Source organism: Pristis pectinata, chromosome 25 (genome assembly GCF_009764475.1).
Source record: "Pristis pectinata isolate sPriPec2 chromosome 25, sPriPec2.1.pri, whole genome shotgun sequence".
NCBI lineage: Eukaryota > Metazoa > Chordata > Chondrichthyes > Rhinopristiformes > Pristidae > Pristis > Pristis pectinata.
The window spans coordinates 18,164,689-18,453,046 of NC_067429.1; the positions used below are offsets into that span (position 1 = coordinate 18,164,689).

General features: G+C 40.0%; 1 protein-coding gene across 1 annotated transcript; it reads right to left on the reverse strand.

Moving 5' to 3' along the window:
• Positions 1 to 1,215: 1,215 nt before the first annotated feature.
• Positions 1,216 to 148,851, reverse strand: LOC127583006 (integrin alpha-3-like). Its single transcript, XM_052038693.1, has 26 exons — positions 148,281 to 148,851; positions 66,630 to 66,757; positions 65,711 to 65,790; positions 63,781 to 64,039; positions 59,315 to 59,419; positions 58,688 to 58,895; positions 55,547 to 55,740; positions 46,977 to 47,065; positions 39,757 to 39,887; positions 39,066 to 39,149; positions 37,493 to 37,560; positions 36,071 to 36,210; positions 33,815 to 33,958; positions 33,103 to 33,212; positions 31,782 to 31,953; positions 30,259 to 30,336; positions 25,652 to 25,731; positions 22,289 to 22,366; positions 20,529 to 20,631; positions 18,682 to 18,858; positions 14,740 to 14,853; positions 13,449 to 13,565; positions 12,112 to 12,210; positions 8,833 to 8,958; positions 6,152 to 6,293; positions 1,216 to 3,810 (listed from the first exon to the last, which is right to left on the reverse strand). Exons 1-25 carry the CDS (start codon positions 148,463 to 148,465, stop codon positions 6,183 to 6,185), a joined length of 3,180 nt encoding a protein of 1,059 aa, XP_051894653.1. The 5' UTR covers positions 148,466 to 148,851; the 3' UTR covers positions 1,216 to 3,810; positions 6,152 to 6,182.
• Between the last annotated feature and the right edge of the window lie 139,507 nt (positions 148,852 to 288,358).

The following is a 288,358-nucleotide window of genomic DNA, read 5'->3' on the forward strand; positions in this document are numbered from 1 at the left end:
TCAAAGTTGAGTTTATTGTCACATGCACAAATATGTGTATGCACAGGTGCAATGAAAAACTTACTTGCAAAAGGCACGTAGCATCATCTAAGCAGCATTCAGGAGGAAAACATAAGTTAAACATGGGTGGTCACTGTTAGTGATTCAAGATTTATGGAATTATAATGAATATAGCAGGCATTAATTCAAACAAGAACCAATCTTTAGTCCTTAATATAAATTGCAAGCAGTAATATCTTTGAAATTAAAAGGATAACTTTTATGTACTCAGAGAGTCAGCCCTCACAGTGTTGGATGTCTGGGTTCTCTGTCCTTTTTGCTTTGTTGATATCACTTGTTCCCATTTGTAATGAACTTCCATTTTGACTGAATACCAAAAACTCTCCTTGACAAAGTTGTTATATGGTTTAATATTCTTCTTGGGTGCAATCCTTTCTCAATATGAGCCAAAACTCATTGGACACTAATATTATTCAATTGACGACTGTGAGCAGATAACCTATTTTTAGGATTACTAATGCCTTGAGTATTATTTTCATTCAAACTGAAAACTTATAGGGTGAAGCTAGTTGTAGCAAGGTATAAATTGATCGTTTTAATATTTTTCTGCATCTATTAACCGAATTACCACATTGTATCAATAATTCATGATAGGCTGCTGATATGTGATCAAAGGTTATTATCAGATTCTACAAGTTCCATCGAGCACATTAGATAATATAAAGCTTAGGCTTGCAACCAAATTTCTGCAAATAATTAATGAATTAATGATCATCCTATTAACAGGAATGCTGAGTGGATGCATTTTTCTATAAAATGGGAGAGTTTAATGTGCTCTACCAAACTGGATTTTTCTGCTCTAACCTGAAGCTCACTGGAATAATTCCACCATCTGATGGGGTCAAAAATAGACAATAAATCCTTCTATTTTCTCTGTCATAAACACTCAAAGTTACATGTCCTGTTAGGTGAATTGGCAAACAATAAGCACAAGTATCCTGATAACATGTGATCACAAATATGAGGGTAAATATTAATTTTGTTCTAGGGCCACAGGAGGTAGGTGAGGACATTTTCCAATAGAGAGAATTTTGGCAGATGCTTTAAATGTCCAAAATATATTCACAAGTCACTTTGTGTACTTGTTACATTTGCTATATTGTTAATTCATCCTGATAGTTCATCCACTGAATGTGGTAGCCCTTCATATGTTTTGATAAAAATACTTTTATTTAGATATTCCAGTAGCACAAACTATTAAAAAGACATTACCCATTTCAGTAATTTCAGTAACAGTAATAAACATTTTATACAGTATTAATACAATTTGATACAACAAAGACTACAGTAGCAAAACAGAATCCCCACATCCATATAATAGAATGCCAAATATTTACAAATCTAAGTACAGTATAAGAATTTCTTAGTTCTGTGACATATTTATTTATTTGCTAAATGTTCAGCAGTTAAGAATATAAAACACAGTAGTAATTAACCAAATCTGCTTCCATTACCCTTTCAGACTATGCATTCTGGATCACAGAAACTTGCTGCATGAAGCTTATATTTTGCATCTAGTTCTTTCACTAGTTACCTTATATCTGTGTTTCCTGATTTTGTCTGCCGATGAATTTTTCTTATTAGTCTATAATACTCATCCATGATGTTGAACGCCTCTATCAAATCTCCTTAATGTTCTCTGGTCAGTGGAGAATAACACCATTTCTCCCATTTTCTCCATTCTTGGTACCACTCTCTTTTATGTCCTTTTCAAAGTTTTAACATTCTTCCTTAATTATGGTGTCCAGAATTGAACACAGTACTAAGCAGTAATTTATATTTTAATCTTCAATAACTTATATTCTGACTGAACCAAGCTGCACTTATTAACCAAGACAGATTCTAGTATGGTTGCAATTTGCCCAATATCACTATAATCTAAACAGATAAACTAAGATAAAGAAAAAAATCTTGTCTTAGAGTCAACTTATTTTTCATTTATTGGAGAATTTAGCTACTCCAAGAATCAAATCACAAACTCTGTTTGTCTTTTATACAGAGTTTATAATGCATAATTACTACAATGGGAGTAGCTACATGTCCTGTACTTTAAAAGAGATGCTAACCTCTATTTATATTTTTAAAATATAATATGGAGAATTACATTAACGGCTAAGTGTTTAACATAAATGTCAGCAACAGGGCACTTCAACTCTCACTTAAATTTAAATCTAAGGTTTTCAAGGTATATATTATTTTTTTAAATTAAAGGTATCACTAACTGCTCGCTTTCTTCTTGCACTTTCTCTAGTGCGATGTTGTACGGATGTGTAAATACATATACACATTCTGATTGTTTAAGTGAACAAGAAAAAAATGTTTTGGTTTGATCTCAGTGCATGAACTTTCATTTTGTCATAAGAGCTTTTCCATTAAAAATAAGGATCTTTTATATGCAATTACATGCAAATTTACAAAGTAAACTGGAGAGAGTGAATACCTGGCTGACACCTTCTTTCCTCACATTAAGTTGTTTTTCAAAGCAGCAAACAGGATGGCAAATAATGGATCCACAGTTCCAATTACTACCTCAATCTGAAGTGATAAAAGATATCACATTTCCACCAATATCCTGTCAACATGAAAACACATTGGTGTATGTACCTTTAATACTACTGTATGGATTGGAATTTAAAAAAACATAGTACCATATTTCAAAGATAATAGAGAAACCAAAAGATTGACATTGCAAGTACAGAAAACATATTGGTAAACAATCTTTACCTCTCACTTTCTTTTAGTTGTTGTGTATCGATGTCATAGAATGATACACCTTCTGCAATTGTTATTCAGTAGACACTGCACAAATGGAAAGCTCACATCAACTCTGAACATCTGTAACATTATCTCGTAAGTAGTTCTATCACGGGGTTCAGTGTGGGACAAAGGAGATAATATGCAATACCAGCAGCACACGCAGAAGCTGATCAGAATGCAATTTGTTTTGCTCCCATTTGTCTTCTAAACTGAATTCATGCTCTTGGGGGTGGGGATGGGGAATACAAATTGTGGCTGAGAGCAACCCTTTCAAGAGCTCTTCAGCTGATTTTCAACCAAAATACCCCTACCCACATCTCGATTTCAAGTGGACCTATCTTCCCTTTTAACACAATAAATTAAATATTAACCCATATTGTTCTAGAGTTAAAATTATAACAGAACAATATATTCAGCACAATGAAATTTTCTCATGAAGTGGTAACTACTGTCCTGTTCCTATTGTAAATTAATATGTTTACTCCAACCCACCTCCCTCCCCAATCTACAAGCCCTCCGACCAGCCCCTTCCCTCTATATTTCAGTGCATTGAAGTCTTAATCTAACCTACTGGAAAACCATGCTCCTGCACCTATCAGTAGCTCATACAAGAACTTCAAAAGGCATTGAGGATTCCAAGTTGTTCCCACTGTGCTTTACAAACTTTATCTCATATTTTTTTCTGAATGCAGCTGAAACATAAGTTATCATAAACAGAACTAATGTAATGTGAACAGAAATGTTTGTACACAGGTCAAGTTTCCTGTAATATTTGCCAGGTAAGTGTTTGGACACAGCAGGATGGCTCCTTATAAACTCAGAAAGAAGCAATCATTAGTACTTGTCCTTTTCTTTCCAGTTTGTTACCCATTGCTTCTTCTGGGTCTTATTTGTAAAGCCTTCTGTGATAAAGTAGCGTTCTTCTTTGCGGATCTTCACAGCATGATACTTTGGCATACTTCTATAGTATCTTGTTCTCTTGAAGAAGCCACACTGCTCAAGAAAGAAAGGTCACAAAAGAAAGTTATTACGTACTTCTTAAGAGTGAACTTTTGATGAAGTGACTGACTAACCCAACTATCATTTTTGGTTACGCTTATTACTTTTGGATAACCAACATCATTTTTAGATTAAAAAAATAATGAACCCAGGATCCTTGACCTTCATTTGGTATAAATAGTGTAACAGAGCCATCTAGTCCAGCTTTGATTCTCAGACTTTATGTGATGACTTAGCTGATCTCAACTGGAAAGACAGTAGGGATAATTTATCTTTTATTTCCCATGTTGATTTGGTAAGATGTGCCAACCTGTCACTGGATGAAGGTGGGTGGAGGGTGAAGGAGGGTGGGTGATATTGATATCAAATAAGAGTTAGGTAAGGGATGGCTGCAGAGGGGGATTTTCAGGAGGCTTTTGAAGATGGAAATAGTTATAGTTGGTCTGAAGGTATTAGAAAGAGAATTCCATTCTACAGAGGCCTAATAATTGAAGATTTAACCAGGAATTTTGACTGAAGGAGTTTATATAGTGATTCGGATTCAGAGCAAAGTAGGACAATGAGCTGTGGCATAAGGATAGGAAGATTACAAAGATATGGTGGAAAAATTACTCATAAATAGGATCATTTCGAAACCATTGTGGTGGAAAATAGAGAGGCAAAGAAGCATTTGTGAACTCTGGTTTAACTGGTAACCAGGCTTAATAATATAGAAGAGAACAATTGATTCCTGGGTTTTCATTCACCCAGCAACATTTAGGAAGATGTAAAAGAAAAAGAGAGGTTAGTAAACTGCTAACATACAATGATGAGAATCTTTCCACGAAAGCTCACTGTAATCAAAATAGGAAATTATGCAATTTGTAGACTACGAAGAGATTATCTGTCAGCAAGATCAAAAAAAACAATTAGTGAAATAGGGGAAAAATGAGAAAAAAACAGTCATCTGTTAGAGAAAGGAACTTAGAGAATTAGTCTGTCCATGTGGAGGAAAAGGCAAGGAAAACAAGAGTTGTACATGAAGCAGGATAAAGTAGTCCTCTCTCCTAAGGTTTCTCCGGGCGTAGGAAAAATAAGATTCAGTACATAGAGTTGGTTAGCATGTTGATAGCTATCAAACATAATGCAAAGATAGTTGAGAAAGGAAATAATCCAAGCAAATCCACTTTTTAAAAGTGAGCATCACCATTTTTCTAAGTCAATTATACAGAATTTCCAAGATCAATGATAACATTTTCTTCATTAAGTTGTCTAGGCATTAACAGGTAAAAAAAATTACCATTGCCTCATCATTTCTGAACTGGATAATTTCAACCCCATTGCAAGATGGACCTTAAATTTTATTTAAAAGATCAACCAGAGCTCCCACTTTCAGCTACTGTCTGATGACCATTATATGGATAAGGAAATGTATAGATAATGGGCAAGGTCAGGATCAGCCACAGTGAATCCTTTCACTGTCAAAAAGCCTGTGACATTTTGCATAATTTTTTTCCAATATCATCACTGAACCTTGAAGGAAAACAGCAGGAAAAGGGACAAAATTGGATGGCATTGTCTTCTGTGATGTGTTTGGTTCTGGTGGCATAGCTGTGGGGAAGTGTTGAAAGACTAGCTGTTTTCCTTCCCATCAAAGTCATATGCTTTGACTCAGACAGCAATAATAATATACAAAGCACATTAAATGTGGCAATATGTTTGATTATCTGTAAAGAATCTTCACAAATAATCAAACAAAATTTGACAGTGAGCCACATAAAGCTGGGAAATGGGATTAACCTGAAGTACATTTTTGGCCAGTTTGGACACGCTGGGTGAATGGCCTCTTTTGCACCATAGGTTTTTATGATTCTAAGGAATTATTAGGGCAGATGACCAAAAACATGGCAAGGTAGATTTTAAGGTTACTTTAACAAAAGAAAGAGAGGCACAGAGGTTTAGGAAGGAAACTCCAGACTGCGAGTCTTGGCAGCTGAAGACATGGGCGTTGAAAGGGGAGCAATTAAACTCTGGAATGACTCTTTGGAAATCGTGCAAGGACTGTTCATTCCTCAAAATTGCTTTGTTATTTTAGGAGTATGAAGATGAGGAAAAAATACAGGAAAAGTTCTACAGTGATTTGTTTTGCAAAACAAAAAAGTGAAGAAATATAGAAGTAAAATGATCTTATTTCTGCAACAACGAGATTTAGAAAGAAAACATAGCAATAGTCATTCCTGGAGTAAATAAAATTTTTATAAAGGATAACAGGCAGCTACCCTATATAGGATTACAAAATAATAGATCCCAAACACTTCCCTACCCAACCTTATTCTGCCACTGCATGCTCTATTACCAAAAAGTGCAGGAGGTGAGGTTGACCAGCACTAGTCATTATCAGTAAGGCGCTTAGTTTCTGAGGGCTGAGTCTTGATTTCAGCCTTTTGCTCCTTGGCTTCATACATAGCTCGTGTGTTCGCTCTCTTGAAGAAACCACACTATAAAGAAGGAAGTTATTCAATTAAAATTATCAACAAAACATGGAGTATTTTACAAAAATACACATACATAATGATTTCTTTTCTCAAAATAATTATGGATGATGAAATCCCGTAAATCTATCATGAAGTAAGCTCCTGAAGTTGGTCATTGTATGTGAAACAGAGTTTACCAACATCAGTCCTCAAATACCTTTTACTTTTTAAATGTGATGTGGCTTTCTGTCTCCAACATCAAATCAGACAGTAAATTCCAAACCTTCTAGGTAAAAATATTTTTCCTTTTCTCCCCTCTAATCCTTCTAGCACTCCCCTCTAATCCTTCTAGCAATGATTTTAAATCTATGCCTTTTGGTTTTTGATCCCCCTATTAAGGGAAATAAGGTACTTATTTACTCCATTTAGGCCCCTTGTATTTTTATACACCTCATCTGCCCTCAGCCTTTTCTGTTCCAAAGGAAACAACCCCAGGCTATCCAATCTTTCTTTATAGCTTGAAGTTTCCATTCCTTTGTAACATCCTTGTAAATCTCCTCTGCACCCTCTCATATCCATCTTGTCATGTGGTGACCAGAACTGAAACTGGTACTCAGCTGTGGTCTTCTAGCAAAAATCTTACATTCTATGCCTTGGCAAAATAAAGTAAAGCACCCCATATGCCTTTTTAACCACCTTATTGACCTGTCAGTTCCCTTTAAGGATCTATGAACTTATAATCCAAGGATACTCCGACCCTTCAAAACCCTCTATCTTTTATTTATTGTGTATTCCCTGGTCTTGTTGCACTTATCCAAATGCATCATGTCATACTTCACAAGATTGAATTCCTTTGCCACTTTACCACTCAACTGACCAGACCACCTTTATCTTCCTGCAGCCTAACATTTCCCACTCACTGTCAACCACACAATCCATTTTTAAAAAGTGCAAGGTTGTTCACTAAATTCAAATCCCTCCCTACTTACTACAATGAAGCTGATGAAACAGTTATAATTACTCAAAAGAAGCAAAGGTACTGCTGTGCAATAGGTTTTGATTTCCTTACATTCTAATGTGAAGTGAATCAAAACATCACTTTGCATTTTCAATTTATAGATTGAAACTAACAAAAAGTAAGGCATCCAGAAACTGTTAGAAGACAAGACTTAGGAAATATGGCAACCAGCTGAAACAGATGGGGGAATATATATAGTACATATTGTGCTTGTTCAAACTATTATTAAATTGTGTCAATAAAATCTCTCTTGCATTTGTGAGTTACCACAGAAACAGCATTGTGGAGAGAAACACAAAAGAAAATCCTTGTTTGTGCAAAATCTTGCTCTCATTTCCATATTATAATCTTTAGACAGAATTCAGCTCATAGCAATCACAACGAACATGTAACATTCAAATTCACTCACTAATTAGTTACAAATAATTTCACTAAGAATAAATAAGGGTAAGAATACAATCACTCAATGATTTGCAGTTCTGTTTCACTGTACACATCCTACTCAAGCAGAAAGTCCAGATGCTTTCCGAGTAACAGAAAGTACAGATGTTTTGCGGTTACCTTGGAGCAGATGAGCGTTGCATTTGAATGGTAACATTCCACAGATAATTGACGAACAATCAAGTGTAGTGAGGTTTGTAAAGCATCGAAATATGCAATGGGATGATCACTTTTTCAAATATATCTGTTTGAATATATCTGCACCATAGTCTAAATATTTAAATCTTTCTCACCCTCCCAATTTTTTTCAAATATTACTCTTCAGGGACCATTTTTCAAGAAGGCCAAACATCATTATATACATCGTTAATACCATCTATGCTTGTGCTAGTAAGATTAAATTGATGGTTTGATTGTTTATATAGCACAAACATCGCAAAGTTAGGATAATAAATGATTTATCAATCAGATATCTAATGTAACTTTCCATGCACAGGTAATTCTTATTTATTTTTTAAATAAGGTAATATGAACAAGAATAATGTTCTTGCTCTTTGCCTGTAACACACCCACAATGACACTGTCACATTTTTCCTCAGTCTAATGCAAATAGAATGGGAATAGTACCAGAGACCAATCCTGAAAATGACCACATCCACAAGAGGATGTTTAACAAGGCAAAAACAATCTTTCTTTCTTTTCAATTTTTGGCAATAGTGCAAAACAAGGATGTATTTCACAGCCACATCTTATAGACTTCCCTTAATACAGCTTCCATCAACTTGTTCATTTCATATCATCAAAATAATCAATATTTTACAGTGTTTAAATGAGCAATGCAGACAGGGAATAATCTGTGGTAAAGGGAGAGTGTATATTAATATAAACCAACTACAGAAATTGTTCACTGATTGATATTGTGGACATGTTTGCCTCCAAGAATTATCTATGTGTAAGAAGAATCTAATAAATATCAAGATGGTAGCAATGTTAGTTATTTTCCCCTTTATGCGGTAATTTTTTTTTCAGCTCCTGATCCTTATGGCTGTTGCAGCTTATTTAAGCACCACATTTACAGGCTCATGATAATGAAGTATGACATACCTTCCATAGTAAGAGAATTATGACACTCAACAGTGCAATTCCTGCCAGCACAGCCACTGCAATGACCCATTCTGAGATCACATAAGGTGGTTCTTCATCAATTTGGGATTCAATTTTGAGAATTACCTGGATTAAAGAAAATACCAATCAAAATTAATTAGAGAAAGTTTTAATAAAGAGGTGATAGCCATCCTTTTCAGTTTTGTATGGTGAATTTCAGAAAAGATGTCTGTTTTCTACATTTTGTTGCAATTTTTCTGTCTTCTACCTAAACTTTGTGATGCAGCAACTCATATTTTTGCAGCATTTATAAAAGGTCATATTATGAAACACAAATTCTGCATCATTCAGCAGAAATGGGATGTTGAAGGTGGTCTGCTGGTTTATTTCTTCATGATTGTGCATTAAAATATTGGCTCCCATTGATTTGTTTTTGCAGGCTGTTTCTTGCTAATGGATGGATTAGCTCAGAATTATACATATTTTAGTAACTAATCTCAGGCAACAATCACTCTGCATCCACTTTGATATGCTTCTGAGTATCCATTCTTTCATAGATATTTTACAATCCAAGATGAGAACAGACTAACTTTAGAGCTGGCTTAAAAATATAAACATGCAATCATAGATTATGGTACAAATATGTTTTTAACAATAAATGTTCAAAGTTTTTACTCCAGGGGTTTACAAAGGAAAGAATTTTTTATTGTACGTTTTCAAAATTTAAATGCATTACATCCAATCTGGACATTTTGGCGTTCAACTACGACTTGATCAAATATCATAGGAAACAAAGTAAGAGGCACATTACATCAACCCAGAATTAGCATTTTGCTATCACAAACACTGGATGAAAAAAAAGCAGCAAATATAAGATTATATTCAAAAAGAAAGGGATCATAACCAAGGAAACGTGGAAAGGTGAAAAATTCTGAATTTCAATTCTTTTACAATGTGTCAATGCCCATTGTGGCTGTTACACAGGACCCAGCCCCTCAGTATCTAGGCTGGACCCTAGATGGTGGTCCTTCCTCCCCAAAGCCTTTGCAGTGGCTGCATCAAGATTTATCGCATCTATCAGCATGTACTCTTACACCTTGGAATGTGCCAGTCGGCAGCATTTGTTTAAGGACATTTCCTTATACTGGAAAGCCAACAAATTTCGGGCAGACCAAAGTGCATCTTCACCAAGTCGATGATCTTTCAGCAGCAGTTTATGTTTGTTTCAGTATGCATCTCTGGGAACCACCAGTAGATCACAGAGTCTTCTGTTATGCAGCTGCTGCATGTGAACCTTAACAAGGATTATTGCGCCTCTTCCAGACCCTCTTGGCAAATGCACAGTCCTCAAAGGGGTGGACGATCAGCTCATCTACACTGCAGCTATCTCGGCAGCATGTGGCAGGAATGAGACTCCAACTGTGCAGGATGGATCTGATGGGGAGGGCCAGCCTAATGAGATCTTGGTGCTTGTTTGTGAGTTCTGATGATGAGGCATTCTGCCAATTGACTGACAGTCTACTGGGGAAACCATCTCACATGATCCATCATGTCCCTCTCCTGCAGGACATTCCATGCTGACCACTAGACACAAAAAAATTCTGCAGATTCTGGAATCTGGAGCAATACACAAAAAAAGTGCTGGAGGAACTCAGCAGGTCAAGCAGCATCTATGGAGGGAAACAAACAGTCAACGTTTTGGGCCGAGACCCTTCATCAGGACTGGAAAGGAAGAGGGTAGAAGCCAGAATAAGAAGGTTGGGGGAGGGGGAGAGCACACACAGGCAGGGGATAGGTGAGTTCAGGTGATAGGCGAACTCTGGATAGGGAAACTCTGGAACTCCTGTGGCTCCCTTCTCCCGCCTTGATGACCTGCCCATCTCCTCTCCTCCCCTCTTCCATCCTTTATTCCATGGTCCACTGCCCTCTCCTACCAGATTCCTTCTTCTTCAGACTTTTGCCTCTTCTACCTACCACCTCTCAGTTTATTACATCTTCTCCCCCTCCCCCACCCACCTACCGTCCCCCCTCTCACCTGCACTCGCCTATCACCTGAACACACATATCCCCTGCCTGTGTGTGCTCCTCCACCTCCCCCCACCTTCTTATTCTGGCTTCTGCCCTCTTCCTTTCCAGTCCTGATGAAGGGTCTCGGCCCGAAACGTCAACTGTTTATTTCCCTCCATAGATGCTACCTGACCTGCTGAGTTCCTCCAGCACATTTTTTGTGTATTGCCCTGCTGACCACTGCCTGATGGACTTTGTGATCAATGACATTTTCTCTGCAAAAACTTTTCTATGAAGGACAGGTAGGCACCAGCGCCCAATCAAATAAGACATTGTTCAGCAACGAGGCCAGCTTTCAACTTCATAACAATCTCCATTACCAAAACAGTAACATGGAACAACACTGGCATTGTCATGTCACCTGCCACTGAAATGTTCATCCACCCCCTTTTACCTCAACATGACCATTTTAATGACCTCACTGCCAGTCTCTTACCTTGTACACTCTATGAACTTGAAATTCAGAAGTCTCAATCACCCTTCAGTCCTATGCTTGTCATATCAAATATCTTGCGACAGAGTTCATCTGCGGCCCTTTGCCCTGAACTCACAATGTGGTGGCATCTGTACCTTTCACTCCTCTCCCTAAAATCCATTCCATGGAAGAAATGGAAAGCAAATTTCAAAAGTGGAGTACCACTAAAAAAAATTCATGACTTTTGGGCAAGAGACAGAGGAAAGCTTTCTACCCTGTTGCGTTTAAAATTCTCACATTTATTTATTAAACCCTCCATTACCCGATTACCCGCCCCTCTCTAACTCTAACTTGCTCCAGCTAACAATCCTCCAAAAACCTGACATTCTTCCAGTTCTGGCCTCTTGCACATCCCTGATTTTCATTTATGCACGAAAGACAGCCAAGTCTTCGTGGTCTGAGGGTTCAAATTCTAATATCGTCTCCCTGATTGTCTCTTTCTTTGCATCCTTTAAAATAGTCCTTTAAAATCTCTCTCTATGACCAAACTTTTGATCACTTGTCCCCATGGCCCTTTACGTGACTCATGTTAAATTTCATTTGATGCTATTCCTGTGAAGGACCACAGTAAATTTTATTCCATTAAACGTGTTATATAAATGTAAGTTGTTGTACTTGATTGCTTCAGATTGCTAGAATAATCAGTTGCTTTAATGTTCAATGTGCCTAGTAAATAATGGATGTGATTCATAACCATTTTAAATTTTGTTGATGAAGGGAGATCTAAAAGAACTCACTCTTGCATTTGATTGTTTCATTTTGATCGTGGAAATATTTGTCCTTAGGTGCAAGGAAGCCTCCAGGTGCACAAAAATCTGGCTGTAGTCCCTGAATTCCTAGAATAAGAAAATACACTTGAAAAAATTATGACCAAGAATTTTGTCAGCAACTGCAAAAGCCCAATAAACATTGGCAGTAAAATGGGCCCAGAAATGTTTTGTTTAGGTGGCTAGTGCAGGCAATTTAATAATATCCAGAGCTTAATACCTCATACATCACTTAGTAGGCCTTAATATGACATAAAAGATATGACCTGCATGTAAGATTTCAGATAAGCTTGGAGCAGGGAGGAATTGTGGGTGGGCTCATAGGGAAGATAATTGAAGTGTGGGGTAGAGATTAGTGTGGAAAAATAGAAAAGTACAATCAATAGTCAAGGTAGTGGGGTATTAGGTCAGTTCCTACTTAGGAACAGCTCAAGAAAGTCCTCTTTAAATCATGAAGAAATGAAAAATTCTGAAAGTTTCCTGCAACCATTAGATACCAGTATAGAGGTTTGGAGTCCTCCATACTTCAGATGTCAGATGCACAGAGGACCCTGGAACAAAAATCATAGATTTTGCAATCCACATGGCAAGTTTTGATTTTTGGTCATGTTTTATTTCACAAATATTGAATTGTTAAAGTCATAATTCTTATCCAAAATGATGGGCAGTGCTCATCTGGCCAGAAATGCACACATGCACCTTATCCACGGCACTGGGATTTTAGGTCATGTCACACCTGAAAAGCAAGGTTATCCGGACTAATTTCTGAAGCATCATGTTAGTGTGAGAAGAGATGCAATTTGTAAGTCATTTGCTCAATGCTGGCTGATTAAGAGAGATACATTCAAGAGGTAAAGGATATTCACAATCCATTATGGTAACTTTGCTTACATTCTTTAGTGAAAATTGACTTGATTAATCAATTAAGACTCATTCTTACTTTTGATATTCAACAGTTTTCTGTAAGTTTGAAGTATTGCATTATCTTTTATGTTTGTTTCCAACATCTGTTTCATGGACTGGAAAAAAGTTATAAATGGACGTAATTTGTGAAGGATAAATGTTCAATTTGATTTAGATTATACAAGCTTGGCCACTAGGTGGATCAGGATATGAAACAAATAGGTGATGGGTGTCAGAGGATGAAAGGTAGGATTACTGAAATATTCAGTCAGAGTTTATAAACGTTATATGACTACAGATCAAGATCGGAAGCAACTCTGAAGTGGGCATAGCCAACCTGGATAATTAAGACATGAAAAATTTACAAAGGAATCCCCATCAATTTTGCAGGATTCAATCTGTACCTCAAGAAAGGTGCTATTCCACAGTCGTGCTCGGAGCGTAATTTTGGCCCCTTTAGTCATGTTGCGTAGCAGACAATTGAATCGCTTGCACCGGGCTGTGTGTTTCTTTCGGCATTCCTGTCAGAAGCAGAATGTGAAATAGCATGTTACAGACATATAAAACTGTTTGAAAGTTAAACTACATCAGAGCTGCAATCATAAAAATGCAACCAATTAATAAATACTGTTTCATAAGTCCTACAATAGTTTTTTTTAATTAATTCTTGCCTGGATGAGTGCAGCTCAACAACTCTCAACAAGCTTGATGCTATCTGGGTAAGTAGCCCACTTAACTACCAACCCAACCACAAGAGTAAACATTCATTCCCTCCTTCACCAGAGCACAATGGCCGCAATATGTACCATCTACAAAATGCACTGTATTTCTCACCCACTCTACTCCAATAGCACCTCCCAGAGCTGTTACCTCTACCACTAAGAAAGACAAGGGTAGCAGTCCCATGGGAACACCATCACTTTTAGGTTCCCCTCCAGGTCACACAACATTCTAACTTGGAAATATATATCTGACTCTTCATGGATGCTGATTTTAAATCCTGGAGCTCCTTGACCAAGAGCACTGTATGAGTATCTTCACCAGGAGGACTGTAGCAGTGCACCATCACCTTCTCAAGGGCAATCAGAGATGGGGAATAAATACTGCCTTGGCAGCAATGACCAGATTCCAAAAATAAATATATAAAAACGGCATTTGACTTCCAATTATGACAGCAAAATATTGGTTTTACCAATAACTCACATATATTTTGTTTTATCTACCATAATTAAGATTGTACCTCTTGCTGACATGGTGCTTTGAATGCCGACTTTTCTTGCATTGGTCATACATCGCAAGGAACTCAGGATAAGAGTGATCTCCTGGACTATTTTTGATGCCCTGAGAATTTTCCACATTCTTTTCCCCAAATTACTGAGGCTTTTAAGTCTGGTTTTGAACTTCTTCTCAGGTGCACACAGAATGTTTTAGTGGAGTGTAGAGTAAATTTATCACGATGGAGTAGATGGACCAGAGGAACTTTCCTGTCTCTCAGTGTTTATAATTTAAGAAGTCATCTTGAGTGGATGTCCGTATTCCAATTACCAGAAACTATGTTACAATTATGTGGCATTTGATACTTAGAGAAGGGAGTAACCAAATATTTTTTTCTAGAAAATCAGAAGAAAATGCAAATTCTTTGCTTTTGCATTCACAGTCTGGGTGCTTCCTTCAGTTTCCTAGTTATATACTTACTAACTGTAAATCGCCTTTTCCTTTATTCACTGTGGTCGATTTCCTGAGCTTTTTGGCAGCTGCAGGTGCTACATCCCGTTTCGTTCGTACTGGCTGTGTTGTTTGATTATTCATCTGAAGAAAAAATTTTCAGAGTTAATACAAATCTAACAACATAATTCATTTTGTTGAAGCATATCATGCTCTCCAGCATTTGATAATCTGTCAGATTGATCATCGGTCGACCAATCTCAACTATCACCTCCCAACTGTTTGCTTATCATTCATTTAACAGGCTTCACAGTGGCTCAGCTTGCCATTTTCTGCACACAATGTTTATAGAATTTTTAGTGAAGATATTGGCAAGTTGCTGACAAACTTATTTACTCCCTTTGTAACAACGCACATTAATGATGCACAATTTTAAGTTTCTCAGTGAAAATTATTACTGCTAAGTCATTGGAAAATAACATATTAAGTAATAAATGGATCCATAGATGTAGCACAATCTAAACAGTGCTTTTCTTCTTTTCTCTTCAGTGTAGTATGATAGACTGAGAATGGCACTAGCTGCCCAACCCCCTTTGTGACACTTGCTGTCTCTGTTTCCATTATGTTGCTGCATAATTCAGGGAGTCCACCACAATTCCTTCCCCTCTCAGCATCTTGATTTTGCACCCTGCCATTCCATTTCTGAAACCCACCACACCACGAGCCCCCACATTCCATGGCAGTCTGAGGCTACCAAGGAGAGATCCCTTTAAAAACACTGACACATAAAGCACTGACACATTTCCTCATGAGCAAGTGTGTGAATGTCATTGCTGGTGTTGGCCCAGCAAGCAGCTGTGGCTGTGAAAACAACAGGTTGTGTTTTAACATCTCTTAAAAAAATAAATGATGATATGATTTCTTAAAGCAAAGATGACATAATCTCAAGATTTTGTTTATGACTTCTGATTTGCTATTAACAATATACTCAGTAATTCAGTTAGTGCACCAAAAATGCCCAAAGTCCATTTCTAGGCACTGAATTCAGCTGAACGATGTACGAAAATTACGGTTGTGAATTACTTTCCTCCAAATGAGCCAACAGACAGTTATAGTACTTTATAATTATAGTTCCAGATCAAAGGTGGGCATTTGCATGTGTCCAAGCCATCCCTGTCTTTTTGTGGAATATGTGAAACAGAGCTTTGTTTCAGTCATACTCAGACCCACTCCCTCAACATTTTCTCCAGTATATCAACTACATTGAAGTTGCTTCCTGCACTCATACAGAATATGAAAATTTCATCATTTTTGTTGCCAATTTCCCCCGATTTCATCTTCACATGGTCCAGCTCTGACTTTTCCCATTCCTTTCTGGATCTCCCCATCTTCATCTTCGTTGCACCTTACCTCTCACCCCACATTCAGTCAATCATCCTTTGCAATTTCCATCAGCTCCAACAAGATTCCAGCACCAGACACACACTCCACTCCCCTCTCCTTTCAGCATTTCAAAGGGATCACTCTCTTCATGACTCCTTGGTTCGCTCTTCTATCTCCACCTACTATGTCTCATCTTATGGCACTTCCCCATGCAACCACAGGAAATGTAACACTTCTCTCATCTCTTCCCTTCCCACCATCCAGACATCAAACAATCTTTCCAGGTGAAGAAATGATTCAATTGCAAATCTTCCAATCCAGAGTATTGCATTCAGTGTTCATAATATGATCTTCTCTACATTAGAGAATCCAAATGCAAATTGAATGATTGCTTTATGGAGAACCTGTGTTCAGTCTGCAGGAGTAACTCCGAGCTTTTGGTCACCTGCCACTTTAATTCACCATCCCACTCTGACCTTACTGTCTGTGGCTTCCTAGACTTGTTACAATAAAACCCAACGCAAGCTTGAGAAACAACAACTCATCTTCTGTTGGGCATGTTGCAATCTTCAGGACTCAGTATCAAGTTCTCCATCTGTAGGTAACTCTCTTTCTTTCTGTAGAACTGACCATTTCCGCCTGTCGTCATTTTGGACATGCTCAGCAAACCAGGGTATACAAATAGAAAAAGATCCTGACTGCTACTTCTATTGCTGCAATATCTCATTTGGGCTCATCCTATCAGAGATATTCCTTTTATTCTAAGCATCCCTGCCCAACTTTTCTAGTAGTCAACTTGTTTTGCCTAGTCTTTCCTAGTTCTGAGGGAGTGCTCTGGACTGGAAATGTTAACTGTTTCTCTTTTCACTGTTGCTGCCCGACTGTTTCCAGCATTTTTTGTTTTTTTTTCAGATTTCCAGTATGTACAGTTTTTTGAGTTTCATTATAGTACTTAACTAAATTTTGAAGTCATGCTGACTGTTTGGCCAACGGAGACTCACTAATGCTGCACACTCCACATGATAACACTTGGACACAGAGTCATAGAGAGAAACAGACCCTGTGGCCCACTGAGTCTGTTTACACTAATTTACACTCATGCTATATTAATTCATTCTTAAATTCTCCCCAGGTTCCCATCAACTCCCCCAAGATTCTACCACTCACTTGCATATTAGGGGCAATTTACAGCAGTCAATTAACCTACCAAGCCACGTCTTCGGAATGTGTGAGGAAATCACATGCAGGAGATCCATGTGGTCACAGTGAGAATGTGCAAATTCCACATAGACAGCAACCAGCTCTACCAGCTGCACCATTGTACTGCCCAACACATAATGTTTTCTATTCACAGTGTGGATGACTGGAAACTTCTTCTCAAGCGGTGTTAGACAAATTCTCCATCTTTATAGTGTGGCAAATATAAGGAGCCAATTTCCATTGGAGGTTATCTATACTTTGCCAACTGGCCATTTTGCGAGTACATAGAAGATCTTGGCTGAAGGTGGTGTTGAGATCGCTACGGTGAATTGACAGCAGTGGTTGAGCCTAGATGGATCACAATGATTCCTGCGTGATGAGAAATCTATCTTTTGTGAAAGGTAACTGGCCATGTTTCAATCTCTGGATCTCTGTGGAAGGACACATTTGCTGGTGCTTTACTTGACTGTCTTTCCATGGCCATGAGAAAATTATACAGTGCTTTCCCACATGAGATTTATTAAAAGGGGTGGGGTTTACACTAGGAGATGGTTACAGCTTGGCCTGAGAAAGGAACAGTCTTGAATGGCGGATCCCAACCCATACATACTTCCTCTGGCCTTTTCTGACTTGTTACAAGTAGAAACCTGCATCTAGATCACTATATCCTTGTCACACATCCTACTTTCAAGGAATATTTCAACCTAAATCATTTGCAGTATCCATACTCACACGGTGCTTGTAAATGAGGTAGATACTTTTTATTAAGAGTCAAGCTCAAGATTTAAAGAAATCCTGACTTAGATGGATGTGGCATAGTGGCAAAGCTGGTGGATCCACTGCCTCACAGCACCAGACACCCTTTGATCCTAACCTCGGGTGCTGTCTATGTGGAGATTACATGTTCTCTCCATGACGACATGGGATCCCCCAGGTGCTCCGGTTTCCTTCCACATTCCAAAGACGTGCAAATAGGTAAGTGAATTGGCCATTGTAAATTGCCCAGAGTGTGTCAGTGAGTGGTAGAATCAGGGGTTAGCTGATAAGAATGTGCTGAGAATGGAAAAAAAAGGATCAAGGTAGGACTAGTACAAATGGATAGTCGATGGTCGGCACAGACTCTGTGTTTCCGTGCTATATCTCATTATGACTAGATTGAAGTTAGACTCTATTTTGCAAGGAAATAAACTTTAAACTCTCAGCAAGTTATTACACACTGTACTTATATTTTCAGTAATAATTTTAAATATTTATAGTGAACTCTGTAAGGACTATCTAATTCCTACAGCATTTGGAGGTATTTCAAATAGCCAGATTGCTGTGGAAGTGTCAATACAGTCAGTAAGATATTTAATTACAATGATGAATATGAAGAGAATATCCAAATACCTTTAAATTCAGTTCATTCACGATATTCCCACCTGGCGTACAGTATTGGTCTTCTGTTCCAGTCATTTCAATTTCAGTGAGGTACAGCAACCACTTCCCATTACTGATTTCATATGGCCAATTAATGCTGAGGTAAAGTATTCCTAAGTCACCCAAAGGCTCACCATGATTATTCACCTGTAGAAGGAGTTTAGTACAAAATCAGTAGCGTGACATATTTAGCATCTACATCTAATCTGTGATCTACTGGATACAATATCACTAAAGCAAGATATTATTTACTATTTCTCAAACACTTCCTTTTATACTACCACAATGTATTTACGTATGGACTGATCTGTCTGGATGGCACACAAACAAAAGCTTTTCACTGTATCTCAGTGCATGTGACAATAATAAACCAAAGGCAAGAGAGAGGAATTGACAAGGAGGATGATGATGTAATATGGAAGAGGGTGGTAATGGGGCAAGGTAAGAACCAAATGATAGGTTAGGGCATAAGGTGTAAGATTCAAAGCAGAACCATTACTAGCTGTGCAAGATCATTAAGATCTGAAATTGTTGAACTCTGTGTTGATCCACAGAGAAAGAAGAGGGTATTCAGGAACTTCTGCTGACTTTCAATAGAAAAGAAAGAAGTCTGATAAGGAATTGAACAGACAATTAAAGTAGTTCAGGGTCATACAAGCTCCAGAGAGTACAGCTCCAGATTCCCTCCCCAAGGTTCATTTTGGAGATCATGTCCATCCTGCACATGTGTGCTCTTCTATCAAAGGCCTTCCCCAGGTCCAAGCTAACAAGGCAAGTGTCCAACCACATAGGTGGTACCATGAAGTGGAGAGTGTTGTAGAACAGAGGGACCTTGGAGTTCAGGTATGTGGTGCCCTAAAAGTGGAGTCACAGGTAGACAGGGTGGTGAAGAAGGCTCTTGGCACGCTGGCCTTTATCAGTCAGGACATTGAGTATAAATGTTGGGAGGTTATGGTGCAGTTGTACAAGGCACCAGTGAGGCCACACTTGAAGTATTGTGTTCAGTTTTGATCACCCTGCTACAGGAAAGATGCCATTAAGCTGGAAAGAGTGCAGAAAAGATTTACAAGTATGTTGCCAAGACTCAAGGGACTGAGTTATGCTAGGACTTTTTCCCTTAGAATGTAGGAGACTGAGAGGTGTATAAAATCATGAGCAGCATAGATAGGGTGAATGCACTCAGTCTTTTTCTCAGGGTTGGGGAAGCTAGAACTAGAGGGCAAAGGTTTAAGGTGAGGGGAAAGATTTAATAGGAACTTGAGGGACAATATTTTTTACATAGAGGGTGGCACATATGTGGAATGAGCTGCCATTGGAAATGGTTGAGGCAGCTACAATAACAATGTTTAAAAGACAGTTGGACAGGTACATGGTTAGGAAAGGTTTAAAAGGTTATGAGTCACGTGCTGGCAAATGGGACTAGCTTGGATGGGCATCTTGGTCCACATGGACCAGTTGGGCTGAAGGGCCTGTTTCCATGCTGTATGAATCTATGACACTGCTCTGAGTAACCTCATCTTTAAAATAATGCATGTTTGTGAAAATACTTTCCAGCAAAGGTGATATCCATAAAGGATTAAATCTGGGGACACATAATGTTTAGATTTTAAAACTCCCAACATGATGGTGAAATATTTTCTGTTATTTATAAACTATAGCAATGTTCATATTACATATTATTACCATATTTCAATGATTTTACTATGAACAGCAAGGAGTGGAATCTTTCCTACAGTCATTTTTACAAGGTGGTTGACTTTTCAGTTTCACATCAATTTATAAGCAGAACAATGTCACAATATCCTTTCTGTTCTCACCAGAAACGTAAAGTTCACAGGACTTCCCACATCGTCGAATGTTTTCATTCCACTCTCACCCATGACTGTACCACTGAAGTATGTGTGCAGGCTTTCTCCTGCTCTGATGAGAGAGAAGAAAAAAAAATAAAAGACTTCCATTGCAGGTCCCGTAATGTTACACTGGGACTCAAATGACTTTTTGGATTCATCCAGTGAGAGTGATTTGTCAATTGTTGGACAAATATTTAATGACAAATACCAACAAACTGCCTTGGTTAATAGGGGAATAAAAGGTAACCAACCACAAAGAGCTTGTTGTGATAGTTAAAATCTGAAATCAGAACTGAATGGAAATCTGATCCTCACCCATAATAAACAAACAGATCTCTGTGCATTTCATTTTGCCTCCAAATGGAAAGGATTACAAACATGTCAAGCGTTGCAGAAATTGCTGCACCTCTATATTAAATGGTGACTGGAAGGTGTTGAGGTGCATAAATGCAAACTTGGAAGCACCTTCATGATTAACAAGATGCTTTCCCTGTTCAAACTTTCTGAGCGTCTAAAGACAGTTACAGAAGCAGCCCATGCTTCTCAGCTTCAGCAACCTGGGCTCAGTCCTGACCTCTGGTGCCATCTTTATGACCATGTGGTTTTCCGCCGGGTGCTCCAGATTTTTCTCATATCTGAAAACGCGTGGTGTGGTATATAAATTAGACATTGTAAGTTGTCTCTAATGTGTAGATGAGTGATAGAATCCAGGGTCTGAGTTGATAGGAATGTGCAGAAAATTAAATAGGTTGGGGTAGGATTAGTGTTAAAATGGTTGCTTGATGGTTGGGACAGACCTGGTGTGCTGAAGGGCCTGTTTTGGTGTTCTATCTCTCTATGAATCTATGACACTATAAGATTTACCATAAACAGCAACAGCATCATTGGATACTGTGGCTTTACACACCGACCACTTCCTATTTGTTGAAATAACTGTGTACATGACCCAAGCATGAATATACAGTTTACATGAACAAAATATGTTATCTTTAAAATATAAAACCTAGTTCTGAGAATTGCTTAGGCAATATTTTGTTATTGCTGAACAAGCTGCAAACAATTCATAATCTTGGAACTTTCTAGAATTGTGCCAATTGGGCAACTGCACCCTCATTTTAATATATTTAATAGTGTTCTGCCTGCCAGAAGAGGGTATCTCTGCCACCTGGCTAAAATGGTGGTAAATAAGGGTGTACCTGGAATAGAGCAGTAAATGTTCTCCCACGGCTTGACACATTTCACACCCCAATTGGGGCTTTAATGTCAGGATTTGTTAAAATGCACAAAATGAGCAGGCAGGGCTTGAACATTTCTCTATAAGAACTCAGAAAGTAAGAGTAAAATATACAAATTATAGCTGTAATGTCAGAGCTGTGATAGAAGTAGAAGATATTGAAGAATGGAAATATTTCTGCTAAAAGACGGGCTCAGCTACATAATAATCGTTATTATTACAGTTTTGGTCAGTTGATCCCAGATTCATAATAATAAATTTACATTTATCTGCTTTTATGTGTAAAAGCAAAAGTTCAGAAATAGAACAGTTAGTCTATCTCATCCACCTATAGTCTAGCACAACAGCAACTGATGGTTTGCTAAATTATATAAAAGATTTCAGGTACTGATAAAAATGATACTTCACTCAAAAATTCCAAGGAGCGTCTTATCAGATTTGTAGCATATAACCAAGTGAAAATGTACATTTAACAAATTGATTAGATCCTTACCGAACTAGGTTAACTTGTAGTTGAATTTCTACGGATATTGATGCCTCGACTAAATGTAAATCATTTTGCACACTTTCCCTGTTGGTAAAATAATAAATTCATGTCTGAATAACATTCTACAGATAAGTACCATTCTTAATTTGATGGCCACACAAGGTAACAGTGATGTACCAAACATCTTGGTAACATGGATTGGGACATGATTTTTATGCTGGCAGTTTTGCTTTTTATGTCCAATATCATCTTTCTAATCACCTCATCACAAAGAACCATGGTGGAACTCAGCTGAATCTTTCCCAACAGCACCAGAGCTGTCTAGATACTGCAAATCAGGCTGTAGTCAGCAATTCACCTAATTGATCTGTGATGTAGTGATACTAATATAGAGAAGAGGCATTTCGGATATCCATGTTTTCTATGCCTTTGTAAGGTCACACCTTTCCCTGTAAGTTTCACCATCATGGATTATTCTTTCACCATCACCTCTAGAGTGATAGTCCTTATTTATCACTGTGCCAAAGTACTCCTTATTTCATATGACTTTAGGAGCAGAAACTGTCATCACAATTGTAATTTCAGGTCCCCAAACTAGTCCAATGCTCTACTGGTCAGCGAGCATAACTCCAAGATGTTGCCCTGCCGACTGTGCAGGAATAGAGCGTTATTTTGTGCCTATGGTTTGATCAGGGTTTCCACAGCTGTAGCCAGGCAAAGCTTTAAGTATCCCATACAATAGATTCCCACATAGTCCATGAATCCTTGTCCCATTTAGGGTTGTCCATATACTCCATGGCAGGTTGAAGATCAGTTGGCGAGATACAAAGTGTTTGTAAAGTTGTTATCTACCAAAACTTTCTTGGAGAATTCTTTGGTGTTATGGACTGGGAGGTGCTGGGTTCATGTCCCAAAGGGATCTCAGGAAATTGTGCGTGGGATTAGCAAAGCTTGAAGATTTTCTGTGAAGGGAAAGTTGCTGTTTCCTGTCTAATGAAAGTGGGAAGGGGAGGGAGGGGGGGTGAACTGAAGTTAAAGTTTTAAGGTTCCTGAGATTACACATTACTGAGCGGTGTGCAGTTGTGCGTTGATGATGAATTTGCTGTGATGACTTGAGGCCCAGACAGGAGCCGAACATTCAGTTTCTGTGGGAAGAGGAATAGAGTTAACATTTCAGGTTGAAGACCCTTTGCCAGAACCGGGAAGGAAAGAAAAGAAGCCGGTTTACTGTGGTGGGGTGAAGGAGGGGGTTTACCTCTGATATGGTAAAACCAGAGTAACCATGAAAATAAGGTTATCTGCTGAATGGGTGAACGGGAGCAGTGTGTGGAGTTGAAGGAGAGGTTGTTCAATGTGTGAGTGCATGGGTGGAGGAGAACTGATTGGGCCTCCGTTCAAGGGAAGATGTAAAGGGCCTCAGACTATCCTGATGTGGGATGGTCACATTGACCATTTCCATTTCTCAGTCTCAACAGCTCCTCTTTACCATGGACGATGATTGTGTCACAGATATACATGCGAAAGGACTGAAACAGAGGAAAAATGATAGGAAGGTAGGAAGGAATAAGTTTGGCAGGGCAACAGCAGGCAGAAGCAATGGGTCTGTTAGAGCTGTACTGTTGGTGGATTTGGGTGGGAGATAGAAGTGGACTGTGCCAGACTGGAAACTGTGGAGGGAAGATCTCCCAATGAAATGAGGAGGTGTCTGAGAGCTGATGTCTGGTCTCTGCAGGATAGAGAGAGATCAGTTCGCCAGATGACAATACACCACCCTTGTCAGTGAGTTTGATGATGATATCAGGGGTGGTTCTTAGTGAATGGAGTACTCTAAGTTCAGAAGGGATGGGTTAGAGTGCAAGAGGGGAGTGGAAAAGTCAAGACATTCAATATCGCGTAGGTAGTTAGCAATGACTGTAAGCAGCCAGGTGGATGAAGAATGCTAAAAATGGGTGAAAAGATCCACGGTTTGGGGCAAAAGCCTCTGGCCAAAGAAATGGGCATGAAGGCAGAGGCAATGGAAGTAAAGGTCAACATCATGTTGAGCTTGGAATTCATTGAGATGGGGACATAGGGGGGACAAAGCTGAAGCCCACTCTGACTTATTTTTCTGTGGCCTCCTGCACCATTACAATGAGGTCCGAAGCAAGCTTGAGGAACAGCACCTCACCTTGCATCTGGATATGTTGCAGCCTTCTGGACTCAATACTGAATTCTACAACTTTAGGTAACTTGATTTCTTGGTCCGTATCAGTCACCCATCTCCGATATTGGCTTGGCTTGTTTGTTTCTTTTCCTTTTTTTCTTATTTTTCTCTGGAAGTGGTGGACGTGCACAACCTGACCTGCTGGGCATGTCCTCCTGTGCCGCATCTCATAACTCTGATATTCTTTTGTCTGTGAGCTTTTGTCTATGTTCTAACTCTCTAATTCCATTCACTCATTGACCAGATAAACTTGTTTACCCTTATCCCCGTGGTCATGCTGATTTTACCCTATCTGAGGCTCCCCAATCCACCCTGAAGCTTAACAAGCTATTTTTCTCTCCTTACCAGTTTGAACAAAGGGTCTTCAACATTAGTTCTCTTTCTCTTCCTAAGAGATGTGATGAGACCTGCTGGGTATTTCCATCATTTTAAGTGTTTATTTTGGATTTTCAATATCTGCAGTGTTTTTTTGATTTTCAGAACATCCAGTAGTTAAGATGACCAGAGCTATGGCAGAAATATGGAGGGTGGCAGTTTTTGCACCCAACATGTCAATCAACTTACTGGCTCCTTACAGGCCAATGGGAAGTTCAAGAAAGATGCTGATCATCACTTTCTCTAGAGCAATGGAAATGGGCATTAAGTGCAGGCCTTGCTAATAATGCCTACATCCCATGAGGAAAAAAAATCGTTGCATAAGATTTCCTAATTTCTTCCTTTACTGTTTTGGTGATCATCATCCCTTAATTACCAATGTAAACAGATCTTCCCTTTGTATACCATCGAACCCACTCATACTCGTAAGCAATCCTTCAGAAACCCTCCTCTTTATTCCAGGGAATAGACACAGAGTTTTTGTTTCTCTCCTTAATTAAATCTTTTAATTTCCATTGGTAAATCTGTTACGTCCCCTCTGATCAGTGATTTGATGTGCTTTTGATGCAAGATATACAGACAGGTAACATAAAGGTTAACACTGAGCTACAGAGTCAATTCAAAACTGCAACAGTTCAAGAATCCTCTGGTGTTTGTGCCACAGTGAACTGGTTCCGAAATGTTTAACTTTACTGAAGAAATCAGGTTATAATTATGTGAAGGACAATGACGAAGAAATATGCTTTACATTAATTTTAATGAAACTGCAAATGGGCAAAAAATATGCTTACGTTGAAAGTTTGAGTCCGACAGTGATTTCTCTCATATGAAGAGTTATTCCTGTCGTTTCCAGGATTATATTGACTCCAGCCTACAAAAGAAAAATGTAACATTCACCAACTTTCTCTGATATATCCCATTTTGTTACCTTTAAAATATTTTTGAACTTCCTGCCCCTTACATAATTCTGAGATAAATAAGGTTTAAATTTGGTGTAAATTCCCAACATCACTTTCCACTTCTGATTCAACAATCAGAAGTGAATGTTAGCATAATAAACAACAGTAAGTCCGGAATTTCCACACATGCACTGTCAAACATGGAAGCGCTAGATTTACAAACAGATTCAGGATGCTGAGAGTCCATTAAAGGGGATTATAGAGTTGTGGACTGAGAGGCAAAGCCACTTTTAAAAAATGTTTTAAAGTATTTAACTCTTTTAAATGATTATTTAATCATTTACTTCAATTTCAATATTCTGTTTATGTTTCTGAATATCAGAGACATTTAAATATCATTAACAGCCTTTACAGCTGACAAAGCTGTGGGTTTTTTTCAACTGTCAATCTGTTTGAGGCAGTTTTGGGGGCGGTTCTGTTTTCTACAGGATTTTCCGAATCTGAAAGAAAACTTGTCTGTCCCATATAACATTGATATGACACTCCAATTTTTCCATAAGCTCGGTAGAGACTATGAGGGTTGGAACAGGACTCCTCTTGGGAGACCACATCTTCTCAAAAGGAGCTAATGGTGACATCATCACCCTGTTTAACTTGGAAAGGCGTTGTGCATGCTGCCACTGAAAACTCAAGACACCAACCTCCTCAACCTCACCAGTTGTTTGACTAAGATCATCCATGCCAATTGTCAGTCTTTGAGGCCCAGCTGAGCCAGACTTATGTTTGTGGGTTCTACATTATGTGTAGAAGGTGCTATGTTGGGCCTGGGCACAGTAGTCCAACCTGGGTAGCAGGATCCAGCCAGAGGTGGGTAGCAGAGACCAACCTGGGTCTAGGTGGTATGGACAAACCTGGGCCAGGGCAGCAGAGACCAGCCTAGGATTGGGACTAACCTGAAAATGGTCACGTGACCAGCCTAGGATTGGGCAAGTCTCTCACTGGCAGCAAATGCAATTTTAAGGCATTCTTTTAAAGGGCTGTTACAGGCACAATAGGCAGTAAGATTATTTAAATTACCATCCCTGTCATAGACTCTTTCCCATAATTTACTGATGTTAGATACAGGTACTCAAAGGATTCCCAGATGATGCTTTGAAGGACAGTAGTTTCCCAACAAAGGGGAGTGGGACATATTTCCCTTTGAGATTACAGCTAGAACTAAATACTTAGCTGTTATGCATTTTTGCTGAATAACAAGGAGTATTTCTTTTTTAGCTTAATAATCAGATTTTAGGAATAGGTAACAGGCATATCCTGTACCATATTTTCTTTTTCACTTATCTTATATCATTTCATACAGACTTCACAGTTACCAGAGATAATTTGACCCATGGAGCCTATACTGATCCAGGGATCTTCTATTATACAATGGGGCTGGTTGTGGCTCTACCCAAAACAAACCCATCCGCTACCTATTTTAAGAATATAAAGTTCACGTCTAACAGGCAAGAACAGGCATGGGATGAGGACTGCAAGCTGGGATTTTAGGTAGCAGAACTGAGTTAGCAGTATCTGACGCTACTTTTAGAATACCTGTTAACATACTGGCATGAATCCATATCTGAATTCATAGATGTTAACTCTTTTACTTTGAGAGTGGAGCATCAGAAATTAAGATATCTGGTTAACTACTGCAATAACAGTAACTTAGAGAAAACTGTTGGTTCTAATAAGCTTTTATGATATAATTTACTAGTATTGCAAATCATGCTGCTATATATGCTGAGGTAACTTGTTGTTTACCAGCTGTTGTGATGAAGTGTACTTTCACCACCTAGTGGTTTAGAGAGATCAATGCATGCAATAATGAAACAAGACAGTCTAAATTACACTATAAGAACTCTAGGCTGGAGAGATGACCTGCATCCTTGATGTTGCCCTACTTTTTTCTCCTCAGAATTCCCTGAGGCATCTGTGTCTTTTTGTCACAACTTGAATCTCTTTATTGTCTCATGTTCATATCAGAATGGCTACTTAACCAACTTCTGTTTGAACGCTTTGTGTGTGTGTGTGTGTGTGTGTGTGTGTGTGTGTGTGTGTGTGTGGTGTGTGTGTGTTATCTTTAAGATTTTTTTAAAGATTTTATTTACAGCGTGGTAACAGGCCCTTCCGGCCCAATCTTCACAAACCTTCTGTAAATTAAATGAGTATTTCAATAGAGATTTATAGAAAGATTTGCAAACCTCATAGAAGTTGTGAAGGAAATGTGATTAGTTAGTCCCTTTCTTATTATAACTTTAGAGATGAGCATGTAACCAATTGAGCTACAGCTTATACCACAAAGTGCAGAATAAAGATATAATCAGAATATTAGAATATCGGAAATAACAACAGGTGTTTCCCCTTGAGCCTGTTTGCTGTTCAAATTTTGGTTTCAGTTTCATTTTCCTGCCTGTTTCTTACAACCTGCGATTTCCCAATGATATATTAAAAAAATCTCAGTCTTGAACGTGTTCAGTGACTCTGCCGTCATTGTTCTCTGGGGATGAGCATTCCAAAGGTTCATAAACCTTTGTTTACTCATTGAGTTTCATGCAAGCAAAGTATTTCATTGCGCCCTTGTGTATATGATAATTAACTAATCTGAATCTGAACCTCTGAAGAAGTCCCCTCTCATCTCAGTCTTAAATGGGTCATCCTTTTTTCTGAAACTATGTCACACACCCACAAAGGGTAACAACCTCTCGAAATCTCCCTCATCAAGCCCCCTTTTAACATTACATGTTTCAATATGATCACCTCTCATGTTTTAAATTCCCTTGAATATAGGTTCAACCTGTTCATTTGTTCCTCAAAAGACAAATCATTCATTCCAGGAATTAAGCAGGTCAAACTAAGAACTGAACAGCTGCCAAATGCAGTACATCCATCCTTAAATACAGAGACTAACACTTACGTAGTATTCCAATGTGCTTTTATCAAAGTGCTGTTAGAGCTGTAGCAAGACATCCCTGTTTTGCACTTCCTCTTACCATATAAGCTATCACAATTATTCATTGAACCGGCATGCCAATTTCCTGTGACATCCAGAACTCTCTCTACTGTAGCATTCTGTAGTTTATCTCAACCTGAAAAATTAGCTCACCACAGATACTGCCTGATCTGCTGAGTATTTCCAGCACTTTGTCTTATTATCTCTACTGTATTCTTCCTACCAAAAGGATAATGTCAGATTTTTCCACACAATACTCCATCTGCTATATTTCTCCTCATTCACTTATCCTATTCTTTGCAGTGTCCTTGTGTCCTCCTCATGACTTGTTTACCTATCTACATATGTTAATACACTGATGTAGGTATTCAGTCATTGAACACAACTTTGCTCTTTTGGAAACTGAATGCAGGTGCTGGAATCTGAAACAAAAACAAAAATGCTGGAAGGGCTCAGTCAGTCAAACAGCACCTGTGGAAAGAGAAAAGAGTCGATGTTATGGGTCAGTGACTTCTAAGGAAGCTTCTAAGGAAGGGTTGCTGACCCAAAACATTGACTGGTTTCTCTTTCCACAGATGTTACTTGACAGGCTGAGTTCTTCGAACATTTAAAGAGGCATAGAGTCATACAGTGCAGAAACAGACACTTCAGCCAACTGGTCCACGTCGACCAAGATGCTTATCTGAGCTAGTCCCATTTGCCTGTGTTTGGCCCATATCCCTCTAAACCCTTCCTCTCCATGTACCTGTCCAAGCGTCTTTTAAATGCTGCTAATGGACCTGCCTCAACCATTTCCTCTGGTAGCTCATTCCATATATGGACCACCCTTCAGGGGAACAAGTTGCCCCTCAAGTTCTGCTCTCTCGCCTTAAACCTATTCCCCCTAGTTCTTCATTCCCCAACCCTGGGACTTCTTATGTTTTTGTTTCTCTTTTTGTTTACTCTTTTGGAACTACCAGAACATTATGCAAGTTTGCGAACCACATACCTTACTCATCAAATTACAACCACCTATTGTGAACATTAAGATCATCTTCTAAGATGCCTTGCAGTACCACAATGGACTCCCTAAAATTTGTCATTCCCCGAAGAGTAGCACAGTGGCACAAAGGTTAGCTCTGCTATCCCACAGTTCGAGTGACCAGGTTCAGTCCTGATCTTGGATGCTGTCAGGTCAGACATACTTCCTGTGATCTGTGTGATTCCCCTTGATGTTCTGGTTTTCCCCCCATATGCTGAAGACATGTTAGTTGGTAGATTAATTGGCGACTGGATGTTGCCCCTGATGTAGTTGGGCAGCCAGAAGATTGGGAGTGGTTGATAGGGGTGCAAGAAGAAGAATGGGATCAGCAGAGTTGAGTGCTTGATGGTCAATGTGGAAACGGTGGGCCAAGAAGCCTGTTTCTGTGCTGTATGACTCTAAAACCAAAAGCAGTAGCCTTTGCAGAATATCAGGAACAAACCCTATGAAAGCATAAGACTGGAGGCATAAAGATGAAGAACATACGCGCTGATCCTTTTTGAAAGGGTTTCCTAAATCACAGATCAAAGTGGAACTCCCCTTGGGATCACATTTCACTTTATCCTAAAAGAAAGACACAACAGAAAGGTTATATTTTCTTGCAGCACTGCAAAACAAATCCAGCTTATCCCACAATATATGTCAGATCTCTGGCACTTCGCACAAAATATCATTTTGCACTTGAATCTCGATGGTGATTTTTCAACATTAGAGAACATTTGTGGCAAAGTTGAGGGAATCGTATGGTAGCACATAGTCGATGGCATACGATTTTATAAAACCGGTACATTAGATATTTTGTGGTGGGTTATTTGTGGACGTCACTAGGAAATGTATTAGTGCTTGAGGCCCATGGAATTGTGTGCTACGTACTTTCAAGGCATGGCTTTTGCATGCTTTTCCATTGTGAAGAATGCAAAGAAAAACTTCCATCTGAAGGCTGGGAATGATTGATGGGATTGTGAGGGAGCTTAGCTCTGGTGGATGTGGAGGGAGGGTCTGGGATCTGAAGGGGTTTTGGGTTGACTGATGGGAAAAGGGATCAGCAGTTGGTAGATCAGATCACTAATCAGGGAGTAGGCCTGAGAGGTGGGATGTTGGTTGATGATGGGAGTTGGAGTCAGGTTGGTTCGGCAGATCAGATGGGTTAGGGCATCTGTCCACTTAGGTCAGGTTGGGAGGCTGGGGGCAGTGTAAGGATTTGAAAAGTAGCCAGTTAAGAATTTTGAGGGCATCTATTGACTCAAGTTCCCAGTGCTACACAATCGTGGGCTCCATTTATGTCAGGAAGAAGCAGGCTTCATGGGCTCAGATGATGTTTGTTTCCATGTGAATGGCCTCCAGACCCAGAACAATTGTACAACTTTATGCATCCTTATAGAGTCCACAATTTGCAACCATGTTCTATTTTTCACTGGAGTTTGGAATTTGCACAAAATTGTAGCACAGTGTTTCCAATATTTAGGATCTTCAGTTTTTGGTCATAAACACTGCAGTTTGTTCCAGAGCGAGGTCCCTGACCTATTGTTCTTTGTTCTAATTGTGGCCTAAGAAATAATTTACAATATGTTAGTGAGCGATAGCCTAGGTCAGACAACTCAATATTGATTCAGGCAATTAAACATTGGATCTTTCATATCTTTGCTTAAGATGACACTGGATTAATAAATGCTGGCTTAGCTGATCACCAACTAAAAATGTAGACACTGGATTGTGGGAATTAGTCATTGTACATTTTTATATTTTATCCTCTAAACCTAAACCACTCATACTGTACTTCTGAGGAAGTGTAGTTCTGGAACTTAGATAATAATGTACTGCAACCAATAATCATGAATATCAAGCTTTGCATATTTCTGATGACATAGAGGAGGCCATTTGACCTATCAAGTCAGAGCATGCCCATTCTTCCATTTTACCTGCTCTCTTTCACATGCCAAGCAACTCCACCCCAATCCTCCTCCCACTCATCTACCTACAGCAAGGGCAATTTACAGTAGCCTCCTTACCGAGCGAACACCACCATACGACAGTGTGTCTGGTAGTGTAATGTTCAGCATGGCCTGGTGTGCGTCCTCGCCAATGAGATCTGTTGATTCATTTGTAATATTTACTTGCAACACAAGCTTGACTCGTGGGTTGCTTTGTGGATTGTACTCCAAGATTTGCTTGCCATTCTTTCTGGTATTGAAACATCAACAGAAAGAAACAATTACAACTCTGACCCCAATAGAGTTTAACGTATATTAGTATTACATAACAAAGATGTGGTGGGAATTGCATAATCCTCATTCTTTCTATACCATTAACATTTTATTTATTATTGGAATTTTCATTCTTTTCTCACTTTCATGTGCACATCATTCGTGTGAAATTGGGAAGAAGACTGAGCTGAAGGCATTATCATACAGTATTGTGGCCTACTACCAAGATGGAACTTGTCACCTTGGCATCCTGCTCCCTATCCCGAGGAACAAGAATTTCATACCTGGGGTAAACAATCCATTGGGAGAAAAATAACATTTGAACAGAATAACAAGAAAAGAATTTCAGTTTCTCCAATGAAGCTGTGTTTTCTTAAACGTTTTCTTGTTTTTGTTTTCAGATTTTCAGCACTTGCAGTATCTTACTTGAAGTTGCAAATGCTTCATTACTCTTTCCACATCAGTGGAGGAGTTGCATTTGGGTAGTCTTCCATAATCTCACTTGCATTAATGATTGTTCTCTAAACTGTCACAGTCTCGAAAGAATGCTCCAAACTTTGTCTCATTTTGTTACAGGCGTCTATCAATTCTCAGTTTACCTCCAGATCACTAAAATCAGCAGCTCTTTATATATTATGCTTCTTTCCTCCAACTGCTATAATCTCCATGCTCTTTACCCTTCTCATGGTGTTGGAAGGAAGTCCAGTGACCAAAATCTTAATGTAACTCACAATTTCCCAGGATTTTTCAAGCTGCCAATTCATGCAATATGCAACCACTTGAGCCAATACAACATCTGCTTTTGCTGTTAAACTAACAATTACTTTACCTTTCTGTTCCTAAATCAATTCAGCAAGAAGGAAAAGAGAAAGAGAGAGGGACAACGGATTCCAGAAAAATGCAGAACTTGGGTAGTGTAGTGACTGAGATATGCAAGAGGCTGGAATTGCCAGAGCTGAAGAGATTTTAGAGGGTCGTAGGACTGGCAGAAGCTACAAAGATGGGGAGGCATGAGGTCCTGGAGGAATTTAAAGAGTATTTATGAATTTGGCATCAGAGCAAAGTCTTGGCAATGCTTTTCTATGCGCCAGTTAGAAGTCCTGAATAAAGAGGCTTTTCCCATTACCGTTTGATAGGAAGAAAATCATCATTGCTCTTTAGCATGCCATACTGGTATTTCATTTGGAGATTGCTTTTGCAGATCCGATCATGCCCACATTCCTTCTGAATATGTATCTGTAAAAAGATGACATAGTTTATATAAAATGAATATAAAGTAAAAATTGATCCCTAAAAATTCACAAATGATTCAATGAAAATTCTGCAGCTGCTCTTATGGCTACAAAGCTGCCAAGGACCTTAAGGTCTCAGCGCCACAGTTGTCCTGCAAGCTCATGCTATCAAATACTTGATTCACTGTTCCTGATATTCAGGAAGATTTTAAAAACATTGAAAGTGAATTAATTTCTTTAAAAAGTAAATATCATTAACAAATAATGCATTTAGAAACAAATTAAACTACTGATAATTAATTAAGAATATACAGAGCAAGATAAATAACCGTAAACATAGCTAAGCAAGTTAAAATAGGCAACCCCTACACCAGTTAGTTTGGCGAAATGAATCGGTTCGTGAGCACAGTCAGTTATACAATGTATACACAAGAAACTGCAGATGCTGGAGTCTGGAGCAACACACAAAATGCAATCTAAATCATTTGTTAACTAGTTTTTGTCTCATTTCCAGACTCTCCAAGCTCCCAACACAATATCCTGCTTTTCCTCTTTGCTGCTTACTACTCTTTGAGAATAATTAGGTGGATTAACTCTCCAAATTACCTCTTTTATGCTATTGCCCTTACGTGGTTCATTCAAAATGGGGTAATCATTCATAACAGCCATTCCTTGAATTGGTTTGCTTTTACTGGCAATGTTGTAACTGAGAGTGATAAAGATGGGTTGAAGTTTATCCTGCACCTGGTCCTGGAAAACACACAAACGATCATTTCAGTATGAATTAATATCAGAAACCCATCATTGTCACACACAGACACAGATAGCTTTAAGCCACCGATACTCAGAATTCAAACTGTATTGGGCTCAGATGAGCTGAACTTAAGGTCAATAGAACTGGCCTCACTAAAGAATGGAAAAAAATCAGCCAGGGTTTTGTTGACCCAAAATATATTACGATTTTTAAATAAGTAATCATTAAAAATGCAGCAATGGCTGGAAGATAAAAGGTATTTATGATCAAAATGTTTATGGTGATTAAAAGCAAAATACAGTAAAATACAACAGATCAAATGGCATGAGGCATTGGTAGCAAAAGATGAATGCAGAGCAACAGAGGAATATAAAATGCAAACAATGAGTCTTTGGTATAGACTGGAGGAAATAATAAAAGGTTAAGAAATATGCTATAGATGAACTGAAGAATTAAACAGAGAGAATGATAGAAGGCAAAGAATTTAAATGATTGCTTGGTGCTGAATATTATCAATAATACTGATTTCTTTTCTACTGTTGTTAAGATTACTTACTAACTCATCAAGAATCAGGGAGGATTCAGAATAAGAATCTGAGAAGGGGAAGTAATGGCATGGAGAGTCATTAAAACCATGGAGGGTTTTAGGGGAGTCTTGGGCTTTGGGAACAATGAGGAATGGATGATGGTATGGTATGGAAATTCCAATGCACAGGAACGCAAGTGGCTACAGAGAGTGGTGGACTCAGTAAGTTATATCATGGGTACAGCTCTCCCTGCCATCAAGGACATCTGTAAGAGGCGATGTCTAGGAAGGAGACATCCATCATCAGGGACCCCCAGCATCCGGGCTATGCCCTCTCCTCATTGCTGCCATAAGGCAGGAGGTACAGGACCCTGAAGACACACAACCCAAGGTTCAACAACATCTTCTTTCCCACTGCTATCAGGTTCTTGAACTGATCTGGAAAACCTTAACTCTGCCAGACTCTCTCAATCTTGCACTGGTGTCGTTGTTTATTTTGCACATGTGTAATTTATGTATAATTTATGCTAATTTAAATTTACATTACATATTTTTCCTCATCTTGTAATGTACTGTGCTGCTGCTGCAAAGAGCTAATTTTCATGGCATTTATACCCTGTGTATGTATGTCTATGACAACAATAACCTTGAACTGGATAGGATATGGAATCTGAGACAGAGTACAGGGCCCTGGAAGTGAGTGAATGAGTAAGTGAGTGACCATATGCATGCGTGGGTACTTGCAACATACTGCACATGGCAATGTTTAAAAGTAATTTGCCTTCCATTGCTCCACATGCTGATTATAGAGTCTTTGCTGAGCAGCCACTATCTACAGTGAGAGGGTCGTGATGTGTATGTCTGTGCATGCTGTGTGCCTCTCTACCTTTTTTGTTTTCTTCCAAAAGCCCTGCTTAAAACTCATTCTTAACTACTTTCTGTAATGTCTCCTTCCTTGGCTCAGTGCCAATTTCTAGTTGATTCCTTCCAGCAAATTACCTTATACTTTTTCACAACATTAAGTTCTCTATATTACTACCATGATTACATTTCAAAAGTACTTAATTGGTTGTGAAGTGCTTTGTTACATCCTGAGTTAAAAGGCACCATATACAGTAGGTGCAGATTCTTTAAAGACAAACACCAGTGCAAGAAATGGAGGAAGGTTAAACCTGATCAATCAGCATAGATGGACTGAAAATTCCAATTCCTAGCACAGAACTTGGAACTATGCTTATATTGTTAACACATTTATATAGTACCTGCCATGCTGCATATTTTATTGACAAGGCAGCAATATCAGGGAAAGGAGAGAGCATTATTTAAGGACAAGGACTGGAATTTAAATGTTATCTTAAAAAAGAAATACAAATCAAAAGCAATAAACTAACTTTCGAATCAATATCCCTCTCTGCAATTCATTTGGTATGAACTTGCATTAGGGTCTGGTCTTCTTTGTTTGATAACTTGTAGTCTGTACCATAACAAATGTCATTCCTGAGGATTTCAGATCAAGACATAAAAAAAAAGACAACTCAGAGATCGTTGAGCAGAAAATGATTTCAAGGCAGGTTTACTTTACCATCAATCCCAGATGAATACTATGGCATTTTGATTTCGGCATTGAGAAAATCCCATCATAAGTAACACTCTTTGTCTCCACAAATAGAACCCGTGGATGAGAGCGTCTTTCTTTTTCAACCTCCAATCTGTACTCAAGATCTGTGTTTAAACAAAACATCAATGATTTACCGCAACTATTAACATTTCTGAGCTGTTCAAATGCAGAAATGCATCTTAAATAACTTACTCTAGTGGCAAAACAAAATCAGCTGAATACAATGGAAAAGAAATGACAGGGGAAGAAATTAGAGAAGGACAAGGGCCAAGGGAAAGGCTTTGAACAGGCACATCAACAAAGCACTAAAAGACCAACCTGTCTGTATGCTTTTATTAAACAGAAGTCTTGATAACAGATGCATTGATACCAATATCTAAATATGGAGTCATACAGCATGACAACAGGTCCTTCAGCCCACTGAGTTCACAATGCTCATCAAGCACCCACTTTTACACTAATCCTACTGTAACACATTTTATTCTCCCCATCTTCCCATTACCTCGCCCCACCCCAATTCTATCACTCATCTACATGCTAGCAGCAATTTACAGTTACCAATTAACCAAACAACCCGCACATTTTTGGGATGTGGGAGGAAACTGAAGCACCTGAAAGAAACCCAGTCCAGTTACATTTTGCGAATTTGCTTATCAAGAATTTATCTACATCTGTCTTAAATATATTCAAAGATCCTGGTTCCACCACACTTTGAAGAAGAGAGTTTCAAAGACTCATGGCCATCTGAAGGGAAAAAACTCATCTCATCTCTTCTTAAATGAGTGACCTTTTATTTTTAAACAGTGATTTCTAGTTCTAGATTCTCCAACAAGAAGAAAATTTCTCTTTACATCCAAGGCTGCTCAGGATGCTCACAAAGATACTGAATGATTTCTCCACATGGTGAACATGTGTTGGAATATGTCACACTGTCCCTTGTGGAGAAGGTTAGTGAACAGAGACAACTGCTTGTTCATATTCTTCATATTAGACTATATAACTGAGTGTACAAACAATTTTTATGCAAATTATATATGTACAATGTCTAAATAGCTAAGAATTCTTCCTAAGTAGATTTTCTAAATAGATTAATGAAAAATAATAACTGTTATTGGGAACTTCCTTGACTTTCCAAAACTGGGAATTTATCATTTTACTGTTTCAGATTAATGGAAAACAGAGAGGCAAAGTTAATGTTTTGACTGTCACTGTTGTCAACAATTCAAAAACCTTGATTATAATTTCAACTTTCTGCTGCTCAAAGCTATGAAAAGTATATTGTACCTGTATCCACCAATCCCAATTCTGCAAGAAAACCCATCATCCTACAAGCTTACATCAACTGCATTATGAAAAGGAGGCAGCATATTTAATGGTCATACTTACCAATTTTGCGATTGTACTTTTTATTTCCGGTACTCACAATGTATGTGAAGCAAACCTCCACTATGATACTAAATGAAAAAGAGCAGAAGAAAAATATTTCACTCACTCTAATATTCTAATCTTTCATTTTTTCACATTTCTTATAACATAGAAGGATACCGATCACCTCTTTGAGTTTTTGCCAGCTCTCTCAGCAATCCCATTCCCTGCAACCTAGTCTCTTCCAGATGCCCATTAACACCACCCTGATTCTCCTACCATTCATATACACTTCAGTAGACAATTAGTCTGTCATCTGGCAAGTCTTCGGGATGTGGAAGGAAACTGGAGCACTTGGGGAAACCCATGGACACAGGGAGAATGTACAAACTCCACACAGACAAGACTGGAGGTCAAAATCGAACCCAAGTTGTTGGAGCTGTGAGGCAGTAGCACTTACTGCTGCATCACTCATAAAGCACCCATTCCATTGTTGCAGGTTACAATAGTAGCGGACTCTTTGCACTCTTTCAATTGCATGAATTTAAAGCCCTTGGTTTAAAAACATTGTCCAACTTCCCTTCTGCTCCTTCCATGACATTGCATAGATCTTATTCTGAAACAGAGACATAGCAGTGCTTCAACACACACACAGTGCTGGAGGAACTCACTGGATCAGGCAGCATCTACAGAGGGAAATAAACAGCCAGCGTTTCAGGTTGAGACCCTTCATTAGGACTAGAAAGGAAGAGGGCTGAAGCCAGAATAAAAAGGTAGGGGGAGGAGCACAATCTTGCAGGTGATAGGTGAGTCCAGGTGAGGGGGGAAGGTAGGTGGGTGGGGGGGGGGAGGGGGATGAAAGGGAGTGATGGAAGAAGCTGGGAGGAGATAAGTGGAAGAGGCAAAAGGCTGAAAAAGAAGGAATCCGATAGGAGAGGACAGTAGACCATGGAATAAAGGGAAGGAGGTGGGGAATGAGAGGGAGGTGATGGGCAGGTCGTGTGGGCGGGGGAGGAGAAAGAGAAGGGGTGAGGGGGGGCCACAGGAATGGGGGAAAACAAAGGGGGGTAATAGAGACAACAGACGGGAATGGTTACCAGAAGTTAGAGAAATCGATATTGATGCCGTCAAGTTGGAGACTTCCAAGGCAGAATATGAGGTGTTGTTCCTCCAACCTGCATCTGGCCTCAACATTGCAGTAGAGGTGGCCATGGATAGACATGTCAGTATGGGAATGGGAAGTGGAATTGAAGTGGTTGGCCACCAGGAGATCCCGGCTGTTGCGGCAGATGGAGCGAAGGTGCTCGATGAAGTGAAGGTGCTCGACGAAGCGGTCACCCAATTGTGAATCTAAGGGTGCAGTTTATTGCATCTGGTGCTCCTGGTGTGGCCTCCTTTACATCGGTGTATGACCTGCTGAATTTCTCCGGCATTGTGTGTGGGTTGCTCTAGATTCCAGCATCTGCAGAATCTCTTTTGTCTCCACACAGCAGTGCTTCCCCTGGAGATACATTGCTCTACAGCATGATGCTTTGTCAAGTGTTGAAAATATTCAAGAACTTTGGTGAAAGGAATCAAAAAGTTAAATGCTTACCAAGAATCTTTGGTACAATTATTAGGATCAATGATGCTTGGTGTCACTTTGAAAGTTTCATTTATATTAATAACTGGCCGAGATCTGTAAATAGATATATGTCATTAACTTCAACAATTACACCACTGTAGCTCAAATACTATTTTATCTTCTTGCTGAGGACTGATGATTTGTGAAATGTTGGCTCAATTTCCATATATTTTGAATGTATATTAAAAATGTAACATCAAAAGAGGAACAAACACTTAATTTTGTTGCAAATATCTTATATCCACCAGGATTTCCTTCAAAAATTGCTTCACTTATTTTCACACTTGATAAATTTTTCTTGATGAATTCTTCTCTCTGTATATATAACAGACATCGCCTGTGTAAACTAGACACATGGTCACTGCAGAGTTCTGCTATCGGTGGCACTATAGAGCCTCAATGTTTCATTTCCCAGCTCTTTGATTTTACTGTTGATCTTTTGTGTTGTGATCAAATCTATTTTGATTCTGCTCAAACACCTCCAAGTTTTGCAGCTTGATTATGAGTAATACAAAGTCAAACTAGTTTGGAAAATAACTTGCATGAGTTTAAAATGAGGACTCAACCATGTGTACTTGTCCTGGTCCAATTTTCCCTTACTCTGTAACTCACTTACATTTACTTCATGCACCATTTTCACTGTCATATCTTGAAGTTGTACCTCAGTAAAACGACCTTGTCAGATAACGTTCCAATTAGAATATCAGGATATCCATTCTTGTCGACATCAAGCCCTCCACTGATTGAGTATCCAAATGTCTTGATACTATTCAGGTTTTTTCCACTAATGACCTGGAAAATTAAAAATGAACACAGACTTTACTGTTACAATGCATTCATGTTTATGTTAAGGATTATTTATGTTAAGGATTAGTTATGTTACAGATCTATCTTACAATTGAAAACTGTTTCCTTTATTCCATGTCTTAATTTGAATGTACTGCAAATTGTGCTTTGTGGTTTTGGCAAACCAAATAGCCTTTGAGTGATAGAAAGTTATAGAATCATAAGGTGATATAGCGCAGAAACAGGCCCTTCGGCCCATCGAGTCCATGCTGACCACCAACCACCCAATTACACTAATCCTACATTAACCCCATTTCCCAGAATTCTACCGCTCACTTTCACTAGTGGTAATTTACAGTGGCTAAGTATGTAACTAAGCAATGTGCAACTCTTTGAAAAGTGGGAGGAAAATGGAGCACCCGGAGGAAACCCACACGGTCATAGGGAGAATGTGCAAAGATCAGGATTGAATCCTCATCTCTGGCACTCTGAGGAAGCAACTCTACTAGCTACACCACTGCACCACCCGTACATCTTAATGTTTTCACAACTATTTTGTATCAGACTTCAACATTCAACTGGAAAAAAGGACAGGTAGAGATGCAAATTTAAATGGCATTTGAACCAGAGTGTCAGATGAAGGAATGATTCTTAGGCAATGCACCATCCAATTCTGCCTAAAAAAAATGGCTTCACTTAATGGAGCATTGCCTTCATAACATAGAGAATAACAAAGCTTTTTCTTCATTGCTTTCAATCTAGAGATATTTGAGGGCCATTTAAGTTTTTGTAAAGGACACACACACAGGGATGCAACAATGAATTTTGACGGAAATTACAATGTGTTAAACATATTTCCTGATGATGCAGCTTCTTGAAGTGGTGAGCTATGCAACTGCCTGAGCTACCATGCCTGCTTCCAAAAACAACAAAAAAACTTAATCAAATGCAGAGTTAAATATGGAAGCATTGTTGTGAAGTGCGGTTTGTGTTCAAAAGACATAGATTGTGCCACGAGGTGAAATTCAAGCTGGCCAACAAAGCAACAACGGGAATGAGTTTTTAGAGTAATATATTCTTGTCCTGTTTGGAACTAAATGATCGAAATTCCTTACTTTTGTGGGAGATTCATTGATTCTTCCTGGGAATTAAATCATGCAACCAAAAATTACTTCAGGGCACGGGGAACATCTGAGAATGAAGTTTGTTAGTACATTACTAATTATAAAGAAAAACAGTCGGCCTGACTGACTTTGTTAGAGAATAAATTTATTTCCTTCATTTTTGAATGTTCTATTGATATTCCAATATGTTGGCCCAGAGTAGCTCTGAACTCTTGCCTGTGAATTAGAAAGTTGTAGATTCAACCACCTCTCTCCAGAGACTTGAGCACAAAATCCAATGACATTCCAGTGCGATAATGAGAGTGTTACATTGTCAAAGATGCCATCTTTCGTATCGGATAGAAGGTCAATAGGTTGTCATTATCATGATGTTGTTTGTGAGAGCTTTCTGTTTTGCAAAGTGGCTGCTGAATTTCCTATAGTACAATACTTCAGAATACTTCACCTAACACGAGGGGACATAATTTTAAGGTGATTGGAGGAAGGTATAAGGGGGATGTCAAGGCTAAGTTTTTTACACAGAGAGTGGTGGGTACGTGGAATGCACAGCCTGCAGAAGTTGTGGGGGCAGATACATTAGGGACATTTAGATAGACGCATGAATGATAGAAAAATAGGGGGCTCTGTGGGAGGGAAGGGTTAGATAGATCTTAGAGCAGGATAAAATGGCAGCACAACATTATTGGCCGAAGGGCCTGTACTGTGCTGTAGTGTTCTATGTTAAGTACTGAATTGACCATCGATGAACTTAGGATGTCCTGAGATCAGAATGGTGTTGTATAATTGCTTTCTTTATTTAATGAACATGGCTTACCTTAACAATAATTCCTGAAGGTATTCCCCCTTGTTGGGGTATGATCTCACTGTTAGCTATACCAAGAGGAGGGTTGATAAAAGCTATGCAGGGTTTTGATTGGGTGCAAAGGGGAAGGCTCTTCCTTCTGAATATTGGTTGAATGGAATGGAACCAAGTTGAAATAATCAGAGCAAGAAAAGAGATTTAAAAATCTTCCTAGAGAATGTTTTAAAATGTCTTCCTATTCAAAGAAAAGATATCTATCTGCAAACCAGACGATGGGAATATTCAAACATAATGGGGTAGAAATTATTCCTTTCGTTCAATATGTTAAATTGCAATATAGGAGTGCAGCCCATTATACTCCATGACCAAAGTTGGGTTAACCCAATATAACAATCTCTACACTGCACATTTAATAAAGGCAATCAGTGATGAGTTTCAGTGCAAATGTCCAGACAACCAAAAGTGTTATGAATTGAAGAAATGTTAAATTTTGGCTAATCTTAACTTTCAGTGCAAACAGTAAGTGAGAAGGCAGAGGTTGACCATTTGATTTCCTTTTCTGTTGAGTTCAATGATTAATGGCAAAAAGTTAAAAACAATTCTCCAAAATATTCAAATGAAACTTTTCCTGCATTCACTATTGTATTGTCAGCAGAGCTTAAAAGATCAAGATGGTTGGCAGTGTGCCTTTCGCTAATGAAGGTACCAAGTCCCATAGTGCACCTGGCAACATTGGCTCTATTATCGGTCAATAACCGTTAACACATTTTTAAAAATAGTCCAAATATGGGTCCTTTCAGATCGTTGTAGATTATGAACTCAGTTCAGGATATATTCCTGGTTTGACTGTTAACAAACATGATGTTGAACCCAACATCCTTGTTATAGGAACCACAGAAAGATCTTGGAAAGGTATTAAAAAGCTGGAAGAAGTCAAGGAATCAAGTCCAGATGGTGGACATTCATTTTGGGAGAGGGGTGAAAGTGAAATATTTGAAGGAAATCCCAAAAAAATTCCTGATGGAGAGATTATGATGTGACAGAAGGGACATTAAACCAAAAGGTCAACTGTTCAAGGGCTCTGTGGTTTATAAGCTTCCTGTGTGTGCAAGCTGGAGTCCAGAAACACCATTGTGTCAGCAGAGTTAAAATTAAAATTAAATACTTTGGATCAGAAATATGAACCAAGTAAAAACATACAGTCTGTGGCATCCTTGGGTCTGAATCATTTTCTGCAAAGGGAGCTCCAACTAGCATCTGGGTAAAGAAATCATACATTTAAGCAAGGTCTGAAAGGACGGGATCAGCCAGGCTTTTAGCAAAACTTCTTAATGTTGTACAGATCTATAACAGGAAATGAGTAACAGCCTAGAGCTGCTGCCTCACAGGTCCAGCACCCTGGGTTCAATCTTGACCTCTGGTGCTGTCTGCATGTAGTTTGATGTTCTCCTTATGTGTGGGGTTCCCCCAGGTGCTCTGGTTTCCTCCCACTTCCTTAACACAGTGGGTTGGTAGATTAATTGCCCATCATAAATTGCCCCTAGTATGTAGATGGGTAGTCGAATCTGGGAGGAGCTAATCAAATGGGAGAAAAGATTATAAGGAAACTAGTGGAGGAATGGGATTGCTCTGTGAGCTGGTATAGACTCAACGGAAGGAAATAGCCTCCTTCTATGTCATAAGGAAATATGATACAACCTTCTTTACTTAGAAAGGAAAATAAGTAGCAGCAGATTTCATGGGGAAAACAAAATTCACATCCAAATAATTCACTCACTCAGCAGAGATATAGAAGGAGGTTGTTTAGGCTTGGACCTATTCCACAATTCAATAAACCTAACTCCAGATACCCACCTTTGGAACATAATCCTTAATAACTTTGGGTAACATAGATCTATCAATCTCATGTTAAAACTAACAACTGACCTCGCATCAATTAGCATTTGCTGAAAAGATTTCTATCTTTTGCTTCCCTCTGTATTTGGAAATATTTCCTTGCCAGCTTTACAAAATCACATTCAAATCTTTAGTCTATGACTTATGGTCAAAGTCTCCCCAACAAGCAAAAACCTCTACCTTGAAAACCTTGTGTCAATCATTAACCTAATAACTTCCAGGCAAAACTACCCTATTTTCCAAATTTTTCTTCTAAATTTAGCCTTTGGGGTCAGGTAATCACTCTAGTAAATTTATGCTGCACTCCCTCTGTGGCTGGTGGGTCTTTCCTTGGGTATGGTGCCTAGAAGTACTCATAGTACTCCAGCTATGATCTAACCAGGGCTCTGTACAGTTGTGGCACGAGTTCTATCCTATAGTATTCAAGTACTCCAGATAAAAAGACTAATGTTCCATTGGTCTTCTTGATAACTTTCTGAATCCATCCATGATATTTAAGTGAATTATTGACATGGTTCTGGGCCTCTTTGGACATCCACTATTTGTCGCATTTTGCAGTTTAGAAAGTGCCTGCTCTATTTGCTTACATTTGCTTACATTGGAATGCATTTACAAGTTTTGCCTGTTGGCTTACTCTACTAATATCCCTTTGAAATTTAATGTCTCTATCTGCACCACTTATGATACTCTGTCCTTGTGATATTGTCAAAACTTAGCTACTTGGCATCTCATCATCTGCGCTGCTTCCATATATGGGTAATGGTTGCACTGCCTGAGATCCCCGCAGGGCACAACTTCTCCCATCCTGCTTGTTTCAGTACCAGCCCATTATCTCCGATCTCTGTCTCCTGTCACTCAGCCAATTTCCTGACCAGGGCATTAATTTATATTCAGTTCCAGTAGGCCTGGCACCATCTGTGGAAAGAGAAGAGTAAATGTTTCAGGCTAAAGACCTGGCAAATGAAGGGTCTTGGACCTGAAACATTGCCCATTGGCTTAATATATTAATACTGTTTTGTGATTTTATGATGCTGCTTGTCCTGCTGAGTGTTTCCGGCACTTTCTGTTTTTATTTCAGATTTCCAGGATCTGCAGGGCTTGTTTTAATTCCTTGGGCTTTAGCATTTGTTTTAACTAACCAATTTGTACCAGGAATGTTATCAAATTACTTCTAGAAGTCTATATAAAAACATCTGTAGACAATTGCCAGCTTTCTACTTTAGTCAGCTCTTCAAAATATATTTTCATCTGTTTCATTCATGGCTTTCCCTTTACAGATCCGACCATCAATGTTCAGATGGATAAAAGCCAGGATTTTTTCCAGCCAGCAGATGGTGCTATTGGTCTGGTCAAATTGCTGGGGAGTTCTAATTACAAGTATGTTGTACCATTCATGACCTTAGGACATCATTAAATCTTTTACAGACAATGAAGTACTTAAAAATAAATGTGGTCACTATGTAGAAAATTTATGAAAGTTCAGTGTTTCAAGGGAACTTCCCAACAAGTAGTGGATCCACTGATCTCAGCCTACAGATGTGCAACCAAAATTCCACCCTTCTAGTGAACGGGCACCTGATAACAAACCGACTGGTCTCAAGGTTGGCTCCTTACAAAGGTCCCTAAGTGTATCTCCAATTCTGTCAGTATTGGACGTGAAGTGCCAGACTAAGTTTTGTGCTCACCTCTGATGTGTTGTTGAGCTCACACCTTTTGACTCAGGGGGTAACAGTGCCGTACATGGGGCCAGGGCTGACACTGAATGGGTCAGAGCAGTTTGTAGGCACCTCAAATATTATGCACTCCTTAAATTACACTGCACTCCAAACAAATCATAAGGATACTGAAAACAGACAGTACCAGTCTCTTGAGCATTGACAGAAATCTGAACTGGTTGGTGATACCTGTTTTCTCAATCTCCCACCCCTCCAACACAATATGTAGTGAGCTCCTGAAGCCAGGGGCTCAGTCAGCTACTCATCAACTGATGACCTGCAGCAATAGTAAAAGTGATTGATGTCATCATGAGTTGTTTACAGTGCCTAAAGACAAGTATAAAGGAGAGAGGTTATACCGATATTTCTGTACCTGTATGAATATTGACTGGCACACTTTCTGGATTACCTCACCTTGCTTTCAATCTTTAGCCTGTGAAAATTTGCTGCAGCACTCACGGTAAGAAGAATAATTCACATTTATGTTTCATTTCACCACATCCCAAACTTTCTAAAGTAACTTCATTTAATATGTTTTGCTGCTGTTGAGGACACCACTGTCAAAATGCAGTAATTTTGGGCAGAAGCTATTTTATAAGTGGTAATATCTGACAAGCAACGATGAAAATTAATAACCGGTTAATCAAATAACGTTAATCTATTCACATGGAAGGATTTTGCCAATGAAACCAGAATTCTATTCCTCTTAGGAAGCTTTCTGAGATCTTTAACATCCATCTGAAAAGTCAGATCAGGTTGCTAAGGCTCTGATGTAACATCTCAAGCAAAGAAAACTTGGAGAATGCTGTATGTACTGGAAATGGGAATACCAGTCTAGATCATGCTCTGAAGCCATCAGAGACAGTTTGAACAAAGTCTGACACCAAGGTTATACTCTTGTCTATCAGCTAAGCCATCCTAACAGGTTATTCAATAAAAAGAACTAAAGTTTGGAAATCATAAAATTCTTCACAACTTTTCAAATGGTACCTCAGTACTTCATCAAACAAGTTCACTATAGGAAGCATAACAGCTGAGTTTCAGCTTATTTACTTATGGCAGTCACACTCACCAGCAAGACACAGAAATCAGGAGCAGAATCCCAGTCAGTTCCTTCCCTCTCTACCTGGGACAGATACTACTGCTCCATCGGATTTAGCTACCTCACTGATTCAGGGATTAAATCCGAAAGCTGTCTCAAAGCTAAACCACTTGGAGCAGTTACTCACTAAGCAATCAAGAAATTTTAATTTTCTGTTTTTGCAACCCTTAGCCATCTGCCCCCATTTTCTCTCCGACACAGTCAGATACTCCAAGCTTAAACACAGTTGCATTATCAAAAGGAAATTCTCCACTCAAAGACTGTGGAATTTACAACCATGAAGACGAATAGCATAAATCTCTTTAAAGGGAAGCTGGGTAGCCATGAGGCAGAAGGGAATAGATGCTGTGCGGAGAGGATTAGGTGAGCAAGAAAGGAGGAGGGTAAAATGGAGCATAAACTGTGGCAAATGGCCTGCTTCAGTGCCACATCTTTTAAGTACATTTTGTAGCATACCTGACTAGGTTTAGGAGCCAGTCCTTTTGATCCGCCATGGTAGATAAAAAGTTTACCATAATCATCATAAGGAGCTCCAATACCGATATCTGTGGAAAGAAATCAAACATGTTTGACTAACCTTTTATCCTGCTGCATGCAGAGAATCATGCCTACGAGATGGGAAAATTCACACAAATATGGGTGACCACTGACTGGCTCAGGGAAGACTGCCACACTAAAGGCTGCAGGAATTTGCAGATGTTTCTTCTCTCCCATCAGCCTAATTATCCTCAGACAATTACATTTATTAAACATCTCACCCAGAAGGATGCATCAGGCCAAATATTTAACAGTGACTGAACAAATCAAATTAAATTTTTATTACATTGGATTACAACATTTTTATTATTATATTGGGGATTATATTCAATACTTCCATGACCTTTGTTAAATTATTGCAAATTTTCAGAAATGGTGGCCAAAGGATTTTGAAAAGAGAATGAGAGTTACCAATCTGTATTATTTCCTGACAATATAAACATACAACAGTGCAGCCCTAAGGTAAATGGTGACAGAACACGTAGACCATAAACGTCTTGGGTTGAGTCTATGTCATGTGTTGAGTGAATTGATCATAGCAAGTGGAAGACTAAAACACTTAATATTGCTTTTGATGGTCCGGAATGTTGCCCTGGAATCCCAGTCCTCATCATTATCCCAACCTCTAATAGAACTGAAAACGTATGGAAATTTGGTCAAGGACCAGAACAGAATTGGGCTTAGTTGTGATGCCGTCAGTTCCCATCAGATGAATACTGACATAATACTCACTGTTAAGGCTCAGATATTGAGAATGGCTACGCAGGAGATTGGAATACGGTTCTGCAGACAGCCATTAAAAAAGGAGTCACCGTTTTAATAAACAGAAGTAGAAGTCTGTGGTATGGCCACCTGAACCAGCTCAGCCACTCATTAAAGTCAAGCAGATCAGTGCCTTGTTGATCTTGCTGCCCGATTCCCAATACAGAAACAAAACTCTACAAAGTACTTTTAAAATGAACTAATTTATTGAGATTCTCAATTGGTGAAGGATGTGTTGAAAATTATATTTTTGAATTAGAAATTCATATGAGCTAGTACCATGTCCCTATCAAGGTAACTCAGGTGCCACACGCACCTGCCATTGGCACTTAGAGTAATACAGCACATTCTCAAGTCAGGTCCTCTAGATCGGTGTCAAGAACTCTGTAGCCCAGCAAATGGAATTTAATGGTCCATTACACAGACCTGGTAATGATCTGGCAGGTTCTGTAAGCCACAAGGCTACCAAAAATGTAAATGAAATTGTCACATTATTCCATTGGACTGGTCTGTTGATTAGACTCAAGTCACAACTTTTAGGACATTGTAGAAGATAATTATTCTGCTATGTCGATCCACCTAGCTCCTCCCAATAAATAATCTTCGGAACATTTGCCTCAGTGTTAAAGTGGAGGGGGGCCCTTTATGTGAGTAGTGACTCATCATCCATTAATTTAAACTCTTTCTCAATGATTCAGAACGTGATTTGAAGCAACCAGGAATTAAAACATGATTGTAAAATACAATGATAATAAATAGGAACAACAAGGCAATAAAAGATAAATAAATCTCTTGGAAGACCTTAATTTTCCTCCAGGTTTAAAAATGGATGTCCCAGAGAAGGCGTAAATAAATAATCAGTCAAGTGACCCTGATCCACATCAGGCGGAAATCTCTGGTATATTTCAACTGCTGTGAAAGTTAATTTTTGGCTTTGAAACAACCGTCAAACCTCAAGTTCACCAACGCTTTGCTCCAACTCTCCCAGAGAAGAATTGCTTTGACCTCCATCATTCCAGTCAAAGACTTCCTTCCTGATGCTGTTGTACCGACATTTCATACGGAATGTGAGCTGAACATAGCTAAAGGGGAAACATACCTCCAAGCTCTCTGCGAATATCAACGAAATACATTAGACAGTGGGTAAATGATGCAGATATTGGTCTGATAAGTGGATTCATGAGTTCACAAGCAAGTCACTACAGCATCAACAGGGCAGCCAGGTGGCATACTGCATCACTGCTGGAAGCAACAACGTGAGGACCTGTGAAAGCATAATTTGAGCTGAGCTTCTAAACAGTGCCCATTGTGAAACATGCCCACAGACAGAACCATTCTGGGAATAACTGGCTACAGGTTCATTTAGAGTGGGGAGCTGGGGGTATGAGGTCAGGTGGTACAACCTGACCTCATACATGGGAAGCAATATAGCGTCTGAACACTTCAATGAAACCAGCTGAAAAATGAAATGTATGGTGGCACCTTGGAACGTTTAAAGTTGCAATGTTTTGAACAGCCCCCTTAATCCTTCAATTGAAGAAATTTACAACATTTCACCAACTTGATATTTTAGAGATACCTCTTTCCAACAAGACCAGGTATTCCTGTCAAATTGATGCCAAAGCTTCTGGAATACCTGGCTCTGAAACCTGGATTGTTAGTTGTGGAGAAACTCAGACTTCCTCTTGTTCTTCATATAGTAAAAGAGGAATGTCATTTCACTGGATGTGGAGACAAACTTAAACCCCACAAGGTGCTGAAATCATCGTTTGAGTACATGTTACATCAGAAAAGCTGCTGGCGAAAACATGGGAAGCAATATAGCGTCTGAACACTTCAATGAAACCAGCTGAAAAATGAAATGTATGGTGGCACCTTGGAACGTTTAAAGTTGCAATGTTTTGAACAGCCCCCTTAATCCTTCAATGGACAATGGGTGTATTCAGCTGTGTGTTCCCTTGCTGAAAGATCAGCAGTTCCTGCAGCACCGCAGTCAACATTCAAAGGAACATTCAGACATCTAAATTGTTACAACAGAGTGAGAGATTACAGTTGCGACTGTCAGGCTTCTTAACTGCAGTTAACAGAGTCTGTGTATAGAGCACACAAGTGGAGCCTGTGAATGCACTGTCATCTTTTGATCATTGCCAAACATTAACATTTAAGATTTCAATGCATATGAAGAGAGAGAAAATGCTTAGAATACAGAAGTGCTGAAAATATCAAACCAGGTTCACAGGTTAAATACGGAGCCTTGTTGTAGATGTGTGAATGTTGTTTGGGAAAGGTTTCTGTACCTGCTGTAGAAAAATTATCAATAAAACACTGTGGCCTAGGAATCCTGACGTTCCTTGGACTGTATCTGCAGCAGCATAACAATGATGCTTCCGCTCACGAGCTTGTTGATGCAAACTCAGCAAGTGCAAGTGTTGCCCAGTTCCGGGGAGGGTGAAAATGTATTGCCTGGAAGCAAAGCCAGTGGGGAGATTGAGGCAGCAGGAAAAGATCTGACTGGGTCAAAGAGTGGTGGGCAGTGATCGAGTGTGGAGTGAATGGAGCTTCCATTGGCACCTGGAAGGGCAGTAGGCCAATCAGAGAGCCAGTGGGGAAGACTGACACATTGAGGATGGGAGTGGTGAGTGGGGGAAGGGAAGTGGATTGTACTGAACCATAAAAATAAGGGACCTATTTTTGTGGGGTTCCAGTCCAGCACTGCAGTGTGAGTACTTATTTACCGCAACACAGGAAAAGGCCATTCAGCTCATCAGGTCGATGCTGGCTCACAGCAGAACCATCTCATCAGTCCTATTCCGCCTCTCCTTATTTCCTGTGGCCTTGCAACTTACCCTCTCTCTCATGCCCATCAACTCCCCTTTAATTCTTTTGCCCATATTAGGCCATAATTGATGGTAGCCAATTAACCTACCAGCACATGGGAAAGATATAATAAATGGGATCAATGTTTGATTGGCGTAAATGGGTGGTTGATGGACGGTGTGAACTCAGTGGGCCCAAGAGCCTGTCTCTGTGCTATACTGTATCTCTCTCTGACTGTATGAAACAATTCTAAACTGAATTTGAGACTATTTTTTATTTGTTAACATGGTTATCGATGAAGCCAGCTTATATTATCCATCTCAATTTTTTTCCAAAGATATACTTTATTTATAAAATAAACACAATCAGGACATCTTTACTCATTGCACCATGCAATTTGATACATTAACTTACAATGAATAATTGTCACTAATGGTTCATTCCCAACCAATGAATCAGTGAAGTGTTTAAGAGGCTATTACACAGGTCCCAGACCCTCAGTGTCCAGTGGTGGCTGGACCCTGGGTTCTGATCCTTCCCCACAGAACCTCAGCAGTGGGTAAACTGAGTTTCAAAGCGTCCTTCACTGCAGACTCCTGTATCTTGGAATGTGCCAATTGGCAGCATTCAGCTGCAGGCATCTCCTTACACTGAAAGATCAATGCTTCAAGCAGAGGAGAGTGAGTCATTCAACCAAGTTGATGATCTTCCAGCAGCAGTTGATGCTTGTCTCAGTATACGTCCTTTGGAATAGCCCAGGGAGCAGAGAGTCCTGCGTTATGGATATGTTCAGGATGAGCCTTGGCACTTGGCGATGAGCGGAATGCATGCTAGGCCATTTTGGAGAGCAGTTAAACTCAGCCCATTGCTGTTGGACTGAAGCCACATACAGCCCACACTGAGTAAGTTAGGCAAATTGCCTTCCCTGAAGGACAATCATAAAGCAGATGGGATTCGATGACAACTCAGCAGTTTTATGGAAACCAATTCTGCTGCTAGCTCTTTAGGTTTACTGGGGTTGCCAGCTGGCGATGGATATACCCTGGGAAGTTTGATCATGTGATATCCGCTTACAAGAATTCTAATCACATGACACTCATGGTTTACAGATGTGGTTGCATTGAATGGTTTATTCACTTCAAGTTACTTGTGATTTTGGGACATCAGCTGTGGGAGGAAAAGTTATGAGAACTACAAGGTCAACAATGAAGAGGCTAGGAAAGTGCATGGGTTCAAGCCACACATATGAAGCTCTGCATTCCTGGTACAAGCATTTCTTGTTTGTGTGTGTTGGTTTAAATTCCAGCATTGCCATCTATTCAGAGACACTAGTTGATTAGATTTTAGACCAACTGTGAATAGTCCATTAACCCCCTCAGGAACAGCATAATTCCACACATTTTCCCAATCCCTCCACACCTTCCTATTGCCCTCAAGGCTCATGTGCAATTCCTGATGTTGGAGAAGCAAAGGATGACTCTCCTTGCTATCCCTTTTTTCCAGTAAGACTCTGGATGAAGGTAGATGGGAAAATAACAAAGAAACTCTTCTATAACCAGAGCTGATGGGCACACACATGCACTCATGTAAGATGTTGAAAGTGACTATCATGAGATAATACAGAGACAGTCCAGTAATGGACTATGAAGTGACTCTGTTTAATAGAATGAAAGCTCCACATCATTAGAAGTTGACAGGGGAGTTTGCTAACTGCCATTTTTCTTGTAGAAATGCAAAGGGAGTTTGCCTCAATTCTAGGAAACTCCTTGTCAATCCAAGAGGGATGAAACTCCTTATATTTAAAAGTATCTTATGCATAGAGAATGTCTGCACCCATTGTTATTGGTTGCCTGAGTACTTTACCTGAGTACCTTGGTACTTTGCCTTGGTACCTTACCTCAGTACAAAGCACTTTTATTGCTTCATGGCAAGAGGCTTAATCACTTGAATAATGACATTGTGTTGTCATTAGCAACCCTGCCAAGTGCTCCAAAGACCTTTAACGTTTTGTATTGTTTACACTTGAAATGTGAAAATACTCAGCAGTACATGATCCAAATTACACATAAATATGGAAGTATTTTAAAAATAACACCAGAGTGAGTTTCTGTTGGAAAAAGTCATGATGAATTAAATGTGCTGCACATGGTAGATTATTTTTCTCTACTGTCCATTGTGCCCCACTTTGGTCCTGCAGCCCACTAACCCTCTGTAACCCCAACGTCTCGCCTTGTTGCTCTCTCGGTCATTCCCCAAGGCGGAGCCAGCAGCGAGCAGCAAATCAGCCACAGGTGACAGGAACTAAAACCCCACCCACGGGTGCCCTGTGGCTTTCTGAAGTGCATGCTGTCAGAGACCTTTTCACTCTTTCTAAATATAGCAGGGGTTGTGGTGTGGGAGACAGGAGACAGGTTGGAGGGTGGTGCTTCAGAAAAAGGGCCTCGGGCCATCACAGAAATCCCTAAACACAACAAAATACAATGAGCCAGAACAGCAAAGATCCATCAGCTCCCTGGTGCTGGACTGCAACACATCCAATTTCCCACCTTGAGATATAACTGAAGAAGGAATCTCCAGGAATTGTAAGAAAATGGGGCAAGTTTGTAAATATGATCAACTTAAGTGCTTTATGTACTGGAAAATGATTATAGAAAATTAAGCCAGTCTAGCATTGGTAGGTTGAAGGAAATGTTAGAAGAGGCCATTGCAGCAATTGAAGTAGAGAAGTGCTCAGACTACAAGGCAGAGTTAATTAGAAGAAAAATAGTCATGTAGGGGAGTTAGAATGTTGGACTACGAACAGAAAAACACGGTCACAGGATCAGCGAAGATGCAATTTAGACAGGAAAACTGGTCCTTTTTTAAATACAGATGACCGGGGGAAGAGTCCTTATTGACAAGGAGGATCGGGGAACTGATGTCAGGTAATGCCAACATAAAACTATAACCAATGATCACAATCCACAGAGGAAAACAGGCTTTTGATGACTTATTGTGAAACTGTAAAATCTGCAACTATTGTAACACAAATACTATGAAGTACTGGAAGTTATTTGGGTGAGTGAAGCATTTGAGCTCTTACTTGAAATGCTTCCTGGTGTACAATGTAGGTTAGGATAGAACAAACTGACTTGTTCGAGAACCTCACTACAGCTGTACGAGTTTCCTTTGGTGTGCCATCTTGGTCTGAGCAGTAATTAAGAGGGCAACTGGGTCCCAGGTGAAAGCCAAACCTTGGGTATGGGTAATCACACAAAATCTCTCCACCAATAACCAGTGGGAGAACTTCCATTCTAAGGGTCTGGTGAACAAACAGTGATATTAATTTAGATGTGCTCTTATTAAAAGTGGTTGTCTTTCAAGTGTTTATAATGTTGACAAGTACATGTGTGAAGGGCCATGGGGAGAGGTTGTCATGCTTTCTTTACATAGCCAAATGAAACGAGTATTCATTCATTGCTCCCTAAGTGGGAAAAGTCTGAATGAAATGCGCCAAAGGTTCTGAGAGATGAGATGAGAAAACAGGTGGGTGTGTTTAGTACATTATCCACTTTGATTAGGAGGGGAAATTTCATCCCAGCAAATAATATCCACTCCAGGACGAACTTTCCGAAAAGGGTGATATGAACACAGTCAACCCAGGTGTAACAGGGGGTTGCATTCTGAGCAAATGGTCCATATCATGATTTTCCATAACGCAAAGCTGTGTCATCTACGCATGCATCAAGAAATATGTTGAAAAAAATTGTGTTTATTTACTTTTTTCCTACATAAATTCCGTGAGAGTGAAATTTATTCCATATCTCAAATTTCTGGGTAGTGATTTGTGAATTCTGTAAGGGCGAATTTCTGTTACCCAAAAGGCCATAACACAGGGGTTGCCTGTTGCGAGATTAACACAGCAGTCTTCTCATGAGGCACAGCAGAATTAAAGGACAATTGCATGCTCACTATTCATAAATAGCTTCCCCATTTCAATGGATAAACATTGCAAAAGAGATTAAAGATTGTGACACTTTCTTGGAACATACTTAAGGTTAATGTTTCTTAGCCTAATTTTGGTACTCGGTCAACTATCTTCACTGAAATAGCATCAGCTGACCAGTAGATGGCAACAATCCCACTTCATCAGGCACAGCCGGGACACAAAGACTGAACTCTGCTCAGATCCACCGGACAACCCTCAACACACAGGCTGCCAGTGAAGTCAGCTCAACACCACTAACGGCAATAAATGTTGGCTTTGTGCACCATGCCCACACCCCATAAATGAATGAATAAAAGGAGTTAATTTCTAAAGGTTGGTACATCAGGTCCTGCTGCAAAAACAAAATCTGTAGATCACTGGTCAAACTTACAGACAGACAATTCCCTCCCGAACTGACTTTTTAAAAAATAAGTCAAGGGTGAGTAGAAACTTCCCAAGTTACATAGGGTTGTTGTGGCCACAACACAGCTTTCATAAAAAAGAACGTCCTTCTCAACTGCAGCAAGTTCCGAGAAAGTTCGCTATGATGATCTCAGGTATGGAAGGGTTGTCCTGTGAGGGAAGGTTAGGCAGGTAGAGCAACATAGGGAGAGATAGGTGATATACCCATTCACCCACCTCCACCAATTTTAAAGATTCACAGCAATGGACTGACATTTTGATTTAATTAGATGTGGTCACCCAAGCCTTGCCCCTACAGCCAGGTAAAAGTGGGGCTTCCTGGCCACTTGAAATCTGAGAATTTTGGCATTGGAAGGGGGCTACACATGAGTGTGATTGCAGAATCTCATGTATATAGTTCTGGTTCCTGCAGATTTCTGATTGAACTTTTCAGTGGAGTTAGAAGGACAGTAAGTTACATTGATCATGTAGATTGCAATCTGAAGCATTTCATTTTTGAACAGTGAACAGATCATCTAACCTTGAAATCCATCTTGGTTAACGTCTCCAATGCTGCTGACTGTGTGACCAAACATGGAGCCTAATGAACCATTCAACACCAGGCTTGGTGTTTCAGAGAACTTCCCTGCCTCATTCATATAAATATACACAGCGCCACTTATCTCCTTCCTGTGGTCAAAGTAGTGAGGAGCTCCAACAATAAGGTCTTGCCAACTGTATTGAAAAGCAAAACAAATCACTTTAATTTCGACAAAACAACATGATTAGATCATCATTGACATAAATTACTAATAGTCCAGCCCAGTATGAACAGAATGCAACATTGTCTGTTTATCTACTTTGATAATGAGCAATAAGTGAAGTACTATGACATTTGAATCCACTAGATTTCATTAAAAGGGAACGTTAACGGTTTATTTTCACTAAACAAGCAGCTGGTACTTAATGGAGAATTCCACCAGCACAACAACACAGTTAATAATTGGATATGTATTGTGAACCATACTAATCAGAAAGGTCCTTGGCCCTGCCCTTAGCCTATGTTACATTGTCTAATCCTCTTTCTCTTTTTCCTATTTCAGATGATAGTCTTCGATTTGTCATCTTTAAAGAAAGCTGCCTGACTTGCTGAGTGTTTCCAGCACTTTCTCTTGACAAAGGAGGCTAGTGGTTAGTCTCACATCTGCAGGCGAAGGAAGAAATAATAATTAACCGGTGCTCTCATAGTTAATCATTACGTTGCCGTCTCTACTTATGTTCATATGTACGTGGACATCAGATGAGGACAGTGTAGTATTTGGGTGTGGGCTACTGCCCACTGTAGAGTAGCTGAAGAATAATTCACTAGGTTCAAATATAAAGCTTAGCCAAATAGTGAAGTACTGGCAACCAGCCAGTACTGTGCAAGTGTACATCAGCAATACTCAGTGCTTTTAAGAAAGAAGGAAGTTGCATTAAAACAGTCCCTTTCATGTCCTCAGAATAATAAGGAGTTTATTGGTTCGTTCATCATTCTTGAAGTATAATTATTGTCGTAATACAGAGAAATGGGCAGCCAATCATCAACAGAGAGACCCAACAAACAGCAAAGAAATAAATGACTGTACAATCTAATGTTGCCAATGAATATCAGTAAGGACTCTAGATGAACATCCAGGGTCTTCAAGAAATGCCGCAGCGTCATTAGATTAATCTGAAGGGAAAGAGTCAGACTCAATTTATTCTCTCATTCTTAAAAAATGCTGCGCTCTTGCTACTACACCGAAGAGGCACCTGGATTACCACTGGAGTCCTAAATTGTTTGACATAGGGCTGGCACTGAGTCAAGACAGACATGTCTGAAGAGAGGAAAGGAGAAAACTGGAAAGGGGAAAGTACTAGAGTTCACTGAAGAAACATGAAGGGGTGGAAAGTCATCCTCTGTCAAACCTTCAATAACAGTTACATATTTTGGTTACTCGCTGCTTCTGAAATTCAGTTCAACTGAAGAAATGAAATTGAATTTCAGAAACTGGGTACAATGTACAACCATTATTATATGTTTAGGTCACATGACTGATGATAAATTTCTACTCCAGATTTCTCTGAAGATTGCTGACAGAACCATGAGATGTTCTGTGCCACCTGATACTGGGTCAGGAAGGATTCCAGCTCACAGCATTGCATTACATTCTCACTGAATGCAAGTTTCTCATATTCTGAAACTGCACTATTCAATTGGCACACGATTTGAACAAAATTCTTTTTTTTGAAATCTAGTTGTAACAATAAATTATGGAGAAATTGTTAGGAGAATCTAGAGGTCATAGGGAAGAATATTGTGGAACAGTTTTGCAGAGAAATTGCAGAAACATGTAAAATACTTAGAGCAGTGATAATGAGGAATGTCAACTATCCAAATATAGATTGGGATTGCAATGGAATTAGGGGAAAGGAAGAAGAGGAATTTAGAGTCATAGAGTAGAGTCATAGAGTAATACAGCATGGAAGCAGGCTCTTCAGCCCAACTCATCCATGATGACCAAGGTGTCCACCTAATCTGGTCCCATTTGCCTGTGTTTGCCCCATATCTCTCTAAACCTTTCCTATCCGTGTACTTACCCAAATTTCAGAGATGTGGCTGAGAGAATGTTCTTGTTCAGTACATTTTTGGCCCAACAAAGAAGGCAACATTGGAGGGATAAACAAACTGCTGGAGGAATTTATCAGGTGAGGCAGTATCTATAGAGGGAAATGGTCAGTCCAGATAAAAAGCCTTGACCTGAAACATCGACTGCCCACTTCCCTCTACAGATGCTTCTCGATCCGCTGAGTTCCTCCAGCAGTTTGTTTTTTGCTCCAGTATCTGTAGTCTCTTGTGTCAGTATAGCTAGACTTATTTCTGTGAAATGAGTGAGACATTGTTTCTGTGAAACGAGTGAGACATTGTTTCTGTGAAACAAGTCAGGTTGAGTGAATCAGGCCTTGGTAGATGAATACTTAGAAAGCAGTAATCATATTATAAAATTTAGACTAGCTATGGAAAAGAATATAGACAATTTCAAAGCAAAGCATCAATCCGATAAGGGCCAAATTCAATGGGATGAGAACACATAAGTGTGGGTAAATTGGAATCAAAGCTTGATTGGCAAAACTGTAATTGAACAATGGAGGGTCTTTAAACTGAAGTTGTTTCAACTACAGTTCAGGTACATATAAAGGAGGGAGGTAGGGAATTTAAAGTGAGAGCTCACTGGATGACCAAAAAGAAAGTAAAATAGAACAGAAAAGAAGAGCTTATGACAAATGGCAAGTTATTAACACAAGTGAGGACGAGGCTGCTTACAGAAAGCACAGAGGGGAAGTAAAAAGAAAATGAGAGACTATGGCAAAGTATGATGTGTCAGCATTGTATCCTAAATCTCATAGTCTCATAAAAGTCAAACTCTCCCATAAGAAATTAGAGGACCTTTGAGGAAACGGTTCAGGAAAGGCTCATATTCAGTTACAACGTTTCTTTTGAGCTGATATTGACTATCAGGTTTGGGCTTTGTTTCACCTATCTCATAGACATAGATATTCCCGCTGAGTTCTCCAACAAAGAAAAACATTCTTTCTCTACAAACTGAATGGTAAAAATCATTCATTCATACAGTGGCTTTGAAAGATCCAGATTACATACCTGTCACTGTCAAGATCAGCAACAGCCACAGAACTCCCAAAGTATGACCCTGTTTGATGTCCTGTTATGGTGTGTTTTATATGCAGTTTATCTGTTTTCCCTTGCTCAAGCAGAAATACTGCCCCTGTGTGATTATAGCGGGGGCCTCCTGCAACATAGCTGAAGTTATCTTTATGTGTGATCTGCTTTCCAGAGGTGAGAGAGTATCCTGTGGAAGAAAGAACAAGTGCAAGGTTATTCTTGAGAACATTGAATAAGTCCACCTTGTTAAAGGACTGAGCAGCAAAATGATTCAAGGCCAAAAGACTGCAACTTCAAGGACCAAGTTGCAGAGACTGATCTCAGCTAACTGCTGAGGCACTATAACCATTGGCCAATCCTCCATTGGGCCTTGCTGGAAAGAACATTTTTGTAATTGTTGGATGGCGACAGGGTACACTTCCATATTCATTCAAGTTGCCTTAACTTGAATTGAATGTGAACATTGTTTACCCCATAACAAGAAAACTGACTAACATATTTAATGAAGAGGGCTTCTGCTGCCTAATGTATGGCTCCCTCATTAAGTCAGTGCCTCCAGCAGAGGAGGGACAACATGGAGAAAATATTGTGGGAAGTATACAATACCGATGTAGCTGTGACTCAATGATAAATCCTGGAGCAGGTAAGGGCCATCTTCCAGTATATTGAGCTCCAGAAATGTGATGTTCTTTTGCGCAACCTGGATGGTTCCTATTATAAAAAAACAAATTAAACATTAATCAATTCATTCATTCATATAGCATCTTATCATGACAAGGCATAAAAATATCCAAAGAAAATTTCCAAAGTAAACATCATCATGGTGGTGATGAGTAATATCATAAATTTGGTGAAATGAACTGTTTTGATCTCAAATATAGCAGCTCAGGGCTGTAACTTCCTTGAGTCGTTTTTGGTTTGGACAACAGTGACACAACTTCTAACCTGGATACTGAAAGAGATACAATTGAATGCTTTCAAATTTAAACAGGAAAACCTTAATTCAGCCAGCTTGAACATAGAATGGTTTGTCATCCTGACACATCCAGCCCAGTTGTAGGACTCTCATCTCGGATTCAAACCTTTGTGGGTTTAAACACCACTTCTGGACTTAGGTGGTTAATCTATGTTGCCACTTCCTGATGGAATTGAAGCAGTGCTGGGTTATTGGCATTGATGCTCCCTATTTGGAGAAACAAAGAGCTTTTGATGTTGCAGCCAACATTCCTCCCTCAACTATTATCAGATAAGATTGGCATCACCTTAGAACTGGGAGCAGGTCACCTTACCAACCACTTTCTTCTCCAAGAGTCAATAGTTGGAATGGTAGAAATTAAAAATAGTGGCAAAGTGTTTAGTTCTCTGAATTGAAAGCACTTTTGACTTAGTGTTGTTGATAATATTACAAAAAATATAGGAAACAGAGATCATAGAATAAGGGCAGCTCAATGACACTTACAGCTCTAGCAATCCAGGTTGAATCCTGGCCTCCAGTGCTGTCTGTGGATTTTGCACATTCTCCCTGTGACCAAATGGGGTTCCTCCAGATGCTCTGGTTTCCTCCCACATCCCAAAGATGTATGGACTAATAGGTTAATCAGTAACTGCAAACTGCCTCTGGTGTGGGTGGGAGGAATGAGAATTGGAGGAGTCGATGGGCATTTGAGAAAGAAAATGTTGCAGGGAGATATGGAGGAAGGAAACTGGTGGGTGTGTTCTGAGACCTGACATGGACTTGATGGGCTGAATGGCAAGAAAATATGAAGAAGCACTAGACATGGAAATTTGCCATGTGGGACTGACTTCTGTCAGGCTGCGTGAAGGTGATGTGGATGTCAGGCTCAAAGCATGTGTTTGGATCTATAGTGTGGGAAACAATTTCACAATGACATCCCTGTGGTTAAGCCAGTATGCTAGGCATGCCTTGCTAGCAGTTACATGCAAACACTTAAAACTATACTGCACAGAGAAATAAAGGGTCTGTTGGCTTTCATGAATAAAGAAATACCAATTAATAAATGAATCTTAACAATAAAACATTTTATATATGAGATAAGATTCAGAGAACAAATCATTAAGAAGTACTTCATCTCCATAACATTAGTCAATTGCTTCCTATCGCAGTTTATCAGGAAATGCGACCCTCATCCCATTGACTGTTTTCTCTGCATTTGATTATTCCAGCACACCCCTGCTTGACCTCTCTCATTCCACTGTCTGTAAACTTGAGCATTGCTCCTGGTGCCCTAATTCTCACTGGGTACCATTCACTTCAAGAAAACATAGTGCTGTATGGTTGAAGATTGGCTTCAGCTGCAGAAGAGCAATTTTCCACACATTTCTAAGTGCCATAGTACTCGTCAGTAAATCCAATTTCTGACTTGTTGACAGGATTTTTATTTACTCTACCACCTTATTTCCAGTGTTGAACTCCTTCAAGTGACATTAACAGCCATGCAATACACACACTTCATCCATAGTGAAAACAACCAGGCTTTACAAGTCCCATTCCCTCTGAAACTGTACTGTTTAAAGGACCAACACTCAAACTGCAGCCTTTGTCCTTACTGAGATCTATGACCCTTGGCAATCTCAAATACTTCCTCACATTTGTCAGCTACTGTCAGCTTAATAGACACAGCATCATTCTAGGCTGCTGCCAGATCTCACAGTCTACTGTTCACTGGGGTTTTGAGGGTCACACAAACTCCTTACTCAAGGATAGACTTCATCTGGTTTCTGTTCAGCTCACAGGATCAGCCAGAGTGCTGTGGGCATTTGCCTGAATTGCAAGCTTTATGAGTAGGGCATTCATACACTGCACTCCTGTCCTTACAGCAACCTCCCTGGCAAACCTTCTGCCAGGTGTCCCCAGTTCCAGAGAATCTCCATGCCCCCCCCCCAACACACACACAAAGACCATGCCTCCTGAAGGCAATGTAGAGCCAGTGAGGTCTGATAGCTTGTGGGTTAAGAATATTTTACATCTTAAATAGTCAAAGGGACCTGGTCAGGTTGCTGATTCACCAGCCTGAGCCCTCATCCACAACCCCAAGATTGGAGAACTTGTTCAGTCAGCAGCAACACTACTTTTAAGAGCCAGCTGCAGAGATCATATGAAAATCAAAATCCTGCAGATGCTGGAGATCTAAAATAAAAACAGAGTGCTAAAAGTACTCAGCAGGTCAGACAGCATTTGTGGGAAGAGAAACAGAGTTCACATTTTTGGTCAAAGCCCCTTTGTCAGAACTGTCCCACATTGGCAGGATGAAGTTTGCACCATCTGGGACAGAGCAGCCTGCTTGATTGGCACTCCATTCACCATTCTAAATGACTTATTCCCTCTACCACTGACACACAGTGGCAGCAATGTATACCATTAAAAACTGCACTGCCCTTACTGATCTCGGCTTTTCTGATAGCTACTCCCCTAGCCTCTGTTACCAAGATGGACAAGGGCAGCAGATGCATTGGAACACCACCACCTGCAGGTTACCCTTCAAGTCAGGTACCATCCTGATTTGAAAGTTAATCACCGGTATTTCGTTGTCACTGGTTTCAGATTCTGAACTTTCTGCCCAAACAGCACTGTGGTGGGACACCCACTAGAGAGAAATGAATTAGCAAAAGAATTCTGAATGCCATCAGCTGTGAGAAGTTGTGATCTATCACTTGGGAAGGCCACCATGATATTGACAATTTCAGCCTGGCTTTACACAGGGAAACGTGACAAAGCTGTCACGAATCTTACAAATGACGACCTTAATCTTTATGTGATTTTCATAAACAGGATTAGAATGACCTACAAAGTTGCTTCAATGCCACTAGAATGCAATAAAGCAACTTCTATTTTACATAATCTACACTCCACCAATTCTCACCTCTTTCAAATCTTCACTTTGAATCATTGGCATTAGCAGTCATTCCTTCAGTTCCCAAATCCTTAAACTCTGAGATATACCCACTTAATCTCTCTGCCACCCTTTCCTCTCCAAAGGTGACCCTTAAACCCACTACATCTTTCACTAAGCTTTTGGATATCTACACTTCTTGTGGTTTGGTGTCAAATTTTGTCTGATATTGCTCCCCTGAAGTGCTTTGGGGTAATTTACTATGACAAAAGTGCTATATAAATTGATGTAAACATCCAGGCAGCAGAGACAATAAATCCTTCAGGAGGCTTAAAAACCCATGAACCCAACACAGCTATCAAATGGCACTGGTTCTATGTCTCGTCTACTGGGCTGTGCACTAGTAGAGACCCAAGCTACCCAAGAGTGAAGCAGCTATTGACAAGGCTGAAACAGTAAGTGAAAGGAAGAGTTAAAATAAATGCAATTACAGCCCTCTTTTAAAATACCATAAACTGAATACATGGTAAGAAAATACCTGAGGCAATAATCAAAATATGAACCTGTCTTTCCATTATCTAATTTGAAAACCATGACAAAAGGGACAATCTTACTCCCATCTCCCTTACAGAAATCAGAGCAGTCACAGTAAAAAAAATTGCTCAGACCACCCACTGACTGAAACTCTCTGTCCTGCTTTTGTTGTCTTTTCTGAGTAGAAGACAGGTGCAATTTTCATAAGCTATGATGTCCTTTACATATTCAAACCGTATTTCAATTAGACCTGTGATTTTAACTAAAGGGTCACACGAGAATGTCATTGTAAATTCCCTCAAACCGGCATAGCTGGGAGAGACACCAAGACCAAGAGGAAATCAGAAAGGTTTCAATTTTTTTCAGGATAGAAAACTTCTCTTTTGGGATTGAGCAGCTGTGCTCCAGAAAGTCCCACAGGAATTTTCATGCTTTCTCTCACCCTGTTCTTCCTCTAATCCAACTGCATTCCCTCTAAACTGCTTGCTAATCACTAAGAGACTGTTCCCTTAGTCTCCAGTACAGAATCTTTCCTGGGCTTCACACTGTCCAAAATGGCTCGTTGTCCACCTCAACCTCCAATATACATGAAATGAAACAAACTCTGAAGATTATGTAAAGACCCAGCCATTCAAGTTTAATGTGAATAAAAACCGTGGGAAATGAATAAAGTTTCCAAAGTCACACCTTGCCAGTTCCAGCCTCCTGGTGCCCCATAATATGCATAGTGATTGGGCTGTGTGAATCCTGCAGCCATGCCTTGCTGACACATTAGGAGTCCCTGATGGTCACTCCCCACATTTTCACAGAACTGCACTGGAGATGTATCCCAGTCATCATCTGGATTGATGGCAATGTCGTCACTGATGACAAAGCAGCGACCCACCAAAATCCTCTTCTCATCCTGCGGGGTCAGTTGTCTCTTCTCATACCGGTGTGCACATACCTGTCAAGAGAAGAAACAAGTGGTCCAGATTTAAACAACCATCTCACCAGTAAAAGCCTTGTCCCTTTTAGCATAGCCTCCCTGTTTCTGCTTAAAGTAAATTAATCTAGAACCTGAGTCATATTTTATTGTTAAATAAATCTTTGAAAATTGGGATCAGACTCAAATTATCTGCAAGTTACAGTAGAGAATTCTGTCTCTTTGTAGCTTTACATTTCTCTTTCAGAATAAAAATGCTTTCTATCCTTAAGGGTATGTGAACATGCCTCTTAGAAGCAGCAGTCAATAATCTTAACTAGCCTTTTCACAAAGTACAGAAAGATGATTATGTCTCCCAGAGATGTTTAAGGCTAAACTTGCAAACACTTGTCAACTCAGTTTAGGTCAGGTAATCAAACCAGCACCTAAAACCCTATATGACACTCATTTGTATTATTTGAAGAGAGCATTGTTGCTTAATCAATGTAAAGATACCCTTTAGGAATGAAAGGTTTATGGGTATCCTGCATCAGCATCATAAATGACTCAGGATTAAACTCCTTCCATTCTGGCCTGCATTGTATTTCAGTTGGGAGAATTGTTTCATTTCCATCGTCAAATACTTTGCCAATGACTGCCACATTCAGTAATGTTAAGTGTTGACCTATGGGTTATTTTGTGCCATGAATTCATATGAACTGAAAAGTGGTTTAAGACAACAATAATATAAGTCAGATTCTTGTGGTCAACACAATCTCAATATGCTTGGATGAGTCTAAAATCAGCTTTGAATAAGATGAAGATTTTAGGAAAGCACCGAGGTCGGTATGGACAAGTTGGGCCAAAGTGCATATTTCCATGCTGTATGATTCTGTGACTTTAAGATGGCACCTCTGGGCATGGCATAGTCTATCTGCCTAATACTCCAAATTTATGCTAGGAAGGAAACCGTATACTTTCCTTACGGTTCCTGATCTTGGTGTGCTATTTCCCTTTGTGTGTGCTGGTGAAGGTACAGAGGAGATTCACTAGGATGTTGCCTGGATTGGAGGGCTTTAGTTATAAGGAGAGATTGGATAGGAAATGCATGTTTGCCCTGGAGTGAAGAAGACTGAGGGGCAACCTGGTAGAGGTAAATAAAATTATAAGGAGAATAGATAGGGTAGATAGGAAGAATCCTTTTCCCATGGTGGGGTGTTTAATACAAGAGGGCATGGTTTTAAGGTGAGATGGAGGAGATTTTGAAAATCAGAAGGGCAAGTTTTCCACACAGATAGTCGTTGATATCTGGAATATGTTGCCAGAGAAGGTGGTGGAGGTAGATACAATCACAACATTTTGGATGCATCGAGACAAGCAAGGCAGAGTAGACTGAGGACCTAATGTGGGAAAATGGGATTGGTATAGATAAATACAACAGACGGCATGAACATGATGGGCCAAGGGACCTGTTTCTGTGCTGTACAACTCCGTGACTCTAAGGCTATGTCACCGACTTGTCTTCAGAATTTTTGCAATGCCGCAAAGTAGTCAATTGCTTCTGTCTCTCTGTAATAGGAGGTGCTCAGCATTTACAACTTGAGTTAAAAGCCCAGGGAAAAACCGTGTCACAAACCAATGGCTCATCACTCCGCAGGAAGTGCATTAGTCTTCTGATCAGACTCGTCTGTACTACATTCAGATTAGTCTTACCAACACTTTCCCACCGGGTCCCTGACTTGCCACTGTGACTCCAAGCCATTGGTCCTCCTTGCTTTCTGTTTGTGGATCAGCTGTGAGAAGAAATCACACATTGAAAATATATTATTATTTCATCTGTTGAGACAGAAAAAAAATTCTGTTACTGCAGCAGGGTATATTCTGGGTGTGCAGTGAAAAGCATGTTCAAATAACAAGTCTCAGCCCCAAAATATTCTGCTTAATGACAGAATATTTTATTTCAAATAGATTAATGCAATTTCTTTTCTTTGGTCAAAATTGTGAATTAGAATCCAGCACTAAATCCAAACTTGGAAATCACGTTATACAAATGGTCCTATCAGTGCCTTCACCCATTTTGCTGTAATATTTTATAGTGAAAGTAGCCTGCAATCCAACACTACTTTAATTCATGATTATTACTTCATTACTCCTGCCATATGGCTTTCTTCAGCCAGAGGGAGGTGAATCTGTGGAATTCATTGCCACAGAGGACTGTGGAGTCCAAGTCATTGGATTTACTTAAGGCAGAGATTGATAGGTTCTTGATTGGTCAGGGCATTAAAGGTTACGGGGAGAAGGTGGGAGAATGGGGTTGAAAAAAACGTCAGCCGTGATTGAATGGTGGAGCAGACTCGGTGGGCTGAATGGCTCAATTCTGCTCCTATATTTTATGATCTTATGGCTTTCTTCTGATATCTTTGTGCTGATCTAACTGGTGTTGGTTGCATGATAAACAAACAGTTGGACAGTGTTTACACCCCCCCCCCTTTGTATTTGGCTTATGCACTGCCACAGAAATCTCTGAATTCATCTCTATGACTGCATCATTCCCAAAAAATGGTTAATAGCTTTAATCATCTTGATTTCCTTGCAGTTATATACGACAATCTTAACATGCATGGAATCTTACTTGGTTTTTCAAACTTGGCACGTTCACAGTCTTGCTGCTCTGGCGAAACTGGGCAGTAGAATAAAGCTCCCGTGCGATTTGCCAATTGATCTGGGAGACCTGCTGCGTGAGGAGCACCAACGAGCAACCTGACCAAAGGAAAAGGTCAAGAATACAGTCTGAGATGAGTATGGGATCAAGAGGACAGCACTAAAAATTATTGCTACTTGTGCAGTTTTTAATGAGACAATAGATATGCACAGCCATTTGTCAGCAACATTCAGATAACTGTGCTGAATCACTAATGTTGAGAAGGAAAAGGGAAAAAAGAAAAGAGAAGAGAGAGAAAAAGGGGGAAGAAAGAGAGAAACATAAGACAGAGAGAGAAAGGGAGAGAAAAAGGTAAGAAAGAAAGAGAGAAATGTGAAAGAGAGGCAGACAGATGCATTGACCACACTTCTGAAATGATAGAACCAGGCATATTCTACATAAAAGAACGGGACCCAGCTAGACACACAGCCTCGTTAAAAGGGATAAAACCATCTCCATACTGCTGGTTCTGGTTCTAGTAACACAAACACCACTGTCACTGTTATTTAAAGCTGTCCGTACAGGAGGTGGTTTTGTGGTGCAACTTCTGACATGTTATCCTCTGACTCAAAATTCAGTGAAGCCAAGACAAATAATATCCCTTCATCAAGAAGTGCTTTCACGCACAGATTGAAACATTTAACATTTTAGCAGTCAGGTTAAGTGGACACACAATCTTCAAATTCAGCCATGATTAGAGTCCTCAACCTGTAGAGTAGGATCACTTGTAAATGGTACTATCGTGCTAGTAATTCCTGTCCAATTCTCCAGGGACAGCACTTCTTGCACAAGGTGGCAGACTTACTAGGCAGACCTGGCAATATTAAAATCTTCAAAAGCAATTGCTAGACAAAGGTGGTTGGGAACCAGATACTGTGCACAATTCCATGTGTGATTAAGCTCCTGTCCAACAATGGCACAAGAGTGCCAATTGCCCCCAACTGCTATTTGCATTTATATGCCAGGATACCAACCTTACTTTGTTATTTGATCTGATAGTAATTCTGTATGTATTTTCCCCTGCAATATTTAAGACTGCATTGGTTGGATTATACTCAGCCTTATAAAGAGTATATTCCATACTGCATAATAAATTCTGAATGGCTTCCAAAAATTACACTAATTAACTGTTAGATATTATTGCAATTTTGGGGTTTCTAGGTCACCAGTTGGAATTTATTGTCCAGAAGTTCCAACAACAATACTCCTTAAATTAATTAAAACATAATGTTTCTTTTAACAGACATGCTTGTGAAGGCAAGGCTAGTAAATACCAATTCAGCATAAATACAGCATTCTGATATCTGAATTTGAAAGAATGTAATCAAACTAACTACATTTGGTTAATGTTAGCACTGGAGATTATGGGGAATTGTCATGGTTAACCATTAACAGAAAGTGCAGTGCTCATAGTTAATGAACATCCAAATAGGGGCAGTTTTCTTAGGCACAAATGCACTTCTTGATGGATTGGTTTAGGCCACGGGGAGGCTAGGAGGTGGGTTGTGATGTGGGGAAGTGTTGGTGAGGGAGCCAATTTTCAGTACAGCAGTAGCAATGACTTCTTATAAAGTTGCATGGAGCAGTTACATACAGTACCATACCCTTCCCTTTAAAAATATTGTAAAATGAAAAGATTAAAGTGGTCAGCATTAGTTTAGAAGATATTTATAACTGCATCAGTGATGTTCCAATAAAACAACTTCCAATTCCTTCAGCTCGATGGGTTGAATGGTTTAATTCTGTGCTGTAAAAGTTTAGGGCTTTATTCATTTTGTGTGCACACCTGGAGTTTGATGAAGGTGCAGTGGAGGTGGGATGAGTGGGCTGGGAGGGCAAAACAGACTGCTTAGAGTCAATGAGAATAAGAGTGTGTACAATAGAACAAACAAGACACTAGGGCATTTCTTCAGGCTGAAATTAGAAGTGAGGTGCACAATTGACATGCAGGACTTATGACCTTTTCCTGCATTCATTCTTGCCTCTTTTGTAATTACTTTATATTGCAAACAGATCTAAATTAGATTGTTGTTGCATTATACATTTTATTTTTCTGTAGGTTCTCTTTAAAAGGGATTTTTTTTTAATAAAAGTAATTTTGGAAATTTGCATTGAGTGATTTTAAAAGAAGCTCTAGAAAAGAATTCAGCTTTGATACCATTGTGATAACTACCAAAACATAAAAATGTCTTTTTTTTACAATGGAGTATCATCTCAGCTAGAAAAAAGTAATTGGTTTTTCATCTGTAACATATTTGCAAGGCAAGAAAGAAGAAGTAATTTCTTATATTTGATCTTTAGGTTGAAGATTGCAGTTAGATTTACTCCTGCCAATTACCAAACAAAATATTAGGTATTTAAAGAGAAAGCAATACTTCAAAAACAATGAAGAGAACAGCTGAAGGACTTCAAAGTCTTAACAATAGACACAAAGATTTAATCTTAACATTTCACCACACGTGATGGTTTTTAACACTTCAGACATCTCTTACTCTTTTCTCAACACCTGTATTAACATGATAGTTTTAAAACATGCAATTTTCTGACAAGTATTCTTATTTCCCTTATTTGTGTGCTCTTATTGTTTTCACACTAGCGCAGAATCCACTCTTGTGTTTTTCCTTTCTCCCTGACATTCTTAATCAATTTCATACCGAAAATTCATTTATTCCAAAGTCATACGCTGATTTTAAAACATCTTGGAATGTTCCTCAGTAAATTTCTTAGGCTGTTACACAAAGATAAATCCTGAGTAAGATTGGAAGACAGCCACACTGAAGAATAGTAGAAAGGACCTGCCACCTGCTATGACTGCACTTCATGTCAGTGTACTCAGAACTGTTCAGTTGTATACAAATATTCCCATTAAGTGGTTTAGTCAGGTTCCTACAATACCTATTCTTGAGACTGCAACATGTTCTTTGGGCACTTTCGAACACTTACAGCATTCCAGCAAAAGAAATTGCAGAAACCAAGCTCTAGTGAAAGCCTTCACCAGTGTTTTAAACTAAATTACATTTAAATCATGGGTGGTGTAGTGACACAGCAGATAGTTTTACTGCCTCACAGCTTCAGGGACCCAGGTTTGATCCTGACCTTGGGTGCTGTCTGTGTGGGGTTTTCATATTCTCGTGATCACATGTGCATCTGTTGGGTGCTCTGGTTTCCTCCTACACCCATAAGAAGTGCTGATGGGTTACTTGTCTACTGTGATTCACTGCTTAAGGTGGGTAAGTGGCAACAGAATCAAAGGGATTTTGATGGGCATGTGAGAGAGAGTAAGTTGCAGTGCTGCAAGGAGGAATGGAACTGATGGGATTGCTCTGTTGGGAGCCAGCATTTACCTGATGGCCTCAATGGCCTCAATCTGTGTTATGATAAGTCAGTACTTTTAAGATAAACACTTGCACATGTGTAAGTGATCTTGTAACCCATGCTGTCATTTACACCACTTATTAACTCACTTTGCACACATCACAGTTTACAAGGTTTTTAAACTGCAGAGGAGTTGTGTATTTATAATACCCATGTGGTCTCTGAAGCATGGTCTGATGTTACATTAATACACAAGGGAGATTAACAGCTGGTTTACTCCTTAATCCACCCTTTATTAAACACAGACCATAAAATATTCATTATGCTTAAATGGAAGCATATTCCCTGAAGAAACATGACTGGGTTTTGAATTGAAGATTACTTTTGCAGCCATAATTTTAAACACAAGGATTGTATTTCACCATTTATTTTTCAATGTTTAATTGATATGCCCAGACAAGTATTATTTCTATTTTATATTTATAAAAGTGGAGAAAAATAATGGACAAAGGAACTTCCTCCAGTTAATCAAACAGGTCTCAGCTGCATGACAGCTGGTACCATCACCATGCACCATGGAATATGATGTGCAACCTTTCTAGCACCAGTGCTGAATCTTGCCAGGGTGCAGTTCCATAGGAATGCCAGGAGTGTCAACAGGAACCTTTAGCAGGCAATTCAATTATGGAAGGTAACATGCCAAGATCTGGCTTATTTTCACTAAGCAACACCAGTTGAACATTTTCCACTTAAATATTTCAATGAATAGCTGATTCCCTACACTCTAGCCTCCAGCACAGTTATGGCAACAACCTACAGGTCCCTCACTGCCACTGCTGTTGAGATCACCCAACTCAGTGTTGGCCAAAGAGTGACTAACCCTTATACCTTCCCAATCTGAGCGGCCCCATCCCATCCTGACTGATCCACAGCAGTCCCTTAGAAGAACCTGATTTTTTAATTATTTGCATCAATTCATTTCAAAATACTTGCTGTCATTAGAAAGAATGGCTGTGGATATATGTATTTTTAATTTCTAATTCACCCATGTCCGATCTGTTTCATTCCAGGGAGTAAAGCCACTTGAATAGAGGGAAAGCGTCCATCTAAGACTCCACTTTAAACAACCTCAGCTTCAATTTAAAATAATCCTCCTAAAACATGCAATTGATTCCCTGTCAGTAATACAGCTTGCTAAGATATTGCAATTAGGTTCAGAGGTCACAGCTGGGAGTAAGATTAAATTTGTAGCATCCCTAAAGTCATTTGCTTTTAATACAATTAATTGACATTCTCCTCCTCTTTCATTCCCTAAAAACCTCATTTCTTGATGAGAAGCCGGAGAAAGGGAGTCCTGCTGGAAGGATATCGTTGTTAAATGTTGCTTGTAAAACTCAAAAGATACCAGATCAGAATAACAGTGTTTAACAAAAGTAAACACCTGTTAGTAAAAAAAAAATACATTAACAGATTTTCGTAGGGTGAATTTAGGTCAATGAACAAATATATGGTAAAAGTTCAATAATCTGGCGCACTCAAGAGTTTCAGTAGTGTTGAATTGGTAGGTTTTCTGGACTATTAATGCTATTTCATATTAATATCCAAACACTTTAAATTTCCTTTTTTTTAGATATTACGGGGTATTATTGTAAATTTTCCATTGAACTGGAAAGTTTAAATGGCACACAGGAAATTGGGTCAACACACAAAATACTGAAGGAACTCAGCAGGTCAGGCAGCATCTATAGAGGGAAATGAACAGTCAATGTTTCAGGTTGAGACCCTTCATCAGGACTGGAAAGTAGGAAGGGAGATAGCCAGTATGAAAAGGTGGGGGGAAGGGGTGAAGCAAGAGCTGGTGGGTGATAGGTGGATCCAGGTGAGAGGAGAATGATAGGCAGGTGAGGGAGGGGTCAATGGGAATGATGTAAGAAGCCGGGAGGTGATGGGTGGAAGTGATAAAGGGCTGAAGAAGATGGAATCTGATGGAATCAACTTCCACCCAGCCCTCAAATTTACCTGGTCCATCTCCGACACCTCTCTCCCCTTTCTTGATCTCTCAGTCTCCACCTCGGGAGACAGATTATCCACTGACATCTTCCATAAACCCACTGACTTCCACAATTACATTGATTATATCTCTTCCTACGCTGTTACTTGCAAGGATGCAATTCCCTTCTCTCAGTTCTTCCAGGTCCACTGCATATGTTCTCATGATAAGGCTTTCCACTCCAGGACATCCGAGGTGTCCTCTTTTTTCAGAAAACATGGCTTTCCCCCCACTGCTATAGATGCAGCCCTCACCTGCATCTCTTCTATTTCTCACACATCGGCCCTCACCCCATTCCCCCACCCCCCGACACAACAGGGATAGAGTACTCCTTGTCCAGACCTACACCCCACGAGCCTCCACATCCAACATATTCTCCGCAACTTCCGCCATCTCCAACGGGATCCCACCACCAGGCACAACTTCCCATCCTCTCCTCTCCCCTCTCTGCTTTCCACTCTCTGTGACTCTCTTGTCCGCTCATTTCCACCCCCCCCCCAACAGATCCCCCTCCAGGCACGTATCCCTGTGTTACACCTGCCTCTACACCTCCTCCCTCACCACTACTGAGGGCCCTAAACAGTCCTTCCAGGTGAGGTAGTTCTTCACATGTGGATCCATCAGTGTCATTTATTGCATCCGGGGCTCCAGGTGTGGCCTCCTCTACATCAGTGAGACCCGACCTTGGGTGATCGCTTTGTCAAACACCATCGTTCCATCCACCATAACAGCCAGGATTTCCCAGTGGCCAGCCATTTTAATTACACTTCTCATTTCCACACCAACATGTCTGTCCACAGCCTCCCCTACTCGCCAGGTTGAGACTAGATGCAGATTAGAGGAACAACACCTTTTATTCCGCCTTGGTGGTCTCCAACCTGACAGCATGAACATCCCTTATTTTTTCCTTATCCCACCGGCCCCATCACTCCTTCTCTTTCTCCTCCCCTGCCCTCTCGATCTGCCCATCACCCACACATACCTCCCTCCGGTTCCCCTCCTCACCTCCTTCCCTTTATTTCATGGTCCACTGTCCTCTCCTATCAGATTCCATCTTCTTCAGCCCTTTGTCACTTCCACCTATCACCTCCCAGCTTCTTACATCATTCCCACTCTCCCCCTCCCTCACCCACCAGCTCTTGCTCCACCCCTTCCCCCTACCTTTTTACACTGGCTATCTTCCCAATCTCTTTCCAGTCCTGATGAAGGGTCTTGACCTGAAACATCAATTGAACATTTCCCTCCATAGATGCTGCCTGACCCACTGAGTTGCCCTAACATTTTGGGTGTTGCTCCAGATTTCCAGCATCTGCAGTCTCTCTTGTGTCTACAGGAAATTGGATGCTGGTCAGTTTAAAGAGAGGATGGGAAGTGGGGTCCTGGTGAGCTGAAAGGTAGCATGGGAACCAGGGCCCCGATGAGTGAAAAGCGAGTGCAGAACCAGGGCTGTGGTGAATGAAAAGGGAGGGCAAGAACCTGGGTCCCACTGAGCTGGAAGGAAGGGCAGGGTGAAACATCAGGATTTCCAAATAGAGAGCAAATTATCGGAGTTATACTGTGTTGAGCATTTTACACATTGGATTCCCTTCCACAGACATGCCCGAAGATGTTATTTCTCAGCAAAAAAAAATTCTTTCAGATATGCTTCTCGTAGAATTGTTCAATAGAACCCTGAGGTGCTGGGTAAAGATACTGCAGTGATTGCATAACACATCCAAAAGGGGAAGGCATTGACCCTTGGTGCTTTTAACATATTAAGCTACAGAGTCACAAATCATGACTATTTTGCCTAAAAATCCATTCTCAGGTGGTGGTGCTAAACATGTTATATGGCAGCATCAGTCTTTTGCACTCTATCTCTGAAATGCATGGCTTTGAAGTCAATAGAATAAACTCCAGAGACAGAGTACAGAGTGTTGTTACTATGGCATAGCTCATGTAGCACCAATGATCAGATCTGAAGATCTAAACCTTCATCTTCCCCAATAATGATTGCATGAAGGGCTGAGTCTTAACCAATGAGCAGAAGACACCAAATCCTCACTGAAAACCTATTGTGAAGGATCCAAGCAACTATCAAAATGTTTGGCTTTGCAGCATCTATTTATTTTTATTCTCAATAAGGAAAGTGCAATTATTCCAACAGCAAATCATGCATCTCTCCCAAATGGAAGCTGGAACTCCCAACTGGAAATAGAATATTCTGCTGACAACAATTATACACGTTATACACCCGGGTTCAGTACATTGGGAAAATGATGAAATTAATACTGGTGCAATCAAATACATTAAAATTTACCTTCTACAAAATCAAAATATAGGAAGGGAATGAGTAAGCCTTTTGCTCTCACATACTGACCTGATTTCAGCTAGGAATAGTGTTAAAATTGCCCCTAAGTTTGTGACCATATGACCAATGCATAACATCTGTTCAATAAAAGTTTTAAAAAATGCTGAATATCCCAGTAGAAAACTAAAGACTACCTCTGCTGAAATTGTCAAAGCACCAAAATTAGATAAAGCTCAGGACAGTAATTTTGTCTTATGGAACAGACCTTTGGAAACCATTTTACTCATATCCAGTGTGCATCATTGGAACCTTGTCCATTTGAAAGATTAAGAGGCAGAGAATTTCTGCTAGCACCATGGTCATAACTAAAACCCATCTCGCCAAAGCTTCCCTGGAAAGTACTGAAATTTATTAGAAATTGACATAAAACCATCACAACCTTATTAAATATTAAGTTCTGGAGTACAGGCATTTCATTTTCTGAAGCTACATGCAGGAGCAGTCTGCAATAAATCTTAATTCAATACCTGCAAGGCTCTCTAAAAATTTCATTGATTTGCAGACAGGAAGAAAAAATGATTTATGAAATTATTTCAGCAGGTTTAACATTCATATTTCATACATAATACATTGACTGCTCAGTGGAATAGTACTAAAACATATATCTGGATCATGAGTGTTTTAACAAAGACATTTAAAGCTTAAAATTTGGATGAGGATGCAAAACACTTTAGTTACCAACAAGACGCTAACTCAGCTGTTTTAGCCAATAAGTGTATGTGTCAGAGTCATTTTCCAATGGCGTTGCGCAGTTAATAAGAGGTGATTTCAAAGTTGTAACACCTATGTGAGTTTTAATGGTAAATTTTAATAGATTACAAGCATATTATAGCCTCTGATAAGACATAAATTAATCACAAATCAGAAACTACAGGAATCACCACTATAGCATAGAAAAGACTTCTTCAGTGAAAGTTGTTGGGGTTCCCACTGCACATTTCAGTAGCACCCAAGGCTTAGGAGCTACTGAAAAGGTGTTGCACATATTCACTTTCAAAAAATGCATTACACAGGATTGAAGCCGAGGAGAGGAGCATTGGGCTAGGTCAGTAGATATGGGAAGTGGCCCTGGGGTGGGGGGTGGGGGGGAGGTGAGAGTAATTGATGTCTAGCAGCAGGAAATGTGGGCTGGGGGGAAGGCAGGAAAGCACCTAGAACTAAGGCATCAGAAGGGTGGGACACCTGGAAGCTTGGGGCATGGGCCTTAGGGTAGGGTGGGGAAGACTAGGAGTTGGGGGTTGGGGCAGGTGCTTTGTGGGTCACCAAAGGATCAGCAAGAGGCATCGGACTTATTTTGGTGGGGTCCCAATCCAGTACCCGCTGATTTCCATGTGGGAAGTAGCCAGTCAAGTGTCTGGAGTAATGTGAAACAACTCAGAAATGGTTGTTGTCACATTTCCCTGCGGGTAAAGTCAACTTTCAATTGCATAACGATAAAATATAACAGAGTAATATGACTGAATTTCTAACCCACAGTAACTTAATGGACAGATGTGACTCAGTGAGAAGTCCTAGGCTATAAAATTTATGAGTAAAGAACATTCAAATCTGAAGTAAATTTTAAGGCAACTGCAGTGTTGGAGGCGGATACACTGCTCTCACTATTGACTTATAATCCATCACTAACCTACTTGTGACACATGACACAAGATGGATTTAGGTTCTCCATTCAATGTAATCCTTCAAATTCAGGCACCCCATTCAATTTAATTTGTCCAGAGCACTAAATTTATATTGCCAATCCAGTACCTATGGATTTAGATCCATTCATTCTGTGACTGCTGAACAAAACCAATATAATTGGGAACACCCGCCCAACTGATAAATATTGTCAAAATACTCTTGGTATGTCCATTCTAAAATCCTCCAAGTTTCCACAGCATCTTTAATGTACATCATACTTCTATGCAATATGAGGAACCATCCATCTCAGTTTTATCCTGTGCAGCTATCCTGTTATTTCTGCGTTGTTTAGATCCATTTACAAGCCTTTATGGAACCACGTATCATGAAAAAAATAATGATAGTACAAGAATAGATTTATTGACTTCCCTTCCTCAGACATTCTACCCTCTTGACAAAGAAAGTTAGCGCTGAGGAGGCCCTTCGAGGTTTCCTGGACCTGGAATGCAGGGAGGCTGTTTGCTTGGGCAAGGAATTCAATTAGAACATAGAGCTCAGAAGAGTACAGCTCAGGAACAGGCCCTTCAGCCCACCATGTCTGCACTGACCATGATGCCAATTTAACTAATCCCATCTGCCTTCACGTGGTCCCTATCCCTCTATTTGCTGCCTGTTCATGTGTCTGTCCAAATGCCTCTTAAATGTTGCTCTCATATCTGCTTCTACCACCTCCCTTGGAAGAGTGTTTCAGGCAAAAACTTGCCTTGCGCATCTTCTTTAAACTTTTTTCCTTTTGCCTTAAACCTATGCCCTCTAGTATTTGACATTCTCGCCGTGGAAAAGAGACTCTCCCTACCCTATCTCTGCCTCTGATAATTTTATATACTTCTATCCGATTGGCCCACAGTCTCCGATGATCTAGATAAAACAATCTTCATTTGTCAATTTCTCCTTATAGCCTAGACACTCCATTCCAAGCAACGTCTTAGTGAACCACTTCTGCACCCTCTCCAAAGCCTCCACATCCTTCCTGTAGTGTGATAAGCACAACTGCACACAATACTCCAGATGTGGCCTAACCAAAGTCTTACACAGCTGTAACGTGACTTCCTAACGTTTATACTCAATGCCCCAAGTGATGAAGGCAAGCACACCATATGCCTCCTTTACCATCAATATCCACTTGCACAACCACTTGCAGGCAGCTAAGGGCTTGCACCCAAGATCCCTCTATATATCAATGTTCCTAAGGGTCCTGCTGCTTACTGCACATTTTCCTCTTGCATTTGACCTCCCAAAATGCATCACCTCACACTTGTTTGGATTAAACTCCATCTGCCATTTCTCCACACAAATTTCCAACAGATCTATATCCTGCTCCATCTTTTGACAACCTTCCTCACTATCCGTAACTCCACCGGCTTTCACGTCATCTGCAAATTTACCAATCAGCCCACCTACATTTTCATCCAAATCATTTATACATATTACAAACAACAGGACGTCCCAGCACTGATCCTTGGGGAACACCACTGGTCACATACCTTCAGTCAGAAAAGCACCCCTCCACTACTACCCTCTGTCTTTTATAACAAAGCCAATTTTGTACCCAGCTTACCAACTCATTATGGATGCCATGTGACTTGATCTTTTGGACCAGCCTATCAGGAGGGACCTTGTCAAATGTTTTACGTAGACAACATCCACGGCTCTATGCTCATCGTTCACCCTCATCACCCCCTCAAAAAACTCAATTAAATTTGTGAGACAGGACCTCCTCTGCACAAAGCCATGCTATCTCTCCCTAATCAGTCCATGCTTTTTCAAATGCAAGTAAATCCAGTCCCTGAGAATCTTCTCCAATAATTTTCCTAGCATTGCTTATGCAATGCTCATAGGCCCATAATTTCCTGGATTATCTTTGTTGCTCTACTTAAACAAAGGAAAAACATTGGCTATTCTCCAGACTTCTGGGAGCTTGCCTGAGGATAAAGAGGATATAAAAGTCTCTGTCAAGGCCCCAGCAATCTCCTCCCTGTCTCCCTCAGTATCCTGGGATAGATCCCATCAGGCCCTGGGGACTTATCTACCTGAATGTTTTTCAGGATAGCCAACATCTCCTCCTTCTTAAGATCGACATGCCCTAGAATATCAACATATCTCTCCCTGATCTCACCGTTATGCATGTTCTTCTCCTTGGTAACTATTGATGTGAAGTACTCATTTATGCCCTCACTCACTTCCTCTGGCTCCATGTATTACTTGCCTCCTTTGCCCTTGGGTGGATCTACCTTTCCCCCAGCTACCCTCTTGCTCCCAATATATGGATAAAATGGCTTGGCATTCTCCTTAATCCTACTTGCCAAGGACATTTCATGGCCCCTTTGAGACCTCTTAATTCCTTGTTTAAGTTTTCTCCTGCTTCCTTTATATTCCTCAAAGGCTTTGCCTGATTTCAGCTTCCTAAACCTTAAAGACATGCTTCCTGCACAGTACAGGTCAAAATTAAGATGAAAAAAATCAACACATTTTAGGAACATCTTGTTTCAATAAATGGGTGATAGAATGGCGGTAAACGTTGCCATCCGAGTGATAGACCATGTGGGGTGACATTGTGGTATAGCAGTCAGATCAACAAAGTAGCAGCGCTAAGGACCTGGGCTTGATCCTGACATTTGGTGCCGTCTGTGTGGATGTTTGTATGTCCTCGACATGACTGCGTAAATTTTTGTCAGGAGCTCTGGGGTTTCCTCCCATGCACCAAAGATGTGCTGGTGGGTTAATTGGCTGAAAAAAATTACTCCTTAGTAAAGGCAAGTGGCAAAAAGAATAAAAAAGGGATGTTGATGGACATGTGAGAGAAAACATGTTGCAGAAAATAGGGAGGAAGCGGTCAGGTCAGCAGACATGGACCTGATGGGCTGTGCAGTGGCCTGTGTTGTGGCAAGTAACCACACAAGGCTTGAAAAATTATTGGATGAAGTGGTGGAAATGAGGGTTATGGCACTATATATTTTGGAATCAGATAAGACATTTTAAAGAAATTTAAATTAATTCTTGAGCATTGTTGGTGCCGTAGACATTTATGCTCCAGCCCACTGTTTAATATAACATTGAGCCACACCTGTTGACTCCCCTCTCCTTGCAGGATCTACTTTCAAAACCCGCTCTAACATACTTAATGTAATGCATGATGCCCAGCTTTCATTTACAGGGATGACCAAACACTTCATTACCTCTTCCTAAGGCTGGCTGAGAAGGTGGCCAACTTTAACAGCTCTTCACAAAACCTTTCCTTAAAGCAGGAACTTTGGCTTGTTACACCAGATAAACTGTCTAAATGTCAGGCTTGGATGTTTCAATGTAAGTGAGCTCACCATCAAAATCAGCAATTATTGTTGAAAGATGGCCACTAATAAATCTGTTTGTGTATTTGGCTGGGGATCAGGGTGTGAAAGGAACAGAAGGAGATGGTGATCGGTTGAGATGTAATAAAGTTAGAGGCTCTGTGTGGATCAAAACAGCTGAATGACCTGTTTCGACAATGTAATTGTCCACAAGGAACTTCGATAATAATGTCTACTCCAATGAAGTCATTGAAAACCAACAGTATGAAAGAAACCTGGGGAGAAATTTGGCACACAGGAGGGTTGAAGAGACAACTGGCAGGCAGTTCTAGATGCCATTGAAATGTGTAACCAGTTGCAAAGTAACCTGAAGATATAATTTAGCACTAAATTATGAATCCAGACTTTCCTCTCAGCAGCCAAGGGGCAACCCCTCTTCAAAACAGTTTCTTTTTATAAACAGACTCTCATTAGAGATTGCCACTAATCACAAAGGTGATCCAGTGCAGCTCCCTCTACAGGACATGAATGAACCTGCGAGCAGTTCAAGCCACAGGGAAACACAAGAGAGACTGCAGATGCTAGAAATCTGGAGCAGCAACACCTGACCCGCCGAGTTCCTCCAGCATTTTGCGTGTGTTGCTAAAGCCACAGGGAGGCTTTTCAATCGATCAAACTGAAGAGCCCATGCTGACTGCGAATCAGGAAATTAGATTATTTTATACTTTTATTTCTTAGGTTTCAGAGTTTCTAACAACAATGGAGGCCATTTGGCCCATCAAGCCTATGGCAGTTCCAGACCGATCCCATCAATCTCATTCCCTCACTTATTTCCCTGCATGCTATTCTCTTTGACATCTACTCTCATCTATTTAACCTACTGACCAGTCTTTGAGATTTGATAGGAAACCCATGCCGGCACAGGCAGAATGCGCAAACTCCACAAAGCTAACATTTAAGGTCAGGATCGAACCTGGGTCACTGAAATTTTTGGGCAGCAGGATTAACTGCTTTGCCACTATGCTTCTCATTTTTATTAAGCACTGGAGATACAACTTACATTTAAATCACTGTGTACGGAGCAAAATAACAAACACCTAAGATAAGATAAGATATCTTTATTAGTCACATGTACATCAAAACACACAGTGAAATGCATCTTATTGCGTGGAGTGTTCTGGGGGCAGTCCGCAAGTGTCACCACGCTTCTGACGCCAACATAGCAGGCCCACAACTTCTTAATCTGTATGTCTTTGGAATGTGGAAGGAAACCGGAGCACCCGGAGGAAACCTATGCAGACACAGGGAGAATGTACAAACTCCTTACTGACAGTGGCCGGAATTGAACCCAGGTCACTGGTGCTGTAATAATGTTATGCTAACCGCTACACTACCGTGCCTTGGGATAAGGGATTGATATAAATAAAACAAAATTTGGTCTTTTTTATTTTGTTTACTTAAGCTGCTACATTAAGCGTTGGGAGAATGAAACTTGGTGAATGTAATGTTAATATTCCAGGATATCACTGAAAGTAAGTTCCAGATCTGTGCATGGGGGCACCATGAGTTATTTTGTCAATTTGACTCCACATTAAAAAACCTCACCATTATTAGTGTAGCCATTATGCACCTATGCATCATGCAGTAAAGATTAGAGAAGCCAATGATCTTTTGCACATTTTCTTCGCATCGGACAGTATCTTTTGCAAATACGCAGCAAAAGTTAAAGCCAAGTGAAGCTGGAACTTGTGTGGCAGGTGCGGCGTGGGCAGCAATTTAAAGGTGCATATTTAATCTTTATTTTGATATTTCTGCTTTTATAAGTTTCTTATATCTCCACTTTAATAAGTTCCTACATTCATATATATAAACTAAGTTCTCTTGCCTAGATGGAGTATGCTAGGTAATATTGGAACATTCTCTCTGAAGTGCAAACTGAAACATACTCCACAATGTCCATGGTTCTCTGTGTACTTGATGTACTTGGGGGCATCCGGACATGAGGACTGGCATTCAGATGGGTGCAACCCATGCCTGGTTCCACCATGTGATGGCACTGATCAGTCATGCAGAAACAGGCCTTCACAACACAAATAAGGCCCGCTCTAGTGAAACTTAAAGGTGACCTGTTTAAGTCTAGGTTCCAGATTATCAAGTCCTCCACTGGGAATTGTCCTTAGGTAGGATCCCCTTGTTGACAATGTGCCCTCAAAACAGCTCATTCCAGGTCCACAAAACCCACCTCCCTCCACTCTCCCATTGATTGCAATATCACTCCCCAAGCTGATCATTCCCTCAACCCTCGTTCACTCAACCAGACCGTGACCTGAAATCAGCCCAGCACCCGTTCATGATTCGAATGCCCAACCCACCCCGATGCCTAACCTGACACTCTGGATCCTGATTTTCCCTTTGTTCCCCCCTCCCCACCCCACCCCCCTCAAATGCCCCAACTCCAACAGACAATATTTACATCACTCTTTAATGGCATCTCCACCTCCCATTCCTCTATGAATTGAAACCCATTTTCCTTCATGTTTTCAGCAGTGGAAGTGGCCACTGAGTTTAAGATCCTAATCTGTGCTGAACAATTCTGAGACCTTTTCGTAAATTGTAAATTTGACATTCTGTATTGGCATCTTCCTCTCAGTGGTAACTTGCAGGCTAGAAGTGGGTCATGAGAACTGCCGGATTGCTGTAAAAGCTCAATTGCCCCCCTAGTTTTAATGTGGTGGGCTCCCAATGGCTTGAATGTGATTAAATGGTGACAATCAATACTGCTGTTCTGCTGCTGACCACATAACAATATGAAAATGAAATGAAATATTTACACTTTGATATTAAGCATTTAAATTTTAACATCTTGTTCAACATGATCATTTCCTACAATTTACTTGTACAAGGAACAAAGGATTGAAATTTAATTAAGGGAAGTGTTCTTAATCTCAAAAATATTTAATGGAACATAGTTCAAATATCACAGTGAGTATCGAAGAGCCAAAAGTGAGTAAAGCCCATGGTTCAAAAATAATGCGAAAGTTGCCAGGAGTGGACTCCAAGATGCGTTAATTAATTTTTGGGTCAATGATACAAATGGTTATGGTCAGAAACTGAATGTTTTTGATGTTTCAATATTTCATGCAAATGATTATGCTGTCTCCTCTGTATGTAAACAAATTAAAAGTGGTTCTTGTTGATTGGTGTGGAATTAATATACATTCTAAATCTTTTCTTGGATATGTCCCAACATACACATGGGCACAATCCCCGGAATTGGCTTAAGTCAGTGGCAACTATAAAGGAAGTTATGCTGGAATTCATTCAACTCAAGAAGCTGTTCCCACAATTTAAATAAAATTCATTCTGAGAGAATTTTAAAATATTCACACTAGAACCATGTGTTGGATTCTTTCCTTTAGCCTGCATTCCATTCTGCTGTGCAAATGCAAGTTAGAGAGAGAACTCTACCCCAGTCCTTGTGCTAAATATACAATGTAGTAGTGGCTTGGTATTGAACTCTGGCTTTCAAAATTTAGATCCATTGAGAACAATGAATTTCCAGTACAAGATGCAGCCTCAGTGCAAGTAATTGCGGACATTTTTTTATTGCCCAGATGTATTGAGGCATGTAGAGAGCAAGTGCAGACTGGGTGACCGCTTTGCCGAGCACCTGTGTTCCGTCCACCAGTAACCATCTGGAGCGTCCGGTTGACAGCCATTTTAATTACCCACTGCATTCCCACACCAGCCTGTCTGTCCTCGGTCTCCTTCACTGCCAAGGTGAGGCTAAATGCAAACTAGGGGTACAGCACCTCATGTTCCGTCGGGTGGTCTACAACCCGACGGCATGAACATTGAACTCTCCAATTTCAGATAATCTGCTCCCCCTTTGTCCCTTTTCTCCCTCCTCCTGGCCTACCCAATTCCTCCTACACCCACCCCAACCCCACCCACCCTCCCCATTGCCCTGTTTCTTTCCCCTCCTCCATCTGCCCATTGCCCACATACTTCTTCCACTGGGTTTGCTCCCCCTTTTCTCCCATCTACTCTCCCCACGTCCCTTACATGGTTCAATGCTTCCTTTCCTATCAGATTCCATCATCTGCAGCCCTTTGTTGCTTCCACCTCTCACCTCCGCCTCTCTGTTGCTATTTCTATTCTTCCCTGCTCCATCTGCATATCACCTCCTCGCCTGGACTCACTCATCGTTTGTCAGCAATTGCTCCACCCCTTCCCAACACCTCTTTATATTATCTCCCCTCTAACTTACAGTCCAGATGAAGGATCTCGACCTGAAACGTTGACTGTCCATTTCCCACTGTGATGCTGCCTGACCTGCTGAGCTCCTCCAGCAAGTTTGCTCTTTGCTTCAGGGTAAGACGAAGGTAGTTAACTGGAGAGGCGTCCGGAAGGCACCCTGACAATCAAGTTGGTTATGGGAGTAATGACTCTTGGACAGCACATCCTCGAACGTCCCAAGATAAAAAAAAGTTGCACCCCTGATGGTGTCTAACAAAATGCCAAAGAGCAAGAACAAGGAAAGGAAAGGGAGAATGAAAAAGACATGACGAGAAGAAATGAAGCTAAAAAAAAATGGGATTAGTGTCAGATTAATGGTTGATGGTTGGTGGAAGTTGATGAGTCAAAGGCCCTGTTTCCGTGCTGTATCTCTCTATGACCCTATAAGAGAAAGCAAGGAAAAAAACTAATAAAAAGAAACAGTTACAATTTCTGCAAAATTTTTCTCAGAATAATTTTCTCTAGGTCAGAAGAAACATTGCTTTATTGGGAAAGGAACACTATCATTACAAGAATGCATTATTTTGATGTGACTGTAATACAACCTGTTCCTTTAAGACCATAAAAATGCAATTGCTGTGTAAAGGCACATCCTGAGCTCATTTACAAGCTTGGCACATCCTGAGGTCACTTAGAGGGTAATTGCGTTTCAGTAGATGGGCTGCTTGTTGTAAATTCCAGGCTTCTCTCCCAAGGTCAGAGAAACTAAAAGGAACAGTGTGGCTCTCTTTCTATTGTCCTCACAAATCTACAAGTCTGGGGAACATCAAATTACACAGAGGGTAAATTCTACCCTCCAGGTGGCCACCTGGTTGAGTGTGTTGGCAGACTCCTCCTGCCATCAAATAGATGACCTGCTACATGTTATTGACTCTGGGGCTGATACAATATCCCAAGCATCTACAAAGCAAAAAGGAGGTGTCGTACTAACCCCAATTGAATGATAAAAGAGCAAAACTACTGGGTAGTTCAACTGCCCTCCAGGTTGATGTAAAGGGTTCTTAAACCGTTTTAGAACTGCTACCTCCCCCCTTAACTCTGACTTAATCATGAAATTAAAGTCTGCCTTATTCATTTCACATTTTGTCTGTTGCAAATATTACATCAATAACCATCCTGCATCATAGCAACATATTTCCATATGACACAGGAGGATGATATTTCAGCCCATCGCGTCAATGCTGGTTTAGTGAACAATCCCATTCCCCACTAATTTTCCCTATAACTTACACTCCTCACATTTTCATCAACCCCCCTCCCCCCCTCAGATTCTATTACTCGCCTACACACCAGGAGCAGCTTACAGTGACCAATCAACTTACTAACCTACACATCTCTGGGGTGTGTGTTGGAACTGGAGCACCCGGGGATGCCCATATAGTTAGAGAAAATGTGCAAACTCCACACAGCACCGAGGTTAGGATTGAACCTGGGTTACTGGAACTGTGAAGCAGCAGCTCTACCAGCTGCGCCCCTGTGCTGCCCAATCAGAACGTACATAAACACAAGTAGAAGACCATTCTAGAGTAGACCATTTGGGCTTTCATGCGTGTTCCACCATTCAATAAGATCATGAATGATGTTTTACCTCAGCACCATATGAGCTCAATAATTCCTTTAATATTTCCTTAATATACAAGTCAATTAAAAGATTGCTGAAATATAGCTGTCTATACCAGAGTTCATTTGCTGATCTTTTCCCTGCATTTTGCCATTGTGTTTACATTTCAAAAGTACATCATTGGCTTTGGGCATTGGGGAGTTATAAATAACACAATATGTATACAAGGTCTTTTATCCCTCTTTCACACAGGAATCACAATTCCCACAGAAAGAGTGTGATTAAGATGTGGATTTACATTTTCAAAAACTGGCCAAGGTCATTGGCACAGCACGTGCTGCACTTTGAGATTATGGTAGTCAGCTCACTCAATTTGAGACTGTCTGAAATGATCAAAGTGTACTTCCATCATCTTCAGAATGGAATTTACCAATGTATGAGGTAATCCATCAGTCACAGATTTAATCCATACAAATGGATCATGGCTTGCTCTTCTATCTGCGAGGGTAATGAATTGCGGCTGCTACACTGCTCTCCACTGAACTTTAATTTGTTCCCAGATATATGCTCGAAGTAATAAAAACAGGATGCTGGAGATTTCCTTCACAGAGAGTTTGTAAAACATAGAGCGGAACTGACCTTATCTGCAAAATACAGATTTATGGATGATCCACTATCTCTCATATCAGATTCATTAGTGGAATTAACTAAAGTGAGTTACATTCTGGCAAAATTCTGGGTATTAATATAAATTCATTCAAAAAATTCAAATTGGCTAGAAACTTGGAAATTCAAAATAGGTAAGAGGGAGAAGATATATCAAAGACTCACCTTTCCTAAAATCTGAAACCCACAATACAGGAACCAAGTGACAGATGATACTGTAATGTGATCATGGATTTTCAGTTTCAAAGTCTCTGCTCAGACCTAGGGTGTATCTGGTGCTTTTCAAGAAGGAATTTTTTTTACCTCTTCATACAGTGACAGATTCACTGGGTTCGCTGCAGGCGAAAGCTCCTCCTAAAATTTGCCTAATCCCAAACACATATTCTGGTAATGGTTTGTCCATAACCAGAGATAAATGAAACTGTAATGTGATTATTAATATAAAAAAGGGTGAATGTTAAAAAGTACTGCAGCTAAAGAGGTTATATTATACCTGTAGATAATTAATGGCAGTTTTGGCAAGAACATCCTTTCGTTGCCTTATATGTTCTCATTTTCTGGTTGGCTGTCTGTATTAACGCTGCAACTGGCAACAAGTGCAATGAGATTCCAGTTAAACTCAAATATTGTTACTGTTTTTAACTACAATCTCTGCACACTTATGCATGCAGCTGGTGGTGGGGTTGGGGTGGGGGAGTGGGAAGGGTGGGTGGGGAGGAAGCTGATCTCAAGTATGCCTAGCACTTCCTTTAACTTCTTCTGGAGAACAAGATTACATCATGAATCGCAGAATCTTCCACTGTTTAAACATTCAGCAGTGTTTATGCTCTATATTCGAAACACTCCGAAGACTTTCATACAGTGTATAATTTCCTATTTCTTAACAACCCCAAAATCTGCCTGTGTATTAATGATCTTGCGTCTTAAGTCTAACATCTGTGGTAGGTAAGTTAGTGGAGAGGATTCTGAGGGATAAGATATATGTACATCTGGAAAGACAGGTTGATTAGGGATAGCCAGTATGGCTTTGTGCATGGGAAATCACGTCTTACAAACTTGATTGAATTTTTTGATGATGTGACCAAGAAAGTTGATGAGGGCAAGGTGGTAGACATGGTTTATATGGACTTCAGTAAGGCCTTTGATAGGGTTCCACATAGTAGGCTGCTCTGGAAGGTTGGATCACATGGAATCCAGGGATAGCTGGCTAATTGGCTTGATGGTAGAAAGCAGAGGGTGACGGTGAAATATTGTTTCTCGGATTAGAGGCCTATGACTAGCGCTGTGCCTCGGGGATCAGTGTTGGGCCCATTGTTATTTGCCATCTATAACAATGATTTGGATGAGAAATACAGGGCATGGTTAGTAAGTTTGTAGATGACACTAAAATAGGTGTTATTGTCAACGGTGAAGAAGGTTATCAAAAACTACAGGAGGATCTTGATCAGCTGAGTAAGTGGGCCAAGGAAAGGCAATTGGAGTTTAATTCAGATAAGTGCGAGGTGTTGCATTTTGGAAAGTCAAATCCAGGTAGGACTTTCACAGTGAAGGGCAGGGCCCTGGGGAGTATTGTAGAACAGAGGGACCTTTGAGAATAGTACATGGTTCACTGAAAGTGGACCCACGGGTGGACGGGGTGGTGAAGGGGGTTTTTGGCACATTGGTCTTCATAGGTCAGGGCATTGAGTGTGGGGGTTGGGAGGTCATGGTGCAGTTGTACGGGACGCTGGTGGGGCCACGCTTGGAGTATTGTGTACATTTTTGGTCGCCCTGCTATAGGAAAGATGTTATTAAACTGGAAAGAATGCAGAAAAGATTTACAAGGATGCTGCCAGGACTTGAGGAACTGAGTTATAGGCAGAGATCGAACAGGCTAGGACTTTTATTCCTTACAGTGTAGGAGACTGAGAGGTGATCTTACAGAGGTGTATAAAATCATGAAGTTTGAGTGCACCCAGCCTTTTTCCCCCAGAGTTGGGGAATCAAGAACTAGAGGACGTAGGTTTAAGGTGAGAGGGGAAAGATTTAATAGGAACTTGAGAAGCAACTTTTTTTAAAAGGGTGGTATCTATGTAGAATGATCTGCCAGAGGAAGTGGTTGAGGCAGGTACAATAACAACTTATAAAAGACAGTTGCATGGGTTAGAAAGGTTTGGAAGGTTATAGGCCAAATGCTGGCAAATGGGGCAAGCTTGGAGGCAGCATCTTGGTCGGTATGGACCTGTTGGGCTGAAGGGCCTGTTTCCATGCCGTATATAACTCTAACTCTAAATCTATAATTGCTTGAGCCCTAAAGTTAATGTTCCTAATTTACAGAACCATCAAAGTCTTTGACTTAAAGCATTACTTCTGTTTTGCTCACCACAGATGTAGCATGACTTGCTGAGTATTTCCAGTCATATATTGGTTTGTTATTTTTAAACTAAAAAGTTTTGTCTAGGTGTATTAGTTAGTTATATTTTTTTCAGCTATTAGCTGCAGTCCCAGAAGTCTTGTTACAAAACTGTTTAACATTCCTTAAGCATATCAGTAATGTCTCAGTGATGCCGCACTCACTCAGAAGGTTACAGCTTTAGTTTCTAGACACACTAAGAGGTTTAAGCAGTTCAGTGTTGGAGGTGTTGTTTTCAACTGAGACATTAGACTGAGGCTTTGTCTGCCCCACAGAGAGACATTGATGGCCCCATGGGTATATTCAGCCAATATTTATCACTAAAGCAGATTATCTTGCCATTTAACTCATTGGTATTTACGAAATCTTGGACAGTGATGTGTGACAGTGTACTTTCTGGATTACAACGGTGACAACACCTGAATAGTACTTCTCTGGTTGTAAAAAATTCTGGATAATTTGAGAATGTAAAAGACAACACATAAATACAATTCATTCTTACTTTGTGCTTTGGTAATCTTGCAAGTAAATAACCTGCAATATGCAAATCGATAGCGTCCTTCACCATGAGTCGAAGGCCGTCCAATGTCTCAGTTACCGGACCAGTAGCCATTTGAAAATATTACCAACATTCCCTCTGCAAAATCCTCTAGATTCATTGGAAGGATAAGTGAACCAACATTGGACTCCTTTCCCAGGCCAACATCTCCAGCACTGACACTCCAATCACTCTCAGTTGGCTGTGTGAGGCAGACCCACGTCATTTGCATGCCTGACACCAGACCGCCAAAACACTATATTCCAAGCTCTGTTATGGGAGGAGATTAACAAATTGGATAGAGAAAAAGATTCAAGAGTGTTGTCAAAGCCTTCTCGAAAAACTACAGCATCCCACCAACTCCTGGAAATCTCTGGCCCATCTCTTCTCAAAGTGGAGAAGTAACATTCAGGATATTATTGAGAATCTCAGGGAAGCAGAGAGAAGCATTGCAGAAGGAACACACTGCCGTACAAACTACCCACCCCATGCTCATTCTGTGGAAGAAACTGCAGTTCCCATGTTGGCCCCAGTAGCCACCTCAGAACCGCTAAAACTGGAATGAACGCAAGTCATACTTGATCCTGAGGGACTACCGAGGAAGAAGGAAAAGGATGTCGAGATAACAGGTCAAATCTCAATTCTGGCAGATGAGGATTCAAAGTGCTAAGACCTTTTCATTCATGTACTTAGGGAAAAAAAAATCTGTTGTTCTTATCCAGTTTGGCCTAAATGTGACTCCAGACCCAGCAATGTGGTTGATTTCTAACTGTCTTGTCAGTTCAGGTGTAATAAGGGATGGGCAATAAATCCTGGCATTGCCAGTGATGTCCTGATCTTGTGAATGAATAAATAAAAACATAGAGGCTTTGAGCATTGGCATGGAGTGAGAAGTGGAATGAACGTAAGATTTTTTCTGTACATAAGAACATAAGAAATAGGAGCAGGAGGAGGCCATCTGGCCCATCGAGCCTGCTCCACCATTCAATAAGATCATGGCTGATCTGGCCGTGGACTCAGATCCACCTACCTGCCTTTTCCCCATAACCCTCAATTCCCCCACTATGCAAAAATCTATCTAACTGTGTCTTAAATATATTTAATGAGGTAGCCTCCACTGCTTCCCTGGGCAGAGAATTCTACAGATTCACTACTCTATGGGAAAAGCAGTTTCTCCTCACCTCTGTCCTAAATCTATTCCCCCAAATCTTGAGGCTATGTCCCCCAGTTCTGGTCTCACCTACCAGTGGAAACAGCCTTCTTTCCTCTATCTTATCTATCCCTTTCATAATTTTATGTTTCTTTAAGATCCCCTCTCATTCTTCAGAATTCCAGCGAGTATAGTCCCAGGTGACTCAATCTTTCCTCATAGGCTGACCCCCTCATCTCCGAAATCAACCTGGTGAAACTCCTCTGCACCACCTCCAAAGCCAGTATATCTTTCCACAAGTAAGAAGACCAGAAGTGCACACAGTACTCCAGGTGCAGCCCCACCAGTACCCTGTACGGTTGCAGCATAATCACTCTGCTCTTAAATTCAATCCCTCTCGCAATGAAGGCCAACATTCCATTTGCCTTCTTGATAACCTGCTGCACCTGCAAACCAACCTTTCGCGATTCATGCACAAGCACTTCCAAGTCCCTCTGCACAACAGCATGCTGCAATCTTTCACCATTTAAGTAATAATCTGATCTTCTATTTTTCCTTCCAAAGACCTCGCACTTATCAACATCATACTCCATCTTCCAGACCCTTCCCCACTCACTTAACCTTTCTATATCTTTCTGCAGACTCTCCACATCCTCTGCACAATTTGCTTTTCCACTCAGTTTAGTGTCATCAGCAAACTTAGATACGCTACACTCGGACCCCTCTTCCAAATCGTTAATGTATATCATGAACAGTTGCAGGCCCAGCACCAACCCCTGCGGCACCTCACTCACCACCGATTGCCAACCAGAGAAACACCCATTTATCCCAACTCTCTGCCTTCTCTTGGTTAACCAATCCTCTATCCATGCTAATACATTACTTCCAACTCCATGCATTCTTATCCTATGGATAAGTTTTATTGAATGCCTTCTGGAAATCCAAGTACACAACATCCACCTGTTCCCCTCTATCCTCTGCGCTCATTATATCCTCAAAGAGCTCCAATAAGTTTGTCAAACAGGACCTTCCCTTCCTGAATCCATGCTGCATCTGCCTGATGGAACCACTTCCATCCAGATGTCTCGCTGTTTCTTCCTTAATGATAGCTTTAAACATTTTCCCGACTACAGATGTTAAGCTAACTTGCCAATAGTTAACTGCCTTTTGCCTACATCCTTTTTTAAACAGTGGCATGACTTTCACTGTCTTCCAATCTGCTAGGACCTGCCCAGAGTCCAGAGAATTTTGGTAAATTATTGCAAGTGCATCTACTATAACCTCTGCCATTTCCTTCAGTACCCTGGGATGCATCCCATCAGGACAGGGGACTTGTCTGCCTTTAGGCCCACTAGTTTGCTCATCACTACCTCTTTAGTGACAGCGATTGTATCGATGTCCTCACCTCCTATCGCATCCATGACATCTCTATTTGGCATGTTAGACATGACCTCCACCGTGAAGACCGACACAAAATAGTCCTTCAAGGCTTCGGCCATTTCCACATTACCCAATATTATTTTCCCCTTCTCATCTTCCAAGGGACCTCCATTCACTTTTGTCATCCTTTTCTGCTTTATATAATCATAAAAGCCTTTATTCTCTGTTTTTTATATTTTGTGCTAATTTACTTTCATAATCTATCTTCTCTTTCCTTATTGCTTACTTAGTGGTTCTTTGTTGTTTTTTAAAGTTTTCCCAATCTTCCAGTTTCCCACTACTCTTAGTGACATTGTATGCATGAGCTTTTAGCTTGGTGCCTTCTTTTATTTCCTTAAGTTATCCAAGGCTGGCTCTCCCCACCCTTATTGTCCTTGCTTTTGACTGGAATATACTTTTGTTGAGCACCGTGAAAAATCTCTTTGAAAGTCTTCCGCTGTTCCTCAACTGTCCCACCATATAGCCTGTGTTCCCAGTCTACGCTAGCCAACTCCTCCCTCATCCCGTTGTAGTCTTCCTTGTTTAGGCATAGTACACTGTTTTTAGATCGAACTATTGCACCCTCCATTTGTATGAGAAATTCAATCATACCATGGTCATTTTTTCTAAGAGGATCCCTAACTACAAGATCGTTAATTTTACCTGTCTCATTGCACAGGACCAGATCTAAGATAGCATTTTCCCTGGTAGGTTCACTAACATGCTGTTCAAGAAAGCTATCACGGATACATTCTATGAAGTCCGCCTCAAGACTGCCTCGACCAACTTGATTTGCCCAATCTATATGGAAGTTAAAATCACCCATGACAACTGCTGTTCCATTCTTACATGCATCAAATATTTCTCGGTTTATTGCCTGTGCCACTGTAACATTATTATCTGGTGGCTTATAGACAACTTCCACCAGTGACTTTTTCCCTTTACTATTCCTAATCTCTACCCAGATGGACTCAACATTCTGCTCCTTAGACCTTCTTATATCATCTCTCACTATCACCCTGATCTCATTCTTAATTAAGAGCGTTACCCCACCTCCCTTACCTTTCTGCCTATCCTTCCGTATTACTTGATACCCTTGGATATTTAATTCCCAATCATCTCCACCCTGCAACCACGTTTCTGTAATGGCCACTAAATCATAGCCCTTTGTACTGATTTGTGCCACAAGTTCACTGACCTTGTTTCGAATACTACGGGCATTCGGATAAAGTGCCCTTACACTCATTGTCCTTGCAGAACCTAGTAACCTTTGTGTCTTTTGCATTTGACTTTTCTGTTCTCCACTCTTACTTTATTCTTTTCTAAATTTTGCTCTGGTTTTTGCTTTGCTTCCCTCTGTCTCTCTGCATGGATTCCCATCCCCCTGTCATATTAGTTTAAACCCTCCCCAACAGCACTAGCAAACAATCCCCCTAGGACATTGATCCCAGTCCTGCCCAGGTGTAGACAATCCGGTTTGTCCTGGTGTCACCTCCCCCAAAACCGGTTCCTATGCCTCAGGAGACTGAAACCCTCCCTCCTGCACCACTGCTCAAACCACATATTCATCCTAACTATGCTGCTATTCCTACTCTGACTAGCATGTGGCACAGGTAATAATCCTGAGATTATTACCTTTGAAGTTCTACTTTTTAATCTAGCTCCTAGCTCCCTAAATTCGGCTTGTAGGACCTCATCCTGCTTTTCTCCTATATCACTGGTAACTACATGTACCACGATATCTGGCTGTTCAACCTCCCCTTCCAGAATGCCCTGCAGCCACTCCGAGACATCCCTGACCCTTGCACCCGGGAGGTAACATACCAACCGAGAGTCCCATTTGCGGCCACAAAAGCTCCTGTCTATTCCCATTACCATGGAATCCCCTATCACTACAGCTCTGCCACTCTTTTCCCGGCTGTCCTATGCAGCAGAGCCACTCACGGTGCCATTATCCTCGCTACTGCTGCCTTCCCCTGATGAGCCACCTCCCCCAACAGTATCCAAAGCAGTATATCTGTTTTGGAGGGAGATGACCACAGGGAACTCCTGCACTACCTTCCTGCTACTGCTCTGCCTGTTGGTCACCTGTTCCCCATCCCTCCCTAGGCCCTTAAACTGTGGTGTGGCCATCTCACTAAATGTGCTATCCACAACATTCTCAGCATTGCGGACGCTCCAAAGTGAATCCATGCGCAGCTCTAGTCATGCGGTCTGTCAGGAGCTGCAACTGGACACACTTCCTGCACATGTAGTCATCAGCCTCCCTGAGTTCCCACATTGCACAGGAGGAGCATAACATGGGTCTGAGCTCACCTGCCATGACTAAAAACTTTGAAGGAAAAATAAAGGGACAAAAGAAGAATGAGAACCTACCCTCGCCATACCTTAGTGTTGCTCGCCCTTCTCACCAAAGCCCAGTAGTCACCAAGTCCACACTTAGACAACCAGCAGCACTTTGACTAGACAGCAGTCCCTGAAAAAATTGGCCACTCTGCTTGATCCTAGCTTCTTTTTATTAGCTTACTATATGTAGTTGTAGTTTACTATCCAGTCCACATTGCAATAGTACCAAAAGATCCACATATTTTTAAAATGAAAACAAGCATTAAAAGATCATTGAATTTATCCTATTATTCTCAACCCTGTCTTCCCCAGAACTGAGGAAATTGGTGGGCCTAGAGTCACACATAGGCCAAACTGTTTAAGAGTGATAAATGTTTTTCCCTGAAGCACTTTTATAACAATCCAATATTTTCAATGCTTTCTATCTTTCTCATTTCTGATGAAGGGTTTTTGATTTGAAATATTAACTTTGTTTCTCTTTCCGCAGATGCTGTCTGACCTGCCGAACGTTTCCAATGTTTTGTGTTTTTACTTCCAGCATCTGCAGATTTTTAATTGTCAGTATTTTCAAGGTTAATTAATTGCTTACATTTAAATTTCCCAGCCACCATGTTGGGATTCAAAGTCTTATTTCTGTATCAATAGAGCAGAACCCAAGCTGCTAACCCAGGAACTTAACCACCAGTCTATTGGACCACTAATTTACCCTATTCTTGGAACAGAAAATAGTGAAAGTATCATTCAAAATAAGTGCACCTGATTTTGTCTGGAAGTTAGAAACTGCACCTATGGGCAGATCTGAAGTTGGCGACATCCCAGCAATGTAAGTACAGTCATACAGGTATTGCTAGGTTCAGTCTATAAGAGAGATGGAGCCCACAGTCAGAGGGGAGGTACATTAAGGGTAATACTACAACATGCAGGAGATATGGGCAGGACAGAGGGAGCTTATACTCAGAGCTTAGAAATCAAATTGGGTGGTATGTACCTAATCAAGTGGTTGATTCCATGACTACCACTGCTGGCTCTGACTGCAACATGATTGCTGATGGTGACATGATTTAAAATTGGTCATCAATGGAAGTCGAGACACTTGTGGATTAATCAGCTGAAATGCACAGACTTGTCCTCTACAGTGCAGTTAAAAGTTACATGTGCCTGCACCGACCTACTGCCCCCAGTGGCTATGCTCTGGGCCATGGGAAGTCATGGTTACTGTGATATATTTCTGCAGGTGCAGATGGTTTAATTCCATTCTAGCTGCTCTGGAAACCAGATATAATGAATGAACCAGTTTCTACAGCAACGGGTGCTACAGATTGCAGGTCTGCTTTGGAAAATAATTCTGCAATATAAATGAAACATAAATCTTCCTGCTGGTCTAGGAAATCCTAAACCACCTCATATGACTAAACAGAGATGTTGGTTAAAGACAAGCCTATATTATAAAGATTGCTAACTGCAGATATGTCCTGGAGATCTAGTTACCAGGTGATATATTGAGAAGCCTTTAGAAATAACCATTAAGAGATATCCACATAAGAAATTGCTCCGGCCTCCGAATAACTTGCAGTCTGAGAACCTGTGGGCTAGACAATTGATTGTGTATGTGCTTGTATTATTTTAAATACTGAAGTGCCACTATCTTCTCTTTCTGAATTATCATATCCAATTTAATTTTGATAGGAGTTTCATTTTCCAGCTTGTCTCATTTACACCCGAGGTTATTCACGAATAACACTGAATTATAAATAATTCAGGAGATGGGAAGACACTTCCCTCATTCTAATATGGGTTCACTGCCACAAATTTGCAGAAGTCTCAGTCAGCCTGGGTAAAATAGAGTCAAAATATTCCTGTGGTACATTTAATGCTCATTATTGTGCTACTAATAACTCAATAGTTGTCAGTGGTGGTGAATTAAAGATGAGTACAGTTGCATATTGATGGATATGCTCGACTTGTGTAGCATATAGAAAAGGACTCAGGAGCCCACAATGACTGCAGCAGTGGTAAGAGGAGTCACTCATTTACTATGAAGGAGGCCATACAATCCATGTTGGCTCTTAACACAGTAAACCCATCAGTTCCATCTACTTCTCCTTATTTCTCTGTAGACTGCAACTTACTCTTTTGCTTGCTCGTCAACTCCCCTTTAATTCTTTTGGCACTTACTTACACAAAGGGTCATTTACAGTAACCAGTTAACCTACTGGCATTTTTTTGGGATGTGGAAAGGAAACAGGAGTACTCGGTGGAAACTCACGTTCACAAGGAGAATGTGCAAACTCTACACAGGCAGCATTGTGATGTTAGGATCACAGCTGCACTAACAACTGTGCCCCTAATATTAAAATCATGGGGCTAAATGTTCTTTTGTACCCCGAAAGACATTTGAAATAGGAAGTGCCTGGTCCACCTGTGGATTTGCTGCTTAAAATTCTACTGCACAAAAAGCCCAAGATATTGTGCACAATAGAATCTGCCTTACACAGTTAACACACTTAAACAACTTTCCTCCAACAGTTCCCCATTGGTTTGACTACTGGGGCGAGGATTGGGTTGTTGCAGCTTGAGGGGCTGCTGGTGAAGTGTGGATATGCAGTGGAATGGAATGTTTGGAAGAGGTACATTTTTTAACTTAAAGTGGGCCTACTCAAAGCAGATTCTCTGCACTGGACTCCTTGTGTATTGGAAGCCAGTGTACATGCATGGGTGTCTCTGTCCATTAATTTATCAGACGCACAAAGAACCTTGAAAGAAAATTTCATCCTTTGTGGGGCACACGATAAGCCATGGTTCACATTTCAGGAACAATCTTTTGTTTAAGTTGTTTTGCATAATCCACATTAACATTGTGCTACTTGATAGAATTTCTTGGTCTTAATGGGGCAGCCAGTAGGAGATCATTTGGCCAACAGGCTCTTGGTGGCCCTTTGAATGAATCATCTAACACGTGTAACTCTCTACTCATTTTCTACTGCCTTCCTTTTTTTTTGTCTTTTCAAATGTCACTTTTGAAATCAGCTATTCTGTGTGCTTGTAGAATTCTTCCAGGTGGCGTATTCAGGCACAGAAAGAAAAGACTTTCCTTTTTATGTTCATGCTTTTGCTAATAATTAAAGCTGTGTCCTCTGATCATTAACCCTTCCGGCAATGTGAACGTCCTATTCTGTAAACACCCAATATAATTTTTAAACAGCTTGGCCTAGAAATTCATATACATAGCAGAGATGGTCTTCAGTTGTCGCTGGAGTATAACATAATTGAGATGATTTCCAGGTTAAATCACATAGTTTAGGATTAGAGTGGCATTTCTGGTTGTGATTTGTACATGAAATGACAATGCAATTTCTATGCCAGACAGGTATGGGATGTCACTTCCCAAGCAATGCTTTGTATTGTGTTGCCTGGGAAACCAGCTCACGTTGCTCCAAGGTTCATCTGCTCTTGGGCACTCACAGAACAATGGCTTTAAGAGAACTGCTTCCTGAGCAGGTTCCAATCCCAGGCAAGAAACCCCACCCATCTGGATCCCCCTACTCGCATCCTCTCCTCCTTGCACTCCGATCTCATCAACTAATCTCATCCTCCTCCTCCTAACCAAAACCTCCAATACCCCAGAACTCTGCTCCCTGGATTTCTGATTGTTTCCAAACTGTAAACCATTGACCCAATCTGATTCCTGATGGGGATCCCAATGTCCTGCCCTGATCCTTGGACTGTGCCCTGGCACTGCACTGACCTGATACCTTGTGTTGCATGCTCTGCAATGGTGCAATATGCAAAAGGGAAGTGTGTAAGGGCCATTCCCAGTGCTGCTGAACTGTGTTGTAATAGGCCCACAAACAAAACAGACCTTTGGAATGCCTCCCTTGGTGTCAATGAATTTCTGGGACCTTTTCTGCTTTAAAGAGAACTCCGGCTTCGCCAGGTGCTGGGTGGACTGGATGGGAGACTAAGGAAAGAAGACACTGCAAAAGAATGATGTTGAAAACCATGTGGAAATCCAAATTGCAGGAGGTATTAACAAATGCTGAATGATCAGTCACACCGGGTACAATAGTAATTGCTTGGACAAATTCACTGCTTGTCCGAAGAACTGAAGCCAAGCTAAAAGATGCCAAATGAAGAACGAATGTAGTAGCCTTGGAGAGGAAGGATTGTTAGTAGTTGTGTTAGTAATTCCAACTTTATAAAACTTAGGTCAGACGTCAGATGGAGTACAATGTGCAGTTCTGGTCATCATACGATAGGAAGGATGTGATAGTGCTGGAGAGGGTGCAGAGGAGATTCACCAGCATGTTGCCTGGGATGGGGCAGTTCAGTTATGAGGAGAGACTGGAGAAGCTCAGTCTGTTCTCCCTGGAGCAGAGGGGGTTAAAAGAGGGAGCATCATTAAGGCATGCAAAATTATAAGTATAGATAGGGTAGACTGCAGGAAACCTTTCCCCATATCAGAGGTAAATAAAACTAGAGGACACAAATATAGGGTAAGGGGGGAAGAGATTCAGAAGAGGGGGACCACCTTCTCCCAGAGAGTGGTAAGTACACGGAATGCAGTGCCGGAGTGGTTGAAGCTGCGTCACTGACAGCATTTGAGAAGTGTCCAGATGAGCACTTGAATTGCTTAGGCACAGAGGGCGAAGGACCAAGTACTGGGAGATGGGATTAATATGAAGGGTGCCCACTGGTCGGTGTGGATGAGTTGGACTGCATGGCTTGTTTCCATGCTGTACGATTCTTATGACTTTGTGAACAAATGATAAGGGTGAGGTCTGGGTTGCTTTTCGAGGTGAAGCTAGAGTGCGTTCTCAGTTGAATAGGGGTGAACTTAGAAGGTTACAGAGGGCACAAAGCAAATGGGACTCAAATTTTTCACTTAAATGGATTAGCTGCTCCCCACTATCAGATGTGGGGAACCAGCTCTTACAAAGAGTTGAAAATAATGGGTTGATGATGGAGGAGTTGTGAATTTCTTTCACTTACCTTCAAGGGAATCCTCAACTTTTTTTTACCAATAGGCCTGTTTGAACAAAATACATTGAAGTGAAAGATTGCTTACTATGAAATGCAGATAAGTAGTTACCACCCAGTGAATAAATTTACTGCAGGGCATAAAGTTAGTCCTGCATTGCATACATTAAATGCACACATACAGTCGTGGCTGCATGCTTGTACACCATCTCCAAGATGTTATGCCACAAGCTTCAAAGAAGTAGAACTTTGGAGCTAATGTATAACATGAAGTTTCTATTATACAAAAATATTCAGTGCAAATGGCCGAGAAATATTTCCATCTATCTGCACACAATGTAATGTTAAAGGTTACTCCCACTACATAAGAAAGGAAAATATATTTTGGAGGTATGGTGGATGTGGCTTTAAAGACAATTTTTCTACAGTAATTTTATTTTTTAAATTGCAGGACTACCTATTATGTTGATATTTCCTTTCAGATTATATGGGTTGTGAAATAGATTTAATGACACTCCTTAATAAACACATCAGAAGTCATCATTGGCTTTGTGGTAATAGGAATAAGAAAACAAAATACAATCAAAAGTAGACTTACAGGTGACTGCTTGTGATAGATCAATACTGTTCTGAATTGCACTGAGGCCATTTAGTAAGCTTAATATCTGTAATGAATGGTATCACTAATACTGCCAGGTAGCATAATTACAGTGAGTTATTACATGGCTGCTACTGGGGCACAATGTACATTTCTCAGATGGATATCGGGGGAAGAATTTAATCGACATGTCCCCAATATCATGCAGCAGATACCAGCTCCCAATTAATTTTACTATCAAAAATATATGACTGAATGTCCCTATTTTACAGAGTTTTGACATAGTTTATGTTTTGTGCAATGATGTACAAATTGCTAATGTGGTATTTACCACAGCATGAATTAATACAATTAGCCCATTATCTCAATTGTACATAGACTACACCCCAGGGAACATGACCTTCACCAGCATTTAAAAGGGTGGAAATCAGCAGACTCCATAAACCAGATATCAGTGGCCACAACTGACACTCTTTCATCTTTAGCACAGCAAAATACCCAAGGGTGTTTTGATTGGAAACTATGAAACAAACTTTTAACACCTAGCCACAAAGAGGCAATTCATGACCAAAACCTTGGTAAGAGAAGTGGGTTTTAAAAACAGAAAGAAAGAGGTAGAAAGGTGAAGAGAATTCCAAAGGTACATTGCAGAATTTATGGCCCTGTTAGTTGAAGGCCAGTGGCTGTGTGACTAAGGGTCCAGGTAGTGTGGACATCTCTGAAGACAAGATATCCAGTCAGAGAAATTCCTTGGGCTTGAGAAACTGCCAGCCAAACTTTGTAAAGCAATACTCTCAGAATAACAGTCATTGCTGAAACTCTTCTACAATGTATACGCTGTACATTTACTGCTGTTGATTTCCACAATTGCCAGAGCCAAACAGACATCCAACAAAGGTTGCATTGCCAAGATCATCACAAGAAAATCTACAATGTCAGTGAAGCATCAACAGCAACCTCCAGAATTAGCCCCTTCAAAGTATTTTACAGGTACCCCTGATGTCAGCAGCAATGAGTAAGGGCCATCCCTGGTGGTATGTAAGACTCAAAGTATCCAAAGATGCAGAGTTTGGGCAAACCTCAAACTTTCTTGGGATGGGATCTACAAAGAAAAATCATGCACTGAGTGGGAGGGGTGGAAGGAATAAGTGGGCTAGAAACTGAAAGAACCACTTACCACTTCAAGTTTCAAACTTTATCTCTGTCATAAGGCTTTCATTATATGCCCCATAGAAACTGCATTTTCACACGGGAACCTTTATTCCTGCACATTCATATATTTCTGGAAAGTCGGGCAATACTTCTTGTAGAGGAAGCAAATCACTTTTTAAATCCACAGTTAGGATTTGTCCCAGCAGCAGTATTCCACTGTGGTAGGGAACCTGTAATTTGTTATCCTGCCAATTCAATTTCCCACACATATGGTACAAATCACATACAAACATGATGAGCCATGTTATACGTAAATCAGATTTGGTTTAAATTAACTTCTGCAGACATCAGAAACTATGCTAAATTGTAAAGATTGAAGCAAATTTATAATAAAGAAAAATAGATTGATGCATTAATTAACCTTTCACTTGTCACTGAGTTCACCATTACAGCATTAAACATTTTAAAAAACTGAAAGGCTGAAAACTGGAAAAAAGCTTGTATTGGTGAAGTACTACAAACAGCAGGAAAGAGAAAACTAAAGGGTTTTCTTATGAATTATAACATAATCTTCAAATGAATGGGGCAATACTGTACCAACAAAAATTTAGTGCTTCAGATCATTTATTTGCATGACCACAGCTGTCCACCGGAAAGAGGAAGTGGGAAATAAAAATGTTATATAAAACTGAAAGATGATTAAGCACATAGCGTTTCATTTAAATCTTCCTGATTATGTAAATCAGCAGAGATAACGCCATCATTAATGTGGGAATGATGAAATCCTAATGGCTTCAGTGGGAGGGAACATGTGAGAGGAATTGGATCGCTTCTCAGCAGCGTCACCTTTTAAAAATAACCTGCAACAGTTCACGCAACGAAAAGGCAGAGGATTGTTTTTGCAATTACATGGGAAGGTGAGAGAATTCACAGCCCTATCACTTTAGAAAACAACCAAGTTCATCAGTCTTTCAGTATCGTTCTTCGATAGAAGATGAAACATTCATTTCACAGCTCATTTGTTACTGATCCATTTATGAAAGTTGGGCCCACATTTATTCCTTGATGTTTGTTGAATAATTACATTTATATTAATACAGATTGCTTTGGGCGAGGGATGTCAGCTATAATTATTGTATAGATCTTATCAGATCAAGATTGAATCTATCACAAATTCTTTCCAGGTCTAACATTCCTAAAATTCAGCTGTGCAGAAGAGATAACTTGTTAAAACAACAAAACTGCCTGAAATGAGTGGCCACTATTGACAATAGTCTTACATTCTGACCTTATTATGCTAAAGGTTAACCATTCGGTGATTAAACTGGAGGACTCAGACTTCAGCTTGTATCAATAGATGTATAAAGTCAAGGATGTCTGACACCCTGGCCATTTTTCTCTCTTCTACCTTCTAGGAGGAGATACAGGAGCTTAAAAGCCTGGATGACCAGTCTCAAGAACAGCTTCTTCCCCACTGCTGTCAGACTTCTGAAGCAATCACCTCTTTCACACACCCTTCCCAGTGGTGCTGCCATGTTCTCGAACACTTAGTTCTACCTCTTACATTACTGAAACTTCAGCATTTCTTTTTGCATTACTCAGACTGTATTACCATACTTTGCACTCATTGATGTATTTATTGTTGTATTTATTATTGCCATATATACTGTGAACTTCATGCGAGTAAGAATGGATTGTCCCAGCAAAATGTGTTTCCACATGCATATCCTCCCTCCTTCTCCAAGGAAATTCTGGTCTCTTGGAGCAAGAAGACTTTTGTTTACAAAAGTTGCCCTTCTAACTGTATTATATCCTTGCAAGAAAATAATTCGTGACAGTGCCTTAGTACCCCGTGCAGAGTACAATGATCTGGAACACAGCTCCATGCCTTTGGTAGTGAAACATGATTTTGCTTCAATAAAGACAAACTATTAGGATCTTACTCCACTTTTTTTTAAGGAATTCAAGAATTTCTCAGCAAGGAGCTCAAGAGTGCTGAAAACAGTTTTTCTATACATTTTCTAGCACAAGAACCATGACCAATGCAGTACAGTGAAGAAGGGAACAAGGAAGAGATAGAGTCAGGAAATAAAAGTAAAATAAATCAGGATCAGGCTGGATTGTCCTGGGCCTGGCCCATTGCACAAACTCACCTGCCACAGCCCCTGCCTTCCCAATTTACTTTCTCCAACTACAGAGGGTCGAATAGGCACCCAGGGAGGTGGAGCAGGCTCTGGTCAGCAAGTAGGCCCAGGCAATATAATCTGAGGCCCTGTCCCTGAGAATATCCTGACAACCACTGGTGGCTCATTGACTGTCAATGGCTATAATCTGCTATTTAACGGCTCTTAAGTATCCCCAAAAGTCAGACATTTAAGACAGATTTAAATAATTTTAAATCACAGGAACAATAACTTCATTTAAAAATTCATTGAAACACCAATGAATAATTAAAATCATCAAAATAAAGTAATTCTCGTACACACGTCCACAGGGTTGATAACCTCATTCAAGTGAATGGGGTGCCCACGTATTCAACAGTCCTCCCTGATATAACGATGAGGGCCAGATGCAAAGTGCATCCGGACTTTCTTTTCAGGAAGTCAATGATACACTGCTGGGTTCATTGGCGGAATGGACAATCAGACACACCGGTACCTGACCTTCAGCAAGTCATGGATTTCCATGTTTAGCTGTGCACATCAGGAGTCTGAGGCTTCCCAGGGTGTAAATGGTCATTGACGGTTCCTTTCAGAACAGTCAGTACATCTCAGCCCAATTGTTCACTGTCATATTCAGTCAATAAATGTTCAGATCATGCACTTAACACAAAACATCAATGCTGACCCTGAAAGGGCCAGGTTTTTCTGTTACAAGAAAAGACAACAGAATTAATCTAAGGGTAGTTAATATAGAAGGAAGTTTTAAATTCATTGCAAAGTAGTTGGTCCTTCAATATTTTCTTGGCTGCTCTTAAGTCTGGTGCACTAACATAGGCTGAGATTTAACACTTAGCAACAAAGTTATACAACGCATTTCTAATATCGAAGAAAGTTTGACACAACTGTCTCAGAGGCATGAACTTTCTCTTTTACAACAAGATCTCCAGCATCCAACATTTGTGATATTATCAAGCTGACTGGATATCCAATCACCTTCGAGAGTTCTCATAGATCTTGTATCAGGTAGGGACAAGTATAATGGTTAAATTACTAATTAATAATTAAACAGAGTTCCAGTTAAAGATTAGAATATACACATCTAATTATGGTAGAAGCTCATTTCAGTAGTATGATAAAAAATTTTCCCATAATCCTTTGGATCTTCTCACAGTCAATGTATTGAAGACTCAAAAATACAAGATAACAGGAGCAGGAGTAGGCCACCAGTCTCCCCAAACCTGCTCCATCATTCAATATGATCATGGCTGCTCTGCGCTGGCCTCAACTCCTCACCACCCGGGACAAGTACTGTTTATTTATTTTTGTAACTCAATCATTTTTATGTTATTATGTCTTGCACTGTACTGCTGCCACAAAACAACAAATTTCACGACATATGTCACTGATAATAAACCTGATTCTGATTCTTCTGTGTCAGTCCTTGTTTGTGAAAATATCTCAGCATCTACCCTGTCAAGCCCACTTAGGATCTTCTTGTTTGAATAAAGTCACCCCTCATTCTTCTAAGCTCCAAAGCATACAGACTCAAACTGTTAGCCTCTCTTGATAGGGCAACCATCTCATCCCAGGAATTAGCCTGGTGAATGTCCTTTGGATCCAGCTGTTGTGACTCCATTTAAAAGCTTAACTTTGAATGGCACTTTTCCTGGGAGGAAAGCCAAATGGAGCTGGAAGACCCAGGATATAGCACAGCAATCAGTTTGATGCCTACAATTTATAAATCTCAGCATTATTCCTGTTCAGTCAGACATAACAGTAGCTGGCACAAACAACAAATGTCAAATCACACATCCAAACCCACTGTGTCAATACAGAAGCACAGGTTCACACTACTGGACACTTCCTCCATTACTCTGTAACCCTCAAGCCTTGTTTCTCTCATCAAACAGAAAGGTTCATCAAACAGACAGCTTCTTCAAGAGACACTGTGAAAAAAAAATTTAAAAAAATTCACTGAACCAGGTTGAGCAAGATGACTGACTGCAGATTTGGCTAACAGTTCCCACCTCCAGAACAAAGGACAGTATCCTTCTAATTTGGCACCTACACACAAAATGGTGAAGAGTTCCTTTACCAATAAGTGTTTTTTTGTGGAAAAGCCCTCAATATACAATAGATCACTTGTGAAATCTTACAGCCATTTGTTTAACTGAAGAGAGAACCTTCCCAACATTTCCTTTGTCTCCACTGCAATACAGACATTATCAACAGAAGTAGCAGGCTACTATCTTATGGTTTAAAGAGAGATTTTAGTTATATAGCTAAATGTGCAGTGATAATGTGTGGGCTGCAGATGTGGTAGATGTGTATGTGTTAATGTTTGAAAAGGCTTTACAAAAGCTTTGCAAATACTCAAAGCTTAACATTTCCATTTTGATATACTGTGTCTGAAGCACTGAGTTCTTAACAAATATCATATAAGTATACAGGGAGGAACGTGAAGAAAGTTTTTTTTGAATACAGAGAGTGTTTATGACCTGGAACTCACCTGTTAGGATGGTGGAAACAGCATCACAAAGATCTTTTAAAAGGGAATTAGATAGGCCCTTGATGGAAAATAATTTAGAGTCATAGGGAAGTGCATGGGAATGGAACTAAATGGAATTACACGACAAAGAGCTGGCAAGGACTCAATGGGGTGAAAGGCCTTCTTGTGCTGTAGCAATTCTATGATTATAAATTCCAGCTAGATACTTCAATTCTAGTATAGACTGGCTGAGGGCAAAATACACATAACTAAAGAACCTTCTTCATAACATTTACCTAATTATTGGTGGTTCAACAGCAGAACGAAGAATTTAAACTGTTGCCTTCTCCACGTACCATGTGCTGGAAGTGTTCTTTCATTGGAAAAAGCAGCAGGAATGAGCAATCATGAGCTCCTCCTTGGAGTACATGTTGATGCCAAAATTAGTTTACAATAGCCGGTGTAAAGTGGACCTTGAATAAACTCCTTTCCAAGAAAAGCATTGTAACTGAGTTGTTGAACGAGAGTTTTTCTACTTTTCTCCCTGTGAGGCAAGAGCTTTTTTCCATCAAAGATTCTGAAGTTGACCTGTTGACCTCCAGCTGAAGAAAAGTGTTTCCCCAAATTAGAGGCAATGGTAGGATAGAGGAAAAATTGAAAATATTTGAGATTGTGCTCATCTTGTCTTAAGTGTACTTTGCTGACAGAGTACAGAGTTGGTTATTATTTATCAACCCTAATATTCTTGTTCAAAGGAACATAAAAGTTATGTTTATCAAAATGCACTAACAAGTAAGCAAGTGAGAAAAATGAACATGTCACATAGTTAGTGATTGTTTTTAGCATATCCATATAATCTGGTGGCATATTAGGGCACAAGGCATAAAGTAAAAGGATTCCTGCTGACCTCTGGCATAGTACTTTACTGTCCAAAGCCATTTCTTATCAGAGAACCACAAACAGAAATGGCAGAAATGAAGCTTGCAGAGAAGATTTGACACAAAATGCTCAGATACTCAGCAAGCTAAACAGAAATTTATTCAGGGTTTCCTCAAGCATAATGGCTACAATTTATCAATGCACTTAGCTCCAAAATTTGCTTCATTTAGTGGTCAACTTGGGGCTAACAATATCAGAAATACAAATTCCTTCAATGCAATAGTAAAGGTTGCTTTTTCAGAAACATTTCTATTCTGACCAAGTTAAATTAAGACCGTTCTGGTTCTCTCAAGGATTCGAGTGAAGGTTAGAAATTCTAAACACAACAAAGTCAATTTACTTGAGCCCTGACCAATATCTTTCCTGTAAATCATCAAAAATAAATTAAGAACGTAGAACATTACAGCACAGTACATGCCCTTCAGCCCACAATGTTGTGCTGATATTTTATCCTGCTCTAAGACCTAAGACCCTTCCCTCCCACATAGCCCCCCATTTCTCTATCATTCATGTGTCTATCTAAGAGTCTCTTAAATGTCCCTAATGTATCTGCCCCCACCACCTCTGCAGGCAGTGCGTTCCACGCACCCACCACTCTCTGTGTAAAAAACTTAATGGCCATTCACCTTCTTCCTTCTTGAGGAATATAAATTACTTTAACAGTTTCCAAACAATTAAGCTTTACAAATATTCATAGTACCTGAACCACAAAGTGGTGCTTCTGACACATGTTGCATTATTAAATACCATATAAACAAACTTATTATCACCCCTGCTTACAGATGTCGCCCATCATTGTACCCAATGCCAAAATGTTTTCATGCTCTCATTTTCCATTCATTTCTTCCCTTTGAATCCAAAAGTAACGTTGAAAAGCTATTTGCCGAGAAATTGCGTCACATAACACCACCCCTTTTGTACATCACATGATTCAATTTTAGTGAAAAATCAAATGTAAAGAAACTATCTGGGGCAGATATTTGAATTATATGAAGTGTGCAGCTTGCTTCTGGATCCTTCATGTGACACAACTGCATGGAGGAGCTCATGGGGAAAATAAAATCAGTTGGTCTCACTTATAGTTGTCAAGCTTTCCCCCTACATTTCTTGCAGTTGCTGCATGCAGGTGTTCCAGGGCAACTGATAAGATCAGTAAAACTCATCTAGTCGGTTCGGTGAAAATTAAACATTACAAGGCACCAGATCAGAATTCTGACTTGAAATCCAGTGATGGGCATGTACCTTCAGTGTCCAATAGGTGTGGGCCCGGGCTGTGGGGGCCTTCACTTTCTCTTACAGTCCTTCAGGAGAAGGCACTGCAAAAATTGAAAAAAAAGAACAACAAAGCAAAACTTACCCAAGCCACAGCAAGTTATAGATTCATAGAGTTATACAACATGAAACAGGCCCTTTGCCCCAACTCACCCATGCCAACCAAGATGCCTACCTATGCCAATGCCATTTGCCTGTATTGGGCTCATATCCCTCTAAACCTTTCTTATCTATATACCTGTTCAAGTGTTTTTTTTTTATGAACATCGCCATTGTACCTGCCTCCTACCACCTTCTCCAGCAGCTTGTTCCATTTAGCCACCACCCTCTGAATGGAAAACTTGCCCTTTAGATCCCCTTTAAATCTTTCCCCTCTCATTTTAAATCTATGACCTCCAGTTTCAGACTCCCTTATCTTGGGAGAAAGTCTGTGACTATCTATCCTATCTCTGTCCCTTATAATCCTTATAATTTTATAAACCTCAATAAGGTCATCCCTCAGCCTCTGAGGCTCCAGGGAAAACAGTCATACCCTATTCAATCTCTAATAATTCAAGCCCTCCAGTCCAGGCAACATTCCTTTGAATCTTTTTTGCAGCTTCTCCAGCTTAATCACATCCTTCTTCTGGTGTGACCAGGACTGCACACAATACTCCAAGTGCAGCCTAACCAATGATGTGGACAACTGTAACATGTCCCAACTCTTATAGTCAATGCTTCGGCTGATGAAGGCAAGCATACCATATGCCTTTTTCACCACTCTGTCTGCCTGTGTTGCCACTTTCAAGGAACTATGTACTTGCACCCCAAGATCTTGCTGTTCAATAACACTCCCTAGGTCCCTGCCATTCACTGTTTATGTCCTGGCCTGGTTTAACTTCCCAAAGTGCATCACATAGCACTTGTCCAAGTTAAATTCCATCAGCCATTCCCTGCCCACTTTCCCAGTTGACCAAGATTCTTCTGTAGCTTTAGACAACTATCCATCACACCACCAATTTTTGGCATCATCTGCAAACTTACTGATCATGCCACGTACATTCTCTTGCAAATCATTAATATACACAATGAACAATAAAGGACCCAATGTCATTGCCTGTGGTACACCACTGGTTATGGTTCTCCAATTTGACAAGTAAACCTCCACTACCACCCTCTGTCTCCTCCACCAAGCCAATCTTGTATCCAATTTGCTATCTCACCACAGATCCCACGTATTCGAACCTTCTGGACCAGCCTACCATGCAGACCTTGTCAAAGGCCTAGCTAAAGTCCATGTAGACAACCTCCACTGCCCTGGCCCCATCAATGCTCATGGTCACCTCCTCAAAAAAGCTCATATTTGGGAGACATGATCTCCCACAAATAAAGCCATGCTGACAACCCCTAATCAATCCTTGGCTTTCTAAATGAAAATAAATCCTGTCCCTCAGAATCCCTTCCAGTAACTTTCTCACCACTGATGTAAGGGTCACAGGCCTGTAGTTTCCTGGCTTGTCCTTGCTGATCTTCTTAAAGGCACAACATTAGCCATCCTCCTGTCTTCCAGCCCCTTGCCCGTGGATAACGAAGATACAAAATTTGCTGAAAAATTTAGAATCTGGCTGGAGCCAAATCCAGTGTAGGGTTTCAGTAAAGGAATTTCATTCCATTTTACTCTTAGCACAAGATCAAGTACTTAGAATGCATAGCATTACTGGAGGATGTTTATTTTGGACAGTTGATGCTTAAGCTGACCGATCGTTCTACAGTACCTCATGTCTGCCATTGTCTTGGTTCTTTCATTCCATTTACAAATGGTGATATTGAGCTAATGTTAGGAATAGGATTCACTTGCCCCAACCAATATGAGAATTTGTTTCAGGACTATCCCCTTTCTGTGCATTTAATGTCTAAAATTCATGCTGACAATTCACAAATGTGCATTGGAATCCTTTTTTTAATATCAAAGGAAGAATGATAAATATTAATTGAGAATGAGCAGTAAAAGGAGGAAACAAACTGACTTTATAAATAGGTTTTGTGGCGATTTTATCTGAGTTTGGCAATTGCTGATCTTTATCTTGTGATTACTGTTATCACTCAAGTCAAATTGTGGGATTGGACATCTATTATTCATTCAATTGACACAGAAAATTGGACTTATGCTGATTCCTTTCTTGTTTTAATGAGTAAGCTAAAACCTTGAACTTTTGAGACAAAATAGTCTCCTAAATGGCAAAGCATGTGATAGATTATTAAGCACCATCTCCTTGAAGCACACTTGAGGTAGCCTCAACCATCACAGTCTTGGGCCTACACTCACTTTATTGCTGGTGCAGGATAGGGTTGCCTGGGAACATCCAGGGAGAGAGCTGTATTCTGGCTGGGAGTAACAATGAAAGATGATAGTAATGCATCAGTGCATGGGCACAACAAGCTACAATAAAATAACATAATACCAGCATACCAGGTTTTGATGAATGAGATTCATGTGTAACTGAATCTGCCAATAATTTCTATACATTGCCCCAAGTCAGAAGTAATTGGAGGAATACACACAGAATTCCATCAGGATTCCTGTGCAAAGTGGGAACATGCCAAAGGCTAATTAGAACACTTCCAGATATGCTATGATGGGAAGGGATGCCTCTACTTGACCCAGCGCTTCCATTTACTAAAATTGGAGCTAATCATAAAGATGACTCCAGGTACAGCTCTGGAGCAACACATTGACATGCAGCTTCACACTAAAGCGGACTGGGAATGTAGGTGTGGTCCACCTTCATTCCAAAACTGCAACTACCCTACCCAAGGCTACTAGGATAAGCTAAATATCTGAAAATCAACATTATAAGAATCAACATCACAGCACAAGTTGGAGGAAGGGTAAACTTTATTTGAAACCACTGCAGAACATTTGGTGGGACTATTTTAGTTCATCATGAGATTACTTGACCATAAAACTAATCTAATAGAAATTGTGTTCCATATCAGTTCATTGTGCAGAGAAAGTACAATGCAGCCATGACTCACAATACACAGTACATCAACCTTCCTGATGGTTCATCTGGAGGAATTCAACACATGATAATCTACTTGGTTAAATAAACAAGGTCCATCTCAAATTCCCAACCTTGATCAATGCCCTATTTGCTGATCATGGTCCCATGTTTGTACTAAATGAGAAATCAGTTTATCCAATTACCATCTCTGATCTCTGCAGAAGGAATGCATCCTTGGATAAAGGGGATTCAACAATCTCTTCAGCTGGCCTGATATAGTCCAACACTGTTCTGAGTCACAATTGAGGAACAGTCCCTTCTAGATACTACCGGAATCAGTTGGTTGCTTCAGGACAGCTTATATATTAACATATACTGCAGGGTTCAATGGCCTTTCTCGGTCAATATATGGTTTCTGAGCAGGCTCAGAATGACTTTTGCGAAAATCATTTAATTTTTAATTGAAGTTTCGAGTGCTTTTAAATAAAGGTGCCTATGCAAATTCCTCAGAATTTATCCATGATAAATTGAGGGATTTTCACTGACAATTGTTGCCGCACAGTTTGATGGTGACAAGAATAGGAAATGTTTGTTAATGTTTGTTAATGTTACTGTTAATGTTTGTTAATGTTTGTTTGTTAATGTTTGTTAATGACCATGTTAGTCAGCAGATATGGACTGATGCAGCCTGAATTGATCATGTTGAGCATGTGACTTGTCCCAACACATTGAGTTCAGCATTAGTAGATCTATACTCTATTGTTATGCACAGCCACGACATAGCTGTACACTCAGTACCCATGGAGTTCTTTTAAATTGGCTGAGGAGTGCAGTATAAACCTATGCTCTGACTCCCTGAATTTATAATATTCTTTAACCTAGGCCAATTCTGAATATGGAGAACTGGAAATAAAGTGCCTCAGATGGCTGCCTAAAACAGATCTTAATCCTCCTGCACATACAAATGATGAGCTTGCTGCCCCTCCCCACACCCCACATTCCTGGTTTTACGCCCTCATGAGAGTGTCTTCGGAATGCAAGAAAGGCAGTGGGAATTATTAGCTACTGAAGGATGAGGACAGTGTTCCTTGCTTATTTCCACAAGTATTATTGAAGGTGAGGGTGGGATCTGGTTCATCCATGTCGAGTGAATATAAAGTGAGGCCACAGTGACTGACAACATCCACTCAAGATTTACCTCTATGATTTCAAATTGGGAATCAACAGAACAAAAAAAAAATCAAGAGAATTAGTTAGCTTTGCACTTGGCTTAAAAATTAAAATCAAAGATTATCAACATTTTTGTAATTCCACTCTGACCAGGAGTATCCTACAACACAGTACTGGTTCCAAGACATTACTTTGCTGGGTTTTCAATGAAGAACAGGAACAAAAGTCTTGAACAGACCCATTCATGGTTGTGGATGCTTCACTTAATAGCCGCCACAAAGACATTCAAAGAACAATTCTCTCAGCAATTCCAACAAGAAATTTCCAAGAACAACACTACTTAATTGTAGGCAATACTTCAAAGCTCAAGTGTGTACTCCGAGAAGAAAAAAATCCTTTAAATCTCTGGAAAGACAACATCCTGGCCACTTCACTGATGTACAAAAATTAATGGCCCAAATTGAATCTGTGTCAAAATAGCACCTAGTACAACCAACATTTTGCAGAATTAATACACATCTACATTAGCAACAAACTTAAGGTAATATTAAGCAACAAATTTTATATAGCAATAAATACATTACAACGTGTACATACCTAGATACAGTTAACAACAGTCTCAGGCAGGAGTGCTGAAAGGTCCTTAATTGCAGCATCGTGGAGTTGACATTTTTAAGTGGAGGGTGGGGAAATAGAGTAGTGGGAAATTTAGACGTTGGGGTGAAATGGTTAAGATAAAGTGTATGTTCTTTTTTTATTCAATGCTTACAATTAGAAAGGGTAAAAGAAGGGGGTGGAAGCAAAAAACAATCTTTCGAATTCAGGTGCAGAACTCCAGCACTTGTCGATAACTCCTGAAGTAGAGACCAGTGATCACTCAGTCAATCCCACATTTTGTGGGGCACCAACACATGTACAATCAGAATCATAGAATCACTGCAGAACCAAGAAAGGATATTTAGCCCATTGAGCCAGTGCCAGCTCCTTGGAACACAATGCAGTTGGTTCCATTCATCACCTTTGCCATTTCTTCTCCCTCAAATATCTATCCAATTCCTGTTGTTTTTTTGCCGGAGCTACACATTTGTTCTCTGTGTAGCTGGAGCACCCAAGGTAAAATTACAATTTACAATTAAACCATTTCCTGTAAAGTCCAAGCACATTATATTATAAACATAGTAACTACTCTGGAGGGCTATAGAATAAAATATTGAATCCTTGTCATTCATTAGATTCCATAGATTGTTGCTGTAGGTAAAAGCACACAGGCTTACTAATTACAGGTTGAAGGCAATGTGGAATTTGTGTCACCATTCCTGTGAGTGTCACTAATTGTGAAAATACAGGATCTGGACTGTTGCCTGTACCTTGTGATACTCAATAACCTTGTTGCACTTATCACCGACATCAATCAGTGAGTCCATTGCTTACTGACATTCATTTGCAGGTACTGGCAGATCAGTGAGTGTATGTATGGTGCCAACTCATTGTAACACAGATGGGTCATCTTCTGATAATAAAATTCTTTATTGAATGCAGACAGGTCATTTGGAGCAGAAATCATACAATGTTTTTCTTTAAAAAATCCACAGACAAGCAAGGTTATGACATTTTTGTTGAGATCAGGTAATTCTTCAGAAATGTACTGTATACCACAAACATTCAGGTGAGATATTCCAAGAGTATGCAACATAGGCAGAGCATGCTATAGATGTATAGCAAGTGGATCAACATTTGAAAGAAAGATAGGCTAGTGTTCTGAATGTGGCCCTTCATTAGTTCTTTGTGTTTTTATTTGTTCTTGGGCTGTCAGTGATATAGGTATGACTGTATTTATTGTCCTCACTGTTTGACCCACGATGATGGGGGAACCTATTTTAATACCTGAAATTCTGGAGCTGATGGTACTCACAATATTTTATTTAGTCAACTCAGTCATGAAAGAAAGGCAATAGATTTCCAACTTGATGTTGTGGTACTTTTCTGCTCTACTTTTGCACAGTTCAAGGACCAGCAGAGGTAACTGTGATAAGTTTTTGCCATGTACTTCACACAGTAGCAATGCAACATTAATGCTAGATATTAAGCCAATAGCAGCTCCAGTAGAGCTGCTACAACAACATACAGGCTGCTCATAGGGATACAAGAAATATGAAGATAAGCTATAAAAGAGGATACCAAAAGTTTTTTCATATATATGAAGAGTAAAAGAGAGGCAAGAGTGGACATCGGACAGCTGGAAAATGACGTTGGAGAAGTAGTAATGGGGAACAATGAAATGGTGGATGAACTGATTAAGTATTTTGCATCAGTCTCCACTGTGGAGGACACTAGCAACATGCCAGAAATTCGAGAGAATGTAGTCAGAAGGGAGTGTAGTCGCTATTACTAAGAAGAAGGTGCTTGGGAAGCTGAAAGGTCTGAAGGTAGATAAATCGCCTGGACCACATGGACTACACCCCAGGGCTTTGAAAGAATTAGCTGAAGAGATTATGAGGGATTATAGTGACCTTTTAAGAATCACTAGATTCAGGAATGTTTCTGGAGGACTGGAAAATCGCAAATGTCACTCCACTCTTTAAGAAGGGAGGGAGGCAAAAGATGAAGTTATAGGCCAGTTAGCCTGACTTCAGTGGTTGGTAGAATGTTAGAGCCCATTATTAAGGATGAGGTTTTGGGGTACTTGGAAGCACATGATAAAATAGGCCGAAGTCAGCATGGTTTCCTTAAGGGGAGATCTTGCCTGGCAGATCTGTTGGAATTCTTTGAGGAAGTAACAGGCAGGATAGACAAAGGAGAGTCAGTGGATGTTGTTTACTTAGATTTTCAGAAGGCCTTTAACAAGGTGCCACACATGAGGCTGCTAGACAAGATAGGTGCCCATGATATTATAGGAAAGATATAACATAGATAGAAGATTGACTGACTGGCAGAAGGCAAAGAGTGGGAATAAAAGAGGCATTTTCTTGTTGGCTGCTGGGGACTAGAGGTGTTCCACTGGGGTCGGTGTTGGGTCTGCTACTTTCATGTTCATAAATCAGAGGTGCCAAGGGACTTGGGAGTCCCAGTGCTGGATTCCCTAATGGTTAACTTGCAGGTTGAGTCGGTAGTAAGGAAGGCAAATGCAATGTTAGCATTCATTTTGGGAGGACTAGACTATCAAAGCAAGGATGTAATGCTGAGGCTTTATAAGAAATTAGTCAGACCACATTTGGAGCATTGTGAGCAGTTTTGGGCCTCATATCTAAGGATGTGCTGGAGTTGGAGACAGTCCAGAGGAGGTTTACAAGAATGATCCTGGGAATGAAAGGGATAATGCTTGAGAAGCATTTGATGGCTGTGAGCCTGTACTTGCTGGAGTTTAGAAGGATGAGGGGGATCACATTGAAACCTACCAAATATTGAAAGGCCTGGATCGAGTGGATATGGAGAGGATGCTTCCAGAAGTGGGAGAGGCTAGGACCAGAGGGCACAGCCTCAGAATAGAAGGACTTCCCTTTAGAACAGATATGAGGAGGAATTTCTTTAGCCAGAGAGTGATGAATCTGTGGAATTCATTGCCATAGATGGCCATGGAGGCCAAGTCATCGGGTATATTTAAAGCGGAGGTTGATAGGTTCTTGATTAGTAAGGGTGTCAAAGGTTACGGGGAGAAGGCAGGAGAATGGTGTTGAGAGGGAAAAATAGATCAGCCATGATCGAATGGTGGAGCAGACTTGATGGGCCGAATGGCTGAATTCTGCTCCTATGCTTATGGTCTTATGGTGTCAGTTGGATACAAGATTAGTTCAGAGGCAAAAAACAAAGGGGAATGGTTAATGGATGGTTTTGTGACTGGCAAGCCATTACTGAGCAGGTGCTACAGGGGTCAGTTCTTTGCAGATTGTGCAAAAAAAAATTGTGTGGCTGACAGTGAGGACGAAAGCTTTAGACTGCAGGAATGGTCCAGTCAGTTGGTCAGAAACATAGCAAATTCAATCCATAGAAGTGGGAGGTAATGCATTTGAGAGTGTGCATTATGATAAGGGAATAAACAGCAAATGAGAAGGTACTGAGGGGTGGGGAGGGGGGAGCAGAAAACCTTGGCATGTTTATCCACAGATCCTCAAGGACCAATAATATGGATAAAAGGGCATAGGAATGCTTTCCTTTGTTAGCTGAGGTATAGAATATAACAGTAGAGATGTTGTGTTGAAATACTCATGAGGTCACAGTTTGAATATCTCATACAGATCTGGTCATCACATTACAGAACAGTTATTCTGTCTCTTTTGTTTTGTGCTCATCACTGTATTTATTGTTGTATTTATTATTACCATGTATACCGTTTTTTACTCTGTGAGCTTCATGCAAGCAAAGAATTTCATTGCCCTTGGTGTATATGATAATAAACTAATTTGAATCTGAATAAACTAATCTGGATGTGATTGCACTAGAGAGGGAACAGAGGAGATTTGAAGCTACTGCCAGGATTGTAAATTTAGTCTATGAGGATAGATTGGATAAACTAGGATTGTTTTCTTTGGACAGAGGAGTCTAAAGAGACACTTAACTGAAGTGTATATAATTATGAAGGCCTTCGATACAGCAAATAGGACTAATTTCCCTTTTATAGAGGGGTCAATTATGAGGGGCATAGATTTAAAATAATTAATGTAAGGACCAGAGAGGAGATGGAGAACAATTGATCGATGAGCTATGCCATTGTTTGAACATTTCTTTATCTTTCAACCCACAATAAGGCATTTCAGTTCTAACAAGCTTCCTGCTCAAATGGAGCCAAACTACAGGATGAATTAGCAATTGTTCAACATATGTCACCACACTCCAGAATGAAGGTCACTTCAGCCTCAGTCATTAAGTTTCAGTACTCAGTCAATGCTGGCATATGTGGATATTTGAAGGCTGAACTCCAAGTTATTATTGACTTGTGCACTGAAGCAGACAAGACTATGAGCCTTACCCTAAACAACATCCATTAAACAAAGATCTCCTACCAACCTGTCCCCCACAGGCCCTAATAGTAATGGTCCACAATGAAATGGTGGAAAACATGGACCTCTTTAATACCTCAGGAATCATCTCTCAGCAATGGCAGACATTGATGATGAAATTCACCATCACATCCAGTACACTTTGAAGAAAAGATTGTGCAGAGATCCATATCTCAAAGCTGGCACTAAGCATTCCCACTGGTCGCACACTGGCTTCAGAGACATGGACTATCTACAACAGGCACCTCAAACACAGAGCGGTACTCCTCCGAGGTGCCTCAGCAAAATCCTCCAAATCCACTGGCAGAAAAAGCAAACCAATGTTATTGTCCTCTCCCAGCATCGAGGTCCTAATTACTATCAGCCTGGTCTGATGGGTGGGCTGCATCTTTAGTATGCCAGATTGCTGACCCACAAGACAGGTATTCTACTCAGAACTTCATCACAACAAGGGATTACCAAGAGGGAATGCTTCAAGGATGTCCTCAAAGCTTATCCACCAACTCCCGTTAAAATTTGAGTGGTCATGATCAAAACCATGATGGCACTGAGAACCTCAAGACCATTTGTCTGGAGCACAGCAGTCCAACATGAATGGCAGAAGGTGAGCAGCAGCTCCCAAACAACCCACTTCCCTGTCCCATCAGGCGCCTCCTGCCTCAACTGTGGATTCCACAATGGCCTCATCAACTACCTCAGAACCCACAGAAATGGAGTGGAAACAAGTCATCCTTGATTCTGAGGGTCCGTTTAAGAAGATAAAAAGTTTATCAAGAATTCTCCTTATAATCCTGACTTGGATCTTATAAGTGACACAGATATATGGAGAAGTAAATGATTACTCAATATGCAGATTCTGCCTTGCAGCTTAATTAGACCAGCTACATCAAGACCAGGTAATGTTTTTGGTTGGTACTAATTTTCAAAGCTTCTGGTCAGCACTAATTTTCAATATATTGATGGTGGTGCTACTGCCAGTGCAGATTTCATTAAAAATCAGAGGCTGATGGCTGGATTTTCCTTTGTCGATATAATTTTTACCCAGTGGTTAAACTTCACAAGTTTTAAAAATTCTGCTGTTGCCTGATGTTTAGCCTGATGAAAAATAAATGGAATGGAATTCTGTGGAATAATTAATAACTTTTTGATTTTGGAAGGAAATTGATTGCCACAAATGGTAGGTGCTGTTTGAAAGCAATATTGATGCCTCTTTCCATTATTTTATTGATTGAAAGAGACATAGATAAATAATTGACTTGGCGGTATCTGTCTTCTTTTGTACCCATTACAGACCTGTTGAACCTTCCATATTTTTGGAGAGGTTAGCATTTATCAAAAGACCAATAAGAAACAGAAAAATGCTTTTAATAAATGGGAGTTAATGTTATCCTACACTGATTAATTACAATTTATTTACAGCATTAAGGACATCATAATATATTAATTTTGTACGTTGTAAATTGCATTGGAACACTGTGAAATATATATATTGTCAAGAGCTTACTGCTGCATATCACATAGGACTAACTGCTGAAGGGACAGAGAGAGCTATTTCTATGTAACATCTGTAGTGGTGTACACAATCCAGGTTTTCAGTCAGTGTTCTCCACATGGTTTCCATTACTAGTCTGAAAGCAGTAGGTCAGCTGCTTCAGTTACTGTAATTACTATACCACAAATTAGATTACAGCAAGACAAGACAAAACTGTGCCTGAAGTAATTTTTGGAATGTGATGAAACTGAAAAATGCAAATATTGTACCCTGTAATTGCATGGGTCAGACATACATCATTTAAAAATACAGACAGTGACCTTTATTTCAAATTCACTCGATATGAAACTCAAGGGATTTGATGCACTGATAGATTTCTGATGCCACTTACTCAATGAAATTCTTCCCATTTGTAGGAAAGTATACTGGTCATTTTATAAATGACACAACCACATGCAATGAATTTTTATAAAAGTCGATATAATTGTCTCATTTATAAATGAAAAATTCCTGCTGCAACAGGAATATTGGCAATGCTGTTTTGATGGATGATTAGCAGATAAATAATAAAATAACATTATAAAATAATAAAGTTGCAAAATATGAATTAACCAGGAGAGAAAAATATTTGAATACACACGAAATGTCAATAGAGTATCTAAGCATGTCAGTCTAATTCAGTAAAGTGAAGCAACTGCGTTATTTTCTACGGATATGAAGGAATGATAACCTTTTGGAAATATTCTGGTGAGCTCCTACAAGAAGTCACTGGTAAAGCCAAATGAGTACAGAAGAAATCTGAAATCTGCTGAAGTCATCCCATAGCATTCCCAGCAGAGCCAGTGCTATGATAAGATGGACTCTTGACCTCACAGTCTACCTGATTATGGCCTTGCACCTTATTGCATGCCTGCACTGCACTTCCTCTGTAACTATAACACTTTATTCTGCATTCTGTTATTGTTGGGTTGCCTTGGGGATAGGTCGTACAGTTGATGGTTAATGAGCACAGTTAGGGAGAGAAAAGTGGGGCAAAGGTATGAGATGAGGGGAGCTGGAGAGTGAAAAGACAAAGGAACAGAGAAAAATGTGAAATGCAGGAATGCGGGACACAGGTCCAGCAGATCAGGCTGTTAGTGGAGAGAGGAAAACTGAGCTAATGTCACAGTTGGATGACTTAGAGCAGAAATGCCCAGTTCCAATACTGGTAGAGAAAATGGGCTACCCAAGGTAGTAGAATTTAACATCGAGTCCTCAAGGCAACAGACTAAAGATGGGGTGCCATTCCTCAAGTTTATGCTCTGCGTCATTATAACAGTGCAGGAGGGCACAGACAGATGGGTTAGAGTGGGATGGAGAATTAAAGTGGCAGGTAACAAGGAGCACTGAGTTACCCTTGTGGACTGAATGCAGGTGCTCTGCAAAATGATCACCTAGTCCATGTTTGTTTATTTCCATTGTAGGGGAGACCACACTGAACATTGAATGCAGTACATAAGTCAAGTGGGCTGTTTTTTTCTTATGGATGGTGATTAGCTTCTTGAGTGTTGTTGGTGCTGCAGTCATCCAGGCAAATGGAGAATATTCTAGCACATTGCTGATTGGTGCATCATTGATTGTGGAAAGTGAGTCACCCAATCCCTAATGTCAGCCTAATACAGTGCCCCTCTACCCCACCCCTCTAGTTGAGCTCTAGACCCCAACACCATGAGTCAACAATTCTCCCAGTGATCTGTCAGCTTGGGCCTTGGCCCCAAGAGGCACATTTCCAAATATGAGAACTACAAAGCCCATTCAGCAAGGGCCAAAGTGTAAGAGTTACTGAAACTTGCAGTGGGGGGAGAGTGAAATGTTCACTGGAGCCTCACTATGACACCCATCTAGTGCAGCCATTTGAGTCCCTAGAACTTTTAGGCCTCAGTTTTAAATCACGCCAATTTTGTGTAATCCACCTTGAAAACATCACTGACAAGTACGTTAGGGCACACAAGGTAAATACAATTCTTTCCCTAACCAAGATTTTGCTACTATTTTCTTAGGGTTATTTCTCGGGGTTATGTTCTCACACCTTTCTTTGAACTGCTTAATTGTCCTGAAGTATAACTGGGCAGTGGAGAGGAAGTTCGATTTATCAGCAGTTTCTGACTCAACTTTCAGTGTTCAGCAGTGAACACTTCTCAAAACACCTGCTCTTGGTTTAGACAACAAAATTTTACACTACCCTTCCGTCAGTGCTCCTGTACCATTCCACAGTGTGAACCAATTGGATTATGTACACTAATGGTAAAGTTGCAAACATTAAATCCTTAGGGTTCAAGCATCTAGAACCTGCAAATATAACCTTGCTCAATGCTTCTTCAAAAGCATCCCTGAAACAGCAGAAGGAGAGGCGAGTTGCTTCCTTAGTGCCAACTCTTTGAAATTACTCACCATTAGCTGTGCAAGACTTTCAAAGTAAGCTGCTCTCACCTTGGTTAATCTACCAGTACCAGTAACTGGTACTTTAGTCAGAGGAAATGAATCAGAAAGAGGAATTTATTTGCATATTTTTAATGTAGATGAGTCAGTCAGGTTGAGATGTGTTGCCACTGGCTATACTTCATCAGGATACATTATCATAAGACCACAGCAGGAGAAGCAAGGTACAGAGCTGGTTTCATTATTACTTCATCTAAATTGGAAAAGTCACTTTGCTCTGGCTAATAGGATTTTTCAGTCCTATCTGTGTTCCAAAGCTGTTCTGGACACAGTGGTCCTCTAATAATCAACTAAGCTTCAAAAATATCTCTTTGGTGTAAAGCAGTCTGCAATGTCCCAAGGGCATGAAAGACGTTATGTAAATGCAAGTCACTCATTTTCTTTTATGGATGTTGTCTAACTATTGAGCATTTCCAGAGTTTTCCTGTTAATTTCAGAAGGCCAGCATCAGCAACAATTTGCTTTTAATCTCAAATTTAAGCTAAGCCATGAGGGAGCAGTTTGTGCCCCTGTGTAATGTGTACATCACACTCACAATTGCAGAGCAGATTTCAAATTCCAGCTCCCACAACAAGCAGACTTTGCTGCTGGTGCTGAGCATTGTTCCAGTTAACAAACTAATTAATGATCAAGTCGCTGGATTGTTCAGTATAACGGAAGCAGATATAAATAGTACCCTTAAAATGCTAGCTCCTTCAGTATCTGTCTCTAAGAAATTGGAAGTGTTGTCAATAATTCAAGCTTAATGAAACAAAAGAAAAGCTTACTATCAGGACATTCTTACTGAGTCTTTCACAGAGGAAGACACCTTCTGAGAAAAGAATGTTGCAACACATGCAGTAGACACATGACATAATCTTTAAAGCAGTAGAATGCTAAAACAATTGCTACGTCATCCTGAACCTGTGTTTGATTTTATCATCACAGTCTGCCCCAACTGTCTATGTGAACAGCTAACCTAACTTGATTGTGGTTGAGCTACAAGTACTAAAAATTCTTGGCTTCAGCCACCGCAATTCTCACCCTCATGTAGCTGTGGAGTTCTTACTTGCATCTATTGAGAAGAACTTTAACTCTTTAAAATGAATGAATTTCAGGTGGGCAAGAAACAAATATTTGGAATATATAAAAAGAACCAAACCAGGCCTGAATACACACATCTCATTTTCACTGACACTGGACTGAGAACAACCAGCCTTCTCCCAGGAGGCAGGTGGCCTATTTAAATATTCTAATTTACAATATTTACATATTTACTGTTAAAAATTAACTCTGGTTGGCATTCTTTCCTGGCCCTTGAAAAACCCAGCAGCACGGTGGAAATCAGGACTGGTACATGGAGCAACTCCAGTTACAGTTACACAGCACAGAAGCATGCCCTATGACCAGACTCATCCATGCTGATCAAGATGTCAGTCTATGCTAATCCATTATCCTGCAATTAGCAGGATCTCCCATGCACGAAGCCATGCAGAGTCCCCCTGTTTAGTTCCTGCCTTTCCAAAGTGATCTTAAATCCTATCCCTTAGAAAGTTTCTCTTACGACTGATTTATACAACCTACCTATACCTCAACCTACCTACACCTCAGCTTTAGCCTCCACAACAATATTCCACACCTAACAGTGAGCCTCACTGGGAATCGGTTGAACTCCACCAATCTGACTCCCCAACTAAACTCAACGGCTCATATGGATCAAAATTTCCTTACTATTGACATAAGGCTCACTGGCCTGTAGTTTCCTGGCTTATCCCTACTGCCCTTCTTGAATATGGAAACACCACTAGCTACCCTCCAGTTTTCTGGTACCTTACCCATGGCTAAAGATGATGCAAAAATCTCTGTCAGAGCCCCAGTAATCCCCTCCCTGCACTGCTGAGAGGGCAAGTTATCAAGATCAGAAAATCAGTAGGGAGAGGTTATTTTCCCCTTTTGCCGTATTAACAAAATGTAACTCTTGGAAATGTGATGAATGAAAAAGAAACTTTTTTTAAAATGTGCACTGTCACTAGAAGAATCTTTTCTGGTTGAATCCCCAACAACAAATAAAAGAGCAGTGAGAGTTTACTTTTCACACACAGCACAAGGACATTGCAAATATTGGAACACTTTCTGTTCACCTTCAAGTTAGTGGTGTTTACTTACAGTATGCAAATTGAAGCATCCCACAATCCCCTCACATTTCCATTTAACTCTTAGTTCCAGTCAATGTTTTTGTGTTCTGATGTGTTCATTGAACTCAAAGTTTGCTATAACTCATTGAGGTGCAGGATGGAGTCAAGTATTTGGTTTGTTAAGTTGGAATGCTGATGTTAGAAATGGAATACACAGTTAATTAGAGATGGAAATCCCAATGAATCCCAGTAGGTTTTAAATACTGAAAGAGGAAAGTTGGCAAATCTGCATAACCTGCTTCTCACACAATACTTAGTGCAAAAATGGCATGAACTCCTTGTAGTCAGACCAAAACAAACTATTATATAAAGAAGTAGAATTTGATAACAATAAAACGTGGCTTTAAAGTGACATTGACCTGAAGATGCAGACAACACAGCTGTTTGACAAATCAAAAGAATCATGTTGTCTGAAATCAGTCGGCAGTGTCATAGACTGGAGGATTAGGGTCAAATTGTTAATTTCCTCATCAGCTCTCTGGTGATTAAGTTCCTATGCCACTGATTATCAATTTCCAGATGCTTATCTCCAGGCATATTTATAGCTTCAACTTCATCGCAAAACAATTACTGATTCAAACTAATAGAAAACCTACTTGTGGAAATTAAGAATTGGGACCATGATTGACTTTGTAGAGAAATAGTGAAATTGTCTTCTTGGGGAAAGGTTATATTACATTACTCTTACCCCAGTGTGGATCAAATTGAACTAAAAAGTGCTCAGGTCTTTGAATTACATGTTTACAAAGTGAGGGCTTTGAGATCTTGAAACTTTAACATTTGACAGGATTGGTCCGGGATATTTGAACTCACTTATATCATTACGCGAATGATGCTCCCAACTAGCACAACTCCTGCCAGAGAATGTAAACAGAAAAATGTACTGACAACTCTGCTGTGTTAACACAGCATATGGTTGTATTGATTAATCTCTGTTCTTAACTAAAAATCACTTTCACTCGAGTTAAGCAGTGCTTTCTCTCCATCGATCTTTCAGAATTACAGAGAATTGTGAAAGTAGTTTCATTGGTCCAGAACTATACACACAAAATGCTGGAGAAACTCAGCAGGTCAGGCAGCATCTATGGAGGGAAATAAACAGTTGACTCTTCGGGTCAAGATCCTTCATCAGGATCTAATGAAGAATCTTGGCACGAAGCGTCAACTGTTTATTTCCCTCCATGGATGCTGCCTGACCTGCTGAGTTCCTCCAGCACTTCCTATGTATTGCTCCAGATTCCAGCATCTGCAGAAACTCTTGTGTCTTTATTAGCCCAGGTTCTGTAAATTTCAATAATGGTGCTACTGTGAGGATTCCCAACTATTACACCCAGAAATTTAATCAGTGATTACCCACCTTCACCGGGGTGCGCTGTTTTGCACCCTTACCCAGTATAATTTTATAAATCAGTAGTCCTGGCACTGATGTTCTTGTCAAAATTTGGATCATAAAGTGCCAAACTATTTTATGTAATGTGATTCACTTCCCTTCTACATAAAACAATGGAAAATCAGAACATTGCAAACTGCACAACTTTTGATCTTTATGGATCCTCCACATCTGACATGTAGAGGAACCCAAATACTGTCTAATGCTGTCCAATGGATTTTCACTTACACATGCACATCCCCAGTTCCCCAGTCATACAGAAGCAGCCTTCACAACACCCAGGTGGTATGATTATTAAGTTTGCAAAGACAGGTTGTTTAAGGATACAGCAGGACACAGATCAGCTGGAAAGTTGGACATAGCGGTGGAAGACAAGTGTGAGCTAATGCATTTTGCGATAAATACTAACAGGACATATACAGTAAACAGCAGAGAGCTCAGGAGCGTTGACGTACAGAGAGACCTTGTGGTGCAAGTCCATAGCTCCCATAACAATAGAGGGCAGAAGAGGTTCACCAGGATGTTGCCTGGAATGGAGGGCTGTTGTTATAAGGAGAGGCTGGGGTTATTCACACTGGAGAGTAGGAGGGAGAGGGGTGACCTTATAGGAGGTTTATAAAATTATGAGTGTCATAGATAGAATCATTTTTTTATCAGGGCAGAGGAGGCTAGAAAAAGAGGGCACAGACTTAAGGTGAGAGGGGAGAAATTTAAAGCAGATCTGAGGGGTAAGTTTTTCCACATAGAGGGTGTTGAATATCTGGAACAAGAGGAGGTGATGGAGGCAGATACAATTTCAACATTTAAAAGGCATTTTGATCGGTACTTGGATAGGGAAGGCATAGAGGGATAAGCACCTAATGTGGGCAAATAGGCATAACAGATGGCAGGGATGAGGTGTGCTGTAAGGGCCTGGTTCCTGTACTGTATGTTTCTATGATTCAATAGCTTTCATGCCCTGGTTCAGCAGTACCTGAAGGCTCTGCCTGTGGAGTGCAGCGCTGAGAATCCAGCTCATAATGGTCCCCTTGAAGTAATGTACCTACCTGGCCTTCCATTGTCGTTCTCTCACAGCATTTCAAAATTCAATGGAACTTAAAGCAATTATTTTTATTTATAAAAGCTTGCAATATTTCAGCTAGTGTCACATTTCAGTATTTACAAGACTAGTAGTGGGAATGACTGGTCATCTTGAGGAAAGGATAGACTTGTATCTGCTGGAGTTAAGAAGATTGGGAGGGGACTTTATTGGAACATACAAGTTCCTAATGTTTCCTCTTGTGGGAGAATCTAGAATTAGGATCACTGTTTATAAACTAGGGGTCACCCATTTAGACAAAGATGAGATAAAAATCTTCTCTCTTTTGAATTCTCTTCCTCAAAGAAAGGTGGAGGCAAATTCTTTAAATATTTTTTAAAGGCAGAGGTAGACAGATTATTGATAAGAAAAGGAATGAAAGGTTACTGCAGGTAAACAGGAATGAGTAGTTGAGAGATTACGATCAAATCAGCATGATCTTATTAAATGGTGGAGCAGGTTCGAAGGGCCATGTGATCATCTTTTGTTCTTAATTGATGTAATTGTATATGCGTAATGCTGGGATATTGACCTGGGAGAGAATGCTTATATAGAGTTCCCTTCTGCCAGTGTAATTTGAAGGGTTTTGTAGAGCACATTTGTGGTACCTCTCCAATGTTTTCAGGTGCTAGCTGTAGGCAAGCCATGTCTCAGAAGCATATCGGAAGGCTGGGATGACTGCTGCCTGGTAGACCGTGAGCATTGTTCTGGGTCTTATAACTTGATCTTCAAACATTCTTTTTCTTATAGGGCCTAAAGCTATGCTGGTAAACTGAAATCAATGGTGAATTCAATTGCTAATGTCTGCCTTTGCTGAAGGGTGTCACCCAATATATCCTTTGTTCTGTTGATGTTACATGAATTTTCTCATGTACTTCATTGAAGGTTCAGCCTCAAAACATGTGCACACACAAGATTCATTTGGACACTGCAGCTCCACAGCTCTGAGATGGAATGACCTTGGTTCCATAATGGAGGAGACATCAGTTGAACAGTTTCCCATTTGTCATGTGGATTAGCTTCACTCCAACAGGAATTTTGGTGCAGAACTACATCAAGATATTGAAAAAAGTGTTGTGACAAGATTCAGCCTTACTTGACATCAGTCTGCACCGAGCTTAGCTGTGTTGTGGTTGAGGTCATGGTTTGCATGTCATTATGCAGCAGATTTCTAAGAGAAGGACACTCCACATTGCCAAATATCATGGTTAATGCAGCTCTCTGAAATGTAACACTTTGTTCCCTGTTTTATCTTGTTTTCTCTGTTCTCTTTGTTGTGTCTGCAGTTAGACAACCTTGCTCACTGTGCAACTGAAAATAGTCAACAGGATATCCCAAACAGAACAAACTGTCCTATAAAACTTCATGATAAGATGCATATACACATTGACATTTATTAGTACAATACAACATGTTGAACAGAAGTGTACAGTTCTTTACGACAAACACCCCATATCCAATCTACAGATATTTCAATCTGTTATGGGCCATACCACTGACAAAAAATGGAGTTTTAGTTTTAAGTGAGTTACTACGGTAGGGATGCCAGCCTCCAGATTTTTCTTGGAAACTATAAAATGGATAAAGAGAAGGGAATATTTGGCAGGAAGGTAAAAGCAGGTCATGTGATGGAACTTCCATGATTATGGCTGTGCAGGATTGGCAATTCGTAGGGAAGAAAATGTCTATCCATTGCAATTTTGTTGACTTATTCATGGGGTGTGGACACAATTGGAAATGCCAACATCACTAATTGACCCAGTACTGAGGAAGCAGAGAGTAAACCACATTGGTGGGTCTGTTGACACACCAAGGTCAGATTGGATAAGAATGGCAGACTTCCTTCCTTGTAGGATATCAGTGAATCAGGATCAACACAAAAAACACTGGAGGAACTCAGCAACTAAGGCAGCACCTAAGAAAGGAAATGGAGAGTCGACGTTACAGATTGAAACGTAACTGTCCATTTCCCTCCATAGAGTCTGCCTGACCTGCTGAGTTCCTCTAGTGTTTTGTGTGTGGCGGCAGATTCCAGCATCTGGCGTCTCTTGTGTCTCCATTGAATCAGGATGTTTTTGTTCGTGAGAGCCCGATAGTTTCATATAAATGATACCAAGTTAGGCAGACTATTGGTAGCAGAATCGCTAAATTGACATTTTTGCCAATGACACTTCATGTACTGAGCACTGTTTACAGTCAATGCAAACAGCTCTGGAGCAAATTGTGTTGAATCTCCAAGATCAGATCAAAAGGAATGAAGGGTGGAAGACTATATCTATAAATTAAAGCATTGCTTCAAAAAGTATGGGAAAAGAGATCTTAAATGATTGGAGACAGAAGAGACTCCAGATGCTGGAATCCAGAGCAATAAATAAATTGCAGGAGGAACTCAACAGGTCGAGCAGCATCCAAATCCTGATGCACGGTCTCAGCCTGAAACGTTGACCATCCCTCTGTCTCCACAAATGCTGCCTGACCTGTTGAGTTCCTCCAGCTGAAAATGATTGGAAAGATTTGTTAAGATCTTTCCTCCAACATAAACTTTTGGTGCAGACAACAAAAATTCACCCTGGAGTCATATGATTCATATTTGTACATCTGATACCTGTCTTCTTCTGGCAGTCACTATCAAACACATTTTTATCTGTTTGCATGTGTCTGCATGCAATAAAGAAAGTCCATGTGGGATTCAAAGCCACAAACTCTGCCACACTGGCTCACTGCCTGCTCTATTGCATTCAAAAGGTTTGGGGCTTTCAGAAATGTAAATACCACACAGTAGTAACCAGAACATACCTATAGAATCACTCCTGATGTCGGCACCTAAAACTGTGTTTGCACCTTTTTAATTTGTAAGGAAGTTTTCTATGGCTTGAATAATTACATTATCAAGAAAAAGGCCAAAAAAACTTTGGGATATACAAAATATAACAAAATATCACAACAGAGTATACAAAAAATTCCCGACTTTTATTTTGAGCCTTTGGTCTATCAGTTTGAAGAAAAACCATTATTTCACCTCCCTGGTATTTTTGGCAGATTGTCACAGTTGTTAAGGACAGTTACAGTGTTAGAACAAACAAGATTACGAAGTCTGGTACCAGCATCTACTTTCTAACAAATAATTAATATTTTTGTAAGTTTGCATGACCCATTGATCAAGATTTTTAGTTTTGATCCTTGCTGCAAGTTCCTGGAAATGCTCCCCTCGAGCAGGGTCCTCACTCAGAGAAGGCTCTCGTCTGCTCTGCTGCTGAACAGTACCCTGTACTGATAAGAGGGCAGAGCAAGTCCCATGTGATAGGACTGGTCCCAACTTTAGTTCTCTTGTAGCCTCAGGTAATGAAGGTGAGAAAACAGATCAGACTTTGTAGGTAAAGGTACATTCTTTAAAAGCAGCATCATTCTTGAGATTTATCAAGAGATTTTAGAAGGATAAGAATAGGTGGAGGTGGAAATTTTAAAATAGTCTTCTTCCTATTGGGCAGTGCCTTGGGATTGAGGATTATTTCTCCCACTCCGGTTCTATCGGTTCTGAGGAGGCTGATGAAGCCAATGTGGAAACCATCGATTCTGCCCCAGGTTGAGCAGGTGGGGAGGGGGGTAGTTTGTGAGGTGGTGCATTCTTTCTGCTGTCTGGGCTTGTGTGTGCTGTGGATGAATGGACTCAAGGTTTTCAATGAAATCCCGGATTCTCCTCCTACAGAGTGGTTGTGGTCCAGTGATTCCTCCAGGTTGGTAGGGGATGTTACCATTTTTTCCAAGAAGGCTTTGAGAACATCCTTGAATCATCTCTTCTGTCCATCTAATAATTTTTCACTGTGACTGAAGTTCGAATAGAGTACCTGTTTCAGGAGATAAATGCCGGCCATTGGAGCAAATTGAGTGTAATTAGGGGCTTCAATACTGGGGATGTTGGCCTGGGACAGCATACTGATTGCAGGACAGAAGTGGATTCATTTATCCTGCTAATGGATTTGGAGGACTGTCCAGAGACAGTGTTGGTGGTATCTCTCCAATTCTTTGATGTGCTTAATGCATGTCTCAAAGATTTGCAGGGGGATAGGGAACCAGGAGCTCTATGCTGGGTCTGAGGATCTTCAAATTCTCACTTCCTCAGATAGCCAATGGCTGTGCTGGTGCACTAGAGTCAATGATGGACTTCTTCATTAATGTCTGCCTTAGTTGAAAAGAGTTGATATGGGAATTGGTGCATATTTTTCTGGACCCTGTCATGGAGGAAAGGTTCGTGCAGTATGGCAGGTTCGTTGAAGATCTTCGTTTTTTGGATCTTGGGGCCCATCCTCTCACTGAATAAGTCAATGATATATTGAAGCTTGGGTCTGAACATACTTTTTATACAATATTACCCATTTTCTGTAGTAGAGGCAGTGTAAGTTTAATAATTTCCCCATTTGCTTTGTAAATTAGCTCCAATCCAGCAGGAAGCATGCTATAAATGAGATACAGTACTGTGAAGAGAAAGATTGAGAAAAGATCAATTGAAAAGAAAAGATTCGGTCCATTGCAGACCTGTTGGTTTACATCACTGCTTGCTTGCATTTGTAGCACTTGTAAGATGGAGATAAAGTTTTGCAGGCATCTAGATTTCAGAAGGATTCTCCACAGACCATCTCAGTTGATCAAGTGAAAGACTATTGTAAGATTAAAAAGGACCATGTATAATAGTTACTGATGCACCGTGCATAGCTGATGCATGATGATGTGTGGTTGGACTCCACATTGTGATTTGGGGAGCAGGTTTAGAGCCACTGGGAAGAGACAGTTGAGTAAGACTCCAGTGATGGCAAAAAGCAGGGAAACACCTTGTAGTTGCCACAATTGGATTTTACTTCCTTTTTGCAGATCGTCAAAATTTAGGTTTCTCGGAGATTCCCTGGCATGTTCTCCACTTCCCAAATGCGGGAGCTGCAGTTCTGAAGTTGTGTCCAAAATTCCTTTCTGCCAAATTTTAGTGTTTCATTAGGGATATAGCCTGATCCTAGGTCTTGTTGATTTTCTGTTGACATGTACCCTTTTCAACCTCTTGCTGGTCAGAGGTAGTGGTCGGGCTGGACCAGCTGGTTTGCACTGAAATGGAGGAGTGAAAGGCAGAGACAAGGTTGAGTTCTTCTTCCAAATGTTCCATCCAGTGGGTGCTGACTGCCCATCTGCCTTTCGTTCTTGGCTATGAAGAGGAATGGGCCTTTGGGTCTTGTCATCTACACATGATAGTTATCAGTGACTTGCTTGGCCTCCTATACTTTCCACTCACCATCTTTCTTTAGCTCACAAATTTTCTATTGAATCTTGACCTTCAGGTACCTTATAGAACTGTTGCTTTTCCTCTGCAGTGGGTTTTCCAATCCCAGAAAGCCTTGTGTTTGCAGTTCATTAACACCTAGATAGCCTGGCCATTATTATCAAACCAGCTCTGATTTCTGGTAGGGAAGCCAAGAGTCTCTTCACAGATACTAATGATGGTGGACGGCAGGGCAATTGAGACACCATGGATTCTCTGTGATTCCTGTCAGGTCGCAGTCATCAGGTTGTCTGTGAGACGTTGCCAACTAGAGCTATCTTTGTGAGGTCCTTGAGTCAGTCAGGATTGATTTTCTTCCAGCAGTGTTCTGTTGCTGTTGTTGATTTGGGGCGAGGTTGATGGCAGTAACAGAGGAAATTACACAGTCATCAGTCCAACAGTCTGTGGTACCTGTACTGGTGCAAGTGATGCAGCTTCCTTGCAGTCCCTCACTCAGGCAATGACATCAGTTAAGAGGTGCCAGCATTTAGATTGGATGTACTCGGTGGGTCAGGCAGTATCTGTGGAGGGAAATGGATAGTCAATGTTTTGGGTTGAGACCATCCATCTGGACTGGATTTGCTGAGTTTCTCCAGTAGTTTGTCCTTTGATCCAGAGTCCAGCATCTGCTGCCTCGTGTGTCTAGATCGGATGTGTTGCCATGAGGTTTGGTGCTCGTCTCTGATAATAATAGGACGTTAATTATGATAAGACTACTTTGACAGGAGGTGGTGTCTGATGGAACATGGTTCTACTACTCCCTGCTTGCTGGAGGATTGCATTCTTTCTGACACTGGCATTAACATTGCCCAGGAGAATCAGTGCATTGATTGTGGGCCAAGGTTTTTCCAAGGTCCCAGCAGAAGTTCTCCCTGGGTGCCCCAGTGGCCTCCAGGGTTTGGTTTATGTGCTGATGATCACAGCATGTGCTAAAATGCCAGACCTGCCCATTCTTGAAGGTATAGCTCACCCACAAGGGCGTTGTTCCTCTTCTGGTTTGCTGGCCACCGTCCTTGTTTGTTGACCAGGACACCTGCTTCCTATTGCTTCTTACTCAGATCAGCAATGTCAATGTCATTCAAGAGGCTTTATAAGGACTGATATATGTCGGGAAGGAAATGATAAAACAGTTATAGAACATTATGGTTCAGTGTGATCTATGAACCTTAAGTTTCATCTTAAGAATGTAGAAATATCAGGATGTTGTTAGGGTTTCAGGAATATGGAATTATGTGAATATAGCAGGAATTAATTCAAACAAGAACCAATCTTCAGTTCTTAATTTAAATTGCAAACAGTAATCAGTTTGAAGTTAAAAGGATGGCTTTGTAAACAAATATTACTGTCTAGAGAGTTTAGGGTACTGGCCCACAGCAGGAGGCTGGCTGCTCAAGAGACATGGTTTTTCAGAGTGATGTGACCATGAGACAATCTCGTATACGTCAGCCAAAAGTAAGACAATGGGGTTTTGTTAATTGGCCTTCGTCATTATTTTGCATCATTGTGACGGAGTTTAAGGAATCTTGCAGACCAGACTGCTATTGTCACTTCGCACATCAAACACGGTCACAGGGACATTTGCTCTATCAATAGTTGGGATATTTGAGTCTACCACACAACATTAGTTTGGGGTGTCTGGGGTCTCTGCCCTCAGAGGCTTTTAGACCATCCATATGAATTACTTTGTCCCAGCAAAAGTGTTTGAACTTTCAGAGGTGTCTCCCATTGTAGATTTGTAGCTCAATGGAAGCATTGTTAGACCCAAGATATTGAAGTAAATGATGTCATTTTAGCTCTTGAAATTGTAGTAATCGGCTGCTGTTACCTTTGTCCTTAAGAGTATAAAAATGATGTACTTTGAGTTTGGAGGCTCTAGTGAGAGGGTCTCCAGGAGAATGCCTGTGTGTCGTGATGAATTAAGACCATTTATATTAGCTGGCTTCAGTGTCTCTCCAGTGACTCAATTCACAGTCACAACAATGTCTTCTCTGTAAAAAGCACTTGATACCCATGTTGCCTTTTAAGTGCGAGCAAAACGTTTCACAGAACTTTCCCCTCTTATTCACCTTTGGCAAATCAGGGAAATAAAGTAAACTACAATTCCAAAATACTGTAAATAGTACTTAGCCTAGTGCAGCAAGTTTGATGGATTAATGCTATTTACAAATTCTAAATTCTAGGGTTCTATATACTAATGTACAATATAATTCTTTTACGGGTTAAATGTAGAGTATGAACTGCTACTTCAAAAGTTTTTGATTACATAATATAACTTTACTTGCAAAAGATTATTTGTGGCAGTTTTACATAAGCAATTACATTTTACTATCCTTGTATTGAAACCCATTGATGGCATCTTACTTTGAGATCTTTCAGCCCAATATCCCTCCAGAACTCTTAATTCCCTCAATCCTGACCTTTGAATACTCTCCCCACCCTGCTCCCACAGGTGGATATGCCTTCACTTCTTCATGGATTGGAATTCCTCTGCTCACCTCTTTGCCTCTCTACCTCTCTTCTTCCTTTGACTCTCCCTGAAACCTTTAACCCAATTTCTGGTCACTCTCTGCTTATATCTTTCTGTGGTTCAAAAGGCATTATGTTTGATTATATTACTGAAGCACAAAGGAGCTTGCTTCCCTATTTTAAGAACACAACATTTTTCTAAACTGCTTTTGCTGTACATGTGTTCTAAAAGTTTTGAGGGTATTTGCTGAGAGAATGTTTATCCTTGTGGGGGTCCTGAAACTTGGTGCAGAGTTTCAGAATAAGGGGTCACCAAATTTAAAAACAGAGGTAAGGAGGAACTTCTTCTCACAGAAGATCATGAATTTTTTTTGGAGTTCTCTCAGTTACAGTAGATAGATTTTTGAACTTTAGGGGAGTCTAGCCTTATGGGAATCTGGCAAGAAAATGGAATTGAGTTCAAGGTCAGATTAGCTTATTCATTCCATTTCTTATGATCTTATCCTACACTCTTAAAAATCTCCCTCTTGGTTACACAAGATCTTGAAATATGTTGGGATATGAAAGTGGAAGAGCAAAAAAAAACTCTCCCCAAGGCATGAATAACTTGTTCTTAATATGCATTCTTTTTCAATCTTCAGCTGAGATCAGGCTGATTTTAAAGTTTCAAAGCAAGGGAAGAGAAGCCAGGGATTAAATTTTACATGAAAACCATTGATCTGAATGCTGTCTCCTACCTACTATTTAAATTGCACCTTAGCTAGAATCCAGAATATCAAATGGCATCTTAACACATGTGCTGACAAGTACTGGGAGGCAGGAGCCAAGTGGGGATTTGAATCAGACAGTTTACACCAGAATCATACACTCTTAAAATCTAGCTGCAGACATAGGAGATTTTAATTCTGTAAAGATGAAGTAAACACATGTCTCAGGTGTGTTTTGTCTAAGTGAAGAATGCCAGTAACTAAATGGGCTTGAATAAAGTATAAAAATGGGACAAAATGAAAAAGAAACTGAACGGAGAATTATATTGGAAAATAGTTACTGCACCTTCATGCAAATGATTGACAAACAAAATAATTCTGAAACATAATTGTTCATGGAAACTAAACTTTCAAAAAGCTGCAAAGTCTGTAATAACTGTAGTCTAAGATATCTTTATTAGTCACATGTACGTCGAAACACACAGTGAAATACATCTTTTTGCATAGAGTGTTCTGGGGGCAGCCCACAAGTGTCGCCATGTTTCCGGCACCAGCATAGCATGCCCACAACTTCCTAACCCGTACGTCTTTGGAACATGGGAGGAAACCGGAGCACCCAGAGGAAACCCACACAGACACAGGAAGAACATACAAACTCCTTACAGACAGCGCCGGGAATTGAACCCAAGTCGCTGGTGCTGTAATAGCATTATGCTAACCGCTACACTACCATGTGTGTTGCTCTAGATTCCAGCATCTGCAGTATCTTGTGTCTCCAACCTTTGAAAGTTCCTGTGTACTGTCTTCGAAATTTGCCTCGGCCCTATTTAGCAGTCCGACCTTTTTCTAGAAGTATTTTGAAACTAATAGAATTATTGTCGCTGGTTCTAAAGTGCCTCCCCACTGACACTTCAGTCACTTGCCCTGCCTCACTTCCCATTAGGTCAAATGTTGTCCATTCTCTGGTAGGCCATCTACATACTGAGAAAACTTACCTGGACACATCTAGCAAATTCCACCCCATCCAAGCCTTTTGCACTATAGCGGTCCCAATCAATGAGGGAAGTTGAAATTACCCACTATTACAGCCCTATTATTCTTACAGCTATCTCCCCGCACATTTGATCCTTTAATTCCTGTGGACTATTTGGGGGGGATGGGGGTTTAACGAACAAACCTATACAGTAGTACAATCCCATCAAAGTGATCATCTTCTTATTTCCAAGTTCCACTAATAGAGCCTCACTGGACAATCCTTTAGGAATATCCCAAATACTTCAGTGATGTTCTCCCAAATCAAAAGCACAACTTCCCCCTTCTTTCTTCTCTCCACCTCTATCAGAATCAGGTTATCACTGAGTTGTCATGAAATTTATTGTTTTGCAGCAGCAGTACAGTGCAAAGAAAATTACAAAATAGGGCCAAAGGGAATTATGGGGTAGTGTTCATGGACCATTCGGAAATCTAAAGGTAGAGGGGAAGGAGCTGTCCCTGAATCACTGAGTGTGGGTCTTCAGGCTCCTGTACCTCCTCCCCGATGGTAGTAGTAAGAACGCATGTCCAAGACAGTGAAGGTCCTTAGTGATGCATGCTACCTTTTGGTACCGCAGGACATTGAGCTGCCCTCCCTCAACCAGGTTTCTGTTATGGCTATAATATCCCAGCCCCATCAGGCTTCTTGCATTAAAATAAATGCAGTTTAGTCTACATCACTTGAAAAAAATTAACAGGTTCTGATAATAAAATACAAACACATGATTTACGGTTTCATCAAAAACTGAAGATACATATTGGAACACAGCTGTTACTCTGCTGGTTTATAGCTGTGATTGCAATACAAACAACATATAAAGAGCTCCTTCACAGAAATTATTTCAGCCCCTTTAGAGAGGTGCATCATTTTGTTTTTATGGCCTTGAATTTATCGTCTCCTTGTTGAAATAGTAAACTTTTAATGCAACCCAAGCTCAGCAATTGAAACAATCAAAAGTCAAAAGCAAAGCATGCATTTAAGTAACACCTTTTCATCCTTTCAGAATGATGTAAAGTCCTGAACAGCCAAAAATTTTGAAATGCAGTTCCTGTTGTAATGCAATGGGAATAATATGGTTATTTTCAACAGAACCTTAGATTTGCTGCTCAGACTAAGCCTCCATCAGACTAAATATTCATCTATGTGATGAAAATTATGTTCCATCTCATTCTTTTTACTGTTTCTCCTTTTAAATACTGCTCCTTTGCTTACCATGGAAACAACTTAATGCCACAATAAATATATTGCGATGTCACCAGGCACAAGATGATATCATTATATACCTGAATGTACACCATGAACAGCTGGTCCCAGCCAAGAGACCCTAAAACAAACCTTTGCCAAACCTTTCTCTGTTTGTTTTAAATATACAATGCAATTACACGGGAAAAATATCAGCACAACATTCAACAATCGGATTGTAATGTAAATTTCCTGTAGCTCTTTAGTTCATCAGGATCCTTGAAATGTGTATCTATATTAAGGCATTATTTTAGGGGAGGATATGAGAGCTTTACTTTGTTTCTTTTAACACGTGGTCCCTGACTCATAGGTACCCGATTTCAAAATTGTTGCAAGTTTTATTTTCCTTCCAATTGTCTCCCTTTTCCCCCGCGTGCAGCTCTTGTGGTTCTGCCACATACCAGAGGTGACCATTCTTCGTGGATGGAGTTCAGTGAGTGATAGTCTTCATGGCAAGAACAACACTGGATTTTGCATGCACATCTGGAGCCCTGTTACCAGGACTGGGAACCTTAGACTTGTTTTCACCTTCCACATATAGGGGAGATGAATAGAGTGTTGAGACTGCCACCACTCTGTTGTTAGAAATTAACCAATTCAGCATAAACAAGACCTACAACCTGATTGAAATGAATTGAACGAACTCCTTTAATATTCCAATTATTATCCTCAAGATGCCTTGCTGACCAGATGAGATCAAGCACAAGTGACCCAGGTTGAATCCTGACCTCTGGTGCTATCTGTGTGGAATTTGCACGTTCGGGATGTGACCACATGGGTTTCCTCCGATGTTTTGGTTTCCTCCCACATCCCAAAGATGTTGGTAGGTTAATCAGCCACTGTAAATTTCCCCTAGTGTTGGTGCATGGTTGAGTTGATGGGGAAGTGGGGATAATAGGTTACAGGGGAGATTAATGGGGGAAAACGGGATTTTGTTGTGAGTCAGCATTGACTCGACTGACTGAAGAACCTCCTTCTATAATCGAAGAGTCAGAGAGTTATACTGCATGGACACAGGCCTTCTTCCAGCCTATATAGTCACAGGGAGAATGTGCAAACACCACACAGTCAGTACCTGAGATCAGGGTAAAGCCCGGGCCATGGGAGCTGTGAGGCAGCTGTTCTAACAGCTGCACTACTGTGCTGCCCCTGCACCACTCCTAATGGAAATACGGAAAATAGCTAATAGAGTGGACCAAATGGTTGATCAAAAACTTATCATTCAATACTCCTCAACTCAATCGTCATCTCAGCCTTAAGATGAATTTATTGAAATTTGAACCCAATGGATTTGCTTGCATATAGAGCTAGAAACAACAATTCCCCTTAGTCTTGGAAAGTTGCTTGAAAATGCTTTGCAGAGTTGATGTGTACTTGTTGTGTTCGCCTACTGACTAGACAGTCAGGCATGAGGATTATCAATGCTGTGTGATGAACTTGCAAACATAACTATAACTGCCTAAAAACTGGTTTGCACTTATTTTTTCCGTGCTAAAACTTAGCTGCAGCTGGCACTAATGCTTATGTGGGGTTCCCCATGAAGAAATCACAAAGTTGGTCAAAATCTAGCTTGTAACAGCATTAAGATGGTTTAAACCTGAAACAAGAGCTAAAATGGGACCGGTACAAATCTTGATGAGACCCTACTTAATTCCACCCATCTCCAACATGTTGTTGTACTCAGAGAGGGGAATCAGCCCTTAAACACGCACTCCTTATGATAGTCACACAGCAGCAATACACACTTGCAGACACAAGAGGCTGCAGATGCTGGAATCTGGAGCAACTAACAATCGGCTGGAGGATCTCAGAGGGTCGAGCAGCATCTATTGGAGGGAAGGATTGTCAATGTTTTGGGTCGAAACCCTGCATCAGGATACTGTCCTCCAGTAGATTGTTTGTAGCAATACAAACTTTACTGCTATGAAGGAGGAAGAGAGTGTAGCGGAGAGAGAGGCAGTTCCAACATTCAATCAATGAGACAGACAAACCCTGGTTAATGAAATATATGTCAAGCGTAAGGACCTGTGTGCCTGTGAGACCTGGAAATCTGCCATGAGAAGAGCCTGGCAGGAAGTGTGTGATAGTCTTCTCCAGGAGTGAGAATTTCAACCTCTCACAAGATTGGTCAAGGTGGCCTTCACACCACTGCTTACACTTGCAGAGTGGAGTTCAACTCAGAAGATATATTTTAGGCAGAGGCAAGGTGCCACTCTTCAGGAAATACTGATGCATTATCTGGACCTCCAAGTTGATTATTGATATTCTATGTTGGTGCTACATTACTTGAGTTTGAAGTTATGTTGTCAATAAACTTGCATACAAAACATGGCTTGAAGTAGCCACCAGACAACATGTCTGTGAGGAATACAGTGATGGTTATGGTTATCTGTCCTCAACCAGAAAAGATGCGTACTGTAGGTTTAGATAATGAGTATCAATGAATCCCATTGTACACAAACCACTTGTCCCCCCCAACCCAACCCAGAATCTGCAAATGATGAACGTGCATCTCTGGACAGAAGTGTTGACATTTCAGAACAAGTAATTCTTCTCTAAAGATCCATCCCTCCAGGCAGTGCCAACTACCCCAGGATGGAAGAGTCTTGGGTGCTTCCTGGAAACATGGCATTCACTGGGAGCATGACTAAAGGTCTTCCAGTAGAATGACATGCATCTCACTGATGACAATCTTGGAAAACCCCAGCCTGAGAGTACATTGTTCATTGGAGAGCTCTATGGAGGATGTGATATCCCTAAAGACAACCCCAAAAAAGGGAACAGGGTACTTGTGATAAGGACTGTTCCACAAGGATTGATGGTGGGACCCTTGCCGTTTATAATATATGTGAATCATTTGAATGTGGATGCAGATTGCATGATCAGTAAGTTTGCAGATGGCATGAAGATTGGTAAGAGCTCTTGATAGTGTGGAGGGTACTCTTAGGCTACAGGGTGATATCAATGTGTTGGTGAAATGGGCTGAAAAAATGGCAGATGAAGTTTAATCCTGATAAATATGAGATGATGCATTTTGGGATTACTAACAAAGCTGGTATATACACCATGAATGGTAGGGTCTTAGGGAGTACTGAGGACCATCACAACCTTGGTGTACAAGTTCAAAGATCCTTAAAGATGACAGCACGAGTAGATAACAAGGCAAGTGGGCGTTATTCAGTCAGGACATTAATACAAGAGTAGGGAGGTTATACCCCAACTTTATAAAACAATGGTCAGACCTCAGCTGGAACACTGCGTGCAGTTCTGGTCACCACACTAGAGTAAAGATGTGATATCACTGGAGAGGATGCAGAGGAAACTCACCAGGATGTTGCCTGGGATGGAACATTTCAGTTATGAGGAGAAACTGGGGAGGCTGGGTTGATTGTCCCTGGATCAGAGGAGGTTAGAGGAGACAAAATTGAGGTGAATAAAATTATGAGGGGTGTAGATAGGGTAGATTGCAGGAACCTTTTCCCCAGAGAGGCAGATAAAATGAGAGGACATAGATTTAGGGTAAGGAGTAAGAGATTTAGAGCGGATCCGAGGGGAACCTTTTACACCCAAAGAGCGAAGAGTAGCTGGAATATACTGGCTGAGGGAGTGGTGGAAGCAGTATTTAAGGTCCAGATAAGCACTTGAATCACCTGGGCACAGAAGACTATGGACCAAGTGCTGGAAGATAGGATGAACACAGTTGGGTGCCCACTGGTCAGTATGAGTCTGGTGGGCTGAATGGCCTGTTTCCATGCAGTATGGCTGTGTACAAAAGAAAAAAGGAAGGTAAAAGGCAGACAGATGAGAGGCAAAGTGGAATAATGTGTTTCAATGTAAACCTTCTGTCCTCAGTCAAAAACGTCTCCAAGTATTTTTACATCTACATCAACAGTGCTGAGGTCAAGAGGGTTGAGAGCTTCAAGTTCCTTGGAGTGAACGTAACCAATATCTTGTCCTGGTCCAACCATGTAGATGCCACAGCCAAGGAAGCGCACCAGCATTTATACTTCCTCGGGAAGATAAAGAAATTTGGCATGCGCCCTTTGACCCTCATCAATTTTTCTTGATGCACCATATAAAGTATCCTATCCGGATGTATCATGGCTTGGTACGGCAACTGCCCTGCCCGTAACTGCAAGAAATTGCAGAGAGTTGTGGACACAGCTCAGCATATCACGGAAACCAGCATCCCCTCCATGGACTCTTATCTACACTTCTCGCTGCCTCAGTAAAGCAGCCAGCATAATCAAAGACCCCACCCACCCTGGACATTCTCTCTTCTCCCCCCTCGCATCGGGCAGAAGATTTAAAAGCCTGAAGGCACGTACCACCAGGCTCAAGAACAGCTTCTATCCTGCTGTTAGAAGATGATTGAACGGTTCTCTAGTACAATAAGATGGACTCTTGACCTCACAACCTACCTCATTATGACCTTGCACCTTACTGTCTACCTGCACTGCACTTTCTCCGTAGCTGTTACACTTTATTCTGCATTCGGTTATTGTTTTACCTTGTACTACCTCGATGCACTGTGTAATGAATTGATCTGTACTAACGGTACGCAAAACAAGTTTTTCACTGTACCTTGGTACATGTGACAATAATAAACCAATTCCAATTCAAATTTTCCAGTTTAAGAATTCCATCAGATGCAATCCTTTTGCCTTACATTAAAATGTGCAGCCCAGAAAGTCCACTTAGCTCAACCTCCTGCCACCCCAGTTCATTTAATCCATCAACATATCCATTTGATCAGTTCTCCCTTGTATTTATTTAGTTTTGCAAAAAATGTATCAATGGTATTTGCCTCAAATATGGTAGCAAGCAATACATTCTCACTTCTGGTTAAAGAAGTTCCTCTTGAATTCATTCTGTTTCCACTTGCCTTTGCTACCTTTAAGAGGTTGCAAAGTTGCTGAATAGACATCAGTTAATTAGATCTGATCAACTGTTGTGGGTTACCATCCATGTAAAGAAGGAGTAGGCATGAATCATGACAGCAAAATCTTTTCTGACCTATTTGTGAATTGTTGATGTTAATGGATTCTAAGAATAATTTGACAAAGAACAACTATAATTATCAAGTCATTCTGGAACTTACCATTATAAAATTGGTTGTGTGTATGCATCGTCAGCCATCTCAGCTATATTATGGGAGGGGTTGCATTTAACTAGGAACTGTCCCAAGGGCAGAAATACCTTAAATAGTTTCATGACAAAAGATACTTACGTCTGAAGTAGAATAGTAATACCATCATATGCATGCTGCTGGAAATATTATTTACATTGTAATATGCAATTAGTTTAATGTTGAAGTTATATATTGTGTTGATGAAAAGGCACAAGCTATTTTGACATCACAATATGGTAGAACGCAAGAGCTTACTGCAAGTTTTGGTTGTATTGTCCTGGACTTCGTGGTGGCAATGATGGAGATACCATTGGTATTCACCTACTTGACCCATGGACCTGAGAGCACCTTTGGGATTTTGCATGTGCATCATTTATTGCAGAAATCCTTCAGATGCCATTGATAATTCAGTGCCGGTGGTGTTTGAAGTGTTCTCCACTGCAATCAAAGTCACTGAACAGGATGTTTATTTATAGTGTATAAACTGCACCTCAGTGAATTACCATAGAGAGATACAGCATGGAAACAGACTCTTTGGCTACCGAGTCTGTGCCAAACGTCACCCATTTACACTAATCTTACATTAATCCCACATCTTTTTCTCTTCTTCCCACATTCCCATTAACTCCCCCCAGATTCTACCACTCACCTATATACAAGGGGCAATTTATGGAGTCCAAATAACCTTCCAACCAGCACATTTCTTAGGATGTGGGAGGAAACCAGAGCACCCAAAAGAAACCCATGTGATCACAAGGAGAAGGTGCAAACTTGACACAGACTCCACCCAGGGACAGGATTGAGAAAGGGTTTCTGTCACTGCAAAGGCAGTGGCTCTACTAACTGTGCCATTGTGCCATCCCACTCACCTGAAGTTCTCACATGAGGTCCAAGATAGCTTTGAGTAATGCATAAAACAATAGATACCATTTAGCAAACTATCTGACCCTAAAATGATGAGTACATCATAGTATCCTCATATCGAAGTTACAAAATAAGGAGCTATACAATAAAATTCTGAAATTTATGATATCTTACTATCAATTTTTGTTAAGAACTCAACATAAAAGTTAATTAAAAATTGGTTTGTAGCATACTGTCACTGAGAATGCTTTGATATGGTTGATAGTATCACACCAGAAATACCTGCAACTTATGCCTCACACAACAGGAAAGGGGAAGTTCTCCCCACAAAGATCTCGAGATATTTGTGGGAAGCTGACCCCTCCCCCAGTTTAATGGTGAGCAGCATTGCTTCACCACTGAAAACACATCCAGGGCCATTGTTTCTCAGTTGTGTTTCAAAAATATGACTTCGAAAGTTATCTCATACCTATTTTGAAGCCTTCATTTCATGCATTCTCATCACCTGTCATTTTAATATAAGCTAATATTTTAAAGATGGCAAACCTTCTATAAGATTAGCATCACTTAACATCTTGAATTTGTATTTCAATTCCAATGCCACAGATGTTAATTTATAAAGATAGAGCAAATTACAAAATACAGTTCAGAAAAATTTGCAAAACACCGATAAATCAATGTGGACATTTATAAATGGTTGGAATTGTAAGATGCAAGTTCAAAATTATAACACTAATGGAGGAATTTCATGCTTTCAATAGGATTTGACATTGTGTTGCAAATCACTACATTGCAATCTCCTTAATGAATAAATTAATATTGTTTTACATTACATGAATTGTTCATTTGCCTAGGTGTTTGGAGAATTTATGTTGCTGAAACTACCACAGAATTCACAATTGCTTCCAATAAAAGAAAATTTTGCATTTATATAGCACTTTCCACGACCTTGGGCAACCCCAAAGTGATCTTTACAGCCAATGGAAGAAACATCTACATCTACATATTGGCCTAATGCAGTTTCCATTCTTTGCAATCCTACACTGTTCAGCTTTCAGTGACCATGAAGGCAGCTTCCACACTTCCTTCAAGTTAATTTCTTTCTTTAACAATTGTTCAAGATTTTTCAAGCAGTCATTTTCGACAGTACAAAAAAGCGGCCCATTTAGCTTTTCAATTATTAGACATCACTAGATTCAGTCCAACACAGGTTGACTAGAAGTAAACATGACTGTCTCTCCCCACTTTCAGGTTCATAAAGAACTCTGTCTCAAGTTAGTTAGTTCACCAGAGGGTGTTCACTGACCTGTCTGACCCTGCTGAAAACTGAAGGATTATGGATCAGCTTGTATGGTGACTGGTTCAGAATCGTCAGCTTCAAATCCCAATGAAAGAAAAATGCAGCTTTTAATAATTTACCAGCAGCTGGGATTATGCTCCAAACTGCTATGCAATGTGAATTAGTGTTCGAACAAGTATTTATTTCACTTTTCTTTGTCAGCAACTTTAATGCAGTAAAACCTTGCAACCTGCATTCTGCAATTTACTCATTTTTATAAATGAATGTTTGTGACATTGGAAATGAAATACAAATTTAAGATGTTAAGTGATGTTAACCTTATGGAAGGATGTCACCTTTAATAGATTAGCTTATATCAAAATGGCAGGTGAAAGGAATACATATCATATTGCCAGACAAAATGTAACACCAAGCTGCATAAAAATGTATTCAGATTGATTAAAGAAATAGGCTATAATGTGGAGTTTGTGGGAAGAAAAAGAGAGGGGCGAAGATGTCAAGGGAGGAATCCCAAAGGCGTGGTGGAGGGAGAAACCATTACTTTTATAATGTACTTGGATGTGTTCTTGATAAACTGCAAACTCAAAGCCTATGGATCACACGCTGGTAAGTAGATAAGGATGGTCAGCACTTCCTCAGCCAGTATAGTCAAGATCAGTGAAGGACAGATCCAGGAGGATGTCGGGGTAAGGATGAGGCAATGGAAGGATTTGCAAATAAAGGGGAGAGCATTAAAGCTGAGGCATTGTTAAACTGAGAGTCAACAGAGACCAACATACATAGAAATGATGGTAAAATAGCACGTGGTACCAACTAGGATGGGACAGTTGAGGGTACAAAGAAGGAGGGCTAGGCAGGAAGTCAGTGGTCAAGTCTAAAGGCAACAGAAGTATGGATGAACGTTTCAGCAATAGCTCAGCTGAGACAGTGGTGGCGACGGACAGCTTTGAGAAAGAGCAAGAGGCAGAAAACATTGGTAGGTATTATTTATTGGCCATCAAATAGTAGTTTATAGGACTGGGTAAAGCATAAATCAGTAAATTAGGGATGCATGTAACAGGAGTAGTAATCACGAATGACTTTAATGTGGACAAGTCAAATGAGCACTAAAAAGGTGGCTGAATCATAGAAGGTGAACCATCATGAGTTGGTTTTCTAGATCAGTGTGTTGAGGAACCAACTAGAGTGAAGACTATTTTGGACCTCGTATTGTGCAATGAGAGGGAGAGGGGATAATGACCATCATGGGATAGAATCTTACACTCAGATTGAAACTGATGCAGTTCAATATGAATCTAGGATCTTAACTGTTAACAAAAAGAAACAATGAAGATATGAGGGAAATGTTGATTGCAAAACTACATTGAAAGGTTTAACCACGAGCAGGCAATAACTAGCATTTTAAAAAATGCATACATTTCTCTAAGACAAAAAAAAATAAAGAGGAAAAGTGATTCATCTGTGGCTGACAAGAAAAATTAAAGATGGCAATAAATCAAAGGAAGCGGCCTATAAGATTGCCAAAAGTTACAGAAGGCGTGAGGTTGGGAGCATTTTAGAACTCAGTTAAGAGGGACCAGGAAATTCATTAAAAGAAAGAGGCAAGATAGAAAATAACAGTGGACTGGACAGAAACATAAAGATGGACCATAAAAGCTTCCCACATATCCAAGAAGAAAGAGAGTAGTAAGTCATTTACAAGAGTAAGTCATTTATAATAAGCAAATGGTGGATGAATTTAATGACTATTTTGTGTCCGTCTTCATGGAATACACAAGAAGCACACCAGAAATAGAGAACTATGGGCCTATCAAGGAAGAGGATCTGAAGGAAATAAGTATTCGTCAAAAAAATACCTTGGTGAGCTTGAAAGATGATAAATCCCAAAGACCTGATGTTCTACATCCCAACATTCTGAAAAAGGTGGTCATGAAATGAACGTTTTGGTTATTATCTTCCAAAATTCTATAGATTGGAGGACAACAAATATGACCACACTACCTGAGGGAGAGAGAGAGGAGACGGGCACTATTGACTTGTTAACCTAATATCAGGGTAAATATTGGAATCCAAAATGAAGGATGTAATAACAGAAAAGCTGGAAAAGAATAATAGGAGTAGTAGAATCAGCATGCATTTGTGAAAGAAAAATCATGTTTGACTAAACTTCTGAAGTTTTTTTAGGATGTGGCTAGTAAAATGGATAAGGGGAAACAGTGGATGTGGTGTATTTAGACTTGTAGAAGACCTTTGATAAGGTGCCACAAAAGAAGGTTGGTCAATGAGTTTCGCACACACAGAATTGGGAGGCAAAAATACTAACATGGATTATTGGACAGAAAGCAAAGAATGGGAATTAATGGGTCTTCGGGTTGGCAATTTGTGACTGATGGGACACCACAGGGTCAGTGCTTGGGCTTCAGCTATTAGAAATCTTTGCATAAAAGTCCACACGTATCTCCTAAGAGCTTAAATACAAATTACACTGCAATGGCTGGAAGATATTTAAATCACTATTCAGATCATATTATTGTTAAGAATGCATATAAATATATCAGATCATGATGCCTTCTGAAACCAAATGATTTGCTGCTACTCCATTTCTCAATTCACACAGGAAGAATGGTCAGTTCCATGAATTGGCAGGTTGCCAGCAATGAATAATGAATCAGATCCAATCATGAATCACTACCTGCAGCAGAGAAGTAAAGATGGGTTGGGCATTACTTTCATATAAACGCATAATATTTCCCCACCACTCGTATATAGGTGATGGATACATAACTAAGTAGCTTAGGTAACACAGGTAGTTGAGGCAGAACTAATCCAGAAAAATAGTGAAATTATAATAGTGTGAAATCACAACAGTAACTAAATCATTTTGTACAGTACATTCTCACTTTGTATGCAGTGGAGCTTTCAAAACTAAAATAAATATATTTTGGCTTTCTTTTTTTGCTCAGTAAGATCTTATCTGATCCAGGCGGGCAGGATCAGGGATGAATTTCTGGTGTGCAATGGGTAATTCAGAGAGGTGGGGAAGGGGCAGAAACATGGTTGTGTGGACACTTTCCATCAAAGCCTTAAGCACTGGGGCATGCACGTGGGTTACAGTTGGACTGCTTTTGGAGGAATGCACAAACTGGTCCGAAATATAATGGAGGAAATGTGTGTAAACCACATACACACTCTGATTTCTCCCCCCACCCCCCTTCCCCCCCCCCCCAGAGGTGTTCACATCCCTGAGGGCCCCTCACCTCTTATGCACAGCCGTGCCTTTGTGAATATTGGGTGAGAGGTGGATCAGAATTGCTTTGATGACGACATGGTCGAATATCCCACTGAACAGATGTTCCCTGATAAGAGTGCCATTCTCACGTTCAAATAGCCTGCCACCCCCTGTTGCCTAAATTCAATAATCCACTCTAAAGTGGAGCTACTAGTTTCTCTCTGTCATCAGCAGTCCAGCAATCTACTCTTCATGAAAGAAAGGAGGTGCGTTTCCAACAAAGGATGTCACCTTTCTAACCCTAACACTGTGGAGCATCTTAGGATGCTTTTCTTACATTGGCGGCACTATAAGAATGCAATTTGTTGTAATAAATCTCATTCCTGGCAAGATTTGAGTGAATGGTTCACGGAGTAAATTAGATCGAATATTTCTTCAGATCTTCAAGCTGATGCCAGGAACAGGAGGATGGGGTAATGTTCTGATGCACCATTTGCCCTCCAGATTATATGAACAAATCGTATGTTTCAAAGCTAATCGCACCTAAAAATAATGGCAACTACCCCTCCAAGTCTCCCCATCTGGGCACCAGGTCGCTCCGCGTAACTGGAGTTAGGCAGGGCCTGTGCAAAGTAGAGTCTGCAAAGACAAATATGCAACACCACCCATCCCCCACCACAAAAAAAATCTGCAGAGGAATTCTTTGATGATAAGGTCTTTATCCTATTATAGCAGAACACAGCTTAAGCAAAATGGAGCTGTTGGCGAAGTTCAGTCACAATGGGCTCGGCGCTCGAGTCCGCAGAGCCGACCTTGGGTTACAGGTGTCCAATGCATCTCCGAGACCAGCGCTCACCTGCAACCCCCCGATTACAGCGGGCAAATGTTATACGGAGCTCTGGCAGGGCGAAGGGGGCCGAAGGGTGGGGGGAACGACAAAATTCCTCCCACTTTCTCTGAGAGTTGGCGCTGTCTCGTTAACCATTTCGCGGCCGCGCCAGCATACAACACATTTCATTCTCTTCTGCAAAAGAAACTGGCGTCAGCCGCAGAGTGGCTGTGGGCGCATCAGAAGCTGCGGTAAAGTGGTGTGCAGTATTCGGAAACCCCACGGTACCAATGAATGGAAGGGAACCGACACCGCACTTCTCCAATTTCTGTCTGGGAAACCGCATGTCTTAAACGCTCCCTCGCTCTATTACCTCTCTCTAAACTGCCGTGCAAGTGAAAGCAAAACACACAAGATGTGTTTTCCCACGAAACGACCGCCCCGAAACGCTTCAGCGTGATCCGGGACGTCCTGAGAGGACTCCGTACAAGGTGCGACAATTGAAAGGAACTCCAATAGGGGGGAAAAAAAGTTTTGCAAAGAACAGACGCTGTATAATCCAAGTCTGACCATTCTGTCAAACAAAAACTAAAGACGGCGGCGCCTGTGTGGGGCTGGAGGGTTTTGTTTTAAACATAAAGAAACAAAACTTGAAGGAATTTACAACAGACCCACCACCGACTGCTCCCACCCGCTGAAATCGTTTACGTTTCGAGCTCCAAACAGCAGCAACAAATGGTTTACTAGAGTAAAACAAGGCATGCACATTACATTGTATAAAACTGACACCCCCACCCCCCACTCTAATCGCTACAGCGAGCCGGGACTGTGCTCCGCTCCAGCGGCTTTGGACATGTAATACGCCTTTATGTTATAATGAAAGTTAAAACAAGCCGAGGTGATTCAGCCCACAGGCAATAAAATTCTTCCTTTAAATCTCAACGACCAGCTCACTAGTTCCGCCGGTCGTTCCTACTTTCACATTTCACCTGTTGTATACAAGAACTATCCCGTCCCGTAAAAGACAGGCAAACCTTATCTCCGCTCTCGCTTGCGATCTCCACAATGCACTTACAGGTAGCGATCCTGGTTTTTCAGCTGTCGATGCAAAGCCACCGAATATCCGAAGTAGCTGCCGGCTGGACCCTTCTTAATAATGGGGTTCGTCACATCGATGTTAAAAGCAGAAGAGATCGCCACGGCGGCTGACAGGACAAAGTAAAGCCCAGACTGAAACTGACGGGCTGCACAAGGCGCCATGTCTATCTCAAAGGCAGTGTTAGTTACAGTTGCTCGGTGATCCTGTGAGTTCCCCGTCTCTCCCTCCAGCTCCTCCACACCCTGTACACGCCTGTCCTTCAAAACCTGCGCACGGAGCAGACTGCTCTTCCGGACACAGTTACATACCCTCTGCACTTCGCGGGTCTTAAACCGCCCCGAGCGAGCATCGCTCACGTTTGACTCATTTCCTCACGAACTCAAGAAGACGGTCAAAGATCGCTCCGGCTGTCAGGTTGCTCGGGAAGCCATGATTTTAATTTCTCCTTGTTCAGCCCATTGGATCGTGGACTGGGCGACAATTCGATGCAATTGTTGGAAGGTCCTCAGCTAGAAATTGGGCTTCTACACAAATGATTGAAATAACCTGATTATGGATCCACTGACTGGAACTACAGAAACTGACGGAGATGGTTCATTTTAGGAGTGAGCATAAATCTACGACATCAAAGATTAAAATAAACTTTTCCTTTTTTGGCTTTTTAATGCACTGTTTCATTGATGCATCACAGGGAATGAGCAAACAATATTTGCCTCTGAGCTACCTGGAGGTATTAGTACAGATGATAGCTCAGCAAGACAAAAATTGAGTGGGGTGGGGGTAGGGTGGTGTGTGGTGGTGATGAAGAGGATCTGGTTCTCCCCACCTCCCCGTAAACTCAGAGTCATATACAACATGGAAGCAGGCCCTTCGGCCCAACCAATCTATGCCGACCAAGATGCCCATCTCATCAAGTCCCGTTTGGCCCATATCCCTTTAACCCTTTCTTATCCATGTACTTGCCCATGTGTCTTTTAAATGTTGTTAATGTACCTGCCTCAACCACTTCCTCTGGCAGTTCGTTCCATATTCGGACCACAGCTGCAGAAAAATGGTTGCATCTCAAATTCCTATTAAACCTTTCCCTTCTCATCCTAAGCCTATGCCCTCTAGTTCTTGATTCCCCATCCTTGGGAAACAGACTGTGTGCATTCACCCTATCTATGCCTCTCATGATTTTATACACCTCTATAAGATCACCCCTCATTTTCCTTTGCTACAGTGAATGAAGTCCCAGCCTTCTCAACCCCTCTCTGTAACTCAGTCCCTTAAGTCCTGGCAACATCCTCGTATGTTTTATCTGCACTCTTTCCAGCTTAACGGCATCTTTCCTATAGCAGGGTGACCAAAACTGAACACAGCAATCCAATTATGGCCTCACCAATGTCGTGTACAACTGCAACCTAACATCCCAACTTCTGTACTCAATGCCCAGACTGATGAAGGCCAGCTCATATTTTAAGCATGCAATTTAGAGATGCTGTTAATTAAAATCACTGATGACAGCCTACATGAATGTGACAAAGATGACTTATTCCTCCTCTTGTTTCTGGACTGTCTGTATCTTTCACTCATTTACTATGCCATCCTCTCCTCCACCTCTCCACCTTCACTCAAATTGCTGGAGCTTCACTCATCCATCCAGCCTTGGTCAGAGACTCACCAACAATGGCTTGTCTTCCCACATCCCAGCGACCCAGGCACAAACCTGACCTCTGGTGCTGTCTGTGTGGCATTCGCATGCACTCCCCCAGGTGCTCTGTATTCCTCCTACATCTCAAAGACCTGTGGGTTGGTGGGTGAATTGATCACTGTAAATTGCCCCTAGCATGCAGGCAAGTGGTAAAATATTGAGGGAATTGAGAGTATTGTGAGGAGAATAAGATGAAATTAATGTACAATTAGTGTAAGTGGGTGCTTGATGGTCAACACTCACTCTGTCAGCTGAAGGGCCTGTTTCAATTAAGTTAGATATAATCACCATACCCTCATTGTCACTGGGTTTTCCTGCCCAATAACTAGGGTGACCATTTTTCTTCATATGGGACACCTGTTTTCAAAGATTGGGAAGATGCACTTCAACTGAACTCCCACCTCCAATCAATCTCCATGTCCGCATTAAGTGAAATTGTTGAAAAAAAACACAGAAACGAAGGTTAAACATTCCAGGTGTCTTCAAAGTGTTAAAAAAAAACTAATCGTTGTGATATATTATTAAGTACTTATTATTAAGTAAAATAAAACATGGAAATACTTCCAATGAAGCAGCAATTGCACTTTCGAATGGCCTGCCCTCCCGCTGTTGTGCTTTCTGCAGTGCGATGCCTCCAGTGGATTGCATTTTCTTCAGAAACAAACTTTATAAGGCTCATTTGTCTTTCAACAGTTTATCATGGAAGGTTGCACAGTCAAGGTCAAAATTTACCTGTGCAAACAAAATAGCCTTCAATGTCAAAACACAGAGTTGTGTATTTAAAGACTTGTTCAACAGGGACTGAGCTGCCAGGTGGATACAATATGAACTCAATTACTCTTGCCAGATCTGAGTATTCCATTGCACTTTTCTCCATCTCTGCAAACAATGTGCCACCCAATCAGACATAAGTCATTGGTCTTCCATTTTTCCATTCATCAAAAAAATGTTTATCCTTCATCCTTTAATTTTCATTTTTTGTTGGCAAGTGGTAAGGCTACTTCATACATATGTCTTTCCACCCTAGTGTGTTCCATCCTTGAGGTTCAGTCAAGCTGTTCTGTACACAAAGGCTATTTTTAACTATCCAGGTAACTCAATGCTGTTGAGAAAACAATCTAAACCTGATTATACAATTCCCTTTCACTAATTTCTCCATTCTCAACCCATCACTGCAAGACTACCTTTATGTCTGATGTGATAAGCCTTTCTCAAAATGTCTCTGCTGAGTTTTCTTGATCCCAGCTCGCATCCACATTCAGTCTGCAGATTTGGCCCCATTCTGGGCATTGTTCTGTCTGCACACCTGATTTTATTTTATCTAGCATTGCAACTCCTATTTACTGATGTACAGCATAACTTTTTTTGTAGGAACATTGTCATTTGGGAAAATCAAGTAATGCTTTATTGTGAATAGCAGCAGGCATTAGGAGTGTCAATACAGATTTTTCCAATTCTTAAAATGTCAGGATGCCCACATTATGACTTAAATACAATCCTGTTCCCCTACCAATGACTCTCAACTGCACTTGCTCCGATAATTCAAGATTGCTCACGATTACTTTCTTAACGGCAATTAGTGATGGAAAATAAATGCTTGTCTAATCAATGGCAATCACATAACTGAATTTAAAAAACTTCAACGTTCTTTGTTGGCTTCTTTGTGAACTCCCATCATGAAAAATGTTATCAATGTACATGTCTTGTACATGTACAAGCTAATGTCCAAATGCTGTTGTGTTCCAATGGCACCTTCTTCCTATGATTCAGACCAGAAAAGTTGCGTTCACTTTTGCAGTCCAAACATCTATCTGTAACTGCTGCCATTGCAGCTCTGTCATGCCGTGAAGCAATCAGAAAGGCAATTTTTTGACATTTCTCTTATTGTGCACTGCTCCCAGAACGTGAGATTATTGGAAATGACACCAGTTTGAAGGGCCACAGCAATATAAACACCATGAAGAAATAAATGTCATTTTCTCGTAAGCAGGTTTTATAAATCACCAGATGAAAATAATTTGGCAAAGATGATGAGGAATGTTACGGGCCAGATTGACAATTAAATACATGCTAACACCCCCACCCCCCCATTACATTGGTTATCCTGCTAAATTTTCCCTGCCATATAGATTGCTAATAGAAAACTCTTCGGATGTTGCTGGTTTATGATTTAGAAGCCCACTATTCTATTCTCTCCACTATGTGTGAATATTGCTTTAAACACAAGCATAGTGGTGAGTGAAATTCATTGACTTGGTTCATGAAGCATGTACATTCTTACATTTTCTCTTCTACTATTGTACATAAAAGGTAACTTGTATTGAAACATCTAATGCATTGTTTATGACTTGTTTCTGTCAGTATAATAATCCTGTGTAATATCTTTACCGACAACATGCGAAAACTTTCCCACATTAAGGTACAATTGAATTCAAGTTTAATCCTTATGTTTTACACTAATATTCATGATTTACATTGCAATATTTCCTTATGACATAGAAAAAAACTGTTTGGCCTATCATCTATGCCAGCTCACAGAGCAATCCCATTCCACCACTAATTTTTCTTGTAAGCTAGTCTCCTTTATTTCCCATCAACTCTCCCAAGATTCTACCACCTACCCATACACCAGGGGCAATTTAGAGTGGTCAGTCTTTGGGATAAGAGGGAAAACCAGAAGACCCAAAGGGAACCCACATGGCCACAGGAAGAATGCACAAGCTGCACACAGACAGCACTGGAGGTCAGGATTGAACCCGGATCACCGGCATTGTGAGGCTCTACTAGCTGCACCCTGTACCATCCACTCTGCCCAATCAAAAGTCTTTCTTTGACCTTACAAAAAGATGAGTGGCATGGGTGTTGAAGAATGTGATTTTCATTGATTCTTTGAGCCTTTGTTATATTATTCAGTAAATAAAGTTAAAATCTTATCATTGGAGATTTTTGATTATTATTTATTTTAGACACAAGATGGACGGTTTCCAATATGCTGAAGCCCCCAGTGTGAGTGGTGTTATTAGCTCTTACAAAAGCAATATGTTCACTTTGGCTAGAATATCAATTGCCCAAAGGATCACAGTTATACCATGGGTAGATTTTAGCCTCCTAATTAACATATTCATATCAAATTCATGTGATTACTCCTGGATTATTATTGTATTAATACAAAGTTAAAATAATATGTTGCACTACAATCCAGTTTCCACCTCACATGCTTCAGAATGATGGAAAAGGGAATGCCAATGGATCAAAAATTACTGTTGCTTTGACACAATAACTGTTTATCTCCTTGAATAAATGTTCTGACAATAGTTTTAAAACACAGAAGGGCTCATACTGAAATCAGAGTCGGTTTTATGGTAGATTAACTGTCAAGACAATATTGATTCCAAAAATGATTTAGGCAACCAATGTCTCTTTTTTTCCAAAGCATCAGTACAATTCAGTATGTGATATAATTCAGTCCAACCAATCTCGAGGCTGAGAGGTGACCTGATAGAAATGTATAAAGTTATGAGAGGCATAGATAGGATAGATAGTCAGAGTGGCAATGTCAAATACCAGAGGGCAGAGCTTTAAGGTGAGAGGGGGAAAGTTTAAAGGAGATTTACAAGGAAAGTTTATTTTTACACAGAGAGTGGTAGGTGCCTGGACTGGAGAGGTGGTAGAAGCAGATATGATGGCAATGTGTAAGAGGCATTTAGACAGGCACATGAATAGGCAGGGAGTGGAGGGACATGGACCGCGTGCAGGCAGATGAACAGTTTAAATTATCATAGTCATCACAGACATTATGTGATGAAGGGCCTGTCCTTGCACTCTATATTCTATGTTCTATTTCATTGATGGCATGCACGGTTATAGCAACACCCATCCAATAAGGTTAATTTAAAATAATTAAGTTCATTTCAAACAGTATCTTCACGTACAGAAATTTGACTGTAAATACTAATCAGGCTGCTCAAAGTGTTTTAGAGGAAGTGGTATTACGTTGTACAGATATCTGCCTAAATAAAAAGTGGAACATGTACACAAAATTGCTTTGTTGCTGCCATTTTGTCAAGTCCTAGTTACATATCCTAATGGTTTAACCACATGACTGCATTCAGTCTCCAACAGGACCACATTGTAAATGCTACATCAATCACTTCACAGACTATGCTTCATTGTGAATTTGAATAGTAAAGTTAATTTTTTGTTTAGTGCTACTGATTATTACCATTCTTAACTGAGTTCAATTTTACATTATGTCTATCTAAATTATAATTAGCTTATTAACCAATGACATAAATGAATGAAAAATATATATTGTTATGATTGGATAGAAGACTTGGCTTGTATCTTGTATGATGAATATATAATTGTGTGCTATAAGTGTTTCAGATGGTAATTAATAACTTTATAACATCAGTTAAGATTTCACCAAGTTAAGTCATCATAGTAGACTATTAGTTTGGAAGAAAAACAACAAACAATGCTATTTTAAAGCAAGAACTTCTTAGCACTGAATGAATAAATGCCATTAAATTTATGTGATTCGAATTCAAATACTAGTTCAGATCTGAGCTGGCTATTATTTCCCTAATGGCTAAGACTAAATAAATAATTGATACATCTGCAACCATTAATCCTTCAGTCTGGTTATCTTTATAACCTATTTGACTCTGTGCTTTACATTTTGAGGTCCCCGTGCTGACAAAAAATTGAAATTTTCCTCATAAACCCAAGTCCAGTCAGATCATAGATTTTTCCACTGGGGACTAGAATTAACGGCAGAGCCCAGTTTGGTTACAACAGTCTTTCTTTTGTTAACTGCAGCCATTTTCCATTGGAAGGGCTGTAGGCAGATCTACTTGTCCTTCCAGCAATGGCAAGGATGCATATTAAGAAGGTTCCTGCTCTCCCCAGAAATTTTACCATTAATGCATTCAGCAGTTTTCAGCAGAACTGATTCCATCTGAAAACTGGGATGAGCATGTGTGAGGCCTTTTGAAATGTTTATAACCTAACCTGGGCTGAAGCATTTCATTACACAGATAAAATCAATTGTATAATGTCTTCAGGTAAAATGGCTCCTTTTAGTCAAAAGTTTATTTGTGCCTTTATCCTAGATGTGCCCGGAAGCACCTCAGGCTAATTGGCTGTGGGACTTTTGCCTTACAAGGTGGGATTATCAGAGAGTTATAGATGTATATGGTGCAGAAGCCCTTCAGCCTGTGGAACCCATGCCAGCTGTTAAGCACCTGTTTATACCTGTTATCCCATTTTATTCTCCCCATTTCCATCAACTCCCTCCAGATTCTACCACTCACTGCCCTGATGCACTAAGGGCAAATTGCAGAGGCCATTTAACTGACTAATGTATACATCTTTGGGATTTTTGAGAAAACAGGTGTAGCCAGAGGAAACCCATGTGTTTATTTGGGAGAACATGCAAACTCCACACAGACGGTACTGGAGGTTAGAGTAGGTGTTCTTGCATTTCAAGCAGTACAGGGTGCATTTTGAGTCCACATGCAAGAGCAGTGGAAAGAAGGGTGGGTGGAATTGCTTATCTGACAGCTGTGTAGTTTTCAGTCTGGAGAAGTATTGATTTCAACACAGTGGTACATGTGTGGCTGTGATTTCAGGGCATCGTATCTCAAGGTTAAAATGACAATGATGTTCCAGTATCATAATTGAGGACATTGTCTGAATCTTTTAATGTGGTTACTGGGTTTTTTTTGTCGCTTAAAGCATTCATTTTTTCTGTCAGAAATCACAGTAAAATTTTAATGGCTTCTGCCGTTAATAACCAACTGTTACGTCCATGATCAGACTCCAAGTTCACATCTTAACACAATCCTTAAAAGTGAAACTGCACAAAACATCTTGTTTCCAAAATAAGGGAATTAAGGAACAAATGGATGGTGAATGTGGATTCCAAGGGAAAAACTTGGTTCAAATTGAGTGAAGGAGATGACAGACCATGGGGAAAATTGTGCCTTTGGTTGCTAATGTTGAACACGTCAGAGAACTGGCCACAGATTGCACAATGTTTAACTTTATTTCTGCATGGCCCGCAGAATTCATGCAGTCTGCAACGAAACATGCAATTCAAAGTTCTATTATGTTTTATGAGCAATAAGAAGTGACGGTCATATTCAATAACTTTAAATCTGTCAAATAATACTTCTGTTATGTGATTAAACTTCTGAATGAGGGAGTGGAGAGTTAGCAGAGCACTGGCTGAAAATGATCCAATTCTGTTTGCCTCAGGAATGCGCTCCTTCTGTGTGAAGTAGAGCATTTAACTCTTTATATGTTGCAGCAAATATATGCTGAAGAAATAAGTGCTGAATGCTGACAGGGAATAAGATTAGCATGTTGCTAACATGACGGTAGAACTTACATTTATCAGCATTCAAACTATCAGCACTTCATCATGCACTCTTCAGTACTTGAGTTCAAATTGTGCAATTGAAATGAATCATCAATGATCACAGATTGTGATACTTTCAAATTATTTCCTCAAACTAGCTTCAAAAGTCAATTTATACTATTGTAAGTTCCAAATATTTGAAGGCTTTCTCACCTTTTTCATTACTTACAGTATGCTTTTATTTCTATGTCAACATTCTCATTTTTGTCAATTAACCAGATTTCATGATTTGGGTGTGAATAGCTGATTATTTTGTTGCAAGCGGAATAAATAGAAGCGTATGATAATTCTCAGTCTTCTGTCAGTCTGGCTATTTCCCATGTGTATCTCTGTCTTCATGTTCAGGAGACACTCCACTGAGTTGGAAGGCCTACATGTAGTGTAGAATAATCATTTCAGAAATATTAAATGTAACCAATGATGTAAGACAAATACTACTTGATCACTGAGATCTATAAATAATGTTATAAGATTTCATACTGTACAGCTCTCATCAAGTCATTTTATAAGCAAAATAGTTTCTCATGGATCATTGAGATTTTCTTGCAACTGATATTGCTTGGGCAAGAGTAGAATGCAGCCAGGCAGATTCTTTTATCTACTCGTTGGAGGAGAGTGGCTGGAGGAGGATGATATGGTTAATTCCACCAAAGAATCCAAAGAGGCTGGGAAGGATGAGAAAGGATTGTGGACCGTGGTTGCATCCACAAAGAATGACAATTTATGACATTGATTAGAAAGAGAAAATATTGTAAACACTTAGCAGGTCAGTCAGCATCTGTGGAAAGAGAAATGGTTAACATTTCAGGTCCAATACAATATGTCGACTCTGATGAAAGGTCTCGGATCTGAAACATTAGCTATTTTCATTTTACAGATGCTTCCTGATCTGTTCAATGTTTTTATTTCAGATTTCCAGCACCTGCAAATTTTTGTTTGATTTTCATGACTTTACTTGACTGATTATGCCTATTTCTGCACTCAGAAAGAAATATGTTCAGACCAGTTCAAATAGAGATTAGCAAAAAAACAGGGCATGCACTTGAGAGACAACTACATGCGCATGAATTTTGGAAAGAAAGTTTGGAGATGTGATAACTCCTTCCAAGGATGGAACAACAAGGGTTATTTTTTGAAGAGTCTTGACAGTTGGTTTGAAAAACTGTAAGATGGAAATGTTGGCAATATCAGCATCTGTGGGAGCACTGAATCAAAATTGGGAGGTCGGATGATTATGTGGAATATGGTTGAGAAAGCAGGATGTGGGTCTCATGGGCAAGACTGAGCTCAGAGGCAGGATGAGGACACATAGGAGAGAAACTTGAAAAACTTCCCAAAAATAGAAGCAGAGATTTATGGCACAGAGAAGATTCATTTGACCTATTGTAACCATGCTGGCTTGAGTGGCAAGAACAATATTGGGAGAGAGTTATACAGATGTTTGCAGACTAGGAGATAAAGGCAACCATGAGCTTCTTGCATTTGCTTTTGGTCATGGCAGGACAATAAGATTTAAGCAGATGGTTGGTTGTAATAAAAAAAAGTATCCTTGCATCCACCACAATCCCAGGGATTATAACCTAATAGTGTTTGATGTAGTTGAGTCAAATTTGTTAAAAAATAGCTAAACCACCAGGCTCAAGGACAGCTTCTATCTCACTGTTATAAGGTTCTTGAGAGGACCTTTTGTATGATAATGATGAACACTTGATCTCTCAGTTTATCTCGTCATGGCCCTTGCACTTTACTTTTCGACCAGCACTGCACTTTCTCTGTAACTGTAACACTATATTCTGCACTCTGTTGTTGCTTTTCCCTTCGTACTACCTTGATGTACTTACATTTGGAATGATCTGCCTGGGTGGTACCCAAAGCTTTTCACTGTATCTCGGTATGTGACAATAATAAACAAATTACTAATTAAGCCAGCTGTGTAACATTTATTTTCAATTCTCCTCCCTTTTGAACTTAAGTAAATGAAGAATGGAGCCACGCCAGGGCAAACATTTGGGATGACAGACCACAATAACTTTACTGTGTTCTTCTGTTTTACTCAATCATCAATATTGAAGAAAATAGAAAGAGCATATTCCAAAAGGTGGGGAAATATCCTGCCAGTAAGTGAGTGCTAAGAGCTAACCCAGGCCTTGGAGTTTCAATGGCTCCATCAGCCACTTTGACATTGGTCTCCAATCTCATTCTGTTCCCAACCACCACACAGCCTTGCTAACCGCTAATAAATTCACAAACATTTTTTTTTGAATAACCTTTCTTCATATAGTCTTAAAATATTGTACAAATAAGCCTCACAGTTTTTCTTTGGAGGTGTGTCTGTAAATCATATTGAAAATATCAACTATTGTGCTCTGTAAACTCCCAAGACCATAATCAAATAACAGCTTTAAATGTATTCAGTATATTCTCAGCAGTGATGGCAGACTGGGAGCAACTAATAAACAATGAGGAGTTTTGCTTCTTTACAGTACTCCTGCCAGCACATTGAGGAGTGTCATCCAAATTAACTTCCTGGAACAGACTGTTCTTACAACCCCTGCCATGTTTAACAATATAGGGGGCTCCTTCTGGAACAACCATAATTTTTGCATTCAATCAGAAATGTTACAATGAATTTTCATTTGTTTAGAAGTACACATGATTTTTGAAACAATACCCCATCATAAGGTCAGAAATCATTAGTCACTGACTTGTTAATGAAAACCGTAGAGAATATAAACCACTCAAGCAATTACTTTATTCATGGCATTATTTTCTTTTCGCATGGTTGAATGATGAATTTTATTCCAGAAATTTCAGATCTACTGTACCTTACTGTAACATAAATAAGCATAAATTTGAGTATAAGTATAACCGAAGATGCAGAAAGGATTCACAAAGATGTTGCCGGGAATGGAGGGCTTGAGTTATAAAGAGAGACTGGATTGGCTGGGACTGTTTTCCCTGGAGTGAAAGAGGCTGAGGGGTGACCCTATAGAGGTTTATACAATCATGAGGGAGGTCGATAAGGTGGATGGTCACTGTCTTTTTCCCAGGGTAGGAGAATCTAAAACTAGATGTTCTAGGTTTAAGGTGAGAGGGGAAAGATTTAAAACGGACCTTAGCAGCAAGTTTTTCACACAGATGAAGTGGTCGAGGTGGGTACAATTATTATGTTTAAAAGACATTCAGACAGGCACATATATAGGAAAGGTTTAGAGGTATATGGGCCAAATGCAGGCAAGTGAAACTAGCTCAGGAGGACACCGTGGTCGGCATGGGCGAGTTGGTCTGAAGGACCTGTTTCCTTGCTGTATGACTATAAATCTATGACTCTATTTGACATCTATCTGTGTTGATGCAGGCCTGGAAGACTCACAAGTACTTGAGGTGGAATGTTTGTCAAAATTCAAGGAATAGTTTGCCATGCCAATAGCAAGTGATTGGTTCAAATTGGCGTGCAGCTTCACTGCCTTCTTTTGTTTATGTTCAATCAACTTTGACGCCAAATGTGTCAGAATTCGACGTTCCTCTTTGAGATAATCAAATGCCTTTTGCAAGATCAAATCCACTCATTCTCCATAACAATTTTGCTCAAAATAACAAGTACAAATATGGAATGTGTTGTTGAGTATTATATGTTGAGGTTACTAAGCACACATGCTCAACCTATCACTATGGAGTAGACATGTGACATAGCACAAAATCTTCCATATGAGTTGCTCTTAGGTATAAGCCCCAACCTTTCTGCCACATGTTTTTCCCCTTTCCCACCTCCTGTCCTGAAGGCAGAGATTCATTTTGCAGGTTACGTCCACATGATGTGTCTCTTCTAAATCTGTGAGTCTTACTTAATCCTGACAACAGCAGGGTTGATTGCAGTATCCTTCTTGGCTGAAAAACAAATGTGATTGCAAAATGATCACCAACAAGAATTTTGATTTATCCTTTTTTCTCCCAGAGGTAGTAAGGCTGCTTGTCATTCCTACTTTATCCTGACTGTGACTGATGAACTCAATACAGGCTGTTGATTGAAGCTGGACTTCTCTCTCGTATTTTTATATCTCCCTTTTTCTTGTGACATGGGAGGAGGCCATTGATAAAATTGGTAATTTGGTTTATTATTGTCATGTGTACAGTGAAAAGCTTTGTTTTGTAATGCCATCCACACAGATCATTTCATTACATCAGTGGATTGAGGTAGTACAAGGGAAAGCAATAACGGAATGCAGAATAAAGTGTTACAGTTACAGTGAAGTGCAGGTAGACAATAAGGTGCAATACCATAACGAGGTAGATTGTGAGGTCAAGAGTCCATTTTATAGAACTAGGGTACTGTTCAATAGTCTTATAGCAGTGGGATAGAAGCTGTCCTCGAGCCTGGTGGTACGTGCTTTCAGGCTTTTGTACCTTCTGCCCGATTGGAACGAGAAGAAGAGAGAATGTCCGGGGTGGGTGGGGTCTTCGATTATGCGGGGTCTTTACTGAGACAGCGGGAAGAGTAGACAGAGTCCGTGGAAGGGAGGCTGTTTTCTGTGAAGTGCTGAGCTGTATCCATAACTCTCTCCAGTTTCTTGCGGCCTCGGGCAGAGCAGTTGCCATACCAAGCCATGGTGCATCTGAATAGGATGCTTCCTATGGTTCATCTATAAAAATTGGTGTGGGTCAAAGGGGACATGCCAAATTACTTTAGCCTCCTGGATCTGAGCCCATTGGATCTCAGAACAATCCGTCAATCCTATGTCCCCATCCATTTCCCTGTAACATTTTCTCTCTCACCTTGATTTTCTTATCACCCATCCACATGAATAACCATTTAACTTACCAATCAGCATGACTTTTGTGGTATAGGAGGAAATCAAAACACCTGGGGGAAGCCCACACAGTCATAGGGAAAATGTGCAAACTCCTCACTGGAGGTCAGTATTGAACTCAGGTTGCTGGAGCCATGAGGAAGTAGTATGTAATACGGGTAAGTGGGATTAGTATAAGTAGGCACAATGGACAGTATGGAGGTAATGGGCCGAAGGGCCTATTTCTGTGCTATGCATCTCTGTGACTCTACCTGCTGCACCATTGTGATATCCACTTGTTGGTACTGTTCAGTATTACAATGCATTTACCCACTGAATTGCTGGAGAGCTCTCAGATCTCAACCTTGTTGGCTTGCATTGAATTAAAATACTTTTGCAATTGTCTGTAAATTCCTAATCACAAAGTATGAACTATCTTAAAACATATATTTTGAACAGTATTTTAATGGAACTAATATTTGAGGTCAGATATGATGGTTGAACCAAGGATATTATTCTCATGCACATCTCTCAAATAAGATATGGGTGTAAATCTATTCAGTAAAGTAGGACGGGTAATATTTTTACATAATTAGGACTATGAATAATGAATAATAAATGGAAATTTGGCTGCAATATCCTTTTGCTAACAATCAGGACAAGTTTGGCACTGTTAATATGAATGAAGTGATTAATCAGCAAATAATCATTTCTTCCCAGCAAGAGTCAACAGGTCAAAATATAGTAAAGTATCACTTCAATTTCCTGTGATCACGTTTGACAACATGGAAATTGAACTAGTGGGAATGTAATCATGTTATACCTTCAAACTCACAGGGAGTAATGAAAAGCAGAGAATGTAATAGGAATGTTTAAAGATATTTACCAGATATTTAAAAATATTGTCACTAGTCATCATGCTCTTTGATTGGATCAATTAAATCTCTGTTCAATTCATCCAAACACCTTAGTAATGTGTGCACTACTAAAAATATGAAGAACTTTGGGCACATGACATCTGCCAAGAGCTGCAGACACTGTAAAGGACCTACTTAAGGAATCATAGAATTATTGTGCCATAGGAGGTGCCCAGCTGGCCCATCAAGTGTACACTGGCTCCTAATTCAATGATCTCATCAGCTCCATTTCCCCATAGTCTGTAAACTATTCCATCTCAAGCCCCTTTCAAATTCTCTTATAAAGATTGATTGATTTTGTTTCTGCCATCTTTACAAGCAATGAGTTGCAGATCACAATGACTCTTAGCTCTGTCACTTATCCTTTGCCTAAAATGTTACATCTGTGATCCCTGGTCTTTGGATTCTCCACTAATGGGAACAGCTTACTTCTATCCCTCTAAATGTTATGATCTTGTACACTTCCTTGAAATATCTCCACTTTGTTCCAAGGATTATGATATGTAAAATCATTTGTTTGGCTTGCTGCTTTTGCCAGGGACCTAATGTATTCAGTTACAAAACACCAAAGAGATTAGTTCATGATGGGGCTAACAAACTGCTAATATACCTGGGCAGGGAAAGGATAACAAATCAGCCAGAGATCTTGCTCTTAATTCCTTTCTCATGACTTGCTGAGAGTACAGACATAAATCATACACCAACTTGGTTGGAAAACTCCCATGATTGAACAGCATACCAAAATTCACTGTCAAGAGTTACACATTAAAAATTACATTAGAAAGTAGCTGGTGAAGAGGCAGAGGCAAGAAAAATCAGTTTTCAAAGGAGTGTATGGGTTTTCTTCTGAATGTTCAGTGTAAATATAACATGAGGTAAAATTTGTTGGACATACTTCTTCCTGAAGCAAGATAAAAGGTATGTCTTTATTCATTAATGCATGGCAGCAAATGCCAGCAGCAATGTGAACCTTTTCTCCATTATTGATTAGATTTCTTATAACCCTGTCAAACTGAAAGCCCAATTATTCGTCTTCAGGTTGTGCATTTCAGATGATGTCGTTTAAGAATATTCTGAAATACATGTATTCTGAGACAAAAACAATTTGTATTTCTACCTCCTTTACCTAGTAATATTTCTCAAAGGGTTGTGGATACACTCACTACATCACAGAAACCAGCCTCCCGTCCATGGACTCTCTCTCTGCTTCTTGGTGGCTCAGTAAAGCAGCCAGCATAATCAAAGACCACAACCACACGCACACCCACACCCACACCAGACATTCTCTCTTCTCCCCTCTCCCATTGGACAGAAGATACAAAAGTCTGAAAGCTCATACCACTAGGCTCAAGGACAGCTTCTGTCCCACTGCTATAAGACTATTGAAAGGTTCCCTGGTATGATAAGATGGACTCATGACCTCATAATCTACCTCGTAATGACCTTGCACTTTATTGTCTACCTGCACTGCACTTTCTCTGTAGCTGTGACACTTTATTCTGCATTCTGTATTGTTTTACCTTGTACTACCTCAATGAATGGTATTCAAGATAAGTTTTTCACTCTACCTCGGTACAAGTGACAATAATAAACCAATTCCAGTGTTCTTTGTGGCATGATATGAAACTAAAACAACTGTTGCTTTTGAAAATCATTCTCTATTTCTTTTTTTGCCTCAGAAAGATACAATTTGACAACTGCCAAAACATTTCTGCACCAAATTTTAAAGTACTATCTCAATACTTTATAATGCTTAGACAAAGCTAACAATTTTGGTTGATAGATATTGTCGATAATCGGAGCCCTACTGCTTAAGTAGTTAATTAGTGATGTGGACTGCAAGATATTAGACCTCAACAGCATTTGTCACATCATTCCACCTGCTCCTGCTCCCAGGTCTCTCTCAGTCGCTGTTGGAATCTCTGACCTCCATCTCAGCCACTTCCAGGGACTGCCACCTATCCCCCATTTCCATATCCCCAGGAAAGCAAACTCTGCAAATCAAACCAATCATGTCCTTTGATTGAATCAATGGACTGCAGTGCAAAAGGGATGTTCATTAAATAATGCCTGTAGTTACAAAGGCAAAACACTCGATAGTAATGATTTAAAGACATGTTTTATATGGTTTTAATAAAGTACTGGAAATAGTTATATACTTTAAGCTGTTTCCCTTCCACTTACTGAAATAAATATGCCTACTGACTGTTGCAAATTACCATAATTATTAAAAGTTAATGTCACTTTTGTGCAATTTTGTCCATCATATCCTTATTTAGCAGCAATTATTTGAAGTTCATTTTGCAATTTAGGTAGCGTCTTATTGAAAATTGGCATCTGTGCATTTCCTGTGCCCTTAGCTTGGATCTGACTTCTCCCATTTTCACAGCGTGCATTGACAAGGGGGATCAAATTGAGGAAATTACTCAGCCTAGAGTCAAAGGAAGTGAAAGCAACTCAGCTAGATGTTCAGGAAATGTTTGTTAAATAAGAACAGAGTTGAAGAAAGTTAAGGTCCACAGATTTGAAGGTGGGATAGTAATCAGAGCACAAGAATAAATCAGTGTGTTGGCTGATAACATCGCAATGAATCATTATAAAAGACTCCCAAAGATGTATAGGTTGGTAGGTTAATTGACTACTGTAAATTACCCCTACAGTGTTGGTGCATTTTAAAATCTGGAGGGAGTTGATGGGAATGTGGGGAAAATAAAAGGAGTCCAGATGAAGGGTCTTGACCCAAAACATTGTGTGTTCATTTCCCTCCACAGATGCTGCTCGACCTGCTGACTTCCTCCAGGAGATTTTTTTTTGCTCCAGATTCCAGCATCTGCAGTCTCTTTCGTCTCCAAAATAAAATGGGATTTGAGAATGATTAGTATAAATGGGAGCTCGATCGTCAGTGTGGGCGAGGTGGGCTGAAGAACCTGTTTCTGTGTTACATGACTCTGTGACTAAACTCTATAACTCTATAAACAAATAGTTTTGAGATGGATGTAATAAATATCTTAGTGAAGCAGTGTTTTCTCTAATAACTTTCACTTTAAATTGGGAATAACAAAAGGATTTCTATGCTTCATGGCCTATATAACTAAACAGGTTCAGAACTCTCTTTGTTGTTTTCCAGGTATCAGGTCCAAGAGGGAGACAATCAAACAACATCAGATGTCCATATATTTTATAACTGTTTCATGTAGGAATGTGACATAAGAACACAAGAAAATAGGAGCAGGAATGGGTTACTTGGTATCTCAATCCTTCCCCACCATTCAATATCACAGCTGATCTGCCCCAGGCCTCAATTCCTCACCTGTGTCCATTCCACGTGGACCTCAATTCCTTGATCTTTCAAAAATGTGTCAATTTCCTCTTGAACTGCTTCTGGTGATAATTTCACAACCCTCTGGGGCAGAGAATTCCAGAGATTCACCACCCACTGCAAGAACAAATTCCTATGCACCTCAGTTTTAAGTGAATTTATCTTCTAAATATGTGCCTTCATTCGAACTTCTTCCATGAGTGCAAACATCTTGACATCTACTCCTTAGGATCTTATATGTTTCAATAAAATCACCTCTCATTCTTCTAAACTCCAAGAAATACAGATCTAATTTTTTTGTAGCTGTTCATGATAGGGTGACCCTCTCATCCCACGAATTAGCCTTGTGAATCTCTTTTGGACTGCATCCAATGGCAGTATATCCTTTCAGGTTGACATTGCAAGAAGGCAACAGCTATGGAGATTTAATGAAGAGTAGAGAAGGAACAAATTGAGATTTTCCCTTAGCTTGTAATGAATAAGAGTGATTGGAACCTTCACAGAAAGCAAGAGTGAGGCTCCACAGCTCATAAACAAGTCAAACTCTCATTACTTCTAGACAAATTGCATTTAGGTTTATTTTCATTCTTAGCATGTCTAACAAAGACTATTTCAAAAGTATAGAGAGCTCAGGGTCTGGGTAAGTAAAGGCCATGATCTGGCAGCCAAAAAAATCAAGAGTAAGGATGAGTATTAAAGGGATGAAAATCTGACTGTGGTCAGAGAGGGAATAATATCAAAACACATTGACAGATCTAAGTTAGAAAGCAACACAAACTGGGGAGGAATGACAAGGATCACAGAAGCACATGAACACACAGGGGGAGTCAGTAAAAATGGCAAATACAATTCATTCTGGAGAAAGGCAAAATAGTGTTACCTAGAAAGTGAATTATATAGTGCCATATATTTGCATGTTATATGATCCAATTTCAAATAAAAATCCTTTTTTTTGCAAGGGAAAGTTGCTGATTTACTGCTAGTTCTGGGAGAAGTTGCATGGCATCTTTTCAGGCATTTTAATAGGGTAATACATTATGGGTTAATGCATTACCCTATTGCCAGCTCCATCACGGGCACCACCCTCCCCACCATCGAGGACATCTTCAAGAGGCGGTGCCTCAAAAAGGTGGCATCCATCATTAAGGACCCTCACCACCCGGGACATGCCCTCTTCTCATTACTACCATTGGGGTGAAGGTATAGGAGCCTGAAGACTCACACTCAACATTTCAGGAACAGCTTTCTCCCTTCCACCATCAGGTTTCTGAATGGTCCATGAACCCACGAACAGTACCTCATTATTCCTCTTTTACATGATTTATTTATTTTTGTAACTTAAAGTAATTTTTATGTCTTCATGCCTTGCACTGTACTGCTGCCGCAGAACAACAACTTTCATGATATATGTCAGTGATAATAAACCTGATTCTGATCCTGACCTATGTAAATCTGCTCTGTGATCAATCTAACCCGTCCCTCCTACACAGCCCATTACCTTCCATTTTTCTTACATCAACGTGCCTATCTAAAAGTCTTTTAAATGCCCCTATTGTATCAGCCTCTACCACCACCCCTGGCAGTGTATTCCAGGCACCCACCACTCTCTGTGTAAAAAACTTCCCTCTGACGTCTCCCCTAAATTTTCCTCCTCTGACCATAAACTGATGTCCTCTGATATTGGCCATTACCACCCTGGGGAAAAGGTGCTGGTTGTCCACACTATCTATGCCCCTCATAATCTTATACACCTCTATCAAATCGCCTCTCACTCTGCGTCATTCCAAAGAGAAAAGCCCTGGCTTGGTCAACCTTTCCTCATAAGATATGTTCTCTAATCCAGGCAGCATCCTGGTAAATCTGCTCTGCACCTTCTCTAAAGCTTCCACATCCTTCCTATAATGAGGTGACCAGAACTGAACACAAGACTCTAGGTGTGGTCTAACTAGAGTTTTATAGGGCTGCAACTTTACCTCACGGCTCTTGAACTCAATCCTCTGACTAATGAAGGCTAGCACACCATATGCCTTCTTTCCAAATTAATCTTCACCTCATCCCTCTACTGATCCTTGGCAGCCAACTGCAACCATCCACTTGACCTTCCAGGTCCTGACCACCCATAACTGACACTCCAACCCATGCACCTTACCTCTAGACTTCTTTCCACCACAGCTGCTTGCTGTTCCCTTCCCCATCACCCTTGCCTCACCCTGGAACCATACCGACCTGATTTCCTTTGCTGTACAGTGAAATTTGCGGGAATAGCTCCTGCAAAAACATTTGTTGGCCAGCTGCGCATCGCTCCAGTTAACAATCCCCTCCACTCACCAAAGCAACCCCCCACCCCCGATCTGGTGTCAACACTAGAGAATCTGATGAAGGGTCTTCAACCTGAAACATTAACTGATTCTCATTCCACAGTTGCTGCCTGACTTGCTGAATTTTTCCAGCATTTTCGGTTGTTATTTCAAAGGATAGACTATATGCGATGAGTGTTTGATATATCCGTGCTGGCAATACTAATAAGTATTGTATCCATGGTGTGTAATTTTCAATGATAATGATCAGCATTAAGATTGTGCTTTTAATGTAGCACACACCAATTTGATGCATCAAGTTATATTAAGATCAGAGACCAAAACCTATCCATCAATGATTGGACGATGACAAATATAGCACGTTCAAGTGGTCAGAAATGAAATATCCCAGAGAGCTTGGCAGAGCTGAAGCCTGGAGAAGGTTAAAGAGGTGGTTGTGTGGAGGCACACACATGAAAAGCTGAAGGAACTCAGCGGGTCAGGCAGCATCTATGGAGGGAAATGGACAGTCAGTGTTTCAGGTTGAGACCTTTCACCTGGACTCAGCCCTAAATGTTGACTGTCCACTTTCCTCCACAGATGCTACTTGACCTGCTGAGTTCCTCCAGCTTTTTGTGTGTTCCTCCAGATTCCAACATTTGCAGTCACTCGTGTCTCCAGTTGTGTGGAGGCAATGAGGAGCAGAGTGTAAAGAGATCATGGCTGTTCCAGTGGCTATAGTGTGGAAACTGGAGATATTATGAAACTGGCATCTGAAAATAGGATAATGAGGCTGCATTTATGCAGTTAGTCCTTAAAATGGACATTGCATGATGACGTATTTTTGAATATTTTACGTGGTCTTGTACATATTGAATTGACAGTGAATGAGTGAGTGAGAGATAATTAACATGTTACAGTTCAAGACACAAGCTGGACAAACGCTACTGACTTGCTCTTCCTGACTTCCTCAAAGCTCTTCAGAATTTGTATTTCTATAAAAGTCAGTGGTTGATTACTTAATGGGCAACCTCAGAAAGACTTGCAGATGCTGCACGAAGCTGAGAGTAAACCTTTCCCACAGACAGATTTTAAAGTTAGGCAAATTGTGCATACGTTCACTTTAGATATTATCCTGGAACGTTTCTTATGCATTTACTCCTACTACTTATGCATGTGAGCAAAAATGTCTACCCTTTGCAAGACATTGCCTGAGTTGACCCAGTCCTTCTAAAAGTGCTGAAAGGTTGTTGTCCTCCATGGTTGTACAGAATGAACTGGAGATCAAACATTGGCACATCTGATCTCTTGCAATACTGATGGATTAATTAACGAGTCCAGCTGGGCTCTGGAACATACCTGGCTGAGGGCCCAGTTGCAACTTGCAACTAACTCCTCTGTTTTACACAAGCCATATGTAACAAGTGCAACCCCATTCATTGGAATAGTGTTGTTGACCTTCATTAAGTACATTAGTTTTGCTAAATTATTTCTTTCATTATTGCACTGTATATTTATATTTTCAATATTTTCATCAATATTGCATAAATAAAATTATTTTATATTTATTACTTTTAATTTTTTTCATTATTTCAATCCATTTCTGCTGTTTTTAAATGTCTCTGTTCACCTCTGAGGGCTGGTCACCACTTGTGACCCACTTTGCTTTGTGCAAGAGCCATGGAGTGGAGCCCACACTAATCCCACAGCCATGCTTACCTGCTCCAGCGCAGCCTATTCCACAGGTGCTGCAACTGTTAAGCATGGCCATGGGATTAGTATGGGGCTGAAATCTGCCAGCAGGTCAGATCGATTACAAAGCCCCTCCCCCTCTCCAATGAAAACAAATTTCACAATGTGCACATGACATATGTGGATACACTTATAGCCTGAATTATCTGACACATATCATGGCTGATGTGCCTATGTCAGTCCCTACGTTGCAGAATTGCGAGAGATGTGATTCTGGGTAATACGTTTAAAATGGCTGGTGAATATTATCCAGTCCAAATGAAGGGTCTTGACCCAAAATGTCGGGCAGGAGGTACAGAAGCCTGAGGTCCCACACCACCAGGTTCAAGAACAGTTACTCCCCTTCCACTATCTGGTTGTTGAACTGACAAAACACTAATCACTGCAGAAACAAAAGACTGCAGATGCTGGAATCTAGATGAAAAACATGATGATGTTGGAGGAACTCAGCAGGCCAGGCAGCATCCGTGGAGAAAAGCAAGCGGTCAATGTTTCAGATCAGGACTCTGACCGGAAACATTGATCGCCTGCTTTTCTCCACAGGTACTGCCTGGCCTGCTGAGTTCCTCCAGCATCATCATGTTTTTCAACTAATCACTGCAGTTTAGCTTAGCAACACTATGACCACTTTGCACCAAAATGAACATTAATTTTTTTTGTTCTAATTGTGTTCTTTCTTGTAAGATTTGTGTATAATTTATATTTAATACATGTTTATCTTGCGAATGCTGCGTATATGATGCCATGTGCCTGTGATGCCGCTGTAAGTTTTTCATTGCACCTGTGCATATATGTATTTGTTCATATGATAATAAACTTAGCTTTGACTTTGACTGCCCATTTCCCTCCACAGATGCTGCCTGACCCACTGAGTTCCTCCAGCAGTATGTTTTTTGCTCCAGATTCCAGTATCTGCAGACTCTTGCGTCTCCCGGTGAATATTTCCTGCATCATTTTGTAAGATAAGCCAGATGATTTGCCATTTTATAAGAAGAACATGGTATGACTCCACAGGTCAAATTATGCCAAAGTCCTGCTATTAATAACAGGATAGAAAGTTCGGATTGAAAGGAATTTCCAAGACTTTATTCCTTGAATTGGTGTTGGGTTTTGTTTTTATTGCCGATGATGATGGTGTGAAGTTCAGTTGGTTGTGTTGCTAACTGGTTCAATTGGACAAACCTGTACATCTTTTTTTGGTGGAATTTTGGGTTTTAACCCTGTTGTGAAATGACAGTGACCTACCTTAGTGTTCTGTGATCCTTTGGAGCAGAGAAACGATGTTCCGCTAGAATTGAAAGCCTACTGTGTCCCCACTGAATATAACAGAGAAAAACTAGTTCTGTCAGTCAGTAACAAGAGGCCATGAATGCAAGGACTTAAACATTAAAAGGGTTCTAGATCATGGAATTGCTGATCAGAATAAGTGCTGGAAACAGAATCCTTAAAAGATTTTAAAGGAAAGTGGCTAAATATTAGAAAAAGAAATAAAAAGTATGGGGAAAGAGCAGAAATAAGAGGATAGTACTTCCAGAGGGTCAGTACAGATGTGATGGACTAAATGACTGAGTCTGTGCTGTGAAATTCAATAATATTGAGAGTTTTATCTGATTCATTTCCTGGCAGTAGATCATTGATTTCTGCCCTAAGGTTTTTTGAAACAATTTGAAAGAAAGGGAGTTGCTCTTTAGGCCTTTAAATATAGGGTGTGGGCTGATTTCTACCTGCAGAATCTTGGTGGAACATTCTAATGTTGAGACACTACAGCTACAGAAATTGATTTGCCATGAAGCATATAGTATTTCTGAGTATTGACATTTATGGACAAAAAGAAAAACATGCATTTATGTGGTGCCTTTCACAATATCACAGAATGGCTAAGTATGGGAAAAGGCCATTCAGTTCATCAAAACTGCTTCAGTTCTCTACAAGAGAAATCCATCAGGTTCCACACCTCTATCTTTTTCCCATTGCCATCAGATTTCTGAACAATCCATGATCCCATGAACACTAGCTTGTTATTCCTTTTTTCCACATTATTTATAAATATTACTATAAATTACAAAAATGAATGTCTTTGCACTGTATTGCTGCTGCAAAGAAACAAATTTCACGACATATAAGTCAGTGATAATCTGATTCTGACAACTTATCAAATGTTGCAATTGAATCTGCCTCCACTACTACCCCTGGAGGTGCATTCTTGACCTGTGTAAAATGTTTCCTCATATCACCTGTGGCTCTTTTGCAAACCACCTTTTCTCTCTGTCTCCTGTTTCTTGACTGCTCTGCCAATGGGAATGTACTTCCAGGATGGTCCAAAGTGCGTCTGAGCCAATAAAATAATTTTTTTCCCAAATGTGGCTATTGCAGCAATAAAAGAGAGCTCTGGACTTCATAGTCAGACCTTAAAAGTTTAAAATTAAGACTTTTATAGTAACAACAAGAATTCTTGAAAAAAAGATAAGCACGATTGTAGAATTCAAGAACAATTTAGTCAAGAATGATGGGTTTTCACAATCAGGTAGTCTGTTCAGTTGGTTTGAAGGTGTATAATATAAGTAATCCTCCCTATAACACCCTTGCTAGCATTATCACAGTTATCATAGTGGTAAATTGCATTGGAATATGCAATCGGAGCTGGAAAGACATTCCTCAGCCTGTCTCCCAGACTAAGTGCAAAGAAAATGCTGATACTTATTTATTTTGTACAACTTGACATAGAGTTTTGATGTTCAGAAGATTAAATATTTCAAAATGAAATCAGTACTTTTAATGGTATCACATAGATAAAGATTTTAGGTGAAATTACTCAAGGCCAAAAGGAATAAGACTTCTACAGAAACATAATGTGAAGAAAATAGCATTATTTATTCTGGTAGCAAAAGAAAATGAATGAAATGTCTTGTCAACATAAGTGCTGTCTTGCTATGCATATGGTCTTTTCACATTGTTCTTCAGTATGTTTCATAAGTAATATTTAAACTTTCTCAAACTCAGCAATAACCCCACCATCACCTGTGGTAGTCCTGAAATCCCACCCATTTCATCTAATTATTATACAGCTCAAATGAGAAATAAGGTTGTCATATCTCTGATAAAAGTTATTTTGACTTTACTTGAAGTAATTTGAAACCCTTAGTTCATTTCTCTTAGTTCTATTTCATGACTTCCTTTATTCTTTCTCAGAATCAATTCTATACTTAGGAACATATGAAATGCTACTTCCGAGTGATACTGGCTTCAGTATTTCGCCACTGGTTATTTTTGCTGGTCTTGGATATTTTCAGATTGAATAGATAAATAAACAACAGAAACCAAAATAAAGATGAGAAGACAAAAAGAACAAATAGACATCAATTAAGAGATTTTACTGCAGGATTCTTCTCACTAAGAAAATGTTAAAATGGTTACTGGTAGCAATGAAAACAACCGATCCTCACATTCTGTATGTAGAGCCTGTATAAAATATAAAGAGGCAAGGCATGCTCTGGTGGTGGCAGGAATGGTCTTTATATATTAGCTTATGTTATTCTGGCATTGCAGAGAAAAGAAGAATAAGTTCATTTTCCTACATTGCTGATTTTTTGAGGCATATTGCAGGTTCATAGAATGGTTATAGCAGAGGAGGCCATTCAGCCCATCATGTCCCCACAGCTCTCTACCAAAGTCACTATTTCCAACTGCGAGCCCTCTCTCTGTACCCTTACAAATTTTTCTTCACTAGTTATTTATCTAGTTCCCTCTCGAGGATCATAGTGGAATCTGTCTCCACTGCATATACAAGCAGATCATTCCAGCCACACACTGCATTGAAGAATATTATTCATGTTACTCTTAGTTCTCTTCCCCTTTATTTTATACTAGTCACATTTAGTTCTCCACCCTCCCATCAAATCAAATAGACTTTGTCTAGACTTTGCCTAGACTCCTCAGCATTTAATATGTTATGAACTCACCCTTCAGCCTCCTCTTCTCTAAAGAAAACAGTTACAGCCTCTCTAATCCATCCTTGTAACTACAGTCATAGATTCATACAGGACAGGAATAGGCCCTTTGGCCTACCATGTCCAGGATGACTATTTTGTCCATCTACTCTAATCCCACAATCCTACACTAAACTGTTGTTTCTTATTCCAGAAACATCCTTCCAATAATGTGGTGAATTAAGTTGAACACAACATTCCTGTTGAGGCTGGACCAGTTTTTTTTTAAAGTTTCAGCATGACTTCCCTACTTTTATACTCTACACTTTTGTTAAAATTGTGTCTATTAACCACTTTCCCAATCCACCCTGCCATTTTCAATGATCTGTGAATTTATACCCCAAGTCCTTCTGCTCCTGCACCCTTTTTGTAGCAGTATCCTTTATATCATCTCTCCTCATTTACCCTACCGAAGTGCATCACCTCACAATTCTCCCCATTGAACTTCATCTGCAAATATGCCAGCCTATTCTACCAACCTGCCTATATCCTGCTGCAATCTATCACTTGCATTCATACATTCACAATATGGCCAAGGTTTGTATCATCAGCAAATTTAGAAGTTGTGCCTTGATGTTCTCATTAGCAGTACCAGAAGCCATTATGAATTAAAAGAAACATACAGTAATTTGTGAAAAAAATGAAACCTCTTCTTAAATTACAATCATGAGCCTGCTCTGCTCACGCCAAGTAGTCTGCCATGTTTTAAGATTTGTCTGGTAGTCTGCTTTTGTTAATTCATAATCCAAATGTGTGCAGAATTCTACACAGCTTTATGAGTTACCATCCCCACTCCCCCAGCTATATTACTCAAGGTAGTGTTCCTTTGTCTTATCTTCTTGAAATTTATCAGACCTTGAGATTTAGGATCTATATCTATGTGGTATGAACTAGTATCTGATTTCATGGAATAATTAACTGATGGTCTCTTCAGGTGTCACTGGGCAGCCTAGAGTGAGAACCTGTTGGAATAATCACACTGACACACTAGACTTCTCATATTATTGGTGAAGTCTTGAAGGTGCAGGCTTAGACTAGAGTGGAGAGAGAATATTTACAACATTTTCTCTCTGACAGTTTTTCACTGGAAGAATAAGGCTTATGTATTATCAAAAATAAAATTCTGCAGGTATTGGAAACCTTAAAACCAAACAGAAAATACTCAGTTAACATTTTAGGTCAATGGCCTCACAGTTGTGATGATTGCCCATTGACCTGAGATGTTAACTGTCTTTTTCTCTCCATGCATTCTATCGATCCTGCCAAGTACTTACAGCATTTTACTGTTTTTATATATTATTCATTTTGCTTTTCTCTTCACTCACGTTACAAGTATTCAAAAATCATCTAGGGGAGATAATCACGAGGAACCTGAATCTTGATGGTCGCTTCTGGAAGTGAACAAGTTACTGTAGTTCCTTGCAAGCGCTGGTATTCAAAATCAAAAAAAAAACTGCAAATGCTGGAAATCTAAATCAGAAAATGCTAGCGGGTCGGACTGCATCTACGAGAAGAGAAACAGAGTCACCGTTTCAGGTCAGATACCTTTTGTTAGAACTGTTGGATCCGGTTATTTTCAAACCCGCAGGTTCTTTCAGGAGTCCAAGAATGAGTTGAAAACAACTTGGTGCTTCACAAAGTTTTATTGGAAAACTTTAAAACAAAGAAACAGTCACAGAGCACATGGCACTAGCTTTACCACTGGGAGATGAGCCGAGACAAAAGGAACTAAAAATAAGCTAGGGCCGGGGGAAGAGAGAGAGCAAGATAAGCAAGAGAGAAAAAGGCAAGAGAAAGATAAAGGCAATAGAGTGATTAACAAAAAACGACACTTTTTATACCTGAGATAAGAGGTACTCCTTAGCTAACAATGGTCCAATCAGAAAACCTATTAGATACCTGTGGCAAAAGCAACCAATGAGAAAACACGTATTCACTTGTTGGACAAACCAATAAGCTAAAAAGCAGTTATACCTTGTACAACCACTTGAGGTGTATTAAACACCATACATGTTAAAAAAAAACTACTTAAAACAGTCAAATCCAACAGAACTGAAAAGGAGACAAAAGAAGCTGCAGGGATGGTGGGGGAGGGGGATGCCTCTAATAGGGTAAAACCAGGGTGACCATGGCAATAAACTGTAAACCAGGTTATCTGGTCAATGAGTGAATGGGAGCAGTTAGTGGGTGAGAATATAAACAAAACAACCTGGACAAAAGGATGCAAGAGATGTGAAATTCTGAGCAGGAGGACATGCCCAGCAGGTCAGGCTGCATATATCGCCCATTCCCAGATAGAAATAAAAAACAAGCTGAGCTAATATCACAGATGAATGACTGATACAGACAAATGAAACAAGCTACCTGAAGTTGTAAAATTCAGTATCGAATCCAGAAGGTTGCAAATGCCCAGATGGAAAATGAGGTGCTGTTCCTCAAGCCTGAGTTGGGCCTCACTGTGACAGTACAGGAGATCAAAGATCAATAGGTCAGAGTGGGAGTAGGATGGGAAATTAAAGTGGCAGGCAATGGGAAGCTTAGAATTGCCCATGGACTGAACGCAGATGCTCCACAAAGTGATCACTCGATCTGCATTTTGTTTCTCCATTGTAGATTTTCCAATGATACACAGGAGGAGGACATTTAGTATGAACTAGCATCAAGATCAGCACAACATAGTGGGCCGAATGGCCTGTCCAGTGCTGTACTGTTCCATGTTCTATGAAGAGGAGACCACACTGTAGTTCCACTGATTTGTCAGTGGATGGGGAAGGAAATGAGCTGTTGTTCAAGGAGGAAAGTTAGAGCTGGATATAAGGGATGTTAAAATGGTTACTTTCTCAAATCACTTTTGGGCATTGGGAGCATCTTTAAAGATCAGCAAAGAAAGTGAATGCAATACAAAAGAAAGTGGAAGGAACTGGCTGTGAACGTTATTTTTTAAACATACATTTTCCCTTTTTCAGAAAAGGCAAACGGACAACAACTCTCTGGAAGAAATCTGATATAATATCATTCACTGGTTCCAATAGGTTAAATAGAGGGGAACCTATTCGGTAGCAGATTTAAGAATTAGAGAAGAGATATTTAAAATCTTGGGCAAGAGATACAAAGGGGGGTTGTAATGGAAATCCTTTTTTCTCAGAGTGGTTATGATCTGGAACTCCCTGCCTGTGCGAATGGTGGAAACAGACAATATGTGCTTTTAGAAGGGAACTGAACATGCAAATATGAGGGAATATTTTTCAGGGCTATGGCGAAAATGGAGAAATGGGATTGGTGGGATTCTCTACTTGGAGCTGGCATAAACCTGCTGGGCTGTATAGCATCCTTCTAAGGGATGACAATTCTATGACTTGATACCTTGTGGAAAAATTAATGTACCAGGACCCAAGCTGAATGATATTTGGTGATTTTGCAGAGGTGAGTCAGCAGATCCAGCTCACTGAGATCCTATTGTCGCAGCTAACTCCTTATCTGTTCACGTCATCCAGGTAGACAAGAACTTTTTGTTCAAGGAGGATGAGTCTCCCACATATATGTGGTCAGCACCTGATATGGAAATTATCATGGAATGAAGAAATTCTGACATCTAAATATTGCTTCTGATGTGGCAATCTTTGTTTAATTGGCTAAAAGGACAAAATGACATGAATTTGATTTCTGAAATAAGAACTGAAAGTGCTATAAAAATGCACAGTGTTCCAATGACTCTGGAGGAGAAATAAAATTAATGTTTCTGAAAAGGTTCAAACATCGTCTGAACCATTAACAACATTTAAACTGTTTCTGTAAAGTAATTCATACAAGATTGTTGGGTACCTCAGAACTTAACAATACTAAATTGTATTAGAACTGCACTATTTTAAGTCAGGGAACAATGAGGTATTGTCAGAATTACAAAGAGTGAAATAATGTATCAAATCTTGAATTTTCATAGTTATTACTGTTGTATAGAGTATAGATTATACTGTTGAAGATTCATTTGATATAAAAGTCTTGGATTGAGTTTTTAATCTTTTCTCATGTATAATATATACAAGACTGGGTATTCTTTCGTGTAGTAAAATTTGTTGGCTTCTAAGTTCATCTAATCACTAACAAATCATTTGTGTGCACAGATCTGACTTCCTAGTTTGAAAAGGTTGTCATACGAGGAAAGATTAAGTACGTTGGGTCCATCTTCCTTGGAGTTTAGAAGAATGAGTGGTGACCTCATTGAAACATATAACATTCTGAGGAGGCTTCAGATGGTAGATGTGAGGATATTTCCCCCAGAGGGAAAATCTAGAAGTTATGGCTATTGTCTCAGGACATAGGTTTGACCACTTGAGAAGGAGATGAGGAGGAAATTCTTCTCCCAGGAAGTCGTAAGTCTTTGAAATTGTCTGCTCTGGAGAGTTGCTGAGAATCTCATTGAGCATACTCTAAATTGAGGTAGATTATTGAGCTATAGGGGAATTAATGGTTCTGGGGATCAGGGACAAAAGTGAAGCCAATGATCAGATCAGCTATGATCTGCCTAAATGATGGAGCAAGCATGAAGGTATGCATGGGACACTTCTGCTTTCTCTAATATTCTTACGCAAATTTAATCCGGTGCATATTGTCCATGGTCACACAGAGGCTGTTGTGTGTGCAGAATAAGATAATATGCACAGAATTCACTTCCACATTGGAAGCCTACAAATGGAATAGGCTTCTCACAGTAAAACAGGATTAGTATAGATGGGTACTTGATAGTTGCCAGGGACATGATGGACTGAAGGGCCTTCTGTGTTTATGGCTCTAGAACAGGCCTCAGCCAGAGATTTGAAAAGTCATTCAGCATTAGTTGAGGGGTATGGTAGCTTAGTGGTTAAGACACTGGGCTAATAGCTGCAGTTCCAGACTACTGAGCTGGAAATATTTTCAAATCCTACCATGGAAGATGGGGAATTTGAATTCAAGTGATGAAAAAAACCTGGAATTTTCACAAATGGATTACTGTGTATAATTTTGGTCCCTTTGGCTAAAATAAGAGATAAACTTGTTTTAAAGAATCCCAGCAAAGATTCATCAGACTGGTTCTTGGGCTGGCAAGTCTATTCCTTAGAGATTAGAGGAATAAGAGACCTCATTAAAACTAAGAGTTCTTAGAGGGCTTGACAGGGCAGATGTAAGAAGAACGTTTCACCTGATTAAGGAACCTTGAACTATAAGTCACAGTTTCAGAATTAGGGACAGGCTATTTATGATTGAAATAAGAAGAAATATCTGCACTCAGAAGGTAGTGAAACTTTGGAACCCACCACCCCCGTGAAGTATGGAGTCTCAGCTACTGTTTTCATTCAGACGAGAGATTGATAGGTTCCTGAGTATTAAAAGAATCAAAGGTAATGGGGATAGAGCAAGAAAATGTTCTTCTGCCTCTATTTGAGGTGGAAGATCATCCGTGAACCCGTTGAATGTGAGGCAGGCCTGCGGGGCCAACTGGCCCAGCCGTGCTTCTATTTCATTAATAAAGGGGGAGTGGGGAGGGGATGTGAGGGTTGAACTTACCTGGGCCCCCATCATAGAATCTGAGATGCCTGTCATCACGCAGATGGATCATCTTTTAAGTACCTTATTTTGCTGTTTGTTCTCAACCTTCCCCCTCATTCCTGCTACCTTCCTTGCTTGCTGCTAATGTCTATAGGGTCTTTCACTTGCTTGTCTGCCTACCTTACTCTTTTCACCTGCTTATACACTGGCCTGATTATGTGTTTGAATTCCTGGCCCCCTCACCAAAATATGCAATCACCTAACTGAACACCACCTCCTTCACCTCCATCCTGCACCCTCCACCCACACACACAATTCATTTAAGTCCCTAAAACGGCAGCACTAGCAAAGATTAGGCATTTATTCACATGAAGAATATAAAACCTGCTCTGTAGCACATGACTTCTTGGGTCTCTTGCATGGTAGAATTTTACTGTCAGGAGCTTTGAACAAAATAATTGGCTATTTTCCCTAGTGTTGAAGAATTTTTGCACTGATATCTGTGTAAATTTTGCAGGGATCAAAGTTTAACAAACACAGTAAATTCTCACCTAAATCAATGTTTTCTGATGCACAACACAGATAATCTCGTTTCCAGGAGCTGTCTGTTCATTTCCTTGTAAATTACGCCAAAGCAATACAGCAAAGAGAATACCCAGAGGCGGAGTTAAACACTGTAACCTTATATCCTGGTTCAGATGACACTGATAGAATACCTGAGGGATAGAAGTTCCTTTAGCAATGACAGGTATTAATATGTTAAAAACAGATAAAACTATTTGAATTGTGGGGAGTGTAGTAGAGTATTTTGGGATTCCATTTAGGGAACCCTGGTGCTTATGTTACCAAGGTACATGGACAGTGACCAGAATAAGGAAGAACTTAAAGTGATTAAAGGGATGAATTTTAACATGGACAATAACATACCCCATAATAAAAACATGAAACCTATAAAATTAATTTAGTCATTCTCAAATATTGAGAGCTGAGAGAAAATGGATGTGACCAGTCCACAATTATTGTGAAGTCAAAGAAGCAATAAGTCACATTAAGGAGTAAGATGGATCCCAAGGTTCACAAAGCTCCAAAATAAAATAAATTATTTAAACTGTCTACCTCAATGGTAAACTCCTCTTTGAATATGGTTTTGCTTTAACGCAGGCTGTCTTCTAATGACCCAGACAATGGCTGAATAACCAGGTTAGTCTAAGTATTTCAGAGTATTAGTTAAGAAGGGAGAGACAGAAAATTGAACTTGATTCTATTAGAGAAGGAAAATATTTTAGCAGAGACATGATACCAATTATTGCATTGCTGAAGAGAATTTTTAGAAATAACTATGAAATTAAATAATTAAACAGAACCAGGGAATATGATCACAAAATTAGCCAAGTTCAAGCAAGAGGAAACATTTTTGCACAGTAAGTAGATGGAATGGACAATCACTGGAAGTATTTAAAAGAATATTGATTAGCTCCTTTAAAAACGGAATAAATCCATGATTAAGAATTGAATTGAAGATTACAACCAAGCCTAACAGCAGATAATGAAATATTGTTAGCAACACAATGTTATGGAGACTAGAGAGATAGCATCAGGAAAATGTACTTGTACAGAATTGAGTAATGTACATTGCTGTACTTGGTTCATCTGCTGAATCACTGTACAAGTGTAAGAAATTCATATTCTGTGATTTCCTCTATTCCCTCAGCTCTGGGACAATTTAAAACCTTTAATCAATGTTTTGATCTGTATGAGTTACAGTCTCTGCTATCATTTTCTGTAATATAAACACTAGTGTGTTCAGTTGCCCTGTTTTCCCCACCAGTACTGGAGTATGATTCCTTTTGCTTCATTGCAATTTTGCATTCAAACTAATAAATGATCCCTCTGAAGCACATGACTTTATTCCAAGTTCCATCATTCATTCAGTAATTACATTTCTTAGCAATCTGTTTTTATTCAGATCACAATAGAATATCAACAAGCTCTGATATTCCCCTGTAACACTCAGCAATCTAATTTCTGAAGTAGATTCAATGGCAATTTCCAAAAGAGAATTGGATGATTACTGTTAAAGGACAGATTTGCAGGTTTGTGGAAGGTAAGCAGAAAAGTGGGACTAATTGGATACATCTTTCAAAGAAATAGCATGTATCCTACTGTGCAATATCATTGGGGATGGGGGAGGGAATTGGCAGTGAGGGCTAGGTTTGGGGGTCAGTGAGCAAGTGGAGAGTCAGTAGGTTAGATCAGTACATTGGGGTTTGTATCATGGAGTGCTGTCAGAAGCAAGGTGGTGAGAAAGGGAACCTACTTGAGTATCTACAAAGATGACATGGGACCTGCTGAGGGAACAGAATCACTGAAGCACAGCTGTTCCAAGAGATTCATCAGAAAACCTGGGCTAATTTCCTGGGCTATAAAGTTTAAGAGAACATTGTATGGGAAATGATGTTATTCCATGAACTTCTGGAGCACCCATTTCGTCATTTAACATAACCACAAGTGATTGAAGTTTATCAGAACTTCCCATTCATGAAATAACCTATCTTCATATAAATAATGCTGAGAAAAATACTGATATAAATATAAATTTTTCGGCACAGGTTAGCTACATAAGAGAAAATTGTGCCTTGATTGTACAGATTAAATGTATATAGCAATGGAAATACCAAGTCAATAAACAATGATGAATACAAAAATGTGCTAATAGATATTGGAAATCAGATGACCTTGTAGACACCTTGGGATCACTTCAAACATCTATAGAATCTCCCTTTGAAAGATTGTGGTTATAAATGAGCTCAGGGTCTCATTAATCTTCACCCAATCACTCTCACTACCTCTAGTACCACTTAACTAGATTGTTATTAGCATCTAGTGTGCAATATTCTAATATCTTATATTCAATAACTAACCCAAGTCAATGGAAATGATCTTAAAAATGGGAAGTAACCTTGCAATTCATAATTGCAACAGGACTAAATGAGTTGTCAGGGTTGTGCTCATGATTATGATAAATTGTGCATTCTGCTACTTCACATATAATATTCTGTATAGTTTGTAAATGTGGAATAAAATGCTATTTTTATGTAGAAAACCTACTGTGACTCTTGGAAATGTTGCAGGATGGAGAATGTGAGGTGAGGAGAAATAGTCCAGGCCATGCTGAACTTGGGTGAGCAAATATAAGCCAAGGTGTGTAAAACACTATTGTTCCACAACAAAGTGTAAAGGTTCTGCGTGTACTTTCCACAGAGCACAAGGGATTCTTCACCAGAGTTACAACAGAGACAGAGTGGTCTCTGCTGTAGCTGGCTGTGATTATTCTGATCTGGGACCATGTAATGTGGGTAGGTACACTTTATGTATTGCAGCAAGTGAGTTAAATGCTCTGGGTCAGTTATTGCAAATATTTCAGTGTTGGAACTTCCAGACCCTGTCCTGCCCTGCATTGAAAAAAAAACACTGGAGGAAATGCGGTCTAGCAAAATGTACATTCTTTTGTAAAAGTACTTCTGTTTGTTAACTTACATTGCTAGTTATCCGACAAATCATAGAAAGAGAATGAGTGAAGATACTGAGAGAGAAGACAGGATAAAAATGTACTATAATAGCTGTGTGAGGCAGGTCTTGATGTTGTGTAATGGTGGGAAATAGTGAATCAAAAGTCAGTTGAAATAATAATCGGGGAGAGATTGAATGGAAGCCGCTGAGTAACTGTGGCTCATTTTAGACTGTGGCAAAAAGCCAAGATCTATCCCAATTAGTTGGAAAGTTCGAACTCAATCTTTGGCCTCTGCTGGCTTTTATAAATAGTTTAAATTCTTTTCAGGCTCTTCTCTGTAGACTTTAGGAGTTAAGCTCAAATCCTAGCATTCTATATCAAACAATAAAATGTATGCCTACTTCTAGTCTTTAAAATTAGCATTGATAAGTGAGATGAAATTAAAATCTAGGGAAAAGGAACTTTTAATGAGCTATGATTAAATGTATGAATCACAGAACATAGAGCAGTACAGCACAGGAACAGCCCTTCAGCCCACGATGTCTATACTGACCGTGATGCCAAATTAAACTAAATCCATCTGCCTGCACATGATCCATATCCCTCCATTGCCCATGTGTTCATGTGCCTGTCTTAAATGCCGCTTGAACACCACTTTTGTGTCTGCTTACACAAGCACACCGGCAGCCCATTCCAGGTACCTACCACTCTCTGTGTAAAACACTCTCCCTGCATATCTCCTTTCCCGCTCTCACTATAAAGCTATGTCCTCCAGTATTTGAAATTTCTACCCTGGGAAAAAGACTCTGATTATCAACCTCTCATTATTTTCTAAACTTACATCAGGTCTCCCCTCAATCTCCAGCACTCCAGAGAAAACATCCAAGTTTGTCCAACCACTGCTTATAGCTAATACTCTCTAATCCAGGAAGCATCCTGGTGAACCACTTCTGCACCCTCTCCAAAGCCTGCACATTCTTCCTGTAATGGGGAGATCAGAAATGCACACAATACTCCATATGTGGCCTAACCAAAGTTTTATAAAGTTGCACATGATTTCCTGACTCTTATATTCAGTGCCCCAACCGATGAGGTCAAGCACGTCATATGCCTTCTTTATCACCCTATCTTCTTGTGTTACCACTTTCAGGGAGCTATGAACATGGACTCCAAGATCCCTTTGTACATCAGTGCACTGAAGGATCCTGCCATTTATTGTCTACTTTCCACATACATTTGACCTTGCAAAGTGCAATACCTCTCACTTGCCCAGATTAAACTTCATCTGCCATTTCTCCACCCATATCTGCAACTGATCTATATCCTGCTGTGTCCTTTAACAACCTTCTTCACTATGCACAACTCCAATTTTTGTGTTGTCTGCAAACTTACTAATCAGCCCATCTACAGCTTCATCCAAGTCATTTATATTCATCATAAACAACAGAGGTCCTAGCGCCGATCCCTGTGGAACTCCACTGGTCACAGATCACCAGTCAGAATAACACCCCTACACCACTACCTTCTGTTTTCTATGGCGAAGTCAATTTTGAATCCAATCCACCAAGTCATCATGCGATCCCATCCATCTTAATCTTCTCGATCAGCCTATGAGGGACCTTGTCAAATGGCTTACTAAAGTTCATGTTGACAACATCTACACCCCCACCCTAATCAATTATCTTCTTCATCACTAGTTAATTTCTGACAGTCTCACACCATCACGAAACAATTCCAAAATGACCACGTGTTTGCTGCGTAACAACGGTTTGGTATGCTTCTACAGGTTGAGAGGAAATTCTAAGCACATGTCTGTGAACTACCTTTGAATCCTTTTTAATGGAATAGATTTTAAATCTCTGTTAAAGATGAAAAATTATTAGCCTTTCCAGATTTCCATCATTCTGCTTACCCAGTGGTAAGAAACACTTCCGAGCTGAGTAAAAGAAGCTTTTTTTAAAAAATCATTCTCAGGACCTGGGTCTTGCCTGCAAGGCCAGCATTTATTGTCCATCCCTAAATTGCTCTTGAGAAGATAGTGAGGAGCAATGTAAAACCATCACAACCCTTCTGGTGAAGATACTCTGATGGTGCTATTAGGCAGGGAGTTCCAGGATTTAGACCAATGACGATGAAGGACTGGCAGTATATTTGTAAGTCACAATGGTATGTAATTTAGAGGGGAAACTGCAAATGGTGGTGTTCCCTTAATCCTTACTGCCCTTAACCTTTTTTGGCAGTAGAGGTGGCAGCTTGGGAAACATTGTATAAAGCTGGGTGAGCAACTGCAGTACATTATATAGATGGTATTTACACTGTGCACCAGAAATGATGGAAGGAACAAGTGGTGGATGGGGTATATCAAATAAGCTGCTTTGTCCTGGAGGGTGACACCTTCTTGAGGGTTGTTGGACGTGCACTCATTCAGGCAACTGGAGACTATTTCATCCACAGTCCTTATCGACAGCTGAAAAGCTTTGGGCTGTCAAGACACGAGTCAACTGTCACAGGATACCCAGTCTGTAACTTGCTCTTATAGCCATGGTATCTATATGGCTGGTCCAGATAAGTTTCTGGGGTATATAGTTAGATTCTCTCTTGTTGGAGATGGTCATTGCATGGTACTTGTAGGGCATGAATGTTACCAACCACGGTTCAATCCATACCTGAATGTTGTTTTAGGCAAGTTTTACCTTATGTGGGCATAATTGGTTTCTGCCAGTGGAGAAACAGATTGGTTTTGTATAGAACAGGATGCATTACTGAATTCACATCTCATTTTCAAGTCAATATTGGTCAGGGAGTAAACCATCATTATACTTAATCCCAATGGTTGCTGAGGATTTGAGAATGGAATCACATGTTGTGCTATCGTCAATAAACTATCCCTACTTCTGACCTTGATGGAAAGGCCATTGATGAAGCAATTAAAACTGGTCGGGCATAGGACATTGTCTAATCATCTTGCAGTGACGACTTGAGGCTGACCACAAATATCTTACTTTACGTGAGGTACATCTCCAGCTGCTCACTAATTCAAGGATTAATTATACCGCTACAATGTCATCTCTGATGACATCAGATATTTCACCACAGCTGGGAACTTTCTTTCTTAGCTGTTCATTAGATAAACTATCAAGGAAAAGAATTTGCAACCTGTAGAAAAGAACAAATCCCTTGTTTCCTTGAAACAAGGATAGAGCTGGTGACAAAGGATAGAGCTGGGGAGAGATTTTAGCTTTTCTTGCCAATGGAGAAACAAATTGGTTTTGTATAGAATAGGACGCATTACTGAATTCATAAAATATCTTTATTAGTCGCATGTACATTGAAACACACAGTGAAATACATCTTTTTGCGTAGTGTTCTGGGGGCAGCCCACAAGTGTCGCCACACTTCTGGCGCCAACATAGCATGCCCACAACTTCCTAACCTGTACATCTTTGGAATTTGGGAGGAAACCCGAACACCCAGAGGAAACCCACACAGACATGGGAAGAATGTACAAACTCCTTACAGACAGTGGCCGGAATTGAAGCCAGGTCGCTGGCGCTGTAAAGTGTTATGCTAACCGCTACACTACTGTCTCATTTGGAAGTCAATATTGGTCAGGGAGTAGACCATCATTATACTTAATCCCAATGGTTACCTGTCAAGTACCTATAGAATCAGTAGAAATATTTTTGACTCTGAAAATATTAGTGACAAAGAACATATCACAGCAAAGAAACAGACCCTTTAGCTTCCATACTCCACTGCTAAATTATTCCAGCTTTCCTTACCATATCCCATTGGATCTGCGGTTACAGAACACAAACACGTCAGAAGAACAGACTCAGATAAAGAAGGGAGGCATATTTCAGAGCCAGGCTGTTCAGCTTACATCCTGTCTCTGTGATAAACATAATGTAAAAAGAATTCCATAAATAATTGCACCACAAGCTGGAAGACAAAAATGAATCCACTGATTAAAATTGTAAATTGTCACTCAAAACCACATAACATGTTAACCAAGGGGACATGGACTCTCTGCTTCTTTAAAAGTTATAGTTGTTGATAAAATTAGGTTTTGCAAACCATTTCAATTGACCCTCAGGCATCAAATGATTTTTCATTGCAAACCTGTCAAAGTGTGATCTTAAGCTGTCCAAGAGAATCAATAAGTAATGATTAACCATTGCTTTGAAACTACACATCAAGTGAATTTCTTAATGCTGGGGCAAATTTAGCCCTACCTGTGTGGCAGAGAACTGGTTTGGAAGGGCAGCTTATTTAGTGCTGAGAATAGTTGGAAACTAATTGCAGTTTGAATCTGGTTTCCCAAGCAGGTGGAAAGGAAACTCAATAACCTGAGCTGGTAGTGGATATCAGTGCTTTCATTTGATCTCATAGAATGCCATTAAACCATTTCCATCTCGTGACAATATTCAGTTTGGTAATGAAATAGATTTAGAAGCTACAACTGGTTTCTACTCTTAATTATCTCTGGTTACACAGGTCTTCCTTTTGGCAAAACTTAAGAGAGACAAAATAATTGATCAATAGTCAGCACAATTATTTTCCATGTAGAGCTAGATTAAAAAGTTCTGCCAACATTTTGGCTCTGTTTATGCAGGGGTAATGACAACACTTGTAATTACCATTGTGTTCGCCATCTTTGATTTCTCCCGGGAGATGAGTTACTGTGTTAAATATCCTTCATAAAGCATGATGAAGGAACAAGTTCATAATTCGTGTTTTTTTATATATAGTTATCAGCACAGAGCCAAAATAAACATTGTAACTAGAGAGGATATTTCCCTGAGAAATTGTTATCCATTAGTTAGAACAGAAAGATTATGAAAAGTTGAGCTCAAAACAATGAGAGTGGTGGCATTTTGAGGGAATTTGGAGTCTGGCTCAAAAATGGAAGAAAATAAATGGGAGAAATGTGGAATTCAAATAGATTTGTCAATGATCAGCGATGTGGTTGGAGAGAAGGTTTTGAGACTGTTACTAATTAATGGCATGGATAAACACAAGATAGCTGTATCACTGGATGCAAAAGGACCTTGTATTTATCAAGGACTCTGAATTGAATCTATAAGGTTGATAAAGATCAATGGTTGTCTGTTAAGTAATGTTAGCAGTTGTTTGTTTGTAAATAATATTACAATCCGTGTCCTATAATCAAAGTGTTAATCTGGCAGCAGAGATCGTAAAAATGACAATGTTATCAGATCCTTAAGGAAAGAGTGTCATTATCAAGATGCCAAAGAGATCTTAGTGAGTAGTTTCATTATTAGGAGCACAAACATGTTGACTTATCTATTTGCAAATATCCTAATTCTTATCTTAGTTAATTCTAATGGCATGACCTGTTTTAACTGCAATTAAAGATGTGGAAAAACTTCGCACTCAATTGAATATGGTGCAGTTCACCAAAGACAATCCTAGTGGCCGCCACCTTCAGATTCTACCATATTAGCAGTATATATTTTCCGGTGTGCTTTGACTTTCTTTGTACTTGAGAACAAATCTGAGCCAGAAGAAGTGGTTTTGGCTGGTCATTAATGCTGGATTATTTTGATACTCAACATGAATTTGAATATTTAACTAAACCGTCTGAAGGTAAACTCATTAATACATTCAGCTATGCCATTAATTATCAATGTAGCAAGTATACCCCAGCAGCCCCACTATACTTTAGAAGCCAGTCCAGCCCTCTTTTCTGTTACCAAGTACAGCCTGGCAGCTTTTCCATAGCACACATTCTGGCACTACTTAAAGGACCATTCATTTCTAAGTTTTCCTAAAATAACGAGTGTACTTTGTTATCTTTGAGCAACATTGTTGATTAAATAGCTTTTAAAATTTACTGATAAAACTTCCTATGTCTGAGTTAAATTGCTGACAGAGAAAAGTTAAAGGACCTCCCAGTTGTTGTGACTGAATTCCTTACAAATAGTCCATCTTACCCTCTCCCTGAGACTCCCAGAGTTACGGGTGCCATTGTTTAGTCAGTTCCATTTGTCATGTTATCAAGAAATGGCTGAATGATCTGGATACATGTAAAAACTTGTAGCTACAAATACCTGACAATAGTGCTAGAAGATTGTGGGCTACAGGCAGTTGAGTCTCCAACCAAGATTATATCAGTGCAGGTATGTGGGCCGAATCACGCTTCTCAGCTTTTTGGCTAGGATCAACTGCAGCACTCGTTCTTGTGAAATGTTTTTTTTAAGTATGTAGGCTAAGGCTAATTGCTTTCTCTTATTACCTCAGGCTATGGATTGGGTTTATTCATTGGCAAAGAGCCATAGCATCATAGAGTCACGCAGCAAGAAGGCAAGCCATCCCGTGCTACTGATCAAGTACCTATCTGTACTAATCCCATTTCCCAGTACTCAACTTTATGGCCTCCCAAGCCATGGAGATGCATTTCCATACTGAATGTAAACTAGTCCAGTTCCCTTTTCCAGCAACAGTAGCTTGCATTTTGGCAGCAGCCATAGCTGCAAATTGAGTAGGTGGCCAATGTATTAATAACACTGTCAGGATGACAGTGAGTAACATGGAGGAAAGCCACCCTTTTGACCATGTGTTTCTTTTCAGAAAATTGCTCTTTGACTGTTGTGGTTTTGAAGCCATGGATATGTTCTGTCTGCAGAACTTGCCGGGTAATAAGTATTTCGATATTACCTTTGGAAATATTGAGAGATGTTTGAAGCTGCTGCACTTTCATGGTTCAGACAGGCTGTACTGTGAGAATGCCCACATCCAACCCCTGGCTGTGGATGTGCTGATCTTCCTTCCCAGGAACTATGAGAGAGCAGAAAACCAACCATGTCTTCAGGTTCTAGACAAACAAACATCAGGTCAAGGATACACCTAAAGCAAAAGTCATCATCCACATGCCCTCCTGCTTCACAGTGTGAGTAAGTCATGATCCTATTATCTGTACAGCACGATACACTCCATGTAAGGCGGAAGGTGCTGCAACCAGTGTGGGGTGGCAGACAACCTCGAAAGGATGGCCCCAGACCTTCCTTTGGTTATGCACAGGCAACAAGGTAGAAAACTGATGACAGATCTTCCAGGGAGGAAAGCATCTCTCTCCTCTTGTCAAGACTCCAGCTGAGAACATGTCTGGTGAAAGGAAAGAAAGCCCAGCAACTGCAAGCTGCCAAGCCCAGCTTCTACTGCAGGTGGATGAGTCCATGGAAGAGGAGGCAGATGGTGAAAGGAAACAAAAAACCACAAAGGTCCATTAAAAAAACAAAATGACTTCCAACAACTCCAAAATAAGTGGAAAAGAAGGGCAAATGTTGTAGCTACTCCTACAGGAATCCACGAGGAAAGCAGTGTCTGATGTATCCCAGCTCTGGGAGTCCAGAACTGACATTCCCATTTCTGGGAGAGCGGGAGCAATGCACCCCACCTCCAGGAATCTGGGAGAAATATAGCATTGAATGCACCACAGCTTCAGGAGTCTGGGAGTGATGAATGCCAGCTCTGTAAAACCTGGAGCAAAGCAGTGTCTGGAGCACTTCAGGGTCTGCAACTCTGGGGGTGATGTATCCCAGCTCCGGGAGTCCAGAAGTAATGGAGCCTTTGATGCACCTCAACTCTAACTGCAGAAAACATCAAGGAACTTAAAAGGTTGGAGAAGGGTAAAACCCCTCTTTGATTCTCTGATGGGAAGCGATCGTAGTATCAAGGTGAAAATCAAGAAGCTCTTCATTATTAGAGGTGTTCATAAATCAAGAAGGGTTCAGAGGAAATTGCATCAACTCTAAAAAAGCATGCAGATATGTTGCTTCTGTGGCGGATGGAGGTGGATAAGGAGAAGGAACTCCAAGAGGTAAAGAGCCTGCAAGCCTCGCTCTTTGCCTCGGAGTCCTCCAAAATCAATTTCTGATCCAGAGTCCGCACCATGGAGGAGGGTGAGACACACTCGTGCTTCTTTTTTCAAATGGAAGAGGTCAGCTTAGTAACATCCCCACAGCTGGAAATATTGAGGATCTGCAAATCCTTCTTTGCCAGCCTGCACAACTGGAAAGGTGCAGCCTGCACAGCCTTCCTGTCTTCTTATCTCAGAGGATTTAGATGGCAGCAAGTGGGAGATTCTGGACCAGCCATTCATCCTGGAATTCTGACAAGCTCTATCCTTTTCTTTGAGATGAATAAACCCAAATAAAACTCACAGAAGTGATGACTTATCAGCTGAGTTGTATTTGACTGTGTGGGACTGGATGGGCCCAGACCTGTGGGATTGTACAGTGTTATGCTTCTAGCTGGCAGCACCATCTATAATGTAGGTGAGTAATACAGAGTTGGCAGTTGTAAACTCCCTCCTGTACTTTGTCCATTGCAGTAATCCCTCAGCGCTGCACTTTAAAGCCAATGCAGGTTACAAACACAGGGGTCCTGAACAAGGACAGAACCCATAACCTCAGATGGTGCGGTGCTATCTATTGCTTCTCTATGTTGTGTCAAATGGACATAGTGCTCAGTTGCAGTTTGATGTGATCACAGATAAGGGGTTCTTAACATTTAAATTTAATATTCTAAGACACCTGTTGTATTCATTTTTAGGTGAATATCTACATACTCTGGAAAAGATCTAAATATTGCCATGAAACTAATAAATGTTGGAAATTCTCAGCAGATCAAGCAGCATCTGGGAAAGAAAAACAGATTTTCTGACATAGGGTCTTTGACGTGAAACATCAACACTTTTTCTTTCCATAAATGCTGCCTGGCCTGCTGTGTGCTTCCAGCATTTTCTGTATTTATTTCAGATTTTCAGCATCTGCAGTTTAATTGATTTTTATTTACATGTAAATTTTGCCGTTCATTCAATCAAACTGAAGACATGGGAACAAAAGACCATCGTTAATGCATATAGCTGTGCAAATCCAGGCAAGTATGTTTAGTGAATCATCAGACTGAGATATTAAAGTACTGCTGGGATGAATGAATTATTGAATTAAGTCAGTCAGCTAGCTTCTGGTGATGGTGGAGATTGTGTTGTACAAAAGATTAGAGACATTGGTAACCTTAATTATGGTTTCTTAAACTAGTTTTTAATCTCCTAAACAACTGGAGGTGTATTTTCCATTTATCCCCAATACATATTATTTAAATAAAGTTCTCTTTTTCTCATAGAAAATTACATAGATTCTATATGAATGGCTTGAGGGGTATGTGGCCTGTGGTATGCAATATTTCACAACCATATTGGACAGACAGCTTTGTTCATTCAAATCCATTTCATTCAGATATATATATTATGTGTACCCTTAATGTGAGGTGATAATATACAGTATGTGCATAAAAATTGGATTGCACCCATTTTAGGCGCACTAATTAATGGTTATTTATTACTAATGTCCAATTGGGTCTCTGTAAAAATATCACAATCATGTAAGTGGTTGTATTTCTGTAACATCTAACATCATTCTCTGCAGTTTCTGCCATCTCCAATGAGATCCCACCACCAAGCGCATCTTCCCCTCCTCCTCCTCCACTTTCCACAGCGCTTGCTCCCTCTGTGACTCCCTTGTCTGTTTGTCCCTCCTCATCAGTCCCCCTCCAGGCACTTATCCCTGCTACGTGTTACACCTGCCCCACACCTCCTCCCTCACCACCATTCAGGGCCCCAAACAGTCCTTCCAGGTGAGGCATTCCTTCACACGTGAATACATCAGTGTTATTTATTGCATCCAGTGCTGCCAATGCAGCCTCCTTTACATTGGTGAGACCCGACTCGGGCTGGGGAAAAATCACTTCATCCAGCACCTTCGCTCCATCTGCCATACCAGCCAGGATCTCCCAGTGGCCAGCAATTTTAATTCTTCTTCCCATTCCCACACCGACATGTCTGTGCACAGCTTCTGCTACTGCCAAGTTCAGGCTAGATGCAGATTAGAGGAACAGCATCTCATATTCTGTCTTGGGAGTCTCCAACCTGACGGTATGAACATCTGATAACCACTCCTCTCTGTCCCTTTTTTATCCCCTTATCCCACTGGCTCCAATCACCCCATCTCTTTTCCCTCCCCCACCCAATCTGCCCATCACCCACAAATCCCTCCCACCAGTTCCCCATCTCACCTCCTTCCCTTTATTTCATGGTCCACTGTCCTTTCCTATCAGATTCCATCTTCTTCAGCCCTATCACCTCCAGCTTCTTGCATCATTCCCACTCTCCCCTTCCCTCACCTGCCTGTCAACCCCCCCCCCCCCCACTTCACCTGGATCCACCTATCACTCGCCAGCTCTTGCTCTACCCCTTCTCCCCACCTTTTTATACTGGCTATCTCCCCTCTTTCTTTCCAGTCCTGTTGAAGGGCCTCAGTCCAAAAAATCAACTGTTCATTTCCCTCCATAGATGCTGCCTGACCTGCTGAGTTCCTCCTGCTCCTTTACATGTTCCAGATTTCCAGCATCTGCAGTCTCTTGTGACTCGTATTTCTGTAGGCTGCCTTCTTGAATAAATTTCCTGTAATTTTTTTTATAATGTACATATGTAACAGCATAAATTTTGATTCCTCAAATGGATGTTCTTGATGCAAAGTATTTTAAAAAACAGCAGCTCAGATGATAACCCTCAAGCTCTGCTTATCATCAGATATCTCATCCATGGAGTTGCTTTGGATTGGGTTAGTACCAATCACAGCCCAAATATTTTTTTTAATTCAGTTTTTCTAGCAAGTGTAATCTATTATGATAGTTACTGTCAAATCATATTCATAAAAATACTTGATTTGTGAAGTCGTTGGATCAAAGTCCTGCATTTGATGTTTATTTTATAAAAAAGTAATAGATTGCAAGGAAAGATTACATGTCAGTAGTTGAATGTGGTTAGCCCTGTTTTACTTGACAATGTGGATCCAATGTTAGTGCCTTAGATTAGTGGAATGCTTGTTTAGTTTGATCTTTTTAGATTCAGTTTGGTGTGCCAACAGCGGTTGTCAGCAAGGATTGCTGACATCGTCAGCTTTTATAGTGAGCCTGGACTCTGAAAACAGGACATCTTATTCTCAGTGACTATATAATTCTTTTTGGAAAAGTTTGTTGATGTAGATTATATATAGAACCATTGTGGAAGAAAATAGTTTTTTTTGAAAACACTGTATATAAACTAATTTTGCATAGTTAAATTCCAAGCCAACAAGGGCTTTGTATGTACTTGTTTCCAGTTGTTCAACATCATGGCCTAGAAATTCTTTGGCTCCTGGAATGGCACATCAAACTGGCAGTGTACTTTCCTGCAGACTTAGCACTGCAAAACAATATTGCTCATAAAGCCTAAAGCCTTACATGTTATAGAATCAGCTTTAAGTAATGAAGTGGCCCAAAGGTCTTTCTTCTTCTCTCCGCTAACTGTGCAAAGCATGGAGGAAGACAAGTTTGAGCCCTGGTTTCAGGGTGATGGAGGGTGTACTACCTCTCCAAAGTGGGTTTCATGCCTGAATCCCAGGCTGAAAAATCCTCGGGCAGCTCCATTTTAAGGCATGATGCAGCTGGCCTCAAATATGTTGCAAATGCTGCACCCTGCCTTTGTGGCTGTGCTGTGCATAGGTATGAATGCATAAAAATCACAGAAGTAATGTCAAGGTATTTGTTGCATGTGATTGGACATAGTTGTGCATACCTGAACACCTGTGTGTCAGACACACTGAAACCCCAGAGGAATACTGTGGAGTAGGCTCTTGTCTGGATCAAGCTTCCTATGCAATTTCCTGATTAACTGTTATCTTGTAGTGCACAAACTTGAACTGCATGATGGAACTTCTCCGCTCCAACGTTCTACAGAATAGGCAGATATCAAGGGTCCTGACATACAGTATGACAAATCCTAATAGTCTTAAGCCAGTATATTGACCAGTTTTCCATTAAGAAGTATTTGATCCTATTGAAAGCAACAATTCCTCATATCAATCCTGCTGAGATTGCTGTGTCTGGGCACAGCCTGTGGATGGGTTTCCATCAGTGCCCGCATACCGTTCAACCATACCCACAATGAAAAGTCAGCCAATAGCATGTAACCTGCTCAACCTTAAGCTTCCAGCCCTGTCTTGTGCAGCTGAATTCTGTCAGATTGACTGTTCATTTCTCTGAAGCATGACCATCACTTGAATGGCATAGAAGTATTGCTTAAGTTGGAAGCTTTCAGTTTATTACATGCATTTTACTATATGATGAGAGCACAGTGTTCAGTTTCATTTCCAACTTTTTAAATAATGCTATATGCAGCAAGTACCAGACAACATTTAGCCACAGCTGAAAAGTAACAGGTGGCATTCACACCCACACAAGTCCCAACCAGTTCTTCTTAAAATACAATGGTATACCCATTACCAAATTTCACCATTATCAATATCACCAATGAATAGAGATTTAGTTGAACCAATTATGAAAGTACTTGATTTTAATACTAGCTCAGAGACTGGTACTCTGCTGCACGTACCTTACCTTTGGCTTACCACAAAGTCTTTCCACAAAGTGTCGATCCAACAGCACCAAGAAATTTGATATCATTCAGGATAAAGCAAACATTTGGATGGCTTTCAATTCACTATTTTAAATGTTCATAGCTTCCACTAATATATATATATATATATATATATATAGGTGCATTGTGTTCCGTCTACAATATATATCGAAGCAAACCATCACAGATTACTTACAACTCCTCCTGATCTTTGCCACCTAGGACACTGAGAACATGGGAACACCACCACCTCAAATTTACTCCCACTCACGTGTCATCCTGCCTCAGAAGTATATTGCTGTGTTTTCATTGTTGCTAATTCAAAACCCTGGAATCACTTCCTTACTGTAATCTGGGTGTACAAGAACTATGGTGGTTTACGAAGACAGCCAACTATCACCTTCAAGGACAGTAAGGGATGGGCACTTAATGTTGTCCTTGCCATTGAAACCCTATCCCATCAAAGAATAATTTAAATAACATATGCCTTCTAGAGATTCCAGATTTCCCCAAAAGCTTGTCTAAAGTTTTAATAGTTTCGCTGGAATTCATTTGCATCAATGCAACAAAGCAATTTTGATACTAAATTTTGTGTCAATTTTCCCCAAGGAAGTAACTTCTTAAAATAGAATTGGTAAAGTTACTGTCAGGTAAAGGTTGACTGATTTCACCCAAGAGTACTTTCACAAACCAGAGCTACACGATCCTAAGACATTTAAAACTCTTGTGAATGGGGCACATGCTCAGTATATACTTGGGCAATTATCCCATCTATAACACAATCCATTGAAACAAGTCAAAACTGGCCATTTACCAGAGAAATGCATTAGAGAAGGCACCAAACACCACACCCCAATCAACACCACTGCCCCCACACCCCCTACTCACCTTTCCCCCCACCCCACACACACAACAGCTGTGCCATTCTTAAAAATACACTACAAGGTATAATCCCGTGCCCAATGTTTATCATGCCATCCCAGGGTCCGAGTCAAGTCTGCAGGATGTAAGCAGTCAAAAGTGCTTCCTGTAGTTAATGATTTATACATTTTATGGCTGGAATGACTATTACAAGTGGATATCTCTTCAGTAAGTACACTGTTTCATGGAATGTGTTTAATTAGCTTCATTCCTGCTGGAAAAATAACAATGAAAATAGAAAATGCAGGAAAGATTCAGCCAGTCAGACAGCATCTTTAGAGGGAGAAAAATTTCAAACTGACGGCTTTTCATTGAACTAACATCACATCAACATTCTTGCATGGTAAACTGGAGACTATACTTCAATGGACTGGACAATTGGACCTTTATTATTGTAGTTCTATCATTGTCATTTTCAGTCCCAACGCGAGTTTAGGAGCCCTGAATTTACCCCAACAGTTTCTCTTTCTTCTGTAGTCTCTTCTAAAACAGGCAATTCATACTGGGACAGGATTCAAAAAGCCTAGTACACAAGGCTGAACAGTGAATGCTGACAGACTGTTGAGTGCTAGGGTCACCACAGCTGATCCCGAATCACCTTTCCCAACAACCTCATGACCCTGAATCCAGAATTTCATTAGACAATGGTCAGAAATGTGAGCACTAGGCTGTAAGTGCTGTACACCCAGCAGAGTGCTTAAGTACATTGCTACCACAAAACTATATAGGCCAGGAGTCAATGGACATAGGTGACTTCAAGGAAAACCAAACTGCTCTACAGATCAAGCTAAATTTAAAGTGCTATCATAAAAAACTCCAATTCTGCACATCAACCTCTCCTCACACAGAGCAAGTTCTGCTCAGAAACCATGACATACTATATGCTACTTTACTTGTTGCTTAAAGACATTGAAGTTCCCTTTCCTGTTATTGCTGTAAAACACCGAAACCAAAAGGGATTTTAACCCCATCTGCTTGATGTGACCTCACTGCTGAATTATTGCCAATGATGATGGTTCCTTCTTTAAATAAACAGAAGAATGTTTAATGATGTCATTGGTCCCCTCTGGAACAACTGGGGAAACAATTGTTACTCTCCCTGGACACTAGCTGATAAGAGAATTGGAAGTAAGTGAAACCATTTAAGGATGTCTAGAACTGCCTTGTGCTTGAGAAGAAAACCCCCACCCCTGCTTCCTTCTTCCCTGCTGAACTCGCACTTAACTGAATACCAGCAGGGATTCAAGAGCTGCACGATTTTCTGTACATCAGCAGCTGCTTTCTGTAATTTAAATAACATATGCCTTTTAGAGATTCCTGATTTCCCCAAAAACTTGTCTAAATTTTTGACATTTTTGCTGGAATTCTGTCTTGATTGACTTTGTCAGGTTGGAACAGGTGGGAAGTCTACCAGCACCAGGTTAATGGGGTCAGGCAATTACTATTTGCCATGGCCCCATTTTGCTATAAGCAGGCAGGAAATTAACTTGCTCCAGTGGTTACCGACTGGAAGTTCAAACTGACCCTTACAATTGTGAATTTTGTGGTTAGGAACCTTAATATGTGCTCCCACTGCCATGTACTGTGCTGCAGCTGCTCTGAGAGACATTATCTGAGTTCCCTGAAAGTAGGGACTAGCACAGAAAAGGTAAAGGTAGAACATGACTTCAGTGTAAAGCACAGCAGTATCAAAACAGGGGCACCATCTTAAAGTAACAATTTCTTTGTCAAGACATTTTTACATGTTCAAAATGTACTTGGGATGGAATTCAGGACAGGATACTGAAATTAAAAATCCAGGAATAATTTTAAAAGATGATCATGTGTGAGGAAGAGGTTATAGTTTTCCTGGATGCATGAGGCAAGATGGATCTATGACAGTGGTTACAAATATTGTGATATGGGCACATGCTACAAGAGGAAAACTACTGATGTGTCATTGTCAAGAAAATTACATTTTTGTCCTTGTAATTTCTAGGTTATTTATTTAGTATTTGAACAGGGTTTGTGTTTCAAATGGAAACATCTTGTCCAGAAAGAGGAAATAACAAGCTACTTGTGATAACTGACAAATAACTCTTAGATACCTATTTTGCCATCGGGGCAATTCATGGTTCTGCATGTTAAAAGCAACTATCACTAACATTGCTTTAAAAGTTCATCGTTCCCCTAAATATACTGAAATATTGTTTACAAGTTTACAACTGATTACCTTACAGATTCTAGTCTGTTTTGAACATATGGTTTGTCAAAGGAATGTACACATTTCTACTTCTGATTACTGAGAGGAAATTGTGGTAATAAAAACAGACTGGTTGGTTCAGAATGTCTGGTGAGTGCACTTCACCACATATTCATTTACTGGTTTCAATGAAGCCTGAAAGGATTCACTATTCAATGGCAGTTGAGACTAATACAGACATAATTAGATCATACAGTGTCACAATTTCCTTTCAGCTAATAAGTTGCAATTTTAACAATACACCTTTAACAGAAAGGTGTGAGGCTACTACCATGAAAAACCAAATCTAAACTTACACCAATTTATCTGCAGTTATTCAGACATTTTGCAGGAGGGGGAAACGTTATGCCAAGCACCCAATTTAATCGATTTTTAAAAAATGCAAAGCTTGTTTGGTTGTTCCCAACATTTTCTTAAACAAAATAAGAAAACAAATTTTACTTGTGGCCATTTGTCAATAGCTTCACAACCAAAATTACAGAACGATCTTTGTTGCTCAACTCAGAATACTTAATAAAAAAAATTGCAGATAGCTTATGTAAGAGGAAAAGTCTTGTGTTTCCATGTCATTCAGAGGGTTTTGCAGACTGCACATTAGGATGGGAATGGGAGGTTCTGGAGCTGGGAGGAGCTTGTTGGTAAATAAGGAGGGTTGCTGTGTTCCAACTTCTTTATTTGACACCTGGTCTGTGGAACCGAATCCTGGGAAATACCAACCATAATATTCACATTGGAATATCATGTTGTCACCATGATGCTAAGCAAACATTAATGAGTACTTACAATTACTTGAAGAAAGAACTTAGATGTATTATGCAGCATTATCATAATCTTGAGATGCCTTAAAGTGTTTTGCAGCCGATGTGTTGCTTTTGAATATTGGAGGGAGCGCAGAGAGTGACAGGGTGATGCTGAGCACATTAAAGAAGTTGAGGTGTAGGTATAAGTCTGGACATTAGGGAGAATTTCTCTACTCCTTGAATTATTGCCAAATGCCATGATGATTTTAAGTCCTGGAAAGGCAGATTGAGCTTCAGCTTTATGTTTAATTAACACTTTTAACAGGGCAGTGCTCCCTCAGTACTACATTGAAGCATTGGTCATGGCTCGGAATTAATTATAGGTCTAAATAATCCTTCCTCTTGCAATTGCTCCCATTGTAATAAGATTTTCATATTTGTTAGTTAATGATACAATCTTTTCTTTATAATCAGAATTGACAAGTTAAATACAAATATATTTATTCTGACAGGTTGCTCAGTTTTAAATATGATTTGGGATACTTTTTCTGTGGATTGACAGTTTCAAAATAGAGAACTATTGTACTTCATCTATCTACAGAATCCTCAGCATCTGTCAAAGGAGGAAGAGGCTTGTATGCTGGGAAGTGATGGAGCAGATGCTGAATAAGCTGCTGGTGAGGAAATAGGATAAGGCCTTTAATGAGATGATTGATGACATTTCATCTTTCCAAAGGTTTTCCAGGAAGGGGAAGGTAGCCAGTCAACTAACTAGGAGAAAATGACTTCCTCCAGGAAACTAATAGTATCTGGAAAATTAGGGACACCTCAGTCTCAGTAGGAAAATGGTTGTGGTTCTTGCTGTAGTCACCTCCCCCAAAATGCTGAAATTGCCACAGCTGGAAGTCAATCCTCTTAAGTACAGTAGGAGTTTAAAGACTTAGTGTGGGTAATATGAGCCCAAATGCCAGGTAAAAATATTGAAGACGACGACGACAGAGGGAAATGTGGATCTGGCTACTTACTGTTGTTTTCACACTAAATGTAGCAAGGATTTAACAACCATGGTTAGGGAATACTGGCACAGTGAGGGCAGTTTCTGACTGAAGTGTAACCGTACTGACTTAATGCAGCATGTATTTATGATGCCTTTGAGTGCAAGTGTGGCTCTGCACTCTATATGATGAAAAATTAATTATTTGCAAATAGATTGTATGATTTTGTAGCTGCAACTTTGAATATGCAATTAGAAAACCATTTCCAGCTGCTACCATTTTTCAGTTGGCACACTGGATATACAAATAATCCTGCTGAATGAGATTGCTCACTTTGTATAATATGTTCCAAAATGGATAATTTTATCCCAAGACTTTATGTCCACTGGGGACTGGGTTGAAGCATGCAGGCCACTCAAGCAGCTTTTGCTTATTTTGAGATCCTGACACCAGTGGGCTGGCTGTCTAAGTTTACTTAATTAAGTCCAACAATTGTTTTGTGCCATTGAACTAGGGACCCAATTTTCACAAGTCTGGAGGCATATTTATGTTGAAGGCAGGATTGTGAGGGAGTTGTTATGCTCCTCTATGGATGTACCTCTTCGCATTTGACACACAGCCTTCTGGAATTTATACTGGGGCTTCAGGGATTTTGGAATGTGTTCCAGGTCACTGGAGGCAGAATGACCCCTTCCCCTTCATAGAACTATCATACATACATACATACCTGGTCTGGGGTCTGCACATACACAAGCTGAGAGGCTGAGAATGTATATCCAGCATTGGACCTTTCAGGTCCCAGGCTCTAAAATCATGGCTACATTTGATGTTGGAGAGTTGTGCACGCTTGCCCAAAATCTTCAGACTGGCTGTACATGTGCTTATTGGAGACTGTCACTTGACAGGGCTTGGGGTCAGCTGATATGAAGTGCTCCTGGATGGTGCAGCTGCTGCCAGCACTTCACGCATATGCTCTTGCCAACCTTAAATGTCCAATGGACCAGCAGCATGTCTGCATACCTTCTTTCTTGAGATTTGGTGTAAACAGGGCCAAGTCACTCTTCCAGCCTTCCAAGATAAGAGAAGGAATAACAACACCCTGACACTGACCCAAATCATTAAAATCTTACATGGGGTAGTGAGGCAGAGAGTAGCATATGGTGATATCAGTGCCTGCATTCACATACGCAACATTGTAATGTTGCAAATGAAACTTACACTGCCATTAAAACCATCTGCTGAAGCCAAGTAGACTAAGAGCAGAAAGGATCCAACAAGTGAAAATCTTGTGGCTGATGGGGTAATTAACAGGGGAAAAAAAAGTCCGTTAAATTTTCCTGCTATATGCATGACAACACAAAAGCAGTTTATATTTTATTTCTGGACTAAGTAGTAAGTTTAGGTGTAAGTAAATTCAAGGGAGCTGCCTTGCAAATGCTAATCTTTTAAAATTAGTGCATAAACGTTAATGGAGAAATCAATGCTGTACCCAACAATGAGGCTTTCAAACCATTAGTGTGTGTTAGAGTAAACTCGGCTTCCAGAGGTAAACTTACCCACTGCCAAACTCAGTCTTCAACAATCTGCTAATTCTAATCATGCACATGATTTTTCAAGGGTGTCACATACCATTTTGTTTTCTGCAGGTAGAGACCAAGAAATGACATGGATGCCTTTCCATCCTATAGTTGGTTCCCAAGATCTGAGAAGAATAAGTTGCATTTTTAGGGTCAAAGATCCCAACTAGAAGTGCTTTCAGTAAGCTTACATGCATCTATATTATGTAGAATTGAAGCATAGTTTTTATTTCCTAACATTCCCGGCATAATCAAGGAACCCACCCATAACATTCTGTCTTCTATCATGTAGAAGATACAGGAGCCTGAGGGCATGTACCACCAGACTTAAGGACAGCTTCTACCCCACTGTGATAAGACTATTGAATGGTTCCCTTATACAATAAGATGGACTATGACCTCACGATCTACCTTGTTGTGACCTTGCACCTTATTGCACTGCACTCTCTCTGTAGTTGTGGCACTTTACTCTGTGCTGTTATTGTTTTTGCCTGTACTACATCAATGCACTCTGTACTAACTCAATGTAACTGCACTGTGTAATGAATTGACCTGTACGATCGGTATGCAAGACATGGTTTTCACTGTACCTCGGTACACGTTACAATAATAAACCAATACCTCTATGATATAGTCACAGTATTCTAAATGTTAACTTCCTTCAGGGTGCTTTAGATAAATGAAAACAGACAAGTGAACAAAAAAATAGAAGATGCCACATATTATGGTTACAGAATGGTAAGGTTATAAAAATTCCACACCATGTTTTATGATATATACCTAGGCACTAACTGCATTAAATGTCACCTTCTCCCCGAACCACCTTATTTACTGCCAAAATATACTTAAGCTTTCAAAGGCAGATATTTTGCGGACCAGAATCCAACCCAGTTTGTCTCAGAAAATAAAACAAATAATTGAATAAAACTTTTGTCAGAGGAATACTCCAGGATAATAAAAATAGTAAGGATAAATTAATCCTCTGCCAGTAACTCCCATAACATGATAACTAAATTTTAAAGGACTATCATTAATTATTACTACCCAGGTTGCAGACATCTAATGAGACTCCTAAATTCTTTGTTTCAAATTCAGTTATGCTGTGGTCATAGGTCCAGGTTAGAGTTTCCATGATTTTGTTATTTTCTGCCTTGTACCATTATCTTTTGCTTAACTGCTGGCACACTGCCAAGTGGTTGCAGTACAAATTACTGGACTGCATTGCAGTAGGCTTGTCCCCTCCTTGATTTTACAGAAACACACATGCCCTGTCAGACATTTCCTCAGTCAATATTTCTTGTCACTTTAAGAAGTCTGCAGGCAATTTCATTTCGGTGACTATGGATCAGGGATGGGAACCAAAATGTCATCTGAAGCAAGCTAAAAAAAACACCAGATTTTTTAAAAATAGCATAAGTTTCTAGGATCTTGAGCAGAGGTCAATGGGGTAATCAGAGCGTCTCCAACTTTAGCTTTAACTCTGTCTTAAAGTTTACAGTGGAGTCAAGAAGGAATGTCTTATCCCAGTCAAGAAAGAATGAAGAAAACGGATGAAAAGAACTCTGTGCTATTGCAGCCAAACACCGTATCCTCTGGCATTTGCCCTTCATTCACCAGACTGTGATTCGCTTCAAATAGGGAATACTGGATGAAAAAAAGTGACAGTGCAATTCCACTAACCTTAAGTGGACCTTGATGTTATATGAGAGAATATGTTGAGCTGGCCCATTGCCTTGTCTGGCCAAGAATAGCAGCTGTAAAAGTTCCATTGCAAGTCAGTTTTGTTTGCCAGCAGTGAAGTTTGTCCAGCACAGAAGTTTAAGAGTCTTTGTTTCATTAGCTTTCCATTCTAGTTTACACACCATTCAGGATGTGACTCTGCATTACTGCAGCACTGACCATGCAGCACACACCTCTCCATTCCTGCACAGGTCCAGTGAAGGGATTCCTCTTACTATGTTTTCTCCTCAGCTTTGTCTGAGTATTTTCCAAAATTGAGAACAAATGACTTGCATTCAGATAGCACTTATCACCACTTAAATACCTCCTAATGCATTTTACAGCCATTTCTGAGGTGTATTCACTGCAGTAGCCAATCTGCACAAAGTAAGTCCCCTTACAACTGATAATGGTTTCAGTGATGCTAGTCGAAGGTGTTTGGGAACTTTAAATTGATTTTAACAAATAACATGCAGCTGCAAGTAAACAGCTGATTGCAGTAAAGTGGCAATAAAGCTACTGGTTCACTAGTGTCACTTTAAGAAGGAAATCTGTCTTCCTTGTTCAGTCTGGTGTATGTGCTCCTTCAGTCCTACCTCAACATGGGAGACTCTAATTGTCTTCTGAAGTGGTCAGGCTGGTCTCAGAGTTGCATCAGATTGCTGAGGCTGGCCAATAAAGTCTGTCGCGCCTCCAATGTCCACATCCCAGGAAGATCTCAGCTTTCTTAATATTGTCAGCCAATAAGCTTAAATGTAGCCGCTGGCAATTTAGAGGGAAATTCAAGGTTAAAATGTCAGGCTTCATTGAGAACAATTCCAGCCTATCAAATCTCTCCTTGTAACTAAAGCCCTCCATTCCAGGCAACATCCTGGTGAATGCCTTCTGCACCCTTTCTCATGCCAGCCCATCCTTTCTATAGTGTGGTGATCAGAACTGCACATAATATTCCTAGTGTGGCCTAACATACAGCTGTAACATGATGTCCCAACTCTTATACTCAATACTTCTGCCAATGAAGGCAAGCAAGCTAAGCATGTTCTTCGCCACCATATACACCTGTGTTGCCATTTTCAGGGAGCTATGAACTTGAAACCCAAGGTTCCTCTGTACATCAATGCTTCTAAGGCCCCTGATATTTATTGTGTATGTTCTGTCAGTATTAGATGACCCAACATGCATTACCTCACGCTGGTCTGGATTAAATTCCATCTGCCACTGTTCTGCCCAACTTTCCAGCTGATCTTTGTCCCTCTGTATCCTTAGGCAACAATCCTTGCTACCTACAACTCCACCAATCTTCGTGTAATCAGCAAACTTGCTTCTCAGACTATAGGCATTCACATCCAATTCATTTAGATATATATGGCAAACAACAAAGGTCTCAGCACTGATCCCTGCGGTACACCACTCATTACAGAAATCCAATCAGAGAAACAATTCTCTACCACTACCCTCTTCCTCCTATATTTTTGATCTAGTTTGCAAAAGCACCTTGGATCCCATGTGCCCTAACTTTCTGGCTCAGCCTACCATGTGGGACCTTGTCAAAAGCTTTGCTAAAGTCCGTGTACTGCTTTGCCTTCATTAATCTTCTTAGTAACCTCCTCAAAAAACTCAGTCAATTTTGTGATCAGATCACGCCAAATCAGATCATGTGCTGTAGCATTTCTATACAAGAGGCAAAAAAATTTCTATGGAAAAAAATCTATTTAAGAAAATAGGTGGGATCTGCATATAGTTTTCCTTCCAACTGATGTAACACCAACATATGGAGGCAGATAGAAGTGTGAAGTCCAATGGAATGCTACTTCTGTGACTTTTCAGCCAAACTTACATGGCCCTTGGATAGTTCAGGACATACAGAAGCAGGACTTCAAGCACCCCTCATGGTCACTCTCCCTTAGACCACCCAACAGCCTCCCACCCTGACTTTAACCAATTCCTGACCTGTTCCCAACCCCCGAATCCAGGACCCACCCAGGGCTAGTCCATTGAGCCCATCTAATGCCATGCTAAGCCAAGGGGCCATGGACCAGGGACTTGAGACCTGGCAACCATCTGGGTCTGGGACCAAGGATGTGATACCCGGGACCAGAAAGGACCAGGTTATGCGCAGCCCAGTCTTCAGGGTTTGAATAAAATCCTTATACTGCTCTTATCAAAGTGTGCTCTACTGGAGGGAATGAATCCATCAAATAGGTACAGTATGAGTGGGCACTGTTCTGGGAAGGGGGAGAGGTGAAAGAAAGATGTGGTGTGTAGAGCAGCAAGGGGGTGGCGTTGAGTAGAGCAGTGAGGGTGCATCAGTGGAGTAGTGAGGTGGAGGTGAGTGGTGCAGCAATGGAGCTATCAGTGGTGCTATGAGAAGGTGATGAGTGAATAGAGCAACATGGGGGTGATGAACTGAGCAGTGAAGGTGTTACTGAGTGATGCAGTGAGGGGGCAATGAGTGACTGGTGTAGTGAGGGGACGATGAGTGGACAAATGAGAGATCAATGGATTAACAGTGAGTGTGTAATAGGGAGAGCAGTGAGGGGGCAGTGATGGAACACAGAGAGCTATTGGATTCACAAGAGACTGCAGATGCAGGAATAATCCTCTCGATACTGGCTATCTTCCTTCTCCACACTCAGTCCTGATGTAGGGTTTTGACCCCAAACATCAACAATTCCTTTCTCCACACAGATGCTGCTCGACCCACTGATTTCATCCAGCAGATTGTTGCTCGAGTTATTGAAATGATGTCTTCAAACATTGCTAAAAACATCAGTATCTGATCTTGTGCCTTCAGATCCACTGTTGTCAAATTATGAGTATACACTGGACTGACCCTTAATGGCAGAGATCTGCATGGTGGTGTGTCCTGTCCAAGAAATTCCTAACAAATTCCTGATCTTTTCTAATGAACCCATGTGCTTATTTACTGTTCCGGACAGTAGTTGAAATCTGATGAAATAACTGTTGACATTGCTTCTTTGGAGATTTTGTTAAGGTGATTGTGTACAACCTCAGATAAATTTAGTGCCAATACCTCTCCAAAGTGTTATTTTCTGTTTATTGTACACTTTACTATGATATAAATGAGGAAAACTGATGTTTCTCAAACTGTATATTTTACTTAAGAGTATACTTAACATCTCTTGGTCTTGATCTTCCATTGACCAAGAAGACACCTAAGAGGCCCTTGGAACGTATTGTTACTTCCAGCGCAGGCATCCTCTGAAATCAGGTGGCCAAATACACTCACAGAAAGGCCTTGATAGCAGTCGAGGCCAGACTCCCAGGCTCGACAGAGATTTAAAAACAGCCAGGTAATAGTAAAAATACTAAATGAAAAGGATAAAAATATTAACTAAAATAATAAAAAAAATAAATATATTTAAACTTACTGAATTAAATCAAACAAAAGGTTTCTTTTTTGTTCTCCTGAATCAGAATCAGAATTATTATCACTGACTTAGATGATGTGAATTTTATTGTTTTGTGGCAGCAGTACATTGCAGACGTAAATTACAAAACAAAATAGAGCAAAAAAATATTTCTTCCTATTCATATCAGTGAGCCTGTTGTAATCTTACCAGGTCTAAACTGGGAGACTTAACAAAGTGCAGGGGTCCTGGTGCTGCCAATTAAGTGAAGCAAGAAGCTACACTTCTGCCTGTGCCTGAGTGAAGTTGCCAGTTCCAAAGTGGAATATCTGCCCCATTATAGTTGCAACTATAAAGAACTACTACAAAATGTTCATTTATAAGGGAAGTCATATCTTCATCTATCATAAAACATGCTGCATGCTTGTCAGCTTTGCATGGTCTGGAAATTTAAAATATGCATCAATTGTTGTCATGCAGTCTGCTGTGAAGGTGTACCACACACATCCATATGGTTTTGTTCTAAAATGAATCAAATGCTGACACACGTTCATTCCTTTCCTGCTTTTATTTATCCACAGCCAATTCCTCTTGGTGCCTGGCTTCTTGTGTTGCCTGGTACTGGAAGATCCAGCTGTGTAATCCAGTGTCAGATCTTCCAAAGTCTTGAAATGCCTGCTGATATTTCCAAAGCTTCCGGACATAATTTTCTTTTAAATTACTGCTTAATTGTTACTGAGAAAAAAATCTTAATATTGTAATGTTTTTAAACTATGATTTTTCAATGGGAACTGTGTGTGATTTAGCACTGGTATCATCAATTTTCTGTATTTTTAAGCCCTTTTATTTTATCTTTACGGCATTGGCTATCACTATCACTGAAAAGTGCTGAGAATGTTCTGAGAAGCACCAGGTGCAATATTTTTGTGCAAACTACATGAATACCTGATCCTATCAATTACCTTGACAACATGAATCAATAAAATGATGAATCCACAACAAAGAAAACAGCCATAATATCAAGTCACCATAGACCAAGCCTCTTTCCTCCTGGACTAATTCTGGTCTGTGCCTGTCAGATACTATGCTGATCTTATCTCCCCCAGTCTCCTGCTCCTCCCTGCTCACTCTAAATACCTCCATGTTCTCTCAGCTTGGGGTTTCCTCCTGTCCCAAACTCCACATCTCTGCACCACTCATTCAATCCTCACCAATTAAACTAGATTAAATTTAAATGATATGAAAATCTTCTATTTCTGTGGATGGTGATGGCTGTGTTAAACTAACTCAGGAGAAATTTGATGCAAATCCTTTAACGAAGACTCCAAAGCTCACTTGCCAAATACAGGATAACCGCTGGTGTTGATGACATCACAGATGTATTTTAACTATTGTACACCAAATGCATTTCATGCAATGGTGGAAACAAACAATCATAGACATCAACAATTCCTTTCCCCCCAAGATACTGTTTGACTTGCTGAGTTCCTCCAGCAGATTGTTGCTTCAGATTCCAGAATTTGCAGTGTCTTGTGTCTCCGTACAAATGATGGCAGTTTTCTCTTTAGATTACTCTTGCATTTTCTGAATGGTAAGTGATTGCAAAGTCATTCCTTGCTAATATTATACACCTCTCAATGGTGATGACACTTGATGCTCAGGCTCTGATCCACCCACATCCCAATCCCCTGTTCCCACTCCCACACCCTTAACTCTTTGATCTGCCTGAAATCCTTCTCTGGACCCAATTTGCACCCAACTTGTCCTTCCCCCCCAACCACTCTCTACCATAGCACCAGTTCTGATTGTCCTTTCCTCAAATCCGTCCCAGAACACAGGCCCTAATCAGGCTTCCAACCTCCAGTATCCCTCCCCTAACATCCCCTTTCCTTCGGCGCCCCCCGACCCAGCCTTTGTCTGGACTCCTGGACAGAACAATTTTAAGAAAATATGCAGCACCGTGAGCTGCCCTCATGACCTTGGGCCTCAGGCACAACTGAATGTTGTGCTTGAGGCCCAAGGTTGTGGATGGCCCTCTTAACTGCCCACCTTGTCCATCCATTTGGGCTCACTAATGTCAATGGGCCTGAGTTTTTTATTTACCACAAAAAAAATATGTGAAGTGTGAACTAAGGCCTCATCTAACCCAGGGATGGACTGCCTTGAGCATGTTGGTGCTTCCCTTGTATTGCTGCACAAAGTCTTCAGGCTTGTGTAAGTTGTCAGAGTTACTTTCGTATATTGACTAAAATGCGACAGAACTACCAAGGGACATGGATAACAAAAAGGAGTCTTTAGTTAAAGGACGCTCAATAAGTCCCTTTGATCTTGTTTCAGGTTCAGACATAACATCCAAATATAGTTTAAAACCAGTATCCCCATGACCCTTGGTCCCAATATTTCTCAGTGGAAAGGCTGAGGTTGCAAGTAGTCAAAGGTCTAGATTCCAACTTAAGCACCTGATATGATTTAAAGTCTGTATCCACTGCTGTCATTGGCCTTCAATAATGGACACAGGCAAGTAGAACATAGAACAGTACAGCACAGAACAGGCCCTTCGGCCCGCAATGTTGTGCCGACATAGCTAATCCCTTCTACCTACAGAATGCCCATATCCCTCCATTTTCCTCTCATTCATGTGCCCATTCAAGCCCCTCTTAAAAGCCCCCAATGATTTTGCCTCCACCACCCTATCGGGCAATGCATTCTAGGCATCGACCACTCTCTGAGTAAAAAACGTATTCCTGACATCTGTTCTGAACCTACCCCTTTCATCTTAAGTGTATGCCCTCTGGAATTGGATCATTCAATAATTGGAAAAAGATCTTGCTTGTCCAACCTATCTATGCCCATCAAATAGTTGAAGAATCTGGCATGCCAGGGAGGCTGAGGTCCCTGTTGACTTAATGACCATTATAATAGAGGTCTTAAGCTGACACTAAAATGCTTATGTACATATGCATTAGATGTGATGCCACCTACAAGAACAGATAAGAGTTATCTCGTTCATCCTCATCCAGTATGGCAGGTAGCACTCTTCTAATCAGAGGTCTGTACGTGCATCCTGCATTCCATCTTGGGGCCTCATTCCCCTGAGAAAGTTTGTGCCACATACCCCAATTCCCAGACTTGGACTTACAAAATGTCCATTGGTGTGAGGTACTGGAAGACTGCTACTGCTCTAGAGTTGTGTCAAGCAAAGGTCTGGGCACTTGAGAGAGGGTGGGGAAAATAAGGGTACGATAAAATCAAAGTATCTAAAAAAATAGAAAAATCTAATTGGTAAATTGGTATATTGGTTTATTATTGTCACATGTACTGAGCTACAGTGAAAATCTTTGTTTTGCATGCCATCCAGACAGATCATTTCATCACATCAGTATATTGAGAAAGTGCAAGGAAAATCAATAACAGAATGCAGCATTAAGTGTTACACTTACAGAGTAAGTGCAGTGCAGGCAGACAATAAGGTGCAAAGCCACGATGAAGTAGATTGTGAGGCCAAGAGTCTGTCTAATCGTACTAGAGGACCACTCAATAGTCTTACAGCAGCAGGATAGAAGCTATCCTTGAGCATGGTGGTATGCTTTCAGGCTTTTGTATCTTCCACCTGATGGGATGGGGGAGGAGAGAGAATTTTTGGGGTTTGTGGGGTCTTTGATTATGTTGGTTGCTTTACTGAGGCAGTAAGAGTCCATGGAGGGAGGCTGTTTTCTGTGATGTACTGAGCTGTGTCCACAATTCTCTGCAGTTTCTTGTGGTCTCGGGTAGAGTAGTTGCCACACCAAGCCATGATGTATCTGGATAGGATGCTTTCTATGGTGCATCAATAAAAATTGGTGAGGGTCAAAGGGGACATGCCAAATTTCTTTAGCTTCCTGAGGAAGTAGAGGCACTAGTGCACTTTCTTGGCCGTGGCATCTACGTGGTTGGACCAGGACAGGCTATAACAGGTGATGTTCTCTTATCCCGTTAGTTCAATTGAATTAAATATTTAATTTCCATTCAGTTCCTAGCTTCAAACTAAATGTCATGGCAATTTTGAATTAAACAGACGAGACTTACAACACAGAAAGAAGCCCTCTGCATCCTGTTTTCCAGCCTGCACATTTCAACCCCCAGTGTTTAGTTCTGAAGTGTCTATTCAGGATCTCTGTCTGCACTTGCCTGTCACATTTAATTTAATTCAACATTCAGCACTGTTGAGACCAACAATGCTGACAGCTGGTGAATGTTACAAGATGGACAAAAGGATGTATTAGTCACTTGCAGCAATTTTTTCCAATGAACTCCTAGAATTTTCTTAACACCTGAAAGGGCAAGTTAAAACATCAGAGCACAGTGGACCAACAAAGAACTCATCTGCTCATGGGCAGGGTTTCCACAAGGTAAGGGTTCATGTCAGAATGGAGTGGGTAAAGGAAATCAAACAAGTCTGCATCTGCGTCTGAATCAGGGTTGAGGATGGGAGGTTCCAAGTGAGACTGGCTCAGAGCTGATTCATTAGTAGATTGGACAGAATAGAGGGATTAGGATGAACATCAACTGCAGGAAATCCATGTGGGAATGTGCTGCGATCATTGGTCAGTGATGGGGATCAGCAAGTGAGGGAATTAGGTTGTTAGTCGGGGTGGGTGTCGGGTTTTGTTTGGAGGGGACGGGTAACCTGTCAGATCATGTTGGGTTAGACCCTGTTTGGGAGATCAGTGGGCGGGGGAGATGTTGGGTGAGGATCCTATGCTCGAAAGGCAGGAGGGTCGCCAACATGGCAGGCAGGAAGGGAGTTTGGGTCCCAAAATAAAGTCAGGTAATGAATAATTTACAGGGGATGTGATTGTGTTGGATTCCCTGTGGCAAGGCATTTGTTCAGGAAGATCTGTTCTGTCATGCAGCATCAGACTTCAGAGGCACACTGGAAGCATGCCTCAACATGGTTGGCCTGCTGGAGAAGGTCAATCAAACACTGAAAATCCTGTCTATGTGTGCATTGTATTTGGTCTTTGTGAGTTATGCATTGGATGGACAAAAATGGGGAAACTTGCATAACACCCATTAAATTCTTGATCTTCATAGGTCATGCAGCACACCAAAGAGTGATATGATCTAGTCTGCAATCTCAAAATAAATTTCATTTTCTGTTCATTTCAAACTCTGTTAAAAACTGTTTTTGTTGCTTTTAAGATGCAGATTTGTAGGTGTCTGCTGGCTGAGGAGGGAGTGCTGCTCACAGTCAAACAGTTTGCTGCCACTAACTATTCAGGCTCCCCCTGTAAATAACAACCACATGAACCAGCTGGAAATTGCCGCTGGCACTCAGGAAATTGAAGTTAAGTGTTGATCAACATATTCAACAGAAGAAAACAAAGCAAAAAAAAGGTAAAATTAGAGAAAAAGTTTTTTTTTAATATCACCCAAAGCACCCCAAAAATTATGACAACTTACCAAAGCTGATAAGATCTTTCAGACAATTATGGTAGTGAAAGTATCATTGCTTTATTGCAAGATCAAACAGTGCCTAATGCAGTGAATGATCTCAGCTTTGAACTGCCTGTTACACTGATGATGACAATAATTCAAACCAAAAGAAAGCCTGGAAATAAATTGATAGTTTATTGAGTAAGTTATAACTTCATGTTCCATGAACACAAACACATAGATAAATGGCATTTAACCAAAGTACAGAAGCAAAATACTGCAGATGCTGTAAATCTGAAATGCAAACAGAAAATGCTGGAAGTACAGTGGAGAGAGAAACTAAATTAACATTTTGAAGTGGTGACCTTTCATTAGAATTCCAACCTAAAATGATTTTCAAGTTGATGACAACTTTGTGCTCATAAACTTATATATGATCCAAAGAGGAATATAGCAGTACTCAACTAAAATCTAATTAAGCCAATTCTGACTCATATGGCCTTCCCCTTACTGCATGTGCATTGCTCTGGGGAAAGAACAGCATGATAGTGCAAGACATGGCAGCATGAACAAAATCTGCATGGGGACGGGTTATGCTGTAAAAATTGTGTTATTTATGCATAAGTGAAACCACTTCTGGCGAGGGAGACATGGCAGCATGAACAAAATCTGCAAGGGGACAGATTATGCTGTAAAAATTATGTTATTTATGCATAAGTGAAACCACTTCTGGCAAGTGCACATGTGTCATTCAATGCAACATTCTGGAAGCTGTCATCTCAGATGTATTATTCCTTTTAAGTTGTGCAATATATCACTGTCCAGCTTTCCATTCAAATGTATTCATTGGTTGGAAGCTCCTGTACTGTTGCTATGGATAGTGGTTGAATATGCCAACCCCTATTTATGATTTTTTGAATCATTCCAGTCTAAGTAACCATTTAAAGTTACATCCTCTCCTGTACTGTAAATTGCTTTTAACAAGGGTGGGGTCTCATTCCCTCAAATTTTAACAATTCTTTGAGATCTTAAAAATATTAAATACTTCTTTATACTTTCTTTGTCTCTTGTCCCCCTCAGTTAAATCTTCCTTTTCTTGTCTTTATTTCACATTTTGAACCTGGTTTGACATTGATTTCACTGTTTAATTTAAATCTATTCAGTCAGCAGTCTTGGATGCTGTCTAATGATTTTTAATCTGTTCAGGCAAGGTAATAAACCATTGTTTGTTATGTTCACTGGAGGTCCAGATGGCCTAAATAGCATGCTGTGCTCTTTGGATATCTCTTTGACAGCTACTTGGCCAGCAAACTCCAAGGGAAAGTCTATAGACAAATGCTAGTTTGAAGAACAGCTGGTGTCATTAGCTCATCAATCACAGCAGAATTTGGTATGTTTTATATAACCCTACTTGGTCAGGCCAATCTAGTACTACAATTAAAACAGTGTAGGTCAGTTAGCTGCGATGAGAAGTGTTGCCTATAGTTGGTGGGTTCTGCATTACTTGGTTACATCGTGTTAAGTTGTTTGTAGTATCATTGATCTTTGATTGAAGTCCAACTGCCACAAATATTGGCTCTGTTAACTTAATGCTCAGTTATCGTGAGTTCATGTAAACTCATACAAGAAGATACAAGAAGAATCCACAATGCACTACAATGCTAATCATTTCATTTCCTATCTGGCAAATGCAGACAAGAAGAGACATAACGAAGTGCAATAAATTGGGTAGCTAGAAAATTAGAGTTTAATGCATTCACAAGATTCCTTTTAAAAGCTCACAGTTCAGATTATTTTTTCAAATACTCCAATTTGCCAATCCCGGTTATCTCATCCAGGAACCCAGTCAAAGTAATAATATCAATATCTTCAGGTTTATCTTCCAATGTTTGAATATGTATAAAATTATATATCTTAGTCAGTGGCAAGGTCGTTGGCTCTCTTTAAAGAGGGCACTGGAAAGATGTCACCAAAACTGTCTCTGCAGAATTCTCCAAATTCATTGGAAGGATAATTCAACCAATGTCAGTGACCTCTTCCTGTCCAACATCCCAGCTATGATGCCCAAGTTGCACTCAGTCCTCTCCATTGGGCAGGCTACATCACTCGCATGCTTGGCACAAGACTCCCAAATAGACGGTGTATTCCAAGATCCATCCAGGTGGAGAGGGGAAAAGATTCAAAGATGTGCTCAAAGTCTTGTTGAAAAAATACAACAATGCCACTGACTTCTGGGAATTTCAGGCCCAAGACCACTCAAAGTAGACAAAGAGTACTCAGGATGGTATTGCAAACCTTATGTCCATGCACTGGGAGCACACAGCAGCTCTGCTTCAGCTGCAGAAACAGCACACATCACAAACACCCACCCACCCGCAATTCCTGTCCAATCTGTGGCAGAGTCTCATCAGCTACCTTGGAACCCATAAAATTGGAGTGGGAAAAAGTCATCCTTGATCCCAAAGGATTGCCTAAGAAGAAGAAAAGGAGGTGAGTTCTCTGACACGAGATGTTTACATAATCTGGCATATACCAGGTCCAGGAACTTTCATCTCTTTGCCTGATAATGCAAAATCATTTGTCTCTCTTATGAATAAACCTAATTACAGTAATTGGGTTTGATTTTCAAAGCCACAGATAATTTATGTACTTAATTTATACTGTATAATTAAACACAATACTGTTTGTTTTGCCCTTAACTTTGGTTTAGCATACTTGCGAATTTACTTTCTGTCACCATTTGTATTTGTTGTCAACATTAACCACATCCCCTCTTCAGCAAAGAATGCTCAAAGACTAGGGGCACATGTTCCTTCATGAATCCACTGACTACAGGTTTCTGATGATCTGGAAGTTGTGGCAGTGAATCAGCTGAATGAGTCAGGCAGTATTCATGATAATTCCCAACACTGACACACCTACTACAAAACTGGAGATCACAATTTGTAATAATTTGAATAAAATATTAATTCATAGCATATTAATAGATAACTAAATTGCTTTCTCTAGTTTATGCATCTGGGGACTATGTAGTGCAGCTTTAAACATATGGTTGTCCTACCAAGAGAGGCGAGACTGTCATTGAGTTGCACAGCAGAGAAATGGTCCCATTGGCCCTCAACATCCATGTTGACCTTTCTGCCCATCAACACCAACCCCACTTGCCCTCATTAGGACTGTATCCCTCTACAGCTTGCCTGTATAATTTGGATCTGTATTCCTTGGAGTTGAGAAGAATGAGGGGTGACCTTATTCAGATGTATAAGATCCTCAGGGGGCTTGACAAGGGAAATGTTGAGATGTTCTCACTGAAGGGAGAGTCACAAACAAGGGGTCATAGCTCCAAAATAAGGGGCCAGCCATTTAAAACTAGTGTGCATAAAAATTTCTTCTCTCAGAGGGTAGTGAATCTCTGGAATTTTCTGCCCCACAGCGTGGTGGAGGCCAGATCATTAGATATATTTAACAGGTAGATAAATATTTATCTACCTGTTAAATATTTAGGTAGATAAATATTTGAAAGATTGAGGAATTGAGGGTTATGGGGAACTGGCACAGGAGAGTAGAGGACAGCATAGATCAACAATGATAGCATTGAATGGTGGGGCAGGCTGGGGAGGCCTAGTGACCTATTCCTGCTCCTATTTTCTCATGTTTTTATGCAACTACTTCATTTTAATGCAATTCTTTTCAAATAATCTTACTTTATTTACATTGCATTTGTTTTTGTTCTTGTACACAAGCCCTGGAGACACTGGCAATAGCTTATACTAGCTGCCTGTAATGTAATGAAGCATTCCAAAATGCTTTATTAACAAATTTCAGAATAAGTGACCAAAGCCTCATCCGACCAATAGGTTTTAAGGAACTTGGAGCATTTCAGGGACAGAATTTCAGGGCTTAATGTTTAGATGATGAAAATGCAGCCACCAGCTATCTGTTAAACAATGTTGTTATAGGCCTTCAACCCAAAGCACTATCCCTATGTCTCTGTCTCCAGATACTGCTTCCTTGCTGAATTTTCTTTTGCATTTTTTTGCTTTTATTTTGGCATCTGCAGATTCTTTGACTTTCACTTACAGTTAAAGATAAATAGTTCAGTTAACCTAATTTGTGCCTCCATTTGGATTCCAGCAAGCTGTAAAGTTCTAATTAAACCTATTTCCTAAACTTAATCCGTAACATGATAGATAACCACACTTCTTGTATTAGTTTATGCATTTTGGAGACTACTTGTGGTGCAGCCATAACAATGACAAATAATACTTTTCTCTATATTTTATTCCATTTTGGCCCTGTTTACTTTATAGTCACAGTCCACATATTTTATCAAGACACTTGCGTCGCATTGAGACGGGTAATGCCCGAAACATCTGCACTTCGTTCCTTCTGTTTTATATGTCATTGTTTAGTTCATTAGGCCTTGGTTCAAGAAGCAAAGAATCCCATTAATTAAAACTAAAATCAAAATATGACCCTTTTTTCCAGTAAACCATTTTTTGCGAAGATCTCTTGCCTGAAAATGTTCCAGAACCGTCAAACGATTGAGTCAGGCTCACTTTGTTCATTTTATTCTCTGCTTCTCAGAACTCACCCTTGAGAAAATAGAGGAATGGCTGACTGTCAATTATTGATAGTGCTTTCATGAAGCATTTCAGTCTGTAGCTACACAATTACCTGAAAAAACCATTGGCATCAGCATCCATTAGAAGAAAACGAAAAGCCTTAATGATACTAAGAAAAATGGTATTTCCTATAATTCTGGTTGGATGAGGAGCCAAAATAAAGCTTTCTTATTCCAAAGTTCAATGACCTAAATCTAATATCATCTGTCTCTGCCTTCTCTGTATTTATTCCCTACCCACCCCCCCCCAACCCCCCCACCCCCCACCCCCAGCTCCCCACCTCTCCATGTATTTTAACAAGTGGGAAGAGAGTAAGTGAATATTAATTTACCACTGATGAAAAAAGAAAATGATGAAAACACTCAGCAAGTCAGGTAGCATTTGTAGACGGTGAGGCAAGGCTAATGTTTCAGCTCAATGACATCTCATGAGGACTGGGAAAAATTACAAACAATGTGTCAATCAGAAGATGAGGTGCTGTTCCTTGTGTTTATGTTGAGATTTGTTGGGACAGTGAGGGAAGCAAAGGACAGAGAAATCAGAGTAGGAGTGAGAAAGAGGAATTAAAGTGATGGCTGACTAGAAGTCTGGGGATTTTGCTTGTAGAATGAGTAGAGGTCAAAAATCTGCATACTGTGTGCCCAATGAAGAGGACACTGTCTTGCAAGCAGCAATTGTGATGTACTAAACTGGACCAAGAATAAGCACAGAGAAATGGCAAGGTGACTAAGTTGGGGTATGTGGAAAATGAAGGAGGTTACTGAGGCCAAAATAAAATAATCATCATTTCTAGCATGAATTAAAATAAATGCGAAGGTTAATAGGAGAGAACAGACACAATGAGCTGAGCAGATAGCTAACAGTCATTAACATAATGTGGCAAAGAATTTTCAAGTGTGTGGCAATTTCTATAAGTTTTAAATTCTGTAGAATTTTTGTTGATGACCCGTCTTAAACTAACTTCAGGTAAAATGGATAATGAGAAGACAGCAATTTTACAATTCAAAAACAGAAAAGGTAGAATTTTCCACATAAATAAGTTTGGGGTTTGCCACATAAATTACCAATCTTACTATGTTTTTTATGGGACCATTAGGTCCCTGACCTTTTCAGAGCAAAGATCCAAATATGAGGCAGAGAGCTGAATTCAAGAGGTGAGGTGAAATTGACATCAATGCAGCACTTACTGAATGCAACATACAGGATTTCTGGTAAAAGTGAAGTCAAACTAGGTATTGGTAAGCAAGTTACTGGTAAATGTCAGTTGATAGCATTGACAGATACCTTTCATCACTTTGTAGACTAATTGGGTTCTAATAGGCTGAACCAGATTTATCCTGACTTTTGTGAACAGGACGTGCCTAGACAATTTTACACATTTCCATGTAGATGCCAGTATTGTTAAATTACTGGAACAGTTTGGCTAGAGGTGTAGATAATCCTGAAGCTCGGGTATTTAATTTTACTTGGACGTATGCCACTGGTTGGAGACTTAACTTATACAAAGGAAGGTGGTTGCGATTGTTGGCGGCTAATCATCTCAGCCCCAGAACATGCTGCAAATGTTCTTCAGGGTCGTCCCTTATGCCCAACCGTCTTCAGTAGCTTCATCAATGACCTTCCTTCTGTCAGAAATTGGGATGTTCACTATGATTGCCTACTCTTGAAAATTGAACAACATTACCCTCGCTGATTGCCCTGGCATCAACATTCTGGGGATCACTATTGACCAGAAGCTTAATTGTGGTAATGAACAGCTCAAAGGATGGATAGCATAAAACAAACTACTGGAGGAAATCAGCGGGTCAAGCAGTATCTGTGGAGGCAAATGGATAAGCATCGTTTCAAGTCAAAACCCTGCATTGGGACTGAGAGCATAGAGGGGAGAGAACCAGTATAAGGGGTTGAGAAGGAGGGGAGAGGCAGATGCAGAGGCAAGCACATGACAGGTGGAACTGAGTGAGGAGGGGGGATGATGGGCTAAAACTGGAAAAAAGACCTGCTCTCCCTCTCATTTCTCTCCACCTGATCCACCCAGGTCTCCGCTCCCCCACCTGGGTTCCATCTGCCTATCACCCACATATTATATCTACTGGGTCTCCCATTCCCTCCTCCTACTGCTTCCACCTGCCTATCATCCCTTCCTTATCTGGTTCCATTTATCACCTTCCTTACCTATCAGATTCCAGCATCTGCAGCCTCTTGTGCCTCCACTTATCACCTTCTAGCCTCTGTCTCTGCCTCTACTCTCCCCTCCACTTCCTGGATCCATCTGTCCATCATCCTCTTCCCCACCTTGTTCTGCCTATCACCTTCCAGTCCTTGCCCTCTCTCTCACCTCTTTATACTGGCTACCTCCCTTCTGTATTCTCAGTCCTGATGTAGGGCCTCGACACAAAGTGATAACTTTCCCTTTGCCTCCACAGATGCCGCTCGACCTGCTAAGTTCCTCCAACAGTTTGTGTTTTGCTTCAGATTACAACATTTGCAACCTCTCCTGTTTGAAAAGATGGATATATTGTGATGAGTAATGCACCTCCTCACTCCTCAAAGTCTTTCTACCATCTACTGATCATGGAACCAGACAAAATCCTGAAGTAAAACTAAAGACCTGAGCTCCAGAATTATCTGTGCTTCTAGCCAAACTGCTCCAGTCTTTTAACAGCACAGGCATCCACATGAAAATGTGCAAAATTTTCCAGGCATGACCTGTTCACAAAAATCGGGACAATTGGTTTAAAGGTTGGCACAACATGGTGGGTCGAATGGCCGGTATTGTGCTGTATTGTTCTATGGTTCTATGGTTCTAAATCTAATTCAACTAATTGCAGCCCAATTAGTCTACAAAGTGATGGAAGGTGTCACTGACAGAGCTTTCAACTGACACTTACTCACCTGTAACTTGCTTACCAATGTCTAGTTTGGGTTATGCCAGGACCATTCAGCTCCAGATCTCATTACAGCCTTGGTCCAAATATCACCAAAGAGTTCAATTCTAGAAATGAGGTGAACTGATTGCCTTTATCCTTGGGGCATCCCGATGAGTGTGGCATCATGGAACCGTGGTAAAACTGGTCAAAAGACATCAATCGACATTCCAATGGCTGGAGTCATACCCTACACATTGGGAGGACAGTATTATTGTTGAAGGTCAATCATCTCATGCACAGGATGTTGTTGCAGAAGTTCCTCAGGGCAATGTTCCAGAGCCAACCATCTTCAAGCTGTTTCATCAATGACTGCCCTTCCATCATAAGATCAACAGTGAAATGTTCACTGATGTTTGCAGAATGTTCATTTTCATTTGCACCACCTCAGGTCATGAAGCAGCTCAAGTCCAAGCAGTGAAATCTAGACCACACTCAGGCTGATAAATAGCAGGTAATATTTATGTACAAAAGTGCCACCAAAAAACAGCTGCAACAAGAAAGAGTCTAACCACCTAACCTTGACAGTCAATGACTTTACCGTCACTAACTCCCCCATCATCTTGAAGGCTACTGGTCACCAGAACCCAACTGGAATAGTTAAATAAATACCATGGCTGCAAGAGCAGATCAGAGACTGAATATGCTGTGGTGAGACAGCCAGCTCCTTACAGCCCAAAACCTTTTCATCAATTACAAGGCAGAAGCCAGGAATGTAATGGAATATTCTCCACTTGCTTGGAGGAGTGCAGCTTCAACAACACTCAAGAATCATTACAAGCAGCCTACTTGATTGGTACTGCTTCCATAACACTAAGCATTCATTCGCTTCACCACCAGTGCACCATGGAAACACTATTAATGAAGAGAACCAAAGAACAGTTAGGATCAAAAAAATATAGTCATGAATAGTCAGCATGGATTTCAAAAGGGAAAGTCTTGCTTGATCAGCCTCATTGAACTTTTTGAAGATGTGCCAGAGTAGACAAGGATAATGCAGTCAAATGAGTCAAATGTAATTCATGTGGATTTTCAAGAGGCTGATAAGGTACCTCATAATAGACTGATGAATAAGGTCAGAGAATCTAAAATGAGAAGACAAGTAGCAGAATTAATTACTAGCTGGTTTGAAGGCAAAAAGGAGAGAATGTGAGTAAAGTGAAGTTGTTCACAATGGAATAAGATGGGTAATGGTGTTCAACAAGGATCATTGCTGGAACCTCTTCTGTCCACAATTTACCTTCGTGCTTTAGACTTTGAAATCAAAAGTACAATTTCTAAAGCAAAGAAAAACAAACTGTTGGAGGAACTCAGTGGGTCGAGCAGCATCTGTGGGGGAGAAAGGAATTGTTGATGTTTCAGGTCGAGACTCTGCAATTTCTAAATTTGTGGATGACTCCAGACTAGGGAAATACTAAGGAGAAATGAATTACAAAAGGGTATTAATAAACTTGAAGTATGGGTAAGTAATTGGGAGAGATACAGGTAAGTACAAGGTAATAAATTTTGATAGGAAGAATAAGGATGTCGTGTGGTACTTAGAAGGTGGGAGCCAAAATAGGGTAGGGATCTCTGAGCAGAAAGACATCAATTATTAAAAGTTGCACCACAGGTTAATCAAACCATAAAGAGAATGATCGAAACACAGGGGATTATTTCTCAAGGGACGGAACTGAAATCTGGTGAGGTTATGCTAAACTTATATCAACCCTTAGTGAGATCACACTGCTACAGTTGTAGTACTGCTACAGTTCTGGTCATCATGTTGTAAAAAGAATACAGAGAAAGGGAAAGGCTGCAGAAAGGTTTACGAGGATATGCCAGGGTATTACATTAGAAGAAGATGAACAAACTAGTTCTCTCTGAATTTGAGAAAAGAAGTGACTTACTAAAGGTCTCTAAAATAATAAAATATTTTGATAGAATGGACGCAGAGAGAATGTTTCCATTTTTGCAGAGCAGTATAACTGGAGGCCATTGATATAAGATAGCCACCAAGAAATCCAATAAGAAATTCACAAGAAACTTGCTAACCAAAGAGTGGTGAGCATGTTTAACTAACTACCGCAGTTGAAGTGAATAGTCTGGATGTATTTCAAAGGAGGCTGGACATGCACGTGGGAATGAAAGGATCAGGGACTCACACTGACCAGTTTAGATGAGGAAAGGTGAGATGCAGCTTGTTAAGAACCTAAACATCTACGTGCCCTGGTTGGGCCAACTGGCCTATTTCTTTGTTGTATATCCTGCGTAATCCTATGTACTGGATGGTGAATATAATGATATTCAATAGGTATAAGGGTTAGTATGTTCCATTCATAAACTGATGAAGACAACATCAAAATCTGAAGTTAAAACAGAGTACTGGAATCACTCAACATTGTAGGGAGCATCTGTGGAGACAGAAACAGAAGTAATGTTTCAGGTTAATCATTTTCATTAAGATAAAATTATATTAGTAAATATATAAACATATAAATATATAAACACGTGCAAGAAACTAATAAACCTGCCATGATTTGAACATACGAAATGGTCATGTAAGAAAGTTCTTTCAACATAACAAATGACACATTTCCTCTCAAGGGCTGTGATTTCTTCATCCGAGATTATTGTCGCCTGTCTACACATGCTGCTGAGTAACTCGTATATTCTTCAGCGATAGCACTTGAATTATCAGCTTGTCAGCTTCTACTAAGGAAGGTGCAGCTCCTGAACTTGGTGTGAGCTAGTCTCAGCATTAACAACATCGGTCCTATTCCCTCCTCCCCCCTCCCCCCCCATTATGGAATTGTAGGAATGTTTGAGGGATGATACAGTAATCTGAATTTGATGAACAAAATGGAAGGGCTAATTAACTCGGGATATGTTTGTTCTGAGGGGTCTGAGTTAACAACTGACTGTGAAATCTTATTATTCTGTTCTGTGCAGCTTCCATTGCACAATAACATTTAATTCACTGCTTACAATAACAAAGAAATTGCACATTTGAATAACAGAATTTAACTGTGCACTGCATACATTTAACCAAATGATTTGAAAGCTGAAAAAAATTAGGTTATTGCCTAATTCTAGCAAAATTCCAGTTTTTTTAACATTCCATTTGCCAGTCAAATTGGCTGCCATAAACTTACGGTAATATAAGATAAAGGGATCTGGGACAGAAAGATTGGGTAGTGCATAGCACATACTACTTTTCAAGATATGACAATTAACTCATTTGGGAACCAGAATAAAATATTTCAGGACTGCAGTATCACTTTTCAATATGTCTGCCATGGAAGTCATTTCAATACAATATATCATGTTTTGAATGTCATTGTACTAGGGTATTGTATATATTTGAATCTGTTACCTGGAGTGGGATGGCCAAAAGGTACATTGTTATATGAACATGTAAACCTAATTCTTTAAATTTATCTCTTCCTGTTTCTTGTTTTTCCAATGCATTTTGGAGAGCAGGGCAGAATTTGCTATTGGTGTATACTTCTGCAAATCACAATCAGTGCTTCTGCAAGTTGTTCTTTCGAGCAAGTACAACGTGGGAAATGCTTCTAGTGTTGGCACCCCAACCTTAATTCATGTAAAAATAACCAGAGGATTATATGTCTAAAAAGAATGTATAGCCACTGGTGTAATGCAGAAAATCTGGCAGCCATGTTGCGCACAGCTAGATCTCACATATGAAAATGACCAGATAATCTGTTCTGGTGACATTGGTAGAGGGATAAATATCTGCCAGGAAGCAAGAGAGAGTTTGACTGCTCTTCTTCAAATAGTGCTAAAGATTCGTCTGTATCCATCTGAGAAGGCAGGCAGAACAATGGTTTAATGTCCCATCCAAAAGATAAGATATCTTTATTAGTCACATGTACATCGAAGCACACAGTGAAATGCATCTTTTGCGTAGAGTATTCTGGGGCAGCCCGCAAGTGTCGCCACGCTTCTGGCACCAACATAGCATGCCTACAACTTCCTAACCTGTACGTCTTTGGAATGTAGGAGGAAACCAGAGCACCCGGAGGAAACCCACGCAGACACGGGGAGAAAGTACAAACTCCTTACAGACAGCAGCCGGAATTGAACCTGGATCGCTGGCGCTGTAATAGCGTTACGCTAACCGCTACACTACCGTGCCTACCAGATATATCAGTATAGAACTTGCTTTACTGCATTTTATTGAGATTAAAACAGCATTAAACATCATCCAAATGCTGTTTAAGAAGGCCCCATAAACATCATAATCTTCAATTACAAAGGTCCTAGAACAGCATTGTCAAATTTCACTGTACTGGCATGAGGTGTCAATTTTAGCACATGCAGCGCTATTGATCTCTCAGTGCCAGCAATTAGCCTAATAGCTGTGACTTCAGAAACCTGCCATGGACAAAGTTTCTGCTTAAAGAATGTTTACTGTTATGATGGGAGTTGGGTAGGAGAGTGATCCCAAGGGACCTGGATAGGATACTGAAGAATACTGCAGGGGTCATGTAATTCATGCATAAGTGACTCAGGCAGATGTTCCCGGCAGGGGTTGCACAGGAAGCCCTCTGTAATGAATGCCTGCATTTTGGGGAAGCCTGAAACTTTAGCAAATCACTGTACTCACTCTGCCTGCTCCTGTGGATTGTAGGAAAAGTAGATGAAGCTTTCTTTCCTTGGACATGGAACTCAGGTGACCTCCCTAGTCAAGCAATGAGCAACAAACTGTGAGATCTATAGCAGATCAGTGGCAGCAGCCAGAAATTATCTTGAGGCTGAGAATCTGAGAGTAACCATGACCTTGATTTCCAAAGGCAAAGTAGTTTAGGCACTTGAATGAACTTATATTTGAGGTAGCAAGAGGTTGTAGATCCCAGTGAATACAAACAATGCTGTTTGAATATTGACCCTTTGAATAAGAGGGAGCTGTTGTTTTACTGATCAATGTGGTTGAAATCACACTGGATAAAAGTGTTATGTGTTGTGTTATTGTTGACGTCATTTGGGGGAGTTTTTGTGAGAAAAACACTTTTCGAGTATGCTGGCAAAAGTCCTATCTAAAGCAAGGGTCAAATTTCAAACTGAATGTTGAAAGGACAGAAATGTTTGCTATATTTCCCTATTCGAGATAAATCCTATTTGCAACTGCACAGCGCCTTTTTTCTTATCAGAGCTTTGTTAAGGAATTTCTTGGCCATCACCCCAAAATGTGCACTTTCTCAATGGGTTGTGTCAACTGGGGTGACCAAGGGGTGAGAGAGTGACCAGTGGTCATGAATATTGAGGGGGGGGTGGTTTCTGGAGGCCAGGAAGGGGTGAATAAAGTGACCAGAGGAGAGCTGAAAAAGAACTTGAAGAGAATGTTTCTAATTTGGGTTTTCAATGTCTGCCTGGGAGCTTTGCAGGCAGATCTCCTTTAAGTGAAGCTGAAACAGGGTTGATAAGTGCAATGCACTCAGGCACCAATTAAAATTCCAGGACTGGCCTCCTGGCATGTTGCTGGACACCACTGTGTATATCAGGAATCCACTCTACCTCAGATCTATGGTGAGACCAGAATAAAATTCCCAGACTTCATGCATGTCACGTGCAGCCCTGATTTTCTTTTGTGTGTTTTTAATCATTGAAATTGGAGTGTCTATCACTAAAAAAAACTGATGCTATCTGATCCAATTATATAAATATAATTCCAGTTGCAATGTTACCCAACTATGTTCGTCAGATTGCTAAAAGATAAGGCAGAGAAGAATTTTAGTTTCAAAGATATGCCATTTTGCCTTCTCTGTTATCAAATTATATTCATGTTGTTAAAAAGGAGCTGTAGTGAAATTCACAGGCAGTGTCACAAGCTAGTTTGGGCATGAAATCCTGCACATACTTGTATCCCTCCTTCTTTGAAGTAAAAAGCCTGCAGCCACCTTAGAACTACCCCATTCAAGGTTTGCACTCCTTTGGCATTTGAGGTTAACCAGAAAATGTTTGCACTATTAACTTGAAAATTACTCAGATGATCGATTTATTGAAGAGGAAATAAATACCTGCCAGCTTACTCTGAAGACTGTACAGGCCCCAACCAAGCTCACATTCCTTACAGAGTTCATTCATGTTCTGGCACATTCCTCAACGGCAACAGTGTGTGGTGTAGAAATCCTCTCCCCGAGGCTGCAGGTGTGGAGAATAGACCGGTCGACAGCAGGTCAACAGAAATCACTAACCCGAGGGGCCTGTTTCTCAAGCGATGAAAATTATCTGCTGCAGCAGTACTGCAGTTTAAAAAGAAATGGGGGTCAAGAATTCATCCTCAGTCACAGGAGCTAGAAATGTGATATAGCAAAGAAGGCCACATTGTACTCTAAACAGGAACCAACTTACAGAAACAGAGTACAACAAGCAAGGTGTATTCTGCATTTAACATATGCAATTGAAATCAAATTTCTACCAGCCCTTGGCTGCTTAGCATTAAAACAAGGAGGGAATTTACTGTTTCTGTGAATGGTCACAAATAATAATAAAAGGCCTCTCAATGCATCTTGCATACCTTCATGAAAACAGCTTCCTTCATGGCCCAGATGTGAGTGAGTCACTGAGTCACCCTGATTGGGAAGGCAAAAGAAGCAATCCCTGGGCTCAGTCTCTGAGTTAGCTGACAGCTAGAGAAGGAGGAGAACCATTCCATTTGTCCACTGTCCTCGAGCATTCCCGCAGGAAAACCTTTACCAACCAAAAATTCTTGCTATTGTTTACTTGTTTGTGCTGTGGTCAGACATCGGTCAGTATGTGTTAAAGAGAATAGTGGTTAAGTAGACGAGATACTGGAGGAAGACTCACCAAGTTGTCTAAGATTACAACAGGATCTAGATCAACTGGGAAAGTAGGCCAGGGAATGGCAGATAGAATTTAACTTGGAGAAGTGTGAACTGTTGCATTTTGGTAAGTTAAACCATGGCAGGACATATACAGTGAGTGGAAGGGCCTTGGAGATGTTGTAGAACAGAGAGTTGGGATGTCATGTTACAGTCGTACAGGATGTTAGTGAGATCACCCTTGGACCACTATGTGCAGCTCTGGTTACCTGGCTATAGGAATTATGTCATTAAACTGCAAAGGGTGCAGAAAATATTCACAAGGATATTATTAGGACTGGAGGGCTTGAGTTATAAGGAGAGACTGGATAGGCTGGGGCTTTTTTTCCTTGGAGCATAGGAGGTTGAGGGGTGACCTTACAGAGGCTTATAAAATCATGAGGGGCATAGATAAGGTGAATGGTCACGGTTTTTTTTCCCAGCGTAGGGGAGTCTAAAACTAGAGGTCATAGATTTAAGGTGAAAGGGGAAAGATTTAAAGGGACCTGAGAGGAACTTTTTGTCACACAGAGGGTAGTGGTTATGCAGAATGAGCTGTCAGAGGAAGTGGTAGATGTGGGTAAATTTACAACGTTTAAAAGACATTTGGACAGGTACATGGATAGGAAAGGTTTAGAGGCATATGTGCCAAACTCAGGCAAATGGGACTAGCTTAGGCAGGCAACTTGCTCAGCATAGATGAGTTGAGCTGAAGGGTCTGTTTCCCTGCTGTATAACTCTATGACCCTATGACCACTACTTGTTTAATCTGAAAAGAGGGCTACAGGAGAAGAGGTGGAGAAAACCATCTTTAAAATGTAGTTTTATAATGAATTCAATTTGCATTACTTTTTTTCAATAATTGTGTCCAACTTTTTTTTTGAATTTTTGAACAATTTTTATTGGATGGTGACCTGGGTACCAGTATCTTACTCAATTGACCAGTATCCACACTAAACATAATACTGTAGGCATCTTCATTTGATCCATCTTTCCAATGCCAGCTCTCTAATTAATCCTGTCCTGAGCTTTTTCCCTCTGAAACATCCTCCCCTTTAAGCATTAATCCACTTTTCCATTAAGACTTAATATTGAACATTCATCCATTTTAGGAATTTTGGCTTGCAACAATCCATAGGAGCAAGAATTCTGGTCAGTCTTTCTACTGGAGCAATCAGCCTGGTAGCTATGACTTTGGCAGCCTGCCAGGGACAATGTTACAGCTTAAAGAATGGTTACTGCTATAGTGGGAGGTGGGTGGAGAGAGATCCCAAGGACGGGTTGGTGAAGAATTGTACCTGCAGGAGTCATGGAATTTGTGCACAGGTGCCCTCGTGACAAAACAGAGATTGAAGAGGTTGAGACCAGGGATTGATTCAAATACATTCCTGATCTGTAGTGTGTTACTGCCACGCAACAAAAACCAGCTAACTCAGCATTTCCATCCCAACACTCCTCTGCCTGTGCAGTCCATTCACTGAATCATTGTTTTGCTCACTACTTTCACTTTTCATTTAACCGCAGAGAAATTCCACATTAAAAAAAGAATTAACCACTGGGATTGTAATGGAAGTATAACATTTCCACCTCAAAAATGACACCAATCTCAAGTATGCTGAGAAAATGTCGTCATCTTCTTAACTTGTCAGTACATTTGAACCCTTCCAAATTATCACAAAAAATCTAAAAGTGAATTCACCTTCTGCACAATGCTATAACTGGCATCAGTACTGCCAGTACATAGTCTTTGATTTGAATTGTATAGCCTGCTCAAGAAAGGATTGTTGTTTTTGTTCTTTTATATTCAATAGGTATTGAAATGACTCATAACTAACATAGTAAGATAATTTAAAATATTTTATTCCAATCAGATTGCTTGGACTGCATACACAGCCCCATCTACATGGAAGGAATAAAATATCTCTCAATTGTGACACAGAATGAAACTTCTTCGCCCAGGCACAGTAGTGTAGAGGTTAGAGGTTGGTGTAATGCTTTATAGTGCCAATGACCTGGGTTCAATTCCAGCCGCTATCTGTAAGGAATTTGTATGTTTTCCCCTTGTCTGCATGGGTTTCCTCCAGGTGCTCTGGTTTCCTCCCACATTCCAAAAGACATGCAGGTTAGGAAGTTGTGGGCATGCTATGTTGGCGCTAGAAGCGTGGCGACACTTGTGGGCTGCCCCCAGAACACTCTACGCAGCAGATGCATTTCACTGTGTGTTTTGATGTATATGTGATTAATAAAGATAACTTATCTTATCTTATATTTTCTAGTCCATACTGGCTCCCAGCAGATCAATCTCATCTGTTCCATTCCCCCCTTCCTTACTTCCCTATACCTCTGTACATTATTCTATCATGTGGCCATCCAGTTCCTTCTGATTCTTTTGCCACTTTCTTCCATTAAGGGGTAATTAATGGTAACCAAGAAACCTACCAGCATGTCTTTAGGATGTAGGACAAAACTGGAGCATCTGGCAGCAGCAGGAAGGCTGTTCAAGTTCCACATAGACAAGCCCAGAGGTCATTTTTAAAACCAAATCTCTGGAACTATGCGGCAACAGCACCAACTACTGTCTCACGTTGCCAGCCATTGTTGACAACCATTAGATATTACGATTTCATGTCACTTACTCTCCATCAGTAGGAATAATTATGATGACTAGGCCAACAATAGAAAATTTTTTTTAATAGCTTAATCATTTTCTTTATTTATGGAATATTCAGATTTGCACAGAGATAGGGCAGTATAGTGGTGTAACTAGCTGAGCCGATGCCTCACAGCTCCAGCAGCCCTGGTTCGATCCTAACCTTGGATGTGATCCAATATCACTTGAATGCTTATCTCTCAAATGTACACTTTCCCTTCTACTATCCTAACCAGTGGATAGTAGAATCTCAGGGGACTTGACGTCAATGTGAGAAGAATAGGTTACAGTGAAAGTTGGTGGGGGAATGGGATTGTTCAGTGAATCAGCATAGACTTGATGAGCTGAATGACCTCCTTCTATGTTATAAGGAAGTATGGAAATTACTATTCGGATAAGGAAGTGGCAACACGGCAATCACAGGGATGGATTGACAGAAGGATTTGCTAATGAGTCAACACAATTTTCATATATCCAATATCACTTGAATGCTTATCTCTCAAACGTACATTTTCCCTTCCCTTAATTCCAGGCCATAGGTTTAAAAATACAGTTGCTAATGATGGAGTCATTAAAACTTGAGATGCTCTAGAAGCAACAATTCAAGGACCAGAAGTATCTTGGGTTTGTGGAACGAGAGGAAATTCTAGAGATAAGGAGTAGCAAGGCCATGAATGGATTAGAATGAAACATTGAGGTGTTATGTGTTTGGATGTCAGTGAAGGTGAGTGAGCACATGACAGGTGTGGGACATGGGGTATGAGTTCCAAGGTATTGGATGACTTTAAGTCTTTGGAGAGTAGAAGAAGAAAGGGCAGAAGTTCAGTGGAATATTCATGTCTAGAGATAATGAAGGCAGGGACAAGGTTTCAATAGACAACAAACAGAAGCAAGGGCAGAATCAGGCAATGTCATGGATTTGAATTGTTATCTGCTTAGTGAGTACATCCTCTAGTCAGCAATGATCTTCACCTTAAGTTATGTGGGATGGGGAAAACTACATGGAGAATTCCTGACTTTAGTTTTACAAAGGGCAGAATGAGACTAGCATGTGCAAACTCAGAGAGTCCTGGAATGTGGAGGCCCTGCTTATTTCAATGACCAGGTCTTCTTAGATTGCCTCATCCAAATCATTGATATAGGTGATGTATAGCTGGAGCCCAACATTAACCCCTATAGTATCTCACTATTCATAGCCTCCCACTCTGAAAATTATTCAGTCCAATAATCAATCCTCAATCCACATCAGTATATTACCCATACTATGTGCTCTAATTTTGTTCAATAATGTCTATTGACACGCCTTATCAAAGGTCCTCTGGAAGTTCTAATATACCATACCAAATGGTTTGCTCTCATCTATTCTACTAGTTTCAAATTCTGAAACAAGTTTGTCAAACCTGATTTCCCTTCCAAAAATTTTTATTCTATTATTGGGTGGCACAGAGGTGCAGCAGTTAGAGCTACTGCCTCATGGCTTCTGTGACCCAGGTTCAATCCTGACCTCTGGGGCTGTCTGTGTGGAAGTTCCATGTTCTCCCTGTGACTGTGTGTTTTTCCTCCCGGTGCTCCAGTTTCCTCCCACATCCCAAAGACATGTTGGAAGGTCAATTGGCTACTGAAAATTGTCCTTAGTGTAGATGGGTGGTAGGAGGACTGAGGGGAAATGATGAGCGTGTGAGAGAGAAAAGACCGAAGGGAAATAAGCAGGGGAACAGGACTAATGGGAATGCTCTGAGATCCAGTATAGACTAGATGAGCTGAATGGCCTCCTTCTATGTTGTAAGAAAATATGACAATAAATGAAAAAATGCCCTGTTAACACTTTCTTAATAATAGAGTCCAGCACTTTTCCTACTATGGGTATTAGACTAACTGGCCTATAGTTCCCTGCTTTCTCTCGCCATCATTTTAAATAGTGGTGTTGGATTTACTACCTTTCAGTGGGTGGGAACCAATTGAAAATCTATGGAATTTTGGAAGATGAAAATAAATACATTTATTATCTCAACAGGCACCTCTTTCAAAACATGAGAATGCAGATCATCAACTCCTGGAAATATATTACTTTTCAGTTCCATTAATTTCTTCAATGTTATTTTTATAAACATTGTGCTTATCATACCATTAAAGGTAAGGATTCTGTTAAACACAGTGTTGGTAGTGTGGTGTATGTCCACCAGCTGCACCATTTATACCACTATTATTCTAAGGAATTGCCTGTTGCCCATGAAACACTTTGTGTTTATGGAACTCGTGAGTAGAGGGAACCCAAATGTAGCTAGATTTGGGTAAGTTGCAGGAAGACTGTATTGTGTCATGAAAACAACTTCAGAGTCTTTGATGATGTAAAAATGTGCATTATCTTAATGGCATCTCCTCATTTATTGTGGCTTGAGCAATACAGGACAGGTGATGGAGTATCCTAACTAAAGTGAAGGCCACAGCAACAATTCAAAAAGAGAAAGCAGAAGAGGAAACAAACAAGTGCACAGCAGGAGTCCAATTAGTTTAGTAAGGCATTTAATTAATTCGGTGCCAAATTAATTAAATGCCTTACTAAACTAATCCCTTCTGCCTACACAATATCCATATCCCTCCATTTTCTGCACATTCATGTGCCTATCTAAGAGCCTCTTAAATGCTTCTATTGCACTTGCTTCCACTATACCTCTGGCAGTGCATTCCAGCACACACCACCCTCTAAGTAAAAAACTTGCTCCACGCATCTCCTGTGAACTTACCCCTTCTCACCTTAAATGCATGCTCTTTAGTGTTAGACATTTCAACCCTGGGAAAAAGATACTGGCTGTCTACTCTGTCTCCCCTCAGCCTCCACCATTCCAGAGAAAACAACCCAAGTTTGTCTAACTTCTCCTTACATCACATGCCCTCTAATCCAGGCACCATCCTGAGAAACCTCTTTTGCAGCCTCTCCAAAGCCTCGACATCCTTCCTATAATGGGGTGACCAGAACTGAATGCAATAAGACTGGAGCATAAGGCCATACAGAGACCGACCGATGCAGAAATTCTGCAATGTCAAGCGAGCAAAGAGCGAAGATTTGACTGTAGAGGATTATCCCATAGGTTAAGGAAATACTGACATGTTTTAGGTGATCTATTTGGACTCATGGATTTGAGCCAATTGGTTCACTTGCATGCTCAAGTTTTGAATATTAAGTTTTTTAAGTTCATGTTTCTAATTATGTTCAATGCAGTATATACAAATGAATAGACTTTGTTTCAAGTCTCAAGTTCTGTGCCATGTCACCATGCATTGTAAGTTCATAAATGTAAATATGTTACCTGTGCAGGGTGTTTAAGTGATAGTGTGTACATAATGTCTACATAAAACGCATTCACAGGTTGATATTTTAAGACCAGCAACTTGACAATCAATATGTGCTGACTTATCAGTGTATACAAACATTTATATGTTTGTATAACATGGTTCACTTTTTGTTGGTAAAGGGGAGAGGTGGTTTATGTCTGTTGGCTGCTTAGGGAAATACTACCTTAAGGCTAGGTTATTACTAGCTTAAAAGCCTGACCCATGTTTATATCATCTTGTTTTGTTTATTCTATCGCTTGCTTTTCATTTGAAGATCATTCTCAGTCACAATGAACTGAAGTAAATCTTAACTATAGGATTCAAGAAAAACCCACAATATACTACGTGGCAAATGCCTTCAGGCCACCTGTAATAAAGGCAGCATGGGCCACAGGAGCTATGAGGCAGTAGAAAGTGTAATATATGCCAATTTACTGGTGATACAAAGCTAGGCAGCTGACTATGCAGGTTGTGAGGAGGATACAGAAGGCTTCAGAGGGATATGGACAGGTGAAGTGAATGAGTAAACATGTAGCATATAGAACGTACTGTGATAAATGTGATACCATCCACTTTATTAGAAGAAAATAGAAAGAGAGTATTTTAAATGGTGAAAAATTGGAAGGTGTTGGTGTTGAAGAGGACCAGGGTACTCTTGTACATGAATCACTGAATTTAATCATAATGGAACATTCTCCACTTGCCTGGTCGAGAAAGAATTCTTAATAACCTTGACATCATCCAGGATGAAGCAGCCACCCTCAATATTCATTCATTCGACCATCAGTGCACAGAGGCAGCAGTGTATACCATCTACCAAGCTACAAAGACAGCACTTCCCAAATCTGCAGCCTCTGCCATCAAGATGAACAAGGGTAGTAGGTACACCACCAACTGTAGGTTTCCCCTCTGAGTTGTGCAGCATCCTGAGTTGTTCATCATAGAAGTACTTTCACAAGAAGCTTACAGCACTTCAAGAAGGCAGCTCAACATCACCTTCCAAGGGTTGTTAGATCTGGGTAATAAATGTTGATCTTGCCAGTGATGTCCAGATTCTAAAACTGAATTTTGAAAAAAGTCATGCAGGTAGTGTAAGCAATTAGGAAGACAAACGGTATGTTGCCCTTTATTGCAAAAGGATTTAAATACAATTTTCTCCAACTATATCAGGTTTTCTGGAATATTATGTACAGGTTGGGTATACTTATGGCTGAGGGACTGCAGTGATGGTTCACCAGATTGATTCCTGGGGTAGTGAGTGAGGAGAGAATACAGTATGTAGACTGGTCTGTACTCTCTCAAACTTAGAAGAATGAGAAGTGGCCTCACTGAAATTAAAAAGATTCTTATCAGACTTGAGTGTAGGGCTGATGCTTTCCCAGCTGAAGTGTACATAAGTATCAAAATCATTTAGTACAGAGAGAAGAATTTCCTTCATTCTGAGAGTAATGGGTCTTTGAAATTCTCAACCAGGGTGATGAAGGAAGATCAATTGTTGAGTATGTTCAATATAGAGATGGGCAGATGTTTATATATTTGGGAAATCGGGAGATATGAGTTTACTACGGGGAAATGTGCTGAGATAAAAGGTCTAATATGATTGTATTGAATGGTATGGCAGGTACGAGGGGCCAAATGGCCCAATTCTAATTCTATTTTTCACATTCTTATATAAGTTCATATAAAATGAAGAGAGGCAGTCTATTTCAGCAGGAGATCTTTAACTGTTATAAAGTGACCATGAAATATTAATGTACCATTGTTTTAGTTACAATATAACCCTGGACTTTCATGCCAAGCTGACCCCATAGGGGTGTGGTGTGAGATTTCCTGGGTTAGGTTTGATATCGCATTAGGAAAAACTCCAACATACAGTCAAACTGGGATTAAAAAAGCACTTAGAGAATCAGATTTACTTTTCAGCCTGAGTTTAATGGTTGTTCTCTCATTTCTGGATGAAAATGTGAGGGTGCGAGTCCAAGAATAACTTCAGATATTATGTACCTAATTTAGCGATATTTAAAAGTAAATTCACATTACATTTCTGGAGTTTGCTTTTCTGACTGGTGGTAAACCATGGCTCCACCTACTCAAGTGTATGTAAAGGAGTGTGTGAAGTTATCCTGTAGCAAAACCAATTTGACCTTTAACCAATGTCAATTAAGAAACCTGGCACATTTCTCTCATTTGTATTTCTGAGTGGTTGCAGCATGGTAAGCAATTTCTTTTTATTTCAACAAACTTTTGTAGCTGGAATCTAAATTATAAAATACACGTCTCCTAGCATCTCTCCTGGATGAGACTATCCAATTGTAACTAGGTAGTATAAATGCATGATTACCAACTGTGAATGACATTAAATGCCACTGTGACTCAGTAGTTAAAGTATGGTCACTTTATTTATTTATTTTCCAGGATCAGGGTGTCATCCACAGATTTTTGATGATGTTTAGGTCAAGGGGCTGTGAAGGCCATGGCAAAACCTTCAGCTTGTGCCTCTTGAGGTAGTCCATTGTAGATTTTGAAGTGTGTTTAGGATCGTTATCCCGTCGTAGAAGCCATCCTCTTTTCATCTTCAGCTTTTTTTTTTACAGACGGTGTGATGTTTGCTTCCAGAATTTTCTGGTATTTAATTGAATTCATTCTTCCCTCTACCAGTGAAATGTTCCCCGTGCCACTGGCTGCAACACAAGCCAAAGCATGATCGATCCAACCCCGTGCATAACAGTTGGAGAGGTGTTCTTTTCATGAAATTCTGCACCCTTTTTTCTCCAAACTTTCCTGCATCCTCACCACAAAATTCAGCATCAGAGGTTTGCAAAGGAACATCTAAACAAGCCTGATGCATTTTGGAAACAGGTTCTGTGGACTGATGAAGTTAAAATAGAACTTTTTGGCTGCAATGAGCAAAGGTATGTTTGGATACCTTCTAAACATATCCACTGTCATATCAAATACTATCCACTGGTATCAGTGCATGCAAGATGGCCCAAGAATCTCACAGAACTAGAAACCTTTTGCAAGGAAGGATGGGCAAAAATCCCCCAGACAAGAATTGAAAGACTCTTAGCTGGCTACAGAAAGCATTTACAAGCTGTGATACTTGCCAAAGGGGGTGTTACTAAGTACTGACCATGTAGGGTGCCCAAACTTTTGCATCAGGCCCTTTTCCTTTTTTGTTATTTTGAAACTGTAAAAGATGGAAATAAAAAAGTAATCTTGCTTAAAATATTAAAGATATGTGTCATCTTTAACTTTACGCCATTTGGAAATCAGGTCATCTTTTACTCGCTTAGCTATTCACAGTAACAGAAATTTTGACCAGGGGTGCCCAGACTTTTGCATGCCACTGGAACTTGCACAAGGAAACTTTCCTGAACAGACTTAACAAATTCCACCCCATTTGAACCCTTAACAGTATGACAATATTAGGAAAGTCAAAATCTCCTACTATGACAACCCTATTATTCTTACAACTCTCTACAATCTCCCTGTATATTTGTTCTTCCAACTCCAGTTGACTATTTGGTATACATTACATACTAGAATACTGGGAAAACTACTACTTGGTTAACCATAAGCTTCATGCTGGGTCTGAGGTCTTGGTTTCTGAACACTCTTGTGCTGACTCACTGGGGCAGTGCTGAATATCATCATTGATATCTGCCTTTGCTGAGGGGTGGCTCATGATATAATGCATCCTGTGTAGGGTGGTGTCTTTGCACAATTCTGAAATCTAACCTTTGCTGAACAAGAGCCTGGAGAAGCAGGTATCAAAGAGCATGTGCAGGAAGGCATGCCAAGGCCTGAAGTTATCTCTGGTAACATTAAGGTGCTGATCTCATTGGCTGGCTTCCTTTCATCTGCAATCAAGAAGAAATCTATTGGGAGTGAATTCAAATCAACTGCCAACTTCAGTATTTTCAGTTGCAGAAGTCCTGCAGTTTATACTTGGACATTATATAACTGTCTGAGTTCCTATAAAAGTTGACTTCAGAAAATCTGTGTTTGTTTTCTTGTTTCTCTTCTGCCCCTATTCTGCCAAGGTCCAACAAGTAGTTCATGTTATCTGTCTTGCTCCTAAAATCTTTGCTTACTCTCACTCTGTTGCGTACTTTTAACATTCAGATGAAGAACATGTTCAGACATTGGTCTGTGATCTGTGAGTCACGAAGTTTCCCGTTGGCAGCTCCATTTCATTTCACTAAGGGATCACTAGACTCTTGCTCTATTCATGCTCCAACATTAGTTTGTAGCACAATGCAAGCAAACATTTGCTTTAGCTTGGTGCTTGCATCTTTATCTCTGAAGGTTATAGATTCCAGCCCCTCTCTGATACTAGATCAAGGCCAGCACTTTAGTGCTGTTCTGGGGTAGTTGATCAAGATGCTGCCTTTCAAATAAAACATTAAGACAAGCCTCTTCTTGCCTGTTCAGCTGGTTGCAGAAAATATCAGGCAGGTGTTGAAACTTGAAGGAATTCTGATATTGTTGCTACCACTCATCCCTAACACAGCAGCAAAACAGATGACTGTGTTGTATATCTTATTTGCTGGTTGTGCAGCCCATGTACAAATGGGCTGCCAATCTTCCTGCATAATGATGGTGACTACATGATAAATGAGGGGCAACTTTTTCACACAAAGTGTGGTACATATAAGGAATGAGCTGCCAGAGGAGGTGGTTGAGGCAGGTACAATCATAATGAAAAACACAACGATGCTGGAGGAACTCAGCAGGCCAGGCAGCATCTGTGGAGAAAAGCAGGCAGTCAATGTTTCGGGTCAGGACCCTTCTTCAGGACTGAAGATAGGGAAAGGGGAAGCCCAATATATTGGAGGGAAAAGCAGAGCAGTGATAGGTGGACAGAAGAGGGGAGGCGGGGTGGGCACAAGTTGGTGATAGGTAGATGCAGGTAAGAGATAGTGATAGGCAGGTATGGGGGAGGAGGGGAGGAGGGGAGAGCGGATCAGCTGGGGGATGGGTCAAAGGTAAAGAGAGAGGAAAAATGGTAGGAAAAAAAGAGGCTAGGAAAGGGAAGAAGAGAAGAAGCATGGTGGAGGGGGATGGGTGGTGGTTGTGGGGTGGGGGGGTGGGATTACCCAAAGTGGGAGAATTCTGAAAGTGACCAGAGAAATTCTTCATCCATAATGTCCGTACATCTTGGACAAGCTTTCCACTCTGGAACCATTATGCATGAAAGTCATTTTGCTGTGGATATCTTATGATATCCTCTCCATTTCAATGCAAATTCTTGATTACAGCTTGAAGGCAAAATAACACGAATTGGCTTGTATCCTTTCAGAAGTAATGTTTCTCTTTAGTGTTCATTATTTTAATATTATTCTTCTGCTTTGATTTCTTTGATGCTTTGATTTGTTAACTGAAGATGCTCACTTCATTATTTCAGAAAATGTCTTACTTACCAGTATCCATACTTGCAGTAGAGGGAATGCAACAAAGTATCACCAGACTGATCCTTATGATGGCTTTTTGTCCCAAAGGGAAAGTTAAGCAGGCTTGAGATCAGAAGATTGAAAGGTGACCACATTGAAATGTACAAAGTTTTTACAGGGCTTGACAGGGTAGGTGTGGAAACAACATTTCCCCTGGCTAGACTACTTAGAATCAGAGTTCACTGTCTCAAAATAAGGGCTCAGCCATTCAGGACTGAGATACGAGGAGATTTTTTCACTGAGAGTGTAGTGAATCTTTGAACCTCTCTGTCCAAGAGGGCTGTTGCTCAGTAGCAGAATACATTCAAGATGGAAATTGATATATTTTTGGATATTAAGGGAATCAAGGTTTACTGTAGGAATGTGGCATTGATCTGCCAATGGTTGCATTGTTTGGCAAAGTAACATGAGAGGCTAAATTGCCTCCCCCTGCTTCTGTTTCTTATATTCTTATGTCCATCCAACTTGTGCACAGTTGTGATGCATTTGCTTGACGAAGTAACGTGAAGACCATTGTAAAGCATTACAGAAATAATGGGAGCAATACTCATGATAATTAGATTGTTGAAAATTGTATTAATCCATATGAGTTGCCTGCCTGATGCTAAGGTTATGAATATCTCTTCTGGGCTGGAGAAGAACTTGAAGTGGGAGGGCGAGGATCCACTTGTCAAGGTCCACATAGGCATTAATATCATAGGTTCTGCTGAGGGATTATGAGGATCTTGGGGCAAAATTGATAAGCAGAACCACAAAGGTGATAATCTCCCTATTATTACCTGAAACACATGCAAATTGGCAAAGGGTAAACAAGCTTAGAGAGGTAAATGCATGGCTCAAGGTGTGGTGTGGTAGAAGTGGGTTCCAAATCGTCAGACACTGGCACCAGTATCAGGGAAGCAGAACGGTGTTCCAGTATGGGCTTCTCCTGGATTATGCTGGGATTTATATCCTAGTCAATTCCATAAACAGGATTGTAGACAGGTCTTTAAACTAAATAGAAAAGGGGAGGGGTCCAAGAAAGGGATGCTTAATAAATCAAGAAGAAATGAGAAAACAGTGGCATGGGATAGTGAGGAGACAATTGACAAGCAAAGTGTGATGGCCTAGGCAGAAAATGTTAACAAATGTATGCACACAAGGGTTATAAAGGAAGTGGCTTGCAGAGATAGTTTTCTCTTCAAGGGCACCAGAAGATTGGAAAATAGGCAATGTGACTCCCTTGTTCAAGAAGAAAAGAAGAACAGAAGGTGGGGAACTAAAGGCCAGTTAATGAATAAACATCTAGTGTTGGCAAGATGCTGGAGTCAATAATCAAAGTGGAAACAACTAATCATTTAGGAAAGCTGAATATATTCAAACTTAGTCAACATGGTTTTATGAAAGGTAAAGTAAGTTTGACAAATTTCCTCAAATTCCTTGAGGATGTGACAAGGACAGTTGATAGAGGGGAATCTGTAGATGTAGTGTAATTAGATTTTCAAAAGGCATTTGACAAGGTACCACATAAGTGGCTTGTGCAAAAATTCAAAGTCCAAGGCATTAGAGGAAGTGTGCTAGCATGGATTGAAAATTGACAGTAACATGGAAAACAGTGAGTTGGAATAAATGGGTCTTTTTTAGGTTGGAGGGATGTAACGAGTGGAGTACCTCAGGGATTGGTTCTTGGCTCTCTATTGCTTACTATTTACCTGGAAGAGGGAATGAGATGTAAGGTTCCAAGTTTGCCAATGATATGAAAATCAGTGGAAGGGCGTATTGTGATGAAGACATTGTGATTCTGCACCAGGATATAGATAGGTTGAGTGATTGGGTTAAAACATGGCAAATGGAGTTTAATGTGGGGAAGTGTGAGGTCATGAATTTCTGGGAATCAATTGGTGAATTATTATCTAAATGGCAAAATGTTCTAGTACATGAATCAAAAGAAGTTAACAGGCAGGTCCAACAAGTAGTTAGGAAGGCAATCAGCATGTTGGGCTTTATTATGAAGGGGTTATAGAATAGGGAGGTCTTGTTACAGTTGTATCGAGTGTTGGTGAGGCCACACCTTGAATATTGTGCACAGTTTTGGTTTCATTACCTAAAAAAAGGATACAGTAGCATAGGAGGCAAAACATTCATCAGCATAATTTCTGGGATGACAGGGTTGTTCGATCAAAAGAGGCTGGACAGTTTGAGTCTGTATTCCTTGGAGTTTAGAAGAATGAGGGGTGACCTTATTCAAACATATAAGATTTGAAGGGGGCTTGACAGGGGAAATGTTGAGATCTTTTCGTTAATGGGAGAGTCACGAACAAGGGGACATAGTTATAAAATAAGAGCTGGTCATTTAAAATTGAGCTGTGTAGAAAGTTCTTCTCCCAGATGGTAAGTATTTCTGGAATTCTCTGCCCCTGATGGTGGTGGAGGCCAGATTGTTAGATATATTTAAGGTGGAGATAGATAAATATTTGAGAGATTGAGGAATGGAAGGTTATGGGGAACTGGCATAGAAGAGGCTAGCATAGATCAACCCATATTGAATGGTGGGGTAGGCTTGAGAGACCTGGTGGCCAACCCCTGCTCCTATTTTCCTGTGTTCTTGTGTCCTTGTCTATGAAGAAATCTTTGCTTTGTATTGGGAAAGTTGTTCAAACTTCAAAGAAGATGTGTCAATAAATGGCGGTTTTTGCATTTTCCTAAGCTATTGTGTCTGATTAACATAATGTGTTGAGACAAGCAATAGACTGATTCTTAAATTAGGGGTAGCACGGTAGCGTAGCGGTTAGAGCGATGTTATTACAGTGCCAGTGATCGGGGTTCGATTCCCGTCGCTGACTGTAAGGAGTTTGTTCGTTCTCCCGGTCTGCGTGGGTTTCCTCTGGGTGCTCCGGTTTCCTCCCACATTCCAAAGACGTACGGGGAGGTTAATATGGGTTTAAAATGGGCGGCGCGGACTCGTTGGGCCGGAAAAGCCTGTTACCACGCTGTAAATAAAATTTTTTAAAAAATTTAAATGACTTATGAACAACACACAGATGGGAAAAGATTCTAGCTTGTCCCATGTGATTATGATACTTTATGTGGATTGTCCACCCCATCCAAAAACATATAATCTTTGGGATTCATGTCTTCAACACTGTGGAGAACTCATTAACAAGAACAATTCCTACTGTTACACAAATCAGTGACTGATTTTCAATGTCAGGCTTTGGGTGTGTTTCACACTGTGTTTGCTTAGCACAGTGTACCCTGGAGAGTAGAACTGATTCATGTTGACAAGTCATTTCTGTAACTGCCTGCACGTTTTCCAAACTGATCAGTATTCATACTCCAAATTGAATGTGTATTTAACAAAACATACACTTATTTCTGTTTATCTTGATTAAAATTTATTCCTTGAATAGTGTGACACAAGCTCAACAACTGATGTGCTATTTAATAAACTAGGAGGAGCCAGTTGGTTAGCTTGTAGAATTAATTAGCTTGTAGATTTTCTTTTGCTATAAAGTGAGTTGGTGCAATTTGACTTTGATATTATTTAGAGTTACTAAGTGTTCTTGGCTTATATAGTAATTTTCACCTCTGAATACATTAATGAATCTGGTACAAAACGTGCTCCAGGAATTACATAGACCCCACCACTGGAAATGGAGTTACTAATATCACAGATATTAACAATATAATAGGGTGCGTGTTACCTTAACAGCACGGTCCAAATGCAAACCGGATACCTGTTGATCCCAGTTTAAGATAGACGGTACAACAAAAATTTGCAGAAGCAGTGAGGAAGAGAAGACATGCTGTTCATGCCTTAGCACATCTTGCATTTGTGCTGACCCATTTGATTTTGAGCTCAGCAGCAGACCAGTGACTCACTGAAAAAAAGATCCAGTCACTTAGAGTCAAAGAGTTGTACAACACAGAATTTGGCCCTTTGGCCTATCACATCCATGCCAACCTTTTTGCCCTTCTACACTAATCCCAGTTACCTACACTAGGTCCGTATCTTTCTATACCTTCCCCATTTAAGTGTCTGCCCAAATACCTCTTAAGTGTAAGTAACTGTGTCTGATTCCACTACTTCTTCTGGGAGCACATTCAAGATTTCATCCACTCTCTGTGTAAAAGTCTTAACCCTCAGATCCCCTTTAAAATTGCTTCCTTTCACCTTCACCTTCTTCTTCATCTCCCACTACCGCAACTACTTCTACTTAGCACTTCCCATACAGCCTCCGGCTTTACACCGTGGAGGACCGAGGCATAAATGGAAGCCCCATTCACTTGCAAAGCGCTACTGGGCATGTGGGAAATCATAAGTGCCTACAGTGCCTGACTTATTTTAGTTAATTTTAATCCTTTGAATTATATGTTGGCATTTTATTGCATTGTAAATGTATATATTTCTTTTAATTATAAAAAACATTGACAGTATTTTTTAATTATTTAAATTTTGAATAGTTTTTAAGTATCTCTGGATATCAGAGTAAGTTAAGAATAAAGACTGCTTGATTGCTTGATAGCTGGGGCATGTGTTATATAAGATTGTTAACTGTACTTGGTTTATACTATAATTTTCACTTCTGAATACATTAATGATATGATATAATATCTGCTCCAGGAGTTACATATTCCTCACTGCTGGAAATAGAGTTACTAATGCTTGAGATGTGCACCCACTGGAACAGGATGACTAATGATGTTAGGAGCAATAAAAATGAAAAATAATTCTATTTTGCTGTTAGGCTGTTTCGAATCAGCCTTACCACCAGATTTTTAATACTTTTGAAACTTTGCCAAGCAAGAGGCAGCAAGTGGACCTGATAATTTCTAATCAATTACTCATGCATGGCTCAATTCACTGAGCTTTTATATTACTAAGGACTAGAGGAAATGCACAGCATCTGTCAAAAAGAACTGTAATTGTGGGTTCTGAATGTTCACCATTTAAAGATAAGGGCTATGATAAAATCATTTGATAGCTAGGTCGACAGCCAACTCGAGAACGCCAGACTGGACAGTTTCTCTATGTCTGACAAAAATGCAAACAAGATGACAATAATTGCAGCAGAGATAGGTTATTAAACAGGTGGAATATTTTTCTGTGACCTTTATGGGCTTGCATTGAAATTTATCACCTGCTAAACTGCGCCATACAGTCTTTGAGCTTGTAATAATTTTCTCCCTATCAATTTTAATTTTAGAAAATCAGCAACACATATTTGTTGCACAGTCTAGATCCATTCTGCACTGATGTGAACTGTTTCCTCTCTCAGAACTTCAAGCTGTTGTAGATATAATGTCAAGCAACATCTATTGTTGTACATAAACTGAAAAGTACTGTAATTCCATTCCCCAACCAGACAGAATGCATTTAATTCTAAAAACAGAAGAGAAAAATATCCTCTACTACATTTACAGGTGTTTCTTGTCTGTAGAATTTCACCATTACATCTTTGTCACACTTTTTTTGTTAAATTAACTTCAGAAATGTTTGCATTCTCACAGGAAACCGCCTACGTAAACATGTCAAAATATAATTACAACTTACTCACTGCTCCTGAGCATGCAGTGCAGAGAAACTCTGATGGAAGAAAGTTTTATATCTATAAAGTGACTTTCATATGCTTTTCAGGATGTTCTAAGCACTTTATAGCCAAAAAAAAGTTCCTTTTAAGTGTAATCATCACTGTATTGTGGAACATATGGCAGCCAATTTGCACACAACAAGCTCTCATAAACAGCAAAATAATAATGACTAAAAAACGTACTTTATTTAGTGATGCAGGGTGAGCAATAAACATAGGTCAGTCTGGAGGTAGCTCTGATGTTCTTTGAAATGCAATGGGATCTTTTACATCCAGCTGGGATTGTAGACAGTTCTCAATCTAACATCTGTTCTGAAAGATGGCACTATTTCTAGCTCTCTCAAAATGTTGCAAGTTTTACATAACTAGTAATAATATGTAATAAGATCATGTCATAAAGATAAGCTCAAAGACTTGACAAATATAGAAAAAACTGACTTACATCCCTGATCTATTTACATGCTAGGCCACAAACCATGCACCATCTAAATATTACATTTGTTCCAGAAATCAGTATGCAAAGTTATATTAAAAATTAGTGTTTGTGTGGATCTCCTGTTATTGCACACACTTCCTCTGTCATGATGTTATCTTGTCATACCTTGATTACATTTTGTCAAATCTGAATAAGTCATTTCTATATTGTACCAGGCTAAACGACAAGTCAGAATCATACAGATGGTAACAGGCCCTTTGATCCACCGAGTCCATTCCTACCATGAAGAGGTCCAGGAAACACAGCCAGAAGCCCTACTGAAGCAGAAGGACAATGAGGACCTTGATAGTTCCAGAGGGAGTTCCTACACAATACCACCAGCTGGATCCTGACACTAAAGCTGAGAGACAGGGATCATGTGGCAATTCAGTAAGGAATTCCCTTCCCAAGCGATGATTCTCATGAACACCATCCATATTCATTGTTTCCCTACAGAGGAGGAGACCCTCTCCACACTCCATTCAGGACCACAGACTACATCAAAAAACTGCCAAGAGAACACAGATGAGGCATCAGTTTCCCTCACACGTGACTTTGCAGGTCTACCTGCACTTCTTATAGAACTTCAAAGAATTATTCCCTGTTCAAATGATTTAAATGTCTTGTCACAATATCCCTGTATTTCCTCATGTGTGTCACCTCACTTAAAACATGTGACCTCAAAACAAAATCCTCTCTGCCACCGTTAACAATGGCCAAAAGCTTCCACACTTTTCCTTCTGATCAACATTGCTTGTAGATATTCTCCATGTCACCAGTGCAGCAGGGATAAAGGCCATCTCAGTATATATTAAACAGATTGGCATGGAAGAGTTAAGGAGATGCATCGAAGGGCTAATATTTCAATCAAATGAAGTCCAAACTTACTTAGTGTTGAGAAATCCCTCATGGAACTTAGTTGGAGTCATGAAGTTCAGTTTAAGCCATTGATGCAGTTGACTAGTGTAAGAAATACAATGGGAATTACTGATGAAGTCACAACTGAAGAAGGACCACAATTCATTCTCTTCATACTAGCCAGATATGTTCACTATATGGCCACAGTATCCTTTTCTAATGCCATTTCACCCAAGCACGTGCCTTTTCCCCAGGTATAAATAAATGCTCTTAGAGAGAAAGAAGCATTGAGTGGATATTTCACTTTGCCATGTAACCTTGTTCATATCCTCCATGTTCTCATTGGAACCTCTCCTTGAGAGCCTGCCATAAAAAGTCTTGAAGATCACACTGAACAGGGTAGAATTCCGACATAGGGATTGCTTTTACATCCGAGGTCATACTCACGTCACCTGAATTACGTGGTACCTGTGGCGTCAGTCGTACTCACTTCAGTCAGATCTTGTGGGTTTGACAGCTATAATCTACCATTGGTGGCACTTCCCTCTTCCTGTGTGGCAGAGATCAGACCACTTCCTGGATCAGTGTGAGACTCGACTGGAAAAGAAAAAATGTCAGATGATTTTGGTCTATGCTCCACATTAGCACTCTTTCTTTGTGGTGCTGGTCTTTGAAGTGGAGTTGTGGGGCTGTAAGTGCAATGGCGAACTAAGCTCCCCATTATCACCATAACCACAATCATCACCATTGTCATCACCAACAGAAGCAGCAGCAGAAGCATTATCCTTTGCTTCCTCTGCCCCATCCTTCTCCTCAAGGGACGGCAATCTGAAACCAACCCATCAGTCTGATAGTTTTCCCAGAGGTCAAGGAGGACTTCAATATGGATTCAAGAGGAAAGTGAATAGGAATCCAACAGCTATAATATAGCTACACAAAGCTCACTAAACTGTAGTACTAAATAGTCAAATCCCACCCACAAAGCATGAGTGAAATAATTATGACTGAAGCCATGGGTGCCACATAATTCAGGTGATTAATGAGCATGACCTCGGATATACAAGCAATCCCCATCCAGGAATTCTTCAACCCTGTTCAGTGTCCCCTTCAAGAGTTCTTATGGGTCATCACAGCTTCTTTTCCAAGCATGCAGGAGTCCTGTCATAGACTGTTCAGCGCAGCTGTTGTTGCTGGTAAAAAAAATTACATATAGTTGGCAATTAGTAATTGGTTTATTATTGTCACATGTACCGAGATACAGTGAAAAGCCTCAGACTGCACTTTTACCATGGAGTTCCTCTCAAGGCAATGATATTAAGCTATTCCATGGGTTAATTATATAATATGGGAGTGTTGTGGCAAATTTACATCTGTTAGATAATTTAAAAGATTGGTATTTCTTCTTTTGGTTGTTGTTGATTTAATTACAGGACTAACTGAAGAGTATTTACTGAGTTAAGGTATGAATACGTAACTGAAAGTTTTGCCATTGCCTACTTTTTATTGTTGGAATGAGAGTAACATTCCGAACCCAGTCTTGGTCTGTAATCATTTCTTGCAGTTATACAATTACTCAGATTGGGTTGAGTTTTCCTAATGTAAACAAAATCAATAGTGTATTTTTCAACAACAAAAGCTTGATTCATGGATCTGCTTTCTCTTTAGTCTCTAGAGATGCAAACTTGGATATCTTTGGCTGACAATACGTTTAACTATTTATTGCCTTTGGCGGACCACATAAAGTACTATTGGATCATTTACTCTATCAAATCTGCTCACTGTTGCAGTATCACATGGAAATGCAAATGTAACTCCCAGTTTTCCCTTTACGACAAGTAGTCATGATAAACCTCTCATCCCAGTTTCCTCCACCAAGGAGTACAGAGATTATGGCTGTCTGGGACTACTGTTTCCTTTCTTTGTTTTAGCTCACAAGGACAAACTTCGCAAGGTTTCCTCCTCCTCTAGTCCAGAATTCCTATCTTTCTCCAGTTTCTCTCTTGTCCCCCCTCACAGGCTGACTGATCTGCTCTTGTCCTTGAGATCCACTTACTCCCTTGACCAATTTCTACCCAAATTTCTGATCTTCTGAGCTCCCACAAGAGCAGAACACTCTCTACCACTCCTTCAAGTATGTCCTTAGAATTCCTCTTTTAACCCTTTATCCATTTCTCCTTGTAAAACAGAATTACATCTCCATCCTTTCCTTTTCCAATGTTCCTGATCATGTTGCCACCTCCCAAACCCATCTCTTCTGGAGCTCCACATCTGAACTCAATTAGGTTCCATTCCTGCTGCAGGATTAAAATCAGCTCATCAATGTCACTCACTGCATTGTAAGTAACTGTCACCTGGTACACTATCCTTCCAAATCCTCTCGATATATCTGGAACCTCTGACATGATTGAATGCACAAGTGCAACCCCTTCCCTCTGTCAACCAGTTGGGTAGACCTGCCCGCAACTACCTGTCTTTAGAGTCAAAGCCAGCAAATCAGAGACAATGACTTTTCAAAGCATGTCTGATTTCACCCAGAGATGTATCCTTGGCTGCTTCCTACTTCTCAGATGCTTGTCACCCCACATGGTGACATCATCCGAAACCACAGCACATTCCATTAGTAAACGGACACTATTTCTCCAGCACTTCTCTCGACCCCTTCACTGCCACTGATTTGTCACAATGCTCACCCAATATCCAAAGCTGTGTAAGCAGAAAGTTCCTCAAGACTGGATAATGGAAAAGCTAAAGCCATTGTCTTAGATTACTCTACAAACTCCATAGCCAGGCTATTGACTCCAACCTTCCTCTAGGAAGCATATGATACTGAACAAGAACTTATGCATTTTTTGTGTTATATTAATGATAAAAAGACTTCAGCCATAAACCTAGTAGATCACAAGTAAAGTTTCCATTCACTGGTGTAACATCATCTTATTCAATCCCAACCTTGGCTGCCGAAACGCTCACCCATGTCTGTTTAGCCTGAGTCTTTAACCACTTCAATGCTCCCACAGGCTGGCCTTTCATTTCTCACTCTAGAAAATATTGGGCTTATTCAAAACCTTTCTGCCTATATCCAATTCAAAACAAGTCCCATTCACTTATTACTTCTGTGCCATTGACCTGCAATGGTGTCTGATCTGGCAACAGCACGCTTTTAAAACTCTCTTCCTTATTTCCAACGCTCCCCTTGGTCATAAATGGAAAGGTACATTCGGCAGGTGCGGCACAATGGATCGATGTATGGTTTTTGAAGGCCAGCCTAGATACGATTCTCTTGTGCATGAGGACCAAGACATTATGCACAACACACAAGCCTTGCAGAGTTACCAAACACAAAACCCTTTGTTCTACTCACTCCACCACTATAAAGCAAGCAAAGAGAAGCAGATAGATTGTGGGGTCCAGATTTTGGACGGAAAAGAGAATTCCCTAACCTGGTGGGTGGGGGAGATAAGCTTGAGATGTTGGGGCAGGCAGCTGGTGGAGTGGATAGAACAAAGGCTTTTGAGTGTATTAACCATGTGAGGCGTGTGTACTGCACACAATGCCTGGGGCTCGTACACAGGAGAATCCTGCAGTGGCAACATTTCTGGTGACTCAAATCAAAATATGCCCCACCATTGCAGAACTTCGAAGAATGAAGTCAATTGATATGGAAACGTAGAGCATAAAATAAGTCTTTGGAAGTTAAGATCATTTTTAATGGTGCTCTGATCAAACAGCATTTTGAATACTGTGTCCAATCTTGTCGCCAACAAATAGAAGAAATGTAGCAATGATCCACAAGGCCTTACATGGTGTGAAGGTTCCAACTTGTGAAGAAAGACTGGAGGAAGTTTGCCTGAGACACACATGACCATTAGAGAATGGTTGGAATGAAATTAGAGCAATGCAGCAATTAGGTGGTGTGGATATATGTAGAAAATTAAAAGTAATTTTAAGATTAATATCAGGAAGGTGTACAACATGTGGAATAGACTTCCAGATGGACTAATGAAGCAAAATTCACAGTAATCATTTAATAATTAATAGAAATTCATCCGGGGCTGAAACATGTGCCAGAATAGAGGTCAGAGGTCATCCAAAAACTGGGGCACACTTACCTCTATGGAGCAAGCTGTCAGTGACTATCACATCACCAGTGAAGGTAGTCCCATAAGTAGAAATTGATTTCAGCCCACAGTCCTTCAGAATACTCTGAGGCAGAGTTGGATCTGGTAATGGATCCACTCCTTTGCCACAGAACTGCAATTAAAACAATCATTTTTAAAATAAAAAAACTTTCCTTATGTTGGAGTTGTTGAAGAATACTGAGTGAAGCAGAGCTGATGCCTAACCCATTTGGTAGAAAAAATATTTTCTTATGGCATAAAAGGAGGCCATTTTAATTCAGGGTCCTTCAACAGTATTCAAACTTCATAGTTATGTAAGCAATATTGAAAAAGGGTCTAACATCTGTTTTAGTTGGACTGCTGCCATTCGCAAAATATGGTCCCATAAATGTACTGCTGGCACCAGCACAGTTTAAGAATAACTTGCCTCAGTGCTATACTGGTGAGTAAGCTGCCTCAGTGCTATTCTGTGATTAAGTTGCCTCAGTGCTATACTCCATTTTACTTCCTAAAATTGGGTATTAAATTAGAAAAATTGTTATCTCTCATGTCCTGCATGGTCAACTGCAAAATTGCCACTTACAGTGTAGTGATCATGTTGGTATTTTCTGGGCACAAAACAGATGTGTCTCACAGTAGTTTGCAGCTCATTGGGTTGCAATTACTCAGCACTAACTACAATAACAAAAGTAAATAGCACCTCCCTAAGGTCCAAAGTGCAGAGAAGCAGGCAAATAAGCTTTCATTACTGCTGTAGTTCAATGTGTTCTTATAATTATACTTCATGTCTGATTTTACTTCAGATTTCTGACTATGCCTAGTAATTAAATAAACCTATTGAATTGATATAGCAGTTTTTTTGTTCAGCAGTATGGTTTAAATGACTTGCTTAATCTCCAATATGTCACACCCATTACAAGTCAGTTGTGCACCACACTTGTGATGTCAAACTAATCACCGTGCCTGACCTTCTTCACAGATAACCCATCAATGCAATAGCAGGAAAGCCTTACAAACCATAGTAGTGTGGACTGTGCATATTAAACTCAAGTGTTTTCAGGATTGCAAATGGCATTGCAGATAGCTCTACCAATCTTCCATTACATTATTCTTTCTTGCTCAACATAGAAATTAAAATGTTTTTCACTTCGGAAGAAAAAATTGTGGACCCAGGCACCAAGATTCACACGAGTGAGTAAATCAATGTTTTAAGAATATCAAAGCAATGACAAAGCTTCCAAATTTGTTTTTTGCTGAAACTTAATCAGTGAAGCTATTAATAGCACTCAACTGAAAGAAAGATATTGAACCTTTCACAAACTCAGGTTGTTCAAAGTCCTTTTACACAGAATATAGAAACATAGAACAAAGAGCAGTACAGCACAGGAACAGAGCCTTTGGCCCATGATGTTTGTGCTGATCACAATGCCGATTTAAACTAACCCCATCAGCCTGTGCATGGTCTATATCCCTCTGTCCTGTCCCTGACTGTTTATGTGCCTGTCTAAATGCTTCCTGAATGTTGCTATCATATCTGCTTCCACCACCCCTCCTAGCAGAGTGACCCAGGCACCTATCACTCTCTGTGTAAAAAAATCATGCCTCACAAATCTCCTTTAAACTTTCCACCTCTTATCTCAAATCAATGCCCTCTAGTATTTGACATTTCCACCCTGGGATAAAGACTCTGTCTATCCTTTCCCTGCCCCTCATAATTTTAGATACTTCTATCAGGTCACCCCTCAGCCTCCGATGACCAGTTTGTCCAACCTCTCCTTATAGCTAATACTCTCCAGTGAACATCTTTTGCATCCTCTCCAAAGCCTCCACCTCCACCTCCTTCCTGTAATGCAACAACCAGAACTGCACACAATACTCCAGATGTGGCCTAACCAAAGTTTTATACAGCTGCATTATGACTTCCTGACTTTTATATTCAACACCCCGACTGATGAAGGCAAGCATGCCATACGCCTTCTTTACCACTCTATCTACTTGTGTTACTGCTTTCAGGGAGCTATGGACTTGCACTCCAAAATCCCTCTGTACATCAATGCTCCTAAACGTCCTGCCATTTACTGTCTACTTTCTTCTTACATTTGACCTCCCAAATTGCAACACCTCATAGTCAGAAATCTGAATGTAAAACAGGCAGGCACGGTAGTGTAGCAGTTAGTGTAACGCTATTACAGCGCCAGCAACCCAGATTCAATTCTGGCTGCTGTCTGTAAGGAGTTTGTATGTTCTCCCTGTGACTGTGTGGTTTTCCTCCCACATTTCAAAGGCGTACGGGTTAGGAAGTTGTGGGCATGCTATGTTGGCGCAGGAGTGTGGCGACACTTGTGGGCTGCCCCCGAGAACATTCTACGCAAAGATGCATTTCACTGTGTGTTTCAATGTACATGTGACTAATAAAGAAATCTCATCTTATAATAAACTCCATCTGTCATTTCCAGCTGATCTACATCCTGTTGTATCCTTTGACAACTTTTCTATTCACAACTCCGCCATTTTTTGTGTTGTTTGCAAACTTTCTAATCAGCCCACCTACATTTTTATCCAAATCACTTATAGATATAGCACAGACAACAGAGGCACCAGCACTGATCCCAGCAGAACACCACTGGTCACAGACCTCCAGTCAGAATAACATCCCTCCGCCACTACCCCCTGTCTTTTATTGCCAAGCCAATTTTCAATGCTGTATTGTAAGAAACCCTCAGGCACAGCAAACATTGTCTGCATAGCAAGCTCCCAGAACATGAAATTTACTGATAACTGAATTGTTTTTGATCAAGGGATAAATACTAGCAGAACATAATGGCAATTCACCAACTGTTCCTCATGACTGTGCAAAAAGATAGTTTACTTGCACCTTGGGGAGCAGGCCAAGCCTTAGTTTAACATTTCATCAGAAAGACTCCCTAATCAGACAGGCAGCTCCTCCTCACTGCTGCACAAAAATGTTTTTTTCACTCAAGTCTCCAGAGTAGGACTTGAATCTACAACTGCTAACTCAGACTATCAAAAGCTGAACCAGAACTGATACCTGCTTTGTAAAGTGGAAGTGAACTGGTGTCTAGCAAAAGAGTAACATGAATGAATGGAAGCATGAAAGAGTGGAATAAACACCATGCTTAAGTTAAATGGAGGAATCATTGTGGAACTAAATAAGTAAAGAAATGATAAAGGAAACAGAGAGCCAAAGAAGTAAATAAGGCGTTACCACTATTCCCATTTAGTAAGGAGCAAGTAGGGCAATCATCCATTCTCTGGAATTGGAGATCTCAAAGGCAAACAAAGCAGTAAACTAGACCAAACTATGTTAACTCCACTCCCTCAAATGGTGATCCTGCACCCTGTGTTTCTAGGAATCACCCTGTGAGCAGTAATATCCTCCTACCAAAGGGATAGAAGTCATAGTCAATCCAACCTCTTTCCACAAAACAAATATAAGCCAAGGTTTCAGTATTCACTGATAAGCCCCCAAAAGCCCAGTATGAAAAGTGTGATAATCAAGTGCCTAAAGATGCATGAAGAGTTTAAGAGAGAATTAGACGGGTTGAGAAACCAAAATTAGTTAAAATGAACGTGAACAAGTATGTACCTCAACCCAAGACATCATGGCCTTCCTCTTTGACCTCACTGAGGAGGAATATAATCTTACGCAATATTGAATTAAAAATTTTGTTTTCCTTCCACCACCCCCACTGAGCATTTGTCCTCACCCATTGAGCTTCCATCCAACCTGCCCTCATAATTCCATAGTTCACTTTGCTTAAATTCAAAATGCTTGTTTCAGATTGAACTACATCACTTTTGAACTTAATGTAAAATTCCATTATGAATTTTTCACATTTTATGAAAAAGTTCACTCTTTCCTGGGGCCCCTATACAACAAGATTACTAATTAGCCCTTTCTTGTTGCACAGCACTAGACCTGCTCCCTCATCGGTTCCTCTGGAAATCCATCACGTATACCATCTAGAGATTCATCTGCTACATTAGTACTGATTGATTTGCTTGGTCTATATGTAGATTAAATTCACCATGATTACTGCATTACACTTGGCCATAGCATCCCCTTTGCAACACCCTGGGATAATGACTAAATTTAAAAAATCTCTGATAAGTTATGGATAACTTATGATATCAGTAATTATGTACTGGGATAATTTTGAATACAGTACTTACAAGGGATGCCCAAGCACATTGCCCCATGTTCACCAAGAAACATATATATACAGGCCATCAGAAATGAGCTAAGGATAGTACCTAGGGAATCTCGATGCCCCGGTTTCGTTAATGAATCTTGCAGACATCACCACTGACTGTCAGTTGATCAGATATATAGTCCATCAGGGAGTTAAATGGAGATCATCAGGAAGTGTGAAACATCCCATCATTGAACAGCATGGAATGAGAGACAGATGGAAAGCAAATGCCACTACCAAGGAAAATGTTTTAATTGAAGGATTTTTTTTGAAAACCAAAGTTTTTTTTATTGTAAAGGAAAACACAATAACACACACCTTCAGGAGATTTCAAAATAGAGCTTTTTCAAAGGACAGCTAACCATAATTTCAAAAGTTGTCTGTCTTAATGCTCACTGTTGTTAACATCCGCAAAGCATAAAGGCAAATCCACCATGCCTTACAACAGAGTGAAACACAAATGAATTAATTCTTTTTTACTACAGAATTCCATTTTTTTTTGTTCCTTCAGTCAATGGTAAAGTTTGTTTTTGAAAAATGTCTCCAATTCTAAACATTTAAAATAAATAAAAGGAACAACGTGCCCAGGAAGGGAACAACGTTTTTGGCTATTTTACACATTACCCTACATTCCCACCCTGTGCACAAAGTCCTATTATCCACCTTTTCTTCAGCTAGATATGAATATAATAGCTTACATATTAAAGGCAGGAGTTGATCACTTGGCCCCTCAAGCCTTCTCTGCCATGCCATAAGATTATGGCTGATCTGATCGGAATTTCATCTCTGCATTCCTCTCGACCTGCAGGAACCTTTCACCTACTTTCTCAACAGGTATCTAAGAAATTTGCTTTAAAGATATTCAAAGAGTTGGCTTCCACCACGATTTGAGGCAGTGTTCCCTAGAACATCTATCCTGTTCTTAAAAGATGGCAGTGTCTCGGCTTCAATCACTCACACTCCTCATACTCCTCACAGAGTCACAACTCTTCATAAAAATAGAAGCAAAAACCTGCAGATGCTAGAAATCTGAAACAAATGCAGTAAGCACTTAGCAGGTCAGGGGGTATCTGTGGAGAGAGAAAGTGAGACAACATTTCAGGTTGATGGCCAATCATCAGAACAGGAATAGACAGAAAACAAGCGCATGTTTAATTTGCAGAGAGGGGGAAAGGTGGAAATAGAAGGTATATAATGGGTAGAGGAGAAGGTTTTCCAGGTGATGTAATTCCTTTTGGTGCCAGCATTAATAAAGTCGACTGCAAAGTAAATAGTTCCATGCCCTAGTTACCACATTTTTCTTGCAGCGATTACATATAACCTCAATGTGTAATTGATTACTTCTTGTGATCTTATTTCCTGCTTGTTATAATGTATATCATAGCTTCCTGTGAAGGAGAAACACCTATGAGAGGCAGAGAAATACAAGTAGTATCGCATGGTGAGATGACTCATTTGCTCTACATTGCCTCATCTCTTTTATGTGGAAGTTTAAAAAGAATTAGATTGAGTGACAGAACATTAACGAAAAGCCTCTTCTGCTCGTTTGGGAGATGAGGCTGTGGATGCTGAGCAGTAACATCTTTCTTCACCCTTCTGCTCTACTTGTTCCTGCTGTACTTCATGCTCTGACTTATAATCCTCCAGCTTTGGGTCTCCATGCTTCAATTCCTCAAGTACCAGTTAGTATCTTTAATAAATATTTATGAAACAGGGGCAAGAGTAAGCTATCTGGCCTTCAAGTATGCTCCACCGTTTATTAAACACATAGCTGATTTTCTACCTCAGCCCCACATTCCAGCAGTATATTTATATTCCTTGATTCCTTCAATGCCCAGAAATCTATTGATCTCAGTGTTGAATGAACAACTAAACCTCCATGGTCCTCCAGGGTGGAGAATTCCAAAGGTTCACCGCCCTCTAAGTGAAGAAGTCTCTCCTCAGTTCAGTCCTAACCAGCCTGTGTTTCCCAAGTCCTCAGTCAGGGGAAACATCCTCCATTTATTCAGCTTTCAAGACCATTAAGGATTTTGTACATTTCAATGAGATCTCCTCTCATTCTTCTAACTTCTAGAGAAGGCAGCCCCAGTCTATCTAATCTTTCCTCATCCGGCAAACCGGCCATACCTGGAGCTAGTCGTGAATCTTCACTGCACTCTTCTTATTCACAAGTACAGCCATTCTCAGGTTAGGAGACCCAAACTGTACATAATACTTCAGGTGCAGTCTTACCAAGGCCGTATACAATTGCAAAAAGACTTCCTTATTCCAATAATCAAACCCTCGCATAATAAAGATTGACATATTATTTGCCCTCCTAATTGCTTGCTGTACCTGCGTGTTGGCCTTCAGTGACATGTACAAGTGCACGTAGGTCCCTTTGAATATTTGTACTGATCATTCTCTCATCATTTAGTAATTACATTGCTTTTATGTTCTGAACATCGATGTCAATATACTTACAATTTTTCCACATTATGTTTCATTTCCCAAATTTTTGATCACTCAATTAGCTTGTCCATGTCCCCTTGAAGCCTTTTTACATTATCCTTTGTATCTGCAATCCACCTAGCTTTGGTAAGGTTGTACAGCATGCAGCAAATGATGAGAAACTCTCCACATCTGCTTGACGTGTACTGCAAGCTGTCCCTGGAATGGTGTGCCAAACAAAATCTCAACTTCAAGAGATCCATAGCATTTTCCACTAAATATAATGTTTGCACAACTCTCATTGTACCTGCCATCAACAGGTGTGATTAAACAGTGAATTGGTGTGAGGAGCCAAGGAAGCAGATAATAGTTCTTGTCTGCAAGAATCTAACCCTTTGAGCGGAGTGAGGAATTAATTTCTTCACAAATACAGTGCCTGGGTAACCACTTCCATGCTGCAGTGAGCAACAGATGGGAAATATGATGGAGACCTGCCAAGGGTGCTTGGAATGATCACCTAGCCAAGACATTCAAAATCAAGGTGATCTTGACCTCAAAGGAAAACTCAGTACATCCTAGAGATCTTGATCAAAGGTTTTCCTACAGAGTGCCATATTTCTTAGCAAGGACAACTTTGGAAATCCTGAACCCATTATTCATGGTTAATCAGAATTCTAGATGGTTTGTCGTTCCTCTGAAAACTGTCTCCGACTAGACTTTTCTGAATGGCCAGCCATGATCATAACAAAGTCTACAGCAATGAAGTGCTGCCAGCAGTATCACTACTGAAGCATCATCAAATGTGTACCCCAAAAGCTAAAGACTGAAGAACATACTTCATATTAATTTAAGCACAATCTGTGGATATTAAAAGGCTTCCAAGCAGCCTGTAGTCAGTTCTGAATCTTCCCAAATTCCCTGGTGTTGGCAGGGTGCTTCTTTAAAATACAAATAAAAGAAACAAATTGGCACAATGTGCTCCCAGTTCCACTAGGACTGCCCCAAGTGGTTGTAGGGAGGAGCCTTGAGCTTTAATTGCTGTTGGAAATGAGCACAAATGGGAGACGCACAAATACTGACATCATTAGATGCATGCCTTTGACCAGAGAACTTTGACTATGGAAACGGCGACCAGAAATGCCCAGGACTTCATGATTGGAATAACTTCATTCACAAATAATCAACAATGTGACTTATTCTGGGTAAAATTGATTGAGCATAACATAGCACTCTGTGATTCAATTTCTACATTGACATCCATCTCACACACTCAGGCAAGTAAAAAGGGCTTTGAGCTCAAGTTGCTTATCCTCTGTCATTGAAGATTTGATTGCCTTAGTATGAGTACTGGCATATCTCTGCATAATTGAAAACGAATTTTTGTCATTTATGAAACTAATATTTCAGATAAAGTTATGACTTTGAAAAATTAGCAAAACCTGTTGGTTAAATCATTGGAAAAATTAAAAGTGAGAATGTTTCAATGCAGAAATATAATCTCTTCTTGTTGATCCCTTATAACTAATAAGTGTTATCAGACATGTAGGAGTATTGTTTGGAAAGGGAGGTAGGTAAATGATCTCTTCAATGGGATTTTTTTGCTCACCCTGAAAGAGCAAAGATGACCTCAGTGTATGTAGACCATCTAAAGGACAGCAGCTCTGAAAGAACAGCACACCCTGGAACATCAGCCTGGAATTTTCTGCCCAAATCTTTGGAAAGTGACTTGCTGCCAAAGCTGAAAGGCATGCATTCTCCCCAGTGAGCTGTGACTCACACTAGCTGTATTGTTTGGCTATAAACCTCTGAATCTTACTGTTTCCCCAGAGATCCCTCAAACACTTAAAACTAACCTCAGGGCCTATGAAAATCAATTCAAAATAAACTAAGGATGCTGGAAATCTGAAACAAAAACAGAAAATGCTGAAAACATTGTGCAGGTCAGGCAGCATCCGTGGGAAAACAAATCGAGTTACCACTTCAGGTCAAAGACCTTTTGTCAAGGTTTACGATTTAATTCCCTTCAGCCCTTTTCTCTTCGACCCCAGAGGTGTTTGTTATTGGACTATTGAACCTTCCTCGATAAGGAAAAGGATTGGCAATACATCTTGAGAGATATTTCATCAGATGGCAATATTCCTTTAATAAGTCTAATATCTGTGATGGATTTTGTTCATCGTTACATGTTTAGAACATAGAACATTACAGCACAGTACAGGCTCTTTGGCCTACGATGTTGTGCCAGCATTTTATCCTATTCTAAGATCTATCTAACCCTTCCCTCCCATATTGCCCTCCATTTTTCTATCATTCATGTGGCTATTTAAGAGTCTCTTAAACGTCCCTAATGTATCTGCCCCCACAACCTCTGCCAACAGTGCGTTCCACGCACCCGCCACTCGCTGTGTAAAAAAAAACTTACCTCTGACATCCCCTCATGTGAGTCATTTTCACCATAGGGAAAAAGTCTCTGACTGTCCACTGGATCTATGCCTCTTATCATTTTGTACACCTCTATTAAGTCACCTCTCATCTGCCTTCACTCCAAAGAGAAAAGCCCTAGCTGGCTCAACCTATCCTCATAAGACATGCCCTCCAATCCAGACAGCATCTTATGAGGTTTTATGAGAAATAAATACAACAGAGAAAACTATTTTATTTGGGAAAAGGAAAGCAACCAAATCTCCTCTCAGCAGAATTTGCATCTAAACTCTGTGCAAGTGCTGGTATTCACAATTTGTCCATAATCTGTATTCACATAGGAAGGTGCTTCAATGTTTCAGGGTTAGGATTCACTTGGAAGTATCAGAGGATATATATTTTGCTGCTTTATGCAAAGATTATGATTCCTAACAGGAATACAGTCAACTGACCAGAAGGATGATCATGTAACAGTATTTTAGTTTCAGTGCTATATGAATGATAATTGATATTTTTGCAAGTTGATCATGATTATTAGGGTCATGGAGTCAAATTACATCACTCTGGAAATTCAGCCAGGAACTTCTGATGATGGATTATGAGCTGATAACATGTTTTCCACTGTGGAATTGCATATAATTATATAATTCCCCACAGTCTGTGTGGTCCTGAAGTGCAGCTGTATCAGCCAATCTCAGCCCAACTAGGCTTTTATCTTGCTGCTTTGTTAGCAACAGTGCATTCTAAAGTGGGCTTCCCCGAGTAGCTCCCAGCTAGTCCTGGGAACCTAACTTAGACAGATTCCTTTTAGTTTATGTACTTGCTTTCTGTCCTTCGAGCTCTGCATCTATAATGCCTGTCCCATCTTTCCCAAACTCAACCCTCAGCTGAAGCCCCTCCCTCCCCACCATAAGCACCCACCAACTTCATAACTCACCAGGCCCCATATCATGTTCTGACCCCTGACAAAAGATACAGGTCTCTGATATCCATCCCCTCTCATCCAAAGGAGTGACAACACCCCTCCCCAGTTCAGTAATCCCTGATCCCTTCCAATCCCCCTGACTTCCATCCTCCTTGACTCACCAATTAACTCTGGCAACAATTTACCAACAATCACATAACGGGGAATTTTAAACCAAAGTACATGGGGAGTTAAGTGCATTTCCCAACACGGAGTTGCAAATTGAGGGATGGCTTAAAAGGCAAATATGCTACTGTGATGGAAAGCAGGTTGCAACCTCCTAACTTCTGGTTTTAACAGCAGTGTCTTTGATTATACTGTTTCACTGCAAACCCCTGGGGAGTGGTTCATTGTCTACTAACATTTGGTAATCATTCAATTCGACTTTCTAACCGTGGTTTGTTTTTACGATGGGGAAAAATATCATCCAACATTTTCCAATGGTGAAAATGAACCTTAAACAGGTTTCCAAGTAGCTATTGAAAAATTTATTTCATCGTCAATCTTGGTAGCACAGCATTCTAAAAATATGCATCCTTTACTGTGAACTGGCCAATGAATAGGCAAGTGTGATCTACCAATCAGGAGGCTTTATTGTCTTTATTTTGCAACAATGTAAATATTTTACTGGATCAGATGTTGAGACAATGGCTAAAATTTTAACTTAACCCAAGTGTCCAAAGTGCAGATCAAGGTAAAATGCCAGTTTTGCATGCCAATGAACTTCACTTTTTGTTAGGTTCTGGATATGAATCAGACAACCAAGCTAAAGCCAGCTGATAAATCAGTGAATTCAAAATGCCCCATTTCCTTCTTTTCGTGTGCACACTCCTGAATGCCATTTTTTGAATATAATTCTCTGGAGTATCATGTTCTTTTGTGTATGTAGTGAGGTTTGAGGAAAACAGAGAAAAGGACAAGTTTCTCAGCCCTGAGGTATAAATGCTGAGAATTTGGATTGGATACATTTAGATACTCTAAAATGTCACAATTTGCAAGAAGTAGGTGAAAGGCCCTTTGAAAGTACACAATTGTATTTCCCACTTGAAAGAAGTGGTAAAATTTGGGCTGCATGTTTCCCAATAGGGACTTAGTGAAAAGTTTTCAGTTGCTGCATAGTTGCAGTGCTGATGACTGGGAAAGCTTTCAGACAGTAACTGACCTCTCCCCATGGCAGCAAGAAATCAGCTGCTTAAAAGACTGCCAAGGAGCTGAGGGAAAACACAGGGAAGGGGTTCATGGCAAGCTTCAGGGTGTCTGTCTGGTGCATAAAATAAAAACAAACAATGAATGTGCAAACAAGAATGAATCTGCCTATACCTTGTGCATTGTAAAATGAGGCTCTGTGAAAAGCCTTAATTCAGAATGGAGACTTTTTAACCAAGCACATTTCTCTTTTTCATTGTGACTGGGGAGTTATAATTTTGGTTGGTTGAGGCTTAAAGGTGCAGTGATGAACTTGATGAAAGTTACATGCATGTCTGTAGCTAGTTGTTCTAGATATGGATCACGTTCAGAATATTCCAGCTGAATTTTGCAAAAATTACAATTTCATCCTGGAGATTGCTAACAGAGGCTCACTCCAGATAAAATCTTTGTTTTACGTTGCACAACACAAAAAAATATGCTCTGTGTGATCTAGTTTAAATCTGAAAGAATTTGCAAACAACTGTGAATGAAAAAGACTCTGAAATTATGTACAAGTTTCTTGGTTACCAAGGTTGGAACAAAACTCTGCAGACATATTGCAAATGCTGTCACTGGGAGTCTCCCAGTATAGAAATTCAAATATGGTGGCAAAAGTTCCAAGCAGGTTTTCCACTACAAGACCTGAATACTCTATAGGATTTCATTTGTAAAATTAGTGCCTTTTTATTCACTAAAATACAAAGCATTCTCTTGTACCCTCAATTTCCAAAGGAATCTCGGATTATCCACCTTGGTTAACCATACTCCCAAATGGAGGAACCCCTGAAAGCATAAACTGAGCTGGAACTCAGACAGTACCACAATAACCTGGGAGGTCTCAATTAGCGCATGTGCTTCACCAGCATCCCATATGCAGTGATCAGTTATGGATGGACAGTCATGCTTTAACTGATTGTTTCTCTGCATTATGTTTCTATTATTTAGATTTTTTCTTAGAATTGAGAATATTGTTCAAAAATTTTGTCTGATAGTATTTAAAGGAATATAATGGAATATGGAAACTAAGAATGATAAGGCAGCTGCTTATGATCAAGATAGAGAAAGATCACCCCAAAAGAATTTGAAGCAGTTTTCCATTTCTGTTTGTTATAATTTTGGCAAATCTTGTTGGAAGGATTTGTAGAGGGGAAAGTGAAATATAGGCACTATTTTTTGAAGAGGGAAGCAAGTGGATGAGGAAGTGTCTTCCAATAGCCAGGTCAAAATTCTTTTCCCTCATCCAATTCCTGCAGCACCTAGTCCTACCTAACCTGAGACTGTTCAAATGCAAAGGATGCTGCACAATGTCCGACATGATACACTCTCTATTGTAAAGTAAATCAGGAGCAGAACCTAATTTTATCCTTCTCAATCCACAGGGATAAGCTAGCACAACAAGAACAGGATACAAACCAGCACTATGTATCTTTATGACATTCTACTTTCCATTAAGGCATTGAGACAAGTGTTAACTGATGATTTTATCCCCCAGTTAGTTATAAACCCACATTACAAGAACATTAATCATATAATTATTAACATTGCAAAGAAAATGCTGCTTGACTGTTTCATCTTCCACTATGGGAAAAATCACACAATTATTTAAACATTTATATTCATCTGGCCATTTGGTTAGAGCAGAGAAGATTGGGGTGATAAATTAGTGTCTAATGCAGTCACATATCATCACATGTTATTACTTCATGTGAGAAGTGATTGTGTCTGTTACTAATTCATTTGGATTGTTTGCTCTCTAAAGCTACCAATTTGGAACAAAGGTGAAATCTCCATTAATCAGGCTAACAGTAAGCCTTGGATCAGTTATAGCATTTTCACTTCGAATTAGAAGGTTGCAGCTTTGAGTTCTATTCCAGAAATTTCAGCAGGAAATTTAGGCCGACTCTCCTGTATAGTACTGAAGATGTACGAGACTGTCAGAGGTGACATCTTTTTGAATGCAGCACCCTGCTCTGACTGAACTCAGTGATATAAATGATTTCATGCCACTATTTTGAAGTAAAATGATCATGTTACAGCTGAATTTTCTAGGCCATAAAATAGAGGATGGAAGTTTCACAAAGGGACAATATGTTCTTCCCTTTGTCTTGGTTTGATATGTCAGTGTTCATAACACTGCGAGTTAACATTAGAAAAACAGGTTAAATTCCCACTTAGCCCATCCAATCCATTTATATGGATAAAACACATTTAAAGCTCCCTGACCCCTGCTCTCTGCAAAATTCCTTTTCAACGTGTTGGAGGAAGGTAAGGAAACTCACCTGTCATATATTGTTTTCTTTACTGTTGCAGCAGTGCGCTTCTCCCCAGGCTGCTGTTGTGTGATTGACAGGAGTAGGGGTGAAAGGCAAAGGTCAGTTGTGTGAGGGCACTTGTCATACCCCTACCACAAACCTTCTAAGTGGTCGGTATCAGAAGGGGTGTTTTGAATAGTTTAGTTTGCCCACTTCTCATCGACATGACAAAAATGGTTACTGCCAAGAAATGATATGCATTAAGGATCTAAGTTCTGTGAAAAATAAAACCAGGGACTTGCAGTGAGATTCATAAAGTTCTCGGATTTTTTAGGGGTTCTTTTTCACACCAAACATTTGGATGCTACTTTCAGGATTTTTATTCATCACATTGGAGGTGGCTGTGCTGTTTTAAGGTCCTTCTTGCAGAAGCAGATTCCAGCGTACCTGTGAAGTGAGCTTCTGCATGATTTAAAGGGGTCCTCCTTCAGCAGGTTACAGCTCAACACCATGAGCCTGATTCAAGTGAATGCCCCTGTAAGTTTCCTTCAGATCCTCAGTCATCCCCCATCAGTACTGATGTCTACAGCCCTTCCAGATAATGACTCGATTCTTCCCGCTCATCAATTACATGGACCTTTCACCTCTGATCACCTTCCCATGGTTTCAACCATCCCCATTCACTGATCATCTGATTTTACCATCTTCTCCCATTCAGCAATTTCCCTACCCAACTCCCTACCTAAACCTGCACCCCTCCCAAACCCCAAACAGCCTACCATTGGCTTTTCCTCCAATTAGTGGCTTTAGCTTACAATTTTCAGTCCAAATTCAGGGAGAGACTTGCCAGCCTGAATTTTTCATCTCACTCCTATAGTTGAGTCTGTGAGAGTGTTTATTTTAAATGTTCTTTTAGGCAGAATAAACCTATTATTCTCTAGGTTTCAAACTTTGGTTTGTAAGTTTCTTGGTTCAAGTACTAAGTCAGCTGTAATAGAAAACCATGTTGACATTTGTCCTGGCACAAAGTGGATGATAATGTATTAACTCCTGATATATCCCCCAGTCACTGTAACATCAGTGGATCTGGTAAAGGCATTCTAATTGGTAGCTTGATTTATCGGAGCAGCTGAGTTTCAGCCAGGCTCCCTTTTACAATCTATTACTCTCCTCCCCATTCCTCATCACTTTACCCTGTCACTTCCCTGACCCAACCTCAGGCAAAGGATTACGTGATTTATTTTGCATGCTGTGCTGCATAGGCCAATTCAGCAATATGTGAACTTGGCCAGTTCCTATTAACCCTGTCTAGGGTTCTCATAATTTTGTATACTACAATTCAAACTCCTCTGTCTCCTTTGTTCCAAATGAAACCACCCCAGCCAAACTGTCTCTCCTCAAAATTATAATTCCACAACCCTGTCAACATCCTCTTAAGTTTTCTCTGCTCCCTAATACTTTCACATCTTTTCTTTAGAGTGGTAACCAGAACTGTACACAGTAATCTAGTTGTGTCCTAATGAGGGTTTCAGTCCAGATGAAGGGTCTCAACTGGAAACATTTCTAAATAGCAGGGCCATGATCAAAACTGTCAATAAATGTACAGCACTTCTTTGCAGGCCCTGAGAAAATTCCAAGCCAGTTTATTTTATGACTACTTATCCTTCAGGGCATTGGGAAAGGAAAACATGGTTTAGTTGTCTTCTTTACTAAATGAGTTAGGAAACAGAGGAAAACTCTGGTAAATCAAGCCACAAGTTACAAGCCTAGATCTAGTTGCTTCAACTATCTGTCATATTGCCTGCCCGCTTCTCCATTCCTGATGTATCAGGAGTTGATGCAAGTTGTGCTGACATAAATGTCAACCACTTTTTTGTTGTACTGCATTAATATTTTACTGTTCAATATTTTTATTTGTGAATAGCACCTTGTGAATTGAAATAACTTGTAGAAAAAATGAATGACTTTCATGGTTATTTAATCTCAAGACTTCAAATGAAACTAAAGGATTTAAGCTTTAATCAAATCTTGACTCATTCATGTTCTTAAGTTGATAGTACATGTGCATGTGTGCTTCTGGTGTGTACGTGTCTGTGGAAAAACTCATCTCTCTCAAGAAATGTTTCAAAAGCAAATTGTTGTAGGTGAAGCACCACTTTAAATGCAGTGAGTATTGTTTATTTTCATATTGACAAATGCAGTGGAGACATTTTGCACATTGTATACTCCCACAAAAGCAAAATGATTGTCAATTAACATGAGGTGTCATCAAAGGAGGAATGTTTCCCAGGATAACAAAACAACAGGATGTGTACACAGCTGGGAAGGTTGTCTTTTATGCACCCACACGCCTAGTTTCCCTTAAAATGATAGTGGAGGACCTTCTTGAATTGCTGAATATCAGTAAGTTGATACAACTGAGTATCAACTAAACTCACTTCAGACTGGTGTGAAGCTTCAACCATGTTGATGCAATACAGGAGTTCATATAGGCTAGACAATCCTTTTTAAGGCTCAAGTCCAAAAAGTTGATCACAAATGTGTTTAGTAATACTTCAGAACTGTACTGCAGAGTGTTACTCTGAGGTCCTACCTTTTAGATGAGATGTTAAATAAATGTTTGCTCTTACAGATGAATGTGAAAGGTGGTACTCCTCAATATCCTGCCCAATATACATCCTGCAAGGAAAATCTCAACAACAGGATGGGTAGGAAGCATAAAGGATACTTGACTTTGTCGGCTGAGGCCTAGAATCAAGAACAGAGAGGTCATGCTACAATAATATAAAATCCTGGAGTCACAGAAGACTGCAGATGCTGGTATCTGGAGCAAAAAAAATCAAACTGCTGCAGGAAGTCAGCAGTTCCTGTAGCATCTGTAGAGGAAAATGGACAGTTAATGTTTCTGGTTGAGACCCTTCATCTTGACTGAGACCCTCATTAGGATACAGCTGGATTACTGTGTACAGTTCTGGTTACTACTCTAGAGGAAAGATGTGAAAGTATTAGAGAGGGAGCAGAGGAAATTTAAAAGGATGTTGACAGGGTTGCAGAATTATAATTATGAGGAGAGACAGTTTGGCTGAGGTGGTTTCATTTGGAACAAAGGAGACAGAGAAGTTTGAATTGTAGTATACAAAATTATGAGAACCCTAGACAGGGTTATCAGGAAGAACCCATTTCCCTTAATAGGGAGGACAATAACAGGACATCCAACCAGTAGCAGGGATCTAGAGGTTACTGAAAGGGTGATGGAGGCAAAATCCTCACCACATCTAAATAGTCAATGGAAGTTAACAGATATTTCAGAAAGAGCAAAGGAAATAAATGAATTATATAATAGCTTGTGTGGATTCACTGCAAGCTGTACATTATAAAGGAAGTTTTAAATAAATAGTCTGTGGTTATGGAGATGAAACCAATGGCTTTTTAATAGTTGGATACAGGCACCGTAGAAAATAAAAAAACAAGGCTTGAGTGGTGAACACAATGAAACTGCCCACTATTCATTGAATACATAACTGTAAACAATGATTAGTCACACATCTAATGATAAATATTTTTAAAGCAGAGGAAATCACTTGCTATTTGCATCTAAACAAATCCTGGAAACATCTGCACTTACAAAGTAACAAAATTTATATTCCTTATAGGGTCAATGTAACGATAGTAAAAGATTTGGTCCCTGTAGGGAAATTGATGAATAAAGAAAAATTCTGTGACTCAAAGCTATTAACTCTGAAGTCTACATGTGGAAACTTCTTCAGGATGATTGCCATCTTTACTCGCCAGATCACATCTGCAAAATAACCTTGCAGTAATGAAGCTGAAGTGTTAATGAGAACTCAACATCGGCAACACCAATAACCTTGATTAGCAACAAATGCACCACTTCTAACAGATTTTCCCTTCCCCAACAACTAGAGCAAATAAATGAAAGTTAATCATTCTCTAATCATTAAAAAAATGTTATATGTATTATTAGTTATATGCTAGTCATTTGCATATGTGTGTGTCTATTTGTGTCTGTGAGTATGTATTCACATCTGTATAGGTACATACACATCGGTTCAATTCTGTCAGGAAAAAGGTTACATTGAGATATTAGTCATTTTGCAACATGTGTTGCCCTAACCCAAATTACTCAACAGCTAAGCTGTTGATTTGCATTTGGTGGTGTTGCTTAATGGGTCTGTGAGGAAAGCCCTAACTTTGTGTCTCTGCCTTTGCAGAAGCAGTTGGCGATCTTCCAGCGTTTCCACACAATGGAATGATTGAGTTAAATTATAGGCTTTCTATAAAAGAAATAAAACACTGCAATAGTGGCATGGCAATGCACACTCATATACATGCAGAGCACACGCACACATACACATGAACAAAGACATGTATACAGATGACTGTCACATATACATAATAATACATAAAACAGTTTTGTAAATGAGGAGTGAATATTTAAGAATACTTGCCTTTATCAGCTGAGGTTATAAGAGCAAAGAGTCTATGTCAGAATTGTATAAAACACCATTTAGGTTGCAGCTGTAGTATAGATCTGGTTATCTCATTACAGGAAGGATGTAATAGCACAAGGGAGAATGCAGAGGAGATTTATGAGGGCTGGAGAATTACTGTTGTTAGGTGACATTGTGTGGGCTGAGGCGTTTCCTTGGAACAAAGGAGGATGAGGGGAGATTTAACAAAAATGTATAAAAGTTGACAGTACACTGAGTTGACAGGAAGGACCTATTCCATTTAGTAGAACTGGCAATAATTTGGGACTATAGATTTAAGGAAAATCATAGAAGATCAGAGGGGAGCTAAAGAAAGTATTTTCTTTACCTGAATATTGGTGGCTGTCCAGGATCACTGTGTGAATGGATGCTCGAGGTAGAAACAATTGTCACATTTAAAAGGTGCTTGATTAGCAACTGAAGTGTCTTTGCTCACAAGGGTGTGGGATTATCTTGTCTGCTTTTCCTGGTGAGCATGGACATGACAGGGTGAATGATCCTTGCTGTGAATTTTTATGATTTTATGATTAAAGGGATTGAAAAATTAAGTCACAGAAATGAATCTTTATCCATGATCAGATATCTTACTTTTACACGTACAAGACAGGAATATAGTCAGAAAAGAAAATTGCTACATAGGCCATCTTAGTAACCAGAGCCTGAAAACATTGGGATAGTTTGACATAGTAACATGCAATAGAAAATATTGACACAAAACCATAAGCAAAATCCATAAAAACCTGGATTAAGGATTAGGAACAAAAGTTTCTCATGGCTAAGGTCTTTATATGTACATGAATGGTGACATGCATCATATGGATTTTGAGTGAAACATTATAATTCACAACTGTGCTGCATTTTTATTGAACAATAGAACTCCTTGGCAGTGAGAGAGACCTCATGATACAGATGTTTTATTTTTCTCCAATCACCTCCAATATACTGAAGGACAAGATAATTGCAATCTTTAAATATTAGCATTGTTGACACTCACTCCTACAGTTCTCTTTTAACCTGCAGAAGTTTCCCCAGTAGTATTCTGCAGTTTCTGTCATGTAGTTAGTGTGCTGTGTATGAAAGGAACAGCTTGACTATATTTTTACAAGAAGCGATTGGTAAAAATAACAAACTAATTATTCTTTAGTGTTTGCGTCACAATATCATGACTAAGTACAGCCATTATGGCCTTTATCTGCATCACCTGACTCAAAGGGCAAAAGAAGAAATACACAGAATTTGTAAACCTTAAATCACAGCTTTCTTGAGAACCAAGCATAGTAACATTAATTATATCAGTGATATTGAAACACAGAGCAAACTTGCATCTTCACCACATGGACCATAAATGGATCACCCACTTGTTTTGTGCCATGATCTATAAAGGTAGAAATGATTCAGCCCTAGTAGGTTGCTGGCAAAGAAATGAAGACCACGTACTGCAATGGGCATAAATAATATTTGATGTTGGGTTGAGAAGGGTAATGGATGGACTTTGAAAAGGACTTTGTTGCTCATGGAATTTCTTAAATAGTAAATTAGCTAAATAAATTTAAGTCTGATTTGGTAGTACAAAGCTGTAGGGGCAGATGAATCCCAAAATCTTATTGGTGAGGTGGGCAGGTCGTAATGAACCACATTACTCTATCATTTTGTAACAATGCCAAGAGGGAGTGGCTGAAGGAATGGAGCAGGGCAGGGTAGGGTTTTAAATGGAAGATTGGTAGGAGTGGTACTGTGGGGCTAAGGGTGAGGCAGGAAGTAAACAATTATTAACATTTATTGGCAGCTGCAGTGTTTTCCTGAGAATAAGGGGTGGAATTCCAAGAAAAGCAGATATATTTATTCATCACATCCAGGGCACAGCCTGGCAGCAAGGGAGTTGTGCTTGGTGAGGAGCAGGGGTGGTGTGGTGGGGATTATCATAAATAGACAATTTTTTTTATATATAGAAAGAGATGAAGGACCATGTAACAAAGTTTGTATGGCCATTAGGACAATTCTAAAGAAAGCCATCTTGTCTTGAGATAGTAAACAATCTTGCCATTGAATGAAATACTTATTTACGAATTCCTGATTTAATGAACAATGTTGAAGCTTTGAAAAAGGTATGGAGGACCACATGATGAATTACCAGTTACAATTCCTTATTACCGAGGCAGGCTTGAAGAACCTTTTGAAAATGGTAGGCCGAAAGGTGGTTTGATTGAAGTTTATATGATAACAAGATTATTTTCTGTTTAACTAGAAAAAAAATGCCTAAGGCCAGTCAGAGGTCACTTTCAATCTATACAAGTGCAGTTAGAATGGAAACCATGGGTGTTTTATTTTGTCAATTATAAATGGATGAGGCTGCTGGTTTGGCTGGGGAATGCTGATGATGAATCCCACCAAGCAAGAGCTGGACTGGATGGGGTCTTCTTACGCAAAGGACAGTAAGACTATATTATCTGTATTGCAGTGACATTTTGGTCAAACTACTATTTCCTGAGTCAGAAGACAATTTTCCCAACTCTGTTGACCCAATTATCCTGTTGTTTTTTTTTTAAATGTTTGTGGCTTCAGATTGGGGTGGGGACACAATTAATAGTGACCCAAAATCCATCACAAACCTATGGGACAGACCGCACAGACCTGTAGGACTTTTATGTTAGTAACAAGTTCTGACGTTGTCTTTCTCTGCTTCCAGACTCCAGGGAATTTCAGGAAGCATAACAGATCACTTAGTGACTGGAATTCAGTAATTCCAACATGACACATGAATGTTGACAGATTTGATTGTAACATGTGATAAAATATTGACACTTTGAAATTAAATTTTGCTGTAATAAGCTTGATTCAAAAATTCATAACACAAGTTTAGTTAAAGCTGGCAAGAAATGCAGACAATATGTGAGATGTTTACTACATTGAAGTGAATGTATAATAAAATTAAGGTCTGTTTGGAATTCCGAGAAGGCATGACCTTCCTGAGTGAAGTGGAGACTGCGACTGGGATACCACACTGGGATTATCCTTCTACCATTAATGCTGCATTCAAGGAAAACTTCTTGTTGTAAGCAAATGATGGCTCTTAGCTCAATGTGATTACAGGTGGCATGCACTTGAATGATGTCATATCACTATAGTGATATGTAGTCATGATACCATGGAACACATTTCTATTTAATAATCCACTAGTAGTGGTCTGTGACCATGGGAATATGAGACAGATGGTGAAGTGCAGACAGAAGTCTGTCTTTGATGAAGGCAAACTTCATTAGCTAATCATTATAAGCCCAGGTGTAATGCCAATGTAAGGTCAATGTATAATGAGTTATTAATGTTCAAGTTTAGGTGCCAACTTCAAATGAATCCAGCCACTGTACTTACTTATTCTTCACCGATGTTCCAGATCCATGTTTTTCTGTACTGTGTGGTTTTGTTCTTGTAAGTACATGAAAATGCAAAACCACCACATAGCCTACAGTGGGATGTCTGGTCATGATCTGCAGACACTGGCAGATTAATAAGTATTATATCATCAAGATATACAAGTCTGGGAATTAAAATGAAAACACATCAGGGCCAATGACAAATATAATTTAGATATTTATGTCATGGAAATGTCTAATTCAGTGCAGATATCAGAACAAACCTGAAGAGGACTTTATTTTCAGAAATAAACCAATCAGGTATGTTTTCATTCATTCCTGTGATTGATTGATGGACATTTGCTACATGAGAACAAGGAATTTTCTAATAACCCAAATGGCTCCATCCAAGGTGGAAATGGCAAATATGGGTAAAATGTCCTCTTTGTGCGCTCTAAGTTTTATGTTTCTATTCCATGATTTATAAAATTAAGCACACTTGGAGTATTGTGTTCAGTTCTGGTCGCCTCATTATAGAAAGGATGTGGAAGCTCTAGAGCTGGTGCAGAGGAGATTTACCAGGATGCTGCCTGGATTGGAGAGCATATCTTATGAGGATAGGTTGAGCGAGCTAGGGCTTTTCTCTTTGGAGAGAAGGAGGATGAGAGGTGACTTGATAGAGGTGTACAAGATAAGAGGTGTACAAGATGATAAGAGGCATAGATTGAGTGGACAGTCAGAGACTTTCCCAGGGTGACAATGGCTAACATGAGGGGACATAATTTTAAGGTGAATGGAGGAAGATATAAGGGAGATGTCGGGGTAATTTTTTTTTAAAAACACAGAGTGGTGGGTGCGTTCCCTATGGTAGAGGTTGTGGGGGCAGATACATTAGGGACATTTAAGAGGCTCTTAGATAGACACATGAATGATTAAAAAAAATAGGGGGCTATGTGGGACTGAAGGGTTAGATAGATCTTAGAGTAGGATAAATTGTTGGCACAACCTTGTGGGCCAAAGGGCCTGTACTGTGCAGTAGTGTTCTATGTTCTAATTGTTATAATTTTACAATGTTGTATGTGAAATTGTTATAAATTTGGAGAGGAAGATCTGGTCTTTAATGGATGAATTATACTGCAAAATCTATGCAAAATATGTTGAGTTTGTACACAAGCTGAAATGTGTTTTGTTTCTTAAAATTACTGTTTAAAGATAGATATGATGTAATAGAAGCTATGTGACATCAAATGATGTGGTGTTCAGTTCCCTATAACCATGGTATAGGATTATGTAGGATTGCAATAAAATATACAGCACAGAAACAGGTCTTTTGGCCCAACCAGTCCAAGTCTCCTCCCACCTTTCTTCAAGTAAAGTCCATCAGTATAACTTCCATTTCCTTCTCCCTCATATCCTTGTCCAGCCTCCCTAGAATCATCCACACTATTCATTTCAACCACTCCCTGTGGTACTGAGTTCCACATTCTCACTACCTTTTTGGCTTAAAAAGTATCTCCTGAATTCCCTACTTGATTCCTTGCTGATTATTTTATCTTATTTGTCTCTTCCCCACATGTGGAAATATTTCCTCCCAACTCTCTTCAAAACCTTTGGCAGGTCAAACAGCATCAGTGGAAAGTGAAACAGAGTTAATGCTCCAGGTCAAAGACTCTTCCTCAGAACTGGACAAGGTGGCAAACAAGTTAGTTTACTGTTGCAGAGATGATGTGAGAGGGATGAATAGGACAAAGGAACTATCTCTGTGCAGGTTGAGGCCAGGGTTTGCCATGGTGATAAATTGTTGATGAAGCCACCGATTGATAGGTTAATGAGGGTTAGTGAGAGAGAGAGAACAATAACAGAGGAACACACAAAACTGAAATGTAGGGCAGAATGCTAAAAAATGTGCAGTAGATCAGGTATTCTCAGTGGAGGGAAAAAATAAACAAATCAGTATATTACAGATAGATAACCTACAGCTGAACTGGCTCACAATGTGTTCTCCTCACATTAAAGAGACCAAAACTCAGATGGAGTGATTGCTTTGCAGAGCACCGGTTCGTGGGCGATCCAAAGTTACCGGTAGCCTGTCACTTTAATTTTACATCCCTTTCCCTCTCTAACCATTCTTTGTGGCCTCCTGCATTGTTTGAATGAGACCCAACATAAGCTTGATCAACAGCACATACTGTATTTATTCTAGGCATGTTGCAACCTCGCAGATCTAATATCAAATTCAACAATTTCTGATTAAAGGTCTTGACCCAAAATGTCAGCTGTTTATTTCCCTCCATAGATGCTGCCTGACCTGCTGAGTATCTCCAGCATTTTGTGTGTGTTGCTCCAGATTCCATCTGCAGAATCTCTTGTGAATTTTTTTTTTCCTCTTTGTATTAGAACTGGCCTATTCTGCTGTAAATTATCCATCAGTTAGTCTTCCTCCACTAGCACATCCTGACCTGATGACTATTGATTACAGCTCTGATCTGCACTTTCACAGCATTTATATGTTCTCTCTCTTTCTCCCTCTCTCCCATTCTTTGGTTTGTGCTGGTTGGCAATCCATTCTGCTACCTGTCTCCCAACTCATCATTCCTTGATCTCACTCAGCAGTGTGTATTCGGTGTCTTATCAAAAGCCACCTCTCCTCTACATGTTTTTCCATTCTCTCCTTTACAGAGATTGCATTATTTTTCCATAGCAATATAATTCCTTAAACATGTGCTATCCCCCTTCTTAAATATTACATTGGCTATCTGCCAACATCTATCACTACATCTTTTTCTAACCATCAATAACAATGTGCATATATGCCTCTGCAATATCTTTGATTCTTTGCAAATCCATCTGGACAGACAACGTATGCAATTATACAAGACACCTATATACAAGGAACAAAAAAAAAATTGACGTCTTTAGCCTTACACAAAGATTTTTATGTAGCATTTATATAGCCTCATTCACATCCCTTTCAGGACATTCCAACAAACTCTCCAGCCAATAAACTACTTCTGAATTGTAAATTTAGAAACAGCAATTTCCCAGAATCTACAATATGATATGGAAACAGAAAATTGTGGAAATATTCAGGTCAGACGGCATTGATGCAGAGAAAGATTAAGGAACTAGGACCAAAGTAGTATGAACTGTTTCTTTTCCTGTAGATTCTGTCTGATCTGCTGAGTATTTCCACCACTTTGTTTTCATTTTTGATTTCCAGCCTCGCAGTTTTATGATTTTCAACAGCAATATGACGACTAAACCATTTGCTGCAGGGATTCTGAGTACAGCATGAACCTCCTTTGTTCTTGCTTGTTTCATTCCTTAACTTTTCATTCTCATTTTAGGTCTGACCAAGTCTTCAAGAGTACAACACATCTCAAAAGACATTTGCACCCTGAATATGGCAGCAGGTGTAATTTGACTGAGGCACAAGAGGAGAAAGAGACTGCAAGTATGAGGCTATTAATCCACCAATCTGCATGGTTTTTCCATTCTAGCTCACTCAGAAATTTAAACACTTTTGAAGTACAGCAACTACTTTGCACTTGAATGCAAAGAAAAATGGAATTTTAGATTTAGGGAAGGACAAAACTATATTCAGCCCATCAACTGCCTTTTGGATAAAACCCTTTTTCACTTCTTTGCCACATTCAACATTGTAAGTAAGCCTCCAATCATTTGACATCCAAATAATTCAGAAATCCCAATGCTTCAGCATCGATGTCCTTCATTAATGTGGAGTGTAAACTGGGGGTGGGGGGATGCGTGGTGGGGAGAGCAGAGCGGAGTGTGCAGCAAGAGCCGGGAGTCTGGAATGGGCTGGAGCTGGGTTTGGGAACACTGCATGCCAGGATCATTGGTAAGATTGTGGCTGGAGCTGGAGACTGGAGTGCTTGTCTGCTTCAGCTTGTGAAATATACACGTTGAAACTATTTCCCACTCCCACTGTATTCAGTGGAAATGTTATTGTACTGTGTCACATGTAAATAAAAATGAAAAAAGTGAAATAAAAGTGTATTAGGTTATAATAGGAGCAACATCCAGCAGTCTGGAATATCTGGTCAGACACCACTGAGGGTGCCAGATTACCAGAGATTTACATAAAATGCTTAAGATAAATCTACCCATTTGAAAGAGCCATACTCTTTTTACATTAAACAAAATTTTAAAGATTAGTTTGTTTCCAAATCTTATCTGGAGCAGTTGACTAAACTGCCTTATAATGCACTGTCAGCTATGATTTATTATCCTATACAAATATGACTTAGCAAATGTTTGTGTGTGGAAACACATCCTCTGCCTATAAGTAAACATATGAGTGCCATGTCCTCCAAAACTTATTTTAACTTCACAGCAGTGATTTCATCTTGGTCTGAATTCAAGGTAAGGTACAAAATCTATTTCTGATTGACACTCTGGGTGTGAAAATCTCCATTAACAAAAGAATTTTCTGTTGAGAGATAGTTTTTTTAAAAATAAAAACTGGCAAAAACATTGTTTTTCTCCTATCTAGTTTATTTAGGTGGTTCCTGTTGAAAATGTCACAGAAAAATATTTATCGAATTTCAGAATAATTTAAATTTCCCATGTCATTTTTGTGGTTATTTGACTTAGTTCTTATGATTCTTTTTACAACATAATTCACATAAGAATTTAGCTTGCAAAAATACTCAGGGGAGCAATGAATCAAACTGAGCCAAAAAAGAACAACATTACCATTACCGTGCATCAGCAAATCTGATGCATTTACAGACATAGCAGGGAAGCTAATGTCAGCACATTGTCATTCACACAAAGGTGGAATAGAATAGTTGACTACAAATAAATCTTTGTCAAGTGGGGACAGACAGATCTTAAATTATCCTTGCCAAAGTTGTGAAGGTGGGAATAGTGGAAGATCATCTCAGGAAGACGTGTTGTCTTAATCAGCATGTTTGGGAACTACTGGAAGGAAGGGAGGGGGCTTTGTCTTACAAACTTGTTTTATTTATCGCTGAAACAGGCCAAAGATTGCACAGCTGGATATATGCATGCACTCTTAAAATTTTCACACAGGTTAAAAAAAACTAAGCAAACAAATAAGTAATTTGAATGCATAAGTAAAGCACAGCACAGGAGGAATGTACTGGCCAGAAAGACAATGGGCTAGGATTGGTGCAATGTTGCAGAATAGGTGATATTGCATAAGTAGTTTATGTTTGAGGCATGATTAGGCATGGAATGCATTTAGTAATACACACTTCACTGAACTTGATAGAGTGGACAGCCAGCACCTCTTTCCCAGGCCACCAATGCTCAATACAAGAGGGCATGGCTTTAAAGTAATGGGTGGGAAGTTCAAGGGAGATATCAGTGAGGTTTTTTTTTAAACCCAGAGAGTGGTTGGGGCATGGATTGCGCTGCCTGGGGTGGTGGTGGAGGCAGGTACATTGGTCAAATTCAAGAAGTTGCTGGATAAGCATATGGAGGAATTTAAAATAAGAGGGATGTGGGCAGAAGGGGTTAGGTAGTCTTAGGTGAGGTTTAAAGGTTGGCACAACATTGTGGGCTGAAGGGCCTGTATTGTTCTTTACTGTTCTATGAGTCATGTAACATTTGGTATTTCAGGTTAGATGACTAGAACCAGGATAACAAAGATTAAAAACACACACATTTAGCTTTCTCTAGAATTCCACTCAAATCGAAAATCATGTTGGATATACAAGTTATGTAGGATAATACAATAGTTTGTAATACTTAAAAGTGGACAGACACATTTGGGAAGAATTTTAACAATCAGAAGAGGAATCCTGCAAAAAAAGTTCAAACATCTTTGTTTCCAAAGATCTTCTTTCAATGGGTAGTTAATTTGGATCAGGCTTTTAGTTCCATTTGATTTACGTGACATTCTTCACTGTTTGCCAAATCATTTTGTTGTATATCTAATTGCAGATAGGTTTATTGATTGTTTTAGCCTATAAATCAGGACCATATTTAATTTTGTGCAGTCTAAAGTGAGTGTAACAGATTACTGCAGAGCATTAGCAATTGAGGAGAATCTGTCTTACACTGCAAGTGGTTATGACTTGGAACTCAACTTCTAAGGGTGGTAGAAACAGAGTCAGAGTTTTCAAAGGGGAATTGGATAGGTGATCAAGAGGAAACATTTTGCAGAGCTATGGGGAAATAGTGGGGTAATGGGACTGATGTGATTGCTCTACAAAGAATCAGCACAGACTCAATAGACCAAACAATCTCCTGTGCCACAATTATTCTATTCTCTAATGGAATTAATTAGCTCCTTTATTTTTCTTTGCATTGAGAAATGCTCCTTGATTCAATGCTTATAACCTAAAATTAGGTTGAACTTGGATCACTAAACACAATAGCTCTGACTTTCCAGAAGAAAAACAACAGTTCCTTTGCAAATGCCATAGTCCAGAATTTCTTGTAAGACGCCCACCAGTGATTTCCTGACAGTACTCTAGTGCTGGAATTCTCATGGTGTTCAATGACGGAGCACAAAATGCCTGCACCTTCCCAGCACTGATAATAGGAAATTGCTCTATGAATCTGGCTTAGATTAGACCTTACAAAGGATCAGTAGCTCCATTCATTTCAATGGAAAGGAATAAGTTTCAGGTAATTTATATATTTTTGAATTAATTGTTCATTCAATTAATTCTTTGTTTCAATATTATATTTATTTTTCCATGTTGTGCTGTACTGTTGCTACAAAACATTAATCATATTTCATGTCATGTAAGTCAGTGATAATAAATCTGATTCTGATGGTTTTAATAACTTTGATTATTTTTAATAGTTGTTGAATATCAGTTATTGACAGTGTGGCAATCTCTGGCTACTTTGACAACTGCTTCAGCCTGGTGTGTTCTTCAACCAGCTGCCATAGTATTACTATGAGGATTGTTCGGATCCCACCATTTGGTGGTAATTATGGAAAAAAACCTCAACAGTAAGGTCTTGCCAACTAGCTTGAAGCCGACATATAGGATAAAAATACCTGCTTGAAGATCTGCACAGAGGGAAATGCAGGAATCTTGTGACTGATCACATGAAAAACAACCACAGATAACAATGTGTATGTAGGTTCATGCAGGAGGAAGCTAGGTAAAAAATACTTTTAGTATCTATCAAGATATTAAACATTCCATGAAGTTTCTCTCTATTTTGGCCTTCCACTAATTTTTAACAAAAAAATCACCACAAAACAAGTTTTATCAGATATGGGAACACAAGGAAAAACAATCCTCAATTTAATGCATTTGTACAATCTCACTCCTTAAGAATTAGTTGTGAGAAAAAAAACTCATTGTTAGAAGAAATGCATTGAAACCTATGTTCCTGCCTTTGTCATACCAAGATTTTCAACATGAGCAAGTCAAACTCAAAGCAAAGTTTGTACTCAAGACAATCTCAGATCAACTGAGATTCAAGCTCAGTTCAAGTAACACGACAGAACATGAATCCAATTGCTGAAACTATCACACTGTGCCAGAATGCATTGCATAGAGATCACTTTAAATGTCCCTTCAACATTTTCTACCAGGTGCCAGTCTGTGCATTTGTATTAGCACACTGAAATGCGTTCAATGTTTTGTAGGAAATCAAGAAGTGAGGAGTAAATGTTGGCCTAAACAAATGAAGCAGGGTATTTTTTCTCACTGACTCGTGATGAGGGTCGCAAGATTCACAATGGAAACAGAATTAAAAGCTGGTTAGAGTTTATATCCATTGGCCCCATCTGAACTTTGCATGCTGAAAGCGATCACTTAAAATGGAAAAGGTCACAAATTATCTCCACGATTTTCAATATTGAAGAGAGCATCCAAACTGTGTATGCAGGAATAAAGCATACAATAAAGATACTGTATTCAGTCCTGAATCTGTATTTGGCTTGTGAACCTGTATTCCATTATTTTATTTTCATCAGGGTAGTAGAGATGTTAAGAGTAATCCAAAAGAGAAGAATGCCAGTATTCACTAATTTTGCAGAAGTCATTCTCCAAATCTGATATTTATATTTTTCTTCATTCAGCTGAAATCCATTTTTACATAAATTACAAGATATACTTTAAATAGTCAATAATTATAAAACCTTTTGTGATATGATTTCATTAATGCATAATGCAAAAATTTAAATATGGCCCTACCACCTCATGAGTAAAGTACATTTTCCAATCAAAATCTCTCGTTTAAATAGAAGCAAATTATTTGAGTATGACTGTTTATAATTTCATTTATCCAAAAGCAAGCTTTCCTCCTGTTTATTGCTGTTTTAACATTCTGAGACTGCTATCTAATAAAGCTAATTATAGCTTCAGGTAAATCTTTAGTGTAATTGGTACCGTGTCCTGGTCAGGATGTACTTTGGTAACTATGTCCAGTTTTAACTGCTTAAGTAAAAGTGGTATATTTAAACACTGAAAGCAGTAGATAAACTAGACAAAAACTTATTCCTAATCTTAAAAGTTTGAGTTACATGAGCAAAGCTTGGAAAAATATGTTTTTATTCAGTTTGAAAAGATACTGAAAGACAGCCTTGTAGTGATTTTCAAAATGAAAATTGAAAAGGTAAAACAAAAATATTACTTTAAATTGTGCAAGACAATTTAAATCCAATAAAAGACATATGGGACCAATATTAGGGATTCTTATTCATGTGAGGATTGACTGTACCTGACTGAACTCCAAAGCAGTATAGGAGAAATGCAGTACCTTAAGAAACCATTGGATACTGCAATGGACAGCTGTAAGCTTCTTCTAAATGGATGGGGTAAAATGGCCCTCATCTGTGACTGTATTGTCTTCTCAACTGATTCTATTAACTATGCTTATTGACTTACTTTCACGTTTGTGGGCAGAACATGAACACAAACAGAAACAGGAATCCAAATCAAGTATTGAATTATAGAAACAGGAACTGAGATGAGTGACATATTGATAATGCACTTATATTTAAAGTACAAGTGGGCAACGTGCATTATGAATGATGCAAAATTCTCTAAGTATGAGGTTAAATGGTCAAAGATGGCTGAGAAATACAGCACTTAAGATGTCAAGTCAGTGTTGCAGCAGCCAAAGAGGAAGAATTTGAAACAACATTGATAATAGTGTACGAAATAGAAAATGCCACACTGAAACTGAGCAGTTCACTCTTAGTCAGACTTCAATCATGCAGAGAGCTGAACTGTGAAGGGAAACTGGATGTGTAACCTCAAACAAAAACCACCTTAATAACTCTGCAAGTTAATTAGAGTATAGAGATAGTTGTGGGCTAGATTGTGCACCGTGTGTGGGGAATTTTATCTGAAGCTCAATCTATATAAGCAATTGAGCCACAACACAGTCCTAAAGATTCAACCCCTATGCCTGATATATACAGTTGTGGGAAGACTACTCAGTCAAGTCAAACACCATACAATTCATATCTTGACATTAAGTGCATGAATTTCTTTTGCACAAATAAGGCCTGAGGTTGAGGCCAACTTGACCGTTAGTTAAATGGGATGAGGCACATCTGATTATCAACAAGGCAATTAGCTGAAGATATACATCAAACTATACTTGCTTGTTTGAACACCATCTCCCAGCAATACAACCTGATCCTGCAACATCCCCAGTATCCAATCATGTATCTGATCCCCAAACATCTGATGGGATGTTCTATCACCTCCCCACCCCAGTTGCCCTTTTCTTCTGATGTTGCTCTATTCCCCAGTATCCCATGATCCTCCTTATCCTATCCCTCACCTCAATCCTTTCTCTCCAGAACATCATCCCTCCCTGCCACGATCCACAGCTGACCCAAATTTCTGCACTTATTCTACAATAAAGAAAAATCTTAGTGAGAGAAGCATCTCTGTGAGCACATATAGATGTAAGCTTTTTTTCTGCATACAGTGCTTTGGACTTGATAGTAGCAGAAATTGTCAGGAGGCTTTGCACAAAACTGACATGGGCATTCATTCATTGCAGTTTTAACATGCCTTTTGAGGTGCAGATTAATTTATAGGTGGCTAAATCCAGGGCATAAATTCAAAGCCAAGACTTGTATTGTGTTATTACTGCATAACCAAGTTCAAGGGATGCATTGGACAAACTACTGAAAACCAAATGTATGACTAAGACATGTATTGCCTTATTACTGCATAACTTATCATCATTCTGTTGAAAGTTATTTATTGATAACACACCAGGTTAAATTTACCAACTAAATATACCTCAGGGCAGATATTTGATTGTGCAAAGATTAGTCTGCAATGTTTATGTAAAATTACCCAGTCAGATTCAAACTGGATCCTATAAATCAACAAAATTTGGCAATCTTATGCATTCATTTCATCAATGATTTGCTTAGATGAATGGTGTAGAAAATGGAGCAATTTGGATTCAGTAGGAAATCTTGGGAGACTGAGTTGAGACTGAATGTTCAGGACTGTAAATGATCAGGAGTTGTATGGTGCTTACTAACTGGAATGCATTTCATTGCCCAAAAACTCATCCCAACATGCATGCAAGCTCATACAAAAAAAAAGTTAAAAAATGTTGACTGACACCACATGTTGGAGCATCATGTTCATCATGGCTCAGAGGCCTTTTTCACTTCTTTTGAAAACATTTAGTTAATTTGAAAGAACAACTTTGACAACAAATGGCATTTGACTTTGAAATAAAATATCAAACATGATTTTGCTCATCTGTGACTATCAGTTTTTTCAGGAAGTGTGGGATGTTTTTGTGTACAGCCACAAAATGGCAGCTGCACACCAAAAGTCTCTATATTTTTCTCTGTGGAATTAGCAGTAAATACTGATCAAAGGAGTCAAATGGGATCAAACAATGTTGTCATACTGAGGTGGAGTGCATTAAAAGGGCACGCTCAATGGATCTGATTTCTAGTTGGAAATTATTTACAGTATGTGTTTCACAGCATAACTCAGAATACAGTCAGAAACACGAGGAAACACCTATTCTGTTCCAGTCCAGATGAAGGGTCTCAGCCTGAAACATCAACTGTCCATTTCCCTCCATAGATACTGCCTGACCCGCTGAATTCCTCCAGCATCTTGTGTGCTGCTCCAGATTCCAACATCTGCAGTCTCGTGTCATCTGTTCTGTTCTAATGCTCTCAGCAAACCTTCTCTCTTTTAAAGTCTCTTCTATCTATAACCTGTTATCCATTAGTCTGGTTCACTCATCACTTTTTATTCCCCATGACCTCAAATTTATAATTCATATCCAAGAGTTTAAATTCCCATCACTGGGTCTCTTCAAGCCTAGTGACCCTAATCACACTAAGCTTTCCATTTTCCTGACTCTGGCCCACTGTCCAACTCCTCTCTCCACCCCACCATTTGCATCAGCTATCTGGTCCCCACGCTTTTGAATTTCTATCCAAAGCTCCTTCCTTTTACCAAAGTTAGTTACTTAGTAAATTTGTAGGTCCCCTAACTTTTTAAAACTGTAATTCAAATCTCCAAACCCATCTCTGACCAAAGTTTGGAGCAAAAAAAAAACCAAACTGCTGGGGGAAATTCAGTGGGTCAGACATCCCAGCATCCATGGAGGGAAATGGGCAGTTGACACTTTGGGTGGAGAGCTTTCATCTGGTCTTGACCCGAAATGTCAACTGTCCATTTCCCTCCAGATCTGTCCAACCCACTGACTTCCTCCACAATTTGCATTTTTTTGTTCCAGATTCCAGCATCTGCAACCTCTGTGTCTGACAAATGTTTGTCAACTCCTCCAAATATCTGACCAGAAATATATGTCCTGTTGATAATCCTACACAGCTATACACTGGCATAAACACATTGAATTCTGCCTCCAATTCATTCCTACCACTTCAATACAATGACTTTCCAAAGAAGTTTACAAGGTGCTGACATTACTGTTTGGATGGATTGGCACTACTGGAGGATGATGAGCTAGTTTTGGATTTGATCAATAGCTCTTTATAATTGAAAATCTGGAGTGCTTTGGAATGTTTATTCAACATTACAACACTGAATGATGGAGTTACAGCTACAAATGCATCTAAAAAGATGATAAAATGTTGAATCAAGTAAAAATTGGAAAAAGACACTGATGAAATTACTTTGTCTAAAGTTAAAGAACTAAACTAGTGACAAAAAGTGGCTGGTAGTTTGGATAGCACTGGAAAATGTGTGTTGGGATCCTGCTGTGTGATAACATTTCACTTATTCAAACAGGTGCAGGCAATGCACCAAGTTTATCCTTCCCACTAATTACTATGACTTTGGTGTCCAGTAGTAACCATACTGTGGATTGCCTTAGCGCAAAAGCAAAGTAGATAGTCAGTGTCTTACTCCTGGGGTGGAAATGCCAGGTACTAGAAGGCACAGATTTAAGGTGAGGGGAAAAATTTAAAGGAGATTTGCGAGGCAAGTTTTTTTTTTAAAACATTGAAAGTAGTAGATGCCTGGAGAATACAGCTACAGGGGAGGTGTGGAAGCAGATATGATAGTTACATTTAAAATGAATTTGGAAGGCACATGAACAGGCAGAGGATGGAGCAATAGAGATCATGTGCAGGCAGATGGGATTAATTCAAATTGGCATTGTGGTTGGCATAGACATTGTGGGCCAAATGGCCTATTCCTGTTCTGCACTGTTTTAATCCAATCTAACTTGTTCCAGTTAATGCTGACCAGTGGTCTACAAAGAGGAGATGCATTGTGCATGCAGCAAATGTTTGAAGTCAGTTTTGAGATGGTTGCAACTTGGTTGAAGGCACAGCACGGGAGGGAAGGGATTCTACAAATTTGGATAACTATGCTTGAGGACTTGGTGGAGCAAATTGAAATGTCCACTTGCTCCACCAAGTCCTTACGCATGAATATTCACTATCGCTGGGTCAAAATGCAGGAACTCCCTCCCCAACAGGATTGTGGGTATACCCACACTGCAAGGACTGCAGCTGTTCAAGAAAGCAGCTCACTACCACAAGGGCAATCAAGGACAGGGAATTAAATGCTGCTCAAGTCTGCAGCACCCACATATCAAAAACCTGCACTCTGTCTGTAACCATGATCAGCATCTCCCTGTTGCCAGTCACTTCAACTCCCCCTCCCACACTGTCACAGATATGTCAGTCCTCGGCCTGCTCCACTGCTAGGAGAATTCCAAGTGCAAACTGGAGGAACAGAACCTCATTTTCCATCTTGGAACCTTGCAGCCTAACAGCATAAACATTGAATTCTCCCACTTTAAGTAATCCCCTCATCCCTTCCCCACCACCACCCCCCCCCCCCCCACTTCTTTTCTTCCCTTTTCTAGGGTCTCTTTTTTCTACCCTTTTCTCCTTACCTTTGACCCATCCCCTGGTGGATCTGCTCTCACCATCACCCCCCACCTGCCTATCACCATCTCTTACCTGCATCTGCCTATCACCTTGTGCCCACCTCACCTCCCCTCTTTTGTCCACCTACCCCTGCTCTGCTTTTCCCTCCTATATATTGGGCTTCCCCTTTTCCCATCTTCAGTCCTGAAGAAGGGTCCTGACCCCAAACACTGACCACCTGCTTTTCTCTATGGATGCTGCCTGACCTTGAAAGATCATTGTTATCTATTCTACCTACATTATGTAGAGGCCTCACTGCTGTCTCTCACAGTGAAAATCATTGTCAGCATCCTTCTGAACCATCTGCTCATTCACTGAAGAGATGCTCTCCAATTCAGTGTGGATTCTGTTCACCTTGAAGCACATTGGGCATGATCTTCACTATATGACAATTAACTGCAGGTAACAGCGTCAACCACTATATACGGGCTTTCTCAATCTCAGTAAAACTTAATTCCATGAATCTCAACAGACAGTGAGACACCCTCCTCAAATGTGGCTGTCCACAGAAATTCATTTGCATTGTAGGTTTGCCTTTGGTTGTATGCAAGCCATGATCCTAACTGACGTAATCCTAAAACAGTCAATTTCAGTAAAGACTGGTGTCAAACATGGTTTTGTCATCTTCCTACACTTTTACCAACTTTTCCCAACAAGCTCCCAGTGGATTGGAGCTGATCTTCAGAACTAATGGAGACTGTTCAACCTGCAGTCACTGCACTCCAGAACCAAGATCACCTGAACTTCAGACGACAAGCTGAAGTCTTGTGTTCACACAAATCAGAGGCTGAGTTCCAACCCATCACTGACTCCTTCACCAAAACACAGAAAGGGATGGGCCCTATATTTAACACATGAAAGAAAAGGTTCTCTACCAATGTGTACACTGCTCTCCAACAAATAAAATTCATGGCAAGACTCTGGAAAACAGACCACTTCCCATATATTGGAAGCCACCTCTCAAACAAAGAGTGATGAAGCACAGCTTTTGGTTGACTGAGGAAAAAGGTATTTGAAGATTGAGACCTCAGATCAGGTAACTCATTGTCTACCAAGCAGCAGTGATTCACTATCCTCCAAGTTTCTTCTGAGACTGGACTACCAAGGCACTTAAAAAATACCACTAACACTGCCCCCACAAGATCCTCCAAATTCACTGAAAGGATAAATGAACCAACATTGGTGTCCTCTTCTAGGCTAAGATGCTCAGCACTGAGGCCCTAATTACACTCTCAGCTCTACTGGGCAGGCCACAACACCAGACTCTGGAAACAGACACTGTAATCTGAGCTCTGTCATGGGAAGGTACTTCCAGACAGACAGAAGAAAAGATTCAAGGATGTGCTCCAAACTTCCTTGAAAACATTCCTACTGACTTTGAGAATCCTTGGCTCAATGTGAAGAAAGTGCTTTCAGGATGGCACTGAGAACCTCAAGTCCATGCATTAGGAGCACACAGAAACCCTGAGTAAATGAAAAAAGGAACTCACCACCTCACAAGTATCCACCCGGCCACCCCATCGGTCACCTCCTGCCCCATCTGTGGCTGGGTCTGTCATTCCCACACTGGCATCAGTCACCTCAGAACCCCCAAAACCAGGGTGGAAGTAAGTCATCTTTGATCACATGGGTCTGCCAAAGTAGTAGTAGTAAAGGAAAGTTGTAAAGTAATGGTTAGAAAATCCATAATCCTCCTTTCTTTGAAAGGCTTGGAGACCTTCTGCTCTTTAGTGGTTTCCTTCTTTATTACAATAGGCAAGGACTGAAAAAATAGGCAGTCATTTCACTGTAATCTCAATAAAAACTAACTTTTTATGCGTGACGAGGTACGTTTTAAAATGTTATTTAAATCATAGCTCTACTTTAGCCATCTTCTAGGTATCAAGATATCTTGGCTATTTAGTCCACCTAATAAGTCAGATATTTAAATGATTGAACTATATCCAAGAATTCAACATAGAATTCACACGTAGCAAGGATAAAAGCTGAAATTCATTCTCAGTCCTTAATTTTTAAACTAGAGGAAACAGTATATTAACTTGCTTTACATGTATTAATGGCTCTTCTAGCTTTTCTTTGATAAAGCTACCAATTGCCCTTAATACTCTATCCTAAACACCTTTTCTCCATACAGTTCAGGGTTATTGTTGATATCTATGGATTATGTCTAAGTAAAGCTGACAGTAGCAGTGTCAGTAGATCATTTAACTTACAGAAATGTGAAAGGATTTATCCAATAGTTAAAAATGTGCCCTGTTGCCAGAAACTTTAGGCTTGCATTAATTTCTTACTCTGTTTGCATTATGGTGTCTATTTAAGTTTTCTTGCATTTATAGAGATATTTGAGATTCAATCTGAACCATTATCAAAGATAATGGATCTAGAAAATCAGGTGCATACACCAATCCTAAAACAGCCAAGTTCAGTAAAGACTGGTGTCAAACATGGTTTTGTCACATTCCTACACTTTTATCAACTTTTCCCAACAAGCTCCCAGTGGATGGGAGCTGATCTTCAAAACTAACAGGAGACTGTTCAACCTGTAGACACTACACTCCAGAACCAAGATCACCTGAACTTCAGTCGACAAGCTGGAGTCTTGTGTTTGAACAAATCAAAAGCTGAGATCCAACCCATCACCAACTCCTTCACCAAAACATAGGAGAGGATGGGCAAAGATAATGGTTGCAGAAAATCAGGTGCTTACACCAACTTTTTTCAGCAGTGTACAAATGAAAATTGGTTTCTTTTCTAGAATGGAATGCAATTGGAAATACATCAGGATCAAATTGTGCTACTGCAGAAGTTTTTTTTTAAAAACTTATTTGGCATACATATTAGAGCTGCAGTCCCGCATCTCTAGTGACTCTGGTTCAATCCTGATCTCCAGTGCTGTTCAGTAGAATTTGTATATTCTCCCTGGGACTGTGTAGGTTTCCTCCCACATCCTAAACATGTGTGGGTTGGTAGGTTATTTGGTTACTGCAAATTGTCCTGGAATGTTGATGTGTGGCAGAATTTGAGGGGTGTTAGAGATGTAGGAAGAATAGGCTAGAGTGAAAATTGCTTGGAGAATGGGATTGATAAGTAAACTAGGATAGACTGAATAAGCTGAAGTGGCCTCCTCCTGTGATGGAAGGAAATGCAGTAATAAACATTCATTTTCACGATCTGGGTGAGAAGGGCAAGGCCAATATTTATTGACTATATGTAAATGCCCTTGAGAAGGTGTTTCTGAACCACAGCAGTTCAACTCTGAATGTATTGACAATTAGCCATTTAAGAATCAAGCCAAGGGTGGGTTTGGAATCACATTAAGGCCAAATTATTTAAGGAGGTGGATTTCCTAAAGGACATTAGTGAATAAGATAATTTCTTACAACAATCCAGTGGTTTTGTGGTCACCATTATGAGGCCAGCTATTATTGTTGTACAATTTCCAGATTATCTGAATTTAAATTCCATAGTTCTCTTGGTGGCACTCGGGTCTCTGGATTGTTAGTCCAGGATTTAGGGTTACTAGTCTGGTAAATTAACCCCTGAACTACCACTGTCCTCAAAAGTTCCCTGTACAGTTCATCCCAGCTTGCCTGAAACAATTTCCAGGATGATGACAGTCCCTGTAGGATGCTCCTCTTGTGTGATTGTATGGGAAGTAGGATCAAATTGTCTTTTGTCCAGTTACCTTTGTAACTGCTGGGCCTTGACACTACTGAAAGGACCATACACATTTCATTGTTGAATACGAGTTACCTGAGTTGAGGCCAGTTTTGAGGGCTTTGAGAGAGTTGAGTGGAGGGGCAGGGTGTGGTAGTGGTGATACCATTTACATATAGTGGTCACAGGCCTGGTCAGGTTCCAGAGTTAGGTCAGTAAACAGGTAATGGTTAGATTGATGGGGAGTCTATAATATTACCAATATTACAGTAATGGCTTGCATCTCAAGTTGGAACTCATATCTTCCCCTACTGTCTGCCCAGTCACCAGAGCTCATCTGATACCAGGCACAGTTGCTTGGGAGGCTCTGTTTCAATGTTATGTTGGACTCATGATGTACCACAATACTCCTGTTACTGGACTAGTAACCCAGAGACCTGTTCAAATCCCACCGAGTGAACATGGAATTTAAGTTCTGCTAATACTCTGTTAAAAAAAAAGAGCAGCCTGGTTCCATGTGCCAATCATCCCCTCCCCATTTAGTTCCACCTACCAACCTCTGTTCCATGCCCTTTGTCCTGCTATATACTGGCAATCTTTCCTTGATGCAGGGTCTCCACAAAATGTTTGCATCTACAGCTACTGCTTGACCTGCTGAGTTCTGGCATTGTATTTTTTGTTCTAGATTCCAGCATCTGCAGTCTCTTTTGTCTTCAATTCAGGGATTAATTTGTACTATGCACTTGGGTAAAAAAATTGCCTAAATCTATTTCATATCAGATTCCTGGAGTCTAATTATCCTTTATAAATATTAGCAAGAAAGCATGGGAGGTATTAGATACATTTGATGGATGACCCAACATGACTTTTTCCCCGAGTTACTAATGTCAAACCCCACTATGTTCCTCCTTCCACCCTCCCCCCATCCACTACCCCCCACAACCCACCGAGTAGTTAGGCTTTACCAATGAGCCATTAGTCTTTCTGGCTTCTCTCACTGTTAGGTTATTCAAGAAAAAAAAACGCATTTATATCTTTCAAACATCCCAAAGCCTTTCCCAAGTACATTATCAAATGGTCATACCAAATCTCCTGGAGATAATAGGTCAGGTGACCAAAATTCTTATCAAAGTGATTGGACTCAAAGCAGCATCTTCAAGATGGAAAGTGAGGTGATGGAGAGGCCCAGGAA

What these genes read in the sequence shown, in the direction of transcription:
- LOC127583006 (XM_052038693.1), bottom strand. Translation starts at nt 148,465, where the DNA reads ATGGCGCCTTGTGCAGCCCGTCAGTTTCAGTCTGGGCTTTACTTTGTC. An exon ending in TGCCAAGTTTGAAAAACCAA is followed by an intron (nt 65,791 to 66,629) that starts GTAAGATTCCAT and finishes TTCTTCTCACAG; the next exon opens with CTGATCCACAAACAGAAAGC. An exon ending in CTACAAGTTAACCTAGTTCG is followed by an intron (nt 20,632 to 22,288) that starts GTAAGGATCTAA and finishes CTCTCTCATCAG; the next exon opens with AGCAGGAGAAAGCCTGCACA.